Source organism: Armigeres subalbatus, chromosome 1 (assembly GCF_024139115.2).
Source record: "Armigeres subalbatus isolate Guangzhou_Male chromosome 1, GZ_Asu_2, whole genome shotgun sequence".
Taxonomy (NCBI): domain Eukaryota; kingdom Metazoa; phylum Arthropoda; class Insecta; order Diptera; family Culicidae; genus Armigeres; species Armigeres subalbatus.
In genome coordinates this window covers 281,591,856-281,880,213 of record NC_085139.1, presented here as the reverse complement: position 1 = coordinate 281,880,213, position 288,358 = coordinate 281,591,856, and the positions used below count along the sequence as shown (strand labels likewise).

The window sequence follows — 288,358 nt, the reverse complement described above, 5'->3', positions numbered from 1 at the left end:
AATGTGGGAACGATGGAGTAAAGAGTACCTCCCGACGATCAACCAACGGTCGAAATGGTTCGATGAGCAAAAGCCGCTCCAGGAGGGCGACTTGGTCTTCGTGGTCGATGGGAAGAACCGGAAGTCTTGGAAGAGAGGCGTCATCGAAGCGGTGATCAAAGGTATGAACAGACGAGTACGACAAGCGGGCGTAAGGAAAGCCGACGGTAAGGTACAAAGACGAGGTGTAGTAAATTTAGCGGCGTTAGAGATTGAGAATATCCGGAAATGCCGGATGTTACGGTCTGGGGTGTTGCGACGCCACATTGGACCTGTTCAAGCGTTGAACAGGCCTAACGCGCAACATAGCTGCAACATGACAGCTTGCGCGCAATAGTAGTGGTAGATAGAGGGAGAGTGAGTGTAGGATGTAGAAGTAGTAGAGAGAAAAGACGCAAACAAGGGCAGAAAAGGTAAATAAAGATTTTGCGATCGAAAAGTAAAGTCGAGATTGTTTAGTTCGGTGATAATAAAGTTTTATTCCGAAATTGAATTTGTGAGCTTGGTAGTGATAAATACTACAAAATAATCCGGATAAATCGTCGGTTAGTGGTATCGAAAGAACCAAGTGAGTAGGAGCTGTAAAAAAGAAGAAAATGATTAGAAAGAATGAATATTGATATTGTAAATACTTACCTGTAGATTCGGTGATTGTTGGATAGTGCGACCTTAGGAAGTTTTTGGAAAACCGCCGTAGAATCGCTGTAACGGTTGAGTGAATCGTAAGTAAGCCCTAAAACGAAATGCGATGAAAAACATAGCTTATTTGTAAACCATTTGAACAGCAACTGTCCGACCAAATTCGCGAGATCCAAGTAGGGTAGGTGAACCTATAGTTGACACCTGGAAGTATAGTCGAACCTAGTGGGTAGAAGGAAACCACTACTTGTAAGTCATTGATTAGATTAAGCTGTAAATTTGTATTGAGTAAAATAAATAATTACAGTTTTGAGCATCGCCACAAAAAAAGTGTGCTGCTTCAGAAATTTTGGATTCCCTTCGGGAACAGCGTTCATTGCCCTTTTGAGACAGCTTCGTCGGGTCTTTAAGGCCGCCTCCGCAGCAAGATTGTTCCGTACTTCTTGACATCGCTGGTGTCCAACGCCCGCCGCCCTCGTCACGGCATTTCCGAGCCAACTCCGCTGACCGCATTCATAAGCCGCAAGCAACGCCCGGCGGCCGTAATCCATCGTAATCCAATCCCGAGCCGCGAACGCTGAACGCCAAGCACACCACGGCGGCATTCCCGCGCCGCACCATCTGGCCGCAATCATCGGCCAGGCGACGCTTGTTGGCGGCAATCCATCCACCTTGTCGACCGCCAGGGCCGCACAGTGCTTCGAACGTATGGAGCTACGGGACAAAAATCATAACTTACATTCTACACGTTCTAACTCAATGGTGTCTTTGGGAAAATGGTTGTAAACTAGTTTTTCTACTAGTTGCATTACTGACCTATGTTAAATTGATAATTGCATAAGTGGCGTAAACGCCAAATTTCATAACATATAATATGCTTCGTATAATCGAGATCCATTTGGGAAAATTGTCACTTATAATAAAAACTAATATTTGCGTAATTGACCTATGTTGAATAGATAATTGCATAAATGCCGTAAACGCCAGATTTTACGATATGCCTCAAAGAATCAGGATCTTTTTACGAAAAATATGAGGTATGATAACAGTTTCTATTACAACAATTGACCAATTTCCAATTGATCATATCATAAGTGACGTAAACGCCAGCTCTAATGTTTTATACTATAGAATCAGGATATCCTTATAAATGATTTGAGGAATTGTTTTTTTTTAACGACGGTATCAAAAATCATTGGAATCTGTTAAAAAAAATCCAAGTTCGGCTCTCATTTGAGCTCTCAGCCTTCGGCAATTTTTGTGTGAAGGTTCTATGTCCTGAGCTTCCACCAAAAGCCCATTTGCATACAAGTTTTACTGTCCTTGAGCTCTCTACCGACAGTTGCTGCATTATGCTTAGCGAGATGCTAGTTATAAGGTCTTGCAAATCAACCTCAGCGAACGTTTCAACGCGTAAAGACCAGGGAGCAGATTTGCATGTACCTCGTTTAAAGTACTTCGAAGCAGATTGTGCTTTCTCTCGGATAAATCCAAGTCAATGTACAACGCCAGTGCTTGTGCCACTGCCATAACCTTATCCTGATTTGCGCTTGAGCTAGCGGAGTTTGGGGCAAGTGTGCCACCTTAAGCGATTTGTTCTGTAACTTTTGAAAAACTCTTTATTAAAACTCGAATATGCGTTCAATACCGATTTACACTTACATTTTCACTAATGATTGGGTCCCAGAAGAAATAAATGCAAAAAAAGCCATTTCTGAAGCGTTTTAAAATTGGTTATAAATAACGAGTGTTTTTTGGGCTATGGGGCAAGTGTGCCACCCATATGGGGCAGTACGGCCACCTAGATAATATCAAAGAGAAATGATACATATCAACGAAAATTGCCTAACTTATGGCGTTTACAAACGCTTTACAGATATGGTGGCACATTTGCCCCAATATTTACAAGCTTCAAAAATTGACTTTTTTTTTCGCGAAAAATTTTTTTTTTCTCTGATTGACTTCTAGAAACAATCACTCTTTTGTTCAGTTTCACCATACACTATACACTTTCTTGACATTTTGTTTCTATGTAATCTGACGGCTTATTTGAATTGGTTGGAATATTATAATTTTGCACTCAATTTTGACACTCTTTATTAAAATGATCACAAAAAAGTAAATATTTGACTATTCCTATTCAAAATTCATACACTATGTCTGGTAATACGATCGAATCTAGCTGTGTACTTGCTGGATCGCTTAATAGATATTTTACTGAATAAATGACGGGTGGCTCACTTGCCCCTATGGCACACTTGCCCCAAAGTCCGCTACTTGATATATTGGCCACAAATACTAGCCCCTCGGATTCATTATTATTGATGAGGTACGTTGTTTCTTTGTTATATTTGAACATTCCTGAAATGGTTTTTGAGGTGTTCCCTTCGCGATATTGAATGAAGACTCGGCAATTCCTTCAATAATTGTATTCGGATAGCGAGGAAGATTTACCAACGAAGACAACCAGCGAGAGTTTTTCGGGTGATCGAAAGCTCTGTGACCATTTTTGATCAATTCTGAAACAAAATAATTAGCAAAACTGCTTTAGTTCTTTTTCAAGTTCCTCGGCGAAATTATCTGGGTTATATGATTCCGACATAAACTTCAACACATAAGCTTTTCGTTGGGACGAATCAATGGAAAGCTATTGTTTGTATATATCTATGTTATTGAGCGCAAAAGTATCACCTAGAAAATCGTTAACAGCTATTAATAGAGCAAATAAGAGCAGCTGGAATCACTTCCATTCTCTTAAGAATACTATAAGTGAGCTCTGGTGCGATTTTCAGAGATGTGTTTTGATGTACTTTTTTTAAAAAGCTGTTTGAAGTTGTTGATTATTTCTTCCTATATAACTTCATGCCCATGACTTGGAAGCTTTACTTATCACAATGATCGAAATATGTCCAACTGAAACACATTAAATTGGATCTTACTTATTTGATTTTACGCTTTCCATATCGATTTTCACAGTAAAAGGTACCGTTCGAAAACTTAGGCAATGCAAAAAATGCTTTTCACTAACAGGTGATAAATAATCCACTTCCAGCGATGGAAGGTTTTACAATCACGAATAGTTTTGATCGTCCCAGTGACCTCACAAAGATACTAATGCGCATACAGCATAATTGAAACATATGTTAATATCATGGTCTACTTGATTCGACTAAATACGAGAGTCGATTTTTCCATTTTTGTCCAAGGGACAAAGCACTGTGGGCCGTTCCAATCATCTGCATCACCAACTACTGCGAGCCACACTCGGTGGCCAATCGCAAACCATCAATCATCGGCCAAGCAACGCTCGGCGGCCGTAATCCATCGGTCTTGCCTATCACTATTCCCAGCGGCATTCTCGAGCTGCGCACGCTGACCGCTAACGTCGGCAAAGCACCCCACAATCCATCGGTTGTTGCCGATTACCATCACCGGCGGCATTCTCGAGCCACACAATCTGTCCGCAATCGTCAAAAGCGTAACGCACGTTGGCGGCAATCCATCAGCCTCGGGAATCGCCAGCGCCAGTCACTAGCACCAGCATCCACACTCCACAGCCCTCGTGAGCCGCCTTCGTCGTCCATCCTCCATATTTGTTGGGCGCCTGTCGGCAATAGTCATCGACCGTTATACTCGCCCACCTCCATCGCCGTCCGCAATTGAACGGTACCTGTCAACCACATTCGTCCGCCGCAATTACAGGCCTTTTCTATCCGGACCCTCCGGCCGCATTCGGCAGATAGACACACCGGCCACCCCACCGACGATCTTAAAGTTTGAATAAACCAGGTAATCATTATTACTTAAATTCCGACAAATAGGATTCAAATGCTCCGAAAGCTCCTTTACGCCAGATTGCCCTGCGACTCGGAGCTAAAAGAGGCATTCTGCGTCCACCCCCGCTAAGCTGCAGTGTCTAGACCAGCAACTTGGGGCTTAAGACAGTGCATTTCCGGCACGGAGTAGTTCCGGGGTCAAAGAATTGAGTTTTATAAACTACACCAAGAATTTTCGTTATCAACAGTAGTGATACATGGAGCTCATCAAAAGCTAAACTCGTGAAACCTATAACGTTCCTTTCCTGGTGGACCACCAATAAATTTCCAATCAGCAAGGCGAGCCGCGAATTCAGATTACTCCGTTGTTCAAAGTTTTACTTAAGTGCCAATCCGCGCCAATCAATGATGCAAAACTTCACGTTACAAAAAGTTTGCCCGGTTCAAGCTCTGTGGGAAGTCGTGGGAACGTACATTAAAATCATGGGAGCTAATCATAACTCAGCGACGCGACCAAAATTCATTACGATTTTATTGAATAAAAAAAACAATCAAATACGTTAACACAATCTAATGCTTACTAGCAAGTCTATTACAATTTAATTTCTAAACGGTCGTAAATTGTGAGTTAATTTTGCTTAAGACTAACTTCAACACACGCGCAGTTACAAAAATGTCAGTAGTGTGCACACATTTTCTCCAATTATCTTCTTGTCAAGTCCCACGTCGCTGGTTGGGAACCGCTGACGAATTGCACGTGAACTCCGACCGACCACCGTTGTTGGTGCTGTGGCGGATGGATGAGCACACAATCACTTTCATGACTCAATATGGCAAGAAAATTCATGCTTACATCGGTTTTTCACTGGAAATCACACACTTTCTAGCTTTACTACGTTTGGACTAATCAACTCTTGTTTGGTTGGACTAAATAACTCTTGTTTGGTTGGACTATTTGCGTTGCAGAGAAGCCTATCAACGACAGGAGGGGATATTAACTCTCTAGAAAATTATTTTATTTCCATTGAAAAACCGTGACAGGGTATTCGACCTCGTGCCTCTCGCAGTCGTCGGTCGAATATCTCTCCAGCCATCTTCGAGAGACGCTGCGCCTAGCTGCTCTTTCGTTGGCAGTGCCACTTCCAGATGCTGCGCGTATTTTTGGGCTAGCCTACCGTCTTGTAGCCGCCCAATGTTAAGCCGCGGCGTCTGGCTTCGACGCGTGCTGTACACCGTCGAGAGTTTTGAGCGCAGGTATACTGCAACGAGGTAGTGGTCGGATTCAATATTCGCACTGCGGTAAGTGCGTACGTTCGTGATGTCGGAGAAGAATTTACCGTCGATTCGTTCCACGTTCCGGTTTGGTTTTCCGTTTCTTGGTTAGGTGATCTCCATGTGGCCTTGTGGATATTTTTGCGGGGAAAAAAGGTACTTCAGACTACAATTCCGCGGAAGGCTGCGAAGTTTATGCATCATTGGCTGTTGTCATTAGATACGGTGTGCAGACTATCCGGTCCGATGACCGGTCTATACATTTTCTCCTTTCCTACCTGTGCGCTCATGTCACCGATGGCGATTTTAACGTCCCGCCGTTGGCATCCATCGTATGTCTGTTCCAACGTGCATAGAACGCTTCTTTCTCGTCGTCAGGTCTCCCTTAGCGTGGGCAGTGCACGTTGATGATGCTATAGTTGAAGAAACAACCTTTAATCCTCAGCTCCCAAGTAACATTTTAAGTTTTATAACGCTCTTGAAAACCATAATACACTCTACAAGAGTGTTATAAAACCGATATAAAACCAAAATGTTGCTTGCACATCCTTGCGTTGACTGGCTGCCACCCAATCACACGATGGCACATCTTACCCAGCACTATGAAGCCGGTTCCCAGCTCGTTGGTGGTGCCACAGCTTTGGTAGAAGGTAGCCGCTCGATGCCCGCTTTTCCACACTTTCTGTCCTATACAGCTAATCTCATGCAGCGCCACGATGTCGAAGTTGCGGGGATGTTATTCATCGTAGATCATCCTGTTGCAACCTGCGAAGCCTAGCGACTTGCAATTCCATGTTCCAAGCCTTCAATCGTGATCCTGTATTCGTCGCCTAGGTCTTTGCCGATTATATCGAGTCTATCTCTTATATTGTTCGTAATGATTGGTTTTCCAGGCGGCTTATAGAGCCTGCGCAAACCTCCTGTCTCGTCGGAGGGCAGTCATGTCAGGGCTGTTTAGCGTCCCACCTAACACCAGGACCTGGGCTTGTGCGCTTGTGCTTTCAGCGGCACATGGTCGCTTTGGTGGGGCCTACTTGCAGATACATGCAGCTTTTTATAGAAGTTTAGCAGGGCCCACTGTCAAACCCCACCACATCCTAAGCAAGCTCCACAACTCGCAGATGGCCTGGGGTGACGGTACGTAGCAGCTACATATATAGATTCCGTTAACTTTGGCGATCATGAAGCTTTCAGCTGCACGATACACAATTTTATGGCAAGGGTATCTTCCTAACGTACATATAGTGGCGGTTCCTGCTTCATTCGCTACCCAACTACCGTTTCCTGGAGGGATCCGGTATGGATCAGCGATGATTGTGGCGTCGCCTTTCGAGTCCCACACGGATTGCCACAGCAGGTGCTACACAGTATCACAGTGGTTGAGGTTAATTTGTATTAACCCCAATGCAATTTACTTGACGTGGTCTAATTGAACGCTTTACATTTTTGACCACCAGTAACATGGTCTCTACGTGCCTTACGGATTGCCACCAATACGTACGGATTGGACCTTCTTCTCCGCCTGAAGGTACACACTTTGGAGGTATGCTTCAGGCGTTATAGTTCTCACCTGTGTCTTATCATCCACCACCTTCTCCGTAAGCTCCTTATATGATGAGCTTTTATTCTTGGAGTCCTTTTTCAGCTCAAAGATCATGTCGCCCGCCCGTGTACGCCTGATTCTCTGTTTGGAGCTGTCCTTGTTATTAACAAGGACCTCCAAATACCCTTCCTTGCTAGTCTTCAACACAAGTGCTTCACCCTTCTTTTGGTGTTTTTTTGCCGTCTATGTTGCAGTGGCTCTTCTTCGTCTTCTTTTGGACCACCTGCCAGGGGGTCCCTAAGTTGACGTCACCGGTTTGGTTCGGCTGTGCGGTAGCCATTTGTTTGCGTAGAGCCTCCTTTTGTTTTTTCTACGCCTCTTTGGCACAGCGACCAATTCAGGTGTTTCTTGTAACGGCGTCGCTGACAAAAGGGCATTTTTTGCTGTAGCCAGCTCGCTCTCGGCATTTCAGCTCTGTGCGTCATATTATTCTAATCTGTCATTGCTGACCCAAGGGCTTTCCGGATATTTAACACCAGCTCCTGGATGTCCTTGTGCACGTTGTGTTTCTTATCGACGAACTCGTGGAGCTCTTCTGCCCAGCTCTTTGCGATAAGAATCTTCGGCTGTTGTTGAGCCATGTTCCACCCGTGGCCCGTGGGCTACTGTTGTTGCGCTTTGTCGCGTTGTGGTTGCTTCTGCTCCTTTATCTACTGATGCTCGCCTTTATCGTCGCGGCTGCTCACTTGAGAACAAGGGCGTAGCCAGGGGGGGGCAGGAGGGGGGGGCGTCCCCCCTAACTGGTGGAATGATTGAACGGGTACTGAAATGAATTCGCTTAAACATGTGCACTTTACAATCCAATCATATTCAGAAATAGGTTTTTGAAATTCAAAAGATTCCTTAAAAACTTATAAGGGTATTTAGGATCCATAATATATGAAAGTTTAAAACAACTCGAAACATTTCGGGCTCAAGAATTCTCCAAGAAATCCTTCTAGAAGCTCTCCTGGGAACTTCTAAATTCCTCCGGAAAGTTATCCACAAATTCCTCTGAAAATCGTTTGAAAATCCTTCTCCTGTAATTGTAATTTCTCTTTATCTAGAAACCCCCCACTAATTTTTTTTTGGGAAATTCATGAGGAAGTTTCTTGAAGATTTATTTTCTTCTCTTCAAGTTTTATTTCTAGACATTTCTTCGGCTATTCTTCCTGGCAAATCTCCGGCATTTCCGTCAGGAATGCATTTTAGAGTTCCTCCAAGAATACATACGGAATTTCCTCCCCAAATTCCACTAGAAGATTGTTCAGTAATTTATGACGGAAATCCTCCGATTTCGCTCCATAATTTCATCTGCTAATCTATAAAAAGTTTCTTCGGAAATTCTTCTAGAAACTGCTTCGGGCATTTCTCCAGGAACTCTTCCTTAAATTCCTCCGGGATAACTTCCAGGATTTTTTTTTCCGGGAATACCTCTATAAATTCAATAGCGAAATCCTCTAGAATTACATTCTGGAATTCTTGCCGCAATTATTTCAGAATATCATTCAAGAATTCCACTGAAAATTTCTTTAGGAATTTGTCCAGGAATTCGTCCAAGTATTTCCCCGGAAATTCTTCCCTTCTTTCAGGAATTTCTCCGGGATTTTTTCCGCGAAATTGTTCTGGAATTCTTTCCGGACTTCACTCAGAATTTACTCCAGAATTTCATTCGGAAATTAGTTTGGGAGTTCCTCCAGGATATCTTCCAAGAATTCTTCCAGGAATTTCTTCATAACAAACACAGAACAGCAATTCATCTAGGAATACTTTCAGGATTTCATCTGGGAATTTCTGCATTAATCCCTCCTGGTATTTTTTCGAGAATACCTTCAGATATTTCTCCAGAAATTCCTTCATGCACTTCTCCAATAATTATTTCAGTACTACCTTGTGAGAATTCCTCTGGAAGTGCTTGTGGGAGTTCCTCCGGGAGCGCCCCCAGGAGTTTTTCCTAAAGTTTTTCTAGTAATCCCTCCAGGAACTTCACAGGGGATTCTTTGAGGATATTTCAAGGGAAATTAGATTTCGTAAGTGCCTCTAGAAATTCAACTCAGGGTATTCCATCGGGTGTTCCTCAAATTTCTCCGGGAGTTCCTCTAGTAGTTCCTCCGGAAATTCATTCAGACTTTCTTTCAGGAATTCATTTAGGCTTTCTTTATCTACAAATTCCTTCAGAGGCTCTTCGAAAAATTTCTCTGGGAGCTCCTCCGGGAGGTCATTTAAGAATTCTTCCAGGAGTTACTCCTGGAATTCTTACGGAAGTTAATCCAGAAGTTCCTACGAGAGTTCCTCCAGGATTTCCTCCGGAAATTCTACCTGTAGTTCTTCAATAAATCCATCTAGAAGTTCCTCCTGCAGTTCTTTCGAATATTCCTCTGATAATTTCTCCGGGAATTCCTACAGAAATTCCTCTGGGAGTTCCTCCGGAAATTACTCCGGGAGTTCCTTCTCAAAGGAACACCCGGAGGAACTGCCGGTGAAACTCCCGGAGAAATGCTCATAAAAACTGCTGGAATTCACGTAGGAACTGCCGGAGGTGCTCCCGTAAGAACTCCCGGAGGAATTTCAGGAGAAACTCCTAGAAAAGTCCCTAGAGGACCTCCCGGAGGAACTCCCAGAAAAACTATCGGAAGAACTTCGGGAGGAATTTCCAGCTAATTTTCTGAAGAAGCCTAAATGATTTCCTGAAAAAAGCCTGAATGAAGAGCTACTGGTGGAACACCCGGAGGAATTCCTGAAGAAACTCCCGGGAGAATTTTTAAATGAACCCCCGTAGGAACTGCCAGTGAATCTACCAGAAGACTTTTGAAAAAAATCTTGGAGAATTCATCTTATAGACAAATCTCGTCTAGCTGAAACGTTTGTAGGGGTATGTAGCAGGACCATAATCATCATCAGAGGACCTCCCGGAGAATTCCTGGAGGAGCTTTTGAAGGAATTTCTGTATAATTCCCGGCGGAAATTGTGGCGAAATTCCCGGCAGAATTTTCAAAGAGAATAATTCTCGGAGGTAATCCTGGAGGAATTCTTGGAGGATCTGCCGGTGGAACTTCTGAAAGAATTCCCGGAGGAACTCCCGGAAGAATTTTCTAAGAAACTTGGAAATCTTGAAGTTTCCACCGGAATTCTTTCAGGATTTGTTCAGGAATTAATCTAGCAATTCCTCCAAAAAATCCAATGTTGATTTTATTTTCGGTATAATTTCTGTATAAATTTTCGGTGTAATTCCTGGAGAAATTCTTAGAAATTTTCACAAGAAATTATTCGAAACTTTCACCGAAAAAATATGGAATTTATACAGGAAGTTCGAAGATTTTGCGCGAAATTCTCATGAATGTTTATTGGCAATTCTGCAGAATTTCCACGGAATATTCTTAGAAATTCCAAGGTACAATTTTTAGATTTTTTATGAGAAACAGCACGAAAGAATTATCTGAAGGATTCCCTGCAGAACTTACAAAGGAATTCATGGAGGATTTCTTGCAGCAAATAATGGTGGAATTTTTGGTCAATCCCCGGCGAAATTGATGGTGGAATTCTTGAAGACATTGCCGAAGAAATTACTGGAGGCATTCCTGAAGAATCCGGGCGTGAATGCGTCATGTTTATTGGCATTACGTTTAAGTACAAAACGCTGACTTCAACGTGATTCAGCCTTTACTGTTGGTTTGGGGTATTGGTTTCAAAGTGTTTGGAGCTTAGAAGGAAAAAGTACAAAGCACTAATATTCATGTGTTTTTATAAAACTACTATAAAACTACGATTCAGAAGACCTAAAAAATTTGCCCCCCCCCCCCCTAATCGAAATCCTGGCTACGCCCATGCTTGAGAAGCTTTTCGCTGTAGTACCTCTCGGTGCTGCTCTTCTGCCTCATGGGTTGCTGAGGCGGAGAACTTGTCAGTCCGCTTTTGGCGAACGGTTTCGCCCACTTGCTCCTTAGTTGCTTGCTGGAATTTTATTCATGACAAAAGGGCTGCCTCTCCGAGCCGTTATCTCTACCTACTGTAGATAGTCGTCTGTTGTGATCCCACAGGAACCTATGTAAAAACAACAGTGAGGTCCCTACAAGGGTTGACTCCGGTGCCTTAAAGTATGTTCAGAGCCGGATCGGCGTAAATCAGGAATACTACATCTGACTGAACCTACTACCCACCGGTATTGAGCGTTACCGGAGGCCTGCCAGGCTAGGTTATTTATCGGACGGTGGCAGTCGAACTGTTAACTTGCTTGCCATTTCAAAAAGATGTCACTCGATTTTTCTCCGGAAACAGAATAGCTCGACCGTCAGCTCATAGACACCTAATCCTATCCGTGAACCAGAGTTCATCCGATGTCGTTTCCCGTTGACCAGTATACTATAATCAGGATCTTACTTGTATCAATCCTGATGTATGCCCATCGAGCAAAACGTCGATTAGCTGGATTTTAGCAACTACCGCGCAATAACATTGCTGAAAATCGCCTACAAAGTATTCTCCCAAATTTTGTGCCGTTGACTAACACCAATTGCAACAAAGTTCGTGAGGCAGTACCCTGCGGGAATCAAGGGCAAACGCTCTACCACAGACCAGGTGTTCGCCGTCCGCCAGATATTGCAGAAATGCCGCGAATACAACTTACCCACACATCATCTATTTATCGACTTCAAAGCCGCATATGATGCAATCGATCGGGACCAGCTATGGCAGCTAATGCACGAACACGGATTTTCGGATAAACTGATACGGTTGGTCGGGTGATGTGCGTAGGTCGGGTTTCAGGGGCATGTCTCGTGTCTTTCGTGTCTGCTATTCGCTTTGAAGGGAGTAATACGAAGGTCAGGCCACTCGACACGAGTGGTACGATTTTCACGAAGTCCGTCCAGTTATTTGGTTTTGCCGACGACATTGATATCATGGCACGTTACTTTGAGAGGATGGAGGAAGCCTACATCAGACTGAAGAGTGAAGCTGACAGGTTTGGAATAGTCATCAACGCGTAGAAGACGAAATACATTAGCCACCCACCACTAGTTTGTATTGGTGGTTACGAAATCAAGGTGGTTGAAGAATACGTGTACTTGGGCTCACTGGTGACGGCCGAAAATGATACCAGCAGAGAAATTCGAAGGGTCTCTTTAATTAGTTTTCGAAAAAGTTTTCGAATGTATCAATTACGACAATATGTGGGGCGCGACGCAAGGGGGTTCCTGGGAAAACCATCGTCCTCATCGAGGCACAGTACGAGGCCTTCTCATGTAGAGTGCTGCACAATGGGGTCTTGTTCGGTCCTATCCGGGTCGTAGCTGGTGTGAGGCATGGATAATTCTATCATCGTTACTGTTCCTTATCGTAATCGACCAGATTCTGGTAGGTGCGATTGGTCGTGAACGAAACCGTGGGCTGCTATGGCAGCCTATAACCATAGAGCACCGAAATCTAACCTTGCAACAGGTTAAAGCAAATAAATGGACATCGCTCAAGATGGAGATCATCGTTGCCACGCATGGGTAGATCAATCTGCCTGCTTTTCTGCGGGACAGTAGAATGGATGTTACAGAGTTAGCTATGAGCATCTTATAGCTGCTATGCGATCAACTCCAGAGAAATCGCTCGATTTCATGCTCTAGATGATTGTTTAAATTTTTAGCAATGACGGAGTTTTATTATTGACGGGTTTCAGTGAAGGAATTGAATCGTTTATTTGTTTATGGCCGATCTTCCACATAAACCATTACACTTCCAGCTCATTACATTAAAGCACATTAAAAAAAATATGAAAAAATCTTTTTCACAATAATTTCTAATGTCGAAAAAAATTGCTATTAGATTCAATTTACAGAATAAAAATCTTCTCTCTTTGCACTCGAAAATCTAATAAGAATATAAAGTCAATTCTTGAATATTCACAATTTAGCCAGGATTCCAACCAGATTTCCCATGGAAAGTTTTATCGACTGTACCCCTCGTTTGAACATCACCGCAATAAAATTGAATGAATCTGTGAGACCTACATGGAAGCAAAAAAGCACTTAACGTAGAGTTATTTCAATCTTACTTTTAGGTTATTTATTCTCTTCTCTTACACACAGACCTTCTTCTGTTGTTAACAACAAAAAAGGCAAATCAATCCAACGACGACAGTTGAATACAAAAATCCAAATTTAAGTTTCCATCCTGTACTCGAATTTGGATGAATCGAACTTCCAATTGGGTAAATCCAACTTTATTATTTCGTTCGTGTACGACGTCGTGCATCGGACCTCGTTGTGATGTTCATACGTTTTCATTATTCATTTGTTTTGCTTCTTTTCTGTTGTGTTATTTTCGGAAATGTTGCCAGATTCTTAATGGATGCAAAGCAGCGGATGCTCTTCTATGGACCGGTGCCAGCAGCATGGCACTGAAACCTTGTTGACCCTTGAAAGTTGACCCTAAATAAGCCAAAGAATCGATTGAGCGAATAAAAATGTTTGACGGAAAAGGTCAATTGCTTCAGAGAAAAGTGACTCTCATAAATGAAAGCAAACAATAATACAAAAATTTCCCAAAAAATATTATAAAAGAAGGTGCTTGACCAATATTGTCTCGATGAACGGATAATATTGCTGTTCTGCGAATCAAATATGGCAGAAATGAAAAAAGAATACAAAATTAAAAGGAAACTTGAAAAATTATTACCAAAACTTTTTTCAAGTTCAGAGTTCTAAAGATATAACGACTGGACCGACTATTTTCCAGACAGACATTCGGTACATTGGTTATATTGTAAAACAGATCCTAACCAGGGTCCTGTTGGATGACTCAGATTCAAGTATTAAGACCTGGAGTAGTATTATTTTTATCTGAGTTCCGCATATAATTGCCTTTGGAATTTATATTTCTCCTTATAACTAAATTCTGATCATCTCAAAAGTGATTTGACAACACTGCTTTTTCTCCATGGAGAAAACATTGCAGTGATGTTCACCGTTCCAACTGGAATGTCAGTACCTTCATTGCATGGACTTCGTTACAACAACAACACACCCACTGTTTCACTTCCCGTTCGTGACTAATCTGCTCCAGTGTTCAATTACAATTAGTGCTGCAAATTTATTGCGTTTCTTTTCCTGCATGCAAATTCCACGTTCCGAACCCACCATGTCCGATTAGAGGAAAACTACGACCATCGGGGGGAGATGTCGCGTCACCGCCGCAGCGTCAGTGACGTGTTCAACATCGATGTGACGGGATCGGAAGCGCAGCTATGTGGGGGCGGAGCCCTGGAACAGCCCATTTTCACCGAGGCGAACAAGTGTTCGCCGTCGTCTTCGTCCAGTGACTTCCAGTGTACGAGTGACAGCAACTTTCTGCTGCGGGAGGACGCGGCCTTCCGCCGTCGGAGGGAGCTGTACTACGCGGCCGATGATGACAGAGGTAAACAAAATCAGAGCGTCGCGCAGGATGACGATGATGACGATGACGATGAGAAGGAAGGGGAAGAGGAGGACGGAATACGGAAGCTGGAGGAGGACGATGGGGACGAGCAGGCGAGTCAGTTTGAGACAAGTGGTGCGACAAGCGACTGCAGTAAGACGGCGAGCCGAGTGGCGGTCGATGTGAGTTGAGTCCTATTCTAGAGCGCAGGCAGTTGTTAAGCAGGAGGTTTCGGTTTCTTTTTTTCTCGTTCGGCAGAGCTTTCGACGATGGTCGGCCAACTTTGGCAAGAGTATTAAGAATAACAAACGCACCATGTACAACAAGACGATCCGATTCATGCCATCGCGGTTGCAGAAGAGTGAGTATCCTGGTTCTTATCAATTGCACTTGAAGGTAGACAAAGGGCGACGCAGAGATGTCAAGGTTGCGGTTGTTGGATGGAGATGTGCGGAGTGTGCGGTCAAGGGGAGAGTAGCAGAGGTTTGTTGACATTTTCGATTGGGGTAATCAACGAGAAGAGGATTGATTCTATTTTCGGATGATTTTAAGTGATGCGTGAGAAAAAGTCAAAAGTTGCGAAAAATATGAGTGGCCACATGATCATCGTGATGTGGATTTCGTGGCGAATAGTTGAATTGGCGTTTGAAGTGGAACTACAATCATTGTTTTGTTGAATAAGATAAGGATCTCAACGCTTGACTATAGTGAAGTGTTAACGGAAGGCTCTGTAGAAGATCAAACATTTACTCATAAAACTTTTTCTACGTCGAACATCAGACAATGCTAAACCAGCAAAACAATTGATTTCAAGCATGACTAATTGATGTGGATGTTCTACTAACGACTTTGTTCACATGTGTACACAAGCGAGAACAAGATTGATATGATAATTTAATTCGCGATAAAGGTTCGATTTTCCGAATAATTCGATTTCTCATAGATTCGAGAAGAGGGTGTGATCTTTACCAATAATGACTTCTACCACAGTAGTGTTTGCATCTTCTTTGCTTGAACTAATAAAAATGCTACGTCTGTATTGCATTAGTCCACAGTTCTTAAGTTCCATTGGAGTCAAGGTTAAAGGTTGCGAAGCGAAGGTGCGATTCAATGCAAAATTATCGGCAGAGGTTATCTGAGCTAACGAGGCTGGATTATTAACAGAGAGACGAAATGTCAAAATAGGAACATCACGTTTGCCGTCAAATCGATGGTTCCAATCGAGCACAAAATATTTAACGGTTGAAGTAAAATCGATAGACCATAGAAGAAATCGCAGCAGAGCCCATCGTCGGATGGCCAAGTGTGAAGTGGTGGTCAAACGCTACGAGGACTGGTGATTTAGGATTAACTTCGACTACAATCTAATGGGGACCCAAAGGTCTGTTTCATTTGAATGCAACTGTATTGAGGATTTCAAGAATCTGAACTCGCAACCGCAACATGCACAAAAAGATATTCGATTTTTGTGAAGGACGTGTGCAAACAAAAGCAATGCTTTTGAAAAAATCGAGCCATTGGACATTTCGATCCATTTTGTTCAGTTTGTCAAAAAAATGGACATCTGTAGAATGCGCTTCGCCAGTTCGTCAATCACAAATTTTCGCCATTCCGCATCAAACAACTAGTTATGGTAGCTAGTTATATCACTACCACCTATTGAGATCCCAAGCCCATTGACAGTGGAACCGTGAGATTGACGTGTGCCATTTCGTGCCTTAGCAAATTTTGCTATAGGGTTGCTGTTTCTCTGAATCGGCAAAAGAACTGGTTGGGGGCATGCTGTCCCACGCCCTTGGGACAGCTGAACGACGGCTGTGGAGAATATCCATAGTATGACCTTTTTGAAATTCAGTCCAGTTGACCTCCGCAGATGCCATCACCGGTGAAGTAATGTTGACTATCCTCGTTTCCTAATTCCGCGTTGTTCTGGATAAGGAGTTTGCACACTTTCGAAATAGCACACAAAAATTCTCAAGACTAGGTTCGAATGGCTACAACACGAACGCTGCCAGATCTATGGAAAATCTTGATATGGCGGTTGACATGGCTCTCACTCAAATGTTGTCCCATTCTTTCGTCCATTTGGTTCTGTTGTGAAAATCCGTTTCTTCCACAACGCAATTGTGTTGCATGTACCAGATGAACAGCCGATTCACAAGAACTCGGTTACTCGGCTACTCGGCCCGACTAGGTTACTCGGCCCGAAGAGGTTACTCGGCCCATGGCTCGACTAGGTTACTTGGCCCAAATAGGTTACTTCGCCCGAATAGGTTACCTGGCCCAAATAGGTTACTTCGCCCGACTAGGTTACTTGGCCCGAATAGGGTACTTCGCCCGAATAGGGTACTTCGCCCGAATAGGGTACTTCGCCCGAATAGGGTACTTCGCCCGAATAGGTTACATGGCCCGACTAGGTTACTTGGCCCAAATAAGTTACTTCGCCCGAATAGGTTACCTGGCCCAAATAGGTTACTTCGCCCGAATAGGTTACTTGGCCCGAATAGGTTACTTCGCCCGAATAGGTTACTTCGCCCAAATAGGTTACCTGGCCCAAATAGGTTACTTCGCCCGAATAGGTTACCTGGCCCAAATAGGTTACTTCGCCCGAATAGGTTACTTGGCCCGAATAGGTTACTTCGCCCGAATAGGTTACTTGGCCCGAATAGGTTACTTCGCCCGAATAGGTTACTTGGCCCGACTAGGTTACTTGGCCCGACTAGGTTACTTGGCCCGACTAGGTTACTTGGCCCGACTAGGTTACTTCGCCCGGATAGACTACTTCACCCGAATAGGGTGCTTGGTCCGAATAGGTTACTTCGCCCGGAAAGGATACTTGGCCCGACTAGGTTACTTGGCCCGACTAGGTTACTTGGCCCGACTAGGTTACTTGGCCCGACTAGGTTACTTGGCCCGACTAGGTTACTTGGCCCGACTAGGTTACTTGGCCCGACTAGGTTACTTGGCCCGACTAGGTTACTTCGCCCGACTAGGTTACTTGGCTCGACTAGGTTACTTGGCCCAAATAGGTTACTTCGCCCGAATAGGTTACCTGGCCCAAATAGGTTACTTCGCCCGACTAGGTTACTTGGCCCGAATAGGGTACTTGGCCCGAATAGGGTACTTCGCCCGAATAGGTTACTTGGCCCGACTAGGTTACTTGGCCCAAATAAGTTACTTCGCCCGAATAGGTTACCTGGCCCAAATAGGTTACTTCGCCCGACTAGGTTACTTGGCCCGAATAGGTTACTTCGCCCGAATAGGTTACTTGGCCCGACTAGGTTACTTCGCCCAAATAAGTTACCTGGCCCAAATAGGTTACTTCGCCCGAATAGGTTACCTGGCCCAAATAGGTTACTTCGCCCGAATAGGTTACTTCGCCCGAATAGGTTACTTGGCCCAAGTAGGTCACATGGCCCGAATAGCCTACTTGGCCCAAATTGGTCACATGGCCCGAACAGGTTACTTGGCCCGACTAGGTTACTTGGCCCGGATAGATTACTTCGCCCGAATGGATTACTTCGCCCGAATAGGTTACTTCGCCTGAATAGATTACATTAAGCGTGAGAAATGAGGATTGAGAAGTGAGACGTCTCACTCTTTCCACTGTTAAAAGTGAGTAGTGCGTAGTGAGAAGTGAGACGTCTCACTACTCACTTCTCTTTTCTTACTCTTTACTATCAGAAGTAAGCAGTGGGACGTCTAACTCCTGTGCCACATCTCACTTCTTACTCCTCGTCTCTCACATCTTACTGTGAAAAGTGATTAGTGTCATGTAAGATGTTTGACGTTCCGGTACTCATTTATCACAGTGAAAAATAAGAGATAAAGAGTGAGAAATGAAACGTCTCACTTCTCACTTATCTCCCACATTTCTAAATTATCATTTCTCACTGCGTAAAGTGAAAAGAGCAAAGTGAGAAGGGATACGCCTCTTTTCTCACTCATCACTTCTTTTTTGTTTCTTATTGCTCACTTTTCGCAGTGGGAAGTGAGATGTGAGACGTCAAATGATAGATTCGGCCGACCGAACTGTTCGACCAAATGACCTATTCGGCTACATGTCTCTCTCAGCCATTTTTTTTGTTGTGTTTATTAAAGAGGACTTAAACCAATTTCGGTTAAATGACTCACTCCTCATCTTTCAATTTTTTTTGTCTTTATTATCGAGACTTTCAGCCCGAGGCTGGCTCGTCTCGTCTTTCAAATTTTATTTCTCAATTCTCTCTTCTCACTTTTCACAATGTGAAGTCATAAATTAGGTGTAAGAAGAGAGTAATGAGACGATTCACTTTGCACTTCTCGTTTCTCACTTTACGCTTCTCATTGGGCAAAGTGAGAGGTGAAAAGTGAAAAATGGATATAAGAAGTGCGTAATGCGGGCAGCAGGGACTATGTCCAAGGGCTTGACGATCCCTCCCCAGGCCATCTGCGAGTTGTGGGGCTTGCCTAGGATGTGGTGGGGTTTGACAGTGGGCCCTGTTAAACCTCTATAAAAAGCTGCATGTATCCGCAAGTAGGCTCCACCAAAGCGACCGTGTGCCGCTCAAAGCGCACAAGCCCAAGTCCTGGTGTTAGGTGGGACGCTAAACAGCCCTGACACGACGGCCCTCCGACGAGACAGGAGATTTGCGCAGGCCCAATAAGCCGCCTAGAAAACCAATCATTACGAACAATATAAGAGATAATGCGACTCGATATAATCGGCAAAGACCTAGGCGACGAATACAGGATCACGATTGGAAGCTTGGAACATGGAATTGCAAGTCGCTAGGTTTCGCAGGTTGCGACAGGATAATCTACGATGAATTACATCCCCGCAACTTCGACGTCGTGGCGCTGCAGGAGATTTGCTGGACAGGACAGAAAGTGTGGAAAAGCGGGCATCGAGCGGCTACCTTCTACCAAAGCTGTGGCACCACCAACGAGCTGGGAACCGGCTTCATAGTGCTGGGTAAGATGCGCCAACGCGTGATTGGGTGGCAGCCAATCAACGCAAGGATGTGCAAGCTGAGGATTAAAGGCCGTTTCTTCAACTATAGCATCATCAACGTGCACTGCCCACACGAAGGGAGACCCGACGACGAGAAAGAAGCGTTCTACGCACAGCTGGAGCAGACATACGATGGATGCCCACTGCGGGACGTCAAAATCGTCATCGGTGACATGAACGCACAGGTAGGAAGGGAGGAAATGTAAAAACCGGTCATCGGACCGGATAGTATGCACACCGTATCGAATGACAACGGCCAACGATGCATAAACTTCGCAGCCTCCCGCGGAATGGTAGTCCGAAGCACCTTCTTTCCCCGCAAAAATATCCACAAGGCCACATGGAGATCACCTAACCAAGAAACGGAAAACCAAATCGACCACGTTCTAATCGACGGTAAATTCTTCTCCGACATCACGAACGTCCGCACTTACCGCAGTGCGAATATTGAATCCGACCACTACCTCGTTGCAGTATGCCTGCGCTCAAAACTCTCGACGGTGTACAACACGCGTCGAAGTCGGACGCCGCGGCTTAACATTGGGCGGCTACAAGACGGTAGACTAGCCCAAGAATACGCGCAGCAGCTGGAAGTGGCACTACCAACGGAAGAGCAGCTAGGCACAGCATCTCTTGAAGATGGCTGGAGAGATATTCGATCCGCCATTGGTAGCACCGCAACCGCTGCACTTGGCACGGTGCCCCAGGTTCAGAGAAACGACTGGTGTGACGGCGAATATGAGCAGTTAGTGGAAGAGAAGAATGCAGCATGGGCGAGATTACTGCAACACCGCACGAGGGCGAACGAGGTACGATACAAACGGGCGCGGAACAGATAAAACTCGATTTTCCGGAGGAAAAAGCGCCAGCAGGAAGATCGAGACCGTGAAGAAACGGAGCAACTGTACCGCGCTAATAACACACGAAAGTTCTATGAGAAGTTAAACCGTTCACGTAAGGGCCACGTGCCACAGCCCGATATGTGTAAGGACATAAACGGGAACCTTCTTACGAACGAGCGTGAGGTGATCCAAAGGTGGCGGCAGCACTACGAAGAACACCTGAATGGCGATGTGGCAGACGAAGATGGCGGTATGGTGATGGACCTGGGAGAACGCGCGCAGGACATAATTCTACCGGCTCCGGATCTCCAGGAAATCCAGGAGGAGATTGGCCGGCTCAAGAACAACAAAGCCCCTGGGGTTGACCAACTACCGGGAGAGCTATTTAAACACGGTGGTGAGGCACTGGCTAGAGCGCTGCACTGGGTCATTACCAAGATTTGGGAGGAGGAAGTTTTGCCGCAGGAGTGGATGGAAGGTGTCGTGTGTCCCATCTACAAAAAGGGCGATAAGCTGGATTGTAGCAACTACCGCGCAATCACATTGCTGAACGCCGCCTACAAGGTACTATACCAAATTTTATGCCGTCGACTAGCACCAACTGCAAGGGAGTTCGTGGGGCAGTACCAGGCGGATTTTATGGGCGAACGCTCCACCACGGACCAGGTGTTTGCCATTCGCCAAGTACTGCAGAAATGCCGCGAATACAACGTGCCCACACATCATCTATTCATCGACTTCAAAGCCGCATATGATACAATCGATCGGGACCAGCTATGGCAGTTAATGCACGAACACGGTTTTCCGGATAAACTGACACGGTTGATCAAAGCGACGATGGATCGGGTGATGTGCGTAGTTCGAGTTTCAGGGGCATTCTCGAGTCCCTTCGAAACCCGCAGAGGGTTACGGCAAGGTGATGGTCTTTCGTGTATGCTATTCAACATCGCTTTGGAAGGTGTAATACGAAGAGCAGGGATTAACACGAGTGGTACAATTTTCAATAAGTCCGTCCAGCTATTTGGTTTCGCCGACGACATAGATATTATGGCACGTAACTTTGAGAAGATGGAGGAAGCCTACATCAGACTGAAGAGGGAAGCTAAGCGGATCGGACTAGTCATCAACACGTCGAAGACGAAGTACATGATAGGAAGAGGTTCAAGAGAAGACAATGTGAGCCACCCACCGCGAGTTTGCATCGGTGGTGACGAAATCGAGGTGGTAGAAGAATTTGTGTACTTGGGCTCACTGGTGACTGCCGAAAATGACACCAGCAGAGAAATTCGGAGACGCATAGTGGCTGGAAATCGTACGTACTTTGGACTCCGCAAGACGCTCCGATCGAATAGAGTTCGCCGCCGTACCAAACTGACAATCTACAAAACGCTAATTAGACCGGTAGTTCTCTACGGACACGAGACCTGGACGATGCTCGTGGAGGACCAACGCGCACTTGGAGTTTTCGAAAGGAAAGTGCTGCGTACCATCTATGGTGGGGTGCAGATGGCGGACGGTACGTGGAGGAGGCGAATGAACCACGAATTGCATCAGCTGTTGGGAGAACCATCCATCGTTCACACCGCGAAAATCGGACGACTGCGATGGGCCGGGCACGTAGCCAGAATGTCGGACAGTAACCCGGTGAAAATGGTTCTCGACAACGATCCGACGGGCACAAGAAGGTGAGGTGCGCAGCGGGCAAGGTGGATCGATCAGGTGGAAGATGACTTGCGGACCCTCCGTAGACTGCGTGGTTGGCGACGTGTAGCCATGGACCGAGCCGAATGGAGAAGACTCTTATATACCGCACAGGCCACTTCGGCCTTAGTCTGAATAAATAAATAATAATAATGTGCGTATTGATGAGTGAGAAGTGAGACATCTTACATTCACTGCTAACTCATCATTTCTTACATCTCATTTTTCACCTCTTTTTTACAGTGAGAAGTAAGATATGAAGAGTAGGAACTCAGAACTGAAACGTCTCGCTTCTTACTTCTTACTGTAAAAAGTGTATTGTGAAAAGTGAAAAGAGGAATGAAAAGTTAGAAATGAGGAGTATTAAAAACGACATCTCACTTCTCACTTTTCACTCATCATTTCTCACCTTTCATTTCTCATTTCTCCCTTCTTATTTCTCACTTTTAATTTTTCATTTGTCATTTCTCATTTCTCACTTCTCAATTTTCACAGTGAGAAGTTAGAAGTAATAAATGATGAGTGAGAAGTGATACGTCTCACTTGTCTCTTCTCAATTATCATTTCGGCACCAACATTTCAAATGGGTGAAACTGATTTTGTGAACAAGAGCTTTTCACGTCCCTGGTGGGCTAATTTGAGCCCACCCACGCAATCTAACACCACTAATGGAAGCAGAAATTCCTTTTCTTTCATTAAATGGCGCTGGATTGCTCGGATGGGCACAAACTAATCCACCAGGGACGTGAGAAGCTCTTGTTTACAAAAGCAATTTCGCCCTTTTGAAATATTGGTGCCGATTTATCACTTCACACTTTTCACATTCACGGATCGGCGAAATCACATTTGCAGTCGTATGATCCACTCGTCCTTTTTCAGCCTGTTCGGCCAAACGATCATTTCCGCCAAACGGCATATTCGTCAGCTACTCCTCCCACGAAGCATATGCCCTTCACCTACCATTTCTCGATCTCTTCCATCTCCCGTTACAGCCCTCTCCATCGATGGCGACCTCATCACCTCCACCGCAACCGATGTGGAGCAAATCACCCAGGAGCTGGAGCAACGGGAACAGCTCATGGAGGACAACCCCCTGTCGGAGCAGCTTCGCATCGAAGCCATCAAGTCGATGGCCCAGACCCTGTCGATCAAGCGCCAGATCCGCGCCAATCTGGCCCGCACCGTTACGCGCCGTTCGGTGAGCCGCTCGAAGCCGATCAGCTTCCTGCGCAAGTGCCGCTACAGTGGCAAAATGTATGCCAGCCAGTGCGCCAAACTGGTCAAAACGTCGCTGACGAACTTTGAGCTGTTCTACGGCAGCATGAAGGAGGTGGAGGGTCACTTCGGGAACCGGATCAGCGCGTACTTCAAGTTTCTTCGGTGGTTGCTGGTGCTGAACCTTGTCATGGTGATCTTCGTGTTTTGGTTCGTGAGCTTCCCGCAGATATTGTACACAGGGATGGAACAAAGGCACGCTCTTACCGAAGCACACGATGAGATGGTCATGACCAGCAAGCCCATGCGCAACGCTCGCAAGGAGCTTAGTTTTACCGATCTCTTCACTGGAGAGGTAAGTTGTCAACATTTGTTTTACCTTTTGAGTAATTTATCAACGTGGATTTTTTGCGATTGAAAGCTTTCGTGGACTTAAAACCGGTCAGTACTAAAAAAAACCCAAACCTTTATCATTTGTATATCACGAAACTGACTTTCATTCTCTTTCAGGGATACTTCACCGAATCGATACTGTTCTACGGATTCTACAGCAATGTATCGTTCACAATGCTTCCGGGATCCTCGGAGTACAGCCTGCCACATGCTTACTTCCTCACGGTGAACATCATGTACCTGGCGACATTTGTTATTGTATCCCTCAGTATGGCTCGGTCCTATCGGATCAGTTTCATCGAAACCAGTGGCGCCGTTCACAACGTCCTGACGCACAAGATATTTTGCTCGTGGGATTTCGGGATTGCGAACGAGAAAGCAGCACACCTGAAGCATTCCAGCATCTATCACGAACTACAAGAGTACCTGTCGATGATCAACCGACCGGATGTTCCCGTTGGAAGGTGGAACCGACTACGCAGTACCGCTCTCCATTTGATGGCACACGTGGTCGTGCTAGCCATGATCGGATCGATAACGTGTGGAACTTGGATACTCTTGCAGGAGTTTGGACAAACGGAGCACTTTACAACTTGGTCTGCGTTGTATGTTTCTATTACGACAAACGTTACAATGCTTGTCTTCCAGTATGTCTTCAGATTCATTTCGAGGTACCGTATTACCATTCCATGTAGCCATCCAGCAAATCTTATCTTCCGTTTTGTTTCAGAATGGAAAACTACCGACGACCATCAACCGCTCTCAACATCAACCTGATGCGCAACTTCTTCCTCCAGCTCTGCATCGTTGGAGTTCTTATGTTCTATTGGCTAAACAAATCCTACGACCAGTGTTGGGAAACATCGGTCGGTCAGGAGATCTACCGACTGATTGTGATTGACTTTGTTGTGTCGGTCATATTTCTTGCCATACTCCAAGCCTCTCGCTACGCCATGAACCGATTCTACAGCCGCTCAATCTCCTTGCCAGAATTCTGCATTACCAACAACAGTCTCGGACTGGTCTACAACCAAACTCTGCTGTGGTTCGGCCTCCTCTTTTCACCCCTACTCTGCGCCGTCGTCGCCGCCAAACTTTTCCTCACATTCTACATCAAAAAGCTAAGTCTCATTCATATGTGCAAACCTCAAAGCAAACTCTGGCGATCCAGCCAGACGCAAACGTTGTTCCTGGTTCTGGTGTTTGTGTCTCTGTTTGGAGTCATCATCACCCACGGCTACATAATCACCCAAATTCCCATCAGTGAGGAATGTGGTCCCTTCCGCGGGAACACCTACATGTACCAACTGTTCCTGGAGGGAATTCTCAAACTTCAAGAGGAGCACATCTTCTGGAAGATATTTTCCTACATCACCAAACCGGCTATCATCGGTGGGCTGCTCCTGACGATGGGAGGCGTCACGTACTACCTTCGGGCCAAATCCAAGGCGCAAATCGCGAAGGTCAAACTGCTCAAAGAAATGCTCTGCATGGAAGCGAAGGACAAAGAATTCCTGCTGGCCAACATCAGCAAAATCACACGCGGAAAGGAGTGGAACTTTGATCGGGACCTGTTGAACGGTAGGAAGAGCAGCATGGCTGACAGGTTCTACAGTGACCCGAGCGCAACCTGGCGGTACGCGGACAGTCCGCGGAAAATCAGCGGAAACTCGGTACTGAGGGACGACGACGATAGTCCAACTGGATCCGGTTATCAACGTAAGTCGTTCATTGATCGTCATAATTCGCTACATAAATCGTGTTGATTTGTTATAGGAATCGATGAGTGCAACGAGGAACGAGTACGAATGAGACGCTTCTGAAGCGCACGCTTGGAATGGAATTTTCTAATACGTATTATGTATCAATTAATATTGTCATCGAATAATGCTCGGAACTGAGTTATGCATGGATTTATTTATTGACGTAGACCATTATTATCGAATAATTTATATCTTGACAATAAACTTTTATTTTTCCAATTGGAATTTTTATTCATGCTTTCTTTCACTGTCGAGAACAGCTGGCTAAAAACAAAATGAATCAAAATATAAACAAAATTTTGGTTCATTTCAAAGCACAACACGTAGCTTGTGTAAGTTTTGCATTCATTTCGGTTTCCCATGAAAGCTCTGTCGCCTCGCGTCGGTCGTTTTATTTCCTTGTTCACTCGCCTTCATGACGGCTGGTACAGGGTTCTTATATTGTATTTATCTTGTGTTGGTAAAGCAACTGTGGGTGTATATGTGGAAGCATTCATCGGTTCAAAAGAGATGGCACTAGTTTCTTGTTGGATTTAGTCTTGGGTGCACTGCTAGCGCAATACATATAAGTGTAAAGTGCATTGTCGACTCTACGGTGAGTGTAATTAAAGATTATTATTGAAATTTTTAATCTAGTTTAATCATCTATATACATAAAAATGAATTTCTGTCTGTCTGAACCTTATAGACTCGGAAACTACTGAACCGATCGGCGTAAAATTTTATATGCAGAGGTAAAATATAATCACACGCTGATGATAGCTCACACAAACCCCACATTCCCCTTCTTCTCTCACAAAAAAATCAGAAGGGTTGTGTACAAGACACGACCACAAGGTGAACGTTGGAAAATGTAAGGATATTATTGTAACACAATACGCATTGTAGTAGTAGAACTAAAGTATTATTGTTTTGATGGTTAAAATATGAGTATGGTTAAGTATCTGAAATACAATTTGATCAAACATGTCGTAGATTGTGGAATCTTGAGAGAAAATTTCACTTGGTTGCCACTGACGAAGTCCATGCGAATAAATATTTGTAGCACCTCCCTACGATGCGCGCTCGTAATTCTGCTACGGACGGGAAACCGTGCCCACCGTGGCCACACACCGTGGACTATCGTACAGAAATGACTCGAATCATGGGTCTTCTCATACCCCGAGAAAATGAAACGGTGGGTTACAAGAAGGCCCGTCGCTTACATTATTCTGATGTCCGTGTTAGGAATGTATGAACGGGATTGGTTGGTTCTGATATTTTAACTGGCTAGGACAAGAATTGTAATTTTTATCGATAGATAAAGGCTCTATTAACGTTCAAAATCCTTTAAAATGATTTCCCCTCGGATGCAAACGAAATATTTTTTTCAATAGTGGAATTAGTGACATAAGTGAAAGTATGTATGATATTCTTTGGTGCTAGAGAACGAGGTCCCGAAGCTGGTCAGCATAACCAGCACAGCTTTTGCAGCAGTACTATCATTCCGAGTCCCACGATGAGCTGAATCGAATGAACATTACATGTCCGGGTTGTCAGTTGTCACCGATACACTTCAATTCAAGAAGAAGAATTCCATTTTAGTGAAGAATTATGGGAAGTGATGCGACGCCGCATTGAACAGGTCTAGCGGTGAACAGGCCTAACGCGCAACATAGCTGCAACATGACAGCTTGCGCGCAATAGTAGTGGTAGATAGAGAGAGAGTGAGTGTAGGATGTAGAAGTAGTAGAGAGAAAAGACGCAAACAAGGGCAGAAAAGGTAAATAAAGATTTTTGCGATCAAAAAGTAAAGTCAAGGGGTAAACCACTCGGCACAATGTGCCGGCGGCACATTTCGGCACACTTTCGGCACGTCTGGGCACCCTTCTTTATATGATCCTGTTTTGACAGCTGTGTTTTTATGAAATGTCAATACTGCAGTGTCAAGAGTGTAAAACATGATAGAACTTTAATCCATCGCAGCGCTTCCATATCAACCGATGGCTACCTCCCCGAAGGCGCGACGACACTCAAGGCCATTGAAACTCCTCCCAGGGAATGCGTGGCAGACGTTACTATCACCAGTTTGAACACAAGAATCGATTCCAAAATTTGCAAATCTATTTTGATAATCGCAAATTCAATCTTGCGCTGATTGCAAGAAGTCTGAGCACTGGGCTCTGTCGCTTCCAGCAATTCCAGCAGACTTGGATACCTGTGGATTGATGGAGGAGGATGTCATTAATGAGAATCTGCTGCCGGAATCAAACTGCAGCACTCTTGCTAAGTAAATAGATATCAAAGCGCCGACACCGTTCCGCCAGTGCTGGCAATAGAAATTGGAAAGAAGTGTCTAGGAAGACCGCAGGTCGCCAAAAAACAAATTACGCTAAAACGACGAGTTCATTCAACTCGCGACTGGAGAACACCAGACGGTAGTTGAGATTTCAAACGTGCAACTGACTTCTGGAGAAGTGCGACCCCGCGGAAGTAAGTCGTACGGGTTTCGGTCTAAAGAAATGCCAATCATGCCTTGTGCTTTCTATGCGATAGTTACAGATACAGTTCTACACACTTACTGCTGTGAACCATATTGGCTGACCGACCATTTATATGTACCGTATGTTTGAAGTGCAAAAGTTGATCGACTAAAGAGCCCCGCACATAGGATACGTTTGCGTTGCATTTGACACATTTCCCATGGGAAAACTGTCAAACGCGACGCAAACGTATGCTATTTGCGGGGCTCTTAATGTAACCAAGTATATCGGTAACATGCAGATATATAGGTCGTGTTTGCATGGACATGATTGTAACGTTGGCCTTCTCTGTCAAAAGTGGCCTTTTATGTCAAAACAGCCACAGAATAATAACGATTTGCTACCTCAGCAAACTATCTTTGATGTATTAACTCCAAGGCAGATATCTTGAAAAAAGTCGGAAGGATTAGCAATAGTGGTAGTAGCAACGACAGCAACGCTACTGGTGGATCCAAGAAATATGGCATGGAAGTTGATAATGCCGATGATCAATGACGCTGTGAAGTGTTGTTAGGATTTGAGCAACGATGGATGGATATAAAGCGTGTCCCACCCGGGATCAAGGATGTACTATTGAGTACAATGAAGCAGCTCCTGTCGTCTAGTCCAAACTTGAAAACAAAATATAATATACATATTATGAGATATGCAGGCCAGCGTTCGGAGTTTTTTTTAATTCCATGTTGCAATCATTCCCTGCAGTAAAGACAAAACGTTAAAAATACCAAACTTGGCGGGATTTAAAATGAACCCTTCCCTGGAAGCATATTCTGGACGCACAGGTGTCCCTGAGTTTATCTGTAGTGCTAGTAAAAGAATGTCGACATGAATGAATGTTTTCAAAAAACTGAAAATATCACAATTGAATGGAATGAACGATTTCTGAGGCGATTATGGTGATATGAAAGTTTGCTATTCGTTGAATGCGGCGGTATCGAAATAAATGACAAGGCGTATCATTAACGGGTGCTCTTTCTTCCACAAAAATCTCAAATAACAGCGGCATCGCAATTTCCAAGGTACATAGATGCATTCTCCCGTAAATCTGTCAGAATCACGCCTTTTGGCATTTTAGTATCCGGAATCGTGCACCTGCTTCATGCGGTCACGGAGGAAATGTTCAGATTTCCACCGTTGTTCTTTAGTTTTTTGTTGTATTCTACCTGAATATTTCTTTGGCTTGCCCTCAACTGAGATCACATTGAACGCCAGTTCTACTTCCTGTCGATCTGGATAGGTGATACGTTGAATTTGTCACCGTTCACACTTGGATTCATGGCGATCCGGTTCTTGACGGCATCGCCGATCAGTCGTTTCGTATCAGCAAGCGCCACGTTGTACGGGGGCGTGCGATTGCCTTCCTGATTGGAAATGATTCAAAACTGTCGTGTTGGAAGGTACCGACGCTGAAAGAATACACATTTTTTCCGGATTTAACATCTTTCCAGTTTTTTCTTGATGAACTATTTGCTCTTGTTGCAATCCAGTTGTGATGTTTCCTGGAGGGTGGGAACGAATAATAACCTGGATAATAATCATATTCACTTTATGCTGAATGTGTTTAGTGGAACTTACATTATTGGAAGGATTCCTGCTGGTTCGGATGATTCCTTTAGAAAGTCGGATGTAAACGATGCGATGCCGTCAAAGATGGTAAATCGTCTTGAATGTTTTGCATGAAAACCAAAACAAACATAAACAAAATGTTTTACCGTGATGCCGTTTAATCATTAAATCCAGTGCAGCCAAAAACAATATCTTTTTCACTTCGGCACATTTCGGCACACTTCAAGGCACAGTGGGCACAATCAATCACTTTGAAAGTGTGCCGAGTGGCTTACCCCTTGAGTAAAGTCGAGAGTGTTTAGTTCGGTGATAATAAAGTTTTATTCCGAAATTGAATTTGTGAGCTTGGTGGTGAAAAATACTACAAAATAATCCGGATAAATCGTCGGTTCGGTATCAGAAAGAACCAAGTGAGTAGGACCTGTAAAAAAGAAGAAAATGATTAGAAAGAATGAATATTGATATTGTAAATACTTACCTGTAGATTCGGTGATTACTGGATAGTGCGACCTTAGGAAGTTTTTGGAAAACCGCCGTAGAATCCCTGTAACGGTTGAGTAAATCGTAAGTAAGCCCTAAAACGAAATGCAATGAAAAACATAGCTTATTTATAAACCATTTGAATGGCAACTGTCCGACCAAATTCGCGAGATCCAAGTAGGGTAGGTGAACGTATAGTTGACACCTGGAAGTATAGTCGAACCGAGTGGGTAGAAGGAAACCACTACTTGTAAGTCATTGATTAGATTAAGCTGTAAATTTGTATTGAGTAAAATAAATAATTACAGTTTTGAGCATCGCCACAAAAAAAGTGTACTGCTTCAGAAATTTTGGATTCCCTTTGGGAACATTCTCTGCCTGTAGGCAGAAGGCTCAGGAGTACCAGAAGCAGAAGGACGCCAAAAAGTCGGTCCGTCCCAGGAAGCAAGTAGACGAGTCCGACAAATACAGCTCGCCTTCCCGCACCGGGACGTCTAGCGTAGATGCGAAAGTGCGAGCGCTGGAACAACGTCAAAAGCGGCAAATGGGAGAGTTGGAGGCGGAAATGGAGCTGAGGAAGAAGGAGAAGGAGATACAGCGCGCATTCGAAAGGAAGAAGATGGAGACGGAAGAGAAGGTGTGTGCTGAAGAAGAAGAGGAGCGAATGGCCTGGCAAGCTGAGATGCTGCGCAAGAAGAAGGAGCAGATCCAGCGAATGGAGGCGAGGCAGAAGTCGTTCGAGATGGAAATGGCGGCCATGGATGAAAGGTTGGCGGAGCTTTCGGGTAGTCCGGCGTCGAATGAGTTGAAGTCAAAGATCGTAGTTAGCGGATTACGGGCGGGTCCTTCCGGCAATACTAATAGGAAAGTGTTGGAGCTGACAAAGGAAAACGTCAAACGGCTAGAGGAGGACGACGACGACGATAGCGACGAGGATGATGAAGACGTCGACGAAAGTGAAAGCAGCGAAGAAGAAAAGGGTAAATACGATGAGTCCGATGGAGGATAGCGGCTGAATAAACGAGCCATCGTCGCGACAAAAGAAAGCGCAAAGGCGGGCGCCTTGCAATCGAGCAGGAGGATGGTCGACAACGTGAGCCAAGACGGGCTGGGGCAACAGCAGGTCAGACCGACAAAGGCCCAGTTAGCAGCGAGAAAAGGGTTGACCTACAAACTTCCCAAATTCTCGGGCAAACCGGCACAGTGGCCATTGTTTTATGCAGCGTACAATGCCTGTGGTTACATGAGCCACGAAAATCTGATGAGGTTACAGGAAGCGCTCGAAGGGGATGCACTCGAGCTAGTGTCGGGACAGCTACTTCTGCCGGCATCGATTCCGAGGGTCATCGAGAAGCTACAACGGCACTACGGCCGCCCAGAGCAGCTTCTACAAAGTCTGTTGGACAAGGTGGATCATTTGGAGCCTCCGAAACCGGACAACCTCCGGATTTGTGTACCTTTCAAAAACACGGTGGAACAACTTTGCGGGCACGCTGATTAAGTCGCTGGTCGCCAAGCTTCCGGATCGTGAGAAGCGTGAATGGGTTCATTACCGGAGAGGCTACGGCGAAACTACGCTGCGAACGCTGACGGATTTTCTCATGGACATAGTGATAGACGCCTGCGAAGCCAACGTAGACGTCGAGGTCCTGCCGTCGTATCAGTCGAGGAGAGTTTTCACAACCGGGAAGAGCAAGCCGAAAGAGAAGAGTGCGCTGTACTGTAATGGCGAGGGCAGCAGTCCGGCGGCTAACTTGAATGAAGAACGGAGGCTCAAACCGGGCCAACACTGCCGAGCCACCGAACATCGTCTGCGGCACTGCGCAGAGTTCAGGAAGCTGTGGTATGCTGAGCGGCTGAAGTGAATTGGTGAATCGGAAAAGGCTGTACCACGTCTGCCTCAACGAACACAAAGGGCAGTGCAAATTCAACATCCGCTGCAACATTGGCGAATGCAGGGCGTTCCACAATCCACTGATGCATCTGGTGGGAAATGTGGTCGGGTTGAGTGCGCACATAAGGACAAATTGCACAGTCATATTCCGGATTGTTCCAGTTCAACTACATTGCGGAGGAAAGTCGGCAACGGTGTTGGCGTTCCTGGACGAAGGTGCTTCGGTCACGTTGGTGGAGAAAAAGCTCGCTGATCGCCTGGGCGCCATCGGAGTACGAGAGCGGCTGACCATCAAATGGACGGGAAATGTCTCGCGTGTGGAAGAGTCCCGGAGAATGAGTTTGTGGGCGTCGGGTACAAGTCCAGCGGCCGGCGACAAATGGTTGCTGCATACGGTCCATACAGTTGGAAAGCTGATGCTGCCGCATCAAAAGCTGGACCATGAGGAACTTGCTGCGCAGTACGGCCACATAAGAGGATTGCCGATCGAGTCCTACGACGAACTGCCGCAGCTGCCGGGGCGAATAACATTCATTCGTTCGCGCCACTGGAGGCAAAAGTAGAGACACCAATGGAGCCTATTGCTGTTCGTACCAACCTCGGCTGGACGGTTTACGGACCCAGACAGTCCACTACGGTGGCGGCCGGCAACTACCTCGGGTACCATCAGCAGACTACCCGCTAGAGGAGTCGGTGGTGATGATACCGTAAGAAACGGAAGAGGAAAGACATGCCCGTATCGGCGATCGCTACGAGACCGGGTTGCTGTGGAAGACAGACGACCCACGGTTCCCGGACAGCTATCCAATGGCCTTGCGGAGAATGAAGCAGCTGGAGAAGCGGCTCGACAAGAATCCGAAGCTGCGAGATAACGTCGGTAAACAGATCGAGGAATACCAGCAGAAAGGGTACACACATCTCGCTACCGCTGAGGAATTAGCGGGCACTGCCGCCGACCAAGTGTGGTATCTCCCGATCAACGTCGTCCAAAACCCGAAGAAGCCCGAGAAGATCCGTCTCGTCTGGGATGCCGCAGCGACGGTGCAAGGAGTCTCTCTAAACTCTAAGCTGGTTACAGGACCGGACGGCGGATTGCATTCGGTGGGGATTTGAAGGAGATGTTCCACCAGATGAATATTCGTGTAGAGGACAAGCAGAAGCAGCGGTTCATCTTCCGGAAAACGCCGGAGGATCCACCAAGCATTTACGTCATGGACGTAGCGACATTCGGATCGACAAGCTCTCCCTGTTCGGCCCAATTTGTGATGAATCGGAATGCCGAAGAGTTCGCCGCACAATACCCCAAAGCGTCGGCGGCCATCATTCACAAACACTATGTGGATGATTACTTCGACAGTGTCGACACCGTAGAAGAGGCGGTTTCCCTAGCACAAGAGGTTAGATTAGTCCACCGAAAAGCAGGTTTTGAGATCCGGAATTGGGTGTCCAACTCGCCCGAAGTTCTACGAAGTCTGGGAGAGAAAAAACCGGCGGCGCCGGTGCATTTCGGCTGCGATAAACAGACGTCGAAGGAAAGAGTTCTGGGAGTGATCTGGGACCCGAGTATGGACGAATTCTCGTTCTCAACAAAGCACCGTGAAGAGATGATGCCGTACCTGTATGAGGAAAAACGTCCTACGAAACGACTCATCACAAGCTGCGTGATGGGATTCTTCGATCCGCTCGCACTGTTGCCGCCGTTCACCATTCACGGTAAAATAATCATCCAGCATATCTGGCGCTCCAAATGTAACTGGGACGAAGAAATCGACACAGATTCCTGGGATCTGTGGAAGCGGTGGACAAAACTGTTGCCGCAAGTAGAGGAGATCCGGATCCCCCGATGCTATCTCGGCGGTGCGAGGTACGCTGAAGTTGATTCGCTGGAAGTGCATATTTTCACCGATGCCAGCGAACACGGATACGGCTGAATCGCATATCTGCGAGCGGTAATCCAAGGAGAAGTCCATTACAGTCTGGTAATGTCGCGGGCAAAAGTGGCACCGATAAAACGCCAGTCAATTCCCCGTCTGGAGCTCATGGGAGCTGTGCTAGGAGCCCGGATGAGCCAAACCGTTCTGGGCACTCACTCCTACTATATTACTCGAACCGTTTTCTGGACCGATTCCAGCACCGTGTTCAGCTGGCTCCATTCCGACCACACCGTTACAAGAAATTCGTTGCTTTCCGGGTCGGAGAAATCCAAGAGCTGACGAAGGTGGCAGATTGGCGATGGATTCCAACGCAGCTCAACATCGCAGACGTGGTGACAAAGTGGGGGAAAGGAGGTTCGCCGTTACAAAGTGAAGGTGAGTGGTTCAACGCTCTCCTGTATCGGCCACATGAAGAGTGGCCAGCGCAAGTGCTGGAGACCAAAGAGACGGAGGTAGAAGCGAGAGGGGTTGTACTGTTACACGAGGTAATCGATTCCGAACCGATTTCCCGCTAGACGAAACTGTTGCGGGTGACCGCCAGCTTATTACGGTTTATCGCCAACTGCCGACGAAAGGGGAGAGGAGAGCCGATAGTGACCATACGAGCTACGGTGAAGCAGCGGCAGCTGATTGAAGCGACTGCAGTGAACTACGTGTCAGTAAAGGCTCCACTCGGGCCAAAAGAGCTCCAGCAAGCAGAAACGGTTCTCTGGCGACAGGCTCAATGGGATAGTTTCCCGGACGAGATGAGTGCGCTCACGAACAACCTGAAGCGCCAACCGGGAGAACGGGTGGAAACGTTGAAAAGGGGCATCCCGGTATACAAAAGCTCACCGGTATTAGACGACGAAGGCGTTCTGCGAATGGATGGTCGGCTTGCGAACTCCGAGGAGAGTTCCTTCGATAAGAAGCACCCGATCATTTTGTCACGGTTCCACGACTTCACACACAAACTAATCCAGCACTACCAAGACCAGTTTGGACACGCCAATTCGGAAACCGTCCTTAACGAGATGAGGCAGCGGTTCCAGATTCCGAAATTGCGTCCGGCGATACAACAGGTAGTGAACAAATGCGTCTGGTGTAGAGTGAACAAGTGTCGGCCACGTTCACCGAGGATGGCTCCACTTCCCGTCGAACGAGTCATGCCTCATCAACGACCATTCAGCTCCGTCGGCGTCGACTATTTGGGTCCGGTGGAAGTGACAGTTGGACGGCGTAAAGAAAAACGTTGGGTGGCAGTTTTCACTTGTTTGGCTGTGCGTGCGGTGCACCTGGAAGTTGTGCACAGTCTCACGACCGAGTCGTGTCGAATGGCCATGCGAACAATGAGATGATCAAGATGGAGAAGATCAACGAAGAGTGCGCCGAAGCCGTAAGCAGTTCGACTACCGCCTGGCATTTCATTCCGCCGGGAACCCCACACATGGGAGGTGTCTGGGAACGAATGGTGCGGTCGGTGAAAGAGGCAATGCGGGCACTTGACGATGGAAGAAAGCTGACGGACGAGATCCTGGTGACGACCCTGGCAGATGCGGCCGATATAATCAACACGCGCCCGCTTACCTACTTGCCGCAGGACTCCGACGAAACGGAAGCACTGACGCCGAACCATTTTATTAGGGGAACGGTTTCTGGTGCAGATGTGAAGATGGACGGAAGGCCAACAGATCCCGCAAAAACTTTGTGGAACATGTTCAAGCGCTCACAGTTTCTCGCAGACCGAATGTGGGAACGATGGAGTAAAGAGTACCTCCCGACGATCAACCAACGGTCGAAATGGTTCGACGGGCAAAAGCCGCTCCAGCAGGGCGACTTGGTCTTCGTGGTCGATGGGAAGAACCGGAAGTCTTGGAGGATAGGCGTCATTGAAGCAGTGATTAAAGGTACGGACGGACAAGTACGACAAGCGGACGTAAGGATTGCTGACGGTAAGGTACAAAGACGAGGTGTAGTGAACTTAGCGGCGTTAGAGATTAAGTCCGGAAATGCCGGATGTTACGGGCTGGGGTGTTGCGACGCCGCATTGAACAGGTCTAGCGGTGAACAGGCCTAACGCGCATCATAGCTGCAACATGACAGCTTGCGCCCAATAGTAGTGGTAGATAGAGAGAGAGAGTGAGTGTAGGATGTAGAAATAGTAGAGAGAAAATACGCAAACAAGGGCAGAAAAGGTAAATAAAGATTTTTGCGATCGAAAAGTAAAGTCGAGAGTGTTTAGTTCGGTGATAATAAAGTTTTATTCCGAAATTGAATTTGTGAGCTTGGTAGTGAAAAATACTACAAAATAATCCGGATAAATCGTCGGTTAGTGGTATCGAAAGAACCAAGTGAGTAGGACCTGTAAAAAAAGAAGAAAATGATTAGAAAGAATGAATATTGATATTGTAAATACTTACCTGTAGATTCGGTGATTGTTGGATAGTGCGACCTTAGGAAGTTTTTGGAAAACCGCCGTAGAATCGCTGTAACGGTTGAGTAAATCGTAAGTAAGCCCTAAAACGAAATGCAATGAAAAACATAGCTTATTTATAAACCATTTGAATGGCAACTTTCCGACCGAATCCGCGAGTTCCAAGTAGGGTAGTTGAACATATAGTTGACACCTGGAAGTATAGTCGAACCTAGTGGGTAGAAAAAAACCACTACTTGTAAGTCATTGATTAGATTAAGCTGTAAATTTGTATTGAGTAAAATAAATAATTACAGTTTTGAGCATCGCCACAAAAAAAGTGTGCTGCTTCAGAAATTTTGGATTCCCTTCGGGAACAGGAAGAGTCATTTGATTGAGCACATGAAGCAAAAAATCGTATTGATGAAATTAAAATATCTTAAATGTAGAAAGTCTCCAAAATGTTCAACTGTTGTCGAACATTTTATAACAAGAACCCCAGCCGGATATTGCGTAGTGATGGTGACTGCGAGAGTGGAAACGACAAGAAAAATAGCGGTATTTTTTGGGAACGTATCTCACTAACATTGGTGGCTTTCCATAGCGCATTTTTTGGATAAGGAGAGGTACATGATTCAAGATTTTAATTTTCAATCAAAACGATACATAGTCCATGGTTTGCTCCTGAACATTCTTCGACGGACGACTAGTTTTTCATCAATGCACAGAAATTCATTTCTATACATACCGGCGTGAAAAGAATCTTGCTCGTCCAGGAATTTCAAAATGATATTTGGTGAGAGAATTCCATTATATATATATATATATATATATATATATATATATATATATATATATAGCACTGACGCAATATATATATGTATATATATATATATATATATATATATTATTAATTAACATTGAAACTATATCATTATATATAAATAAAGACCATCAGGGCACCCGATTGAAGCGATTTGGATAGGAAGAGTGGAATCACCAACTTTCTATTGTAAACATCTCGTGGATAAAATCTATTGGGTCAATCTGGGGAACGAGGGCTACATTGTGTTATTGTACATGTACGAACTTTCTTCTGGAAGGAGATTCTCTATTCATCCCGTGGATTCGCATAAGTGTCTCTGCTTATGGAACCACCTCACCCATTTTTGGCCCTTCATATAGGAGTTTGATGAAATACAAACAATAATATAAGCATGATCAAATCGTTTGTCTGATATGGCCAGTGCTATCGACAGGTGCCTTGCTACAATAGATGCTCGTATCATCATCATCATTAATAACCGGACATTGCCCGAGTAGATATCATTTGAAAAATATCGGCCAGGTTCAGAATGATATGGAGAAATTTGGACTATAAATCCTGGAAAGGTAGTGAAATTTATCAACTCATTTTTGCCGGACTGGGAAAAAACACTTCTTAGGTTGCTTACTTGATTAATGGTGATCAATCTTCAAGATGCGAATAGTTGATATATCAGGGGAATACAACACAAGTTCAACTCAATAGACGCAGTGGTTCTACGGCTATGCAATTGATCTCATTATGTTGCGATAAAGAAGGATTGAATATGAATAATTTATTTTCAAATGTAAAATTTTTATCGAACATTTCTTCAGCGATAATTTTTAATTTCGACCCATCTCCTTGACCTACTACCTGTTCGAAGCCGGAAAAGATTGAATAGAATTTTTAATACAAGCAAAAAAATCTACCTAACCATAAAAGATTGATGTGATGATTCGTTACCATTGTACCAATCAATTATGACAACAACGATCATTGCTACCTATCAATAAGGTGACATTATTCAATGAGAATTTAAAAAATGTATGTTTATACCTGGTCGTGGTTTAAATAATCATTCAAGTCAAGTGCTCAGACAACTAAGTGTTGGAACTCCATACTGTAAACCAATAACATGGATATGGACATTCAAAATCATCAAATGGAACTTCAACCAACCGTTTCTCCAACATCCGAGGAGTTCATTTCACTTCACGGGTGGATGCTCTCCCATCTAAATCTACAAAAGATAATTTCTTCGGAGTTCTCCGCTGAACAAAATTGCAAAAATGTTTTGAAGTACATCAATAATTTCCCTTGGTCATCGGATAAGAAAGAAATCACCGAGAACGCAAATGTCCAACTACCGGCAATGCCCTGCCTTTCACCAATGGATTCTACGTCGTCAACGTCAGATCAAGAACCAGCGAAAGAAAGTGTTGCGCCGGATAACCAAATGGCAAAAATGTCTTCCACATTCGACAAACGACGGTTCAAGCTCTACAAGAACAGTGAGTTCAGTTGCCAACCATGTGGCAGAAATTTCGGAACCAAAGGCAGCTATACCCAGCATTGTAAGGCACACCACTCGGGACCAATGGACCATCGGTGTGGTAACTGCGGAAAGCGGTTTCCCACTGAGGCGAAGATGAAGTTGCACGAGAGACTCCATACCATGAAGGATAAACCGTTCAAATGTGGCCAGTGTTCAAAACAGTTCATCTACAGTCACGACTTGAAGCGCCACGAAGTGAAACGTCACGGTCAAGGAAATTGTTATGTTTGCAAAGTCTGCGGACTGAAGCTCACCAGGCCGGATGCCTTGGCGTTGCATGAGATTAGCCACAACAAGAAGACAGGATAAGGATAAGTTTTTTGTTGTTACCTATTTATTGACGAAATAAAATATTATTCATTTAAATTTAATTCTCATTCTTTTTTTATTAAACCTGTAATATATTATAATGTCGTTCCCTTCATTCTATAACTTGGATTTCTTGTACCCTTTTTCGGAAGAATTATTCGTAGAAGAATTCCAAGAAAAGCCTATCTAATTCGTATGAAAAGTTGAGTGCACTCAGAAAGAAATAAAGAAATAAATTACGAAATTACAAGATTATATATTGGCGTTACAGTTATACATGATGATAACTCTTAAAAATGTTTTCAGACTACTCGAAAATGTCATCGGAAATAAAAGCCAATGATATTTCAGAACATTGGAACTTGATGATACAAATCTTTTTAGATTCTGAATACAAGTTGATTGCACTTGCTATCCCACTTTACTAATTTTTCGCCTTTTTTTCTTTTCTTTTTCAGGTGAGATATCGTCCGGATTTAATAATCTATAGACAATTGTAGGTAGAGATTTCGCCACCGCCGACAATTTTCTTTGCCATCACGCCGTCGCCGACATTCTTCAAATTTTGCTGGAGCTTTGTAAAACTTGCAAAATCTGCTCTACGGTACAATAATAAGCGATTGAAATTACGTAAGGAGGATTTAGGATTTTGAACATGCGTTTTCAATTTCTCTTAATGTTGAACCACGAATGAATGGTTTGTGCGATTCAAAAGATCACGAGCACTGTTATGAGATTGCACATTTCAAATGCGGACGTCGGACAAGCGTTAAACATCTTCGACATTATTGTTCACTGCTGGTTTTGTTGATCATAAACGTCACGGTTATGCACCTAATATTTCTGGTCATGGCCCGAGAATGTTCCTTGAAATTTGTTCCCAATAATGGTGCAAGGCGGGCCCTCCTTAGCCGTGCGGTAATACGCGCGGCTACAAAGCAAGACCATGCTGAGGGTGACTGGGTTAGATTCCCGCTGCCGGTCTAGGCAATTTTCGGATTGGAAATTGTCTCGACTTCCCTGGGCATAAAAGTATCATCGTGTTAGCCTCATGATATACGAATGCAAAAATGGTGACTTGGCTTAGAAACCTCACAGTTAATAACTGTGGAAGTGCTTAATGAACACTAAGCTGCTCTGTCCCAGTGTACATCCCCACCAATGTCAATTAGAAGAAGAAGAAACCCACATTCGTGGCCTTACAAGGAAAATAAATAGATAATTTCATATTTGCAAATTTGTATCCTACATTAACAGTGATCATTTTTTACCCTTCCAAACTCGTCGAACGTTTAAGGGACTGAATACAATTTTTAACACTACCTACAACAAATCTACCTAAGACATTCACGATTACTATGATGATTCGTTACCAAATTTATACCGATCAATATGACAACAATAATCATTGCTACCTATTAATAAGGCAAATAAGCAAATAACAATAATCATTGCTACCTATTAATAAGGCAAATAAGATTCCGCGAGAATATTAGATTATAATTTTTTATACCTGGTCGCGGTTTAAATAATCCATGATGGATGCATTTCATCATTCCAGTCACGTTCTCCGATAAGTAAGCATAGAAACTTCATAAACTGATAACATGGATATGGAAATTCAAGATCATCAGATGAACATTCAGACCACTGTAACGCCAACACCCCAAGAGTTCATTTCACTTCACGGCTGGATGCTCTCTCAACTTAATCTGAAGAAGGTTATTTCATCGGAGTTCTCCGCCGAACAAAATTGCAAAAACGTCCTGCAGTGTATCGATAATTTTTCTTGGCCATCGGATAAGAAAGAAAACATCAAGAACAAATATGTCCAATTGATGGCGAAGCCCTGTCTTACATCAGCGGAATCATCATCGAATTTAGAACAAGAATTACCGAAAGAAAACGTTAAGTCGGATAACAAAATCGTTAAAAAGTCTACCAAATCCACCAAGCGACGGTTTAAGCTCTACGTGAACAGTGAGTTCTCTTGCCAACCATGTGCCAGAAATTTCGCATCCAGGGCCGGATACACCCAGCACTGCAAGGCACATCACTCGGGATCATTTGACCATCGATGCGGTAAATGCGGAAGGCGATTCCATACGGAGGCTAAGGCGAAGCTGCATGAGAGGCTGCACAGCATGAAAGACAAACCCTTCAAATGTAGCAAATGTACAAAACAGTTCATCTACATTCAGGATTTGAGGCGCCACGGATTGAAACAACACGGCGAAGGGGGTCGTTATGTTTGTAAGGTTTGTGGGCTTAAGTGCATCAGGTCGGATGCTTTGGCGCTGCACGAATTTAGCCATACTAAGAAGACGGGATAATAATTTTAGGTTATTTTTACATATTTATTGACGAAATAAAGTTATATTTATTTTAATAAGATCCCTATTTTTTATTCAAAATTTCCATGTAAATACTTTTTTAGTCATTTTTGATATTATCTGTAATGAGATGCAGAGATGAACCCAACTACATAACCAACAGCATCCCTGAACTAGTTAATATGACTAAGCTCTTCACAACGAAAAGAATGTTATCGATAGATAAATTCACTACTTTCCTTCACAATCCGAAGATCTGAAGCCGCACTTGTGAAAACTTTGAAAGAGTACTGCTATAGCTGCAGCTAAAGATCACGCAAAAGTTTTAAAACAGTAGATATTTATGCAAATTTAATTTCATGGACAAATATCTAAGCAGACGAAGATGAACGTTGAATATGTTGCATTTGAAAACTGAACTCCAAAATAAACTTGTCTTAACATCGTGGTTTTCAATCGCAGAACAACTATATTGAAGTCAAAAGAACGTATCGTTCGAATGGTAATCTAAGTTGGTACCTTGTTTTATGATATTGATCGCTGAAGACATAATCTTGATTGTAGCAATAATCTAAACAACGTATTCTATCCAATTAATCCAACTATCAGCCTCGTGTATAGTAACACCACCAAGCTGACCTTCAATATGTCGATGTTAAACTTCCGAACAACCACCTAAAAATGATATTCATTTAAAAAAGATAGAGATAGCTCAATTTTAGATTTTTGTTAACTACCGAGCATGCACCCAACTTTGCGCATTTTGCGGTTATTTTGGTAATAGAATGCGTTTAAATTGAATTTCGAAATATAATTATAACTTGTCAGCACAATATACATGTTATCACAACAGTGCATGCGTTTTTTCGTTGTTAAATGACACATTTTTCATTTTAATAGTTGTACTGAAAACAGTGAAAATGACCAAAATGGCGTGTTCTTAGCACAAATGACAAGTGACGGTCTACCCGAAAACTGTATTTTTTGTAAATTTTTACAATCGCTGACAACTGATTACACATTGTTATGGTTTTTGGTACAGTACAATGAAACACGAAGCAGTTCAGTTGGTGTCTTGGAGACGAATCAGTAATTTATTTTCTTCTTAGGTATGGTAGACAATAACATTGTCTATTATAGGCTCACTGACAGGATTACAAACAACTAGAGGATCATAAGGAATCGGTCGACCATGTGAAGGATGAGGGGAATTTGGAGCATTTGAAATAATTTGTGGAAGTGGGGGATCTGCCAGAGAGGGGTTCACAGATGTTTTCATCGACCGAGCACGTACCACACTTTCAAAATCTTCATTGGTAGTTGGCTTATTGGGACGACACAATGGTCCACTTATCAACTGATCTATGTGTCGTTTCCATACTCTACCGTCATCCAGTTCCACCATATAATGAAGCTTGCCAACTTTTTCCGTGATGTATCCAAATCTCCATTTTTCTGAATTGGACAAGAAATCCCGTGCAGCTACCCTATCATTTACATCAAAAGATCGTATGCCTATCTCCTCTCCTCGGAATGAACTTTTGCTGGGGTATCATCAAATCAATCCTTGATTTGATTTGACGACCAAACACCATCATTGAAGGACTCTTCCCTGTAGAGGGATGAACTGTACGTCTGTAGGCCATCAAGATATTTTGTAACTCTGCTTGAATCTCCGAGCGATGGCAGTTCAATGCCTTAATTTTATCTTTGAATGTTTGAACGTATCGTTCAGCTTGCCCATTTGTTGCGGGGTGGTAAGTTGCTCCCATCTTATGAGTGATACCATTCCTATTCATATTTTTTTGAATTGCTCTGATGTAAATTGGGTACCTCTATCAGTAACATTGACAGAAGGGATACCAAAAGCAGCGAAATACTCTCTCATATGTTGGATAGTGGTATCGGTGGTTATATCAGGAATTATTTTTACATCGGGCCATTTGCTGTACGCGTCTACGATTATTAAGAAATAGAGACCCATAAACGGACCCGCGAAGTCAGCGTGTATACGTTGAAATGGTTCTGATGGAGCTTCCCAACAGTGAACCGGTGCTTTTGCTGGGTTTGAGCGGACTCTGGCACAATCCATGCAGTCGCGGGCCATTTCTTCAATATCACGATCAATTTTCTCCCACCAACAATATGATCGTGCCAAAGACTTCATACGAGAAGTACCAAAGTGACCGTTATGCAGCTCTTCAAGAACCCTTATTCGTAGAGTTGGTGGAACATATACTCGAATGCCCCGAAGAAGACATCCTTGTTGTAGTGTAAATTCCTGTTGATCAATTCCGAAACGTTCTTGGCCGTTAACAATTCTTCCTGATTTTAAACCCTCAACCAATCTTCGCACTTGTTGATCTTTAGAAGTGTGTTCCTCTAGTTCCTCAACCGAAACAGGAAGTGTTTGAATTTGGCTGATTTCCAAAACGTCTGTTTCTTCGAGACACTTATTAGAAATAGCGATTGGGAGACGTGAAATGCCGTCAGCATTACCATGCTCTTTCGAACTACGATAACGAATATCAAAATCAAATGTTTCTAGAAATACAGCATAATGCTGCATGCGCATTGCAGATAAGGTTGGAAGTCCTTTACTTGGAGAAAAAATCTGTGCGACTGGTTTGTTGTCCGTCATTAAGGTGAATTTTCTGCCAAACAGATATTGGTGGAACTTTTTTACTCCGAAGACAATCGCATACGCTTCCTTATCTACCTGGCTGTACCTCTGCTGTGTCGCACTCAGAGTTTGTGAAGCATATTGAATTGGGCGCTGTGAAGAGGCATCAGTAGTCAGAACTACCGATAAGTTCATGTCGTAATGTACAAGAACCCTGTCAGACTGCATCTCTACTTTGATCCATTTGAATGCTTCTTCACATCGTGTATCCCATACAAATGGAGTGTTGTCTTTCAGTAGGTTATTTATGGGATAGATTTGTGTGCTCAGGTTCTCCAAAAATCTCCCATAATAATTCACAAGACCAAGAAATGCGCGCACTTGTTCCCTGTTTTCAGGCCTAGGCATTTCGTGGATAGCAACAATTTTCTGTTCCATCTTCCATCCATAAGCCATCTTTATCGACAACGTAGCCACAATATTCAATTTTATCTGTGAAGAAATCACACTTTTCAACATTGACTCGCATGTTATATTCTTGAAATCTACGCAACACTTCATAGAGTCTTTTCAAATGTGTAACGTCTAAAAATACTGAAACCCCAGGAATGCCATGCAATATTTGTGAAATTTCACGTTGGAAAAAGGCAGGCGCCGAAGCCACTCCATACATAAGCCGTGTTGGTCAAAATAGTCCTAGATGGGTATTGAGGGTGAGAATAGCTTGATTCTCTGTTCGCACTGGTATTTGAAGGTATGCTTAAGCCAAATCGATTTTCGAGAACTTCACTCCCCCTGCCATGTTTGCAAACAACTCATCGATCGTAGGCAAGGGATGTTCGTCAACTAATAGACCCTTGTTGACTGTTAATTTATAATCACCACATAACCTTACTCTATTGGATGATTTCAATACCGGCACTATCGGAGTTCCCCATTCACTGTGGTTAACTTTCACTAAAATTCCGCTATCGACCATTCGCTCAATTTCCCGTTCGACGGTGTCCCTAATCGAGAATGGCACCGTACGTGCTTTTAGAAAAACAGGTTTAAAGTTGGATTTCATTGTAAGGGATGCCTCAATCTTTTCAATTTTTCCCACAGAAGAATCGAAAACTAGAGGAAACTTTTCCATCAGTGTCTTGAGAACATCCTGTGACATGATACGAGGAGAAATAGTGTTAACGGTTGAGTTTACCATGATTTCGTTCCAATTCAACTTCAAAGCATGTATCCATTCGCGGCCCAACAGAGGATGACGATCTGTATTGACAACAAATAAACGCAAATCATGACACTGACCATCATATTTGACCTTAGCATAGACAATACCGTATACCTCGATTGGATTTCCGCAGTAGCTACGTAATTCCATTTTAGTTTCGTGCAACGGCACCTTAGGTATAAACTTTACCTTGTCAGTGAGACCCATAATTGATACTGGAGAGCCACTATCTACTTCGAACTTAATCACGCTTTCACCCAGTTTTACCCTTAGAACAATTTTAGGACACAGTGCGTAATCTTCAGCATTTATTTTACCAATATCAAAAACACAAACTTCCTTATCAACTTCCGAATCAGATGAATCTTTCTCATCAATCATATGCGCTTGTAGTTTCATTTCTTGAAACCTGCTCTTTTGTTTACCTGCACCAGTGAAAGCGAGACACACCCTTTGTAAATGACCTTCTTCTTACAAAATTCACAAATCGTATTCTTATAAGCGTTTGCAAAGTGGGTCTCGCTGTCACATCGGAAACATTTGTTAGTATCAGTGTTAGTTACCTTTGAACCACTTGAAGGTACTCCTCGGAACGAATTCCCACGTCCCGACTCTCCACGGAAGGACTTCTCGCCGGACCTCCACGAAATGGATGAGGCTGTTGCTTTCGGTTGTCGATCAGATTTACATCTTGAATTCTCCTATTCAGCCCTTCGACCCCTTCACCAGATGCTTCTATCGAAATCGCGATCTCTTTTGCCTTTTCGAACGTAAGATTTTTCTCTTCGATTAGACGGGACTTGATTCGTTGGCTGCGCAATCCAAACACAAGCTGATTTCGTAGCGCTTTCGGTAGGTATACATCAAACTTGCAGTGTTTAGATTCTCGCTGGAGTGCCGTGACGAAATCTGTAATAGATTCTCCTTCTTTCTGCTGCCGTGAACGGAATTTCCATAATTCTACCATTTCCAATGGCTCCGGGTCGAAGTAGGTTTCGAGCGTATTGACTATTTCTGCATAAGTCTTCGTCTCGGGTTCCGCCGGAGACAAATGGTCACAAAGGATATTGTATGTCTCTGCGCCCATGTAGAATAGCAGCATGTTCTTTTTGTTTTGATCCGCAACACCGAAAATTTGGAACGCACTTTCTAAACGCTTCACCCAGCGCAGCCACTTTGACCGGTTTCGATCGAAAGGCTCCAACGTAAACGATGGCGGTATAGCAACGGCCCCTCCAGCAGCAGCACCTCCAGCAGTAGTAGCATTGTGACGACTCATTTTGCAGCACACCAACAGAACATAAGCAACAGCAATCGTTTGATCAGAAATTCAAAAAATATTTCACACCTCCGCAGTAGTAGGTTTCGTGTGTCGATCAACTGTGGTCGTCTCAGCTGCACATCAGGATACACACACGAAGGCAGTTGCAGCGTTGTCGCAAACCGTTATTCCACTTTCAAAACCAAAGCGGGTGCGGCCCCACTGCGTAACTCCAATGTTTCCGGCCAGTTTGCCACCGATTATTTCTGTCCCAGGATGTAGGAATCCAACTGGTCCGGCCAACGACTTCCCCTGCTTTCGAAATCCTCTTCCAGGCCTCGCAATTGCAGCGTCGATTTCCACTTTCTCGTCGCCAAACTGTTATGATTTTTGGTACAGTAGGGCAAATGATCCGATAGTCGTGGGTGTACCTATAGTTGCGGTAGTGTTGTTTTCACAAAATCTACGTATTTAACGCAGCAACCCATATAGTCAAAAAAAAAACTGTTGTCCTGTCATTAGATGAAATAACGGAAAACGGTTTGGATTTCCCTCAAAATCGGTAAATTATCACTGAAATACATCATCTTTTTCTCGTCTTTGCTCCAATAGTTGCGGTAGTGTTCCCATAGTTGCGAGTCCCATATAAAAGCAATGGAATTCGCAACTATAGGAACATGAATTCAAAAATATCGCAACTATTGGAACACTGCACCAATAATTGGAGGTATCATTTTAGGCAACAACGATGGAAGGTGCTGCAATTGCGAAACTTTTCTTTTGAAGCATAATTAGTGATTATTCGTTTGCATATTTGAGGTAGGTGAAATGAAGTATAGGCTTGGTATAAACCGACAAATAGTGGGAGAACGTGCTTAGTTCCTCCACTATTGGGTCTTTTACCCTACAATGAAACACGAAGCAGTTCAGTTGGTGACTTGGAGACGAATCAGTGATTTAATTTCTTCTTAGGTATGGTAGACAATAACATTGCAGCAAATTAGACTGGTTGGATAATTTTATAGCAGAAAGCAATATTATATTACACATGGACCAAATAATTAGAATATTGTTGAAGCCATCTCATGAGAATTTGGTTTGTTATTTACATTTTTTGTTAAAATATATGATGCGCAATGTTAGGAACAATTTTTCAATACAGTGTACCTAATTTTGCGCACAACTCGTATTTCTTCGTTATTTTCAACATTTATGATATACCTCGTCGGAATAGGGTTTACGTAAAAAAGAACTTTTGTTAGCTGTGGCCAATGTACATAAATGAGGCTATACATACACCAACAGACGTGAAAACATACTAAGTATGTCGAATCATAAGAAAATAATACTGGGCATCCTCATTCTCAAATATGCTCAAATATGCCTACAAATGGAATGAACATGAATTGTAATAGTAGTATTAGCTAAAAAAAAAACAAATTTGGATGAAACATTGTATGATATACGCTTGTTTCCACAATCCATTTTCCAGTGGTCTTCCAGATGCGCTTTGTTGCACTACGAATTACCATGCTTGTGATTCCTTTCAAACCATTAAGTACTGTATTTCAGGATACAAAACACAACCTGACAGGATCGCCCGAATGTGTGGCTCCGAATGGCTGGAGCAAAATGCGATGACAGTAGGTCTCTGTCGGTGCGTGTGCACGCCCCGGAGATCTGACAAGAAGAGGCCGAGTCATGGCTTGCTGCATGGAGGTGGAAATATATAATCACACGCTGATGGTAACTTACTCAAACCCCACACACTTGTCACGAAAGCTCTGAATGTGAGTAAAGTTCCTGGTTGTGGGAGGATTTGATTTGCGCACGGCTGATGTTGCGTCGTCCGACTAGCTTGATTGTCCACGGAAAGATTTATTCTCAACAGACTAACAAAATATACAGAAGGCGAGTGTGGACTATCTGATATGCAGTTCGGATTTCGGAAGGGTATCAACTGAACGGTAGAATAATCGAAGGAATATATTATTTGTCCTATTTGTATTTACATTCATTTACAATGTTATGAAACTCATATGTGAATATGTACGTTATGTGGAAGATATTGATTTGGAAAATGTATTGGAGGTAACCACTTTCCCTTCGATGGGACTCGAACCCATGGCCCTACAGTACGCTAGACTGGTGCTTTAACCAACTAAGCTACGAAGAACCTCCGTCGGCCTTCGCAACCTAGCGGCTACTGAACGAGCTCGAGATTCCCATATTGGACGCATAGTCAAATCACTTGCAATCCATCAATATTTAATTTTTTTTGTGTATTTGGCTTACATCCACTGGATGAGCTAAGCTGGGGCACGATAGGGCACGTGACCCACCAAATCGGATATTTTCCCTGAAATCAGGGTAAAGGAATTTCCGAACGAAACATCCAACGAAAAATTAAGGATTTTTCGACATTCTTAAATATCTGCAAGAATTTCTTTGCACATTCCTTCAAGAATTCTTTCAGAATTTCTGGGGATTTCTTCTAAAAATCCTCTGGAAATTACATAGGAAATAAATCCAGGAATTTCTTTGCAACTTCCTCATAATTTTTCTTCGTAATTTCAAAGAAGGAATTTCGAAAGGTCCTTCTTTTAGGATATTTTCGGTATCTACAACACTTACGGAAATTGTTTTAGGACTACCGTTGAGAACTCCTTTAGGAATTTCATCGCTATATAGTCTAAGAATTCTGTCGGTACTTTCTCAAGAAATCCCTTTGGAAGCTCTAAGAAAAAAACCTTGAAATTCCTTTGAAATATCCCTCAGGAATTTCTTCAGAACTTCCTTCAGGAATTCTTTCAAAAATTCTTTTACGAAATTTCTTGAGGAAATTATTTGAAGTTTCCGTTAGAAACGCCTCCGAAAATTCTCTTAGGATTTCCTATTTCATTCTTACATAATTTTGCGGAAGATATTTATCAAATAAATTTCTGGAATAATTCCTACAGAAATTTCGGAAGGAATTTTAACTACAACCCCTATCCCTACAAGGGAATTTCATAAAATATTCATGAAGGAGTTACCAAAGCAATTTTAAAAGAAATTCCTTGAAGAATCTCTAAATTTATTTCGGGAGAAATTCCCGAAGTACAACCTGAACAACCGGAACAGGAATTTCTAAACGAATTTCTGAAGAAATTGTCGAAGGAATTTCCTAAAGAATTTCTTAAAGAATTCTCGAAGTAATTTCCAATGTAATTTCCAAACAAATTCATTCAGGAATTTCATTGCGAACTTCTTATCTCTCTTTAGGAAATTTCTTCGAAAATCCTAGAAATACCTTAAAAGTCTCCTTAAGGAATTCTTTTGAAAATTCCTTAACAATTTGTTTATACTTAAATTCTTTTTGAAGTCCCTCCGGAATTTCTTTCAGGAATTCCTACATAGCAATACTTTCAGAAATTCTTCCAGGCATTCCAAACCATCGGCTCCTGTAACTCCGCTGGAATTTCTTCCAGGAAATTCCGAACGAATTCCTAAAGGAATTTCCGAAGAATTCATCCAAAAATTTCTTCGGAATTTCTACCGAGGATTCCTTCGGAAATTTCTCAAAAAATCAATTTAGAGATAGATCCAGAAATTCTTTTGGAAATGCATCTTGAGAATTACTTCAGAAGTTCCTTCCGAGATTTCTTGGAAAATTCCATTACAAGTTCTTTTAAGAATTTTGATTTAAATTCTTTTGGAAATTTCTTCGAAAATAACTACGGAAATTGCTTCAGGGAAACATTCCGAAATTTCCTTATGAGTAGGGGTACTGTATATATCACCGAGAAAAGCCAATCTAGCGGATTAATTAATTAATAAACGCGCGGTGATTAGCACAAACAAAAGAGATAAATCCCTCACGATTCAACGCTACTTTCAACTGATCGATTATTTTGGAAAAATATGTATTTTTCAGGGTTGGCCAAATTAGGCACTAAGTTGGCCAAAACCGGTGCACTTCACCTATTCTTTTGGAAATTTCTTCATGATTTTGTTTAGAAATGGCTTTAGGAATGTCTGCAGAAATCGGTTTGGAAATTCCTTCGTACTTTTTCTTTAAGAAATTGAAATTCCTCCGGAAATTCAATCAGATATTCTTCGAGATCTTTGGATATTCCTTTAAGTTTTTTTTTTGGGAATCACTTCTGAAAATCATTCAGAAATTCTTTCAGAATCAGTCGGAAATGACATTGAGAGTTCTTCTTAAATTTCTTCTGGAAACTCCTTTGAAATTTTCTTTAGGAACGTATTCGAAAATCCGTTTAGTATTTCCTATTTTATTCTTTTTAAAACTGTCGGAAAAATTCTTCGTACAAAATTTCCAGAATAGCTCCTGCAGGAATTTCGGAAGAAATTTCATTTTGTTTCACTGAACAAAAATTTCCAGGAGAATTTTCATAGAATTTCTTCTTTAAATTTTCAAAAGATTGTCTTGAGGAATCTCCAAAAGAATTACTGGATTCATCTCCGAAGCTCCAGAGGATTTTTTGGAAAAATCCCTAGAGTAAATTTCGAAACCAAATGGGAAGAAATGACCAAAGAAATTCTGGGCGCAAGCTGCTTCCAAGGGCCTATGATACGACCCAACATCATCCCACAGCGCATTGTCTACTCGCCATATACCACTCACGATCGGCTGAATATGATGATCATTGCTATAAAAGTCGAAGTACCTAATTTGATGTGTACTCAGTGACTCGGTGATGGAAAGTCGAAGGAGAAAACTTACACTCCTGACCTGAAGATGATGGTGCAGCAGGAGTAAATATCTGCCTTTGAGATCGGTAAGATTGATCAAACTAGGAGGTTTGGAAGGAGGCTTCCGGGCCTCTTGGAAGGAGGCTTCCGGGCCTCTTGGAAGGAGGCTTCCGGGCCTCTTGGAAGGAGGCTTCCGGGCCTCTTGGAAGGAGGCTTCCGGGCCTCTTGGAAGGAGGCTTCCGAGCCTCTTGGAAGGAGATTCTGGGCCTCTTGGAAGGCTTTCGGGCCTCTTGGAAGGAGGCCTCTTGAAAACAGGCCTCCGGGCCTCTTGAAAGGAGGCTTCCGAGCCTCTTGGAAGGAGGCTTCCGGCCTCTTGGAAGGAGCCTTCCGGGCCTCTTGGAACAAGGCCTCCGGGCCTCTTGGAAGAAGGCTTCTGGGCATCCCGGAAGGATGGTTCCGGGCTCTTGGAAGGAAGCTTCCGGACCTCTTGGAAGGAGGCTCTCGGCTCTCGTGAAAGGAGGCTTCCGGGCTTCTTGGAAGGAGGCTTCCGGGCCTCTTGGAAGGAGGCTTCCGAGCTTTTCGGAAAGAGGCTTCCGGGCCTCTTGGAAGAAGGCTTCCGGGCCTCTTGGAAGAAGGCTTCCGGGCCTCTTGGAAGAAGGCTTCCGGGCCTCTTGGAAGGAGGCTTCCGAGCCTCTTGGAAGGAGGCTTCCGAGCCTCTTGGAAGGAGGCTTCCGAGCCTCTTGGAAGGAGGCTTCCGAGCCTCTTGGAAGGAGGCTTCCGGGCCTCTTGGAAGAAGGCTTCCGGGCCTCTTGGAAGGAGGCTTCCGGCAGGATTCAAATGTCTTTGATTTACTGATCCCCATGCATATTATGTACAATGACAAGTCTTAGGAACAAAATTATCAAAATTTTCCAATAAGATTTTATTGAATTAGTTCTACATCCGCCATTATGCGAGACAATCCGAAGGAGGCTTCCGGGCCTCTTGGAAGGAGGCTTCCGGGCCTCTTGGAAGGAGGTTTCCGGGCCTCTTGGAAGGAGGCTTCCGGGCCTCTTGGAAGGAGGCTCCCGGGCCTCTTGGAAGGAGGCTTCCGGGCCTCTTGGAAGGAGGCTTCCGGGCCTCTTGGAAGGAGGCTTCCGGGCCTCTTGGAAGGAGACTTCCGGGCCTCTTGGAAGGAGGCTTCCGGGCCTCTTGGAAGGAGGCTTCCGGGCCTCTTGGAAGGAGGCTTCCGGGCCTCTTGGAAGGAGGCTTCCGGGCCTCTTGGAAGGAGGCTTCCGGGCCTCTTGGAAGGAGGCTTCTGGGCCTCTTGGAAGGAGGCTTCTGGGCCTTTGGAAGGAGACTTCTGGGCCTCTTGGAAGGAGGCTTCCAAGCCTCTTGGAAGGAGGCTTCCAAGCCTCTTGGAAGGAGGCTTCCGGGCCTCTTGGAAGGAGGCTTCCGGGCCTCTTGGAAGGAGGCTTCCGGGCCTCTTGGAAGGAGGCTTCCGGGCCTCTTGGAAGGAGGCTTCCGGGCCTCTTGGAAGGAGGCTTCCGGGCCTCTTGGAAGGAGGATTCCGGGCCTCTTGGAAGGAGGCTTCCGGGCCTCTTGGAAGGAGGCTTCCGGGCCTCTTGGAAGGAGGCTTCCGGGCCTCTTGGAAGGAGGCTTCCGGGCCTCTTGGAAGGAGGCTTCCGGACCTCTTGGAAGGAGGCTTCCGGACCTCTTGGAAGGAGGCTTCCGGACCTCTTGGAAGGAGGCTTCCGGGCCTCTTGGAAGGAGGCTTCCGGGCCTCTTGGAAGGAGGCTTCCGGGCCTCTTGGAAGGAGGCTTCCGGGCCTCTTGGAAGGAGGCTTCCGGGCCTCTTGGAAGGAGGCTTCCGGGCCTCTTGGAAGGAGGCTTCCGGGCCTCTTGGAAGGAGGCTTCCGGGCCTCTTGGAAGGAGGCTTCCGAGCCTCTTGGAAGGAGGCTTCCGAGCCTCTTGGAAGGAGGCTTCCGAGCCTCTTGGTAGGAGGCTTCCGAGCCTCTTGGAAGGAGGCTTCCGGGCCTCTTGGAAGGAGGCTTCCGGGCCTCTTGGAAGGAGGCTTCCGGCAGGATTCAAATGTCTTTGATTTACTGATCCCCATGCATATTATGTACAATGACAAGTCTTAGGAACAAAATTATCAAAAATTTACCAATAAGATTTTATTGAATTAGTTCTACATCCGCCATTATGCGAGACAATCCGAAAAATTGCCTAGACATCGGGAATCGAACCCAGCCACCCTCAGCATGGTCTTGCTTTGTAGCTGCGCGTATTACCGCACGGCTAAGGAGTGCTGATTTAGGGTATACCACCCAGAAAGTTGATACCAAAACAACATTTAGGTTTACCAGTTTCTACACATTTGCCAGCTTCTGGTGATTGTGGTATCTGAGTTCATTGAAGTTAAAAAATAATGCACTGATGGTATATCTTTAATTAACTTTTTTCGCGATTAATCCATTGTTCATTTTGCCGCCATGCATCGTACAAACACGTACGCAATTGCTCGCACATATGCTTCAAATAAAGCCATAGGGTGAACATTTAGTACGTTACTTTCCATCAGCGCCTCCGTCCGCGTGCTTCCAGTTAGTGTTCATCCAAACAGACCGCAAATCTCGTTCTCCCCCAAACATCCGCCACCCTACGTTTGCCGTTCCCCGCTATCGTGCCACTTTAATGCGATGCAATGAACCAACGCAACGCCGCGGCACCATCATCAGAACGAGTCTGCATCGTTGTCGTCTTCGTACTAGTCGAACGAAACTGAAACAAATGTGCCGTGTTGGCTGGCAGTGCTTCGATTGATAGGCAGTAATAAAAAAAAGTTCTTAGCACATTTTCGTGATGTCTTCATTCTAGTCACAGAGGACGGGTGAACTCGTTTGAACAAAAACAAGAAAGCGATTCGTGAGGGGTGGAAAAGCTAAAAACAACGCAAACTTTCCACACAAAAGTAACACTCTGCGTGTCAGTCTGCCGGATTGGGTGGAAAAAGTGTCAGCAAAATAATAGCAAGAAGAGCCAGGCGTCAGCGAAAAGTGGGTACTAGGCGTTATTTCAAGTGGAAAGTTTCAGCGGAGTTTGGTGCCGTCTAGTCAAGGTTGTCGACGACCGACGCAGTGTGAACAGAAGACGCTCTATGTATGAAATAATTCAGTTTTGTGGAGGTTCGCACATTAGCTGTCTTGCCACGGGTGATTAAGTACTGTGATTGCGTTCTTCAGAGAATATGACATATTTATGCCGCAGAAAGTAACCGAGAAGTATCAAATTCAATCGGGAAAGAAATTGCGTGTTGGGAAACAATCTCTGGTGTGCCATAAAGCAGTGTTTCATTCAAAGGGTCCGTCTCCGGTTCATTGTTGATGTTGTGAAGCACGCAGTTATATATTTTCTACTATATAGTGAAGTGTTAGAAGTGTTCTCCCATTCGTTCCATTATATATCGTCCATCAAACATCGGCGGTGACGAAGCCCTGTTTATATGGTCGAGAGCCAAGCGTACGGACATTGACGACAACGACGACGGGAAAACGTCCGAGTGAAAAGTGCAAAGTGTTACTAAAGAAGAAGCATCGAATCGATATTTTTCCAGCCTTGGGTAGATTTCCATCTCAGTGATGGCCGCACAAATGAACGACTACAACTCGAGAAAACGTTTTGCGTTCGATATCGATATGGAGATGGAGGCGGAGGCTTCGAAGCTGATGCTGGGTAAGTACCACAGCCAGCACCTGGGTGCATATCAATTTCTAGTTTTATCGTTTTCCTATCTACGACTTACCTCTGCATATGCATATGCAACAGTCATCGTTTACGAAAGAATATTGCCATTTGGATGGGGGTTTATTTTTAAATCCGGAATGTCTGGAGAAATCTCGCACCTTTCGAGATGGTTCCACGTTCTGTTTATTGCTCATGAAGTTATGATCGTAGCAACTAGCACTAATGTGAAATGGAGTGATTTAATTCCAAGCATTCAATCGTGTTGACATAGTGCTAGGAAATGGGAGCGGAGATGAGCAAATTTGGATCGATAGAAGGTGCGTTGTTTTGGACGAAAAAGCCGGGCATCAATATTCGGTTCGTATTATGCTGATAAGGTTCATTCGATGGGGGTTTTGCGTGATAAGGGTTAAGCACTGAAGTTAAAGTGAATCCTCACTTACTCGATATTAAAAGGATCAACGAGTAAGAAAGGATTTTAAAATTAGATCAAATTGCACAATTGAAATGACGTCTGAAAAAAACAATACAAGTAGAATTTGTATTAATAAAAAAACAATTTCAATATATTGAATAAGAAGGAGTTTACTGTAGTACATATGTGGCTTGCCAGCCTTTGGTACCAAAACGCGTCATATCCACGCAACAATAATCCGAGTCAAGTGTCGAAAGGTCGAATGAGCACGTTAACCCATCGCGAACATAACTACCGTCATCATTCAACTTCAAAACCAAACATTTGTGAAGGTCTCAATTCGAGATAAGCACTTCGACGAAAGAATTCGTATTTCTTCTATTGCAATCGAACTGAGAGTCAAATTCGCATTTCAGTCAAGCGGAGCAATTCTTTTTTAATTCTAGTCGCGATTTTTTTTATTTTATTTTAATTTTGCATTGGTATTCTATTTTAGCATGAGCGTCAAGCAACTCACGCCATATTGTAGGTGCTACAAACCTAACGTGGGTTGCATCCCTCTCATCTACAAATAAATGATTGAATTAATATTAATTTTCTCTTAGACAAAGGCAACACCTTCTCTAAAAGTCCCATTTTTTGTGAATGCCAAGGGAAGGAAAGTTGAACACCCACCCGCATATTCAAAGGCTTTGTGATTTCGCAATTATTATATTCAATTAAGTGGTTGATCGAACTTTTTTCTTATTCATATATTTATTTGGTAGGCACTCTGTGTTCTTAACCGCTACTGTGCCGTGATCTACTGTGGTATTCTGCGGTACATAATAATCCACACAGAATCTATTTTTAGATACTATTATTCGTTATTGTTGTCGTTGCCAGTTCATCTTGTCGTGAGCAGGCTTGTAAAATGTCATCTGCATGTCATTTGACTAATTTGTTCATAACTTTCTTTAGAAGCCAAATTTATTCCATAATTTTGAATGTACTCATAACGCTTGAGTAGGGCTATATTTTTGTCCAAGGGTACATTGCTCTAAGTATAACATCTGAGGCTGGAGAGTGAAAACTCTCCAAAATGTCACGTGTCATTTGACATAATGTCATTTGAATGACATTTTGCCTCCCACGCCCCAGATTACATATTTACAGCAAAGTCTTGTTAGACAAAGTTGTAGGTCCATTAAAGCGCTATAAGTTCGTCATACAACATGAATTAATAGCTACCTTCTGAAAAAAGTTTTGGGAAAAATATACAAACGAATGCAAATGACATTTTACAACACTGGTCGTGAGTCCCTTGTGTCCGTTTGTCCATGTCGTGTATCAAATGATCGTTGCATTGTTCGGTTGGCATTAAATCCAGGTAACGTTGGAGCAATGCCTCCGAGAATAACTTTAAGTTGTCAGTCGTCATCAGGCAGCCGTGACGGTAAAGCGCGTACCCCAAACGCCACCGTATAGGCTGCGGATCCTGCGACTGACAAGGGTTTGGTGGAGGGCCTGGGAATCGAACCCACGACCATTCGCTTATGAGGCGAACGTGTTGCCAACTACGCTACGAACAATTTATATCCCGTTCATTATTTGAAGTAGGAGCGCCAATCCAGCGATGACAAGTTCGGTTTTCGCCAACTACACAGTCTACGGATTGTCCACAAATCGTCTTCCATCTGATCAATACCTCTTGCACGCTGCGCATCAAGCTCTGCTTGTGCCCAGCGGATTGCTGTCGATATAACCCTTTTCACCGGGTTACTGTACTGTATTCTAGCAACGTACGCAACCCACCGTAGTCGTCCGATTTTCATGGTCTGAATGATGGATTGATAGTCTATTCCACTATGGTCCAGGATACAGATTTACGCGAAAAGATGAATTTTACGTCAAAACCATATTTTTCAGAAAAAACTGTTGTTCTACAAAATTGTTTGAAATAGTAAGGCCATCATTGTGGTTCTACCAAAAAATAGGGTGGAACATCATATAAAAAAAATTGAAAATATTTTTTTTTTTTATTTCTCGGAAAATTAATATGCTATGTTCTACAAAGCTGTAGCGCAGCTTATTCCAATCAATTTTGCTAAAAAAACTTTTTGTGAAGCTCTTAAGTTGGCTGATTTAACCGATTCAACCCGGATTTTTTTTTCGTCGTATTTCAACAAAAAATTTGGACATTCTGCTTCAAAAACGTATGCAAACCATGAAAAAGTTGAAATATAAGGTAAAATATTTTTTTTTGAGATCTTTTAGGGCTTCCAAACCTTCCTTGAGTTCAGATCTTGATGATCTACATAAACAACAAAGCGTTTTACGGGGCCTCAATCCTTATTTGAAGTTGGCATTGCTACTTGAGACATAATTAAACTATTTTTTATCAAATCGCAGTGTTACCAAAACATAAACGGTACTCCAAACTATTCTTGAGTTCAGATCTTGGAGGTCTACAAGATCAACAGAGCAATTCATAGGTTCCCGAGCTTGTGTAATAGTTGGAGGAGCCCCATGGAACATTATTACAGTAGTATATACAAAATACAAGACTCCCAGAATATCTACGGTACTCCAAACAATTCTTGAGTTCAGATCTTGGAGGCCTACAAGACCAACAGAGTGATTGATAGGTTCCTGAGCTTGTGTGTTAGTTGTAAAAACCCCATGGGACGTGATTATGTCAATATATAAAAACATCCACATTCCCAGAATATCTACGGTACTCCAAACCTTTCTTGAGTTCAGATCTTGAAGTTCTACAACACCAACAGAGTGATTCATAGGGTCCTGAGCTTGCACGTTAGTTGGAGCAACCCCTTGTGACATCATTACACCAGAATATGCAAATCACAGCATTCCCAGAGTTCCTGGGGTAATCCAAGTCATTCTTGAGTTCAGATACTGGAGGTCTTCAAGACCAACAGAGTGATTCATTGATTTCCGAGCTTGTGTGTTAGCTGGAGAAGCCTCATGGAACATCATTACACCAGTATATACAAAATACAATATTCCCAGAGTATCTACGGTACTCCAAATCATTCTTGAATTCAGATCTTGGGGGTCTACAAGACCAACAGAGTGATTCAAAGGCAACTCAGTTTATGTGTTAGTTGTAAAAACCCCATGAGACATCATTACACCAGTATATGAAAATTGAAACATTCCAAGAATATCCACGGTACTCCAAACGATTTTTGAGTTCAGATATTGGAGGTCTACGAGGCCAACAGAGTGAATCATAGGATCCTGAGCGTGTGTGTCAGTTGTAGAAACCCCATGGGACATCAATATACCAGTATATACAAATCATAACATTCCCGGAATATTTACGGCGCCATACATGAGTTCAGATATTGGAGGTCTAAAAGACCAACATAGTGATTCATGGATTCTGAAGCTTGTTTGTTAGTTGGAGAACCATCATGGAACATCATTACACCATTATATAAAAATCTTGTTAGTTGGAATTGCTCAAATGGACATCATTACGTACACAATACGTAAGTACGAAAAAAAACGTGTTATTGTGATCACAAACATCGCATCCACAATTTTTTCGTTCCTTTTATCATCTACTAGTCGACCCGGCAGACGTTGTCCTGCATAGTAGGCGAAAATGCGCGTTGTTAACTGCCTATACGAAATTCTCATACAAACCTTTTTTTAGTTTTTCACGATTTACTCAACTTAACTAATAATTTTCGCATGAGGAAATATCATATAAACCCGTCGGAAACTATAACGAACCTAACTGCTGAAGGAATGAAGAAAATCCGTACAGCCGTTTTCGAGTTATGCGGATACGAACACAGACCATTTCATTTTTATTATATAGATAGTGTTATAGAGGGGCCCTCCTTAGCCGTGCGGTAAGACGCGCGGCTACAAAGCATGACCATGCTGAGGGTGGCTGGGTTCGATTCCCGGTGCCGGTCTAGACAATTTTCGGATTGGAAATTGTCTCGACTTCCCTGGGCATAAAAGTATCATCGTGCTAGCCTCATGATATACAAATGCAAAAATGGTAACCTGGCTTAGAAACCTCGCAGTTAATAACTGTGGAAGTGCTTAATGAACACTAAGCTGCGAGGCGGCTCTGTCCCAGTGTGGGGATGTAATGCCAATAAGAAGAAGAAGAAGAAGTGTTATAGAATAAAGCTTGGTGAATTATTGCTACTCCATAATCGATCAGAATTAGAGTAAGTTGCACCCTGAAGGCGTTGGTACTCTCATACTTACTTGTTTCATACTTATTATACATATTATATATTTTATACGATATGTTTACCCAAGTGTTTACCATTTCTATACGTATTGAAACCACCCAAGGGGTATCATGAGATGAGAGTCTAACCAATAAATGAGGATTGCGTACCAAGAACTGAATAAAGCTCGCAATACATTCAATCGACAATATAATTGGTTTCAGTATTGCACGGAAGTGGATGTTACTAAGACTAACATTTATATGTAAGAGTAAAGTAATTTACGTATGAATAATATCACAAAATTTTATTTCAAATGCTTTTCTCCATACTTATCCCAAAATGAATTAAATGTAATAGCTAAATCATGTTGCTAAAAAAATCTCTCTCTCAGTTCCTCTGCAACCATTTGATGTGATTCTGAGAGATCGTCAACAGAAGGCGTTTCAGTAAAACTTTCGAATCGACATGTTAAGCTCTGGTGCACTGCTGCAAACATGCAGCACACTAGGAGTAAACTTTTTGAAAGCAGTGTATCAAAAGGAATCAATAGTTAAGTTTCTCAATAATAATCTTCTTCATCGAAAAAATATTTAGTAGACTAACAGGTAACAGGTCATTGTATTTTTTTTTCGAGAAATGCTCTCATTATTGATGAAATTTGTGTAAGGTGGTTATTCACAAATTGCGTGACGAATAATAAAAAAAAAACTAGAGGTTCATTACAAGAAGTGGCGAAGCGGAGAGGGATGTTGAAAATAGTAATTGTACGTACTATATCGATCTTCCCTAGATGTCCTTCACCATACAATTTTTTGGCGGTAAATTCATGCTAGACCATCGTACATCTTCTTGTTGATCGATTTGAATATAAAGAATTGAACTCATGGACAATTTGTATTGTCGTACATGTTCAACGAATTCTACAATGTGTCTATAATGATGTAACGAAGTCCAGTAGAGCTATTCCAACTCATAAAAATAGATGGGATGACGTAGATCTTCATGTTGATCGATTTGAGTATTGAGATCTGCACTCATGGACAGTTTGGAGTGTCGTCGATGTTCAACGAGTTCTGTAATGTATCTATAATGGTGTATCGAAGTCCCGTGGAGCTATTTCCACTCATAGAAATAGTGGAGACCTCAAAGATCTTCGTGTTTGATTTAAATATTGGAATTTGAGCTCAAAGACAGTTTGGAGTGTCGAGCGAATTCTGTGGCGTGTCTCTAATAGTGTAACCAAATCCCGTGGAGCTATTACAACTCATAAAAATAGTTGAGACATCGAAGATCTCTATGTGGATCGTTTTAAACATTCTGATCTGTACTCATGGATAGTTTGGAGTATAATAGATGTTCAACGAATTCTGTTATGTATTTATAATGGTTTAATGAAGTCTCATGGAGCTATTCCAACTCATAAAAATAGTGGGGACATCAAAGATCTTCTAGTTGATCGATTTGTAAATAGGGATCTGAGCTTGTTTGGAGTTTGGAGTGTCGTACATGTTCAACGAATTCTGTGGTGTATATCTTACTGTGAACCGAAGTTCCGTGGAGCTATTCCAACTCATAAAACTAGTGGGGACATCGAAGATCTTCATGTTGATCGATTTGAATATTAAGACCTGTACTCAAGGATAGTTTGGTGTGCCATAGATGTCGAACGAACTCTGGTGTGCCTGCAATGGCGTTACGAGGTATCGCGGAGCTATTCCACCTCATAAAATTAGTGGGGACATCGAGGATCTCTATGTTGATCGATTTGAATATTAGGATCTGATCTCAGGGAGAGTTTGGAGTGTCGTAGATATCGAAAGAATTCTGTGGTGTGTCTGTAATGATGTTACGAGGTATCCTGGAGCTATTCCAACTCATAAAACTAGTGGGGACATCGAAGAGCTGCATGTTGATCGATTTGAACATTAGGATCTGTACTCAAGGAGAGTTTGGAGTGTCGTAGGTGTCGAACGAATTCTGTGGAGTGTCTGTTATGGTGTTACGAGGTATCCTGGAGCTATTCCAACTCATAAAACTAGTGGGGACATCGAAGATTTTCATGTTGAACGATTTGAATATTAAGACCTGTACTCAAGGAAAGTTTGGAGTGCCGTAGATGTCGAACGAACTCTGATGTGCCTGTAATGGTGTTACGAGGTATCGCGGAGCTATTCCACCTCATAAAAATAGTGGGACAACGAAGATCTTCATATCGATCGATCTTAATATTAGGATCTGTACTCAAGGAGAGTTTGGAGTGTCGTAGATATCGAACGAATTCTGTGGTGTTTCTGTAATTATGTTACGAGGTATCCTGGAGCTATTCCAACTCATAAAACTAGTGGGGACATCGAAGATCTGCATGTTGATCGATTTGAATATTAGGATCTGTACTCAAGGATAGTTTGGAGTGTCGTAGGTGTCGAACTAATTCTGTGGAGTGTCTGTTATGGTGTTACGAGGTATCCTGGAGCTATTCCAACTCATAAAACTAGTGGGGACATCGAAGATCTGCATGTTGATCGATTTGAACATTAGGATCTGTACTCAAGGAGAGTTTGGAGTGTCGTAGATGTCGAACGAATTCTGTGGTGTGTCTGTAATTATGTTACGAGGTATCCTGGAGCTATTCCAACTCATAAAACTAGTGGGGACATCGAAGATCTGCATGTTGATCGATTTGAATATTAGGATCTGTACTCAAGGATAGTTTGGAGTGTCGTAGGTGTCGAACGAATTCTGTGGTGTGTCTGTAATTATGTTACGAGGTATCCTGGAGCCATTCCAACTCATAAAACTAGTGGGGACATCGAAGATCTGCATGTTGATCGATTTGAATATTAGGATCTGTACTCAAGGAGAGTTTGGAGTGTCGTAGATATCGAACGAATTCTGTGGTGTGTCTGTAATTATGTTACGAGGTATCCTGGAGCTATTCCAACTCATAAAACTAGTGGGGACATCGAAGATCTGCATGTTGATCGATTTGAATATTAGGATCTGTACTCAAGGATAGTTTGGAGTGTCGTAGGTGTCGAACTAATTTTGTGGAGTGTCTGTAATTATATTACGAGGTATCCTGGAGCTATTCCAACTCATAAAACTAGTGGGGACATCGAAGATCTGCATGTTGATCGATTTGAATATTGGGATCTGTACTCAAGGATAGTTTGGAGTGTCGTAGATGTCGAACGAATTTTGTGGTGTGTCTGTAATTATGTTACGAGGTATCCTGGAGCTATTCCAACTCATAAAACTAGTGGGGACATCGAAGATCTGCATGTTGATCGATTTGAACATTAGGATCTGTACTCAAGGAGAGTTTGGAGTGTCGTAGATGTCGAACGAATTATGTGGTGTGTCTTTAATTATATTACGAGGTATCCTGGAGCTATTCCAACTCATAAAACTAGTGGGGACATCGAAGATCTGCATGTTGATCGATTTGAATATTGGGATCTGTACTCAAGGATAGTTTGGAGTGTCGTAGGTGTCGAACTAATTCTGTGGAGTGTCTGTTATGGTGTTACGAGGTATCCTGGAGCTATTCCAACTCATAAAACTAGTGGGGACATCAAAGATCTGCATGTTGATCGATTTGAATATTAGGATCTGTACTCAAGGATAGTTTGGAGTGCCGTAGATGCCGAACGAATTATGTGGTGTGTCTGTAATGGTGTAATGAAGAACCGTGGAGCTGTCCCAACTCATAAAAATAGTGGGGACATCGTAGATCTTTTTGTTGACCGATTTGAATATTAAGATCTGAGTTCAAGAACTGTTTGGAGTATCTTAGGTATTGAAAAAGATCTGTTATACTGCAGGACAGGTGCGGGATATTATCATAAAGCATTTCAATTTCAATTATTTAATCAGAATGTGGTAAAAATGGTGTTGATTCCTTAGAACATCAAAATTAGAACTCAAGGATAGTTTGGATGCTCTAGATCATCCTAGTGACCATAACCTGACCTGGGCAATATTTTTCCTGGATGGAACAATTAATTTTGAACATTTTGCTGAAGAAAGCAAGGCTCTATCTCTTAAAACTGATTTTCGACAACTGATTTTCGTCTTGGGTCATATATGACCCATCCGGATTGAATCGGTTAAAGCAATTTTACCTAATTGAATTAGGGTGTACCTCAAAAAAACAGTATTTTTGATCTACTTTTTTTGTTTTAGATTTCTCGAAAAAGTCGTCTTCAGGTAACTTAACTTTTAGTAACTTTAGTAACTTTTAGTAAAATTGGTGAAACTTGAGATAAAAAAATAAAATATCCCCAATTTATGTCAAAAAATTGAATATTAATTTCTCTTTCAAATGCCGTATAAATATATTTTTTTGGTCTGCCCTAACCGGAGATATCAACTTATGAAAAAAATGTAATTTTGACAGAAAAACGATTATAACTTTTGATCGGAAAAAGATATTGAGCATATTTACCCATCAAAAGTTGCATTTTTTGAACTCTAAAAGTCACCTGAAGACGACTTTTTCGAACTTTCGACGACTTTTTTGAAATCTAAAACAAAAAAAGTAGATCAAAAATTCTGTTTTTTTGAGGTACACCCTAATTAATTAGGTAAAATTGCTCTTAATCAGCCAACTTAAGAGCTACAGAAAAAGTTTTTTTGCCAAAATTGATTGGAATAAGCTACGTTACAACTTTGTAAAACATAACATGTCAGTATTCCGAGAAATAAAAAAAAATATTTTTCTTATTTTTTTTATATGATGGGCCACCCTATTTTTTGGTTGAACCATAATGATGGCCTTACTATTTCGAACAATTTTGTAGAACAAAAGTTTTTTCTAAAAAATAAGGTTTTGGCGTAAAATGCATCTTTCCGCGTAAATCTGTATCCTGGACCATAGTGCAATGGATGGAAGCATGAGATTTCCTCTCCAACTTCAATGTGCACAGTCCGTGAGCTCTAGTGTATTTTAAATGGTCGATAACGTCGCTGGCCACGTCCTCACGGTCTATCGCGGATTGGAAGGAGTAGATGATGCAATCACTCGCCCACGGCAAGCCTATAACACCTTCACCACCACGAGTTCATACGGATTTTTTATCTTAGGTTTTATGTTTCTATGGCACAGGTTCGTCTTGGTTAACGTTTTTTTACGAGTAATTCTTATTGGATGCCGAAACGAGTTTTTTGCTCATTTATAATTCTAACAGTTATCTGCTAGAACTAGTCAAGTTGTAGGTATAGGATAGAAGACGAAAACGGTCTGGAAAATCCATTTCCAGTTCTAGTGATTGCTAGGCATTAGAGATATATGGAAAGATAAAAAGTAGGAGGATTGGATCGGGCCAGAAATTAACCCCAAGACCTCCTGCGTATGCAGCAGAAGTCTGCCACTCTATCGCTGAGTGCGAAATCTAGCATGCCGGTTATTGGCGTACCGTTAGCGCTCGCCACTCGTTTCCTTCAGCTCCATCTTTCTCGCACCCGATGCGTCCTTGTGAACGCGAACCCGCATCATCCAGCCTGAGGTGATCGTGGGTCTGATCCCCGTGGTATTGCTCTTCTCGGCTCTTTCGAGAACACGGACCAAGCAACCCTAAATAATGGTTCGCCGACCTTCTTTAACAGCCACTCGGGCACCGCCATCGACGTGACCGCAGCCAGTCGGTCCATACTCCCATCTCTAAAATGGAAAGTGTCCACCGACCTATTCGGGAGCAACCACTATCCGATTTCGGTCACAGTCCACGCTTTGCTCCCGGACATCACCCGGAGACCAAGATGGCGCTACGATGCCGCCGATTGGAAGGTTTATGACCACCACCTTCAACGCAAATTTAAACGAAACGCACCCACAACTCATCCTAACTTCACCAAAACCGTTCTCGATAGCGCCGGACGAAAGATTGTCGGATAACACGCGTCTTGTGGTTTAGGCGAAAAGAAAAGGCCCTTCGAGTGCGACGGAGACTACCGCTGGTCATCCTAACAAGGCAACTGCCCTCCAAGACTATACAGAAAAACACTACGAATTCAGGTCAGTGATTCAAATAGAAAGAGAAAATAGTGGAGGATTTTCTCGACTCGGTAAACCCCGGCCAATCTGCGGCTGAGATCTGGAGAAAAGTGAACGCACTTAGCGGTAAACGAAGATCTTCCCCCATCCATCTCGACACACCGGATCGCACCATCTCCGATCATCCTGAACAGGACTTGGACTCCCTACGTCCTCCAGCAGTTGAAAGAGTGGGGATTTTCCGGCAACCTCCTTGCTTTCGTTCGGAATTTCCTCACAGGGCGCTCTTTTCAAGTTATGATTGGTAATCAAAGCTCAAGGACATTCACGGATGAAACAGGAGTTCCACAGCCATCCAATGCGTGCGAGGACACGTCTGCAAGTGGAGACATCAGCTGTCCGGACCTAGCCTTAAGTTGAATGACCAGCCATCCCCAATAAAAACAAAAAATGTGGAAGTTCTCGGAGTCTCCATTGACCGGAACCTCTCGTTCCTCCCGCACTTCCACGAAGTCAAAGTAAGTTGTCGGACCATGCCTAAGCCTCATCGAACGAACAACAGGAGGCTCCGGTTAAAGATCGGGGAGGCTATCTCTGATACCCGCCTGTTCTATAGCCTGGAACTGGCCTGTATCGCCCACCGTCACCTAGTCGAAACTCTGTCACCGACTTTTAATTCCTACGTTCGTGCCTCCACAGGACTGTTACCCTCATCACCAGCCGAGTCTGCCTGTACCGAGGCAGGCATCTTGTCTTTTCACCACCGTGCGCTAGCGCACAATGCCGTCTCTTTCTCTACTGCCGGAGAATATAAGATCCCTCTCCTCACTGAAAGGGACCGGATTCTGCACTCGATGGCCGGCGTTGGTCTGGCACGAGTGGCACAAGTCCACTGGCATGGAGCGAGGAGCTGGCACTCCTCAACAGCCAATATAAACAGCTCCAAAGCTTGCTACTTCCGCAGGGGTGACAATTCCATGGCTCTTAGAAGGTCGGTGGCCGAGCTCCGAGCTTAACAGAGATTTCCCCAACCACGAACACAGGTTAACGGATGGGTCGGTTTCGGGCCGTTGGGGCCGCATTGGGGTCACCGGGACCGGTTTCACTGTGTCAGACAGGATATGTGCAGCATCTTTTCGGCCGAAGCAGCCGCTGCATTTATCGCAGCCACCTATCCATCCAGGAAACCAATCCTCGTCCTGTCTGACTCTGCCAGCGTCATTTCCGCACTTCAGAGCGACGAGCCTAAGCACCCCTGGATCCAAAACATCTTAGCAAACATGCTCCCGAACACGACCTTTGCCTGGATTCCGGGGCACTGCGGAGTGCCTGGAAACATCACGGCAGATCTCCTTGCCGGAGTCGGGTATATGGACCAGCAGTTTAAGATATCCGTCCCATTGGATAAAGAAAGCCATACGAGAAAACTGGGAAAGTTTCAGGTTTGCCACAACATTTGGATACCTTCGGAAAATTAAGGGGACCACATCGGCATGGGCAGGCCTATCTAACCTGAAAGAACAGCAAATCATTGGCTGGCTCCGAACCGCACACATGCGGCTCTCGCATAACTTCGATGGGAGGTCTTTTCATACAACCTGCGACGTCTGTGATGTTCGCAACACCGTTGAACATTATGTCTGTCGATGCCCCAAATATCTGCCCCCTTTAGGGATACCTAGGGGATACCTGTTAGCATCAGAGATGCACTTTCCGACAACGCTACCAGCACCGCTACTCTTATCTCTTTCTTAAAGGACGGTGGCCTATACAAACTAATTTAACGGTTTCACGGGCTTCCCGAGGTCAATCTTGGAAGTAAGCTCCCACAACGTGAGGCTTTCGGGCATTTCTGGGTTACCCCAAAGCTATAAGTCTCCACCCCTCCAGTGACCGGGCTGCTGTAAGGAAATATGTAAGAAACAAAAAAGGAAAGAAGGAAAAAAGAATAAGGAGGAAGGAAAAAAAAGGAAGTAGAAAGGAAAAGGAAAAGAGGAAGAATGAAAAAAGGAAGAAAGAAAAATAAAGGAAGAAAGAAGGAGGGAAGAGAAAATATGAAAAATGTACGAGGAAGAATAAAGAAGGAAAGTGGGAAAAAGTAGGAAAGAGAAGGAAAACGAAAGAAGGCAGAATCAAAGAGGAAGAAAGAATATAGAAGAAGATATGAAGAGGGTGGATGACCTTAGAAGAAAAAAAAGGCAAAGGGGAGAAGAAAATTAGAAAAAGGTAGAAGGAAAAAAGGAAAAGGAAGCAGGAAGAAGGAAGACGGAAGACGGTAGAAAGAAGAAGGAAGAAAAAAAGAAGAAAGAAGGAAAAAAGAAAATGAAGAAAGAAGAAAGAAGAAGGAAAAAAAATAAGGAAGACGGTAGAAAAAAAAACAAAAGGAAACTAAAAATGAGGAAGAAAGAAGGAAGGAAGAGAAATAACGAAAGAGGATCAAGACGGAAGAAGAAGGAAGAAGAAAGAAAGATATAGGAAGAAAGGAAAAAACATTGAGAAAGAAGTAAGGGAGAAGGAACAAGTATGAAGTAAGAGAGAGAAGGAAGAAGAGAGCAGAAAAAAGAAGGGAAGAGAAAGAATGTTGAGGGGAAAAGGAAGAAGGAGGTGAGGAAGGAAATTCATAATTTTCGTGGCCCCGGAATTGTTCAGTTCCTGAAGGGAGCTGGCCTAAACCACTAGCTGTTGGTCTAGCCGCGGCAGCCGTCTGGGGTGGGCACAGAACTGCCGTAATCAGAAAAAATGACGTTTTAACCATTTTCCGAAAATGGTGATAACGAGTAGTACTCATCGTGCTCTTTAACAGAAAAATGGAAAAATAGTATGTTGTAAAATGGCGCATAGGTCACTTTTTCAGATTACGGCAGAGAAGGCCTCTTTTGTTCCCGGTCTCAGGGTTACTGGTGATTTTTTAAATTTTAACAAAGACTTTTATTCAAATGGCAAACAACACTTAAATGTGTGGATGAATATGCTTTCAAAAACAGGGGATGCTGTACGATCAGGTAGCCAGCGGATGGCTAGGTGGGCAACGGGTTGCCATACGAACCAGGCGATTACCGATGTGGTAGACGGGCCGCGTTGCAGAATGCGGCCGCCGGGAAGCTGTTCAGTAATGCGGCCAACGGGTGATCGAGGTGGCCGTCGAGCGGTTGAACGATGCAGGAGCCAACGAATGGCTAAGTGGTGATGCGGCTAGTGGGTGATAGAGTCGCCACCGAGCGATAAAGCTCGCTACCCTGAAGATGTGAGAAGGCAGAGCAAACGAACCAATTCCAGCGAAGACGCGAATGAGATGGTGCGTGTACGGTAAACAGGCCAACGATACCAGTGCTGTTACGCGGCTACACGTTCACTCGGAGAAGACCGGAAACTGGGAGCTGCACGAGCTGATGAAGCAGTACTTTAACATTGAAGAAACTGCAATAGCTATACCCCTAGAGTCAGAGGATGACAAGCGAGCTCGTAAAATCCTGGAGACAACAACCCGTAGGGTTGACGGCCGTTTCGAAACCGGGCTTCTCTGGAAGTACAATAAGCTGTCTTTCCCAAACAGTTATCCACTGGCTGTGCGCAGGATGCAGTCGTTGGAACGGCAGCTCGCCAAAGAACCAGGACTTCGAGAACGAGTAAATAAGCAGATAGCCGATTACGAGTTGAAAGGGTACGCGCACCGAATAACCCCAGAAGAAGCTGAATCGGCAAATCCAGATCGTGTGTGGTATCTTCCGCTCGGCATAGTGAGGAACCCGAAGAAGCCGGAGAAGGTTCGACTGATTCGGGATGCAGCAGCGCGAGTGAATGGTGTCTCGTTGAACGACATGTTAATAAAAGGACCAGATATGTTGATGTCCCTATTCGCGGTCTTACTGCGCTTCCGTCAGAGACCAGTTGCTGTGTGTGGAGACATCCGAGAAATGTTCCACCAAGTTCGAATTATCCAACATGACAGACAGTCACAGCGGTTCGTTTATCGGGAACAGCTAGATCAGGAACCTCAGATCTTCGTCATGGATGTAGCGACGTTTGGTACGACTTGCTCACCGTGCTCTGCACAATACATCAAGAACAGGAATGAAACTTTGCAACACAGTTCCCGAGAGTTGCTTCAGCGATCATCAACGCCCACTACGTTGACGATTATTTAGACAGTGTAGATACGGTTGATGAAGCGGTTCAACTGGTACAAGAAGTAAAATATGTACACGTGCAAGGAGGATTCGATATCAGAAACTTTTTGTTAAACTCCTCCGCGGTTCTGCGACGTTTGAACCAGACCGAGAACGTACAGGACAAATCGATGAACTTGGACAAGATTGCAGACGTCGAGCGTATCCTAGGGATGATATGGAGACCTACTGCGGACGTATTCACCTTCGATAGCTTTATAAAGGATGACCTTGCAAAGCTACTAGTGGAAGGACAGACGCCAATGAAACGTCAAGTCTTAAGGCTTGTCATGTCGCTGTTCGACCCAAATGCATTCATCGCACATTTTACAGTACACGGCAAGATTCTTATGCAACACATTTGGAGATCTGGTACGGATTGGGATGAAAAGATTGTAACAGGCTTGCATGAACTATGGAAGGATTGGACGCAGCTCTTGAGGCGATTGGGTGAAGTCGAAGTTCCTCGTTGTTTCTTCGGTACGACAAGTAGTAGAGTAGAGTGGGGCAAGAGTACGCACTTAGTTTTCAATCGATCCTGTGGCCCTTATGAAGCAAGCTTCTGCATATCAAATCAGTGTCGATGATTCATATACTCTTCCTTTATGTTACCCAGTGCAAAAAATATTGAAATTATTGATATTCGTTTTAGTAGAACCCTTATTGCAAGACAAGTGAAAAACGCACTCTTACCCCACCGGTGGGGTAAAAGTGCGCATCGGGTGGGGTAAGAGTACGCATTTATCCAATCATGTGCTTTAAGTATATATTAACACAAATAAGAGTTAATAACATTTAATTGATGTTTAATGAGCATATATTAGGGAACGTTTAAAGATTACGTAACTCTTAAAGGGGGAGGGGGTCCTAAAAATGTGCATTTTCATACGAAAAACCATTGTTTTTTGTATATACAAAAAACTACAGAGGTAAAAATATATATCAGGTTTCACGTGGCGTATACAAAGGAATTTTTCTTAAAGAAAGTCCACCAATCACGTAATGTAAAATTTGGCTATTTCATCACCATTTTCCCCTATATTACACTTTTTGTATGAATCCTCTAAAAATCATATGGATCGTCATACATCTCACAACCCCTCCCAGCTAAACGTTGCGTAATTTATGAATGTTTCTTTTGATTAAATGAAATTATCATTTAGATGAAATTGTGTTTTCGTACTATGTTTAGGTGTACAACAAGTCCTAATACAATTTCATTATTTCGCTTCGGTTTCTTTGTTCGCTAAGTCCTTTCTAACATCGAATTACTTCAACTTATCCTAAAAACTTGTTATAATTTCGAATTCTGTCCTATATTACCGAAAGACAACAAGCTAACCGTGCTGCTCGTCGATAGTTATCACCGTCGCTTTAAACATCAGAACCGTGAAACGGTGTTCAACGAGATTCGTCAGCAGTTTCGTATTCCGAAGTTGAATATTACAAAGTGTCACCAAAAACTGTCAGCACTGCAAGGTTCAAAAGGCTGTACCTAAACCACCGATGATGGCGCCGCTTCCGAAGGTTCGATTGACGGTGGGTGGGTAGGTGGGTAGCACTGTTTACGTGTCACACTACGCGGGCGGTACATCTGGAGATAGTCCACAGTCTCTCCATGAAGTCCTGTGTGATGGCAATTCGCAGATTTTGTGCACGCAGAGGATCTCCATCTGACTTCTACTCCGACAATGGAACCTGTTTCCGAGGAGCTAACAACCTGTTGACGGAGCAGCTAAAAACCATTCATGAAGGTTGTGCAGTGACGTTCACCAATGCGGGGACGAGCTGGCATTTCAATCCCCCATATGCCCCCCATATGGGCGGTTGTTGGGAGCGCATGGTGCGTTCGGTAAAGGCCACGATGGGAGACATTTCACAACATGCTCATCATCCAAATGACGAGGTCCTGGAAACTGTGGTGCTGGAAGCGGAGGCGATCGTCAACTCACGATGACTGACGTACGTTCCACTGGACGATGCCGAACAAGAAGCGTTAACCCCGAACCATTTTCTGCTATACGGCTCGAGTGGTATACTACAACCGAAGAGTCCACTGGTGTGTGATGGAGCTATATTGCGTGACAGTTGGAGGTTGTCGCAGTATCTAGCGGACGTGTTTTGGAGACGTTGGGTCCGCGAGTATCTCCCAACAATATCAAGACGGACGAAGTGGTTCGAGCCCGTGAAACCCATGGAGCCCGGAGATGTGGTTGTTGTTGTCGAGGAAAACAAACGGAACGGATGGCAGCAAACTCGTGTCATAGACATCTCAAAAGGAAAGGACGGCCAAGTCCGAAGTGCAGTGGTAAAAACCGCAGGAGGGATACTAAAACGACCAGTGGTGAAGTTAGCTGTACTGGATGTCCGCGATTACCAGAATCAAGGAACCCTGGATCTGCACGGGAGGGGGGATGTTTTTTTCCTAATTGATTTATTTTAGGCTCATTTGTTTTGTATACAACTCCACGGAGTCGATAAACTTATTGAATAACAAACTTATCTTATCTATATACAGCATTTTTTCGCGCTTTTTTGCGAGCCGCATACTTTTCTTGTTCTAGCAGATCTTCCCCTTTCTTCTTCCGTTGTTCCTCAGCGTATTCTCGCATCATTTTTTCTTTTTTCTCTGTATAATTCAGTATACCCTTGCGTTCATACCACAGCTGATCAGTTTTATTTTTAAATACGATTTTCGTTGGATCCTGTTCTTCTTCTGTTTCCGTAGATTGCTGCATCTCCTCGTCCAAAACTTCGATTGTCTCCTCCTCGATAACTTCCTATTCGGCACATTCTTCATTTTCCTGGATTCCGCTTACTACTCCAGCATAAGTGTTTGACGATCTCTTGGGCTTCTCTTGATTCCGTTCACTTCGCAGAGGACATGCATCTTTGTCCTCGTAGAAAATTCTGCCTCTATGATTCGCGATTTCCAGCGACGACGGTATTTCATGTTTCACATCTATGAAGACGCCGCCACGTACACCCGTGTACAAATGATCGAGCCCCAAATTCACTGGAAATTTTTCGCGAACTGGACACTCCACTGTACCGTATTGCCCAAGCAACAAAGATACATCTGCATCGGGTATTTCTGTTGGAAGGTCAAACACCTGGACATATCAAATGTTGCTGCCCGCAAAAATCATTCGAACTTCCACAGCCCTTCCACTCGAATACCGAAACTTTTACGGTTCGCGTGCATCCTGCATGGCTTCTGAAGAAGTGAACTTCACGAATAAAGACCGGTCCTCAGTAGTTTTGTATACAGTTTCCATACGATTAACATCGGTGTCTAACTGTTTCACAAAACCGGCAATCTCAACCCATGTTGGACGGGGAGCGGACAGCGGAAAACGGAATTGCACCGTATTCACTAGCGTCATGAGATTGTTTTTCTTTTGCATTATCGCTCACCGCAAGGCACAACGAACGAACGACCGTATTGATCCACACACAAAAGGCAAAAAACTTCTGTTCGGTACATACAGTACCTATTATCACGTGAAGACAACGTTTTTGTCCGTCCGATTGCAACGACGGCAAAATGCAAACTGGGAGGGGGATGTTGAAAACCACCATTCTTCCAACACTGCTAATAGTAGTGCAGATTCCGGACGCTCCCCTGCAGCTGTCATCGCGACGGAACGTCAACGAGAAGGAAGGGAAGAATGAAGGATAAACAATCCGAATTCGTTAACTAGCAGTGTCTGTGTCGGCCAAATTATTACTACTCCGTTTATGTACCTCAGGGCAGTTAATTTTGTTGAATCCAGTCGACACCCTCCCGTGTCAAGTTCTCCAGATCCTATAATTCTCCGTTAAACCCGAAATCTGTCCACTGAAGTTCCGTTACAAGCCGTTTGAGGCAGGAATACGCTTAGGCTCCATTCTGGGTTAAATTCCGACACGTGAGTTAGCTAATTTGTTAATCTAAATTGAAAATCCCTATTAAAACTACCTAAAACTTATTCTACTATAAAACCTAAATAGATGCTAGCTAAAACTTATTTCTAAAATTGAATTCCTAAATTTGTTCCTAAAATTAATAATAAAACACACCCATTTGTTAGGTTAAAAACAAGACAAATAAGAAGCGTTTTGAGTCGAGGTTTCGTCTATTGTAAGTACTAGATGTAGATTATCGCTGAAGTAATTATTAATAAAAAATTACAGCTTTAAGCTGCTTCTGTTGAACTGCTAAACAGAAGTGTTTTCCACCGCCCCGAAACCGTCCGATTCTCAACAAGACCCGTAACGCTGGGTAGACACCTTTACGTGGTGTGTTACGGGGTAAGATCTACCACGGTTACATTGCCAGCTACAGGCAAATCCTGACCCAACGAATACCTTCCTCATTATCCAACTCCGTGGTACTTATGAGGGTGTCGCTAAGTCGGTGGCCTTTCGTTAAGTAAGTACTACATCAACACTTCCTTCCTCTCCCTAGTTACGGTGAAGATGGGCGTGGCCAGGAGTAGTAATCCTCATGCTTTTTGTTATTTTTGTTTAAGACTGGAATCAAGGACCACTCCCCTTCTTGATTTCTGATAGAATTCTAGATAAGGATCTCAAAAGTAAAACATGAGTATCACTAGTGTCCAATCTACGAATTACACCGTAACAATGCTAATGCTAATGCATTCAATGAAATAAACTCTTCCAGTCTCCTGGACATGCTGCTAAAACATCAGTCTCACTGGGACAAGTTTGCAGGATGTGAATGCGTCATCCGCCCTTTTTTCGACATACAATTTAAGCTAAACAAGTTTTTGCTATTTTTGTTTGAATAAGTGCTCTATCAGCTTCCAATGATTGTTGGGCTATACTCAATTCCACGCACTAAGAGTAAGTGAAGATCTATCAACTAAATATGGAAATCTCATCTCATCACTTCTCGCTTAACTTCTCAAAAGGTAACGTAAGTAACATTTTTTTCATGAAATAATTTGAATATTGCAATCAATAGACCAATATGAAAGCTTTTGATTGCAGTACTCAAATTAATTCATGAAAAAAATGTTACTTGAGTCCTTTTGAAAAGTTAAGCGAGAACTGTCAGACTGACAATTCACTTCACGTTTTCATACAACCGAGATCACATAAACATACTCGTTATCGTTCCTCACCTATTTGTAAGGATGGACGTTCATGCCTTACTGGACTTATTTGCCCCAATTTACCTTAAGAAATATAAAATCAAGGTAAAATATGACGTAGAATATGCAACAGATTTTCATAACCCTAATACACGAAAACATATTTGAGCGAACAAATGCAAATAATTTGAGCGAAAAAATAGCAAACTCATTGATCTGAACATAAGCACATTAGCACGTTGTTTTAATTTTGAGCAATTATGCATTCAATTTGACTTGCTATGTTTTGACAGGGCAAGTGAATTGAACAACAACAACAATTGATCAATTCGCATTGAATTCAAGCGACTAGTTCAATCCACTTGCCCTGTCTTAACGTGGCATAAGATTGATAACGTTGTTTCGAGAGAGGCCTATGCTTGAGATAAGGTGCTTGATCGGTGTTGCTATGCCGTTCAATGTGGTAGAACGTGTTTAAGTGATGTTTTTGGTTTTGGGTACGTACAAGAAATCGTTTTGCGTAGCTTTATTGAATGGAAAATACCCCAAGGGGACGATAACTCAACAGAATGCCCAAGCTGTTTCGTTTGTTTGGCAGTGAATCTACAGTTGCAGTGCATATTCGTTTTAATTTTATAGATGCCTTCTTCCATATAATTTAAGTTAGCAACGCAGTCACATCTCATTAGTACCATTATTGCCCAACGGTGCACGCACTTAGCCAACAAGCTCTCTCTTATATATCGAGCTAGAATGCGTTTTAACATTGCTTCTATTTGATGTACTATATATTATGCTCATTAGAATAATGTCACAGACATGTGTGAAATCTAATTAGCTTCGGCGCATCATCATCTACTACAGACATCAAATTTGAAATCTAACCTTTTATCGCGTTAGAGATTGCTTGTGAACCGCTCTTACTTGAAACTCACCGGCCTTTACTCGAAATCTAAACAAGGGAAGACGTTATATAGTTACTATGTATTAATGAAAGCTGCTATTCGCTTGAGGAACTTATTCCGGCGGTCTTGAAGACGACACGATGCTTATCTTATCACCAGGGCAATTGTTAGACTTTGTGGCGAATATTGCACAGACTGCTTACAGTAGTCTGGTGGATTTGGAATGATTTATTTTAATTCCAAATGGGACATTGTTCACGTTTGCCATACTCGAACAAAGAAAAGCCAGGTCGGTCAATCATTCAATGTGCAACTAAGAATATTATGCAGCTCAAAGTGACGGATTCAGTACACCACATTGTAGGCATGTAGAACATCCAGATAATCGGAAGAAATAGGAAAGCTCTGACAGTTTAGAGGGTCTACTGAACTTGAAGAATTGAGGTTTGAATAGATTTTAAAATGTATGTATTGGAGATTCAAGGCAAGTTGAGTTGGTTTGTCATTTGTCAATTCCACGGTTTTCAAATTTCAACAGAAAATCCTTCGCAATTTCCGTACGAATTTTTTCTTAGTTTTTACGGAGAGTTTTTCAAAATTTCAACAAGAAATTGTACGGAATTTTCGAGCAAATCATTGTTATCTTCACGAAAAATTCTCTGGAGCTTCAACGTGATATTATAGAGATCAATCAGAAAATTCTACGGAAATTCCACTGAATCTCCGGAATTTCCACTGAAAATTCTGCGGACTTCTTCAAATTTCAATTGGCGTGGAAAACTACAGATCAGCGAGACATATACTAAACGGCGGCGCGCCGATGCAAAAATATCGGCGGAGGCGGCGTGGCGCGGCGGCGCACACCTCTACGTATGATAGCCGTTTTGAAAAATTGCTTCTTGAATTGCTAGGAAATGTTTTAAAATTTACTTCCTAAACATTCAGTTTTCATTTCTGATCTCGGCAATGTCCGTTTTTTGCCTGTACTGATCATGCACAGTGGTTTTTTGCTGCATCAATTCGAATGTGATCATTGGTAATCATTACACATGAAAATGGATAAGAATTCATTTTACGGTTGTCCGTCGGCAAGTGTACAAAAAGAAAAGATGCCAACATTTTTCGCTGCAACATCAAATCCATCCGCTCAGCACGTGCACCAAACATCTGCTCTTCTGAGGTAGAAGTACGTAAATATAGGAACGTCAATGTCCTCGTTATTCGTGTTATCAACGCCTGTTTTTATTCGGTTCAACGGGCTTCGAATACCGATCGAAGTGTAAAATCCGTATTGAACCTTTCGGGACTCGTACCGTTGTAAAAAGTACATCTTCGAAACGCTTGTCGCTCAAGAGCGCCGGGGCTGCGTGAGTGGTTGAGGACCATGCGAGTTTCTGAAGGTCTAAAACAATGCACAAAACCATTTAATTTTTATTGGCACAGTGCCACTAGCGTTTCTCTTCTTTTAGGCTTTTATTGCCAGCTATTTGATTTTGCTTGTAACTAGCTCCTTATTGACTCTTAACTTAATATTATAGATGCAATGCAACCTAATATATGACAAGCACAATGATACTCTTGTCCAGAGAAGTCCAGAAAATCTCTAACCTAAAAGATCTTCTTTCCTGCTTGGTATGACTATCTGAGTCTTGATTTGAGGCCACTAGCATTCTGCTACTATTGGTTGAACTAAAATGATTCTGTAAACGGCATATTAGATTGACTAATGTCAAATTCTCCCAACAGTATGGATCAATCCAAGTAATTATTTTATGCCATGCACATATTTAAGCAGCCGAAAGCGCCATTAATTACCTCTATTCTAGCGCCAATTCGTGCATTTGCCAAAAAGTATTATTAATAGCATCTTGAAAATAAACTTTTTATGACCGCACCATTTGAGTGTACTATCATCGAGTCGGCATCAGCGAGGCTTGTTTGATTGGCATTTTTTATTAGCATTATCAAGCACCGCAAGTATTTATAACCTAATGTCAGCTTTATTGTGACAATCTCACCTTAATGTTTTCAAAAATCATATAATACCTACCACTTTGCCTTGACTGAGCAACGACGTACTGAACTGCTCCACGTTGAACCCGGTTTTGGAACAATTAGCATATCAGTGCGAACAAAATTTCTCAAAAACCAAATAGTATCTGACGTGGAAGATATGAATTCCAAAGTCACGAGTACGTTGTATTCCTCGAGGGAACTTGATCTAATTTCAAATAGCAGCAAATCACCCGACGACAGTTGTCTGTAAACGTTCGTACCGGTCGCGTTCAAATAGGTACTCCCGCAAGGGTGTCAAGTTCAAGCGTTGTCTTCTAAACCCAGTTTCTCTACAGTCGCGGAAAGGTCGTGTTTCATTCATAAGTCTACCGACGGCAGACTAAACCGAACCGATTGTGGCTCTGCAGAAATCAGGGGAAACAATGTTTTATCAATATTATTAATCAGCAACGGTATGGCTCCTCTGTGGTTGTGTGCCTCATCCTCAAGTGCAAGTGATACGACGAGTGGATACGATACGCCTTTTAAGCTGATAAACAACCGTCGCCATCATACAATCGGAAACGGTTATTCGGTCGAGTAAATATGTATGAAATTACAAATCATTGCGAAATTATCGCTGGTGAATGCGGCTTGATTATTGCCCCCAGTGTACACGCGGTCTTAGAGGTGTTCACAATTCGATAGTTTTTGAATATTGAAAAAATCAATTTAAAACCAATACTGGATAGATTGTCGGATTTTGGTCCGGGACCGTGACTCCACCAGCAGCTTTCCATGATTCATTGGATTTTCGCTGAATGATTGGCTCGTGTTCCTTCGGGAATTCCTCCGGAAGTTCCTCCGGGAATTCCTCCGGAAGTTCCTCCGGGAATTCCTCCGGAAGTTCCTCCGGGAATTCCTCCGGAAGTTCCTCCGGGAATTCCTCCGGAAGTTCCTCCGGGAATTCCTCCGGAAGTTCCTCCGGGAATTCCTCCGGAAGTTCCTTCGGGAATTCCTCCGGAAGTTCCTTCGGGAATGCCTCCGGAAGTTCTTCCGGAAGTTCCTTCGGGAATGCCTCCGGAAGTTCTTCCGGAAGTTCCTCCGGAAGTTCCTCCGGAAGTTCCTCCGGAAGTTCCTCCGGAAGTTCCTCCGGAAGTTCCTCCGGAAGTTCCTCCGGAAGTTCCTCCGAAAGTTCCTCCGGGAATTCCTCCGGAAGTTCCTCCGGGAATTCCTCCGGAAGTTCCTCCGGAATTCCTCCGAAGTTCCTCCGAATTCCTCCGGAAGTTCCTCCGAATTCCTCCGAAGTTCCTCCGGGAATTCCTCCGGAAGTTCCTCCGGGAATTCCTCCGAAGTTCCTCCGGGAATTCCTCCGGAAGTTCCTCCGAATTCCTCCGGAAGTTCCTCCGGGAATTCCTCCGGAAGTTCCTCCGGGAATTCCTCCGAAGTTCCTCCAGAATTCCTCCGAAGTTCCTCCGGAATTCCTCCGGAAGTTCCTCCGGGAATTCCTCCGGAAGTTCCTCCGGAATTCCTCCGGAAGTTCCTCCGGGAATTCCTCCGAAGTTCCTCCGGAATTCCTCCGAAGTTCCTCCGGGAATTCCTCCGGAAGTTCCTCCGGGAATTCCTCCGAAGTTCCTCCGAATTCCTCCGGAAGTTCCTCCGGAATTCCTCCGGAAGTTCCTCCGGGAATTCCTCCGGAAGTTCCTCCGAATTCCTCCGAAGTTCCTCCGGAATTCCTCCGGAAGTTCCTCCGGAATTCCTCCGGAAGTTCCTCCGAATTCCTCCGGAAGTTCCTCCGGGAATTCCTCCGGAAGTTCCTCCGGAATTCCTCCGGAAGTTCCTCCGAATTCCTCCGGAAGTTCCTCCGGGAATTCCTCCGGAAGTTCCTCCGGAATTCCTCCGGAAGTTCCTCCGAATTCCTCCGGAAGTTCCTCCGGGAATTCCTCCGAAGTTCCTCCGAATTCCACCGGAAGTTCCTCCAGGAATTCCTCCAGGAATTCCTCCGGAAGTTCCTCCGGGAATTCCTCCGAAAGCTCCTCCGGGAATTCCTCCGGAAGTATCTCCGGGAATTCCTTCGGGAGTTCCTCTGGGAATTCCTCCGAAAGTGCCTCTAGGAATTGCTCCGGAAGTTCCTCTGGGAATTGCTCCGGAAGTTCTTCCGGGAATGCCTCCGGAAGTTCCTCCGGGAATTCCTCCGGAAGTTCCTCCAGGAATTCCTCCGGAAGTTCCTCCAGGAATTCCTCCGGAAGTTCCTCCGGGAATTCCTCCGGAAGTTCCTCCGAATTCCTCCGGAAGTTCCTCCGGAATTCCTCCGGAAGTTCCTCCGGAATTCCTCCGGAAGTTCCTCCGAATTCCTCCGGAAGTTCCTCCGGAATTCCTCCGGAAGGTCCTCCGGGAATTCCTCCGGAAGTTCCTCCGGAATTCCTCCGAAGTTCCTCCGGGAATTCCTCCGAAGTTCCTCCGGAAGTTCCTCCGGGAATTCCTCCGGAAGTTCCTCCGGGAATTCCTCCGGAAGTTCCTCCGGAATTCCTCCGAAGTTCCTCCGAATTCCTCCGGAAGTTCCTCCGGGAATTCCTCCGGAAGTTCCTCCGGAATTCCTCCGAAGTTCCTCCGGAATTCCTCCGGAAGTTCCTCCGAATTCCTCCGAAGTTCCTCCGGAATTCCTCCGGAAGTTCCTCCGGGAATTCCTCCGGAAGTTCCTCCGGGAATTCCTCCGGAAGTTCCTCCGGAATTCCTCCGGAAGTTCCTCCGGGAATTCCTCCGGAAGTTCCTCCGGGAATTCCTCCGAAGTTCCTCCGAATTCCTCCGGAAGTTCCTCCGGGAATTCCTCCGGAAGTTCCTCCGAATTCCTCCGGAAGTTCCTCCGGAATTCCTCCGAAGTTCCTCCGGGAATTCCTCCGGAAGTTCCTCCGGAATTCCTCCGAAGTTCCTCCGAATTCCTCCGGAAGTTCCTCCGGAATTCCTCCGGAAGTTCCTCCGGAATTCCTCCGGAAGTTCCTCCGAATTCCTCCGAAGTTCCTCCGGGAATTCCTCCGGAAGTTCCTCCGGAATTCCTCCGAAGTTCCTCCGGGAATTCCTCCGGAAGTTCCTCCTGAATTCCTCCGGAAGTTCCTCCGGGAATTACTCCGAAGTTCCTCCGAATTCCTCCGGAAGTTCCTCCGGGAATTCCTCCGAAGTTCCTTCCTCCGGGAATTCCTCCGGAAGTTCCTCCGGGAATTCCTCCGGAAGTTCCTCCGGGAATTCCTCCGGAAGTTCCTCCGGGAATTCCTCCGAAGTTCCTCCGGAGTTCCTCCGAAAGTTCCTCCGAGGATTCCTCCGAAGTTCCTCCGGGAATTCCTCCGGAAGTTCCTCCGAATTCCTCCGGAAGTTCCTCCGGAATTCCTCCGAAGTTCCTCCGAATTCCTCCGGAAGTTCCTCCGGAATTCCTCCGGAAGTTCCTCCGGAATTCCTCCGGAAGTTCCTCCGGGAATTCCTCCGAAGTTCCTCCGGAATTCCTCCGGAAGTTCCTCCGAATTCCTCCGGAAGTTCCTCCGGAATTCCTCCGAAGTTCCTCCGGGAATTCCTCCGAAGTTCCTCCGGAATTCCTCCGGAAGTTCCTCCGGAATTCCTCCGGAAGTTCCTCCGGGAATTCCTCCGGAAGTTCCTCCGGAATTCCTCCGAAGTTCCTCCGGAATTCCTCCGGAAGTTCCTCCGAATTCCTCCGAAGTTCCTCCGGAATTCCTCCGGAAGTTCCTCCGGGAATTCCTCCGGAAGTTCCTCCGAATTCCTCCGGAAGTTCCTCCGAATTCCTCCGGAAGTTCCTCCGGAATTCCTCCGGAAGTTCCTCCGGAATTCCTCCGGAAGTTCCTCCGAATTCCTCCGAAGTTCCTCCGGGAATTCCTCCGGAAGTTCCTCCGAATTCCTCCGAAGTTCCTCCGGAATTCCTCCGGAAGTTCCTCCGGAAGTTCCTCCGGAAGTTCCTCCGGAAGTTCCTCCGGAAGTTCCTCCGGGAATTCCTCCGGAAGTTCCTCCGGGAATTCCTCCAGAAGTTCTTCCGGGAATTCCGCGTCTTGCGGAGTCCAAAGTACGTACGATTTCCAGCCACTATGCGTCTCCGAATTCCTCTGCTGGTATCATTTTCGGCAGTCACCAGTGAGCCCAAGTACACAATTTCTTCTACCACCTCGATTTCGTCACCACCGATGCAAACTCGCGGTGGGTGGCTCACATTGTCTTCTCTTGAACCTATAATTATTTTTTTTTAAATCTACGTGTACCTTTTTACTGGCAAAGATTTTCGGTTTTTGCTACATCTTGTGCCCATTAATAGTGATACATGAGCGTTTTGTTCCAACAATCTTGAAATTTATCAAGAAACTTCGCATATTTCTCATTACTGCCTTCAGACACATCAGTCATAACACGTTGGTATAATTGAGTTGCAGAAAATTGCTATTTTGAATTTTATTTTCGAAGTTTTTGGAAAAATGCGTCTCCTGTAAAATGTACTCAATGCGACATGTACCATTTTCGCTGGCTCCGGATCAATTAGTAGTAGACCGTTTCTCGTTCGTGAAATGCAGATGATTATTATCTTTCGATAATGATTTCGATTTGGTTCCGACAATTTTTTAAAACTTTTGCAAAAGAAGTAGAACTTGAAAAAGTTTTTCAAATTCAGTTTACATAAGATTCTATCTAAATATGCAAAAGTCTCTGATAATTAACTAAATTTGTGTGATTTACACATTTGCGCTCACGCAGTCCCGCTTCTGTTGTGAACAAAAAGCGTGCTTTTTTCGAAGGTGTTGTACTTTTTACAACGGCGCGAGTCCCCGAAGGTTGAGAGGTTTACAGTTTGGGGTTTTTGCCTGCGGCCCCATTCAAAATACATGGGTACAACAGATTGGCGGATTTTTTTCCGGACTATCAAGCCTCAACTAAATTCTAAGACTATTTTGAGCTAAACGAACATCCCTACAAACACACACACAATTGCGCCGAGGAAAACAACCAACTAGTCCCGGCCAGCCGGCGGCGGCGTCGCTATCGTTTCTCAAAAACAGCGTGCCCCACCAAAAGCAACACCACCAGCAGCAGCTGCTGTGTCGAATCAAAACACGCGACGACGAACGGACACGGGGAGACGGGTTGACAATCGGCTCGCGGTGTTCTCCTCCTGTCTCTACAGCCACAGTGTAGAGCGCGCCCCAACAAAGATATGCACATTCAAGCCCCAACGGCAAACATACCCATCAGTGTGCAAATCTGTTTCGTACAGTGAAGAATCAGTCAACTCGGTGTCCCCAACAAATACCCTCCACTAAAGTGCACTTCAATAGGCTGTGAAGGGAAGATAATTGCCTGCCATCCGTCCGTCCGTAACGCGTAGTTTCGTGGAAACGTGTGAAAATTCTAAAACCCGTGACCCGTCCAAAGGGAGTGTGCCGCGAAACGAAGACGTTGTGCGATCGAAGTGTTTGAAAATTTAATTCGCGGGACCCGATCCAGCGAAGAGAGTGAAGATTTCCCCCAGAATAGTGCGGTAAACACACAACATCGCAGTGCGATTACGTAAACAATCGGGGCTGAATGGAAAAATCCGATTTTCGCCGAAATTTTCCTCGCAGCTGAGACCGAATATGCAACGCCCTGCACCGCACGGATATTGCTTGGTCACGATCTCGATGCATGAAGTTCACCAAAAAATAGTGGAAAACAAAACCGAGACAACTGAGAAAACTCGTGGCCTGTTCCGTGTCGAAAGTCATTAATATCCGATCATTCCGTGGTAGACAAGTAGGAAAAACACTTGACGCGGCTCTGAAAACAGAGAATGAGCGCGAAATGACGCAGCCACCCAGTTTGAAGAAAATGATTGGGGGAGGGAGGTGGAATAAAATGAATAAACGCGTACAATTGCAATTCTTACGGGTTTTCATGTTTGGTTTTAGAAAATGAAAAGCAATTTTGTATTTCTATTTCTGTATGGGATGCTTTTCGATGGGATGTACAACATTTTTCAAGAAGTATCAATAGAGACAGTTCAGTGTTACCAAGAAAATCTGTTCATTTGTTTGCAAAATAATGTCTAAATATCAGGGATTGAATCCAAAAGAGAATGAAGAAGTCTCTCACTTATCATCTCTGTATACGATATGTAGCATAGTAAGGGACTTTTTTCGCAAGCTGTCATGATATAGAACTGATTCGGGAGGTATACCTCATGATAATTTTCTTTAAAAAAAACTCGAAACGCGGGTAGCACTGGTTCTGATGATGCAATTCAATTTGTTCTACACAGTGCGGCCCCCAACATAAAATGAGCGAGAACAAAGCGAGAATCATTATCATTTTTTCGCACTTGTATACAAGTTTGATACATTTATTGTCATGGCTTGCTATGATTCGGAACAGTTTTTGCCTTTCTTAAGTTCTTTATATGAGAATTTATTTGTGATTACTACAACTGTTTATGAGGTATGCATGAGACACAGATTAAAATTTTTGACATTATATAAAGTTTCAGGAAAATTGGTAAAATGGATTATAAAATTTAGGGAATATCAGTACTTTTGTGAAACTTTCCTCCTATCTGAATCAGAGGAAACTGGCTATTACAATAGGCCCCTCTATATTGAATTTGTTCATAAAGGGTCTGATGTTCCACAGGGAAGCATCCTTCTATCAAGCTGCAGGAGCTTTGAGATCGGCTAAACAGTGTTCGTTCTGTTCGAGATCTTGGAGTTTTTTCTCGATGCCGAGCTGATGTTCAAGGAACACCAGAAAGAAGTCATCAATCACGCTTGTAGACAACTTGACTTTGTGTCAAAAAGCACTAAAAAAATTCGTGACCCATATACGTTGCGATGTACTTTCATATGATATATAAATTAGACAAATTGGAGAAATTAAATTTTTCGATTAATGGGCGCCCTTTTCCCCATACTGCGATGCTGTTGATGGTGGCGAAAATGAACTCAGGCTTAAATTTCAGAACTAGAATGGAATTTCGCCACCTTTTATTTAACTAAATTAAGACCAAAACATCAACTCTTTTTTATACAGATCGGACTCGATTATCCGGAGTATCGATTTTTTTTTCACACCGGATAATCGAATCACTAGAAAAAAAAACAAATTTGCACTTAAATAACGAATTCTTTAGGAAAACGCCTGACAGAAAGCAATGAAACTTTTGAGTCAATTGTCCAATCCATCCAATTTCTGATATCCAACAATGTTAAGGATCCCCCAGACTAAGCGAATTCAGACGAATTTCTGAACAGGAAATAAGAGGAATTTTCCCTGGAAATTGAGAGGATCTTCCAAAAATTAGCTTGGTAATTCAGATAAACTTTTCCTGATTGATGAAAATGCCAATCTGTCGAATGAGCGACTGCTTCACTAGTTTTGGAAACATCGGTATAAATATCTCGAATGCAACAACTTAATTGACAATCAATCAAGTAATTGCATGGAAGGAAAAGAGCGGAAACGGACTTCCACGAAAAAGTTCTTGAAGCGAGAAGTTTGTGGATATGTTCTAAAGAAATTAAATGATTCATGAAAATTAGATTTGATATATGGAACACCCCTATTTCAGTCCTTTCCATTCCAGGATCGTTTATTTTTTCTTCAAATAATCATATTTTGTATGAATACATACAACAGTAATAAATTCATTTGAATCCATTAATTTGATATACAAGCAGGGTTTGAATCCAAAGGAGAATGAGAAAACCTCTCACTTATCATGTCTGTAAACACTCTCGATAGGTAGCATACCGTGAGCGACGTTTTTCGGTAGTTATTATTCGAAATAATTGTCACTGATGTTATTCTTAGCCAATCGAAGAACAACATCTCTACTGATCAGCATTGTTTTATGCCGGGTAGATCAGTCACGACAAACCTGCTCAACTTCACTCACACTTGTATTACTGCTATGGAGAATAAGGCTCAAGTAGATGTTTTCTACACCGATTTGAAGGCTGCTTTTGACAAGATCGACCACAACATCATGTTGTCCAAACTATCGCGCCTCGGCGACCCAACGACCAGACTCACTTCGTGGCTTGGTTCTTACCTAACTGGCAGAACACTCCGTGTGAAAATTGACTCGTGCGTTTCGTCCCCTTTCTGCAACTTATCTGGCGTGCCTCAAGGAAGCAACTTGGGACCTCTGCTGTTTACACTCTACTTTAACGACGTTGCATCGAAATTGGGTTTGGATTGCAGAATTATCTATGCAGACTACCTGAAAATATATCTAATAGTACGATCAGTTGATGACTGCAAAATTGGTTGAACGTGTTCATTACATGGTGCTATCAGAACAAATTGACTGTCAGTGTTCCAAAGTGCTCTGTTATGACTTTCCATCGTTCAAAACACCCAAAAGAGTTACGGTGGTTACTGATCTTGGAGTTGTGTTGGATCCAAAACTGACGTTCAACGCCCATTATACGTCGATAATTGCCAAGGCAAAATGCGAGCTGGGTTCATATCGAAAATTGCGAAGGACTTCACTGATCCACACTGCTTGGAGTCCTTGTACTGTGCGCTGGTGCGACGTATCGTGGAAACCGCTTTTATTGTCTGGACTCCGAATGACGTTGTATGGAACTTGAGAATTGAACGTGTCCAACGGAGGTTTTTTTTTTCCTGCTCGGGTGTGCCACTGCGACCAATTATTAGATCTATTGTAGCGTTACCCGTATCCATAGTGTTTAAGTGCATGTCGAATTACTCCAGTGCTATTGAGAAGCAATGCAGTATCGGTTTCGATACAGTTGTTGTTTTGTTTTCTCAACGGAAGTTTATTCGAATGGTCCTGCGTCATTTACCATGGCGTGATCCGCTTAATCTTCCTCCATATCCTGCTCGATGCAAACTGCTCAATATGGACACCCTCGAGAGAAGGCGAAAGCTTCAGCAAGCGACATTCGTGGCTAAACTACTGTGCGGAGAAATCGACTCTCCTTGGTTGCTCGGGCTACTGGATATTCGTGCCATTCAACGACCTCTTCGACAACGATCACTACTGCAGGATCGATTTCACCGCACATTCTTTGGGCACAACGAACCAGTCTCTGCAATGATCAGGACATTTATAATGGTTGAGGTGCTTTTTGACTTTTGCGATTCACCCGAACGTTTCAAAAATAGGGTGAAGAGGTCACTCCTATTATAACCGTTAGTTTTTAGTTTCATTCATTAGGACTAAGCTGTCAGATGAATTATAATTAAATAAATAAATAAATAAATAAATAATGAACTGATTCGGAGGACTACAACCCATGATAAATTTCTTTTAATAATCCCCAATTGCAAGGGGCACCTGTTGTGATTATGCATTTCAACTTGTTTTACATAGCTGTGCGAAAAAATATGGTCCCCAACATAAAATGAGCGAAAACAAAGCGTTTTATCAAACCCCCTCGGTGGGGGCCGCCTATCCGAATCAGTTTTTACAACTTGTATACAAGTGCAATAGTTTTGTTTTCATGGCTTGTTATGATTCGGAGAGGTTTTTGCCTCTCTTCTATCGTCGTTCGTTATCTATCGAGAGCGATTTCTGCAAACACGAGATCAGGCATTGAAAGCGTGAGTGAAGTGGACGAGCATTGATCTAATTGAATCATAGCATTCTATGCAAGTGAGTGAACAGCCTTGCTCAGATGGATACCAAACAATGATTATGAGCGATCGTTGCTGCGTAAACAACGAGCAACAGAGTTCGCCAAGCCAAACTTGGTATGGTATCCAGGGAAGCTACGATTGGAGCATTTGTGTTACGCTCGCTCTACTAGAATAAAACCAAAACACATCAGGTGTTCTGCTTTATGCACTCTGCTTTCAAGTAGCTGGGATGGAGGAGAGAAAGTATCAAAGCCTCCCATGTAGTGTATCAGAGTTCCATTCTTATATCGGACTTAATTTTCCTAATGTCTGAAAAGATTTTTCTAACAGCGTGTGGTAACAACACTCATTGTTAGGTTACTAAGTGATTTGCCTCACTCAGTTGTCTCCCATTGGTGAGCGAAGAAGATCTTTAAACATTGAATCAACGAACGCCAAATTTCAACGATCTAGAAAGCATCAGCGATTAGGCCGCAGTAGAGCATCAAGTTGGCATGAATTTAGCCGATTTTTACTCATGATCAGATTTTTTTCAATGCCTGCCCGAGACACAAGCCAATTCGCGAAGTCGAAGCAAAATTCTTCACACAAACAATGACAGTTCTTTATGGGTTTTTACAGTAGAGCAATAGAGAGGAGGAGATGGCGGCCATGTTTCACTCAAACTCTGACAGATAGCAATGGGATTTCCCATAGGAGGGAAGTGCAGAATTTGCTTCGACTTCGCGAATAGTCAAATTTCAATATGCAAAACAATCCCTTTTTCAACCCCCTCCCACAACCTAGATACGCCCCATATTGTTAAAATATTTATATTGTATATTATATTATTATACTAGTTATTATACTTCGTTTCGCCTAAAATAGATTTATTTTCTGATTAGATCTCGAGTTATGAAGAAATTGGTGTTTCATTTGTATGGGAGCTCCCCTTTCCAAAGCGGGAGGGGTCTCGAACCATCTTAAGAACCTTCCCCGGCCCTGAAAATCTCTGCATACAAATTTTCACGCTGATCGGTTCAGTAGTTTCCGAGTCTATAAGGTTCAGACAGACAGAAATTCATTTTTATGTTTATAGATTATTGGGGCCCTCCTTAGCCGTGTGGTAAGACGTGCGACTACAAAGCAATACCATGCTGAGGGTGGCTGGGTTCGATTCCCGGTGCCGGTCTAGAAAATGTCTCGACTTCCCTTGGCATAAGAGTATCATCGTATTAGCCTCATGATATACGAATGTAAATATTGTAACTAGGCTTAGAAAGCTGCTTGGCACTAAGCTGCGATGCGGCTCTGTCCCAGTGTGGGGGTGTAATGCCAATAAGAAGAAGAAGAAGATATTATTGAAATTAAAAAATTAAATTTAAAAAAAAAGTAGAAAAAAATACTCCTGATAATCGAGTCTAAAATTCCGGATAATCGAACCCCTGATAATCGAGTCCGACCTGTAAAACCGTTAGTAATCGCATTTCAGAATATTTCTTATGATTGTGTACGCATTTTAATGATAATTTTGATGGTTTGATCAGTTTTTTCAGCATTTGTTTATTTTGGTCTGTACTTCAAACGGACAAAAAAAGCCATGGCATCGAGAAAACTATTTTTAGATGCATTTTTCATCAGTAATCGTAGATTTAGGGGCCTCCTTAGCCGTGCGGTAAGACGCGCGGCTACAAAGCAAGACCATGCTGATGGTGGCTGGGTTCGATTCCCGGTGCCAGTCTAGGCAATTTCCGGATTGGAAATTGTCTCGACTTCCCTGGGCATAAAAGTATCATCGTGTTAGCCTCATGATATACGAATGCAAAAATGGTAACTTGGCTTAGAAACCTCGCAGTTAATAACTGTGGAAGTACTTCATGAACACTAAGCTGCGAGGCGGCTCTGTCCCTGTGTGAGGATGTAATACAAATAAGAAGAAGAATAAGAAGTCCCGTTCCATGGCAATTAAAACACTCGTCGCTCTGCTTTTTCAAACTCGTTGAGCTTCCGGACGACTTACTTTCCTCGTGTGACTTTTTCGGTATCGGATTATTCATTGGCTGCTTCTGGTTGATGCTCGTAGACGGAAAACTTCGACGTTTACACAGCTCCTGATTGGCTTCACAGTACCGTATATGATCCAGTAACTCGTAGATGCTACCGTACTGAAGAGACGCGATGCTAGGGTTGAGCGCATCTTACGAAAGGCCACTACTCGCATACTTGATAATAGCCGCACTGCTGAGTTTACCCTTCTGTCCTATCACTCAGGCAAATGAACATACGAAATACATAAGGCAAAACTTATGAATCTACAAGATTGCTGAAATTGGTTGAAACATAAGTCCCTCATGCTTTTCATATTGAGCGCTTTAGACTTCATTATTGGGACGTATGTTGTTAATTCGTTGCATGTAATGAATTTCATAAGGCACCTTTTGGTACTTTGTTCAAAGCTAAAATGAAAAAAATCATAATGCATTTTATGAAAAACATCATGCTCATTTTATTTACCCTAATCGGAAGGAAGAAGCTTCTGTCAAGAGAATCATGTTCTCACATATTGCAAAGTATTCAAGTCGTGCGGCTGAATTTGACATCGAGGCGGTTTGAAGAAAAGATAAAGTGGAAGTGTTCTCAAAGTGTCAGCGGTGAATAACATAAGTGTTCAACGGTGAAATAACAATTGCACCTACATGTGCAAAGTATCAGTTTTAATTCGAATAAGATACATAATTTTTTCTTCGAATGTAGATTTTGAAACGCGTCCGACACCGCTCACTTATTCATACCTCCTCGATGTCCTCGATTAAGCCGAAACGCGAATTTGAAATCACGCATAACCATGAATGAATCAAATATTTTAATTACACATTTAATTTTCTGCTATTAAGCACATGGTCTAAGTTCGAGAAAATTTTCAATATGCTCAATTTAGGAAATCATAATGCAGCATTATGGATCGATAATATATTGGAAAATGCAATAATAAATTCATAATTTCGCATTATGAATTTATTAAGATATTTCATAAGAATTACGAAATTCATAAGGCGTGATTATGGGCTCCAAATGCTACTTCTGAAATTCATAAGGTAGAGTTTATGGATTTATTCATGTCTAGCGTACAGCGTTCATAATGCATCATTGTGATTTCATAAATCAGACTTAAGAAAATGTTATGTTTTGTATTGACCATGAAAATTTACTTCATAATGAGTCCTTTTGAATTTTAAACCCAAAACTTGTAGCAAATTTCCAAAAGGCAGCATTATGATATTCGAAAGCCAATTTGCCTGAGTGTAATGCATTCATCCGGAACACATAGTTCAAGACAAAATTTTCAAAACGACTTATCTGCTTTTGTAAACAAAGATTCAAACGACGATTTGACGAATCTGATAGCTCTCCCACGCAAACCAACACCATCAACAGGTAGCGGAATCCTTCCTCTACCTATTGATGGTGTTGGTTTGCGTGGGTGAGCTATCAGATTCGTCAAATCGTCGTTTGAATCTTTGTTTACAAAAGCAGATAAGTCGTTTTAAAAATTTTGTCTTGAGTTGTCGTACGTTTCTTTCGTGTCCTTCAAACATCGAGATAGCTTCCGATGCTCATCCGCTTCATCTTCACGATCTGGGAAAGCCAACAGAATCGTCGCCTTGAAATCCTTCCAGTTCAAAATATGTTGCCCCCAAAAACCACTGATTAACAGCACCTGTTACTCTGTTAGATGGCATGTTGCATACAGCAACGTCGATTTATCACTTCAGGCATACAGTTGCTGATAATGATCAATGGAATTAATCCAATCCGTAACGCCACAACCTTCTCGGAAAACAGGAATCGACTGTTTCAGCTCCTCCGGATGGAAAAACCTTTCACCGCTAAGTCGACCGCCATCTTGAGCTCCGTTTTCGTCTGCATTTTAGTCTTCCTCCACGTGCTCGTCATTGCAATTTTTCTTCTGATTCTCCTCGCTCGGACGGAACATGCGAGCGACGTTTTCCTTTCGGCATGTTTCCGCTGCTCAAACTGCTGCTGCTTTCGGACGCTGAGGTTAGCCATACGCCACCCGTTTTCGCTCGAGTTCTCGCCGATTTCGCTTGACGGAACTTCCCGCTGTTGGATCCCGGTAAACGTGTTGGAATCCGCAAATTTCCTTTCGGATCTCGAACGTTCTCACTCGCGCCACTGTCAGGAGATTTCTACGATAACGCGCCGATCATAGCAAATCCGATCCAATCCTACTTCTGAAAATACTGTGGTCTTTTTCGGAACATTCGAAAACGATTTATATCGAATCACGTTTTAAACTAAACAAAAGTACACGTGTTTAATGCGCGACGTTTTGGTCGAGAATGAATTAACAAGTCGTAACTGAAGTTCTTTTCACGCTTGCAGAAGTCCTAACGGATACACACAAACGCAGAGTGTCAAAGTAACAGCTTAACGCAAACAAATTTTTTAAAGAGGTAGTACTATAATGAGGATGAGGATTGTATATATCAGGTTGCTACAGGTGAATCAATCTGGGTTTTCTATTATTATTATTCTTTATTATCGAGACTTTCAGCCCAAGGCTGGCTCGTCTCGATGTCAGATGTAATTCACTCGACTTCGATTGTTACTATTTAAATTCGACGTTATATATTTTTAATTGTGACGATTTTTAAATGTCCAATGTTTTTGCATCGGAAATTGTTTGAAATTTCAACAAAATTTTCTACTTCTATCCAAGAAAATCATCTCAAATTCCAAAAAGAATATCCACGAAAGAAAGAATATGCGGTTGTAAAGATTTTCGTAGCATTGCCAGCAGGAATTACTCAAAAATTAAATGAAAATTTAAAGAATTGTCGACGAATTTGGTAGTTTCTTGTGTAAATTCCTTAAATTTTTTGAATCATTTCCTGTACAGCTTTCCCATGGAAATCGGAAATATATGCAGAAAATTGTTAGTAAAGATGTCAAGCAATGTTCAGCTTCAAACTACAAAAAATTAAAATGACTTCCTGAAGATGAACTTTTGAAAGATTTTGTGACAGAATTCACATAGAACGAGAAATAAAAATTCACATGAAATTCTTTTTAAGTTTCTTCTCAAGATTTTTCCTCTGATTTGTTTAAATCTGAACTTTTACGAAAGTTTAGCAGCAATGCGCTGATGCAAAAATATCGGCAGCGTGAGGCAAAAAACCATCGGCGGTGGTGGCGTGGCGGAAATTATTTTTTTTATGTTGTGTGTTATATTCCAAAATTCTTTGTGGAAATTATGTATTGAATCGTAATCTTTTAATGTTTTTTGACTGAAATAGGATCACCAAGAGCTTTTTGCGCAAAAAAATTAAATTAATAAAACCATGTGGTTCGGGAGATAGACCCCCTCCCCCCATGTAGCTTATCGTGTTCATTTCCCAAACCCCCTTCCACCTTTATAATCTCGTGGTTTCTGAACGGCCCCTAATAGATCAAAAGTTTTTATCAGTTAGCGAAAGAATAAAACTTTCCAATTCCACTTGAGAGGCACTAAAATGGACAGTGTCGCCACTCTTAATTACATACACTCTGCTTTGGACTAAAGAGGCTGCACTCATAACAAAGAGATGAAGTGTCAAAATTGGAACAGCGCATTTGCTGTCAAATCGGTTGTTCCAATCGAGCACAAGATTGTTAAAGGTAGGAGTATTGCGTCTCTTTGTTTTTAATCCAGGCTCGTTACTTTGGACATATCAATGAAAATGTGATTACGTATCGATTTATATCACTCCCCCATGCCCGAAAACTCGAGGCGATGCTGGTGCGATTTGAGAAAATCCTCGGTCGAGGCTTTGTGTGACTGAACAGCGCTCGAGCGCGGCGGGGAGGGAGCGATTTTCTTTGTTTTGTTTTCACTGTGGTGCCGGTTTCGATTTGCGAATTTTGTTGCGCGGGACCGGGTCACAACCTGCCTGACGAGATAGGTCAATGTCAAATGGCAGTAAATCAATGACCGGTTCCGTTGTTGTCGCCCAGATGCGGTACCGGCGGCGGCATTATTGTTGCCATTGCTCGTGGTGGTGGGTGACAGAATGGTGCCATGCTTTCCGTTATCTGGCGGTGCTTATGATTGTGTTATTTGTATATACACTCGACAGTGTTTACGAATAAAATTTGTTTTTAGGGTCTATTTTTAGATCCATGGTGAAATGTGGACAAAATTCATTAATCTGTGAATCATTGCATTTTGTTATCGGATACAACCCATCCGGGATGTTGCCTTTGAACTTTATCTGATAAACATAGCTTGATTCAACAAGCGGTATTCGGATAAACAACTGTCTGTTCACAATAATTTCATCAAGGCATGCAGTTTGGATGAACTCCTCATTCTATAGAACAAATCGTACCACTACCAGATGACGCCTCCATTGAAAAACTGTTTCAGGTTGCAGTAAAGAAACTAATCATAATTTTCTAACATTTATCAACTGGAATCAAAATTCTTTGAAATTTGTCAGCTAAAATAATCTTCAATCACGGAATTACAAATCATCTTTCTGCCTGGCCCTGGTCCAGAAGGTAATCCCTTCATGATCATGATGGTGAGCAGTGACCGACACTCAATTTCCCGTCAGAATGGCGAATTTAAGTCATTTCGCAGAGCACCGATGACTCAGGGTTCGTATTTATTTTTGGAAAAAACTTAATCTCCAATGTTAATTACATGCCCAAGAAATCCCCTTTCACGATCGTCTTGCGAATTGTCAACGTCCCGAATACGATTAGAACTGCTCACCGTCACCATCAGTAGAAATTCAACACTTTCCGCGGACAGGCCACGAACGAAGAAAGCGCACTCGAGCGTTGCCTCGTTTGTTGAGACAGTTGTCGCGATCGATTGGCGGAAATTATTCTCACATACCGGCTAAATTGATCTGCACACATCGACGACGCCGAATATTGGCGTTTTGTGTTCATTCCAAGTGTGGTGTTCGAAAACCGCCGTCATAAACCTTGTGAAATCGAAAGAGCATTAAAATTTTATTATTAGCAGCAAAGCAGCGCTGCTGTGTGACGACGAAGACAACGATACTATACCTTTTGCGTCGGAAAAGCGGAAAATATCAAACGTGTGAAAAATGAGTGCCCGTGGAATGCTGCTGAAATTCGACGCTCGGCGGGACTCGTCGGTGGATCAGTTGGATAGGATGCTTTCACCGCGATCGCCGCAAATTTTGATCAACGACTATTTCTCGCCGGAAGGTAAGTTATGCCGAAATAATGTGCTTATGGGAGGAAAATGAGGGCTGTGATTTATGTGACTTATGTTTTATTCGTTCCGTTTCGTGTGAAGATGAATAACTGATCCATCTGCGATTTTGATGTGATGCATCAGCGAGCGATCATAACATTTAGCAGATACGTGTCACCGGGTTTCTATGAACGCCCCATGTCGCTTCAGGTGTAATGTGGATTGTGGTGTTTACGGTGGAAGTGGAACAATCGGGAACATTTTTTTGCAATTCCGGATCCAGCAGTGTTTGGGTGGCAAAGGTTCTACTTCTTCTCAAATCGACCAAGAAAGGCATAATTTGCAGAACTACCATTGCTGATGCCGCTATAGCTGTCGACGCAGTTGATTCAAAAGTATAAGATTGCTCGCTCATATTCGCGTGACCATCGGCCTAGCACCCAAAGTACTCGTACTATAAATGTCAAACCGGTGTTGTTGGTCAAACAAAACATTTCCTACAACATGGTGCATCATAAAAAGCCAAATTCAGCTTATTGAAGTTTAATTTGGTAAAACATTATAAATGACTACAGCGCCACTAGCGTTCTAGTACTTATGCTTCTACTGTCGACGCCGTCATTGTCAATAAATTTTCAGGCATTTTGAAGAAGCTTGTCTCGAAAGAAAGAAAAGAATCGATTTACGCTTCCGCTACGCCATCGGAATAGATTTGCTGCAGCAAGCCTGCTAACGCGGTTTATTTTTGCTCATATCTGGCCTGATAACCTAATTTGGTAAAACCCCTTCAGCTTGGTGAGATGTGATGAAACCTTAAACTTCTCTTCACATTTTTTTTTCCTTGTTGAGTACATTTTCCACTGCGACCAGTTGGTTGATCTATTGTGGCAGGCCCCGTTTTAGTGTTTGTGCCTTGTCAGTGTGTCATATCTCTTCACATTACATTTCTCTTTACACTACATAGCTTAGGATACGGCAGGCATGAATTTTGAAAGATGATAGAGTAATGATGGTATTTTGGACATCTAAATATATTTTGGCTATATTTTGTTTATTTTGTTACTTAAATATGGTTCGAAATGTGGCTATGAACGAGGCAAAATATGCACATGATTCCTATTTATTTGAAGAAAGCTCATTTGAAAAATACCGTAATAAAATACATCATTTACCCTATTAGGGAAGATCCATAAAGTACGTCACGCAAAAATCGGCGATTTTCAACCCCCCCCTCCCCCGTTCGTCACACTTTTTGTATTAAACCTCTAAAATTTTTGTATGAGTCGTCACGCTGCTCGGAACCCCCCTCCCCCCTATGAGCGTGACGTACTTTGTAGATGCCCCCTTAGCATTCCCATATCAAGACGTAACAATAATAACGTGTTTAATGTTATAAACAATTGCTCTTGCCATATTCCTCACAAAACTGGCAAACATAATTTTTATTTGATTTCTGTGTGATTCGTTCTTTTAAGCCTTAAAAGGCCGGGACGACAGTCACCTCCTTCAAAGTGCTCGTTCTCAGGAAAGCGTTGACCAAATTTCATGACCCCGGACTTTTCACAAAAGGGGATTAGTAGGGCTTTCTTTTGACTTAGGTGCCGCCCCGCTAGACCCCTCCCCGCGTTCATGAGTTTTGAAAATGTCTGTGTTTTTTCCTTATTTTTTGCTACGAAGGCCAAATTTCTTCAGTAATCAAGTGCAATAAAGTTCTGGCGTCCTAAAATAAAGTAGATACATGAAATATATCAAGTCGAAGTGATTTTGAACGTTTCCAAGTTATCTGATTACTGTAATTACCGATATTGAAAACCATATTCCTGATCTAAAAGTTATGGTCATATTTATTGAAATCTGATCACGAAATAAACTAAATTGTGCCAGATAAGAGGGAAAAGTATCACAAAAAAAACTGAAGACATATATGTTATCAATTTTATGTGTTGAAGATACTATTTTGGAGCATTCCAGTTCATCCAAAATATCCATGCGTTCAGGTCTTGAATTCTACCATAGAAGCGAAAGGTAATGTGCACATTACTGCATTTCAATACACTGAAGGCCATCTAAAACGTTCTTGAGATCAGGTCGTCAGATCTGCAATCAAGTAGAAGTACATTTTTTTTTTAAATTTATTACCACACTAAGGCCGGAGTGGTCTGTGCTGCACATAAAAGACTTCTCCATTCAGCTCGGTCTATTGCTGCACTTCGCCAACCACGCAGTTTGCGGAGGGTCCGCAAATCATCCTCCACCTGATCGATCCACCTTGCCCGCTGTGCACCTCGCCTTCCTGTTCCCGTCGGATCGTTGTCGAGAACCATTTTCACCGGATTGCTATTCGACATTCTGGCTACGTGTCCGGCCCACCGCAGTCTTCTGATTTTCATGGTGTGAACGATGGATGGTTCTCCCAACAGCTGATGCAACTCGTGGTTCATTCGCCTCCTCCACGTACCGTCTGCCAACTGCACCCCACCATAGATGGTACGCAACACTTTCCTTTCGAAAACTCCCAGTGCGCGTTGGTCCTCCACGAGCATCGTCCAGGTCTCGTGTCCGTAGAGAACTACCGGTCTTATAAGCATTTTGTAGATAATCAGTTTGGTACGGCGGCTCTATTCGATCTATTCTAACTCTATTCAATCGGTCTTGCGGAGTCCAAAGTACGTACGATTTCCAGCCACTATGCATCTCCGAATTTCTCTGCTAGTATTGTTATCGGCAGTCACCAGTTACCCCAAGTACACGAATCCTTCAACCACCTCGATTTCGTCACCACCGATTGAAACTCGTGGTGGGTGGCTTACATTGACATCTCTTGAGCCTCTTCCTATCATGCACTTCGTCTTCGACGTGTTGATGACTAGTCCAATCCGTTTGGCTTCGCTTTTCTGTCTGATGTAGGCTTCCTCCATCCTCTCAAAGTTACGTGCCATGATATCAATGTCGTCGGCGAAACCAAATAACCGGACGAACTTCGTGAAAATCATGCCACTCGTGTCAATCCCTGCCCTTCGTATTACTCCCTCCAAAGCGATGTTGAATAGCAGACACGAAAGACCATCACCTTGCCGTAACCCTCTACGCGTTTCGAAGGGACTCGAGAATGCCCCTGAAATTCGAACTACGCACATCACCCGATCCATCGTCGCCTTGATCAACCGTATCAGTTTATCCGGAAATCCGTGTTCGTGCATTAGCTGCCATAGCTGGTCCCAATCGATCGTATCATATGCGGCTTTGAAGTCGATGAATAGATGATGTGTTGGCACGTTGTATTCGCGGCATTTCTGCAATACCTGACGTATGGCGAACACCTGGCCTGTGGTAGAACTCTCTTGCAATTGGTGTTAGTCGGTGGCATAAAATTTGGGAAAGTACCTTGTATGCGGGGTTCAGCAATGTGATTGCGCGGTAGTTGCTACAATCCAGCTTATCGCCCTTTTTGTAGATGGGACACACAACACCTTCCATTCACTCCTGCGGCAAAACCTCATCCTCCCAACCCTTGGTAATCACCCAGTGCAGCGCTCTAGCCAGTGCCTAACCACCGTGTTTAAACAGCTCTCCTGGTAGTTGGTCAACTCCAGGGGCTTTGTTGATTTTCAGCCGGCCGATCTCCTATTGGATTTCATGGAGATTCGGAGCCGAAAGTCGCCTGTCCTGCGCGCGTGTTCCTAGGTTCATTACCATACCGCCACCGTTGTCTGCCACATCGCCATTCAGGTGCTCTTCGTTGTGCTGCCGCCACCTTTGGATCACCTCATGCTCGTTTGTAAGAAGATTCCCGTTTATGTCCTCACACATATCGGACTGTGGCACGTGAACCTCACGTGAACGGTTTAATTTCTCATATAACTTTCGTGCGTTATTAGCGCGGTACAGTTGCTCCGTCTCTTCACGGTCTCGATCTTCCTGCTGGCGCTTTTCCTCCGGAAAATCGAGTTTTGTCTGTTCCGCGCCCGTTTGTATCGTGCCTCGTTCGCCCTCGTGCGGTGTTGCAGCAATCTCGCCCATGCTGCATTCTTCTCCTCAACTAACTGCTCACATTCGCCGTCATACCAGTCGTTTATCTGATCCGGAGCCACCGTGCCTAGTGCAGCGGTTGCGGTCATTGGCGTAACTAACGAAAAATTCTAGGGGGGGCTAATTTTTGAGGTAGGATTACGTCCTTTGCGAAGATATATACTTAGGTAATTCTGCATATTCAAATTTGAGACCTTCACGAAAAATATCGATTTTCTAGATTTTGGTATCAATCAATCGACGACTCGACTTTCGCTTCTATCAGTGTGATTTGCAAAGCGCTTTGTGAAAAGAAAATCTGTTCTTCTTAGGCGTCGATTGCGGTCTCGGGATATCAGTGGCGGTGCTGAAATTTTAATCTTAGCGTATTAGCGGAAAATCATCAAGTGGCCGTCGGACAGCAGCAGCAGTGAATTTTTAACGCAAGGTTCGGATTAACGTTTGATTGCTGTGAGTGATTCGAAAGACGCATTGTGGATTGAAAATCGACTCTTTTCAGGACCAGCATTTTATGAGAAGAAAGGGTTGATAGCAAACAAAGGCGTCGGTTGCATTCCCGCGGTACTGAAGGAAGTTTCCGTCAGAATCAGAATCACAAACGCTCGTCGGAGAGCAACGCTGCAGAAACGTTGGCGTCAGTAGCAGTCAAGTGATATTTTATTTCAAAATTCAGATTTTATTTCTGCTTGTAATTGGAAAGGAACATTATTGAAAACAAATCGGTTTTTCTCAGATACACTAGAGTAGGTTGAGCCGATACGAACATACTCAAAAGTGCAAATTATCATCGCTTGGCGACGCTGCAGAAGTTTTTTCTCTGTGGATGGCAAATCATCTGACGTTGATGTCAGAGTAGACAAAATAAATTTTCTCTCAAAATCTTGATTGTGATTGGAAAGGTGCATTGTCGGTTCGTCTCAGAACCATCAATTCACAGGAGGTTGAGAGTGAGTGACGAATTTTCTGTCGTCAGATTCCAGAAAAACTTAGAAAGACATATGAGCTTACCCAACAAGCATTGGAGGCTGATAAAGAGCTTATTTCGCCACAATTTGGCTTGATCAGCTAAAAAACTAGCTTATTCAACTTAAATTGCTTTTTGGGTAGTGAGACGCCTGTAGAGTTTTATCCATCCAAAAGAATTTCAATTTCTTTCTTATTTAAATTTGTATTACCTCATCTTGAAAACTCAAGATTTTGCCTTTCTGGAATCTTTTAATTGATTTTCTGGAAATAGCAGAAAAATCCCCTAAATTACCATTCAAAGCTACAGAAAGAAATGCTTTCAAAATATCTGGATCGATACAGACATATGATACGTAGTATTTGGCTCTCACTTTTGCGGAAGGATTCTTTGGATATTTTTTTCAGAAAGGCCATGCATCTTCAAGGTCATTCCTGGCAGAATCCAAGTTTCAAAGTGCTCGCGTTTTCGGGGGCACATCACTCGATACGGAGGCGGCGGACAACTGTCATTTTTGTTGATTCAGCTTTGCTGCGTGAAAGCATGCGTGAAAAAATAAAAATGACAGTTGTGCGTTGCTTCCGTATCGGGTGGTGTGCCCCCGAAAACGCGAGAACTTTGAAGCTGGGATTCTGTCAGGAGTGACCTTAAGAACTATGAACACGCTAGGTTCGCAAAACTCTGTAAAAACTTTAAAAATTTTAAAGATTAAATACTTGCTGAGAAAACCAATTTTAAATCAAGATTTTTTAGAAATATGCCGATAAGCTAAGCATCCTGTGCTCCTTAAACAATTGGCCCAACATTTTATGCTGTGTCAATAGACAGACAGTTCAGACAGTTTAGTATGCCACTAGAACTTTCTTTATCCAATCCAAATTTTAGAAATTGTATTTGTTTTCTTAGTCTGTTGCTTCTATTATTTATTCAAGTGATAAACTTTGTCAACAACCTAAAAATCACTCTAATAAAGCTTTAAAAAAAATTATTTATTCAATCAGCATTGCATCGGCATGGAACCACTTTTCCTACTCCAATTTCTAAAAGTAATGATATCTGGTGGTGGAGAATCAAGGGAGCGTACTATTTTTCGTGTTTAACATTCCAATCGAAAGATATAACCTTGTTTGAAGTTCGAAAACTTGTTAAAATAAATTCAATGTTTCGTAAAGAGAGTGATATGAATGAAGAGAACTCATTCCTGGCAGTTACGCCTATATATGATCAGAGAGCTAGTAAGTACAATATTCATGCAAAGTGGCAAAAGTTCTAGGGGGGCTAATTTAGTTCTAGGTGGGGCTATAGCCCCCCCCTAGCCCCCCTGTAGTTACGCCAATGGTTGCGGTGCTTCCAATGGTGGGTCGAATATATCTCCAGCCATCTTCAAGAGATGCTGCGCCTAGCTGCTCTTCCGTTGGGAGTGCCACTTCCAGCTGCTGCGCGTAGTCTTGGGCTAGTCTACCGTCTTGTAGCCGCCCAATGTTAAGCCGCGGCGTCCGACTTCGACGCGTGTTGTACACCGTCGAGAGTTTTGAGCGCAGGCATACTGCAACGAGATAGTGGTCGGATTTAATATTCGCACTGCGGTAAGTGCGGACGTTCGTGATGTCGGAGAAGAATTTACCGTCGATTAGAACGTGGTCGATTTGGTTTTCCGTTTCTTGGTTAGGTGATCTCCATGTGGCCTTGTGGATATTTTTGCGGGGAAAGAAGGTGCTTCGGACTACCATTCCGCGGGAGGCTGCGAAGTTTATGCATCGTTGCCCGTTGTCATTCGATGCGGTGAGCAGACTATCCGGTCCGATGACCGGTCTATACATTTCCTCCCTTCCTACCTGTACGTTCATGTCACCGATGACGATTTTAACGTCCCGCAGTGGGCATCCATCGTATGTCTGCTCTAGTTGTGCGTAGAACGCTTCTTTCTCGTCGTCGGATCTCCCTTCGTGTGGGCAGTGCACGTTGATGATGCTATAGTTGAAGAAACGGCCTCAGCTGGCACATCCTTGCGTTGATTGGCTGCCACTCAATCACGCGTTGGCGCATCTTACCCAGCACTATGAACCCGGTTCCCAGCTCGTTGGTGCCACAGCTTTGGTAGAAGGTAGCCGCTCGATGCCCGCTTTTCGACACTTTCTGTCCTGTCCAGCAAATCTCCTGCAGCGCCACGACGTCGAAGTTGCGGGGATGTAATTCATCGTAGATCATCCTGTCGCAACCTGCGAAACCTAGCGACTTGCAATTCCATGTTCCAAGCTTCCAATCGTGATCCTGTATTCGTCGCCTAGGTCTTTGCCGATTATATCGAGTCGCATTATCTCTTAGATTGTTCGTAATGATTGGTTTTCCAGGCGGCTTATTGGGCCTGCGCAAACCTCCTGTCTCGTCGGAGGGCCGTCGTGACAGGGCTGTTTAGCGTCCCACCTAAAACCAGGACTTGGGCTTGTGCGCTTTGAGCGGCACACGGTCGCTTTGGTGGGGCCTACCTGCGGATACATGCAGCTTTTTATAGAGGTTTAACAGGGCCCACTGTCAAACCCCACCACATCCTAGGCACAACTCGCAGATGGCCTGGAGAGGGATCGTCAAGTCCTTGGACATAGTCCCTGTTGCCCCCGGCCATAAATGTTATTAGGCTCGTATGGCCGTTTGGTCGAAAAGGCCATTTGGACAAAAATGCCGTTTCGCAGAAAGAGTAACTGGGCTGAACTATTCATATGACCGTAAATATCATTTGTTGCACGAGTTATATAGCCGAAAATGTCGTATCGGCGATCAATAGTGAATGTGAAAAGTGTAAATTGACCGATTTGTGATTGGGCGTAACTTATTTTGTAAACAAACATTGTTTTGTGAGTTTCCATGAATGCAAGCGTTTTTTTTTTGTCCAAAACTTATTCCCTTACTTGATAGTGGAAAGCTGATTCTGCCCGATAACTACCGTGATTTTCTCAGGAAATGCTTGCTTTAGCAGGAATTCGTCTTCAAGCAGGAATTCGTCTACAAAATCATGTTTGACAAAATTACAAATCAGTTCCAAATTGAAGGATAATGCCGTTAGAAATATAAATGGGAAACAAGAAGTGAAAGTAAGAAATAAAATGTAAGAAACGAGATGTTTCAATTCTCACTCCTCATTTCCCACTACACACTCTTCATTGTGAAAAGTGTGAATTGCGAAGTGAGAAATGAGAAGTGGATAGTGAGAAGTCTGACGTCTCATTTCTCACTCCTAATTCCTCATTTCTCAATTCTCACTGTGAAAAGTGAGAAATGAGGAGGAATATGTAAGAAGTGAGGAATGAAAATGAGCTGTGAGTAGCGAGTAGTGAGAACTGAGATGCTTCACTTCTCATATCTCTCACTTGTCAATCCTCATTTCTACCTTCTTATTTCCCAATTCTGATTTTACACTTTTTACTTTTCACAGTGAGATGTGAGATGTCTTTCTTCTCGCTTCTCACGTTTTATTTCTTACTTCCCACTTCTCATTTCTCACTTATTATTTCTTACTTCTCAGTGCTCAATCCTCATTATTCACTTCACACTTTTCTCTTTCACTATTGCTCGGCCTAACAACATGTTCGACCATATGACTCGTTTGAGCAAAACTGTTCGATCAGTTCAGCCAAATAGCCCTTTCTGACAAACGACTTCTTTGGTCAAACAACATTTTTGCCTAAATGATCTGTTTGGGTCTACATGACTTGTTCGGTCAAACGGTCTGCTGAACGAGCTTTTCGGCCTCATGGCACTTGCAGCCAAAACACCTATTCGGCCAAATGAGCAGTTCGACCATACCTTTTTTTTTTTTATTGACTTTATTAAGGAGACTTTCAGCCCGAGGCTGGCTCGTCTCCGTTCGACCATACCTAATTTTGTCCTAATGTCCATTACAGTCGAACGTTCAATTCGTTCAAATGGAATTCTGCCAGTTGACGTTCGACCAAATGAGCTTTTGGTGAGTAGGTTGCAGCCTTGGTCCTTTCAAAATATCCGGCGATATTGCAAAAAGCAGCTACAGCCTGAAACCTTAAAGACAGGACGCACTATTTTAGCTGAGCTCAGAAACTCTTCTGAGTTCCGACCAGTGGTGCAATTTATCAACAATGCCTGCTGAGTGTGATTCTTTTGTTTTGTATTTTTCTCTGCTCCTCTTTGCCTATGACGGTGCCTTTCAATCAGAACGACAAAGCAGGAGTAGCTTAGCAAACTCGGTTTGCCAACAGCGGGCTGAAGTTGATGATCATTCGGCACAAATTTCCTGTCATTGTCTTTCAAGTGATAGTATTCACCCATGCATTTATATAGGGCCGTCGCATTCACACAGCAGCGAGTGAACTGAATAGACTGTCTGTGCGGGCTGCGCGTGCAATGAGAAGAGAGGTCTTTTGTTTACTTTATCTTTGATTATTGCTGCTAACCATTTTCAGTTTTCACTGCTAGGAAGTGAGTGTGAAGAGGGAATGGTATCAATATCCAACAAATTTCAGTCACTGAGATTGAGAATTCGCACCACTGGTTCCGACTTACTTATCCTAATCCACAGAGGAGGCGGCTGCTGATCGGCTACTCTGAGCCGTGTGATTCGGACACTTCTTAATCATCGTTGGGAGCTACATCCCGAGCAGCACACATGTTGCACAATTGTGCCTCTAGGGATTTTAGCACGTTGACCCGATGGTCTAAGATGGTCTTTGAAGGTTAGGTGACGGTGCACCTTGACTTCCAGCAGCTTAAAGAACGTTAATGATGGGAAGACAAATTCTACATTGAAACTCTACTGTGGCGCCAAATACTCGAAAGGAATTGCCATGATTCATATTAATTTGCCCACCTTGCTAGTCGGCCACGTCGTAAAAAAAAAAGAAAACTAAACGACATTTGATGTAATTACGACCGTCAAGTAAATTTCAGTTCACATAAATTTAAATTCAATTTTATTTCGTTTATTTTTACACGATCGTGTCATTTTAAATTGAATTAGATTTAAAATTACTGCGCGTTTGTTTATTTTTGCTCAGCCCCACCCACAAAATGTTCAATCACATATGCAATGCTATGCTACTGTTAAAACACTTTAAACTTTAAACCATAAATGAACAAAAAATAATTGCATGTGATAACAAAATACTGCATCGGATATTTATTTATTTCTTCTAAATTGCATTACACGTGCAGGCATATTGCTTTCAATGTTTCCATTCCATCTCATTCAGCCGATAATTCAAATCGGCCAACGTTTGCAATTTAAATCAGTAAACAACCTCAGGATAGAGTCATATCAGTTTTCGTTTGTTTTGCCTCAACGTTCGTAACGCTAACGAGTGTGCCCTACCGCTATGTGGGGAAGAGATCTCGCAATGATCCCAAAGGGCCAGAACTTGTTTTTGTCGTGGCTCGCTTTGCTTATACTTTCGGACAATCACATTCCCCAACGAATTCCACTGAACACAGCCGCACAAATCATAAATAAAGATGGTGAAAGCGTACCGAAAAGGTTTTTGGCTCACTGTTGTGAATGGTTGATAAGAACACATGGCTAATGAGCTCGGTGGGTAAACTTCCGAACTTATTGAGATAACGATGTGTTCCATTTAATATTTTAATCAAAGAGTAGCTACACATTTGCATAACATTCGAATGGGGTATACTTGAAAGTGATTCTTCTATTGTAAAAATCATATCATTGACCCACCGCCGTAGATTATTCCCAGTCCAGAATGCATCCAAGCCTTTCCGTGTATGGACGGACAATAACACGAAGGTCAAGTCACCTCCTCGGTTTGTGTTGTAATCTGATGCGAGGCGGCGTTGGTTGGCTCTGCCTCTGAATGGAAGACCACACCGTCAGTATTGGTCCAGCAGTGATCAAGTAAACAGCTTTCCCTACTATGGCCTACCGAAGCTATCCCAAATCGAAGGAAATAAACTTCAACAAACAGGACTCTCGCACCGCGATTCAGATTCTCAGCGATCAACGGCTCATGGAGGCACTCAAGCGCATGGACAGTGCCGAATCGGCCGAAGAGCTGGGTGGTGCGTCCAACTTAGACATAATTATTTACGAGATTGTCACGATTCGCATTGCCCTAACCAACATCTAATCGTCGATTCTTGACTCTTTGTGTACTTACAGTTCAAGGCAATGAATCGCCGGGGATCCACACGGTCATCAGTGCCGGAGCGGGCGGAGGGCCCACTGCGCTGGCAGCAACGCTTAGTCTTTCGCAGGAGAATCTCGCCGCAGGGTTGCCGAATGAAATCTCGGCCCCGTACGAGGTGCCCCAGTTTCCCATCGAGCAGATCGAGAACAAGCTCCAACTGCAGCGACAGCTGAACGCCAAGTGAGTACCGCGCGGAATAATGTGATTGAAAACTATTTAGAGTTTGTTTCTGTGAACTGATTGTGAATTATGATACTCGGAATGCAGACTATATTCAAAGTAGTGGGTTGTTATTTGACAAGCAAGTGAAAATGTTCCGGATTTATTGTTTTATATTCATTTATAAAAAGTATTGCATAAATAGGGGAGATGCGGCCAATATGCGCCGCCCAAGCTAATCATTGAATTTAATAATAATTTCGCCCGAAAACATCCATTTTCAAGTGTTTATCAATAATCTAAAACATCAGTCATTAGATGGTCTAAAAATTTCCATGTAATGCCAGCAATATCGCATCAAAACAATTTTATTCCAGAATTGAGAATTTCAATTCAAAATTAACGATGCAGGGCGATATGCGCCACCGAAAAATCAAAATCAAAATATTCCAATATTCTTCACCAAAACATTCAAACTCTTCTTCACAAGATTAGTGTCAACTATATCTTTTAAAGTAGTTAATGTCTCAGACTGATGGTAGTGAGGAGAAAAATGTTTGGGTATCTAAAGAAAAAAATATTTTATTTTTTTAATTTTTGTTTTTGAGTTTTTGACTGAGTTTTTTCGTTTAACGGCTCACAAATGTTTTTTGGCTTCAGCTGCTTACGATTTTGAGACAAAATTTGGGTTATGAACCAAGAAAAGGTGGTGGCGCATTTTACCCAACCGGCGCATTTTATACATACTTCCCCTACTACAATACATGCATATATAATGTTAAACAAAAGCCATGTAAAGACAAAATATTGTCCCAGAAAGTACTTATAAAGCTAAAAATGGGGATGTAGATTTAGACCGGTTCCTCTAAACTAGCTAGCAAATAGAAGAGTTGTTTAGTCAACCACAAAGCTTCAAAAAATGAAATATTCCATATTTTACCCTTCGTGTTATTTATAAACGATGGCTTTGTTTTGTCTTAATACTATTAAATAAAATTCGTTCAGTACTTTTTACTTGCGATTCTTTAATTTGATAAGCTGCTGATTACCACAGATTATGTAATTCCTGCCTGTCTCATGCAAACAAAATTATAGAGGGCTTTAATTTCACTCACGTGTGTGTCGTGACCCGATCGAGATTTCTAGTCTCGATCGTTCGCCGCAGCAATACTCAGCAAACTGCAAATTCGCAATTCGTTTTGACACGATCATTCCGAAATGTTTTCGTGTTTGATTGAATCAATATATCTTACAATCTAGGGTAGCTCACTACACATTGACAAGGAATACACTCCAGAGGAGTATATTCAAATTAGAAATTCACTGATTGCTAATTTCACAATGCAGTAAAGTGGATCACCTTTTCTCGATATTTAATAGACCTCATCTTATCTACTACATTTTCCTCCTCCTCTACTCAGCGGTGTGTAATAGACGAAGAATGACTTCAAAGAAATATATCGTAAATCCTTAAATTCTCCACTTTCTTGTTGTTCAATACATAACAATTCAAAACTTTTTCTTTTAATCTTTGAAAATAATTAAAATGAATCAGATTTGAATAAATTTAACGCTATGGATTACAAAACCATATCCAATTCAAAATTAATGTTATGCAATGTCCATCCATTTCTAATTCAATCCATTTCAAATCTAAATCCCATCCAAAACCAATAAAAATCCAATCAACAGTAAATCCTAATCGTATCTTAATCCGATCGAATCCAAATCCAAGTTCATACAGACCAATCCAAACAACATTCAAATCCAAAACAAAGCCCATCCAATTTCAACCTTAGTCTAATCAAAATCTAATCTGAATCCAATTCCAATCAAATTCAAATTCAAATCAATCCAACCAAAATGTAGAAACAATTCAAAGTAAATCCAATCAAATCAAATTCTAGGCAAATCCAATTTAATCTTTATTTAATCCATACTTAATCTGAATCTAATCCATACCAAATGCAAATCTAATCGATATTCAAGCCAAATCCCAATTCAAATCTAGATCTAATGGAAATGTCATCCAAATTCAAAACCAATCTACATAAAAATCCAATCCCAATTAAGTTCTAGTCCAATCCAATTCCAGTCAAATCTAATCTACAAATTTAAATAATGACACAATCCAAAGTCTGTTTCCAGTATTCAATGTCCAATCTTTAATATGAATTAGTTAGAATTAGAGGCCTTGATAAGAGAAACGCGGATTGGCATGTGCCGCTAATCGAACCCAAGGTGACGTCACTATTTGCGTTGCATAAGATCAGCGGGAGAGTGAAAGATACAACTAGTGGCACGCAGCGCTGATCTGCGTCACCTTATTAAAGTCTAACTCATTGAATCGAACCGTCAAAAAACTGCAGCCAATCAAGCAAGAGACCTGTCAAGCAGCCAAAACATCGGCTCAAATACTGACAACGGCTAAATTTGATTTAATACCATTTATGAATGAACAAATTTTGAATGCATTTTACATTTGTTATCAGGAATATATGCAAATCAATTAAAGATTACGAAATGCAATTGCTTTGTTTATTGGATTATTTTGTCATTTTGTCATTTATTTATGTTCTTTTCTGTTTCCACTTTTCTGTCCCCCGGCCTACTTCACTGCCCTTCTGTCAGGGAGCCTACCGGAGACGCTAGCCAACTTTGTTTTTCTTTTCTTTGTGCTCTCTTTTTTTGCACTTTTCTGTCACCCAGCCTACTCCACTACCCTTATGTCAGGGAGCCTACCGGAGACGATAGCCACCTCTGTTTTTCTTTTCTTTGTGCTCTCATTTTTTGCACATTTCTGTCACCCGGCATATTCCACTGCCATTCCGTCAGGGAGCCTACCGGAGACGATAGCCAACTTTGTTTTTTTCTTTGTGCGCTCTTTTTTGCACTTTTCTATCACTCGGCCTACTCCACTGCCCTTCCATAAGGAAGCATACCGGAGACGATAGCCAACTTTGTTTTTCTTTTCTTTGTACTCTCATTTTTTGCACATTTCTGTCACCCGGCTTACTCTACTGCCCAGGGAGCCTACCGGAGACGATAGCCAACTTTGTTTTTCTTTTCTTTGTGCTCTCTTTTTTTGCACTTTTCTGTCACCCGGCCTACTCCACTGCCCTTCCGTCAGGGAGCCTACCGGAGACGATAGCCAACTTTGTTTTTCTTTTCTTTGTGCTCTCTTTTTTGCACTTTTCTGTCACCCGGCCTACTCCACTGCCCTTCCGTCAGGGAGCCTACCACTCTCTTTAACTTTATTTTACGCTTTTATTTAGCTGATTCTTTCCTAAATCATTTCTTCCGGGGAGCACTAACAAAATATGCGGATAAAAAAAAAATTACTACCGACTGCGCCATTGTCGTAACCCGATCGAGGGATTTTAGTCTCGACCGTTCGGCGAAGAAAATTGATTCGCATTGATGAATCAATATATCTTACAATCTAAGGTAGCTCACTACACATTCACAATATATAAACTGCAAAAGAGTATATTATAAATTCACTGAATGCTGATTTCACAATGCAGTTATCTACTACAGTGTGAAGAACCAGGGTGTATACTCATCTGTAAAAACAAAATTCCCTGATTTTTTCAGGTTTTTTCCAGGTGTTTTACATTAATTTCCAGGCAAAAACAAACGTGCCATATATAGATTTTAGCAGCAAAATGATCAATTCAAAAATGGAAATATTGCAAAAAATATTATTTTAAAGAATATTTCGGTGACTTCACTAAACAATGTTGCAAATTACTTACGAAATTCCTTCAGGAATTCCTTCGCAAGTTCACCCAGAAATTGTTTCAGGAATCACATAGGAAGTTTCTACAGGTATTCCTTTGAAAATTTCTCCATAGATTCCATCGAAAAATCCTCCGGATTTTAAGAATTGCTTCAGAACTTCCTCCAGGATTTTATTTGAAAATTTCTTTGCTAAAACTTTAGAAAACATCTCAAGGAATTGTTTCGGAAATTTCTTTAGAGATGCATTTGGTGATTCTTTAACGATTTTTTTTGAAATTCCTTAAGGTGTTTGTTCAAAAATGTCTTTATAAAATACTTTGCAGATTTCTTCAGATATTCTTCTGAAATTTTTTTTAGGAATTTCTTTTGAAACTTGGTTAAGAATTCTATCGAAAATCCCTTTGAATTTCAGCTGATTTTTTTAAAGAAACTAGAGAAAACTTCTTAAGGAAATGTTCCGGAAATATGTTTGGGAATTTCTTCAGGAAATCCTTCAGAACTTCATACGAAAGCTCCTCCAGGAAATGTGTTGATGCAAAAATATGAGATTGCTGTGTTTGCCGTGGGCTGTTTTTGGGGCATTTTATGCTTAACATCCTTTATGCCTATCGTCCTTATACTTGCAGTCGCGTGACCAACATCTAGTTTGTTCTAGTTCAGGGCTGCCCAACGTACGGTCTGCGGGCCGGATGCGGCCCTTGACTCCTATTTTTGTGGCCCGCGGCGTGTTAGAAAAAATACTTCATAACCGGCCCGAAAGTTTTTCTATCTGGCTCGAGAAACTCCTTCTTATTATTTATTATTAAATACTGTAGGTTATTACTGATTAAAAAAATTAAATCTGTGCAAGCACAGAGTCGAATAATCCAGCACGAGCCAGTTTTGCTGTTAATGAGATTTTGACAATACGTATGAAACCTTTTCAGGGCGGAGAACTTGTTAGGGAATATAGGCGATCATTTCTAGTAAAGCCCGGTGTAGAGTTAAAGTTCTTACAGAAGATTTACTTTAAAAATCCATCTGCTTTTGATTCTACCTGCTCGCAATCGATGAAAATACTTAATATAAAAAACAAGACACATGTAGCTGTCTTCATAAGAGGAATTTATGATCTTCCTCAAATCACAGAGAAATTAGCAGCTTTGATCCCAATGAAGGAAACGACCACTGGTATAGACCTGAGGGAAAATGTTGAGACATGTATGAAGGAGTTTGAGCTCTTCTATGAAAACTTAAGGCTCCGGCAATGACGGGAAAGAACACGGGCGTTGTGACACTTGAGAATTAAAGCAATTTGTTTATTTGTTGATCAATTGTTAATCAGCCACAAAAGTTAATCTGTGATACTCTGTACTTTGAATTTTTAACGAAAAAAAAGATCTATGTGCAAAGACGATCAATATTCGTGATGTGACAATGCTCGTTATTAAGAAAATCAACTTTACCTAAGCGATGAAACTCAACCACCACTAATTCCAAATTAAGTTGACGGAAGCAGATCACGGAGATTTGTTATCAAAGGAAAATCAATGCTCAAGCTGCATGATCCTGAATGGGTGAGTGGCTTGGCCTTTATAGTACGTGTCTCCAAACATCTCAATGACTTAGCATAGCATATGTGATTGTACAAATCGTGGGTGGCTATACAATGCTCAATTCAAGCTCCATCCGGAATAAGGGCGAAAGTCGCAAGAGAGGACTCTCCCCATCGACCCCCCCTCCCCTAAACAAAAGTGACAAGCAGCAGATCTCTCTGTGGTTCATCACCTCAGAACGAAAGAAAACAATGCGAACTTGCATTCTGAGGTGATAAACTGCAAAGAACCCCCTGCCTGTCACCTCCATTCAAATGAGGGGAAGTCGACGAAGAGAACCCCCTCCCGCGACACCCGCCCCCTACCAGACAGAGCTTGAATTGAGCAATCCACTGTATATTGTCGCAAATTGATACTTGGGATTAGTACCTTTTCCTATACAGTAGCAGTTGTATACCTGGCCACGTCCTTACAATCACGGAAGGAAGGGAAGGAACGTTAGTTCAACATCTACTAGTGAAGATGCAGGGAACCCATACTACCTTCATAGATGTCTCGGGAAGGAGAATTTGTGTTAGTGGGAAAGGTGAATAATAGGGAGCTCTATTCGACAATATAGAGCGTTTGGCAATAACAGTATATGCTGTAAAAATAATAAAATATATTCATCAATTTACTTACGAACCGTCCTAAGGGAAAAACAAAACAAAACACAAAATTTCGGCAAATCGCGCGATCGTTCTACCGTCCGAAACAAGAGCCAACACGCACTGAACTAATTAACTTTATTACCGGCCGCGCAATGCAAAACACAAAATTTCGACAAATCGCGCGATCGTTCTGCCGTCCGAAACAAGAGCCAACACGCACTGAACTAATTAACTTTATTACCGGCCGCGCAATTGTCTCCAAACATCTCAATGACTTGTACATAAAGCTGCAAGTCAGGGATCAATCGTCAAACATTTATTATTCAACATGCGAACTATTGAAACAAAATTGAAACAATTTGTCACAACCGATTGTCGAAAACGGATACATTTCTTCAATCATGTAGTAAACAGTTAATGCAAATCTGTTAAATATGCTGGTAAACTCGAAGCCTTTCGACAGAAATGTTTAAGCCTATTAGCTATTTTTGGAAGTACACAGTTCCTCAACACCGTTTACTGATGTGAGTAATGTACCTGAAATGATTCAAATGGAGATAATTGACCTCCAATTCAACGAGCTCAAATCTAAATTTTAGAAAGACACATCTCTTGTAAGATTTCTACTTTCTTCAAAATTACATATCTGTGCGAACAACTCTTATCAAGAACGAAATCAGTAAAAAGTAATAGCTGATCTTTATTAGGCCGTTACAAATATGTAATTAACTTTTTGTCCTACTGGTCCCCGAAAGGTCAAGGGGGGGGGGGATAATAAAAAATAAATATTAAAATGAAAAAAATCAATAAACCCCTCAGATTTGTTAAAGAATGTTTTGAAAATCCTCAAAATTATTCGAATTTTATTTTGTTGCACCCTCAAGATATTATTTTTTGGCAAAAAAAATCCGAGGGGGGGTGGAGACAAAATGGATTTTAAATATTTCTATCGGCCTTATCTGATTGCAAAATTTGCGTCGCGTATTGGAAAGAATCCAACAATTCCATGTCCTGTTACGTAAAAAGAAAAAGAAAATAAGCACACAAAAAAAGATTGTTCAAACGCAATAATATCGTGTTTAGTTTTTCTTTTGAAAAATTTAGCCATTCTGCAAAATTAAACGCCATTCTGAAAGAAAATATTCTATTTTTTTTGGCCCGCCAGCAAGTGGTCATTCTGAAAATTGGCCCGTGGCTTGAAAAGGTTGGACAGGCCTGAGTTTGTGACCAAGATCTAGTTTGCTTCGGCCTAGCAGTAGAAGCATAAGTACTAGAACGCTAGTGGCGCTGTAGTCATTTAAATTATTTTACCAAATTATGCTTCAACAAACATCAATTGGCCATAATTTATGCATCATGTTGTAGTGCATGTTTAATTCCATCACCAACATCGGTTTGACACTTGTAGTATCGGTACTTTGGCTGCCAGGTCAAAGTAACCTAGATGTTAGTCACGCGAACAGGAACGACATTAGCAATCTTATACTTTTGAATCAACTGACCTAGCAGCCCAGGTACCGGTACTATAAGTGTCAAACGGCCAAGTTATAGCCTATTCAGATTACGTCATTTATGATCATAAATATCATGATAAATAACAACCTGATGCCATCCCCATACATTCAATTTTCTTTCTCCGCTTTAACACGATATTTATTACGATAAATAATCTAATCGTAATATGAATAGGCTATTAAGCTTATTGAAGCATATTTTGGCAGAATAATTTGGTTACAGCGCCACTAGCGTTCTATTACTGCTTACTGTTCTTATCCACAACATTTATAACCTTCGGAAAATGCTTTGGATTTTTTTTAATTCCTTGGGATTTTTTAGGAACTTATTCAGAAGTATCTTGAGGAAAACTTTAGAAAACACCTGGAGGAGTTTTTCCGGATATTTTGCTTTTAATTCTTTGGAAATACTTCGAGAATACCTTTAGAAACTCCTTTGAAAAATCCATTCGGGAATCCTTCGGTTATTCTTTCAAGAATTACGTTAGCAAAAATCCTTCACAAATCACTCTACCCTTTTTATTTTAAAAATCTCTTCAGGTTCCCTTTCGGGAATTTCTTAAAGAAACCATACGAAAAATCGTCCGGAAATTCATTTTGAAATTACTCTGTGAATTCTTTTCAATTTTTATCTTAGAAATTCCTCCAGAAATAATTTAGAAAATTGCTAATCATTCTTATGGACACTCTTTTAGTGATTTCTTTGAATAATTCCTTGGAAAACTGATCCCGAAATTCCTTCGGAAGTTCCTCCAGGAATTGCTTTGAAAAATCCTAACTAATTTAGTATTTTTTAATATATTCCTAAAGAATTTCCGAGGGAATACTCAAAAGAATTTACAAAGCAATCCCTAATTGATTTCCCGAATAAATTCCTAGATTTCACCAAGCATAGCTTCGAAAATTCTCCAGGAATTCTTTGGAAGATGGCAAAACGTTTTTGCGGAACAACGATCCATTAACGTTCACTTTATTTTCAATAGATTTGATTGGCATATTTATTCAAATATTTTTAAGGATTTTTTCATCTTTTGAGAGAATTTCACTCATGATCACCGGGTATTGAAATTTCCCTGATAATGTCAGGAATTCCCTGATAATTCCAGGTATTAGGACTCAAGCCACGCTCAGGTCTGTACCCCGCTGGACTACTTAAGGGGGCTTCACGACGACAGCAAGTAAATGCGTCCACGGCCGAGGCTGTAAGGGCAGATGTCTGCTGTCAGCTGTCTGTGCCAAGTATCAAGCTAGGCGAAATACTCATCCCCAACCGGAAGATAGTGCAGATCCTTGGGGTGTTGATCGAGCGTTTCTGTTGAACTTCCGGTCTGTTAAAGTCAACTGTCGTACCAGAGCCAATCTAGTTCCGACACTCTCTAGGCCCCAAGTACCAACAATAGAGGTCACTTCCACGAGATGGACAAGTAATCATAGACATCAGGCTTCTGTATGGGCTAATCCAGAGGTGACCCAGCTAAGGGCTGAAGGCCTCTTAAATAAAGACTATAATAATGGATGGGCTGGAGCTTAACTACCTCGTTAACCGTAGCATGACATTGTGCTTGTGGCCTTTTGCTGCAAAGCTGCTATCTTTGCCTCAGCAATATCCGGGTAATATATGATTACTCGCCTTGTTAAAGGGGACCGGATACTGTGTAAGGAACTGGCGCACTTCCTTTGTTACGTTTTAAGAGAGGACGCCGTACAGAGATCCTTTGAAACTGCTGGGCACTGAAGATAGAAACCACGAGTATGGTTACATTGATGCTTTGGTTTCGAGCCAAGAGGTCGTGACTGATAAATCTTGCCGAGTCAGAGACTCCACCTTTGCAGTGTAGCGTCTTTTTAGCAGCCCTGGTAATTGTCGCCACCATGCCATCTAACAAACCGATCCTTGTCCTAACCGATTCTGCCAGTGCTCTCCGTTAGAAACACCCCTGAGACAAGTACATCATCACCAACGTGCACCAGTCGGCAACTAACACTTGGATGTCGGGGTACTGCTGAGTGCCTGAGAACGTGAGAACTAGCTGAATCATTCACCATCAGATATAAAAAACCCAGATTAATCCACCTAGCGTTGGTGGTGCCTTTCTCGCCTTTAGTTAAGACACCAACCTTATATGGGGTTTATATGGTCCGATGTACCATTTTCTTCATAACTTTTGAACGCAATGACCGATCGTTATAAAATTTAATAGTGATCAACAAGGCTTTGTCCCCTGTCGAATGAAACTTGTTGCGAGAAAATCGGTTAAGGATTACTATACGAAAAGTTGTCTAATGTTTTTTTATAGCTTTTGTGCACACACATACACACACACACATACACACATACATACACACTTCCGAAGTAAAGCATATTGGTAGTACCGGAGAAGTTCAGGCATAGACACGAATAGGATGGAAAGATGGAAAATTCGAATGGTAGAATCCATGAAGTAGACAGTTATCTTGCGGTCCGAGGGGAAGCAAGGTAACAAAACAAGTAAAGGAGGTTTTTTCCCTCAGTCGAGGGTTTTTCCTCCCACCCCGTTGGAAGCAAATTTCCATAGAAGCAAGATTACCTAATTGTGGAAGGTAACTTAGCAGGCGTGCTCCCCAGAGCCCAACCCCCCTAGCAGGCCGCAAGGGGAGATGGTGAATTTTTCCAAGCAGTTTTGCGAGGAAGTGCAGACGAAAGTGTCATAACTCAATAAAAAAAAACCCCAACTTAATTCACCGAGTAGTGATACTGCCTTTCTCGCATTTAGCCAAGACACCAACCTTATATGGCGCTTATTCGATTCCATTCCATTTTCTTAATAACTTTTATGTAATAGTCGATCATTATCAAATTCAATAGTGATCAACAAGGCTTTGTCCCCTGTCGAATGCAACTTGTTGCGAGAAAATCGGTTAAGAATTACTATATGAAAAAGTGGCTAATGTTTTTCGGTTTGTGTGTGCACACACACACATACACACGGACAGACAGACATTTGTTCAGTTCGACGAGCTGAGTCGATTGGTATATAATATCATGGATCTCTGAAACTTCTATAAAAAGTTCGATTTTGAGTGAAATGATAGCCTTTCGGTACAACTTTGTTGTACGAGAAAACTAAACACATACATACACACGGACAGACAGACATGTGCTCAGCTCGTCGAGCTGAGTCGATTGGTATATAATACTATGGGTCTCAGAGGCTTCTATAAAAAGTTCGTTTTCGGAGTGAAATGATAGCCTTTCGGTACAACTTAGTTGTACGAGAAAGGCAAAAACATCACCGATTTTCCTTTTCATTGGTTTTTTTTTTCAAAAAAGCGCTCTTAGGAAACTCTTTCTGAAGAAAATGTTGTATTTTTGTGCCGTCTTAACAACTGATCAAGTATGGAAGAACTGTCACACTTCCTTTCAGAATAATCTAGGATGGGACGGAATATTTGACAGCTCCATTTACTCTACATTGCAGGCGTTATTTGCGTCACGAAATTTTCTCAACTTGTCAGCTCCGTACTGCTAAATGAATTTCAGTAGCGGAATCATCTCTTAACCATGCCGTGGCCTGTATATTTATTGACAAACCGGTCTTCAGCTGTGGTTTGATAGGAAGTAATTTTATTAAGGCTAATTAAACATTAACTGACATTCGAGCAATGGTTGCTTCGATGCTTCTGTGTTACGGAGCTGCGTTCCAGGCCTTGAATTTTTCGCAAAGGATCTTCATATGGCCGGGTTTCTTGCAAAAGTAGCACCTGTCAGAGTCCGCATTCGATCCTACTTGCAATGCGGTCTCCGATTCATCGTCCATCTTGATCCGATTCACCCGTTTCTGCCACTCATCGATCAGCATCCCTTTCACCAGGTTCAGCATCCGATGTTTCTCCGCCTTGGCCTCCAGAGCGGTAACAATGGTCTCGTATTCCTCCATTTTAGGTTAGGCTGCTCAGCAGAATGGCTACCAGCCACTGGTCATCACGTTGTTGGGCTACAGATCGCTCAACGTCTCGATAAAAATCCGTCAGGGTCGAATTGTGGGTTTTCGTGTTCCCATTCTTGTCCAAATGTAATTGAAAAAAAAATCTTCCGCATCACGAATACCTTCGTGGTGAATGTCTTCTTGACGTGGCTTTCCTAATGTGTACCAACCAATTGATTCTCTCTCAAGAAGAGCAGTCACGAAAAATTTGCTTAAATGAAGTCGATTTGACAGCTGCTCAAGCAAGCTCCGTACCTACTGCTCATGGAATTTCAGGAGCGGAATCATTCCTTACCCATTTCTTGTCCTATCTTTTTGCACAATACTTTTGAAGTCCCTGCTGCCCTTAAGATGGCGAAAATCATCAGGTGAAAAATGTGGATTTTTGGAGCATACGAATGTATTCTTGTATTGAAACTTGTCTCAAAAATTCTACAGCAGTTTAACTAAAAACGGTTTATATCATGAGGTTGGACTTGCCTTATACTGGGTAAGGGCCGTTTGGCCGAATGTCACTTGGCCGAAAGTTGTTTGGCTGAATATACCATTTGGCCGAACAGACCATTAGGCCAAAAGTCATTTGGCCGAACAGGTCATTTGGCCGAATAGGTAATTTGGCCGAGTAGGACATTTGACCGAATGGGTAATTTGACCAAATGGGTCATTTGGCCGAATGGGTAATTTGGCCGAATGGGTCATTTGGTCGAATAGTTCATTTGGCTGAATGGGCTATTCGGCCAAACATGTCATTTGTTCGAACAGGTCGATCGGCCGAATATGTCATTTGGCGGAATAGGTCATTTGACGTCTCACTTCTGACTTCTTAATAATATTATTCTCATTTCTCACTGCGAAGAAATAAGTCTCTCTTCTTTCTTCGCTCTTCCTACTTTTCACAGTCGAAATAATCACTCTAATAAAACTTTTCTCAATGAGGAGTGATAAGTGAGAAATTAGGAGTGAGAAGTGAGAAATGATTAGTGAGAAGTAAGGAGTGCGACGTCTCACTTCTCACTTCTCACTACTTATTTTTCATTTCTGAGTGAGAAGTGTGACTTCTTCTCGCTTTTCACAGTGAGAAGTAAGAAGTGGGAATTTTTTAGTGAAAAGTGAGAAGTGGAATGTCTTACTTCTTACTCTCCCTGTAGGAAGTGCGAAGATTGAAATAAGAAGGAGGACGCCTCTCTTCTTGTTCATTATTTCTAACTTATTATTTCTCACTTTTTAGAGAGAAGTGAGAAATGCTGATTGAGAAGTGACAAATGAAACGTCAATTGATCTATTTGGCCAAATGGCTTACTCGGCCAAATGATCTATTCGCTTTAATGACCCATTCGCCCGAATGACCTATTCGACAAAATGACCTATTCGACTTATTCGGCCAAATGACCTATTCGACCAAATGGGCTATTTAGCCAAATGACCAGGGATTGAACTTATCATATCATTATCATTTAGTATTCAGCCAATAACTCATTCCAGAAGTGGAATTCCGAAGAGTGTTGTATGGCGGACTTCTAGCGCTGATTCCCCTCTACAACTTTGCCTAAGAGTACATTGCTCTATGTCTAATATTCACAGCGTGAAACGCTAGGATCACTCAATATACTAAATGATAATAAGTATATTAAATGATACTAGCGTTTCCCGCGGTGAATGTTAGATATAGAGCAATGTATCCTTAGACAAAGTTGTAGAGGGGAATCAGCGCTAGAAATCCGCCATACAACACTTTTCGGAATTCCGCCTCTGTAATGAGTTATTGGCTGAATACTAAATGATAATGAAATGATAAGTTCACTCCCTGCAAATGACCTATTCGGCCAAACGACCTATTTAACCAAATGATTTATACGACCATATGACCTATTCAGCCAAATGACCTATTCGGCCATATGACCCGTTCGGCAAATGATTTTCGGCCAAACGACCCTTCCCGAAAATATCATGAGGATCAAGTCAAGTTATGCTTTTTGTAAGAAGTGATCAATTTCATGTGCTATTAGCTTATTCTTATCCACAGCATATCTTGACATTTAAATGATATTTCAGTGCAATTTTTTGATATGGTTTCCTGTTCTTTTATCTCTTATATCAATCAAGTCCATATCATGGTTTGATATTCTGTTTATGGCTTGTGAGCCAACTCACAATCGAAATCCAATAAAACGTCGGGCAAAGAACGCTTAGCGTTGCTGTAGATAGGAAACGTTACTAGCACTCGAGCTGAATGTTCGACCACCGAAACAACGTCCACCACATTACTTTAAATGTCCTAAAGTTTGAATGAGTTCGCAAAACTTTCGTTATTTTGTACGATTGTTAGATTCAGAGAGATTGATAATCGTCCATGAAATAAAAATTTAATTCTATATTTTTGCAAAATTGCCTAAGCCTTTAAGTCATCAACAAGTTAAGCTCAAAAATCTTTTCAGCTCCTGCGAATAAAATTATGTACTGCCAACAGGCACGCTGAAATGCTGTTACCTCTAAATCCGCCAGCACACGCACACAACATTGAAACAATAATCCCCGGTGTTGGCATCGCATAACGCCGGCTAATCATTTATTACGGAAGGTTCGGGTTGTATTACATGCCTTTCCCAATGGATGGAATGACTTCGCTAATCACTGCCGCCATCCATCCATCCTTCTTGTCCCTGGAGGGTTCGAGGTTTATTTTTATATTCCTTCTAGCGTTGAGCGATTTTTTTACCGGTACATCGGAGATCGATTTTTTGAGTCAGTGTAGTGAGAAGAACAAAATCTACATCTACAAAATAATTTGCCATTATTAAAGTTGGCAAGCGTCATTGTCCACATTCCTTGCTTTTAATTGTTTCCTGACTTTGGTTCTCAGTGCTCAAACAATGAATTACCTGCTTTGAGGGTGCTTACAGCGGCGCACCACGAGTAAACTTAGTTTGGCGGAAGTGGATCTACAGACCTAAATTAATATCTTGAAATTATGCAATTCATCGAAATGATATTTGATAGGATTAGTAGCGAACGCCTTCCTATATGACCAGTATCAAATAGTTTTTTGATAACAATTTGCAACGATGAATAGTAAATCAGCTACAGTTTTTGATTAATTGAACTGGCCATGATTCGTTATCAACTATAGAAAGTCAATTTTCCCCATAACATTCTTTTCCTAAACCTGCCCAATGCTAATTCCCACATCCAACGGATGGATAATGACGACACATCAGTTATCGGTTTCACATTCTCCGGCTGCGACCGGGAAGATGACGACGCACACGTGAGCGTGGCGGCAATCTGCCACAGGTGTACCACACAGCCTTAATTTCTGCCCAACATTACATCATTCGGGCGCAGCGCTGTATTGGCGGCCGACGTGCCGCGACCGGAATCAGCGGCAGCAACGCGGCAACCGTAATTTAATTTAACACCGCCGACCGACTCTACGCAGCATTTGCTCGCGCGCGCTTACCATTTTGACCAGCATCGGAAGGATATCGGACGTCCGGAGCAGAGCGGTCTTCTCGGACTGGACTGTGGCCTCCAAACAACAAGGGGGGCAACACGGAGGTGCGTGACAAGCCGTCGGGTTGATTGATTATTGACCAGCAGTACCGCGCTAAGAAACGGCGAAGTGGTGAATTTCACTCCGGCACGGAATCAGACTGGTCGCTATTTGAATTTTTCTTTGTTCGATCGATTTTTTTTTCGAGTGGTCGGTCGGTGGCATCAGCAGGACAGGTCTTCTGTGTCATCATTAGGCTGCGACTGGTTCCGAAGATCGGAAGTTAACTGAAGCTGAGCACAGATGTTGGGCAGTGCAAGTGACACCAAGAAGTGGCTCTCCGAGCGGGATTTGCTAAGGTTGGTAGGTGGCTTAATCCGATTAGCTTTGAAATCGTTTACAAACAATGACTGCCTTGTGGGACCGACTATTAATAGCGCAACAGCGGAATTACTGCAACCTAAGAGATTTCGCTGATATGGAACAGGAAGGAGACATCTCTGTGTAGAGTCAAACAAGTTGTGAGGTTTGCCGTGTCACATAGCATCGCGACTAGGAATCTTTCGAATATTAGTCGACTGGCGGACGGGAAGCAGTTCGTTTGCAAATTGGTACCATTTTCGGTACCAAGGAGTGGAAGTGCGATCTATCGGAACGTTTTATCTTTGAGTACTTAAATAATTACAAGTAAGAAATCGTTCGAAGATAATCTCTTGAAAAAAAAATCAAACAATTGAGATAGCAATTTCAAATTTATTACATCGGATTGTGCATCGAAATCAACATTGAGAGAATTAATAATCCAAAGTCATGAAATTGAGAGAATCGCATGACAAGTTTCACAATCGTGAAGCAAATCACCCACAGTGGAGCATAATGTATTCCAATAAGTGAATGACTCACGATTTTGGTAAGAAAGCCTGCACCTATAAACCGTTCCTAACGTGTCGCAGGCAAACCACTTGTTCGCTGTTGTAACACACTACGTAGTTGCCTTCTTCTAGTGGAGACGCGTGATGCATTGTATAGTAAGTGACTGTGAAAGTGTTTGGCATCATGGAATCGTGAAAAAAGCCTATTTTATTCATCGCTAAAGAAAGCTTCTATGATTTTCTATCGGATGTTTTAGTTCATGGTTGTTATATGGAAGGTTGGGTTTGATTCAAGCTTTTTTAACTTCGTTAAGCATTAATGTATCGTCTTACGCCTTATGATACGACTGAAAAGATTAAAACTTGGCTTAAAAATCGCGTTGTTATTAAGTGAAAGTGTTAGACCTTCCTAGTCCGTTGGAGTCTATTTTGGCCCAGAGAAGATTTAAAAACGTTATAGTTCTGTGATGAAGTACAAGTAAGACAGCAGTTTGAAATCAGGTCGGAAGACCTTTCCGAACTTTCTCGAAACGAAAAATTGTTGGTGGTGAACCGCTTTAAGTGACCTTGAGGGTTCAACTCGCTGCCAAAAGTTCATTTTCCAATCAATTTTCAATCTTTTGGAACCAAATTAAAGGTATGTATTCCGTGAATGTCGTTCCAGACTGTTCGGCCATTCTAATTCCCAGCAATTGGTTTCGAATGACAATTGTTGGCGTGATTTTTTGCGTTTCGAAAGACAATTTTGGAAATGCTTATAAATTTTTGTAGCATTGTCCTAAAATTGGGTTTATTTCTTCACTGTCGATCCACAGAAGGGTTCTAAGTATATTTTGCTGATAAAATCTGTAAATTTAATGGATTTTGGGGTCAAATAAGCATCAAAGTGCAATTTATGTTACATTTCCATGTATTCTGTAAAAGTTGATAATATTTACAGATAATTGTTGACATTATCACATTATCACGTAGAGTTTGAACAGATATTGATAAATGTTTGCCGAATAAGAACTAAAAAAGTAAATCGTTTCGCAAATGTTTTATTGAGTGAGCAATGATTTCAAAATATTTCTGAATAGAGCCGATGCCAAACATTTCCAAACCATACCCGATAGCGTTTAGCTTCGTCGGTTAACTCGATCCGGTGGATAATCATTGTGGTGGTTTCTAACTGACCTTCCACGGCTGGTTTGAATAAAGATTTGACCTCTTCTAACTCTTTTTTCTGTTCGTCGGTCAGTTTGGACTCTTGAACTTTTCACTTAATTCTTCTACACAAGCCGGACTCTGTGAAGAAACAACGGTCATAAATATAAATTACGGAAGTTATACGGTAAAATGGCGTACTTTTAGTATTTTTCGGGTTACACAGCCTATTTTTTAATTATTTGGCAGGCTCAGTCATTATCATACTTTACGGAGCCGATTTCAGTATTATATGCAAAAATCCAACAAACAACTTTCAATTTACATTCTTGAGGAAAATGCTTGTTATTGTGAAAGTTGTAAACGAAAATAAACCTGATTAATCCACCTAGCGTTGATGTTATGTTAGTGTTAATGCCTTTCTAGTGCATATGAAAAAATAGTATTTTTGCCATAACTATTAGACCCATTGTGCGACCTTGACAATTATTATTAGAAAATAAAAGGATATGATTCCACGTCGAACGCTACTTGTTCCGAACAAATCGGTTAAGTCTAGATCAACATTTGAAAAGGCGTAACAGCCAAAATTTATTCCTTCTGATTCTTTGTCCACATATATAGCTAAATATGTAGACGAAGAATCAGAAGGAATAAATATATGCTGTTACGCCCTTTTCAAATGTTGCTCTAGAAGTATAAGTGAATAAAAAATAAGTGAGTTTTTTTGCGCACATAGATACGCACACAAACACACGCACAGACATATATCATCTGGTATCTAATACTATGGGTCTCCGGGCATCCTATAACAATTCGTTTTTGGAACAAACGTATAGCCTTTACGTATACTTAGTATATTAGAAAGGCAAAAAGGTTTATTATATCAATTTAAAGTTAAATCTAATACTATTAAACCACGATATATTATTTAATAATCTGCACACAGATAGCTCTTGAATGACAGCTAAAAATTTTAATATCTTATCAGAGATTATTTATTTCCAAGCTCAGTACCAGACTGTGGTAACTGAAATGCCATTTAGGCAGCAGCCAGAAATATGAATACACTTAAAGGATATTCAAAAAGAAATTGAAGCGGTACACGATTAAATTGAGCAGAAAATATGATATTTGTTAAACAAACATAATTTTGTTATTTGTTAACCTTAGCTTTCTCGTGAACGATTGCAGCTGAAATAGCCTTTAGATGAAAGATAGGAGTGTAAATATTTACTCAGAGGAATTTTCCGGAAAGTATTTGAAGGAGAAACATACTTTATTAGTGGATGAAGAAGATAACAAAATTGAGTAGAAAATTGTGTTTTCGTCAAAGAAACATAGTAAAGCTATTTGTTTACCATTTGCTTGGTCGCAGATGATCGCAGCTGAAATAGCCTTTAGACGACAGATGAGAGTGTAAATATGTACTCACAGGATGTTTCTGGAGGGGATTTGAAGGGGAAACATACTTTCTTGGAGGATGAAGATAACAAAATTTAGAAGAAAATTGTTTTTCCGTAGAAGAAACATAGAAAAGTTAAAAAAAAAAGTTGGTCGCAGATGGTCGCAGCTGAAATAGCCTTTAGATGATAGAGAATAGTGTAAATATTTACTCAGGAAATGTTTCTCGAGGGGATCTGAAGGGGAAACATATTTTATTGGTGGATGATAATAATGAAATTCAGAAGAAAATTGTGAATCCGTTCATTGAACACAGTAGAGTTTTTCGTTGACCATTTGCTTGGTTGTGGACGGTCCCAGCTGAAATAGCATGTAGATGACAGATTGGAGTGTAAATATTTACCCAGAGGATATTTCAAGAGGGAATTCAATGGTAAAACATAAGTTTCATGAGATATGCCAACATTTTCACGTATAGTTTATTTAACTGGATTATCTTATATTCCAAGTCTTATACAGATCATATTAGCTCAAATTCTACAAAAATGACGATTGCATCTTATATAGTATACCATAAAGTAGCAGTTTAGGGATAACTTGTTGAATTTCGATAAAGTCATGTTTTTGGATTTATGACCTATGGGGGAACCACTGTGAGACGGGTGCCTATGCGTTTTTTGCACACCACGGACAGGACGTGTCGTGTCGACTTGATCCACACTTGTAGCAAAATGTGTGGTTGGGGGCTCTACGCTCGGATTGGTGATGGCCTTCTAGATGACAGTTCCAGCAAATACCTGGAGGAGGTGGCCTGTACTTTACTACTAGAACCTTCAAACCATCGATAGGGTCATTGCCCCCGTTGGCTTTCATCTGCGGTTCGTCTGTACGAGGTGTCGGTTTGAAAATCTTCTCCGCCGCGGTTTTATACCTCACCGCCTTGTTTTGATTTTGGACCCGTATTTAATTCGTTTATCTGAACCCGATTCTTAGGCGCTCGATCGTCCTGACTCCGGGTTTCATATTTAAACCAAAAATTGGCATCCAGCTTCCGTCCGAAGGTTTTGAGGTCCGCCAGATTGTCAGTCTGAGCAGCCACGATATGCCCTTTGTAGCCGGCTCGTAGATTACGAAACACTATTTCGAATTTCTTCATCTCTGCGATCGGTTTCGTCAGAGAATTGAAAATGTTTTGAATATCGAAAAAGAAATCCTGGAATTTTTCTTTCGACCGTTGTTTCCTGTCAATCGCTCTAACCTCGTTTACGTGGTCACGATCTGAGCTCAAAGACTCCTTTTTCATTTCTGCCACTAGCTCTTGCCATGTAGTAAAATTTTCGGATTCTACTTCAGGCATAAACCATAGTTTTGCTAATCCACTGAATAAATGTATAGCTAAGTGGAGTAGTTCCTTTTCGGAGACACATTCGGACTTGGCATAAAATTGCACCTCGCATATGAACTCCATCAAATATATACCACCATCCCTACCGTCATAGCGCAAGTTCCATTCTGAAACTACTTAGCCTCGGTTTCGACCTACGTGATGGAGAAATAGATGACGAGTCTGAGTCTTGCTCCGAAATGTCTCGTGTAGCCGACAATGCAAATCGTCTTAATACTTCTTCTTGTTCCTGTGGTCTATGACGGCCTACCAGGGGTGGGGGAGGGGCATGGGAATAAAAAAATAACAAGGAAACAAAAAAAAAGTCCAAATGCAATTATTCCATGGAAAATTAAAAATTTTAATGGAAAATGATAGCAAAGAATGTTTAGATAAAGCAAAGAATATGAATATTTGAAACATATTTATCCATTAGTTACTATAGCATAAACTTGTAATTAAAAAAAACTAGAACTTATTTCTGTAGAATATTTTGTTTTTTGTAAGGTGATGTTTTTCTGATGGACTCTTAACTGTTAAAACAATAACAACAAAATGTTTAGTACTGCCAGAATTATTAACTTTTAAGTCAAGTATGAAACTCAACTTGTCGTAAGACGAGTTTGTACAATCCCACTTAATTCCACCACTTAAATGTACCTTGACAAATAAGGTCGTCTTCAGTGTCTCGTACTTGACTCGACTCATTTTTCTTTTTTTCCGACTTGAAGAAAAGTCGAGTCAAGTACGAGACACTGAAGACGACCTTACTGTTGATGTCGAAATACGTATCTGTCAAGGTGCAATTAAGTGGTGAAATTGAATGGGGTTGGACAAACTTTTTTTTTTTTTTTTAACTAATTTTATTTGCTAATTATCTAATACATGCATTCATCTCTTAGACTAGGTGTTCCGTGTTTTCTTAACACTATCATCCTTATTTGCTATGTTACGCTTTTAGTTATTATTAATACATTTCAATTGCCTCTAGCAGTTAGAATTTTTTCCTCTGGTTGAATTGAACCATGTAGGAATTACAATGTTTTCTACTTAAACTAAACTTAACCTATTTTATACTAAGGGTACAAGGAGTTAATCGTTGCAATAGAAGATTGTGGCTTATGTGGGAAAATTATAAGCTGAGTTTTGGAAGCATTCGGGGAAATTTTCCATTTTTGCAAGTAAGTGGAGAAAATATCCAAACTTTTTTGCAATCTACTACAAATGACACGAAGGCTTCGCCCTTTGGCTGAGAGGCCCGTGTCAAAACAAAGATTTTTGACACCCTGGTGTTAAATCAGATAAGTCAGAAATAAAAATGTTATAAAATATGGGCCCCAGCATGCTGCCTTGTGGAACACCAGCCCTTACAGGTAATCTATCAGATTTAGAATTCTGATAGTTTACCTGCAGTGAGCTATCTGATAAATAATTTTGGGTCAGTTTAATAATGTATAGAGGGAAATTTAAATTCATCAATTTTACAATCAAACCTTCATGCCAAACACTGTCAAATGCTTTCTCTATATCAAGAAGAGCAACTCCAGTCGAATATCCTTCAGATTTGTTGAGCCGAATTAAGTTCGTAACTCTTAATAACTGATGAGTGGTTGAATGCCCATGGCGAAAACCAAATTGCTCATCAGCAAAATAGAATTGTCATTAATATGAACCATCATTCTATTTAAAATAATCTTTTCAAACAGTTTGCTTATTGAAGAAAGCAAACTGATTGGGCGATAACTAGAAGCCTCAGCTGGATTTTTGTCCGGCTTCAAAATTGGAACAACTTTGGCGTTTTTCCATTTATCTGGGAAGTATGCCAATTGAAAACATTTGTTAAATAAATTAACCAAAAATGATAAAGAGCTCTCAGGAAGTTTTTGATAAGTATGTAGAAAATACCATCATCACCCGGGGCTTTCATATTTTTAAATTTTCTAGTAATAGATCTCACTTCATCCAAATTGGTTCCCAACGAAGGGTCAAAAACAATCTCTTGATTGAGAATTTCTTCGAAGCTCCGTGTAACCTGATCCTCAATTGGACTAGTGAGACCTAGACTAAAATTATGGGCACTCTCGAACTGCTGAGCAAGTTTTTGAGCCTTTTCGCCATTTGTTAATAAAATTTTATTTCCCTCTTTAAGCGCTGGAATTGGCTTTTAAGGTTTTTTTAAGAATTTTTGTTAATTTCCAAAAGGGTTTCGAACTGGGATCCAACTTCGAGACATTATTCTCAAAGTTGGTATTTCTCAGAATAGCGAAACGTTTTTTAATTTCATTTTGCAAATCTCGCCAAATAACTTTCAACGCGGGATCGCGAGTTCTTTGGTATTGCCTTCTTCTCACATTTTTAAGACGGATCAGTAGCTGAAGATCGTCGTCAATAATAATGGAGTTGAATTTAACTTCACATTTTGGAATTGCAATGCCTCTGGCTTCGACAATTAAATTTGTCAAAGATACGAGAGCATTATCAATATCACTTTTGGTATCGAGAGGAATATCAACATCAAAATTCCTATCGATATACGTTTCTATAAATCCCAATCAGCTCTATGATAATTAAAAGTAGAGCTGATTGGATAATAAATGGCTTCTTGTGAGATTTCAAATGTCACAGGAAGGTGATCAGAGTCAAAGTCAGCATGAGTTACCAATTGGCCACACAGCTGACTTGAATCTGTTAAAACTAAATCAATTGTAGAAGGATTTCGACTGGAAGAAAAACAAGTTGGTCCATTGGGATATTGAATAGTATAATATCCCGCAGAACAATCTTCAAATAAAATTTTACCATTGGAATTGCTTTGAGCATTATTCCATGAACGGTGTTTGGCATTGAAGTCACCAATTACGAAGAATTTTGATTTGTTGCGAGTTTTGAATAAGAATTTGAAGATCAGCTTTCAACAAATTCTTTTGCTGCCCATTGCATTGAAAAGGCAAGTAGGCTGCAATGAAGGAAAATTGTCCAAAATTTGTTTCAACAGAAACTCCCAAGGTTTCAAAAACTTTGGTTTCAAACGAAGAAAATAATTTATGTTTGATACGTCTATTAATGACAATGGCGACCCCACCACAGGCGCTGTCAAGACGATCATTTCTGTAGATAAAATAGTTTGGATCTCTTTTAATGGAGAGTCCTGGTTTTAAATACGTTTCAGTTATAATGGCAATATGCACATTATGAACTGAAAGGAAGTTGAATAATTCATCTTCCTTACCCTTTAGAGAGCGGGCATTCCAATTTAGAACTTTCACACAATTATTTGGATCCATTGAAACGGAGTCCGATAACAATTTTTGTGTGTACTTTATACCAACCTGAACAGCTTCAGGAATGGTATTTGCTTTGAACATTGCATCAATCATGTGATGCAATTGTTCAGTTAAAAATCAAAATCGGAAGCAGTCATGCTACCTGAATCGGCAACATGACCGTTATTTTCCGTTGGGACATGGGTATAAACCTCATTTTGAGAAGAGAAATTTGGTCTACCAGCAGCGATGTTTGCATACGTAGGTACATTGGAAAAATTGGAATTTACTGAAGTGCTTGCTACCCGTTGACGAGCGGCAAAATTTGTTTGTGAATTGTGGTGGGTATGAATTGCTCGACCGGTAACCGGTTTAGAAATTTGAGCGTTTGAAAAATTTCTACCCGTCGAATCTGGGATCCGATTGGAATTTCCCGTCATCAATTTTGCACGGGAATTCAAAACTTTTTTGCGTGAAGGGCATTCCCAGAAATTGGATTTATGATTGCCCCCACAGTTTGCGCACTTAAATTTATTGGAATCTTCTCTCACAGGACATGCGTCCTTGGCGTGAGAGGTTCCACCACAAATCATGCATTTAGCATCCATGTGACAATGTTTGGTTCCATGACCCCACTTTTGGCACTTACGGCACTGGGTAGGGTTTTGGAAATTTCCCCAGGCCTGCGGAAATGTTCCCATGTAACACGGACATGAGACATAATACAGGCCTTTTCCAAACTTTTCATATTATTTAGTTCACTTTTGTTAATATGAACTAAATAAAATTCTTGAGAAATGCCCCTCTGGGAAGTACCAGAATGGGATTTCTTTTCATCTTAATTACTTGGACTGGTGAAAATCCAAGTAATTGAGAAATTTCAATTTTAATCTCATCCAGTGATTTGTCATCACTGGGGAGACCTTTCAAGACGACTTTGAACAATCGCTCAGTTTTGTCGTCGTATGTGAAGAATTTATGGCGCTTCTCAGTTAAATAGTGAAGAAGACGTTTGCGATCGTCAAAGGATCCCGGCAAAACGCGGCAGTCACCCTTCCTAGCAATCTGAAATGAAACCTTGATCCCCTGAAGGTTACTCAAAATCTCATTCCGGAAGCCAGAAAACTCGGCAACAGATACCACAATTGGCGGAATCCTTTGCTTTTTCGCATGAATCGAATCACCTGGGCTAGAGGTAGATTCGATTTGCTCAATTTCATAATTTTCATTAATCAAATCGAACTGATTGCTCAGTTCGATTGGAGAAGAATTATTTCCGATATTAGAGTTAGAAGGAATATCTGAATTCTCCAGCTTCCTTCTTCCTTCGGTCTTGAAACCTTGTTTCTTTGAAGGAAGTGGAGAATTCAGAGACTCCCCCTTCCTCTTGTTTTTGTTAATACTCATTGCTGAGCGTGGAGACGTGACCTTCTAAGAGGTTTTTTCCCAGAACGGTGTCCCTGCAGGATTACCACCGCTTGTCGGAATTTTACTTCCGCAAACGGGTCCAACGTAAAACGAAGGCACGGGTCCTTGCAAAGATCGTAACAGGATCAGTGGGTACAAATAGCGCTAAGAAGCACCGTTGAAATTAAAATAGCTTCGGGTAGTATTAAAAACTTCCTTCCGCAAAGAGAGAAAGAACCGCACAGCACGAAAGCACGATGCGGTCTGTTGTACAAACTCGTCTTACGACAAGTGAAGACATTCCACTAAAAAGCTCAAAATAATTTTCTTAATAAAACTCAAACTGGTTGAATAAATGGGGGCAATGGTCAGATGCACTTTTGAAATCACAGACGTCAGAACATGACTTTTTTATGAAGTTCTTGCAAAGGTTCGGAATTGCAGACTTCCCGGACTATACGGAATACATGTGAAGTGTGAAGTAGAATCGGTGAAGCATCATATCAGCGTGCCCCACTACTTGTTAGCGGATGGACTGCGGGGATTTTTGTATAGTCGTACGGAGGTCATTTCGGCTCAAGCCTAGCGGTTGCTGTCTTGGCGCTTCCCAACCCCCACATGATTTGAGATGTCTTCTCAGGTGTCTGGTTGCAGATTTTCGTTTACCTTACTTCAAGCAAAGGTACGATACACTAAAAACAACCTTGATTATTGGGAGTTTTATGAAAAATAAAACATTCTTCCAAACAAGTTCTAAAATAATCTAAATAAATCTCTATTTCTTTATAAAAATAGTTAATCAAAATTACATTGGCTTTACGACACCGGGGTTGGTTTCCTTCTCAGCACCCATGTACGTGTGTTCTGAGTACCTTTAGGGGTACATAGGGCCAACGTAAAAGATCTCCATCCTTGACTTCGGCCCAAGTCTGATTCCTATCGACTTCGTTTATTTCTCTGTTAAGGTTTCGTCGCCAGGAGATCCTAGGTTTGCCTGTGCTACGATGTTCTGCCGGATTCTTGTCCAGCGCTTGCTTGCAGATTTCTTCTCCACTCTTACGTCCTTTCACATTGTAGAGATGCTGTTGATATCGGATTTTGATGGACGTTGACATCGGTTGATGAATACTCGCAAATCTATGTGATCTCTGCTAATACACACCAAGTCTTACTGGCGTATAATATAACAGATTTCACGTTAGAGTTGCGTATTCGTTGTTCATATCCAACGATTTGGTCTTGTTGACGTTGATGAGTGTCATTCAGTCACACGGCCAGGCCATTCAGTTTACTCTACACTGTAGAGCACTTTTCCGTTGATAAGGCAGTATCATCATCTGGGTTGAGGTCGTTCGATTGCTCTATGGTGGTGGGCTGCTAGAGCGGTCCATGATTTCGTCGATTTCGATGGGCAACAGCAACAGAGATATAATATATCCATTCTAGCGATTCTATTGTGCAGAACTCTGTGGTCAATTAGTACCAACTAGAGCAGCGGTTCTCAACCTTTTTCTAGAGAGGTACCCCTTCGAGCTTTTGCATTAATTGTGGTACCCCCTATGTTTTTTGCTGTAAATGAAAATAATCGTAGCTCTTAAGATATATGAAAAAATAACCTGAAAACTAAAACTGGCTAATGGTGGATGTTGGTGTCACTGTTTCGTGTGTACACAAGTGTTTTCGCCAGCTCGTGTTAATATTGTTTTTTCCGAGTGAACTTAGCGATAATTAATAGTGAGTGGTAGTGCTAAAGATTTTTCGGTCGCTGCTGTTTATTATTAAATACAAGTGTACAAGTGAGAAACAGTGAAATAAGTGTATTTTCCTCATAAATTTACAATTAAGGAATTAAAACGAGAAAAGAAAACGGCCATCATAAATGACGAGGATGACTTGCATCAAAACTGTCATTGAATGGCATACAATGATCACATGCAAGTACTCATGCAAGTACAAGTACAAGAAATCAGTGTTGCATACAGTAATCACATACAAGTACTCACATACAACTTTCTGACTGAACTTGCACCAAACAGTGTTGCAAGTTTTACAGTTATTCCAAAAACAAAAATAACGAATCTGAATACGAAATAAAAATTGAAATTCGTATTTATTACTGAAAATGAAAAATGTTTAAATTAAATGATTAATATAATTAAATTTTACAAATTTCCGTAATTATCCAATAATAGTTTATTTTTATTTATTTATTTATTTTATGTTTATTTTTATTTAATTTTTTTTTTGTTTTCACTAATATCAAGTATGGTAGAAATAAAACCTTTGAAGTTCCTGCAGGTGAACCTCCATCATGCAAAAGGAGCTTCGGCTGTTATAAGTAGGAGATTTAAAAGGAGGAATCTGGCGTGGCACTAATTCAAGAGCCATGGTCTAATAAAGGGAAAATAAATGGTATAGACATACAGAACAGTAAGTTGTTTCATGATGAAAAACAAAGTTCACCTAGAACTGCTGTTTTAGTCGATAAAACATTAAATTGTTACCCCATTACCAATTTTTTAAAACGGGACGTTGTTGCGATCATGGTTGAGGTGCCAACCACCAATGGAAAAACTGAGGTTACTGTAGCTTCGGCTTATTTTCCGGGTGATGATCCAGAGGCCCCTCCTCCTGAGGTCGAATCATTTGTCCAACACTGTAGAGAGAATAACAAGTCATTCGTCATTGGCTGTGATGCTAATGCGCATCATACCGTGTGGGGTAGTACGGATATCAACAGTAGAGGCGAATGTTTACTAGAATATCTCTCATGTAATAATATTGATATTTGGAATAGGGGAAAAGATCCAACATTTTCTAATGCAATTAGACAAGAGGTCTTAGATCTGACACTGTGCAACGGTGCGATTTATGAAAGAATTGCAAACTGGCATGTCTCCAAGGAAACATCATTGTCAGATCATAGACATATTGTGTTTGAATGGAGTTGGGGAAAACGATCATCAACTTCATTTAGAAACGCTAGAAAAACGAACTGGGAACAATATAAGCAACATTTAAATTCAGACCCATTTACAAAGAGTGGAAAAATTGATTTAGTTCAAGACCTGGAATGTTTTTCCCAAAAGGTAAATGATAAGATTTTAAATGCTTTCTACAATAGTTGTCCTACTAAACAGTCGTCCTCCGTGGTGGAACTCAAAATTGGAAAAACTGCGGAAGACTTCTCGTAAACTTTTTAATAAAGCAAAAAGAACCTCGAATTGGACTCCGTATAGGAGTGCACTTACTGAGTACAATAACGAAATAAGAAAGTCCAAAAGAAGATCGTGGGTTCAAACGTGTGAAAATATTAGCAATACTCCAGAAGTCGTGAGACTTCAGAGGGCACTTGCAAAAAATCGTACTAATGAACTAGGGAATCTGAAAAAAGGATGGATTTTCCACACAAACTTCTGGTGAAACATTAAAGTTGATTATGGAAACCCATTTTGCTGGATCGATTATGTGTGTAGACCCAACAACAAGTGGTTCGGTTGAAAGTCAAAGATGTTCAGCAAGACCAACTAAAATGTCTGATGATTCAAAAAATGTTACACAAGCCTTGGCTGACGATATCTTTACAAGAGCCAGGGTAGAGAATGCAGTGAGATCTTTTGAGCCTTATAAATCTGCAGGACCGGACGGAATAATTCCAGCAATGCTTCAAAACGGCGAAGCAGTGCTGATTCCGCCGTTAATTGAGATTTTAAGGCAAGTCTAAGACTCAATTATATTCCATCTTCATGGAGGAAAGTAAAAGTTATCTTTATACCAAAAGTAGGAAAGCGAGATAAGACGCATCCTAAATCGTTCAGGCCCATTAGTCTTTCATCAGTTCTGTTGAAAACTATGGAAAAGGTGTTGAGTGATTATATCAACTCAAATTACATGATTAAACATCCACTGTCTAAGTTCCAGTTTGCTTACCAGTCCGGTAAGTCAACAATTACGGCACTTCATACATTGGTATCTAAGGTGGAAAAAGCGCTTTCGGTAAAAGAAATAGCACTTTGTTCTTTCTTGGACATTGAAGGAGCTTTCGATAACGCTTCTTATTCGTCAATGGATCGTGCCATGAAGAAAAGAAACTTCGACATGAACATTATCAAATGGATTCACAGCATGCTTGCAAAAGAGAAATCTCTTCAGAGCTGGGAAGTTCGTCTCTTACAGTATGGACAACAAAAGGTTTCCCACAAGGAGAGGTTCACTCACCACTAATGTGGTCCTTAGTTGTAGACGATCTTCTAGGAAGCTTGAAAGAAAAAGGTTTCGAGGTTGTAGGCTTTCCTGACGATATTGTCATCATACACACTCAGTTCAGCTCGGCATATTTTGATTCTTTTGCCGAGATCCGCACAGCCGAGCGCTCGGTTCGTGACTTACTGCCGATAACTCAGCTGAAAAATTAGTTTGTTTACTGCGGCACTCAAAGGAGCCACCGTGAACATACGTTCATTCAACCGATATTCCAGCAAACGAACTTAAACCGAGATTTGCACAGCCGAGATCGGTGGAAAAATTTAAGTGTGTAGTGAGGGAGAAATTCGACAATATCATTTCTGAAAGAATGCAATGGGCTCTAAATTTTACCCAATCGTGGTGTATTCAGGAAGGCCTTAGCATTAATCCGTCGAAAATTGTAATTGTACCATTCACTAGGAAAAGGAAACTTGATCTAAAAGCTCTAAAGCTTGGAGGACTAGAAATTCAACTTAGTGAACAGGTCAAATACCTGAGAGTCATTCTGGATTCTAAGCTGAACTGGAATGCTCATATTGAGTGTGCGATCGGAAAGGCAACTAGTGCTCTAAAACATTTGGAAGAAAATGGGGCTTAAGATTTTTGGTCTTAAGATAAGATAAAGTGAATCTATACTTCCATTATTCGTCCAAAACTGACATATGCTGCTCTTGTCTGGTGGCCAAAACAAAATAGGCTATTGCACAGAAGAAGTTGACAAAACTGCAAAGGTTTGTGTCCATTTGTATAACGAGAGCGATGCGTAGCACCTCTTCAAAATCGTTAGATGCTATTCTAAATCTGCTACCATTGCATGAATTCGTCTAGTTAGAAGCGGAAAAGAATATATGCAAAACATAAACGATTGATGTTATCCAAGTCAGGCGATTTAGTGGGCCACTTGAGTATTTCACAAAATTTTCAATATGGGCCAGTGATGAATATGAATGGAGACTGGATGAAACCTGTGGAGAACTATGACATTCCTTACAACATATACGAACCATCACGTATGGTTTGGGATGTCGGAGGTCCCACTGTTCGAGACGGTTCCATAAAATTCTACATAGATGGCTCAAAAATAGGAACAAAAACGGGTGCAGGAATCTGCGGCCCTGGGATAGCGATCTCAGTGGCAATGGGAAACTATCCAACGGTGTTCCAAGCGGAGATTTTTGCTATAATGAAATGTGCTAATATCTGTGTAGAAAGGAAATATAGATATGCAAATATTTGTATTTTCACAGATAGTCAAGCGGCACTCAAAGCGTTGAGTAGCTTTAAATGTATGTCAAAACTGGTCTGGGACTGCATTCTTTCATTGCGAAAGGTGTGCCAAGAGAACTCCATAAATCTGTACTGGGTTCCAGGGCACTGTGGCATTGGAGGTAATGAAAAGGCAGACGAGCTTGCAAAACGAGGTTCAAACACACAGTTTATTGGCCCAGAACCTTTCTGCGGTATATCAAACTGTACTATAAAAATGGAATTGAAATCCTGGGAAGCACAAAGGTTAATGACCAACTGGTTGGTTGCCGAAAAGTGTGCTCAATCAAAGAGATTTATAATTCCCAATGCTAAAGTAACCGAAAAGCTCTTGGAGCTCAGCAAGAGAGCTCTTTGCACCTTCACTGGCCTAATAACCGGACACTGCCCGAGCAGATATCACTTGAAAAATATTGGCCAGATTCAGAATGATATCTGTCGTTTCCGTAACATGGAACGTGAAACCTCGGAACATCTGCTTTGCAGTTGTGATGCATTGTACAAGGGTAGATCTAAATTTCTAAATAGTGGCTTTATGCAACCAGGATATATTTGGACTGCAAATCCTAGAAAGGTAGTGGGTTTTATGAACTCAATTATATCGGACTGGGAAAATACGCGTCTTAGGTTGTTTACTTGACAAATGGCGATCAACCTACTAGATGCGAGTAATCATGCGAGTAATAGTAATCAGGGGTATACCACAAAAGTTCAACTCAATGGACGCAGTGGTTCTACGCCCAAACAAAAAAAAAAAAAAACTGGCCCGCCATAAACTTTGCTAAAATTTTCATTTGCTTTGAATCTTCCCAATTCAAATTAAGTTCATACATCGAGCTTCCTACAGAATATGTTTGACTATTGGAGGCTTCCGAGCCTCTTGAAAATAGGATTCCGCACCTCTTCCGAGAGAACCTTCCGAGTCTCTTGAAGAAAGGCTTCCGAGTCTCTGAAAAGGCTGTTTTCGAGCCACTTAAAAGGAAACTTCCGAGCATCTTGGAAGGACGCTTCTGAGCTGCTTGAAAGTATATTTCCAAGCCTCTTGGAAAAAGAATTCCGAGCCTCTTGAAGACAGGGTTCCGAGCCTCTTGAAAGAAAGATTCTTAACCCCTTCAAGGGAAGCTTCCGAACGTCTTGAAAGTAGGCTTCCGAGCTTCTTGAAAGGAGGCTTTCGAGCCTCTTGAAAGACCTTACGAGCCATTTTATGGAAGGCTTCCGAGCCACTTGAAAGGAGGCTTCTGAGTGTCTTGAAAGGACGCTTCTGAATCTCTTGAAAATACGCATCCAAGCCTCTTTAAGAAATAATTCCGAGGATCTTAATTTGAGGTTTTCGAGGTCTTTAAAGGAGGCTTCCAAGCCTCTTGAAAAGATTCTTCCGAGCCTATTGAATGGCGGCTTCTGAGCTGAGCCCGCTGAAAGGAGGCTTTGGAGTATCTTGAATAAACACTTCCGTGAGCTTCCGAGCCTTTTAAAAGGAAGCTTTTGAGCCTGTTGAAAAGTGCCTTTTTCCCGTTTGGGTGCACACACACTGCGACCTGTTATTAGATCTATTCTAGCATTCCCCGTATCCTTAGTGTAAGAGGGCATGTCAAATTACTTCATTACTATTGATAAGCAATGCAGTATCGGTTTCGATACAGCTTTTGTTTAGTTTTTTCAAGAGTATCATGACAAAGTCCCGTTATTTAGGTCCTTCACAGAGAAAAATCTCATTGAAGGCGCGCCTCTTATCAATTTTTCCTTAAGAAAACAGAACAATAATACTGTCATTAGGCCGGAGCCCTAGCCACATTCTTGCCTTCCTTCTTGAATATCACGAGTAAAGCTACAAACCCAGAGTTTGTCCTAGCTCGAAAAATAGATTAAACTAGGGCTCTGTTTGGTTTGAAGAATGCTTTTCGAGCCCCTTGAAAAGATCCTTCCGAGGCTTTTAAAAACAGAAAAAAAGAAAGTTTATAAAATAAAGCATAACAAAGGGTTCCGGTCCTCTTGAATTTTAGTTTCCGAACCTCTTAAAATGAGGCTTCCAGGTCACTTGAAAGGAGTCCTCCGAGCAGCTTGGAAGGAGGCTTCCGAGAAGCGTAGAAGGATGCTTCCAATTCTCTTGCAACGAAACGACTGAACTTTTCGGGAAAAAGTCTTCATGTTTCTCAAATGGAGGCTTCCAAATCTGTAGACTCAAGATTTTAGTTAAGAATGATATTTTTAACATATAATTCAACATTCTGTGGCAGAGAAATTTTTTGAAATTAGTTAATTCGAGGTGTTGCCCTTTTGATCTTTTCTCTCACAGACCTTTATCCAATGTACTGGTTGTAGAGGGCAGGATTCAATAGGCCATGATTTACTGATTGCCATGCATATAATGTACAAGACAAAGTTCTGAAATAAAAAAAATACAAAATTATCAAAACTTTATCATTAAGTTTTGTTTAAAATTGTAATTCATCCGCCATTATGCATTTTTGTTCGAAGTACCCCCTGGGCCCGGCGAATGTACACCAGGTTGAGAACCGCTGAACTAGAGGAAATTCCTGCCTGCTGCCGTCGGAGAATTGTCAACCTTTCCCTATAGCTGAATTAGGACAAGTCGTCAAAACTTCAAGAAGTTGTTCTAAGTTGTTGAGACAACATTGCAGCTGATCAGTTGGTATGGTGAGTGACTGACAAGTCGCGTCTTTCTCTGACATCCACAGATTTGTCCTTGCTCCAATCATGCGTCGTGAAATATCGTAGAAGAGGCTATTATTGACGGTTGTTTCGGCTTTCCTTCCATCGTCGACCGTGGAGCCCACCTGCACTCGTATCTCCCGCATGCAGCCAGCCTGACTTACTTCTCTGAAGCCGCTTTTAGTTGACAGGTCTAGTATTCGGCTCCTCTGGTAATGGATCAGCTGAAAGTGGAGACGGTACCCGTAAGAAACGTAGCGCTGAAATCGAATTTCATTATCATCTTCTAATTGCCGAGATCCGACAACGCATTTATCGGATTCAGCGGCAGGAGGAGAGGTACGGGCAACGAATCAAAATATACCGACTAGAAGATCCAGCTGTGAAGAAATCGTTCGTTGAAGAACTTAAAGCTCGGGTAAATGATATTCTGGAAGGTGGTAGCATAGAAGATAATTGGGCGACAAAGAATGCTTTTATCGCAACAGGCGACAACAACTAGGGTGTGCTGTGCACTCAGCGAAAAGAACGGAAGATTGAGGAGCATAGAGAAGCAAAGATTGAGCAACAGAGAGAATCAGAGGAGTTCGAGTCTCGTCAACGTAAGTAGAAGGCGGGCGCTGCTGCACGCTGCAGGCAGGACAGGACAGAAAGGATGGTTGCAGCAACCGGAGATTATCAATTACTCACTGACTTGGACAGCTGAAATGTTGGTACGAGCACTTCGAATACTTCCTCCAAGTCTCAGTCAGTGTTCTGCATGAAGCAGCCATCCGAAGCATGAATTCTAAAGGGGTCCCCAATGTCGATCGGCTGTCGGTGGAGGTGTTCAGGGCTGATCCTATGCTGTCTGTGCGAATGTTGTAGCAAATATTACACAATATTTTGCCCCACTCCGCATCATTCTGGAGCACGGCAATAAGTTGGAAGTGTCCCTTTGTTTGTAATTCATTGACTACGGAAGGGATTTCTGTTGTCTGAGTCACGAAAATCTGTGTGGCACCCAGGGGTGCAAGGGATTTTCAGATTTTCAGATTGGAGCTTTGTCTAGGCCCATTCGGATAGTCGCTGATGTGAGGCAAGGATTTCATCTTCCCTGTTAATTCTGAGCGTAATCGATAAGATCTTGGTGGGTGCGATCGACTGTGTACCATACCTTGAGCTGCTTTGGCAGTTTATTTTCGTGTAACATCTAGACGACTCTGATTTGAATTGGCTAATGATCACGAAACGCTATATTAGTACAACGAGCTAACCGTATGCTTCATTGCGACGGGTCTCACCATCAACGTCAGCATGACGAGGTGGCTGAGTGTCAACGGGAACAGCCCCTCAAACTTTGCAGTAGCAGGACGTTCGGAGGATTTCAATATCCTATTGTGTGCCGAGCAACATAAAAGTCATCAGACACCGATAACAATAGATGCTGAAAATGGCCACATATTGCAAAGGAGGACGGAATCTGTAAGCAAGAGTCCCCTCAATATTCGGGACCTGATAGGATGTAGAATATTTTCGTATTTTCAATTAAAATAGTGTTGGTAACAAATTTATGATCTATAGATGGTATATTTCGTAATAAGATAAAAACAGTTATGTACAATGTTCAAAATTTAAAAAAATAAAATCGATAAAAAAAACATTTTTTTTCGCCCCCTCAATATGTTTGGTAAGTTGAAGGGGGGGGGGGGGGTTACATAAAATAAATTTAATATTCGTATCGGCGTAATGTGATTTCTAAGATTATCATTTTTTTTTTCTAATAGAAAGCTAGGTGGTTTTAGGTAAATACGATTGTTGTACAAACATCATGCTAATTATTAGGCTTACTTTTGGGTACCTAGCTATATTTGCCTAACCTCGTGATCACGATTTGCGAAACTGTCTATTACACAAAATGTGTAATTAATAATACCAGCGCGACTTACGGGTTTTCTGGATGCTGTGGATCAGTGGTTTACTTACCGTGATGGTGGGGAATCTCTGGATCTATCTGCTATCCATAAAAGTCGCCCGAATGAACCAATATCGTCTTTACGGTGGAGCGATGGTGGAGAGCCTCTGGTGGGGAGCGTAACAATTATCTTGACAAAAAATTCAAAATGTATTTTCATAATTTTTTGAGTTAGAAAAACTTATTATTTTATTAAATTGCAGAGAATTTGATTCTAAGCATTTTTGCTTAATACACATTTATTTTATCTCATATAGGTTATGTTTTATAATAGCGGTTACAAGTCAACCGGTCAACCTGGGGTACAAGAACCCCTGGGGGTACCTTTGCCGGGGCCAGGGGGTACCTCGAACAAAAATGCATAATGGTATAATTTATGCAATTTTAATCAAAACTTATTGATAAAGTTTGAGACTGTTGAGTCATTCCCTTCACAACCAGCTCAGTGAATTAAGGGCTGTGGATAAAAAATCAAAAGAACAGAACGACGAATGAACCAACATTTATACATTTTTTTATGCAATCTGCCTGATCGAAACAAATGGTTGATTTATATGGTACTTCTATACTTAACATGCTATGTTGATATGCTTCTGAACTAAAATTTAGAGTCTACACGTTTGGAAGCCATTTGAGAGACACGAAGTCTTTTTTCTTCAAAGGTCAGTGCTTCGTTGCAAGAGGATTAGAAACATCCTTCTACGCTACTTGAAAGCCTCTTTTTAATCAGCCTGGAGGACCCCTTTCAAAAGGATTGAAGGACCCCTTTCAAAAGGATTGAAGGATTCCTTTCAAGAGGCCCGGAAGACTCCTTTCAAGAGGCCCGGAAGACTCCTTTCAAGAGGCCCGGAAGACTCCTTTCAAGAGGCCCGGAAGCCTCCTTTCAAGAGGCCCGGAAGCCTCCTTTCAAGAGGCCCGGAAGCCTCCTTTCAAGAGGCCCGGAAGCCTCCTTTCAAGAGGCCCGGAAGCCTCCTTTCAAGAGGCCCGGAAGCCTCCTTTCAAGAGGCCCGGAAGCCTCCTTTCAAGAGGCCCGGAAGCCTCCTTTCAAGAGGCCCGGAAGCCTTCTTTCAAGAGGTCCGGAAGCCTCCTTCCAGAGGCCCGGAAACCTCCTTTCAAGAGGCCCGGAAGCCTCCTTTCAAGAGGCCCGGAAGCCTCCTTTCAAGAGGCCCGGAAGCCTCCTTTCAAGAGGCCCGGAAGCCTCCTTTCAAGAGGCTCGGAAGCCTCCTTTCAAGAGGCCGGAAGAATCCTTTCAAGAGGCCCGGAAGCCTCCTTTCAAGAGGCCGGAAGCCTCCTTTCAAGAGGCAGAAGCCTCCTTTCAAGAGGCCCGCAAGCCTCCTTTCAAGAGGCCCGGAAGCCTCCTTTCAAGAGGCCCGGAAGCCTCCTTTCAAGAGGCCCGGAAGCCTCCTTTCAAGAGGCCCGAAAGCCTCCTTTCAAGAGGCCCGGAAGCCTCCTTTCAAGAGGCCCGGAAGCCTCCTTTCAAGAGGCCCGGAAGCCTCCTTTCAAGAGGCCCGGAAGCCTCCTTTCAAGAGGCCAGGAAGCCTCCTTTCAAGAGGCCCGGAAGCCTCCTTTCAAGAGGCCCGGAAGCCTCCTTTCAAGAGGCCCGGAAGCCTCCTTTCAAGAGGCCAGAAGTCTCCTTTCAAGAGGCCCGGAGGCCTACTTTCAAGAGGCTCGGAAGCCTCCTTTCAAGAGGCTCGGAAGCCTCCTTTCAAGAGGCCCGGAAGCCTCCTTTCAAGAGGCCCGGAAGCCTCCTTTCAAGAGGCCCGGAAGCCTCCTTCCAAGGGGCCCGGAGGCCTCCTTCCAAGAGGCCCGGAAGCCTCCTTCCAAGAGGCCAGGAAGCCTCCTTCCAAGAGGCCCGGAAGCCTCCTTCCAAGAGGCCCGGAAGCCTCCTTCCAAGAGGCCCGGAAGCCTCCTTCCAAGAGGCCCGGAAGCCTCCTTCCAAGAGGCCCGGAAGCCTCCTTCCAAGAGGCCCGGAAGCCTCCTTCCAAGAGGCCCGGAAGCCTCCTTCCAAGAGGCCCGGAAGCCTCCTTCCAAGAGGCCCGGAAGCCTCCTTCCAAGAGGCCCGGAAGCCTCCTTCCAAGAGGCCCGGAAGCCTCCTTCCAAGAGGCCAGGAAGCCTCCTTCTAAGAGGCCCGGAAGCCTCCTTCCAAGAGGCCAGGAAGCCTCCTTCCGAGATGCCCGGAAGCCTTCTTTCAAGGGGCCCGGAAGCCTCCTTCCAAGAGGCCCGAAAGCCTCCTTCCAAGAGGCCCGGAAGCCTCCTTTCAAGAGGCCTGGAAGCCTTCTTTTAAGAGGCCCGGAAAGCTGCTTCCAAGAGGTCCGGAAGGCTCCTTCCAAGAGGCCCGGAAGCCTTCTTTTAAGAGGCCCGGAAAGCTGCTTCCAAGAGGTCCGGAAGGCTCCTTCCAAGAGGCCCGGAAGGCTCCTTCAAAGAGGCCCGGAAGCCTCCTTCCTCAAGAGGCCCGGAAGCCTCCTTTCTCAACAGGCCCGGAAGCCTCCTTCCAAGAGGCCCGGAAGCCTCCTTCCAAGAGGCCCGGAAGCCTCCTTTCAAGAGGCCCGGAAGCCTCCTTTCAAGAGGCCAGAAGCCTCCTTTCAAGAGACTTGGAAGCCTCCTTTCAAGAGGCTCGGAAGCCTCCGTTCAAGAGGCTAGGAAGCCTTCTTTCAAGATGCTCGGAAGCCTCCTTTCAACAGGGCTGGAAGCCTCCTTTCAAGAGGCCTGGAAGCCTCCTTTCAAGATGCCTGGAATCCTCCTTTCAAGAGGCCCGGAAGCCTCCTTTCAAGAGGCCCGGAAGCCTCCTTCCAACAGGCCCGGAAGCCTCCTTTCAGCATGCCCGGAAGCCTCCTTTGAACAGGTAAAGAAGCCTCCTTTCAAGAGGTCCGGAAGAATCCTTTCAAGAGGTCCGGAAGCCTCCTTTCAAGAGGCCCGGCAGTCGACTTTTAAGAAGCCCGAAGGCCTCTTGAGGCCCACCTCCGCGCAGAATCAAACTCCGCCTCTTCTCTATCAACATATGACCACAGCCCCCACAGGGGTTAGTTTCCAGTTTTCCTGCTGGGTAAAGGGCTTAGGAAGAACCCTGAAAAAGGGGTCTATTTATTTTATTCCTTCCGGAACTCGTAGTATAAGTGGTATGCATTGTTTGCCACTTTACCCTATCTCAACAAATCGTGTTTAACGAGGACTCACACAATATGACCTATTAAGCTATTATTGCTACTTTTGACTTTAATTATATGCCGCCTTTTTATGCTTTCTTTATCTGTAGGCTCAAGCGCCAGTAGGCATAACGGAGCCGCAATTCTTTTGAAAAGTGTTTTAATTTCCAATTTAATGTTCTGTGTCTTATTTCTAGTAATTAATTTTTGGGAGCCGAAAAACTCGTGGCTTGGTTGAGGTTAAGGAGTAAAACAAAAGGTAGTGCTCCTTTTTACCTTTTCGAGCGCATGAGATGGCACCAGATCTCCTCTATGTTGATTAATCAGATCATTTTCTCACCTCTTCACAATCGCACTATTTCTACCTTCTGGTTTTCCTCAATTTTAGCCAGAAAACATTTATATTATTACAGTTTTACCTTCCTGTTTTAACATATGCGAAAAATAATCAATATTTCTCCACTGTCTACAATAGTTATCCATTAGTCTTAACAATGTGTTGATTAACCTTTCAAGTCATTGTCTAATACAGTTAAAAGGTCACGACCTTATCAGTATTACCCATTTTCCTTTGAGAAGATATTCCATCAGACAAATAGATAACTGAACCATTACCATTAGAACTAGCGTGTTGCAACCCCATCCTCAAGCACGGGGAAAAAAAACAAACGAGCCAATAAAAAGCGACAATTATTAATCGATTCTCGAGATCACATTTCCCAAGTGGCAAGTGGCGACAATCCGGGGGCGTAATTTATCGCTTGATTGACGGGGCCTCGTGCACCTTTTGAAGGTCACTTTTCATTTATCTCGTTAGGAAGAAGAAAATTATAATTAAGGCAATTACCCAATCGACGATAACGACGCTGTATTCCTATGTCTAATGTTCTAACCTCCGTTATTTCCCTTCTCCCACGTTGCAGGGTCATGGAACAGGACCGGCACTCGGTTGCCGCCGAGATACACCCGGACGAGCATCTCCCGTTCGACGAGCACGACTTTGTGGCGCACTTCCAGCGCGTTTCCATCTCCGGCGAGGACACCAGCGGTGTGCCGCTGGACGATCTGGAGCGGGCCTCGACGCTGCTGGTCAAAGCGCTGGAGCTGCGGTTAAAATATATGCGCAACTCGTACCAGTGCTTCCCGCAGACGACGGGCCGGTTCCTGAAGTCGACCCGCCCGGAGAAGTACGCCCACCAGGAGAAAAAATCAATCGCAGGTTGGTGGTCGGGTTGTCAATCGGGGAATGCTATTTATTTCGATGTAGACATTCGGGATATTCGGGATGAGGACTTATTTCTAACTGTTTTCTATTATCGTTTTTATTTTCAACCCCTTTGAAACGTCTCGATGATTTTGGTTTTTGAAATCCTCGACATAACTTGACCGAAATGACTGGTGTTTTATAATGCTTTTTTACGGTTAGTTTCCCTACGTTTGTTGTGTGCAATCCTTGTTGTTATTTTTGTATTTCTTAACTAAAAAAGTCGCGTAGTAACAGCATTACCAGTAAGTATGATCAGTGTTGTTGAATGTCATTGGCATTCTTTTGTATAATTTTATGAGAACTTTTTTCAGAAGGTAGATATCAATTCATAACATATGACGAACTTGTAGCGCTTGTATTTGACTATAACTTTGTCTAACATCCCGAGTAGACGAAAATAGCTCAATAATATCAAATGTTGATTAGATAATAAAATGAGATATGGACATGATTGATATAAGAGATAAAAAATCAGACGACAATATCAATATTTTGCACTTAAACCATCATGAGAACATCAAGTTATGCTGTTTGTAAGAAGTGATCAATATCATCTGCCATTAGTTTGTTCTTATCCATAGCATATCTTGATATTCAAATGATATTTCGGTGCAAATTTTTGATATTGTTGCCTGCTCTTTTATCTCTAATATCAATCAAGTCCATTTCACGTTTTGTTATTCTGTTCATGGCTTCTCTCCGGGATAAAACTGCTTTAAATATATAATCTGCGGGGCGAAATTTCATTCAAATGACATTATGTCAAACGACACGTGAAATTTTGAAGAGGTCTCATTCACTAATCTCAGATTTTATATTTAGAGAAGCCTACCTTTGGACAAAAAAAATAGCTCCACTCAACTGTCCAGCAAAAGCTATGAAGTGTTTTGTACCTTCTATAAAAATTGAATAAATTTGTCAAATGACATGCAGATGGCATTTAACATCACTGATTATGATTATGTTTTGTTGAAACAGTCCATCAAAAAGTGATAATTATTCGTTTCTCACTAACTGAACAAGCATACTTAATAGTTGGAAACAATTTTCCTCTTGAATAATCGACATAAAATCGAAGTTAATTAGGTTTACATGAAATACCTGTAGGCTCAAGCGCGTACAACACTTAACGGAGCCACAGTGAAGAATAATGATTTTTACAATAGACATCATCTTATCACTGACAGTTAATGGGACGTGGTCCAACGTTCTCATGGTATCTTGATTTCCTGTCCTCTAGCACGGCAGGGTAAGGGTTTGGACCCGAAAAGTTAAAAAAAAACAATGATTTAAAAAAAATCAGAAGGGTTTTGTACAAGACACGACCGCAAGGTAGACGTTGGACAACCTAATGACATCGTTTCGATTGTTTCTCCGCCGTAACTAAGCGACTGTGCTATGTACATCGAAGAAATTTATTCTCGGATCAGCTTTCTTTTGTATAGAAAGTTGGCCTTGAAAAGAACAGATTTATTTTAAATAATGCGATTCACTTGACTGCTATGAATGCCATCCATGCTCACCACACTCCACGACGTCTCGAACGAAATGGCTCGCGCGCGCGGTAAAGCAACTTTTTTGGCGCATTAGTCCCGCTTCTTTGTTATTCGGTATGAGTGAGAATATTATGTGCAACCATAACAATCACCAAAGGGGCGGGGCAAGATGGTTTACTTCATTGACTGTCAGAAAGCTGCTTTCCCGTGCACGCGAGCCATTACGTTCAAGATGTCGAGGACAGCGGCAAGCTACCCAGCATAGGAAAGAAAGGAGGACGGCGTGGGTCGTGTAGTACATCGTTATTATTAGCAGCACTCAAGTGAAATTTTCTCTCCTCCGGAAGTTCCTCCAGGAGTTCCTCCGGAAGTTCCTCCGAAAGTACCTCCAGGAGTTCCTCCGAAAAATGTTCCAGGAATTTCTCCGGTAATTTGTACAGGAATTCATTTGGAAGTTCCTCCGGGAATTCCTCCGGAAGATCCGCCGGGAATTCCTCCGGGACTTCCTCCGGAAATTCCTCCGGAAGTTCTTCCGGGAATTCCTCCGGAAGTTCCTCCGGGAATTCCTCCGGAAGTTCCTCCGGGAATTCCTCCGGAAGTTCCTCCGGGAATTCCTCCGGAAGTTCCTCCGGAAGTTCCTCCGGGAATTCCTCCGGAAGTTCCTTCGGGAATTCCTCCGGAAGTTCCTTCGGGAATTCCTCCGGAAGTTCCTTCGGGAATTCCTCCGGAAGTTCCTTCGGGAATTCCTCCGGAAGTTCCTTCGGGAATTCCTCCGGAAGTTCCTCCGGGAATTCCTCCGGAAGTTCCTCCGGGAATTCCTCCGGAAGTTCCTCCGGGAATTCCTCCGGAAGTTCCTCCGGGAATTCCTCCGGAAGTTCCTACGGAATTCATCCGGAAGCTCCTTCAGGAATTCCTCCGGAAGTTCCTCCGGGAATTCCTCCGGAAGTTCCTCAGGGAATTCCTCCGGAAGTTCCTCCGGGAATTCCTCCGGAAGTTTCTCCGGGAATTCCTCCGGAAGTTCCTCCGGAAATTCCTTCGGAAGTTCCTCCGGAAGTTCCTCCAGGAATTCCTCCGGAAGTTCCTCCGGGAATTCCTCCGGAAGTTCCTCCGGGAATTCCTCCGGAAGTTCCTACGGGAGTTCCTGGGGAAGTTTCTCAGGGAGTTCCTTGGAAGTTCCTACGGGAGTTCCTTGGAAGTTCCTACGGGAGTTCCTGTGAAAGTTCCTCCGGGAGTTCCTTGGAAATTCCTACGGGAGTTCCTTGGAAGTTCCTACGGGAGTTCCTGTGGAAGTTCCTCCGGAAGTTCCTCCGGGAATTTCTCCGGAAGTTCCTCCGGGAATTCCTGCGGAAGTTCCTCCGCCAATTCCTTCGGAAGCTCCTCCGGGAATTTCTCCGGAAGTTCCTCCGGGAATTCCTCCGGAAGTTCCTCCGGGAATTCCTCCGGAAGTTCCTCCGGGAATTCCTCCGGAAGTTCCTCCGGGAATTCCTCCGGAAGCTCCTTCGAATTCCTCCGAAGTTCCTCCGGGAATTCCTCCGGAAGTTCCTCCGGAATTCCTCCGAAGTTCCTCCGGGAATTCCTCCGGAAGTTCCTCCGAATTCCTCCGGAAGTTCCGCTGAAATCCTCCGGACTTCCTCCGGAAACTCCGCCGGAAGTTCCTTCAGGAATTCCTCCGGAAGTTCTTCCAGGAATTCCTTCGGAAGTTCCTCCAGGAATTCCTTCGGAAGTTCCTCCAGGAATTCCTTCGGAAGTTCCTCCAGGAATTCCTCCGGAAGTTCCTCCGGAAGTTCCTTCGGGAATTCCTCCGGAAGTTCCTTCGGGAATTCCTCCGGAAGTTCCTTCGGGAATTCCTCCGGAAGTTCCTTCGGGAATTCCTCCGGAAGCTCCTTCGGGAATTCCTCCGGAAGTTCCTTCGGGAATTCCTCCGGAAGTTCCTTCGGGAATTCCTCCGGAAGTTCCTTCGGGAATTCCTCCGGAAGTTCCTTCGGGAATTCCTCCGGAAGTTCCTTCGGGAATTCCTCCGGAAGTTGCTTCGGGAATTCCTCCGGAAGTTCCTTCGGGAATTCCTCCGGAAGTTCCTTCGGGAATTCCTCCGGAAGTTCCTCCGGAAGTTCCTTCGGGAATTCCTCCGGAAGTTCCTCCATGAATTCCTCCGGAAGTTCCTCCGGGAATTCCTCCAGAAGTTCCTCCGGAAGTTCCTCCGGGAATTCCTCCGGAAGTTCCTCCGGGAATTCCTCCGGAAGTTCCTCCGGGAATTCCTCCGGAAGTTCCTCCGGGAATTCCTCCGGAAGTTCCTCCGAGAACTCCTCCGGCAGTTCCTCCGGGAATTCCTCCGGAAGTTCCTCCGGAAGTTCCTCGGAAGTTCCTCCGGGAATTCCTCCGGAAGTTCCTCCGGAATTCCTCCGGAAGTTCCTCCGGAATTCCTCCGAAGTTCCTCCGGGAATTCCTCCGGAAGTTCCTCCGGGAATTCCTCCGGAAGTTCCTCCGGAACTCCCCCGGAACTGCCTCCGGGAATACCTCCGGAAGCTCCTCCGGGAATTCCTCCGGAAGTTCCTCCGGGAATTCCTCCGGAAGTTCCTCCGGGAATTCCTCCGGAAGTTCCTCCGGGAATTCCTCCGGAAGTTCCTCGGGAATTCCTCCGGAAGTTCCTCCAGAATTCCTCCGGAAGTTCCTCCGGGAATTCCTCCGGAAGTTCCTCCGGAATTCCTCCGGAAGTTCCTCCGGGAATTCCTCCGGAAGTTCCTCCGGAATTCCTCCGGAAGTTCCTCCGGAATTCCTCCGGAAGTTCCTCCGGGAATTCCTCCGGAAGTTCCTCCGAATTCCTCCGAAGTTCCTCCGGGAATTCCTCCGGAAGTTCCTCCGAATTCCTCCGGAAGTTCCTCCGGGAATTCCTCCGAAGTTCCTCCGGGAATTCCTCCGGAAGTTCCTCCGAATTCCTCCGGAAGTTCCTCCGGGAATTCCTCCGGAAGTTCCTCCGAATTCCTCCGGAAGTTCCTCCGGAATTCCTCCGGAAGTTCCTCCAGAATTCCTCCGGAAGTTCCTCCGGGAATTCCTCCGAAGTTCCTCCGGGAATTCCTCCGGAAGTTCCTCCGAATTCCTCCGGAAGTTCCTCCGGAATTCCTCCGGAAGTTCCTCCTGAATTCCTCCGGAAGTTCCTCCGGGAATTCCTCCGGAAGTTCCTCCGGAATTCCTCCGGAAGTTCCTCCGAATTCCTCCGGAAGTTCCTCCGGGAATTCCTCGGAAGTTCCTCCGGGAATTCCTCCGGAAGTTCCTCCGGAATTCCTCCGGAAGTTCCTCCGGAATTCCTCCGGAAGTTCCTCCGGGAATTCCTCCGGAAGTTCCTCCGGAATTCCTCCGGAAGTTCCTCCGAATTCCTCCGGAAGTCCCTCCTGGAATTCCTCCGGAAGCTCCTTCGGAATTCCTCCGGAAGTTCCTCCGGGAATTCCTCCGGAAGTTCCTCCGGGAATTCCTCCGGAAGTTCCTCCGGGAATTCCTCCGGAAGTTCCTCCGGGAATTCCTCCGGAAGTTCCTCCGGAAATTCCTCCGGAAGTTCCTCCGGAAATTCCTCCGGAAGTTCCTCCGGAAATTCCTCCGGAAGTTCCTCCGGAAGTTCCTCCAGAAGTTCCTCCGGGAATTCCTCCGGAAGTTCCTCCGGGAATTCCTCCGGAGGTTCCTCCGAATTCCTCAGGAAGTTTCTCCGATAATTCCTCCGGAAGTTCCTCCGGAAGTTCCTCCGGAAGTTCCTCCGGGAATTCCTCCGGAAGTTCCTCCGAATTCCTCCGGAAGCTCTTCCGGAATTCCTTAGGAAGTTCCTCCGGGAATTCCTCCTGAAGTTCCTCCGGGAATTCCTCCGGAAGTTCCTCCGGGAATTCCTCCGGAAGTTCCTCCAGGAATTCCTCCGGAAGTTCCTCCGGAAGTTCCTCCAGGAATTCCTCCGGAAGTTCCTCCAGGAATTCCTCCGGAAGTTCCTCCAGGAATTCCTCCGGAAGTTCCTCCAGGAATTCCTCCGGAAGTTCCTCCGGGAATTCCTCCGGGAATTCCTCCGGAAGTTCCTCCGGGAATTCCTCCGGAAGTTCCTCCGAGAATTCCTCCGGAAGTTCCTCCGGGAATTCCTCCGGAAGTTCCTCCGGGAATTCCTCCGGAAGTTCCTCCGGGAATTCCTCCGGAAGTTCCTCCGGGAATTCCTCCGGAAGTTCTTCCGGGAATTCCTCCGGAAGTTCCTCCGGGAATTCCTCCGGAAGTTCCTCCGGGAATTCCTCCGGAAGTTCCTCCGGGAATTCCTCCGGAAGTTCCTCCGGGAATTCCTCCGGAAGTTCCTCCGGGAATTCCTCCGGAAGTTCCTCCGGGAATTCCTCCGGAAGTTCCTCCCGGGATTCCTCCGGAAGTTCCTCCTGGGATTCCTCCGGAAGTTCCTTCCGGGATTCCTCCGGAAGTTCCTCCCGGGATTCCTTTGGAAGTTCCTTCCGGGATTCCTCCGGAAGTTTCTTCCGGGATTCCTGCGGAAGTTTTTCCCGGGATTCCTCCAGAAGTTCCTCCCGGGATTCCTCCAGAAGTTCCACCGGGAATGTATTTTCTTTATTCTGCTGACGTACAGCTCTAAAGCTCTATTGACTATTTTTATCGCTGCTTTTTTCGTCAGCCTGTTTTCTTACCGATGACAACTACTGACGCCTAAACTGACAATGTTAAAATCAGAACCGCCAAAAACATCATTTACTATATTTAGATTCTGAGATTAATTCCATCGAAAGCTGCATGATTTTGTTTTGTGTCATGTTACTAATGACATCAATATCAAACAGAATCCAATTTCAAACAATTAAAAAAATCTCGCACAACGGTAACCTTTAATGGCGTTAGGAGATTCAATACTTGTTAATGTATTTCAGCTACTAAATTAGTAAATTGGCTCAATTTCATTGTAAACTGGTAATATTTTATGTTCATCATCCCATCTTCGAGTAGAAATATCTTCGCATAAGGCTTTCAGGACGCCTCGGTTTTCTTTCCATTGTTAATCCTCCTTCATATTTCTTACTGACATAATGGTATCCTATTCCCCATGATATAAAACGCAGATCATCCAGTAAACCCACCACATAACACCCAATCACCGTGGTTGATCGAATTTCCGGAGGACTGCAACTACTCCATCCGCTCGAATGCCGGAGTTTTCGAAGTGTTCAGCAGCGCGGATGCCAAAGAACCGCTCCCGTACGAGTACACCAAGCTGCCGGACTTTGTCCAGGACATGCAGATGATGTGCTCGATGATTGCTGACGGTCCGCTGAAGTCGTTCTGCTATCGCCGTCTTAGCTACCTCTACTCCAAGTTTCAGCTGCACGTGCTGCTGAACGAACTGCGCGAGTTGGCCTCGCAGAAGGCCGTTCCCCATAGAGATTTCTACAACATCCGCAAGGTGGACACGCACATTCACGCCGCCAGCTGCATGAATCAGAAGCATTTGCTGCGCTTCATCAAGAAAACGCTGAAGAACAACGCCGACGAAGTCGTCACGGTGACCAAGGGGGAAAAGATGACCCTTTCCCAGGTGTTCCAATCGATGAATCTGACCACTTACGACCTAACCGTGGACATGCTGGATGTGCACGCCGACCGGAATACGTTCCACCGATTCGACAAGTTCAACGCCAAGTATAATCCGATCGGCGAGTCGCGGCTTCGGGAGGTGTTCCTGAAGACGGACAATTACCTCAACGGGAAGTACTTTGCCAACATCATCAAAGAGGTGGCCAGCGATTTCGAGGAGAGCAAATACCAGAATGCGGAGTTGCGTTTGTCGATCTACGGCAAGTCACCGGACGAGTGGCACAAACTGGCCAAATGGGCCATCGATGGTAACGTGTACTCCAACAACATTCGCTGGCTGATTCAGATTCCTCGTCTTTAGTGAGTATACTGTGGACCATATTTTCAATGTGTATTTTTGCTGATAAATCGATTTTTCTTTCCAGTGACATCTTTAAGACCAACAAACTTATGAACTCTTTCCATCAAATTTTGGAAAACGTTTTCAAGCCGCTCTTTGACGCAACGAACAATCCCAGCCAGTATCCGGAGCTGCACAAGTTCCTGCAGTACGTGATCGGATTCGACTCGGTAGATGACGAGTCCAAGCCGGAGAATCCTCTGTTCGACGGAGATGTCACTACGCCCGATCAGTGGACCGAGGACGAGAATCCCCCGTACGCGTACTACATTTACTACATGTATGCCAACATGACCGTGCTGAATCACTTCCGATCGGGACGGGGCATGAACACGTTCGTCCTGCGTCCCCATTGTGGCGAAGCGGGCCCAGTGCAGCATTTAGTGTGCGGCTACCTGATGGCGGAAAACATCTCCCACGGATTGCTGCTCCGGAAGGTGCCGGTCCTGCAGTATCTGTACTATCTCGCACAAATTGGTGAGGCCGTTTTATTTTGATTCGATTAAGAATTTGTCTCACAACAGGCTTATGTAAATTTAACAGGTATCGCCATGTCCCCACTATCGAACAATTCACTCTTCTTGAACTACGACCGTAATCCATTCCCGGAGTATCTGGCGCGTGGTCTGGTAGTGTCACTCTCAACGGACGACCCATTGCAGTTTCACTACACCAAGGTGAGTTCTGTCGAATTAAATCGGTCCGATCCGGCCCTTTACTATTCCTTACCACCCACAGGAACCCCTAATGGAGGAGTACAGCATCGCGGCCCAGGTGTGGAAGCTAAGCTCGTGCGACATGTGCGAACTGGCCCGAAACAGTGTGCTGATGAGTGGCTTCCCGCACAAGATGAAGCAGCACTGGTTGGGACCGAACTATACTCGTGAGGGGGTGGCCGGCAACGACATTACCCGCACGAACGTGCCGGACATCCGGGTGGCCTTCCGGTACGAATCGCTGCTGGACGAGCTGTCCAATATTTTCAAGGTGAACAACGAACGTACGCTCGGGCTGGCGATTTCGGACTAAAATTTGGGGATCCACAGGATGAGAATAGATTGTAGGCGGAAGCAAAGTGATGTGAAAACAATGGCACTGATTGTAACCTGAGATGTTTAGTTTTTGTTTTCTATCAAATTTACTATAGACTTTATTTATTGATTGAGGAATTTATAGAACGTTGAATCTACATTTTACAGTGTACGTCTTAAGGACGAAGCCATTTTTAATCATAATCGTATGTTTATCATGTTTCTGAAAATATTTAACTTAGATCTATAACAACTCCATATGTATTATTGTGTATTGTGTATCAAGTCAAATGGCAGTTACATAAAATTTACTAGCATTGAGCTCTAGGATATTGGTTTTACTAGTAGATTGCACTCTTTACTGCTACTAAATTTCATAGGAATACGTAATATACGTAACTATTTTGGTTCATTCATAGTTAATTGCCTTTATTTCGGGGTATTGAGCCACTCGGATCCGGTTACCCTCCAATACATTTTTCGAACTAACATTTCCTCATGAAACTTCACTCGCCATTTGAATACGTTTAAAAAAATGCCCTCATATGATGTCATGATGGAATGGTTCAAAAATCGAGTATCAGACACAGTTAACCACTCCGGGTGACTCAATACCCGGAATATAGGCAACTTACTTCGAATGAACTGAACTCGAGTGGCGATCTCTCTTCGTTTATGTGGTCGGGTTGGGATCGGACGACCAACTGGCATAACCTCACACAACCCTACTTCATCGAGCGCAGTTGCTGATGAAGCAAGTGTGTAGGAGCCAGACAATACTGAATACTCATCCTACTTGGTTGACATTGTACAAACAATACATGAGAGAGAGAGTTAGTTCTGAAAATAGATTGCGAGAGTTCGGCCATACGCTAGGAGAAGAATGAATTCTGTCATCAAAAGAAAAAGTAGAATCATGAAAAAAAATTCACAGCGGGGTATGGAATGCAGCTTTCAAAATAATTTTCTAAATTTCAAATTAAAATTTATTTATAAATAATTTATAGCATGAGGTTAGAATTTTGATTATCTGCATTATACATATATTAATTTGATTGTTAGTGACAATAAAGTTTTTTCTTGAATTGATTCCGGAGATGGTACTACTTTTAATCTTAATTGAATTTCTAATCCTGCCTAATAAATCATTTTCATAAAAATCTCTGTTTGTAATTTTTAAAATTATTTTCAATTCCATTGGCTATACCTTGCCGTGTTAAATTTCAGTGATTCTACTTTTCCTCTGATGACAGCGTTCATCCACTTCTCCTCGCGTATGTGCCCGGGGTTGCGAATTTAGTTTCATCAGTACCCGCAAAGCTGCGTAGGACGACGAAGGTAGCGAAAGCACCTGTCTATAGTTTACTGGGGTCGTGGGCCACACCGAAGGAAGTGAGTAGCCACCAATAAATCTTTACAACTAAATCTGTCGCATGATGTGCATATGCATAAATCGAGGTTCAGACGCAACTATTTTTTTGGATTAAACAATTTGTCATATGGTATTCTTTGAGTTATATCAATTTATGTTTCTGAGAGATCCGAAATCCTTGTGACTTTACTGCCTATCGATGTCAATCTTAGTGACACTGCAGAGGCATGGATTGAATTGTCAGTATCTGTCCTATCCATCATATTGTTTTTACGTAGTGTTTCATTTTCTACACTGAGCAACACTTTGTGCGACAAATCTTCGAAAAGATTTGAGACGAATCCTTAACAGAATTCAAGATAAATCCAATATTAGGGACAAGTAAAAATGCATGCAAGAATTTGAAGAAAAAATTGCCATGATTTGGCGCAAATCCTTGGACAGATTTTTGCAAAGAATTGGAACAAATTCTCGCCCAGATTTGAAACAACTCTTGCCAAGATTTGGGACAAATTTTTGTCAGATTTTGAAACAAATCCATGCCCAGATTCAAGACAATCTCTGGCCAGGGTTGAGGATTAATCAAAGGAGGATTTGAGCCAAAGCCTTTCAATGATCTGAGACAAACCCTTGACAGGACTTTCTTGCCAGGAGATGGGATATTTGTTAGAATTTAGAAGAAACCCTTGCATGAATTTGAAGCAAATCCTTGCCAGAATTTGGAACAAATTCTTTCCAGGATTTGTATCAAATTTTTGCCAGGATATGAAGCAAAGCCAGGAATTGGGACAAGTCTTTTCCAGAATTTGGGACGAGTCCTTGCCAGGATTTGAAAAGAATCCTTTACAGGATATGGAACAAATTTTGGTCATAATTTGAGATAAATCCTTGCCAAGACTTCTTCTCTTCTTCATTGGCATTACATCCCCACTGGGACATTGCCGGCTCAGGAAGTTGAACCCAGCCACCCTCAGCATGGTCTTGTTTTACATCCCTGCATCTTACCACACGGCTAAGGAGATATGTGAAGGGAGCCATATTTGGGTCAAATCCTTGCCATGACTTGGATTTGGATCAAATGCTTGCCGGGATAAGGACTTCGATTTTAGGTACATTTGAGGGAAATCTTTTCAATGATCTTGGACAAATTTATTCCAGGATTTGTAACAAACCCTTGACAGGATTTGGAACAATTTTTTATCAGAAGTTGCAATAAATCTTTGCCAAGATTTGGAACAAATTCTCACCGGAATTTGGGACAAATCCTTGCTAGCATATGACACAAATTTAAGTCAAGATTTGGAACAAAGATCTTGGATTTGGGACAAATGATTGACAAATTTTGGAACAATTCTTTCCATGATTTAAGACAAATTCTTGCCAGGATTGGGTCAATTCCTTTTCAGGATTTTAGACAAATCATTGTCAGAATTTAGGCCATTTTTTTCAGAATTTCTATGCCTGTATTTAGGGCAAATCCTTGCCAGGTTTTGGGACAAATTATTGCCAGAATTCAAGACAAGAACCTTGTCTTGTCAGGATTAGGAACAAATCCTTGTCCGGATTTGGGACAAATGCTTGTCCGGATTTGGAACAAATCCTTGTCCGGATTAAGGACAAATCCTTGTCCGGATTAAGGACAAATCCTTGTCCGGATTTGGGACAAATGCTTGTCTGGATTAGGAACAAATCCTTGTACGGATTTGGAACAATCCTTGTCCGGATTTGGGGCAAATATTTGCCCGGATCTAGGACAAATCCTTGTCCGGATTTGGGACAAATCCTTGTCCGGATTTGGGACAAATCCTTGTCCGGATTTGGGACAAATCCTTGTCCGGATTTGGGACAAATCCTTGTCCGGATTCAAGACAAATCCTTGTCCGGATTTGGGACAAATCCTTGTCCGGATTTGGGACAAATCCTTGTCCGGATTTGGGACAAATCCTTGTCCGGATTTGGGACAAATCCTTGTCTGGATTTGGGACAAATCCTTGTCCGGATTTGGGACAAATATTTGCCCGGATCTAGGACAAATCCTTGTCCGGATTTGGGACAAATCCTTGTTTAGATTTGGGGCAAATCCTTGTTTAGATTTAGGACCAATCCTTGTCCAGATTTGGGACAAATCCTTGTCCGGATTTGGGACAAATCCTTGTCCGGATTTGAAACAAATCCTTGTCCGGATTTGGGACAAATCCTTGTCCGGATTAAAAACAAATCCTTGTCCGAATTCAGGACAAATCCTTGTCCGGATTTGGGACAAATCCTTGTCCGGATTTGGGACAAATCCTTGTCCGGATTTGGGACAAATCCTTGTCCGGATTTGGGACAAATCCTTGTCCGGATTTGGGACAAATTCTTGTTCGGATTTGGAACAAATCCTTGTCTGTATTAGGGAGAAATCCTTGTTCGGATTTGGGACAAATCCTTGTCCGGATTTAGGACAAATCCTTGTCCGGATTTGGGACAAATCCTTGTCCGGATTTGGGACAAATCCCTGTCCGGATTTGGGACAAATCCTTGTCCGGATTTGGGACAAATTCCTGTCCGGATTCAGGATAAATGCTTACCAGAATTTTGGAACAATTCTTTCCTGGATTTAAGACAATTTTTCGCCAGGATTTAGGTTAATTCTTTTCCAGGATTTGGGACAAATCATTGTCAAACATTGAGGCAACTTTTTCAGAACTTTTTAAAAATTCTTGCCTGTATTTAGGGCAAATCCTTGCAAGGTTTCGGGACAAATTCTTGCCAGAATTTAGGACAAGATCCTTGTCACTCTTGTCAGGAATAGGAAAAAATACTTGTCCGAATTTGGGACGAATCCTTGTCCGGATGTGAAACAAATCCTTGTCCGGATTTGGGACAAATATTTGCCCGGATTTAGGACAAATATTTTTCCGGATTTGGGACAAATCCTTTTCCGGATTTGGGAAAAAAAAACCTTGTCCGGATTTAGGGCAAATCCCTGTCCGGATGCGAAACAAATCCTTGTTTGGATTTGGGACAAATTCATATCCGGGACAAATTCTTGTCTGAATTTGGGATAAATACTTGTATGGATTTAGGACAAATCCTGGTCCAGATTTAAAACAAATCCTTGTCTTGATTTGGGACAAATTCTTGTCCGGATTTGTAAAACAAATCCTTTTCCGTATTTGGGACAAATCCGTATTTGAGATGCCAGAATTTAGGAACAATTCTTTTCTGGATTTAAGATAAATTCTTGCCAGGACTTAGGTCAATTCCTTCTCAGGATTTGGGATAAATCATTGTCAGAATTTGGGACAAATTTTTTTCAGAGCTTTTTAACAATTCTTGCCTGTATTTAGGGCAAATCCTTGCCAGGTTTTAGGACAAATTCTTGCCAGAATTTAAGACAAGATCCTTGTCACTCTTGTCAGGATTAGGAACACATCCTTGTTTGGATTTGGGACAAATTCTTTTTCGGATTTGGGACAAATCCTTGTCCGGATTTGGGACAAATCCTTGTCCGAATTTGAAACAAATATTTGTCCAGATTTGAAACAAATCTTTGTCCGAATTTGGGAAAAATCCTTATCCGGATTTGAGACAAATCCTTTGTTCGGATTAGGAACAAATCCTTTTCCGGATTTAGGACAAATCCTTGTCCGGGTTTGGGACAAATATTTGTTCGGATTTAGTTTGGGTTTAGGACAAATTTTTGTCCGGATTTAGGACAAATTTTTGTCCGGATTTAGGACAAATCCCTGTCCGGAATTGTAACAAACCTTTGGCCGGATTTGGAACAAATCCTTGGCCTTGTAAGGATTTAGCCCACAATTGACCTTTCCCGTCAAAAATTGTATCTAGTTTTATTGTATCAGTCGATTCTTTGGCTTATTTAAGGTCAACTTTCTATATGAATAATAAGCCTCTAACGATTATCGTTTTGTTCAAAATCAGGCCAATCCTAAAAAACAGCACTTTTTCGATTTTTGTTTCAAATTTAAAAAATACTTAGATGCGTCAAAAAATATGGGTTCTTTGGGAAAGTTAACCTTAAATAAGCCAACGAAAAAGAAAAAAAAATGACGGGAAAGATCAATTCATGACCAAAAATCATGGATCCTGAAAGTCTCCCTTATAAAGAAACAAAAAAAAAATTAATAATAATAATAAATTGACAATGGTGTTGGTGTTGTTTTTCATGTAAGGGCAAGCCAGAAAACTGACCCATTTCTCCCTTTTATGAGCAAACGGTTTCTAGGAAAGTATTATATCTCCACTTGCATTGAATCGAGCGAACCAAATGCTTGAATTGAAAGGAGTCATATCCTCCCTGGCTTTTGCTGGGCAAATCCATCCTCAGAAAGAAGGGATCATTATTTCCTTTTCCTTAAACCGAGCAAATATCTGAATTGAAGGAAAAAAATCATATCGTCTCTTGCCGTCTGCCGGGCAAATGTACCCTTTCAAAAAAAAAAGGGAAATATCTTCCCGTGTTTTAAACCAAGCAAATTCCTGAATTGAAAGAAGGAACCATTTCGACTCTATGACACTACCATGTGAATGATTATTACTTGTTTTATGATTTAATCAATAGCAGGGCGACTCCAGTCGAGTAAATTACACAATTTTTACGAGAATTTTTATCGTTGATCCGTACTTATTTTTCCATCCGATAGTCTTTTTACAAGGTTCACCGTGTTGGACTCGCGATTCGTTTCATCAAACTAGAACTGTTTGAAAACAGTATAGAACGAATAGTTCTCGTTCCAAAAACTCCCGTTACATATCATGTGCTACCTTTGAAGACTGTTAAAGCTGAGTTGAGAATTTCGCAGCTTATGCTCAATGCAAGGAGGTGGAGGAAATTTCAGCCCACGTCGACTGGGCTTGAGACGGCTCACGACCATCTATTCTGTTCGTCAAATATGCTTGTTCCTCCCATGGCAAGGAACAGGCATAGTTTTGTTATACCTTGCAAACGCAATCATTTAAGGAGGTGTTATCTCTTCTCTTCGCCTCATACCGGGCAAACGCGTTTTTTAATAGCAAGCATTATCAACTCTGTTTGCCTTAAACCGGGCAATCGGGTTCATTTGAAGAAAGCGTTATCAACTCTGTTCGCTTTATATGGGGCGCATTTGCGTTCATTAAAAGAAAATATTTTTTTCTTCTTTTTTTTAAATTAGGGCCAACGCTTTCATTTAAAGAAGGTGTTATCTCTATAGATACTATAGGTTCCTTAGACGAGCTGTGGCGAAGGCGAGTGTAGCCAAACAAACTGTCAGTTAGTGTAGCCAAACGAGCATGACGTCACGATTGCAATCCAAGCAACGGAGCGTGTATTTCAATTTTCGGATTGGAAATTGTCCCGACTTCCCTGGGCATAAAAGCATCATCGTGTTAGCCTCATGATATACGAATGCAAAAATGGTAAATTGGCTTAGAAACCTTGCAGTTAATAATTGTGGAAGTGCTTAATGAACACTAAGCTGCGAGGCGGCTCTGTCCCAGTGTGGGGATGTAATGCCAGTAAGAAGAAGAAGAAGAAGAAGTTATGGGCTCCAGGCAGTTTCTAAGGAAACAGTTCTGTTTGGCGAGGTGAAAATTTTTTCAACCCGAAGAAAAGTTTAAAGAAAATGGGCGGAGAGGGAGGAAACGGATCTCAAGATGGTTCCGGGGATCAAGAAAACCAAGTTCGAAATGGTACCAGGAATCAAGCCGCCATCGGAGGTCGTTTGCCGAGCAGCTCGGTATCGTTGCCGGCGCGGCTAGTGTTAATCGGTTCGGAGAATTACAGCTCGTGGTCTTTCGCGACCAAAATGATCCTGATCAAAGAAAGGACGTGGTGCGCAGTGAATGTCCGGCAGAATGGTGAACCGGCGGTGAGCGACGAGATTTCTAAACAAGCTTTGGCCACAATATGTCTAAACGTCGATCCTAAAATCTACGGACTAGTGCGGACTGCCAAAACTGCAAAAGAAGCGTGGGACAATTTGCGGGATTCCTACGACATCCCAGAAGAGGCCGTAGGCTTCATGGTAGGCCGCGTACACGATGGCGTTTTGCCATCTATAGTGAGCATTACAACGTCGTATGTGCTATCCATCGTAGGATTCGTTTGGAGTCTCAAGGCTCAAGTTCAGTCAGACAGTTTACTGCAACTGAGTAATCACGAACGAACTCTCAATGGATATAAAACAGCGAGGAATTTTGAAGCAAAAGTAATGGAACAAAAACTAGCCTACCAAAAAGTTATTGGAATGCATAATAGAACAAAGGATGCATACTGAATGCTTTGAATGAGAAGCCTGCAATAGTGTGAGTCATTGAGCATGGTACAAATCTAGACGCAACTGATGGTCGTGCAATTAAAAAACAACCCCTCGTTCAACCGACGCCGACGATATTCGACTTTCTGAATATCGCCCCAACCATTAAAAGGCAGTCTGATCCTTTCTCACAAAACAATCCACAAGAAAATCCTTGTTTGGCAGCTAATATTGGCGAGAATGGTCAAAATGTGGCATTCCCAACCTAGACCTCAAGATACCTACCAGCAAGTCAACATACCACTGGAGAACAGCGCGCATAGAAAAAATTACTGCGAGACACTCGAGGATGCAGATGAACCATATTTGCACAAGAAAAAAGCCATACAAAGCGGCAGGAACCCCAAGATTCCAGCCCTCAGGGAGAAGCCGGAACCGTCGGACCACATCATTGCAATTTTTGTCTATTTTATTAGTGTTTTTGTGTTTTTTTTTTCTACCAAATTTTATTCTTACAATCATTTTAATGTGGTAATTTTAATTCAAATAACTGGCGAAGCCCTTGGTTGACTCGCAAGACGGTTCTTCTGCTGCCCATGATTTCATAGTTGACGTAACAACCAGCACCATCGATGTTGGGAAAACGCATTTTTATGAATTTTACTCGAATCATCATATCAATCAACAAAATACATGAACTAATCTGTCTAAATGGACAATATTAGTAGTTATTTTGAGGCCGCGGGGAATTAATTATTATTCCCTCGATTGAAGTGGTCAAAATATGCGTACGACAGTTTATGCGATCAAACAAACGTTTTGTAAAATGTTTGTTACCATAACATGGCGTAAAAACCAGGCTACTACGTGTGGTTATATAGCGCTAAAGAATAATTATAGTTAGCTCCAACGATTTATTGATTGAAGAAGGGAAATCTTTTGAAAAGTTCGAGTTTCCGGGAAAGGTTTTTCGGATAGCTCTTTCCGTGAAAATTAAAATTATGTGATAAAGATAAAATTATGTGTGGAAGAGTTTGTGTTGCAAAAAAATTAATCAGTTCTGTACGGGGATTTTTGCATTATCACAGCATTAGAATGGTTCTGTAACAAGTGTTCAAGCAGTTACCGTTTTCATGTATTGGGCAAAGCCCTCGTTCCAACCAAATTTTAAGCAAAAATGGTTCCAATCCCTATTTTAAAATACCCGAGTAGACGAGGATTAGAAGTAAATCTATCGTGAATAGATTGCAAAATGAGATATGGGCCTGATTTATAGGATATAAAAACACAAAATATCGGACGACAATATCCAAATTTGTTCTGAAATATCTTTAGGTTATCAGTTAATGGTATTTGGAAGAAGTGATTAATATCTCGAGCTATTAGTTTGTTTTTATCCATAACACATCTTGATATTTAAATAACACTTCGGTGTATTTTGTTGTTGATATTTTTGCCTGCTCTTTTGAATCTTACATCAAAGTCCATATCATGTTTTATAATTCAGTTCTGTCCGGGTAAGGTAATGAAAAACATGAATAAGAATTGCATTGCAATTGTGAAAACTAAAATAACAGCCGTGGAAAATATCAGGATTCTTCCCGGTAAATGTGCTCGAAATATACATACCAATATTATCAAGCTGAGGTACAAATAAAAAACCATTTAACACGCACTAATACTTATGTGTTAAGTCCTCAATGGCAGTCCTCTCCTGCCACGCAAAAAAATGAAGCTAGATTTTGGTTCTGATATGCACTTTTAGAAAAAAAAACCCATCAATTATATACTCTAAATACACTTTAGAGGAGGAATGGGGATTTAGATAAGTGTGATTTCCCATACACAATTTTGATATGCTTCTAAAACACACAAATGGCTAATCATTGTGTTACATAATTAATGGATTTTCATTCTTCTTTTATATTATACTTCCTTTTGAATGATTGCGGTTGTCTTAAATCAAAACTTTTGGCGACAATATTTAGCAAACAAACATTATTTTATTCAACCGTCTAAGAAGAGTTTAGTACTCTCCATTTAATTCCACTAATTATTAATAATTTGTGGAATTAAATGGAGAGTACTAAACTCGTCTTAGACGGTTGAATACATTCCACTAAAAAGAGCTTAACATATTTTTTCTGATTATTTTATTGATTCAAAAGAATGTAAATGTTTATTTCCAGAGCTACACCTTGATGGATGAAAGCTTATTTTGTCGGATTATACCGTGGATTTCACAAGAAATGCTTGCTTTAGCAGGAACTTGCATATTAGTTTTTGATTACAAAATCAGTTACGCCCAAATCATAAAGTAGTCCTGAAATACGACAAAGTAAAACGAAAACCTATGTTGTGCTTAATTAGTGCATTGTGAATGTCGAAAAAATATGAGACAGGTTTTTGCTCCATATTGCATCAGGTAATGGAGGTACGTCAACTTATGCGATCAAATGAGCATTTTTCCAAAAAAAAAAACAAAAACAAACTCGAATTTTTCCGAACAAAACATGAATATTTTTTCATGGAGCATATGTATAACTGTACGAAGAATCCATATCCGCGAAAAAGTGTGTTTTGATCATTTTGGCTTATACGTCAACCAGTGTTGGTAAAAACTCAAAATCTCAAAACTTATGGATGATTCAAATCAAGCGTGAGTTGAAACGCACCCAACTCAGCACCTAAAAACTCATGGATGAGTTGAATCATCCATTTGAATCATCGTAGGTTTTCTTTTGTTCTCCTTCGTTAAAAACAATGAATTGACGTTTGTCGCATAAAATATTAGACACTTTTTTATGTATAAGCAATAAATTGCCCCCAAATTGATTTCAAATGCGTTTTTAAACCAAAAAATCGGTAAATGAGTGAAATGATGCGTTTTGGCATGAAACATTCAAGCGTGATGCATTCCTTTAAAATAGCAGACGATTTCGTTCGCACGGGAGCGCTCGTTGATTGAGATTCATGAGTGATTTTACCAACACTGACGTCAACTATGTGATCATGGGCAGTCTGGCCCGGCCTTCCTTTTAATTAAAATTGCTAAATCCTTTCAATTTCTTACCTCATTGGCGTTAAACCTAAAATTATAAATTTCAAAACACCTAAAAAAAAGACAACTTCGATCAGCTATCAGTTCCGTCCCGACAGTTGCAAGTGTGAATATTACTGCGTTTGATCCGACTTTATCGTCGACCCTCTATGCAGCGCAAGTAATCATAATTTTAATACCGCAAGTAGCGACACAAAAGTTCTAAGCAATAAAATAAATAGCTCTCGGTATTTCGATAATCCAGAAATGCAATATGATCGATCTGACAATCCGACGGACTTTCTATGTGTCTATTGAAAGATTATTCAAATACTATGTGTTTGGATCTCGACGGGTTGCCTATTTTGCAAACGCCCAAATAAATGACATATTGAATCAATCCTAAAATTTAATTGAGGGAAATTGCGATTTTCACGAGAGTGTAATTATATTTCCGCGATTTTTCGCGACAATATTCGATGGAACCGCGATTTTCGCGACTGGAATGGTAAATCCGCGACAAATCAACGAAAAACGCGAAAATCGCGAAATCCGCGACTGTTGTAACAGCCCTGGATTTTTTTATTGGCCACGCAAAATTTGAACAACTTTTCATAACAATGACCAAATCCTTTCATTTTTTCACAGTACAAAGCCATAAATATGCTCAATGATCTGTACTGATGAAAATGTCAACATTCCATCAAAGTTTTAGGATATTTGGATTTGAAGTTATTGCCTCAATATGGGAACACTTGATCCCCCATTAGTCACCCATACAAAAATTTTGCGAAAAAATAAAAAAAATATAAATCTGTTCTCAGGCTTCTAATTTTCTATAAATTTGACAGATTCGATGAAGAGTTGGCAGGAAAAATTATTTATTACGTAAATATCATAAAAGGGGGATCAAGTCTCCGCAAATTTTAAAATTGCATTTGCTGTCGAATCCAATAACAAAAATCGTTCATGTATACGCACAGTAATTCGAAAATTCCGCGTATTTTGAAGGAAAAATATTTAAAAAATCTGAGGGCACCTTTATAATTTTATCAAAGCAAGTTCTTGGAGAGGGATCAATTTCCCCGAAAATTTAAAAAAAAGATTTTTGACAGCACTCTAAAAAATCGATTGTGTATCAATAACAACAATAATTTAAGGACTGTCATACATCAGTAAAATTAAATACTCTATTTCTTAGAAAGTCTGTGTGGAAATCGCGTATTTTTATTTATTTTTGGCTGTGATACATAGAAAATCAGAAAAGGGGATCAAGTCTCCCCAGTCTCCTCTACATAATATATCCAAATCTCTCATATCAACTAATTTGGAAAAAAAATCGGCGTTGTATTCCATTTTTTTGCAACACATTTTCATCATCTATAACCGAAAACTTCGTCGAACAAAAATAATAAAAAACTATTTAGGAAGTACCGTTTTGACAAAAGATATTTTAGTTACAAGATAAAGATTGATTGTTTTGACTCAAATTCCGAACATGACTCATAGTTGTGTTGCCCAGTTTCGCCGATCAAGTTGGCAGGTGTCCTGGTCGCGCGTGCTGTGTCGCGTCCGTGCTAGATGATTGCCCGATGAAGACAGAGGCCGACTCATTGCTATTCACTGATCAATGACAGCCAAAGATCCGTTATACAGAAGATTATTCCATATCTGTCAACAATACCCAATATGGAATATATCTGACCCCCACAATAGTAAATACGAACACTCGCTTTAAATGACAATTTTGGCATTATTCGTATAATTTTCTCCATGAGATCTTGAATTCGTTTGTAATGGAAAAATGGTTTGTGTGGAAAACCGATGGAAGTTTCAATTTTTGGATGCTAAAACGCCAGTATTCGGAATATGAGTCATGTTCGGGATTTGAGTCAAAACGGTATCTGTCCGGACACGGACGGGTAGCGGTGGAACTGTCGGAATATTAGCCTCGACAAGCAGCAATCTTCCCACTGACTTCCGACTGCCTGGAATGAGCCACTAGTTGGCTCAGCAGGGGATGTGGACTGTATCTCTGCCCTTCGACTGAAGGGCCTCCGAGTCTGTTCGATAGCGACTGAAGGAGAAAATTATTTAACTCTTAAGCAACGTACACACCAGTCAAGCAGTTTGACGAACATTGACTCCGCCCCCAAGAAAATGCTTCGGTTGCTGCTTTGTTTGAACGTGTGTGAAGTTGTTCGAACAACCATTTGACAGTTGGCGACTCGGTTGGAAAAATAAAAACGGTTTGATATTGGTTTGAGTTGTCGGGGTGGAGTCAAGGTTCGCCGAACATGTTTGAGCATTTGTAGTGAAGTTGCACAAACCCCATATATTTTTGATGGTTGGTGCTTGAGTTGATGCTTCGGTCGTTCGTGTGTGATATTGTTAGTCGAATAAATTGATTGTTCGTGTCGCTGTTCGTAAAACTTGATGGATGTTTGAATAAACGAGAGGTGGAGTCAATGTTGGTCAAACTGCTTGACCGTGTGTACGTTCCATTATAGCCTTGAAAAAGGCTGTTTGTTTCGGCTTAGTATAAATAAGAAGAAAACGATCTTTTTTAATGCAACGTACACACCAGTCAAGCAGTTTGACGAACATTGACTCCGCCTCCAAGAAAACGCTTCGGTTGCTGCTTTGTTTGAACGTGTGTGAAGTTGTTCGACCAACCATTTGACAGTTGGCGGCTCGGTTGGAAAAAATCAAAACGGTTTGATTTTGGTTTGAGTTGTCGGGGGTGGAGTCAAGGTTTGCCGAACATGTTTGAGCATTTGTAGTGAAATTGGACAAACCCCCATATATTTGTTGATGGTTGGTGCTCAAGTTGGCGCTTCGGTCGTTCGTGTGTGAAATTGTTGGTCGAATAAATTGATTGTTCGTGCCGCTGTTGGTAAAACTTGATGGATGTTTGAATAAACGAGAGGTGGAGTCAATGTTGGTCAAACTGCTTGACCGTGTGTACGTTCCATTATACTTAATTTTGGATTTTCTGTGCTATTCAATTGGTCGGCCAATCAGCAAACGTCTTGTAGGCCGTTGCTTTATCAGCCAAAGCGTCATCATCTTCGACGCGTTCGTGATGGGCTTCTTCTTTTTTACTCTTGTTGCTCGCTGTTGGCGTCTATTCCTTAACGGTACTTTTCACGTGGTTCAGGCCAACAAGCCAGGCAAGTGAGCTAAGAATGCAGTTCAGGTGAAAACTACGTGTTTTTTCTCTTGTTCACGAAAACTATAATAATAACGTTTGGGCTGTTATAGCTGATTTTTGTGTCCAAATTAGATTATGATATCAAGTCAAGTCCTTCGTCTACTTCGTGGTTATGTCACATACATTATTTACTGTTCGTATCGAAACTATTTATGGAAAAATCTTGAAAATCTGCTATTCACGTAGGCACTCAAGCACGATTTCTAACGCGAAGGTTATTGAAACTTTTATATTGAACTCTTTAGTAATTCTATCAGTGACTCTCAGAAGATTGAAGACATACATTTTCTATATCTCCATCTGCTACTACATGTTGCGTTTTTCAGCCTGTCCCGGCGCTATAACAAAGCTGGTCTATCTCGCGTCAACATCGATGCTGGTCGGTCTCGGCTCGATTTTGCTGCTGCTGCCGGTATCTGCTCGGCATTGCTGTTTTGTCGATTCTGTAGGGTGGACTGCTTCTGCACTGTGGTAATGGAATGATGCAAGAACCACCAAGAACGATGCGGTACCCATATTTATAGGCTCCCTTGAACTCAATGTTTTCATTGAAAACAGTTTTATGCCTATTGAAAGTTTTTCGGGTCTTATCAAGCATGGACATGAAAGGCATACTGGAAATCTGTCGATTGAGGGGCATACCGTAGAAATTCGTTAACAGAGACGAACTATGTTAACGTTCGAAATCTTTCAACGCAGCGTAACGCGGTTGATTTGGAAATTTTGAAATGACACCCGGTATAGTGAAGAGAGACGTAAGTCCTACGTCAAAAAGTACTCTGTATTTGGTCGAGAGTTAACGGCGATCAAGCTTGCCGTTAAGTATTTTCGGCATCTGGTTGAAGGTAAAACATTTACCATATTTACCAACCATCGTCCCCTGACTTACGTTCTCGATTCCAACTCCACACACTTGCCACACGGAGACCGATATTTGCAGTACATTTCTGACTACACGCGCTCGATAAGACACATCGGCGCAAAGGACAATTTTGTTGCTGTCTTGAGTGAACACATTTGTAACACCATCTGCTATAGATTTCGACAACCAGCTGCACCATCGTCTATAGATTTCGACAAAATTGCTATAGACCAAGTACAAGACCTTGAGTTGTTCTCTCGATTGGAGCTCAAAGAAATTGGCCACTCTAATAACAAAATATATTGTGATATTTCAGGTAACGGACAACCACGTCCGTTCATTCCAAAGCAATATCGCCTGTCAATCATGCAAACACTCCACGGTTTGTCCCATCCTGGGATTCGATCGAGTCGATGAACCAAGATGTTTCTAAGTTCGTTCGTTCCTGCGATAGATGTCTGCGTTCCAAAATCAACCGTCATACTCAAGCAGCCCTGGGAGAATTTGGTACTCCTCAAGGACGGTTCAGCCACGTCCACATAGATTTGGTTAGTCCTCAACCTTCAGCCAAAGGTCATCGATATCTACAGCAACCGTTCGCTAACAGGGCTAAAACACCAGCCCAGTTAACGAACGCCGCTTTTTAACTGAGCTGGCGAGGGAATTTTCGATGCAATGTTGTGATCGTGTTTTACATAAAGCTTAAAGAATATGTTATGAAACTCATATGTGGATATGTACGTTATGTGGAAGATATTGATTTGGAAAATGTATTGGAGGTAACCACTTTCCCTTCGATGGGACTCGAACCCATGACCCTACGGTACGCTAGACTGGTGCTTTAACCAACTAAGCTACGAAGAACCTCCGTCGGCCTTCGCAACCTAGCGGCTACTGAACGAGCTCGAGATTCCCAAATTGGACGCATAGTCAAATCACTCGTAATCCATTTTCTCAAGCCAATACTTCCACATGTGTATTGTACACGTCCACATTAGAGGAGCGTGAGTATTTAAAATGTCTGGCGGCTGTACTGTGTACTGTATACTGAATGTACTGGCTCCTCTAATGTGGACGTGTACAATACACATGTGGAAGTATTGGCTTGAGAAAATGGATTGCGAGTGATTTGACTATGCGTCCAATTTGGGAATCTCGAGCTCGTTCAGTAGCCGCTAGGTTGCGAAGGCCGACGGAGGTCCTTCGTAGCTTAGTTGGTTAAAGCACCAGTCTAGCGTACTGTAGGGTCATGGGTTCGAGTCCCATCGAAGGGAAAGTGGTTACCTCCAATACATTTTCCAAATCAATATCTTCCACATAACGTACATATCCACATATGAGTTTCATAACATTGTAAATTAACGTCCAAGTCGGGTGGTTTAATCCCCGGAAATAGGCAATTAACTTTGATTGAATTAAAGAATATACCATTCAGAATCCTCTCGTCACCGAGTCTTTGTTGTTGTTTTTTGACGGATAACTGCTTTTTAACTGGGCTTTGGCCCAGTCTGCGAACCCCCAGTTAAAAAACAGTCCAGTTAAAAAGCCCCCAGTTAGCGAACTGTTGCTGTACTCACAACGGTTGACAGATACTGCCGTTGGCCAGAGGCCGTGCCATTACCGGACATGCTGGCGGAAACGGTGCCAAACGCTTTTTGCACTACTTGGGTATCTCGCTTCGGTGTTCACGAAACAATAAGCACTGATCAAGGTCGTCCGTTCGAATCCCAGCTCTTTCTAGAACTGATCAAATAGCTCGGAATGGTTCGAACTCGAACCACAGCTTACTAGCCTCAAGCAAATGGATTAGTAGAGCGATTTCACCGCAGATTGAAGTCTGCAGTTATGTGCGTGGATCCGATGCACTGGAGTGAGAAACTTCCATTGATTTTGCTCGGCTTGTGCACTGATATCCGCGATGATACGAACTGCTCTGTAGCTGAAATGATGTAGGGGAAACCTCTTCGGGTTCCAGGCAAATTTTTCGAAAATACCACTGCTGAAACAAATCCATCGGATTGTGTTGAACTTAATTTTAAAATTAAAAAAACACTTTAATAAAGAGTAAAAAAAAAAAAAACCTGCGTATTCATGTAATGAGCAGATTGAGACCTTCCCTGATACGAATACCAAAGTTACGCCTTCAGGTCATCGAGTAAGTTTTCTGGCATAACTGGTGGGGGGTAGTGTGGTGGCAACCCTGCCATCGTGAATAGAGGGAGAGAGAGAGAGAAATGACAGTGGAGCCCTGTTCCATACCGCTAAAGTCAGTTTTTATTCTTTCATCGTCCGTTAACCGACTCGTTTATTATTTTGGCTCGCCATCCGACGTGATCGGTAACGTCTGATATCCCTAGAAGTATTTCCGTGGGTATTTCTCAATGAACGAATAAAAGAAAAAAAAATCATATATTCATCTGTTTATTGACTATCAACTTCTTACATAACAAATCACTGCCGTATAATTAATGTTTCGAACAAAAGCTTTATAAAATTTCACTATCTATGACGTCTTTTTCTCTGTCTTAGTGAAGGGCAGCACACACGCGAAAACACGCTTCAGATTGATCCTACGGTAGCGGGGATAACCGATGGATATTTGCATTAAAAATGTTTTCAAGCAGTAGTACATTTAAAATAGAACACAATTCTCCAATGTATAATTCACTGCGCAAAATACACACAACCGCTTAAGTACGCCATTGTAGTACACAGTTCTACTAAATATACGATATTTAAAATAGTCTTTTCGATTGTTGTTTTGTTGGTGATCGATTCGAAGCTCGTTTAGAATGGTGAGTTCATTCCAAGTTTTGTGCCAAAGTCCAAACGTGCTCGCCTAATGTACCGATTGTTGACCCTGAAACATATAAACAAATTTAAGAAAAAAGTAATTCAGTTTTTCTTATCCAGCCATACTTGATTTCTTCCCATTTGAAGAACTCGGTCAGGGCCAGTGTGATGCTCGCGGTTAGTACCAGGAACAGTACGATCGGCCAAACACGATCCATCTCCTGCCAGTAGTAGTCGTCGGTGCAGATTTGAACCACGATGGTGAGGGTGTGGAACAGAAGCAGCCCGGCACTGGCCGATACCCAGCAGAGGTTTCCGAGCGGACTTCGCCTGAAGGACGTATAATCTCGATGCACGAACGAACTGCTGATCATTACGAAGTGTATGATGATGCCCAGCAGGATGAAGCTGCGGGCGACGGCGAGGTCCTGGGACAGATTGCCATCCACGTCGTCTTCGTCATCGGAAAAGATCTCGATCGGGTGCGACAGGAACGAGCAGTAGGATATGACCAGGAACAGAACAACCAGCGAAAACTTGATGCCGTAGCACCAGAGCACAAAGAGCACCAACCGGGAGTCGAGGGAGGTTTGCTTTTTGCCGGTGGCCCGCTTCATGATGGCTGGATCTGATCCTACCCGCAGTAAGGAGAGGGATATCAGAGGCACAGCGAAGCACATCACGTAGAGAACGTGATGCGGTACGACCATCGGTGGAAGCGATAGGATGGCGGTGATCGTGTTCATTGCGGCAAGCGATACAGCACAGCAAGCCCAAAATTGGATGCAGCTCCAGAGGCCTTGGATGAACCGACGGCTAAGCTCGATGACAGCTACGATGGAAATTGGATCATCTCGACAGGTTGCTATCGAGCAGGAAATTGAGTTTAGCATACGACTGAGGTAGATTGGCGAAATGGTAACAATCTTCTGGGGACTCGGCAGTAGAAGTTTTCCTTGTGCGACACGATGCAGTTTGGCTTTGTTGTTGTAGATGTTGGATTCCGCATACGCTGGATAGTCCTGACATACTTGCGGATACAAGGGTTCAATTGCTATTGAGCAATCACCTTGTAGGAAGATCTCAGAATTCGAGTTAGACGCAGAAGATCCAAGGCATACCACGATTTCACCGTACTGCTGCATTATTTTGAGCATCTCTCTGGTAGCTTCGGCTGAGCAATCCGTGAATAATGAAACAAGCAGTGGAACGTTGTCCACATTTTCCAGGTGGGGCCGAATGTTTTCGATGCCTCTGGGAAGCTTGGCGCGATTGGACATGTCGAAGTTGATCGGAGCGCTTTGTTCGGTGCTATCTGTCAAGCAGCTTAATGATCGGCAGTTATCGTCATGTCCGGCACAATCCATGGCCGAGTCTTGTGACGTCCCCCGATGTAGACGCTGTTGTCGGAGGTCTCGCATTTCGAAACTTTCCCGCGAACAGTCTACGGAGGGATTCTTGCTCTGATTACAAAGCTGCGGATCCAGGAGACTAGTGTCTGGATTTGATATTGCACCGGGGGCTGACGAACTCAGAGGCTTAGAACTTTCTAAATTTGGAAGCAGTTTGTTGAGTTCGTTCTCTTCCTCAACCTGCGAGTGGGTATTCGAGCCTGACGGATGAATTCTGAACTCAAACTGCTTCGTAGGAGATGCCACTGTGCTCTCGCTATCGCTCAGCAAGGAAATGTGGCAATTCCAGCCGGACTCCAGGCCCATTTTTTCCGAAAACACTCTGGATCGCAATTCGTTCTCTTTGCTAAAGTGCACAAACCGGATGCAAGCCCTTTCCAATCGCTCGATCAGCTGAACGATATCGGTTTGCGCTTGATACTGCATCGTGATCATCCCGATGAACACCTGGTGGCACTGCATTTCGAAGCAACCTTCCGCATCGGAGATATCCTCGTCTCTATTCTCAGTGAACAGCAGCGAATCCGTGCTGATAGAATGATGCGTTAGCGGAGCTCCTCCGTTGTCATACTCCAACGAATGCTCCCTATTGAAAAGGTCTCTCCGATGCTTGGTCTCCGGGGGCAACTCCAAATAAGCAATATCTCCACCAATTCCCCCCGACAGGGCCCCCGTTATGCCGCGCCGCAATGGCCTGTATGCGAACGCAGTGCAGTACGCCGTCAGGGCACTTCTCTGGTAGAAATCCTGAGCTCGCTTCCGTTCTTTCTCCGTCAACGGATGCAGATCCTGCCCGTCCCAGTAGTCGTCGCAACTGTCCAAAACGATGTCGGCCGTTCCCTGCGTCAACAGCTGCAACGAACCACCCGGATTCTCTCGCATCACCACCGACAGCGAGTGAGGAAACGGAACCTTAACCTTGGCCGCCAGCTGGAGAGACCGCGCGAACTTGATATCCCTCCGTACCACGTCCGGTTGCTGTGTGGGGCGAATCAGAATGGATTGTGAAACGGGACCGATGCCCACTAGCCGGTATGGGAAAAAGTACTCACCAGATGACGATAGCTGGAGATTTGGCCTTCCAAGCTGAAGATGTCCCGCGCTTGCTTGGTGAATCCGATTTGGCGCGCCAACTCACACAGACAGCGGCTAAACAACATATGGCGAAAAATAATGAGTAACTTTTGTTGATTGATCATGAAAACCGATTGGGTGTAGGCGATAAAGGAGTGTAAGGATGATAGGGTCAATGGTGTATTTCCGGTAATCTGAACATATTTTGTACATTTTAGGTGTATTATTCGATATTCTGATCAATCTAATTATATCTTCAATACCTTTGGTGAAATGAAATAAACAAGACATGGTCAACGGTCCAAAATTTATTCAGATGTCCAAAATATGTACAGCCGTGTGTGTAGTTTGAAAAAGGTGTAAATTTGTAATCGAATTTGTTCATAATGGTAGTTTTATTGACTGATTGTAGCAGTTTTTTTTCATACCGTGGGAATCTATTTCAGAAAATTCGACAATAAAATAACATCAAACGATTTATATCAAACATCTAACATAGAACAACAAGTGCAAAATTATTACAAATGAGTTAACAAAATAATCGAACAAAATGTGTTGTAGTCACAAATACGATTTAAATTCGTTCGTATTCTACTCCACTAATGATACGAAGTCTTAGTATTTGTGATTAGCGCCAGCTCCAACGGATTGTGTGTGTTTTTTTGCAACTAAACAAACATTCTAAGATTGGGTTAAACTGTCTGTGTGTCAGAAGCAATCATTAGGAATCGCTTGAACACCGTCGCTGCGGGGAAATTCGTTTTCGGGCGAAACTCACTGCATCATCCCTGCTAGATTACCTGCCTCGAATCCTGAGAATGCAGAGATTCCCGTCCATCAATCTAGAGGGTTGTAGGACAAAAGGTCGAAGGTCAAAAGGTCGAAGGACAAAAGGTCGAAACAAAAAAACTGAGTCAAAAGGTCGAAAGGACAAAAGGTCGAAAAACAAAAGGTCGAAGGGTCAAAAGGTCGAAGGGACAAAAGGTCGAAACAATAAATCTGAGCCAAAAGGTCGAAAGGACAAAAGGTCGAAGGATACAAAAGGTCGAAGGGAAAAAGGTCGAAACAAAAAATCTGAGTCAAAAGGTCGAAGGGTCTAAAGGTCGCCAGAACAAAAAAAAAGAAATTGCGGTTGTCGGACAAAAGGTCGAAGGCCAAAAAGTCGAAGATGAAAAATCAAAGGTCAAAAGGTCGAAGGTCGAAAAAATTAAGCAAAACGTCGAGTGCACATTTATAATTTGCCTGATAATATTTCATTGTTGAATTTTTCCTTCTTTTAGTCATATGCCGTTCTTTCTAGATTCGCATATTTATTTTTATTTGTGTTTCACCTGATTATATTTTATTGTTGAATTTTTCCTTCTTTTAAACAGCTGTTAAAATGCTGGTTAACCGTGAAATTAATGAATTCAAACCGCGTAAAAAAAACTGGGTGTAATACATTTATTTTTATTATTAGAAACCGTTACGTTACGCTGTAAAGTTGGGAGGGTATGGAATTGCCAAAATTTGCGTTAGGGAAGATCCAATAATTACGTAACGCAAAAATTGGGCATTTTCAACCCGGCTCCCCCTATGTCTCTTTTTTGTAAGAAACATCTAAAAATTTTGCATGGATCGTCACACTTCGCTCAACCCCCCATCCCCTCTAAACGTTACTTAGCTCATGGACGCTCCCTTACGTGATTTGTGTTTCATTTTGAAGTCAACTAGTAACCCTCTAAGGCCCAAGACCATTTTCTGACGGTAAACTAATTTTTATAAATTTCTTAATTGTTCAGATTTTGAAATTGATTTTTGACCTGTTTTCCATTCAACCTTCTGTTATTTTTTCGAACCTCTTTTCCTCCGACCTTTTGTTATTCCGATCTTTTGTCCTTTCAACCTTTAGACTTTCGACCTTTTTTCCTTTCAATTTTTTGACTTTCGACATTTTGTTATTTCGACATTTTATCCTTTCGACCTTTTGTCCTTTCGACCTTTTATCTTTTCGTGCTTTCGTCCTTTTGACCTTTTGTCCTTTCGACTTTTTATCCTTTCGACCTTTTATTCTTTTGGGCCTTTGTTTTTTGGACCTTCTGTCCTTTTGACCTTTTGTTTTTTCAACCTTTTGCCCTTTCAACCTTTGGCCCTTTCGACCTTTTGTCCTTTCATCCTTTTGTCCTTTCGACCTTTTGTCCTTTCGACCTTTTGTCCTTTCGACCTTTTGTTCTTTCGACCTTTTGTCCTTTCGACCTTTTGTCCTTTCGACCTTTTGTCCTTTCGACCTTTTGTCCTTTCGAACTTTTGTCCTTTCGACCTTTTGTCCTTTTGTTCTTTCGACCTTTTGCCCTTTCGACCTTTTCTGCTTTCAACCTTTTGTCCTTTCGACCTTTCTTCCTTTCGACCTTTTGTCCTTTCGACCTTTTCTCCTTTCAACCTTCTGTCCTTTCGACCTTTTGTCCTTTCGACCTTTTGTCCTTTCGACCTTTTGTCCTTTCAACCTTTTGCTCTTTCGACCTTTTGCCCTTTCGACCTTTTGTCCTTTCGACCTTTTGTCCTTTAAACCTTTTGCCCTTTTGACCTTTTGTCCTTTCGACCTTTTGTCCTTTCGACATTTTGTCCTTTCAACCTTTTGTCCTTTCGACTTTTTGTCCTTTCAACCTTTTTTCCTTTCGACCTTTTGCCCTTTCGACCTTTTGCCCTTTCAACCTTTTCTCCTTTCAACCTTTTGTCCTTTCGACCTTTTGTCCTTTCGACCTTTTATCCTTTCGACCTTTTGTCCTTTCGACCATTTGTCCTTCCGACCTTTTGTCCTTTCAACCTTTTGTCCTTTCGACTTTTTGTCCTTTCAACCTTTTTTCCTTTCGACCTTTTGCCCTTTCAACCTTTTGTCCTTTCGACCTTTTGTCCTTTCGACCTTTTGTCCTTTCGACCTTTTTTTCCTTTCGACCTTTTGTCCTTTCAACCTTTTGTGCTTTCAACCTTTTGTCCTTTCGACCTTTTGTCCTTTCGACCTTTTGTCCTTTCGACCTTTTGTTTTTTCGACCTTTTGTCCTTTCGACCTTTTGTCCTTTCGACCTTTTGTCCTTTCAACCTTTTGCCCTTTCGACCTTTTGTCCTTTCGACCTTTTGTCCTTTCAACCTTTTGCCCTTTCGACCTTTTGTCCTTTCAACCTTTTGTCCTTTCGACCTTTTGTCCTTTCAACCTTTTGCCCTTTCGACCTTTTGTCCTTTCGGCCTTTTGTCCTTTCGACCTTTTATCCTTTCGAGCTTTTGTCCTTTCGACCTTTTGTCCTTTCGGCCTTTTGTCCTTTCGACCTTTTGTCCTGCCGACCTTTTGTCCTTTCAACCTTTTGCCCTTTCAACCTTTTGTCCTTTCGACCTTTTATCCTTTCGAGCTTTTGTCCTTTTTGACCTTTTGTCCTTTCGGCCTTTTGTCCTTTTGACCTCTTGTCCTTTCGACCTTTTGTCCTTCCAACCTTTTATCCTTTCGACCTTTTGTCCTTTCGACCTTTTGTTCCTTTCGACCTTTTGTCCTTTCGACCTTTTGTCCTTTCGACCTTTTGTCCTTTCAACCTTTTGTCCTTTCAACCTTTTGTCCTTTCGACCTTTTGCCCTTTCGACCTTTTGTCCTTTTAACCTTTTACCTTTTCGACCTTTTGTCCTTTCAACCTTTTGTCCTTTCGACCTTTTGTCCTTTCGACCTTTTGTCCTTTCGACCTTTTGTCCTTTCGACCTTTTGTCCTTTCGACCTTTTGTCCTTTCAACCTTTTGCCCTTTCGACCTTTTGTCCTTTCGACCTTTTGTCCTTTCGACCTTTTGTCCTTCAACCTTTCGACCTTTTGTCCTTTCGACCTTTTGTCCTTTCGACCTTTTGTCCTTTCAACCTTTTGTCCTTTCGACCTTTTGTCCTTTCGACCTTTTGTCCTTTCGACCTTTTGTCCTTTCGACCTTTTGTCCTTTCGACCTTTTGTCCTTTCGACCTTTTGTCCTTTCGACATTTTGTCCTGCCGACCTTTTGTCCTTTCGACCTTTTGTCCTTTCAACCTTTTGCCCTTTCGACCTTTTGTCCTTTCGGCCTTTTGTCCTTTCGACCTTTTATCCTTTCGAGCTTTTGTCTTCTTGGCATTTTCTCCTTTCGACCTTTTGTCCTTTCGACCTTTTGTTTTTTCAACCTTTTGCCCTTTCAACCTTTTGACCTTTCAACCTTTTGCCCTTTCGACCTTTTCTTCTTTAAATCTTTTCTCCTTTCAACCTTTTGCCTTTTCGACCTTTTGTCCGCTCAACATTTTGTCCTTTCGACCTTTTGTCCTCTCGGCATTTTGTCCTTTCGACCTTTTGTCCTTTCGACCTTTTGTCCTTCGACCTTTTGACACAGACTCATCTAGAGGTTCCCTGTCTACAATAAGAATATTCCCTTCCACGAGCTCGGGGATTCGTTTCCAGGAATTGGGAGGTTCTCTGCCAGGAATTTAAAAATTCCAGGCCAAGAATACGGAAATTCCCTATGTGGAGGTTCCCGGTCATGAATCTAAAGGTTCCCTGTCTGCAATTCGAATATTACCTGCCAATAATCCGGAGATTCCCTTCTTGGAGTCGGGAGGTTTCCTGTCAGAGATCGGGAGGTTCCACGCCAAGAATCGCGAGGTTCCACGCCAGAAATCGCGAAGTTCTCTGCCAGGAATTGCGAGGTTCCCTGACAGGAATCGAAAGGTTCCCTGCCAGGAATTGGGAGGTTCCCTGCCAGGAATCAAGAGATTCCCTGCCTCCAAGATATTCCCTGTCAGGAATCGGGAGGTTCCCTGTCAGAAATCGGAAGGTTCCCTGCAAGGAAGCGCGAGGTTTCCTACCTGAAATCACGAGTTTTCAAGTATTGGGAGGCGCATTGTCAGGAATTGGGAGCTTCTCTGCCAGGAATCGAGAAAATTCCAGCAAGAAATCGGAAATTCTGTGCAAGGAATAGAGATTCCCTGCCAGGAATCGGGAGGTTCCCTGTCATGTATTGAGAGCTTCCTGGACAGATCTCTGTCAGGAATTGAGAGAGTTCCTGTTAGGAACCGAAAGATTACTTGCCAGGAATCGGGAGGTACCCTGTCAGGAATTGGGAGGTTCCCTGTAAGGAATTAGGAGGTTCTCTGTCAGGAATAGTAAGGTGCCTTGTCAGTAAACGGGAGTTTCGCTGCCAGCTCCCTGTCAGGAATCGGGTGATTCCCTGTCAGGAATCGGGTGATTCCCTGAAAAGAATCAGAAGTTTCCTTGTCAGGAACCGGGAAATTGCCTGTCATGAATTGGGAGGTTCCCTGCCAGGTATCAGGAGACTTCCTGCCAGGAATCAGGAGGTTCCCTGCAGTGCGTTCCCTTCAAGAATCGGTTCCCTGCCATAAAATAAGAGGTTAACTGCTGGGAATAAGGAAATTCCCTGGCATGAATAAGAAGATTCCTTGTCAGGAATCGAGAGACTCCCTATCAGGAATCAAGAGATTCCCTGCCAGCAATCGAGAGATACCCTGCCAGGAATCAGGAGATTTCTTGCCCGGAATCGGGAGACTCCATGCCATTACGTTCTCTTCCAGGAATCGGGAGGTTCCCTGTCTGGAAGTGAGAGGTTCCCTGTCAGGAATCGGGAGGTTGCCTGTCATGAATTGGGAGGTTCCCTGCCAGGTATCAGGAGACTTCCTGCCAGGAATCAGGAGGTTCCCTGCCATGAATAAGGAACTTCCCTGCCAGAAATCAGGCAGGTCTCCGTCAGGAATCGAGAGACTTTATGCTAGGAACCGGGAGGGTCCCTGCCAGGAATCGACATGTTCCCTAGGGAGATTCTCTACCAGGTATCGGGCGGTTCCTTTCCAAGAATCGCGAGTTTCCCTGCCAAAATACGGGAGATTCCCTACCAGGAATCGCAAGGTTCCCTACCAGGAATCTCGAGGCTCCCTACCGCGAATCGCGAGGTTCTCTGTCAGGAATTGGGAGGTTCTCTGCCAGGATCAAGAGTTTCCCTGCCAGGAATCGAGAGGTTCCCTGTCAGAAATCGGACGGCTCCCTGCAAAGAATCGGGAGGTTCCCTGCCAGGAATCGAAAGGTTCCCTGCCAGCAAGTTGGAGGTTCCCTTTCAGGAATCACGAGGTTCCCTAGTAGGAATTGCGAGGTTCCCTGCCAGGAATTGGGAGGTGCACTGTCAGGAATTGCGAGCTTCCCTGCCAGAAATCGGGCAGTCTCTGCCAGGAATCGAGAGACTTCCTGCTAGGAACCGCGAGGTTTCCTGCCAGGAATCGGGAGGTACCCTGTCAAGAATTGAGAGGTTCCCTGTCAGGAATTGGGAGGTTCCCTGTAAGGAATTAGGAGGTTCTCTGCCAGGAATGGTAAGTTGCCTTGTAAGTAAACGGGAGTTTCGCGGCCAGCTCTCTGTCAGGAATCGGGAGATTCCCTGGAAGGAATCAGAAGCTTCCTTGTCTGGAATCGGGACATTCCTTGCCAGGAATCAGGAGATTTCCTGCCAGGAATCAGAAGATTCCTTACCAGGAATCAGGAGATTTCCTGCCAGGGATCAAGAGATTTCCTGCGAGGGATTCGGAAGGTTCCCGATGCGCGACGTTCCTTGCCAATAATCACGATGTTCCCTGCCAGGACTACCCAGGTTTCGTACCTGGAATCGAGAGGTTCTCTGCCAGGAATATTGAGGTGCCGTTGCCAGCAATCACAAAGTTCCTTGCCAGAAGTCAGAAGGCCAGGAACCGGAAAAAAGAATCGACAAGGTATCAGGAGAATTCCCTGTCAGAAATTGAGAGACTTCTCACCATGAATTGGAAGGTTTTCTGTTAGGAATCGAGAAGATCCCTGCCAACAATCGGGAGGCTCCCAGTCAGGAATCGGGAAGTTCCCTTCAAGGAATCAGGAGATTCCCTGCCAAAAATCAGAAGGCTCCCTGACAGGGATCAGTAGATACCCTGCCAGGATTAGGGAGATTCCATTCCAGGAATCGGGAAATTCCCTGCCATGACTCGGAGGATTATTTCCCAAGAATCAGAAGATTCCCTACCAGGAAAAAAGATTTCGACAGGAGTCGGCAGGTACACTTTCAGGAATCGGGAGATTCTCTGACAGAAATCGAAATATTTCCTGCCAGGAATCGGGAGGAATTAGAAGGTTCCCCGCAGGGATTCGGAAGGATTCCTGCCAAAACCGTGACGATCCCGATGCGCGACAGAATCAGGAAAGTATCCTGTCAGGAATCGGGAGATTCCTTGCCTGTAATTGGTAGATTTCCTGTCAGAATTTGAAAGATTTTCTGCCAGGAATCTAGAGGTACTCTGTCAGGAATCGGGAGATATACTTCTTAGAATCGGGAAGTTCCCTGTCAGAAATTGTGAGGTTACCTGCCAGGAATCGGGAGATACTCTGCCAGTGATAGAAAGGTGCCCTGCCAGGAATCGGGAAGTTATCTGCCAGGAATTGGAAATTCACCACCAGGAATCGTGAGGTACCCTTCCAGGAACTGAGAGGTTCCCTGCCAGAAATCGGGAAGATCCCTGCCTGGTAATGACAGAGTCCTTACCAGGATCGCGAGATCGCCAGGAATCGAGAGATTTCCGTGCCAGAAATTGGGTGGTTTCCTGCCATGAATCGAAAAGTTCCTTACAGAAATTGGGAGATTCCCTACCAGCAAACGGGAGGTTTCTTGTCACGATGTGGAAGGTTCCCTACCAATAATCAGGAAGTTCCCTGCCAGAAGTCGGTAGCTTCCCTGCCAGGAATTAGTAGGTTCCCTGCCAGACTCGCGAATTGGGAGGTTCCTTGCCACGAATAGGTAGGTACTCGGGAGATTCTCAGCCAGGAATCGGGAAGATCCCTGCCGGGAATTGGGAGATTCCTAACAGACATCGGGAAATTCACTTTCACGATAAATTCCGTGCCAGAAATTGTGACAGCTTTCCTGCCTGGAATTGGAAGGTTCTCTGCCAGGAATCAGGTGGTTCCCTGTCAGGATTAGAGAGGTTCCCTTCCAGGAATCGGGAGATTCTTTGCCATGAATGGGTAGTTTTTTGAGTAACTTTTTGGAATATTGGAAAGTTCATCATTGTAAAGGATCGAGAGGTTCCTTAACAGGAATCAAGAGCTTCACTGTTCGGAATTGGGAGGTTCCCTGTCAGAAATCATAAAATTCCCTGCCCAAAATCGGGAGATTCCCTGCCAGGAATCGGAAAATTTTCTTCCAGAAATCGGTAGGTAGGTTTGAAAAACCATTTAAGAGATTTTTCAGTTTATTAAAGAGTTCATCTTTATAAATAACGGAAGGTTTCCTGTCAGGAATCGGGATATGCTCTGCCAGTACTCGATTTTTTTAATAAATCGGAAGTCTTCCAGCCGTTTCTTTTCTGCTGATATTACTGATCTGGAGCTCTGATTTTTTTTGTCGAGAATCCGGACCCTGGGTTCCGGGGTTTTCCGGCTAATAATCTGGAGATTCCTGGTCAAGAATATTGAGGTTGCTGCTCAGGACTTCGAATATTTCTAGTCATGAATCTGGAGATTCCTTACTAAATATCTGTGGATCTGCCCAGAAATCCAACAATAATCGTTCAGGAAGTCAAAGAATTCTCAAGTCAGAAAAGATTTTTCACATCGAAAATTAAGGATGCTCACCCAGGAGATGGGAAATGTCCGGTCTGGAATAGATTTGAAGCCGGGAACCCGAAATATCCAAGCCAGAATTGCAAAAATTCTTGACTAGGATTTCGAAGATCTCGGCCATGAGCTTGAAGGCTTCCGGCCAGAAATCCGGAGTTTCCGGAACATGAATCTGGAGATTCCTCACCAGGGTCCTGAATATTCCCAGCCAGCAATCTCCTGGCCAGTATTGCGGAAATTCCTGACATTCAATTTGACAAAGATCTCCAAATTCAATGTCCTAGCCAGAAAGAGTTTCTTAGCCAGGAATTTGAAGGCAAGTAATGAGAAGAGTTTTTACCAGGAATAAAAAGTTCTCTTAAGGAGAAATCTCAGGTTGTGGGGAATAAGAAGTCAAAGCAATCCACACCCACATTAATAAGAAAAAGCGCGGTGTAAGAGAAAGGCAAAATATAAATGTAAAGTCGTACAGTTTTCTCAAGATAAGATAATCAAACCACATGGGCTGCCTAATTTTCATTCAATATTTTCGGATGGATTATGAAACATTATAAGAAATACAAAATAACACTTATTCTGAATTAGATGTTCTTACTAATATACAAACATCAAATATTGATGGTAAACACATAAAGAAACAACCACTTTGAACACACTGAGAAAAACAAACAAACAACAAAGACTACTTAATCGAGTCTGAAATAATCAAAAAAAGCACCACAAAATTTGGCCCAGAACCGTCCGAAATAATAATTAGATATGAATGACAGAAAAATTGTAATAGTTACCTGAGTTCTGCACCAAGCAAGATATCATATTTGTTTTTATTTTCAATAGTCGTGAAATAAGCCAAAAAGCAATAAGACGGTATAATGGACGGCCCATGCAAATCATCGGAACCTTCCCCGTCTCTCGTGCATTATTGGTGGTTCTAGTCATATTATTTTAAATAGAAACACAATTTGGAAACCAAAATATAAGGACCTTAATCCAAAAGCGGATAGGAAGAGGCGTGGGAGTAGGGTGGTCACAAAAAGAAACGAAAATGGTAAAACAAGAAATGCAGCAAACACCAAATTAGAAACTTGGTATGCCTATTACATACCCATGCATAAAGCTATTCAAACTCGATTCTACAATCGCATACCGATTGGTCACGGGGACCAAGTCCTTGTCCAGCATCGCGACGGCCGTCACGTGGCCGCAAAACTTGGCGTAGTGGGCCTGCGTGTGGGGGCAGCACGTGTTCACCAGAATCGCCAGCCCTGTAAGAAAGCGTGGCAATGATTTTCGATCGACAATATCCGACACTGCTGGCTGGGCTGCGTGGAAACGAGACTCACCCAACGGTTTCAGCGAGGTCAGGTGATTCTTGAAGTCGTGATCGTCGAACTCCAGCTTGAAGGGGCTGTGCTGATCGTGCGTTAGGTCCAGCACTTCGGCGACCGCACCGACGCCTTCCTTATGGGTACTCTGCATGCAAACACACAAGAATCAAGAGCACACAAGAAAGATAGACAAAGAGAGAAAGGTTAATTTCGGTTAGTATGTGCAAAAATGACACCCACACTGTCAGTTCTAAAGGACTAGCATACAAAATGATCAGGCCAACAAGAGTATCGAAATACAAAGTTACGAACACGGTAAAAATCAAACGATAACTAAGGGAACGAAAAATCCAAAAAGAAGTGGTGTAAAGAGAAAAAGAGAAACAGACATCAAGGTCAATACCAGCTCGATTATATGCGAGAGTGGGTGGTAGTGTTCCTGGCAGCACTGGAAAACCAATAAAGGAGGTTAACAAATCGGTTGGTGGATATTGGCATAACGAAAAAGAAGGATTGATTACTGTCGTTCGACGCAATGAATCAAAATACTTTGATAATCAAAAACAAATAGTAACTGATCTCATGAGATTGTACTCAGAAAAAATAGATTTCGATCTTGATTGGACTTGAAATGGATTTAGATTGTACTGAAATTGCATTTGATTTGGAATTAAATTTGGATTGTAATTAGATTGGATTTAAATTAAATTTGAACTGGATTCGAATTCAATTTGGATTGATTTTGGTTTCGCAATTGGATACAAATTGGATTGGATTTGGATTGGATTTGGATTGGATTTGGATTGGATTTGAATTGGATTTGGGTTGGATTTGAATTGGATTTGGATTGGAATTGGATTGGATTTGGATTGAATTTGGATTGGATTTGGATTGGATTTGGATTGGATTTGGATTGGATTTGGATTGGATTTGGATTGGATTTGGATTGGATTTGGATTGGTTTGGATTGGTTTGGTTGGTTTGGATTGGATTAGGATTGGTTTGGATTGGATTGGTTTGGATTGGTTTGGATTGGTTTGGATTGGTTTGGATTGGTTTGGATTGGTTTGGTTGGTTTGGATTGGATATGGATTGGTTTGGATTGGTTTGGATTGGTTTGGATTGGTTTGGATTGGTTTGGATTGGTTTGGATTGGTTTGGATTGGTTTGGATTGGTTTGGATTGGTTTGGTTGGTTTGGATTGGTTTGGGTTGGTTTGGTTGGTTTGGTTGGGTTGGATTGGTTTGGATTGGTTTGGATTGGTTTGGTTGGTTTGGATTGGTTTGGATTGGTTTGGATTGGTTTGGTTGGTTTGGTTGGATTAGGATTGGTTTGGATTGGTTGGTTTGGATTGGTTTGGATTGGTTTGGTTGGTTTGGATTGGTTTGGTTGGTTTGGATTGGTTTGGATTGGTTTGGATTGGTTTGGATTGGTTTGGATTGGTTTGGATTGGTTTGGATTGGTTTGGTTTGGATTGGTTTGGATTGGTTTGGATTGGTTTGGATTGGTTTGGTTGCGTTTAGATTGGTTTGGATTGGTTTGGTTGGTTTGGATTGGTTTGGATTGGTTTGGATTGGTTTGGATTGGTTTGGTTGGTTTGGATTGGTTTGGATTGGTTTGGATTGGTTTGGATTGGGTGTGGATTGGTTTGAATTGGTTTGGTTTGGGTTTGGATTGGATTGGTTTGGTTCGATTTGGATTGGTTTGGATTGGTTTGGATTGGTTTGGATTGGTTTGGTTTGGTTTGGATTGGATTGGTTTGGACTCGATTCGGATTGGATGTGGATTGGTTTGGATTGGTTTGGTTCGATTTGGATTGGTTTGGATTGGTTTGGATTGGTTTGGATTGGTTTGGATTGGTTTGGTTGGTTTGGTTGGTTTGGATTGGTTTGGTTTTGATTTGGATTTGATTTGGATTTGATTTGGATTGGTTTGGATTTGGTTTGGTTTGATTTGGATTGGATTTTGGATTGGTTTGGATTGGTTTGGATTGGTTTGGATTGGTTTGGATTGGTTTGGATTGGTTTGGATTGGTTTGGATTGGTTTGGATTGGTTTGGATTGGTTTGGATTGGTTTGGATTGGTTTGGTTTGGATTGGTTTTGTTTGGTTTGGATTAAATTTGTATTGGTTTGGATTGGTTTGGATTGGTTTGGTTTGGATTGGTTTGGATTGGTTTGGATTGGTTTGGATTGGTTGGATTGGTTTGGTTGGTTTGGATCGGTTTGGATTGGTTTGGATTGGTTTGGATTGGTTTGGATTGGTTTGGATTGGTTTGGTTGGTTTGGATTGGACTTGGATTGGTTTGGATTGGTTTGGATTGGTTTGGATTGGTTTGGATTGGTTTGGATTGGTTTGGATTGGTTTGGATTGGATTGGGTTGGTTTGGATTGGTTGGTTTGGATTGGTTTGGATTGGTTTGGTTGGTTTGGATTGGTTTGGATTGGTTTGGATTGGTTTGGATTGGTTTGGATTGGTTTGGATTGGTTTGGATTGGTTTGGATTGGTTTGGTTGGTTTGGATTGGTTTGGATTGGTTTGGATTGGTTTGGATTGGTTTGGTTGGTTTGGATTGGTTTGGATTGGTTTAGATTGGTTTGGATTGGTTTGGATTGGTTTGGATTGGTTTGGATTGGTTTGGTTGGTTTGGATTGGTTTGGATTGGTTTGGATTGGTTTGGATTGGTTTGGTTTGGGTTTGGATTGGATTGGTTTGGTTCGATTTGGACTGGTTTGGATTGGTTTGGATTGGTTTGGATTGGTTTGGTTTGGTTTGGTTGGATTGGTTTGGACTCGATTCGGATTGGATGTGGATTGGTTTGGATTGGTTTGGATTCGGTTTGGATTGGTTTGGATTGGTTTGGATTGGTTTGGATTGGTTTGGATTGGTTTGGTTGGTTTGGATTGGTTTGGTTTGATTTGGATTTGATTTGGATTGGTTTGGTTTGGTTTGGTTTGATTTGGATTGGTTTTGGATTGGTTTGGATTGGTTTGGATTGGTTTGGATTGGTTTTGGATTGGTTTGGATTGGACTTTGATTGGTTTGGATTGGTTTGGATTGGTTTGGATTGGTTTGGTTTGGATTGGTTTGGATTGGTTTTGTTTGGTTTGGATTAAATTTGTGTTGGTTTGGATTGGTTTGGATTGGTTTGGTTTGGATTGGTTTGGATTGGTTTGGATTGGTTTGGATTGGTTGGATTGGTTTGGATTGGTTTGGATTGGTTTGGATTGGTTTGGATTGGTTTGGATTGGTTTGGATTGGTTTGGATTGGTTTGGATTGGTTTCAGTTGGTTTGGTTGGTTTGGATCGGTTTGGATTGGTTTGGATTGGTTTGGTTTGGTTTGGTTGGTTTGGATTGGTTTGGTTGGTTTGGATTGGTTTGGATTGGACTTGGTTGGTTTGGATTGGTTTGGATTGGTTTGGATTGGTTTGGATTGGTTTGGATTGGTTTGGATTGGTTTGGATTGGTTTGGTTGGTTTGGATTGGTTTGGATTGGTTTGGATTGGGTGTGGATTGGTTTGGATTGGTTTGGTTTGGGTTTGGATTGGATTGGTTTGGATTGGTTTGGATTGGTTTGGTTTGGTTTGGATTGGATTGGTTTGGACTCGATTCGGATTGGATGTGGATTGGTTTGGATTGGTTTGGATTGGTTTGGTTGGTTTGGATTGGTTTGGTTGGTTTGGATTCGATTTGGATTCGATTTGGATTGGATATGAATTGGTTTGGATTGGATATGGTTGGTTTGGTTGGTTTGGTTGGTTTGGTTTGGATTGGTTTGGATTGGTTTGGATTGGTTTGGATTGGTTTGGATTGGTTTGGATTGGTTTGGATTGGTTTGGTTGGTTTGGATTGGTTTGGTTGGTTTGGATTGGTTTGGATTGGTTTGGTTGGTTTGGATTGGTTTGGATTGGTTTGGATTGGTTTGGTTGGTTTGGATTGGTTTGGTTGGTTTGGATTGGTTTGGATTGGTTTGGATTGGTTTGGTTGGTTTGGTTCGATTTGGATTCGATTTGGATTGGATGTAGTTGGTTTGGATTGGATGTGGTTGGTTTGGATTGGTTTGGATTGGTTTGGTTTGGATTGGTTTGGATTGGACTTGGATTGGATTTGGATTGGTTTGGATTGGTTTGGATTGGTTTGGATTGGTTTGGATTGGTTCGGACTGGTTTGGATTGGTTGTGTTGGTTTGGATTGGTTTGGATTGGTTTGGTTTGGTTTGGTTGGTTTGGATTGGTTTGGATTGGTTTGGATTGGTTTGGATTGGTTCGGACTGGTTTGGATTGGATTTGGTTTGGTTTGGATTGGTTTGGATTGGTTTGGATTGGTTTGGTTCGATTTGGATTGGATGTGGTTGGTTTGGATTGGATATGAATTGGTTTGGATTGGTTTGGTTGGTTTGGTTTGGATTGGTTTGGATTGGACTTGGATTGGTTTGGATTGGTTTGGATTGGTTTGGATTGGTTTGGTTGGTTTGGATTGGTTTGGATTGGTTTGGATTGGTTTGGTTGGTTTGGATTGGTTTGGATTGGTTTGGTTGGTTTGGATTGGTTTGGATTGGTTTGGATTGGTTTGGATTGGTTTGGATTGGTTTGGTTGGTTTGGATTGGTTTGGATTGGTTTGGATTGGTTTGGTTGGTTTGGATTGGGTGTGGATTGGGTTGGATTGGTTTGGATTGGTTTGGTTTGGTTTGGATTGGATTGGTTTGGATTCGATTTGGATTGGTTTGGTTGGTTTGGATTGGTTTGGATTGGTTTGGTTTGGTTTGGATTGGATTGGTTTGGATTCGATTTGGATTGGTTGGATTGGTTTGGATTGGATTTGGATACGATTTGGATTGCGTTTGGATTGGTTTGGATTGGTTTGGTTTGATTTGGATTGGTTTGGATTGGTTTGGATTGGTTTGGTTGGTTTGAATTGGTTTGGTTGGATTTGGATTTGATTTGGATTGGTTTTGGATTGGTTTGGTTGGTTTGGTTGGTTTGGATTGGTTTGGATTGGACTTTGATTGGTTTGGATTGGTTTGGATTGGTTTGGATTGGTTTGGATTGGTTTGGATTGGTTTGGATTGGTTTGGATTGGTTTGGATTGGTTTGGATTGGTTTTGTTTGGTTTGGATTGGTTTGTGTTGGTTTGGATTGGTTTGGTTTGGATTGGTTTGGATTGGTTTGGATTGGTTTGGATTGGTTTGGATTGGTTTGGATTGGTTTGGATTGGTTTGGATTGGTTTGGTTGGTTTGGATTGGTTTGGATTGGTTTGGATTGGTTTGGATTGGTTTGGATTGGTTTGGATTGGTTTGGATTGGTTTGGATTGGTTTGGATTGGTTTGGATTGGTTTGGATTGGTTTGGATTGGTTTGGTTGGTTTGGATTGGTTTGGATTGGTTTGGTTGGTTTTGATTGGTTTAGATTGGTTTGGTTTTGTTTGGATTGGTTTGGATTGGTTTGGATTGGTTTGGAATGGTTTGGATTGGGTTTGGTTGGTTTGGATTGGTTTTGGATTGGTTTGGATTGGTTTGGTTGGTTTCGATTGGTTTGGATTGGTTTGGTTGGTTTGGATTGGTTTGGATTGGATTGGTTTGGTTGGTTTGGATTGGTTTGGATTGGTTTGGTTGGTTTGGATTGGTTTGGATTGGTTTGTTGGTTTGGATTGGTTTGGATTGGTTTGGTTTGGTTTGGATTGGTTTGGATTGGATTGGTTTGGATTGGTTTGGATTGGTTTGGATTGGTTTGGATTGGTTTGGATTGGTTTGGATTGGTTTGGATTGGTTTGGATTGGTTTGGATTGGTTTGGATTGGTTTGGATTGGTTTGGTTGGTTTGGATTGGTTTGGATTGGTTTGGTTGGTTTGGATTGGTTTGGATTGGTTCGGACTGGTTCGGACTGGTTTGGATTGGTTTGGTTTGGTTTGGATTGGTTTGGATTCGGTTTGGTTCGATTTGGATTGGATGTAGTTGGTTTGGATTGGATATGAATTGGTTTGGATTGGTTTGGATTGGTTTGGATTGGTTTGGATTGGTTTGGTTTGGTTTGGATTGGTTTGGATTGGACTTGGTTTGGTTTGGATTGGTTTGGATTGGTTTGTGTTGGTTTGGATTGGTTTGGTTGGTTTGGATTGGTTTGGATTGGTTTGGATTGGTTTGGATTGGTTTGGATTGGTTTGGATTGGTTTGGTTGGTTTGGATTGGTTTGGATTGGTTTGGATTGGTTTGGATTGGTTTGGATTGGTTTGGATTGGTTTGGATTGGTTTGGTTGGTTTGGATTGGTTTGGATTGGTTTGGATTGGTTTGGATTGGGTGTGGATTGGGTTGTGGATTGGTTTGGTTGGTTTGGTTTGGTTTGGATTGGATTGGTTTGGATTCGATTTGGATTGGTTTGGATTGGTTTGGATTGGTTTGGATTGGTTTGGTTTGGTTTGGATTGGATTGGTTTGGATTCGATTTGGATTGGTTTGGATTGGTTTGGATTGGTTTGGATTGGTTTGGATTGGTTGGTTTGGATTGGTTTGGTTGGTTTGGTTGGTTTGGATTGGTTTGGTTTGATTTGGATTGGTTTTGGTTGGTTTGGATTGAATTTGGATTGGTTTGGATTGGTTGGATTGGACTTTGATTGGTTTGGTTGGTTTGGATTGGTTTGGATTGGTTTGGATTGGTTTTGTTTGGATTTGGATTAAGTTTGTGTTGGTTTGGATTGGTTTGGATTGGTTTGATTGGTTTGGATTGGTTTGGATTGGTTTGGATTGGTTTGGATTGGTTTGGATCGGTTTGGATTGGTTTGGATTGGTTTGGATTGGTTTGGTTTGGTTTGGATTCGGTTTGGATTGGTTTGGATTGGTTTGGATTGGTTTGGATACGATTTGGATTGGTTTGGATTGGTTTGGATTGGTTTGGATTGGTTTGGTTGGTTTGGATTGGTTTGGATTGGATTGGTTTGGATTGGATTTGATTGGTTTGGTTGGTTTGGATTGGTTTGGATTTGATTTGGATTGGATTTTGGATTGGTTTGGATTGGTTGGATTGGTTTGGATTGGTTTGGATTGGATTTGGATTGGACTTTGATTGGTTTGGATTGGTTTGGATTGGTTTTGTTTGGTTTGTATTAAATTGTGTTGGTTTGGTTGGTTTGGTTTGGATTGGTTTGGATTGGTTTGGATTGGTTTGATTGGTTTGGATTGGTTTGGTTGGTTTGGATTGGTTTGGATTGGTTTGGATCGGTTTGGATTGGTTTGGATTGGTTTGGATTGGTTTGGATTGGTTTGGATTGGTTTGGATTGGTTTAGATTGGGTTGGATTGGTTTGGATTGGTTTGGATTGGTTTGGATTGGTTTGGATTGGTTGGATTGGTTTGGTTGGTTTGGATTGGTTTGGATTGGTTTGGATTGGTTTGGTTGGTTTGGTTTGGATTGGTTTGGTTGGTTTGGATTGGTTTGGATTGGTTTGGATTGGTTTGGATTGGTTTGGATTGGTTTGGATTGGTTTGGATTGGTTTGGATTGGTTTGGATTGGTTTGGATTGGTTTGGATTGGTTTGGATTGGTTTGGATTGGTTTGGTTGGTTTGGATTGGTTTGGATTGGTTTGGTTGGTTTGGATTGGTTTGGATTGGTTTGGATTGGTTTGGATTGGTTTGGATTGGTTTGGTTGGTTTGGATTGGTTTGGATTGGTTTGGATTGGTTTGGTTGGTTTGGATTGGTTTGGATTGGTTTGGATTGGTTTGGTTCGATTTGGATTGGTTTGGATTGGTTTCAATTGGTTTGGATTGGTTTGGATTGGATTTTGGATTGGTTGGATTGGTTTGGTTGGTTTGGATTGGTTTGGATTACGTTTGGATTGGTTTGGATTGGTTTGGATTGGTTTGTGTTGGTTTGGATTGGTTTGGATTGGTTTGGATTGGTTTGGATTGGTTTGGTTGGTTTGGATTGGTTTCGATTGGTTTGGATTGGTTTGGTTGGTTTGGTTGGTTTGGATTGGTTTGGTTGGTTTGGATTGGTTTGGATTAGATTTGGATTAGATTTGGATTGGTTTGGATTGGTTGGATTGTGTTTGGTTTGGTTTGGATTGGATTGGTTTGGTTCGATTTGGTTGGTTTGGATTGGTTTGGATTGGATTGGTTTGGATTGGTTTGGATTGGTTTGGATTGGTTTGGATTGGTTTGGATTGGTTTGGATTGGTTTGGTTGGTTTGGATTGGTTTGGATTGGTTTGGATTGGTTTGGATTGGTTTGGATTGGTTTGGATTGGTTTGGTTTGGTTTGGATTGGTTTGGTTGGTTTGGATTGGTTTGGATTGGTTTGGATTGGTTTGGATTGGTTTGGATTGGTTTGGATTGGTTTGGATTGGTTTGGATTGGTTCGGACTGGTTTGGATTGGTTTGGTTTGGTTCGGATTGGTTTGGATTGGTTTGGATTGGTTTGGATTGGTTTGGATTGGTTTTGGATTGGTTTGGATTGGTTTGGATTGGTTCGGACTGGTTTGGATTGGTTTGGTTTGGTTTGGATTGGTTTGGATTCGATTTGGATTCGATTTGGTTCGATTTGGATTGGATGTGGTTGGTTTGGATTGGTTTGGATTGGTTTGGTTTGGTTTGGATTGGTTTGGATTGGTTTGGTTCGGTTTGGATTGGTTTGGTTGGTTTGGGTTAAATTTGAATTCGATTTGGTTGGTTTGGATTGGATTGGACTTGGATTGGTTTGGATTGGTTTGGATTCGATTGGTTTGGATTGGTTTGGTTGGTTTGGTTGGTTTGAATTGGTTTGGATGGGTTTGGATTGGATTTTGATTTGGATTGGTTTGGTTTGGATTGGTTTGGATTGGATGTGGTTGGTTTGGATTGGTTTGGATTGGTTTGGTTTGATTTGGATTGGTTTGGATTGGTTTGGATTGGTTTGGATTGGTTTGGATTGGTTCGGATTGGTTTGGATTGGTTTGGATTGGTTTGGATTGGTTTGGATGCGATTTGGATGCGATTTGGATTCGATTTGGATTGGTTTGAATTGGTTTGGTTGGTTTGGATCGATTTGGATTGGTTTGGATTGGTTTGGATTCAGTTGGTTTGGATTGGTTCGGTTGGTTTGGATTGGTTTCGATTGGTTTGGATTGGTTTGGATTAGATTTGGATTGGTTTGGATTGGTTTGGATTGGTTTGGATTGGTTTGGATTGGATTGGTTTGGATTGGTTTGGATTGGTTTGGATTGGTTTGGATTGGTTTGGATGTGATGTGGGTTGGTTTGGTTGGTTTGAATTGGTTTGGATTGGTTTGGATTGGTTTGGATTGGTTTGGATTGGTTTGGATTGGTTTGGATTGGTTTGGATTGGTTTGGGTTGGTTTGAATTGGTTTGGGTTGGTTTGGATTGGATTGGTTTGGATTGGTTTGGATTGGTTTGGATTGGATTCGGATTGGTTTGGATTGGTTTGGATTGGATTGGTTTGGATTGGATTGGATTGGTTTGGATTGGTTTGGATTGGATTTGGATTGGTTTGGATGCGATTTGGATGCGATTTGGATTCGATTTGGATTGGATTTGGATTGGATTTGAATTGGATTTGGATTGGGTTTGGATCGATTTGGATTGGATTTGGATTTCGATTGGATTTGGATTGGATTTGGATTGGATTTAGATTGGATTTGGATTGGATTTGGATTGGACTTGGATTGGATTGTATTTGGATTGGATTTAGATTTGATTTGGATTGCGTTTCTACTGGATCTGGATCAGATGGATGTTAACCTTATTCGATCGTTCAAGTCTCGGAGATTCAAATACCTTCAGAAATCAGAATAAAATACTCATTCTCTGTCACGTGCGTTACAATATTCATCATTGCGTCTTCACACAGCGTATGTTTGCACGCGAAAATTTCGAACACTAGTTTTATTACTTTGAAGGCCGAATGTTCGAGATTCGAAAATTTATCAACGGTCATGATGAAGTGGATTTGATAAACAGTGCCCATGGCTTGACAATTCTTCCTACCTGCGAGTTCAGACTGCTCTGCTCCGACTTGTCGGATCCGTTGTTTTCACTGTTGGACGCCTCCCTCAGAAAGAACACCTTTTCGGCCGTTGGGTTTGGCCACGATAAAATTCCCTTCTTATCCACGCAGCACAAAGCCTTAAAGTTGAACAAATTATCGTAAATCATCGTCCAGATGCTTTCAACAAATCCAACTCTACCGTAATGGTTCCCAGAACCTGGACCACGTTTGCACTCCGGCTGAGCAGTTCGCTGCGGCCGCGGAACAGCTGCCACCAGAAGTAGGCGATTATCCGCCGTGGAAGCTTCACGAGATCCAGGTCCCCGGTCGGTGTGTCCAGATCCTCCTGGAAGGATTTCTGCGCTTCCGCTCGCATCACCGACTGCGGAATCGACAGAAGCGTCTCGAGCCGGGCCGTCCCCCACAGGTTGATGGTTATCCATAGCAGCGGGAACATGAGCGGCAGAACAGGGAGTAGTGCGGCCGAGGGATTCAACAGGAAGACATTCATCCAGTTGGTGGGTAGTTTGCCGTTCAGATAGTAGCCGAGATATCGGAGGGCGCCGACGGTCAGCGTTAGGAAAATGACGATCAGGAAGCCCCACTGTTGGATGCATTTGCTAATCAGAAGGTCACGCTGCTGGTCGATGATGGTGGTGGGTCGGTTCAGGAAGTTATCGAGCGTGGTGCGTAGATTTTCCAAATACGGCGTAACTTCCACAATGCAAGTAAGATCGGACATCGGGGCGCGAGCGGTTGGCTTTTTCGGGGGTTCCATCTCCTGACTCAGCCCGTAGGTTTCGCCACATTTGAAGGTCCGCTTTCCGGACAGCTCGGAGCACGTTCCCGGTGAGACCTGGCCAGGGCGCATAACGATGTAGTCTCCTCGAACCAGCAGTGCCCACGGGAGGTTTACTATTTTTCCATCGCGATAGGTCCACTGAAGGGTTACGCACGGGGACAGCGGACTGCATAGATGCGGATAGTTCGAGGGAGTCCAATCGCGACACAGTTCGGTGCCGCACTTGATTTCCTCCAGCACCATACGGACCTTGCGGAACATTTCCGTTTGCTTGAGGATGTCTTCCCGAACGATGACGACCACCGTTAGGAGTAGAAAGCTTGAAATGAAACCCGCCGAAAAGTAGTATCCGACCAGGAAGAAGGCAACCACAACCGCCACCGTGCTCAGCAGGGAAAACCAACTGAGCACACTCAACGGCCCTCCTGCGAATGGTGGTTTTAACTTGGTCAGCCACCTGTGGAACAAAAGAGATTTCGATTATCAAAGGGAAACAAGTTTGGAAGGGTCAAGATAAAAAAAGCTTTGGGAGAAAAATATTGTATTAAATTGGAGAACATGGCAGACGTTCCATTGAGATCCTGATTGAAGCTATTTGCTGATTTTTTCTTTTACCCTGGTAAAATAAATTTCGACCAAGAACCAGCCGCCTCAAAGACTGGGATCTTTGACATCTCGACAAGTTCTTTACCCGGACCTCAATATATTTTCTTATTGCACCGACCAGTAGCTGGAACAGTATTTTTAATTTTTAGCGATTTTTAGTCTTATTTTTAGCTGATCATATATTCAGATGTTGAATTACCGGGGATTGTTAGATTTAGAAGACCCAAGTTTGTAAGTCCTTTATCATTCCTTATCCACTTACGATACTTGCAAATTTAAAAAAAAATCAGGCTTTTCGTTTTGGAAATTGGGAATTCAATGGGAAATTCCTTTGAATTTATTCAAGAAGCTTTTCTGGATTTTTTTTCGGTTCTGCCCAAACACTTGATTCTTCTTTATCATTGAAACATGAACATTACTATATATGCTAAAACAATAGTTTCGCGTTTTTACTTTATGAAATTAATTTTCTTCAGATTCTGCAGATCTATCGCCTCCTGTGTAGCCGCACCAATTGTAGTGGCGGAGTTTCATTATGTCCGATGAACGATCTCATTTAGCTCTCCAATGACCATAATTTAACAATATGTATAATTTAAAGAGCCGTCAACGGAAATAATCAAAAGTTTTCATCCCGTTTTGAACTTAATGTTGAGTTAAAAAACACATTAATAAATGTATATAAAAAAGCTTTATATTCCATTTAATCACGCAAACTAAATAAAGAAAAAAACAATACTCACATTCAACTTACTCGACATTTGTTCTGCTTCTTTTCGTCAGTTTAGCGTCAATATATTCTAGTTTCTTTTCCCTCATTCAATGGGTAGAAACTTTTAACTTTAAAAACGGGATAAAAGTGCACATTATCAATAAATTCAAAGTACGTACCCATTATTTTGACAGCTCAATATATCACCAAAAAATAGGTCTTTTCAACTCTTTATTTAGGTTTTCTTGAAGAATTTTGAGCCCAACCTCTCGTTTCAGATGACATAATGTTGATTGGTACCCATCACTCAAAATTAGTGGGAAAGTTTCTTCCAACTTGTCTAGCTTCCGAAACCGGCATCACAAATCATCTCATATCAGCTACTACATTCTAAATACTTTTGTAATTGAATCTGCAATAAAATGAAGTGCTACAATTTTAAATAGAAGGGATAACTTACTATATTTGTCCCATTTTCATATCTGAATGTTATTGGAATTTGTTATCACTTTCCCCTTTTAGACAAATAGTTATATAAGAACAAAACATTTAAAAAAAAATTAAGAAAATTTTACAAATGATAGCTTGCAATTAGTAAAATGTTACTGCAAAGCCATATGCTCTCCTTACGTCGAAAAGTTGTGATTGTTACAGAACTATTCAAAGAGTGTATCATTTTGCTCCCGTTTCCCCTTTCACTCCCGAACCAGGAACGCAACAAACCTCTTCTTTGCGAATCGCTCCTCGTAGGCGCACAGCACCGTCTCGATATCGTCGTGCAGTCGCTGCAGGGCTATGGTCGTCGAGAGCCCCAGGAAATCCCGATCGCCGTTGCCGTCCCCGTAGTCATCGGCTCCGTTCCGATGCTTCCGGTGGGAATCCGATTCCATGGTAAATTTTGTCTGTTCTGGTCGTTTATCTTCTGGCTTGTTGCTACGCTGCTGGTGCTTTTCCCTCGGAAAAGTGGGGTACCAATTTCTACATCTTATTACGCTAACCACCGCAATATTGCACGCACTTTTTTGCCCTCTAGCTGGTGACTTTTCAGTTTTTTTTCCTCCCGATGAGTCTTTCAAGCTGCAGAATTTTGGACACAAACAAACCGCGCACGAAGAAGACGATCGATAAGCACAGCTGAAAGCTGATAACGAAGACGACGAGTCTTTGCAGCAACCTGATGGACTGACAGGAATAAATTGTTTCACGGCGAGCGACTGACTGACGCGTACCTGCTTATGTCGACTCGGGGTTTGTTTACCTCCTTCGGGCTCTCGCCAAGATGGTTCACGCAGACAAGCAAACTACTGTTCGACATGAAGTTCAAAATAATCGTTTTAGCAGCTTAAATTGGCGTTAAATAATGATGATATCGATCTCTATTGTTAAAAAAATAAATTTTAATAAAATTTTAATTTTGATTAAATGAATTTCGATGTTGCACGAAGACGAAGAAGAAATAGAGCACGGCGTGTGTATGGGAGACCTTTATGACAAAAAATGAGCATTGCCAAAACTTTCACTACGTGAAAAAAGAGCTCTTCAGCTTTCATTTCGTGGCTATTTAGGTTTTTTTTCTAAAATTGTAACACTAAATTTGGTGATTTTGGACCCCCACCCTCTCCCTCGTAACACTTTTTGTATGGAAGGGAATGTTTATTTTTTTATGGATCGCTCGGCTTGACACCCTCTTTCCGCCTTCAGCGTTACGTAGTTCGTGGAAGGCCCCCTAAACAAAAATGACCGAGGGGCACCGAACTTTTTTTTTCTATTTGAACCGGAGCATTTTAATCGATTTTTATCGCTTCCTCTTTAAAATGAGATATCTGTATTTTTTTCATTTGGCATATAAAAAATTCAAGTGGCATATAAAAACTAAAGGGAAATCGAATATTACCAAGTTATAGTCCAATTAACTTGTTTATTAGAGCTCAAGCGTGGAAGTGCATAACGGAGCCGAACTCGATAAATTTATGTTATCCCCCCAAGTAACCAAAAGTTCCTTTAAGAGTACCGTGGATAATCAAATTTCGGACACACTCAAACTTCGGACGCTTCAATTCGTATGGGAAATTTTCTGAAATATTTCATCGAAATATTTCTTCAAGCTGGATCGGAAGGACTATAATAGTTTTAGCTTGTTGTAGTATGATTACATTTTAATAAGACATGTTAAAACGATGTGACGAAATGATTAAAAGACAGTTTGATCTGTGCAGTGAAAATTGTTTTCAATTACTCTTCTCGGTACTGAGTAAACGGGTGTCCGAAGTTTGAATCTTTGTGTCCGAAATATGAATCCAAACCCGCGGGTGTCCGAGGTTGGAATCAAACAGAAGCCGGACATTTTCATAAATTGCAAACCTACTTCACAATATCTTGCACATATTAAATACGTAGTTCAAAGACGAATACTATACTTAGTGATTGCAATGGTGATATAAACGGTATGATTTAAAATGTGAGTAAACAGGATGATTGTATATCACAAAGTGCTTAAGCGTCCAAAGTTTGGGTTTGCACGGTACGTTTCTCGCTTAAGCTGCTCAATGAAGTTGATTATGCGAAAAATGTACTCCTCAAGGAACTTTTGGTTACTTAAGCCCAGCAATCAATTATAAAAGGATTTGATAGGGATTATGCTCTGAATCGTCATCTTATGCACATATACAATCAATTCTTTCCCAACACGTGCCAAAACTTGATATGTGAAAGAATAAGTTCAGCTAGTGTTATAAAATAATTCAAAACGATTGATCATGTTAAAAAAAACTACCATATTAATGTAAGGGCCTTCCTTGGCCGTACAGTAAGATATGCGGCTTCATTACAACGCTAAGGGTGCGGTCAGAGTAGACGCGAAGTGCGATGCGAAGCGTCCATACGATTTGACAGCTCCTTATTATTGATTGTTATTCCTTCGCGTGTAGTTTTCGCGCGACGTCGCGTATACGCGTCTTCTCTGGCCGACACCTAATCTGAGTGGCCATAAAATTGCATGCCACGTATTAAAAATATAAAAACATTTGTTGTATTTTGCCGTAGAGATCATATCACCGTGATGCGTAGTTAATAAGTTGATGGAAATGAGTGATTCAACCAAACAAGCAAATTCAGTTTACTACAAATATTGTGGCTCTTTCAACCAGCAGCTTAGTCTTCATCCAATTTCTTATTTATAACAAATACTAACAAGCAAAGATGTGTGTGGGGTCTGAATAAGTAACCATCAGCGTGTGATTATTCGCGAATACGAAGGTAATGTCTCTACTCACTCTTATGGCAAAAACTCATTGGTATCTGTCAGACTGTGCGTGAAACATGGCCGCCAATCACCCCTTCTTGTTGCTCCAGAGTAAAATCCCATAAGGAACTGTCAGATTGTGCGTGAAGATTTTACCTTCGTAGGGTAAATGATGTATCTTGGACAAGCGCAGGACATTCATTAGAAAATATATCGAGATTGAATAGTATAAAACAATTGAAAACCACTAGGTTCATCCAAATTCATAACCTATGATTAGTCTTGTGTCTCCATTGCCCAATTTTTGAGTAAATTACGTTTACTAGGTGTAAACTGTGATATACTGCGAACTGAAATATTTTCTTTTTGGACATAAAATATATAATTTCGACATGGAAAATGCTAGCAACCCTATAACCAGAGACCGGCGGAGTGAAAAACTGTCGAAATGGCAACGTATGAAAATGCATGAAATCGTGAATATGATACTGGCAGCACTTGAACTTTTTGCTTGCTTCTTATGGGCGCAAAAAGTAAACAAGTCGAAATGGAACCGCTTTTGACGGTTCGATTGGAAACAAGATGGCGTCTTTGCCGATCTCTTATTCTAGTATTTCTAGAAAATGCATATATTTTGGACAGAGTCATTTTCTCCTAATTTAAAAATGGCCACCTACAGATTTCAATGGCATGACTTACCTGCACGTATCCACATTCATTTAAATGCATTTATTTGCTTAACTGACATAGATTAAACCAGAAATTAACATTGTTTCGCAATCTTATCGATATCATTGAAAACAGCCTGAAAGTTGTCAATTAATGGTTCATCCATGTACTGTACATGGGGTGACCAATACAGTCGGGATTCGCTGGTTGGGATCTTAATACTTGGGTCACTTTTTAGTTGGGCCTCCGCTGGTTGGGCCATGGCCCGACTACATAGACCGAAATGTCCGGTACAAAGCCATCAGAAAATCGGGCACCATGTCTTCTTCTTCATTTTGAAGAAAATACCCCTCGTGGGTGACGAATTACATTATAAATATTTTACGAGCGCTGACTTACCCCTCTTGACGTTTTGACAGTTTGTTTGTTTTTCTCCCTCACCTTGCGACGTCGTTTCGGTTTTGCATCGTACATAAATCTCGGGTACTTATTCAAAAGGACGTATGTGATTTTACAAGCAAAGATTCAAATGTCGATTTGTCCAATCTGATGACACTCCCGCAAACCAATACACCACCAACATGTGGTACCTTCGGCTATCTATTGGTGGTGTTGGTTTGCGGGAGTGCCACCAGATTGGACAAATCGACGTTTGCATCTTTGTTTACAAAGTCACATACGTCCTTTGAATAAGTACACGAGATTTTGTAACTATCAGATCGATTACTCCAACGCGTGCTTCAAGTTAGAACTTTTTTCTGTAAACATGATTTCTAATTCATCATCGAAAATTGATAAGGTCGCAACCGAAAAGGTAAGATTGTCTAACAGAAATGCCAGAGTGAACAATCTATTCATCTCCACAAACATCTTAAATTCAAAAATATCTTACAGCCAAAGTGCGATAAAGCCGAAACAACGTCGTCAAAGAGCAAAGAACGTCCATACAAACTGCGACACGTTCGGAGCTTCTCCCGCGATTACCAACAGATGAGTCACATTCCGCTGTACTGCTATTTAGGCCGGTTACAGTGCAAAGATGACGACCGTTTCGCCAAACACATGACGAAACACGGGCGCATATTTGGTTTCATTCGTCAGGTTGATGACTACATTCTGGAGGAACCGAGTTTCGCCGTGCGTTTGGACTACCGTCCCGATTACGCCAGAACGTTGGTGTACGTGCGGAACGTGTCACCCCATTCGGTGTTGCGACTCAGCAGGGCCTACATCCACCTGGCAGACGGTCACATGAAGATGCTGATTGAAAGCGAGATGCGCCTTCCTTGGGGTACGGTTTCAAAGTTTTGCTTCGACAGTTGCCTGCTGTCGGAGCTGGATAAAGGCTACGGACTGATATTGGTTGGACTGGCGGACTCAAAGACAGAAATATTGGAACTTTACCACCTGCAATGACCGTGTTGAGTCATTTCGTGAAAGAGCAGCTAATTTTGAAGAAACCAACGATTCATTGTCCGCCGTTGAATCAGTATCCGGTACCGATGGAAATATACGAGAGGTGAGTTGTGTTACAAAATGTTCGAACTCAAATCATGCAATACAGTGCGTTTTACAGTTTTCAATCGTTCAACAAATATGTCGCAACAAATCACGAGCAGCTGTCTGCTGTGCGAAATATCGTGAATCGGACTTCGTTCCCTGTTCCGTACATATTATTTGGACCACCCGGTACTGGAAAAACTTCAACTATCGTAGAGGCAGTTTTACAAATTTGGAAACTACAACCCAAAGCCAACGTTCTCGTATCGGCAGCTTCAAATTTCGCCTGTGATGAATTCACCACGCGCCTGCTGGAATTCATTCCCGTCACCGATGTGTTCCGTTTCGTATCCTTCGTATCGATTTTGCTGATAACGGAACAACACCATCGTTCTCAAAGAGCAGTGGAGGTTTTGAGGAAGGTGGTGAGTATCCTCGCGGCCCCGACTACGAATATCCGGAAGGCGGTGCATCATACGAGGAAAATTCATCGTACGGCTATGGTGGAAGACCGTTCCGCGGCCGTGGAGGATTCCGCGGACGTGGTGGTTTTCATCGTGATGGCCCACCGCACCACGGGGACAATGATGAATGGCGTCGATCAGGAGTCGATGGCAAATATGACTCACGCCGTCGTTCGTGAACCAGGAATCGATAGATCTCGCTCCCGTTCACCGAGGCGACGCAGTCCGGCTGATTCTGATTCGTCTTCTTGTAGGAAAGGCATGTTATCGAATGCAAGAACGTTACCAGAAGTGGCACGGAAATCTACCACAGTCTGGCAAGGGGCGCTGATTTTGAACACTATTCCCCGTCAAGTTGCACCTAACGGACGGAGACCACGAAATAGTGGACAGCCTGATGAAGGACGAGGAAGGTAAACACCACCTTCGTATTACTCAGCGACTACGCCTCGATCAACCCAAGTTGGAAGATGTGCAGAAGCGCATATCGACGTCATCGTCGCACGCAATCTTCCTCGGCCTGCCGGGATCGACGTCATCGGTAGCATCGTCGGATGATGCCAGCGTTCAGACGCGTCCACTGCGTAATCTCGTGTCCTACCTGAAGCAGAAAGAAGCGGCCGGTGTTATATCCTTACTCAATAAAGAAACGGAAGCAACCGGTTTGCTCTACTAATTCCCGCCATGCGATTTTTCGACAGAATTGTTGAAACGAACATGTCACAACCTCACCGAGGAGGGACTGAAGGAAGACCATCTGGTAATCGTGGTGGTCCGAGGAGGAACAATCCTCTGAAGTGCCTTCTTTCTGGTATTGCAGCAACTAGTCCATATTGGCACAGCATACAACATGGCTGGTCTAAAAATTTGTTTGTAAATCAAAAGTTAGTTCTTAAGACAAAGTTTTGACTTTTTGTTTATAAGTGGATATAGACACTTAATATATTTGTTACATTTGGCTTGAAGGCCTTCAATGTGATTTTTAAAAGTTAATTTTTGATCTAGCAGAAGTCCTAAATATGTAGAATTCTGATAGTTTACCCGCAGTGAGCGATCTGATAAATAATTTTGGATCCATTTAATAGTTGGTTGGTTGTTAGTTCATTGTTTGTTGGTTGATTGATTGGTTTTTTTAGTTGATTGGTTGCTTGATTGGTTGGTTGGTTGATTGTTGGTTGGTAGAATGATTAATTGGTTGGTTGCTGCTTGATTTGTTAGTTGGTAGAACTGTTGAATGGTTGGTTGCTTCACAGTTGGTTGGTTGCTTGATTAATTGGTTATTTGGTTGATTGGTTGTTTGACTGGTTGATTGATTGGTTGGTCGGCTGGTTAGTTGATTAGTTGTTTTGTTGGTTGCTTGAATGGCTGATTGTTTGGTTGCTTGATTGGTTGATTGGTAGCTTGCTGGAATGGTTGATTAGTTAATTATTCAGTTGATTGATTGCTTGATTGGTTGGTTGATTAGTTAATTGCTTGATTAGTTGGTTGGTTGATTGTTGGTCGGTTGCTTGATGGGTTGATTAGTTGTTTTGTTGATTGCTTGATTGGTAGATTAGTTGGTTGGTTGCTTGATTTTTTAGTTGGTAGAATGATTGATTGATTGGTTGGTTGCTGCTTGTTTTGTTAGTTGGTAGAACTGTTGAATGGTTGATAGTTGGTTGGTTGCTTGACTGGTTGATTGATTGTTGGTCGGCTGGTTAGTTGATTAGTTGTTTTGTTATTTGGTTGATTGGTTGGTTATTTGATTGATAGGTTGCTTGACTTTTTTGTTTATTGATTACTTGATTGGTTGGTAATTTGGTTGATTGGTTGCTTGAGTGATTGATTGGTTGGTTGGTCGGCTCGTTAGTTCATATGTTGTTTTGTTGGTTGCTTGAATGGTTGATTAGTTGGTTGGTTGAATGATTGCTTGGTTGATTGGTAGCTTGTTTGAATGGTGGGTTGCTTGATTGCTTGGTTGATTGGTAGTTTGCTTGAATGGTTGGTTATTTGATTGATTGCTGCTTGATTTGTTAGATGGTAGAATAATTGATTGGTTGGTTGATTGCTTGCTTGATTGGTTTGTCGGCTGGTTAGTTGACATGTTGTTTTGTTGGTTGCTTGGTTGGTTGATTAGTTGATTCATTGCTTGATTGATTGGTAGCTTACTTGAATGGCTGATTGCTGGATTAGTTGGTTGGTTATTTGGTTGATGGGTTGCTTTAACCGTTTGATTGAATGGTTGGTCGGCTGGTTGATTGATTAGTTGTTTTGTTGGTTTCTTGATTGGTTGATTAGTTGATTGATTGATTGATTAGTCGATTAGTTAGTTGTTGCTCGATTTGTTAGTAGGTAGAATTATTGATTAGTTAGTTCCTTGATAGTTGCTTGGTTGCTTAATTGGTTGTTTAGTTGCATCATTGTTTGTTGGTTGATTGATTGGTTATTTAGTTGATTGGTTGCTTGATTGGTTGGTTGGTTGATTGTTGGTTAGTAGAATGATTATTTGGTTGATTGCTGCTTGATTTGTTAGTTGGTAGAACTGTTGAATGGTTGGTTGATTCATAGTTGGTTGGTTGCTTGATTGGTTGGTTATTTGGTTGATTGGTTGTTTGACTGGTTGATTGATTGGTTGGTCGGCTAGTTAGTTGATTAGTTGTTTTGTTGGTTGCTTGAATGGCTGATTAATTGGTTGCTTGATTAGTTGATTGGTGGCTTGCTTGATTGGTTGGTTGCTGGAATCGTTGACTAGTTAATTATTCAGTTGATTGGTTGCTTGATTGGTTGATTGATTAGTTGATTGGTTGATTAGTTGGTTGGTTGATTATTGGTCAGTTGCTTGATGGGTTGATTAGTTGATTTGTTGATTGCTTGATTGGTAGATTAGTTGGTTGGTTGCTTGATTTGTTAGTTGGTAGAATGATTGATTGATTGTTTGGTTGCTGCTTGATTTGTTAGTTGGTAGAATTGTTGAATGGTTTATAGTTGGTTGGTTGGTTGCTTGACTGGTTGATTGATTGTTGGTCGGCTGGTTAGTTGATTAGTTGTTTTGTTGGTTTCTTGGTTGGTTGGTTAATAAGTTGATTGCTAGGTTTCTTGATTGTTTAGTTATTTGGTTGATGGGTTGGTTGGTTGCTGCTTGATTTGTTAGTTGGTAGAATGGATGATTGGATGGTTGCTTCATTGTTGGTTGATTGATTGATTGGTTGGTAATTTGGTTGATTGGTTGCTTGACTGGTTAAATGGTTGGTTGCTTGATTGGCTGGTCGGCTGGTTAGTTGATATGTTGTTTTGTTCGTTGCTTCAATGCTTGCTTGGTTGGTTGATAAGTTGATTCGTTGCTTGATTGATTGGTAGCTTGCTTGAATGGCTGATTGCTGGATTAGCCAATCAAGCAACCAATCAACTAAATAACCAACCAAGCAACCAACAAACAATGAAGCAACCAACCAACCAATTAAGCAACCAGCCTACTATCAAGGAACCAACTAATCAACAGTTCTACCAACTAACAAATCAAGCATAACCAACCAATCAATCAATCAATCAACTAATCAACCAATCAAGAAACCAAAAAAAAAACAAATAATCAACCAATTGATTGTTGGTTGGTTGCCAATCCAACCAACCAATCAGGTTATTTGATTGATTGGTTGCTTGCCTGGTTGATTGATTGGTTGGTCGGCTGGTTAGTTGATACTGTTTTGTTCAACCGTCTAAGACGAGTTTAGGACTCTCCATTTAATTCCACCAATTATTTTGATATCTTTGCAGATACGTATTTCGACCACAACTGTGTGGTCGTATTCAGTGTCTCGTACTTGACTCGACTGTTTTGTTGCTTGCTTGATTAGTTCGTAGGTTGGATAATTGATTGGTTGATTGGTAGATTGCTTGATTGGTTGGTTGATTGATTGGTTGGTTATTTGGTTGATCGGTTGATTGGTTGCTGCTTGATTTGTTAGTTGGTAGAATGGTTGATTGGTTGGTTGGTTGCTTGATTGTTGATTGGTTCTCAATCTTACCAACTAATCAGGTTATTTGGTTGATTGGCTGCTTGACTGGTTGATTGATTAGTTGCTTGATTGGTTGGTCGGCTGGTTAGTTCATATGTTGTTTTGTTGGTTGCTTCAATGTTTGCTTGGTTGATGATTAGTTGGTTGCTTGATTGCTTGGTTGATTTGTAGCTTGCCTGAATGGCTGATTGCTGGATTAGTTGGTTGGTTGCTTAATTGGTTGGTTATTTGGTTGATTGTTTGCTTTACTGGTTGATTGAATGGTTGGTCGGCTGGTTAGTTGTTTTGTTGGTTGTTTGAATGGTTGATTTGTTGGTTGCTTTTTTGGTTGATTAGCTTGTTGGTTGATTGGTTGATTTTTTTTAACTTTATTAGTGTGTTTTTTTAATTGTAAACTAAGTTCAACACAGATAAATTGATTGGTTGATTAGTTAGTTGGTTGATTGGTAGCTTGCTTAATAGACCTTTCCCGTCCGACCAAACACCTATGTTTGGTATTTTTCCTTAAAACGTGTTTGAGTTTAGATAACATTGCGCATAAAATAAGCTGTTTTTATGAAACGGTTGTTTTCTTACAATTTTTTCAAAAGATCAACATTTGCTTATTTATGAGGTGAAAATTTCTGCCATACGATGGTGATCCTAGAATTAATGGCATTTTGGCAACACTGAACAGTGGTGAGAACATCGTAAACATTTTTTTTTTGGCAACTCTGTACAATGTTTATTTACAATTGAAATGTCAAAAAGTGTAAAGCGCGAGGATTCAAAAAACAACTTTGTCTAAAGTTATGCTGCAGTTTTCGTCGGAAAGTTCTGCTTGCCACGACCTTGCCACTAACCACTAACGTTATTTTATAAAATGGTTCCATTTCGCGATTTTACTAGAATACGGAAGAGTTGTGGAAGATCGGCATGACGCGGGTAAAGATCGAGATCTGGAGTGAAGGGTCATGTAATACGGTTGTTGATTTGGCGGGCGCTTTACTGCTGGTGAGGAATTTCACGGACATCTAAACACTTCATCACAAACCTTCTACACAGCGCGCAATCTTTTTATTCTATTTCTGGCATCTTCATTTATTTTCTCTATCGTCTATCATCCTCTAAAAGCTTTGTATACGTCGCCGGGCATCATCATCAAACGCCACTCGCCAGTGCTCTCTTGCAAGAGCTGTCGAAGAATAAACAGTTCTCACAGGACCAAGCAATTTAGCAAACGTATTTAACGGAGCTGGATTAATATTCAGATACTTTAGGCAAAAAGTTGCTTCCGATGCACCAACCACCAGTTTATCGTTCCGGATAAGGACGATTCGGACGCGAAACGACGCAGAATCGGAAGGAATTCATTTTTGTAAGTATTTTCCAGCCCAGATCTGCGAAGGCAGTGTCAAATTTGCTAAATCCACCAGAACCGGCAGGTGAAGCAGACGATTTGTTATCGGATAGTGATACAAAATCTGTATATGTATATCGCTTCAATTCCAGCCCTTCCAGCCACCTTTATTTCCGAGGAAGACTTCCACAGTTTCATTTCAAACTCCATCGACGATGGAAAAGTATGGAGCAGTGAAGAAGGAAAAAAAGTAGACCAAAATAAAAGGAATACACTCCGGAGGAGATGGCAAGGGCCAAGTAGTGATAGAAGTGCGGTTCATCACTCTAAGGCTTCTTCCAGCTGTTGAAAGCTACTGCCTCAGTCCGATGTACAGTGCGCAATTAGAACTTAACCTCTGACACCAAATATTGCTATACTCCATCGGCGGCGTTCTAAATTACCGCCCGCAGCAGCCACCGTGACGTGCTTTCAATACTGTCTTAAACAATATTTCGGTGAGATACTGAACCAAATTGAATCACATGTTGATAAAAATCACCGCTACCGCTCGCGGGACAGCAATGAGTCTAAGCATATGAAAGTAACCACTACCCAAGATAGCGCCTCGGCACAACACAATAGCCCTCACGAAACCAGCAAGAATCGTCGTAACTAATTTGTGGCGTCTAACCGAAAAAATCGATTCCGGAGAACGATTGCCGTCGGAGCAAGTAAAAAGCTGTAGTATGGAGCCAATAAAATCAGTAACAGTAATACCACAGAGAACCAGACGTCTAACTTATATCCAAGTGCAATCAAAATTTTCATTACGGAAATATTGTGAAAATTAGAGTAATTTTTCGATTTCAACAAACATCATTGTCGTTTTCTTAGAAAAAGACGCAGTCTTACAGCAGCAGCCCAAGCAAATGGACCTAAGGGTAGTGTAATACGGTTCAGACTGTCGCATTTGATTAAATGCCTCCAACCAATAATAAGACGTGGACCAGCAAAAACCGACATCACACCGGCCGACAGTGAATCGGCACCGCTAACTAGTGATCAAGTAAATCTACGTATCGTAGTTCCAGCGTTCCAGCGAGGACAAATTGAAGGTTCAATACCAAAATTTGTAGTTCGGCTGATTCAGAAGCAGACTCAACCTAGAGGCGATGCTGTTCCATCTGCTGAAGCATGACGCGATGGACTGGGATACAATTATATTGAATACATTGGGGTTGCACTTAGGGGTCGTAGTGGACCAACATTAAACTTGAAATTAATAAATATTAGATTGTTAGATCACGAGTTCTACTTGATAAAGAATATCTTTAGTTCCACTTGATAAAGAATATCTTTAGTTTAAATGAAAAACAAGATGTACGAACACTAATCTTCTCTATATATAAAAATGCGTTTACATTTGCTTTGAGGCAATATAACTCACGAGCGGATGAACTGATTTGCAATATTATCTCACTAATCGAATCGTTATGTGATCATCTGTGTTTATATACCTATACGAAAAGTTGGTCAATTTGACCGGAAAAATTGAAAAACTGTCAAAATATAATGGTTTCATGAATTCTGAAGAAAGCCATCAGCGCGAATTGGAATCGATCTAGAGTGTGACGCAGTAATTAAACAAACATTAAATTTTGACAATTATATTTAAAAAATCACGACTCACGACCTAGATCGGGCAGATTCGCCTAGTATAAATATAATTTTTATCCAGTGATAAACTTCCTTGTCTGCGAAGGCTATTTTAAAGTCTGAATGTTGTTTACTACTACATTTGCTTTTTCTGACACGTGATTGACCTTCTTAGACCGAGCGCTACAGTGGCGTTAGAATCGCAGGTTAGTAGATTGATCGTTCAAAAATATCCTAAATTTAGACATGGTCGATTAGTTTAGATAAGTCGCAAGATCTATACTCCAACTCATTTGGATTCAACTGAGTTCATCAATGACTTTCCCGTCAAAACGTAGCATAAGAATTCCTTGAATGTCAGCTTTATTTCCAGGGTCATGTTTTCATCGTCCTTCAGACTAACGGAAATAAAAGTGCTACCGAGTAGGCATCTTATTTCTATCAAATTCTTTAGAGAATAATTTTGTTTTATAACTCATTTTAATGTACAGATTTCATTTTCGGTATGATTGTTTTATTGTGGTAAATGCACGGCTACAAAGCAATACCATGCTGAGGGTGGCTGGGTTAGATTCCCGGTACCGGTCTAGACAATTTTCGGATTGGAAAACCGCCTCGACTTCCCTGGACATATAAGTATCATCATGTTAGCCTCCTGATATACGAATGCAGAAATGGTAACTTGTCTTTGAAATCTCGCAGTTAATAACTGTGGAAGTCAGTGGCGTAGCCTGAAAATTGGTCTGGGGGGGGTTTTCTGAACATTTTTCTTCCAAAAATTTTGTCTCTGGGGGGGGGTTGGTTATACCCAAAACCACCCCCGTGGCTACGTCACTGGTGGAAGTGCTTAATGAACACTAAGCTGCAAGGCGGCAATGTTTCAGTGGGGGATGTAATGCCAACGAAAAAGAAGATTGTTCTAATAGGCTGTCTATACACCTATTATAATGAATTATTCAGATTCAAAGTTTGGGTCTTCAATAAAACTATAATTTGGTTCGATTCCCGATTCAGTCTTGGAAGAAATAGACATGTTAAAAAGTTAACTAGGCTCATAGAAACCTTGCAGTAAATATCTGCGTAAGTTTTTCTTCTTTCAAATTCTTTTTATTTATTTTCCCAATGCATTCCTGCGTGTTTTCAACACTACAACTTCTTAATGTGAGACATTTCAAAATAAAACAGGCACCACGTTATACTAAAGACACACTGGTGGTACAAGTACCACGGTTTTATACCCTAGTACATATTGTACCATGGTTTTCCACGTTGTACCAGCATGGTACAAGGTGACACACTAGTAGTACAACTTGTACCATGGTACGAATACCACCAGTGTGTCATTAGTATTACTAGTCGATAAACTTCGATATGTCGATAAAATATATATATATATACCTATCTAGCTAGATTGAGCGTAGCTACTCATCGTCATCATGTGGCGGCACATACAAAAAATAGTCAACATGTATTTAATATCACCACGATAGTTGTTTTTAGTTGACATAACACTACATATATTAAAGGCGTAGGCACACCCATCGGAACCAAAGGGGTCGGGGTCGGACCCGAAATCAACCGGGAGACAACGTTTCTGTACCTCGGATGAGCTATTGACCGACTCAAACTTGTTGTAGCTTGTACGATGTTGTTGCTGGCAGAGTCTAGAATACGGATAAAGTTTTAATTCCAATTGAAGAATGATGGAACCCGTTGAATCCACTACTCAATGCAGCGGAACGGCGACGGAAACGCCAGGGTTTAACAGTTAACCCATATAGTTTGTCATTTTCTCTGAGTTGCGTTTAAGCCTTCATAGGTATGAGGTACTTACTTGTGTCGACCCACAAGTGACGATTTGTAGACATATCGGTTTGACTCAACGCATACGAAATTCCGGCGTATGGGGTTGGCTACTGTGTTGGGGTTGGGGGGTAGGTGGTTGGTTTGTGTTGATGGTTCCCGGAGCTGGAGTAGATATCAGGTGCAGGTGGCATCCGCCATGCGAAAATGAGTGAGGTGACAGCTCCCCATTGCCTCCGATTCGGTCCAAAAGTTCTAGCCTCATCATGCCGACTTGAGTAGAATTTCTGCTGCCGTACCAAAGGACTGCCATCTAGTATGTCTGTCAAGATAAAAACTTGGTAGGGAAGGCAGTTCAAAGCGATGCGTATGTCTCCCATTATGCTCCTTCACCCGTCGCTCCCATTCTGTTTTGGTCCAGCTAATAGTAGAATAGAACTGTTTCGTCAATGTTCTCTCGGAGCATTTATATAAAAAATAACATTTACTTTGATAGAGACCAGTAAAAAAGCACATTAAAATTTAATTAATTTAAAAATTCTGTATCAGAAAATAGTCGTCCTGATGAGACTTCGACAAACAAAAAATGACCTGTCAAGCAAACAAAAAATAAAAACAACTTTGAATTCACCACGCATAATAGTGGAGACAAGGGTTCAACGGGTTTTGTGGGGGGAAAAACTAATAGGGAAACAGGGGTGAAAAATTCCCAAAAAAGTAATTGATTGTTTTTCAATAGTTCCAAGCGAAAAAAAATACAGGTCTCTTGAGAAAAGTGTCTCAGAAAAATAAAAGGAATCGTTTGAGCAAATAATATTTTTTCACGGGAAAGGTCTATTGGTTGGTTGCTGGATTAGTTGATTGATTGGTGATTGGTTACTTATTTGGTTGATTGGTTGCTTTACTTGATTGATTGGTTGTGGTTATTTAGTTGATTGATTGCTTGATTGGTTGGTCGTTTCGTTAATTGGTAAGTTGTTTAGTTGATTGGTTAATTAGTTGGTTGGTTGCTTGATTGGTTGGTTGGTTGCTTGATTGGTTGGTTGGTTGGTTGCTTGATTGCTTGGTTCATTGCTGCTTGATTTGTTAGTTGGTAGTATGGTTGATTGGTTGGTTGCTTAACAGGTTGATTGATTGGTTAGTAAGCTGGTTAGTTGATTAGTTGTTATGTTGGCTGCTTGGTTGATTGATTAATAAGTTGATTGCTAGATTGGTTGGTTATTTAGTTGATTGGTTGTTTGATTGGTTATTGGTTGGTTGCTTGATTGGTTGATTAGCTGGTTGGTTGCTTGATTGCTTGGTTGATTGGTAGCTTGCTTGAATTGTTGGTTGGTTGATTTACTAGTTGATTGGATAGTCGGCTGGTTAGTTGATAAGTTGTTTGGTTGGTTGCTTGGTTGATTGGTTAATAAGTTGATTGGTAGCTTGCTTGAATGGTTAGTTGATTGATTGGTTAGTTATTTGGTTGATGGGTTGGTTGGTTGCTTCTTGATTTGTTAGTTGGTATAATGGTTGATTGGTTGGTTGCTTCATTGTTGGTTGATTGATTGATTGGTTGGTAATTTGGTTGCTTGGTTGATTGGCTCGTCGGCTGGTTAGTTGATATGTTGTTTTGTGGGTTGCTTGGTTGGTTGATTAGTTGAGTCGTTGCTTGATTGATTGGTAGCTTGCTTGAATGGCTGATTGCTGGATTATCCAATCAAGCCAAACCAATCAACCAAATAACCAACTAAGCAAACCAACAAACAATGAAGCAACCAGCCAACTATCAAGGAACCAACTAATCAACAGTTCTACCAACTAACAAATCAAGCAACAACCAACCAATCAATCAATCAATCAACTAATCAACCAATCAAGAAACCAAAAAACAACTAATCAACCAATCAGCCGACCAACCATTCAATCAAACGGTAATGCAACCCATCAACCAAATAACCAACCAATTAAGCTACCAACCAACTAATCCAGCTATCAGCCATTCAAGCAAGCTACCAATCAATCAAGCAACGAATCAACTAATCAACCAACCAAGCAACCATTGAAGCAACCAACAAAACAACATATCAACTAACCAGCCGACCAGCCAATCAACCAGTAAAGCAACCAATCAACCAAATTACCAAACAATCAATCAATCAACCAACAATGAAGCAACCAACCAATCAATCATTCTACCAACTAACAAATCAAGCAGCAACCAACCAACCCTGTCCATCAGATTTCCTGCAGCGCTACGACGTCGAAGTTGCGGGGATGTAATTCATCTTAGATTATCCTGTCGCAACCTGCGAAGTCTAGCGACTTGCAGTTCCATGTTCCAAGCTTCCAATCGTGATCCTTTATTCGTTGCCTAGGTCGTTGCCGATTGTATCGAGTCGTATTATCTTCTATGTCGTTCGTAATGGTTGTTTTTGAAGGCGGCTTATTGGGCCTGTGCAAACCTCCTGTCTCGTCGGAGGGCCGTCGTGTCAGGGCTGTTTAGCCACCTAACACCAGGACTTGGGCTTGTGCGCTTTGAGCGGCACACGGTCGCTTTGGCGGAGCCTACTTGCGGATACATGCAGCTTTTTATAGTGGTTGAACAGGGCCCACTGTCAAACCCCACCACATCCTAGGCAGGCGCCACAACTCGCAGATGGCCTGGGGAGGGATCGTCAAGCCCTTGGACAAAGTCCCTGCTGCCCCCGACCAACCAACCCATCAACCAAATAACTAACCAATCAAGCAATCTAGCAATCAACTTATTAACCAATCAACCTAGCAACCAACCAATCAACCAGTCAACCAACCAACCAACAATGAAGTAACCAACCAACAATCAAGCAACCAACCAATCAACCATACTACCAACTAACAAATCAACCAATCAAGTAAGCTACCAACCACCAAGCAATCAAACAACTAACCAACCAACCAACTAATCAACCACCAAGCAACGAACAAAACAACATGTCAACTATCCAGCCGACCAACCAATCAAGCAACCAATCAATCAACTAGTCAAGCAAACAGTCAACCAAATTAACAACCAGTCAAGCAACCAATCAACCAATCAAGGAATCAATAAAAAAAAAGGAAAACCAATCAACCATTCTTCCAACTAACAAATCAAGCAGCAACCAACTAACAAATAACCAACGAATCAATCAACTAACTAATCAAACAACCAACCATTCAAGCAAGCTACCAATCAACTTATTAATCAATCAACCAAGCAACCAACAAAACAACTAATCAACTAACCAGCCGACTAACCAATCAAGCAACCAACCAATCAACCATTCAAGCAACCAACCAACAATCAAGCAACCAACCAACAATCAAGCAACCAACAATTCAAGCAAGCTACCAATCAACCAAGCAATCAAACAACCAACCAGCTAATCAACCAATCGAGCAACCAACCAATCACCAATCAAACAACCAATCAACTATATAACCAACCAGTCCAGCAATCAACTTATTAACCAATCAACCAAGCAGCCAACAAAACAACTAATCAACTAACCAGCCTACTAACCAATCAATCAACCTGTCAAGCAACCAACCAATCAACCATACTACCAACTAACAAATCAAGCAGCAATCAACTAAATAATCAACCAACCAATCAAGCAACCAACCAACCAATCAAGCAACCAACCAACTAATTAACCAATCAACTAAACAACTTATTAATTAACGAGACGACCAACCAATCAAGCAACCAATCAACTAAATAACCACAACCAATCAATCAAGTAAAGCAACCAATCAACCAAATAAGTAACCAACCATCAATCAATTAACTAATCCAGCAACCAACCAATCAAGCAAGCTACCAATCAAACAACTAACTAATCAACCAATCAACCAACAAGCTAATCAACCAAATAAGCAACCAACCAATCAACCATTCAAGCAACCAACAAAACAAATAATCAACTAACCAGCCGACTAACCAATCAATCAACCTGTCAAGCAACCAACCAATCAATCATACCATACTACCAACTAACAAATCAAGCAGCAGCCAACCAAATAATCAACCAACCAATCAAGTAACCAACCAGTCAAACAAGCTACCAATCTACCAAGCAATCAAGCAACCAAACAACTAATCAACCAATCAAGCAACCAACCAACTAATTAACCAAGCAATCAACAAAACAACTTATCAACTAACCAGCCGATCAACTGATCAACCAATCAACTAAATAACCACAACCAATCAATCAACCAGTAAATTATTCAACCATTCAAGCTAGCTACCATACCAATCAATCAATCAAACAAGCAATCAACCAATCAAGCCCAAACCCACTTAGTCGATTGATGTGTAACAATATGGATCTTCGGGCCTCTCAATAAAAGTTCGTTTTTAAGTGATCTTAAAATAGGTATGTATTCGTAATCATTACGGTAATTTATTACACATTACGGTAGTGTGGGCAGCAATGCGAGTCACCAAGTTATGCAAATGTATCTCCGTAAATATAATCAATGATTCATATTGAATAAATGTCATCGTGTATTTCCGTCGTGCGTCCACAATGTGGTCCTTGAGGTCCGACAACTCAAGCAGATTAAGAATCTCTTGATTGACCCCGTTATCAAGTCGTTCCAAACATCTGACTCCAGTGGTTCAACATTGTAGTACTCTTGCTCATGCTTCACCAGCTGCTGCTCTTACCCCTCCGGCGCGTCGTCCGTGTCGATCCCATCAACGTCTAACGACACAATCGCAGACATCCTCCTCCTCCGTTAATCCAATTGCTTCGCTTCGGGAATCGCTCGAGGATGAATTTTCTTGATGGGTACCACTTTAACGCCATTGCTGGTACGTTTCACTCCCCGACCTCGAGTGTACCGCTGTTGATGTGTTTCTTGTTTTGGCTTCAGAACATTGGTTTCCACCGTGATGATCATGGATGGACCCGGATTGTAGACCCCTAGCTGTTGTTGTTGTCGCTGCTGAGCTAATTCACCGGTGCATCTCATCGCCCAGAATAATCATCATCATCCATGTTTTAGGCTTTATTATTATTGTTTCACCATAACTGCACTCAAATCGACAAACTCCGTCTCGATTCATTGATTTTTGAATCAGAAACAGGAGGTAAACAAAAATGGAAATGACAACTGTTGTCAAACTGACGTGATTTGAATTGAGGGGCTTCTCAATGGTCGAGTGATTGTAATAATTGTAAGCCGTCACTCCCCAGGGGTGTGGTGCCCGAAAAAATGGCCACCACTCACTCCGTCTATGTATTCGTCAATGGCCCAACTAAAAAGCAACCGTACGTCAAAATTCAATGTAAACACGGAAAACGGGATTGGGCGTCACTGGACATCATTTGTGATGTTCAAGTCGAAATACACGTGTTCAAATGGCTGTCAGTTGGCCCAAATAAAAAACCGAATTCGTTAGTTGGGCCGAGGTCATGGCCCAACCAGCGGATCGCGACTGTAAATGTCTGATGAATACAAACATAACTTCATTTTGGTCACTCCTTTTTCATCCGTCTCAAGTTCATGTTAAGCGATTGGAATATGTTAGTAGGGGAACAGACGGCTTTGGCAGGTTTTGTTCTATTATTGGCAGGGGGGTTTTTGTCGACCGAATTTTATGAAATTCGGCCACAATATTCTTTGATATGCAAAGAATGTTTGGGCCAAATTTGAGCATAATCAGTCATAAAAAAAACCCCTGCCAATAATAGAACAAAACCTGCAAAAGCCGTCATTACCCCTATCTCAATTACAATCAAACTTTGGCCGCAGGACCTCAAGATTGCCATTTGAACCAATTTAAACGTGTTTCAGGTGCATGTTACGAAGAGTCCTATAATGCATGTTCTCCTGCATACTGGCGTCCAGCAGGCACTTTGGTAGATAGCTTTACATTTTAGATAATTTTAAAGATAAATAATAGTTGATTTGTGAATTCTCATCAGGAGCCGCTAGAGTTGAGGTAAAAGTATGCAATGATCATACTTTCGATAAAAATTTTCCTACACATTATCTAAAATTGATCGAAGAAGCTGCCGAAGAGACTGCCGAGAAAAGGCCTTACGATCTAGAAAATACCATGATGAGTATTTTTTACTAGAAATTTATAAAGGTAGATCACACGACGTTTTCTCCAAGTCCTAAAATGAATTCGGAAAACATTATTGGTTTAGTGGCGGGTCTTGCTGTTATTTTTCTAATTGACTCAGGTGCCGAAGTAAACACGGTTAGTGATCAGGTGTTCGATAAGATGTTGAATTGCGATCAGACGAGTCGAATGATTTACGATCTACGAAGTGGAACAGATAAGTCGCTGAAAGCGTATGCGTCTCCCGGAGAAATTTCCGTAATCGCTTCATTCGTCGCTGAACTCTTCATATCCGACGATCGTCCACGATATTTGGAAAAAAATTACGTTGTGCCTAGTACACGATCTTTGCTAGGAAGGAGTACAGCTCTAAGGTACAGCATACTGCAATTAGTTCTTGCTCTTCCAGTACACCATTTCGCACAAGAAGCTGAACATTATCCATGCGAGATTTTTACACTGGATTCGGATGGTGAATTTCCCAAATTCAATGTTCCTCCAGTATCCCTGGCATATGACAAAGCAATGCCTCCATCACGGAACGTCTTCACCAATATTCCACCCGCTTTTAAAGAAGAGACAGAGCGCAGACTAGTTGAATTACTATCGTCTGGAATCATTGAACGGGCTACAACTAATATGGACAAGTCATTCTGCTCCTCACTTCTAGTCGTTCCGAAAGGAAGAAACGACATAAGACTAGTTGTGGATCTTCGTGGTCCTAATAAATGTATCATACGAACAGCTTTCAAAATGCCATCATTAGAATCAATTATATCTGAACTACATGGTGCGGCTTTCTTATCAACGATTGACCTTTCGAGTGCCTTTTTTCATGTTGAACTACATGAGAATTCAAGACACCTCACGAATTTCTTTGCTGGAAATTGTACATACCGGTTCAAGAGGTTGCCTTTCGGGTTGTGTAACGCTCCCGATATCTTTCAAGAGATTCTTCAAACTGTGGTACTGGCTGAGTGCCCCGGAACAATGAACTACCGTGGAAAATCAAATTTCGGACACACTCAAACTTCGGACGCTTCAATTCGTATGGGAAATTTTCTGAAATATTTCATCGAAATGTTTCGTCAAGCCGGATCGGAAGGACTAATAGTTTTAACTTTTTTAGTATAGTTACATTCTAATAAGACATGTTAAAACAATGCAACGAATTTATTAAAAGACAGTCTGAGCTGTGCAGTGCGAATTGTTTTCATTTATTCTTCCCGATACTGTGTAATCATGTGTCCGAAGTTTGAATCTTTGTGTCCGAAATATGAATCCAACCCCGCCGGTGTCCGAGGTTTGAATCAAACAGAAGCCGGACATTTTCATAAATTGCAAACATTCTTCGTAATATCTTGCACATATTAAATACATAGTTTAAAGATGAATACTATACTTAGTGATTGCAAAGGTGATTTAAACTTTGTGGCTTAAAATGTCAGTAAACAGGATGATTTTATAACAGGAAGTGCTTAAGCGTCCGAAGTTTGAGTTTGTACGGTACTTTGATGATGTACTCGTGCACGGTAAAACTGTGGCAAACTTGGAGAAAGTTCTTGATCGGTTTCGTCAACATAATGTTGTTTTGAACGATGTGAAATGCAATTTTGGAAAGGAATCGGTAAAGTTTATAGGATTCGGTTTCTCCCGTGACGGAATCAGCGTTGAAGATGACAAATTAAGAGCAATTCAAGATTTTCGTACTCCTGAAATACTTTTAGAAGTGAAAAGCTTCCTAGGATTACTAAACTTTTCGGAGCGCTTCATATTGAATAGAGCTGATAAGACAAAGTGGTTAAGGTTACTTGCAAAGTCAAGCTTATTCTATTGGAACCAGACAGAAGAGGATGATTTCGTTTTCCTTAAAAGTGAGGCTCTGAAATCAATCAAAAAGCATGTTGACGATACGGAGTTGTACGTAGACGCATCTCCGATCGGCCTTGGAGCGGTACTCGTGCAGTACGATAAAAAAGATGTACCTAGGATAATTGCCTGTGCATCCAAAGCTATAACAATTGCAGAACAGAAGTATCCTCATACCCAAAAGGAGGCACTTGCTATGGTGTGGGGTGTAGAGAGGTTCTCCTACTACCTCACAAGCAAACAATTCGTTATCCGAACGGACTCAGAAGCCAATCAGTTTATTTCTGGAAGTAATCATCGAACTAGCAAGAGGGCAATGACACGCGCAGAGTCATGGGCCTTGCGGCTGCTCCCGTGTCAGTTCACCGTTAAAAGAGTACCAGGCCATTCGAATATTGCTCGCACTATCACGTTTCATCAGCAAAACTCAAGTTGACGAAGCATTTGATGAAGAAAACTACAGGCAAGTTCTTTACGCCTTGGATGCGGAAACAATGTATATCACCTGGACAGATATCCAACTGGCGTCCGAGGTCGATGAAGAAATGGAAGCATTATTATTATTATTATAATCTTTATTAAAGAGGTTTTTAGTCCAAGGCTAGTTCACCTCCGAAATGGAAGCAGTTCGATTAGCTACACATACAGATCGATGGCCCGAGCATTTACGAAGATATGAGTCTCATTCGAAAGAGTTGAGAACATTGGAACCAATAGTCTTCAAGGGTGATAAAATAGTTCTTCCGAAGAGTCTACGTAGCAAGGCACAAAAGACGGCCCATCAAGGTCACATCGGTTGTGGTGCGACAAAGAAAATTATGCGCGAATATTTTTGGTGGCCTAACATGAGTAAGGAAACACTAGAATTCGTTAAGAAATGTGAAACCTGTTTGCTGATTTCAAGAAAAAACCCGCCAATCCCCTTATCTAGTCGCGAGTTGCCTAACGTTGTTGTTGTCCATGGGAGATTTTGCAAGTAGATTTTTTATCTCTTTACGGATATGGCTCAGGGCATTTCCTTGTCGTCGTGGATACATATTCGAGGTATCTCCATGTTGTGGAGATGAAACATACTGATGCAAAAACCGCAAACGCGGCACTTTGTAAAATATTTTCCACCTGGGGGATGCCATTGATTATCCAAAGTGATAATGGACCGCCTTTCCAAGGGAATGAATTCATCGAGTACTGGGAAACAAAAAGAGTTCGGATACGAAAAGCCATTCCTCTAAGTCCCCAAACCAATGGATCCATCGAACGTCAAAACCAGGGCACCATTAAGACAATGGCAGGAGCTAAGCAGGACGGCAAGAACTGGAGGGACGCATTAGAGTGTTACACCCAAACTCATAACACACTTAAACAGCATTCGCGACTAGGAATTACTCCATTTGAATTAATGGTAGGGTGGAAATACAGGGGAACTTTTCCATGTCTGTGGGACTCCGAAACAGCTGAGGAAATAGATAGAGAAGATGTTAGAGAGAATGATGCACTTGCGAAACTAAACAGCAAAAAATACGCAGACCAACACAGAGGGGCGAAGGAATCTGATATTGCGTAGGAGACACAGTAGTAGTCGCATCGTTTCAACGAAATAAAACGGACCCCACTTTCTCCAAGGAAAGATACACTGTTTTGACAAGAGAAGGAGCCAAGGTTGTTATACGCAGCGACAGTGGTGTACAAAAAGCAAGAAACATACGGGACGTAAAGCGAGATACAAGATTTGAAGCTGTTGAAGGGATGAAGGAATCTTGTAAGGATGATGTAGTGAACAAATTTGGTACAGTTGAATAAAAAATATTTTAAAGGCATACAAGAACGTCGATTAAACTTTTCCCTTTGCAGGAAATTTGGAAGTATCCGGGGATAATGCTGAAACAATTCGAGGGGAGATGTCAGAAAACATCAACGATGGAATCGACAGGACTGACGACAGGAGACCAAAGAGAATGTCTCGCAAACCGAACAAATTTAATGATATGATTTTATACCGAATTTTTTCATAAATAGTAGGAGTGGGGGAGAATGTAGGGAAGAGCACGGATTAAAATAAATAAATACATATTATGAATTGAAGTCGTAGAAGAAACTCTTAAAATAAGATTGAGATGAGATTATATAAAAATATTATCTTATATATAAAAATGAAATGGTCTGTGTTCGTATCCGCATAACTCGAAAACAGCTGGATGGATTTTCTTCGTTCCTTCAGCAGGAATGTTGGTTATCGTTTCCGACGGGTTTATATGATATTTTCTTATGCGAAAACAACGAAAAAGGTTGAGTAAATCATGAAAAACTAGAATTTAGATTTGTATGCAAACTTCCAATGGGCAGTTCACAAAGCGCATTTTCGCCTACTATGCAGGACAACGTCTGCCGGGTCGACTAGTTAATAATAATTTAAAAGAATCGGAACAAAGATTATTTATTCCAAAAAGGCAGGTACAGGCGAGGATGATGGATGAATACATTTGAATCGCAGTAGGCATAAGGTATTCAAAATAGATGGTGTAATTGAATGGGCATGATAAAAGATTAATGGGGTAGATCGGAGTAGGCGTACACACTTAAAATAAATCGCAGATTTCTGTGAAATTTCACCGAAATCTCAACAGCAGAACTGTTCGGTAAACATTTCACAGATTTTTTTGTAGTTTTGACAGTTGAACAAAGGAAAATACCGCAGAAAATCGGTGAAATAATTACCGAACAAATCTGCTGTTGAGATTTCGGTGAATTGAAGATAAATTCACCGAAATCTGTGAAATGATTTAAGTGTGTAGGATATTTGAAAACAGATGATGTGAATGAACGAGTAGAATTCAAACAATGGAATCGCAGCAAGCATAGGATATTTGAAAATGAAGCGGTGTGATTCGAAAAATATTGGAATAGCAGCAGGCTTAGAAAATTAGCTTCAGTTTGTTGGATGATTTGAAGTGGAATAAACGTGTTTCCAAACAAGTGCCAAAAAAAGTAAATTATTTATCAAGTCCGATTATTAAAAAAATACGAGTCACGACAGCAGCTTCGGTTTACATGACACTACACCCAACCAGGGGATGGCAGATTTTAATACAGTTCTACATAAGAACCTTACAGAAACTGTATAATAATTGGGCATATACAATTCTGTAAGCTTTTTATACAAATATTGTATTAAAAGAATACAGATTTGTATTATTTTAATACAATATTTGTATAAAAAGCTTACTGAATTGTATATGCCCAGAGTTTATACAATAATTGTCAGATTTGTTTTTTGGGTGTACAAAATAAGCTTATTCTAAAGAATTCTTGGATATATGGAAAACTATCGACTGCTACAAAGGGGGTGTTTGGAAGGCAAAATATATTATCTTGAAGTTTATTTTGGAATTTGCTGACATAGTAGTCATAGCGGAATTACCTGTTGGATCAGATATCCGAAATTCATGAATTTGAAAAAAAAAGTTGCCAGCATTTTCAAAGCTATTAGTTCGGAGTTGTTGGCTAATTTTTAACATAAGTCTAAAATTTAAATATGATATTTCATTCAAGTATGATATCTCAGCGAAATTCAAGATAAATATCATTTTCTAGGCGGTTGTTCAGTAGTTCAACATCGATATGTCGAAAGTGAACTTGATGGTGTTACACTGTTACGATACACGAGGCTGAAATTTGGAACAAATGAACGAAATATTGCTGCAATCTACAATAACCACTAGTAGTCCACTACACAAAACCGTTTTTTGCCTTTCTCGTATACTAAGTATACGTAAAGGCTATAATTTCACTCCAAAACCAAACTTTTTATAGAAGGCTCGGAGACCCATAGTGTTATATACCAATCGACTCAGCTCGACGAATTGAGGTGATGTCTGTTTGTGTGTATGTATGTATGTGTGTGTGTGTATGTGTGTATGTGTACAAATTTTGTAGACACACTTTTTGGAACTTAGCATTACCCGATTTACTCGCAACAAGTTGCATTCGACGGGGAATGCGGTCCCATTGTTTGCTATTGAAAATTGGCCTGATCGGACATTGCATTTCGGAATTATTGAAAAATCATTGTTTTTTCCCAAGGGTCCCCCCTTGGAAACAAATTTCAAAATCGAAAAAAAAAAATTTTTCAAGAATGGTGGAAATGCATAGTAATTAATGCAAAAACATGCAAAATGATAGAAAATATGCGATCTATCCCCCTAAAGTGCTTTTTTGACCTTTCCTATGTGATTTTTTCAGTACATTTTACGATGCACGAGAAAGGCACCATCGCCGCTAGGTGGATTAATCTGGGTTTTTAAATGAGTGTTTGTGGTATTTCTCGATTGTTGCACTATCACAATCACAATTTTTCGAAGGACGGAAAGAGACAGATGATGCACTGCTGGTGGTAAATCATTTAGAAAGGTCTTCTCATTGCCCAATTTGTCTTGAGCCTCAAAGGAATTAATCTGTTTCTCAAATGCAACATGCTCAATGTTCATCTTAGTCTCGCGCAAATATCTTTGGAAAAAAAATCGTTGCATCCTATGCAAGAGGATTTTTTTTGCCTTTTTTATGAGAGAAGAAGGACAATGTGGGGTTTGAGTAAGTAACCATCAGTGTGTGATTATACATTAACACCTCAGCGTGTCAATCGGTGAGCAGCAAGCCATGACTCGGCCTCTTCTTGTCAGATCTCGGTGGCGTGCACACGCACTGATGGAGAGCTGCCGTCATCGCATTTCGCTCCAGCCATTTGGAGCCACATAATGTTATCGATCATTTAGTAATTTGCGTTTGATCATATAGTAGTTTGTCAATAACTCATTCCTGAAGCTGAATATATAAATGTGTTGTGGTAGGGAAGTTCCTCCAGGAATTCCTCCGGAAGTTCCTCCAGGAATTCCTCCGGAAGTTGCTCCAGGAATTCCTCCGGAAGTTCCTCCAGGAATTCCTTCGGAAGTTCCTCCAGGAATTCCTCCGGAAGTTCCTCCAGGAATTCCTCCGGAAGTTCCTCCAGGAATTCCTCCGGAAGTTCCTCCAGGAATTCCTCCGGAAGTTCCTCCAGGAATTCCTCCGGAAGTTCCTCCAGGAATTCCTCCGGAAGTTCCTCCAGGAATTCCTCCGGAAGTTCCTCCAGGAATTCCTCCGGAAGTTCCTCCAGGAATTCCTCCGGAAGTTCCTCCAGGAATTCCTCCGGAAGTTCCTCCAGGAATTCCTCCGGAAGTTCCTCCAGGAATTCCTCCGGAAGTTCCTCCAGGAATTCCTCCGGAAGTTCCTCCAGGAATTCCTCCGGAAGTTCCTCCAGGAATTCCTCCGGAAGTTCCTCCAGGAATTCCTCCGGAAGTTCCTCCAGGAACTCCTCTGGAAGTTCCTCCAGGAACTCCTCTGGAAGTTCCTCCAGGAATTCCTCCGGAAGTTCCTCCAGGAATTCCTCCGGAAGTTCCTCCAGGAATTCCTCCGGAAGTTCCTCCAGGAATTCCTCCGGAAGTTCCTCCAGGAATTCCTCCGGAAGTTCCTCCAGGAATTCCTCCGGAAGTTCCTCCAGGAATTCCTCCGGAAGTTCCTCCAGGAATTCCTCCGGAAGTTCCTCCAGGAATTACTCCGGAAGTTCCTCCAGGAATTCCTCCGGAAGTTCCTCCAGGAATTCCTCCGGAAGTTCCTCCAGGAATTCCTCCGGAAGTTCCTCCAGGAATTCCTCCGGAAGTTCCTCCAGGAATTCCTCCGGAAGTTCCTCCAGGAATTCCTCCGGAAGTTCCTCCAGGAATTCCTCCGGAAGTTCCTCCAGGAATTCCTCCGGAAGTTCCTCCAGGAATTCCTCCGGAAGTTCCTCCAGGAATTCCTCCGGAAGTTCCTCCAGGAATTCCTCCGGAAGTTCCTCCAGGAATTCCTCCGGAAGTTCCTCCAGGAATTCCTCCGGAAGTTCCTCCAGGAATTCCTCCGGAAGTTCCTCCAGGAATTCCTCCGGAAGTTCCTCCAGGAATTCCTCCGGAAGTTCCTCCAGGAATTCCTCCGGAAGTTCCTCCAGGAATTCCTCCGGAAGTTCCTCCAGGAATTCCTCCGGAAGTTCCTCCAGGAATTCCTCCGGAAGTTCCTCCAGGAATTCCTCCGGAAGTTCCTCCAGGAATTCCTCCGGAAGTTCCTCCAGGAATTCCTCCGGAAGTTCCTCCAGGAATTCCTCCGGAAGTTCCTCCAGGAATTCCTCCGGAAGTTCCTCCAGGAATTCCTCCGGAAGTTCCTCCAGGAATTCCTCCGGAAGTTCCTCCAGGATTTCCTCCGGAAGTTCCTCCAGGAATTCCTCCGGAAGTTCCTCCAGGAACTCCTCCGGAAGTTCCTCCAGGAACTCCTCCGGAAGTTCCTCCAGGAACTCCTCCGGAAGTTCCTCCAGGAATTCCTCCGGAAGTTCCTCCAGGAATTCCTCCGGAAGTTCCTCCAGGAATTCCTCCGGAAGTTCCTCCAGGAATTCCTCCGGAAGTTCCTCCAGGAATTCCTCCGGAAGTTCCTCCAGGAATTCCTCCGGAAGTTCCTCCAGGAATTCCTCCGGAAGTTCCTCCAGGAATTCCTCCGGAAGTTCCTCCAGGAATTCCTCCGGAAGTTCCTCCGGAAGTTCCTCCAGGAATTCCTCCGGAAGTTCCTCCAGGAATTCCTCCGGAAGTTCCTCCAGGAATTCCTCCGGAAGTTCCTCCAGGAATTCCTCCGGAAGTTCCTCCAGGAATTCTTCCGGAAGTTCCTCCAGGAATTCCTCCGGAAGTTCCTCCAGGAATTCCTCCGGAACGTACGGAAGGTTGTTCTCCAGAAATTCCTTAAAAAATTCTTCCTGAAGCTTCTCTAGGAATTCCTTCAAAAATTTCTCCAAGTATTCCTCTTGAAGTTCCTTCAAGAATTTATCGATGTTCCTTTGAAAGTTGCTCCATGATCATTTAGAAATTGATCCAGGAATTCCTACGGAAGATTTTTAAGAAATTTTACCAAAATTTCCACCAGAAATTAGTTCGGAAGTTACTCCTGGAATTCTTCGGGAAGTTTCTCCAGGAAATCCTCGGAAAGTTCCTCCAAAAGTACTTCCTGAATTCCCTGAAAAGTTCGATCAAAATTCTTTCAGGTACTCTTAAAATACTCTACTCTATAAAATTTATTCAAGAATTTCTTCGGAAGTTCGTCTGGGAGTTCGTCCGGAAGTCCCTCAGGTTATTCCTTTGGAGATTCCTGCAAGAATCTTTCAGGAAACTTCTGAAGCAATTTTTTCAAATTTCCTTTAAAAATGACTGTGGGGTCCAGAAATTCCAAAAAAGGTTTTACGAACCTTATCCATGAATTCTTCCAGAAATTCGTCCAAAAGTCTTCATAAATCAGTTCGAGAACTTTCCAGAAATTTCATCTGAATCTCTCATAGAATTTGTAATCCAACTTCCACCCAATCCCAGGAATTATTCCGGAAATATTTCCAGGATTTTTCCTAGGGAAACATGAAAATTTAGTTTTGAAGAAATATTCTGGAGAAAATCGTAAAAGAACTCCTTATTTGAATGACTGTACAATTTTTTCGATGAAATCTTGAAATAATTTCGGGTGGATTTCCCGATGGGTTTCCAGAAGATAGTCTGATAGATAGAAAGATAGATAGAAAGATAGAAAGAATCACTTACATAATTTCTGAAGTACAAAAAAAATTCAAGAAGTTATAGTATTTTCATATAGAATTTATCAAGAAATTTAAAAAAAAAACTTTTTAAATTTACAAATTATTTTAATTGAAATTGTAAATGAAATTCTGAAATAATTTCAGACCAAAACAGCGAAGACATCAAAAAGACCGATAACCCATCTGTCAAAAACAAGTCAATGTCTCTTAAAAGTAATCTCGTTGTGTGAGCTGCGTTATTCGGAAATTATTGAACTATCACTTTTAAATTAAATTTTAGTTTAATTCAGGAAATGAGACACAGCCTTAAATAAAATATGTAGGTATATATTTTACCCCGAGCATACTTGTATAGCAAAATCACCTCAATGCTAGTTACAGTTGTGGGTAAGTCGCTATCCAATAATAATCATACTTGGAAGTAGATAAATGTAATGTGAACTTGACTGGAAATATGTTGTTCCGATAGGATTAACATAACAGTATTGTTTTTTACAAAATGTTCGAAACCCATTACCACCCCTTCAATAGCCATCGCATCGGCGTGGTGAAAAATATTCGGCGGAGGCGGCGGCGTCACAGGTCTAGAATTTACGATTGGATTTTGCAAAGAAAATCGTAGAATTTCTTCTAAAACTATTTCGAAAATAACTTTTAAGAATTACTTCGGAAGTTTCTTCAGGATTAATCAAACTTCCAAGAAAATCAGTTATTTTTCTCAAGACGGAATGTAATGCATCGAATCAGTTTTATATCGTAATATTATTTAGTTGCATGCGATAAACACAAAGCTGATCAATGATTCCGAACGTGTCTAATGATAAATCAGACAACGGTTGGTCGCTCTGGCGCCAGGCACGAGTCCATTCACAAAAAATTCCTGGAACTTCCTTCTCCGTTGCATTCTTTACTTCGCTAAAAATAGGCACTATCTCCTTTTCGTCCACCGACGGAACAAACATAATCGATGCAGAATGGTCAATGAGAAGCATGCATCAAGGTAGGAGGCAAATAAAAAGGTGATCATCATCTTTCATCAATGGCCCACCGACCGAGGCACGTGGGGAGGACCGTTCGATGCGGGTATGAATATGAACGGAGGTAGAATGCGAGAAATCAGGAGAAGTTTTACCTGCGGACAGATAACGTGAGAGAGCCATTCGACCAACGTGCATGCAGAGACGCCGAGAAGATCGCGATCAGAAGCAAGAGCCGTCAATTGATCGCGAACCGTCGGCTAGCAAGCAACGTTAGTGGAGTGCGCTCGAACGTAGATCGCAGTGAGATCAAGTTTTTTTTTCTTACCGCTGGTGTAACCAGACTAGGAGTGTGTTGAGATTCTGCTTTGTGTTGGGGGATATTGCTTTCCAGAAAGGTGTAGCACAGGTGAATTTCGGAACGGTAGAGCTCAATTTTGGGGCTTGTTTTGGCGAGATCAGTGCGTTCCAGAGGGTGCGACAGTTTGTCTTCAGCGTAAAGGTGATCGATGTAGTGGAAATGAAATCAATTCGGGACTTCCTGTAAGCTGGATGGGAATGGAATTTTGACTTTTCTTTTGCGTACGCATGAGAGCAGGTCTGAATTCAGCATCGCTGACATGTGTGTTGTGGTTGTGTTGGTGGTAACTGGATTGAGCCTTGCAAGATCTTGCAAGTAAAAACCAACACAAGAACGGTTATTGATCGTAACTATCAACACCAATACAAACGTGATATGCAAGCGATCGATACCGTGAGATCATGTTTTGTGCCAATATACCGTGGGAAAATGATATTAGAACGAAATTTGGGAGTTTAATTACAGTGAAACTCGGCATTGGAGCTTTTTGATATTACTGATAGTAATGCAAATATGTTAAGTGATTTGACTTATATCTCATCAAAAGACAATAATTTTCAAATGATTCGATCGATTGCACTCCACCACTGTGAACCTTCCACTCAAGTGTATTGGTAAAACTCTTCAACTGCGCTATTCCGTTGTGGACGAGAGACCCCTCACCATATTGAATGCGCAAGTTGATTTGTTTACATATTAATTACTCCCGGAGAAGAGGAAACTATCGTCAAGTAGCGTACAAAGATCGAACCGAGCGCGATCACGCAGCAATTTGTTTACCTTTCAAGGGGGGATATTTTCGTTTCGGCTTCTGCAACTGGATAGCGTTTGTGAAAGGTTTTGCGTGGCATTCCGTAGACAGTGGTGCGATCGCGCGAAACAATTATTCCGCCACCGCCGCGGTGTTGACCTTGGCTGTATCGTTCACTGTCCGCTAGAACTCGAAACACACTGATCTCGTCAGACTGACTGGGGACAGCACAATTGGATTCATTTATATACGAGAAATCGCGATAGTGACTAGTGCGGCTTATCGACTTCCGTCCGATCTTTACTTACACAGAAAATCCGTTACAGGTTGTGTCCGCGACGATTAGCGCCGATCGAGATGCTGGAAGGCAGGAAGATTCTGGTGATATGGTTGGGCGCGGCAGTGGGGTTGATATGTTTGGCCCAGTTTGCCTACACGTGCAACGAAATGATGTGCGTCAGTATCGTGTCCAAGTGTATGCTCACGCAGAGCTGTAAGTGCGACATGAAGAACTGCTCCTGCTGCAAGGAGTGTTCCGAGTGTTTGAGCTATCTGTACACGGAGTGCTGCAGCTGTTTGGAAATGTGTCCGAAGCCGAACGAAACGACCAACGAGCTGAGCAAGCAGTCCCATGTGGAGGAGCTGGAGGGTTTCCCAAATCTGTTCAACGTGCTGACCTCGGAGGAGGATCCGCAGGACCGCTGGAGGATCTATACGTTCCCGATCGATCTGGATGCGGCGATGTACGGGTCGAACCCCGAAACCGGGATGAAATTTTTGATGCGTGAGTATATCTGGTCTTGCTTTTCTTCTAACTATGTTTGATAATGGTGGGGAAGGGCCGTTTGGTCGAAAGTTGTTTGGCCAAATATACCATTTGGCCGAACAGACCATTAGGCCGATTCATTTGACCGGAAGGGTTATATAGCCGAATAGGTTATTCAGCCTAATATGCTATTTGGTCGAATAATTCATTTGGCTGAATAGCAATTTGGCCGAAAAGGTCATTTGCTTAACTTAGCTTGATTAACTGTACACATCGTAGTTGCTAGTCGTGATTGGCCGAGAAAGCACACACCACCAATTGAATAGCTTTCTCGGGACTAGAAAGCTATTCTCACTGTAAATGCTTCGGAGTTTCTTTAATTCAAGACCAATAACGATGCCGGCCGCGTTGTCACAGTCAATTAGATAGGATAAGGGGAGGGAAAGTTCGACACTCATTGCTACAAGAGACCGGAGAATCCTCTGAATCTTCATGAGCGCACTAAAAGGAAAACAGTAATATCCCGAATTTATCACCCCCTTGTGAATTTTGAGGTGATTAAATAGGAAATGTGACAAAATCGAAAAAAAATTATCTTCAATTTTTCAATCTGTTTCACTAATATAAATAAGTTTCGAATTTTTTTTTGGAGTGACAAAATCGGTTCGAAAGGGTGATAAAATTGGGACGTTATAAAATCGGATCGAAAACGTGATAAAATCAGGGGAAGACAAAAATGTATTGTCCCGAAGACTGATTCGAGATCTTACATACTTCGTAACGACTAAAACACGCACTGCACTTATTTGCTAGTTGGTGACTCATTTTGCTGAACAGGTCATTTGGCCGAATAGGTCATTTGGCCGAACAGGTCATTTGGCCGAACAGGTCATTTGGTCGAACAGGTCATTTGACCGAACAGGTCATTTGGCCGAACAGGTCATTTGGCCGAACAGATCATTTGGCCGAACAGATCATTTGGTCGAACAGGCCATTTGGCCGAACAGATCATTTGACCGAACAGGTCATTTGGTCGAACAGGCCATTTGGCCGAACAGATCATTTGACTGAACAGGTCATTTGACCGAACCGGTCATTTGACCGAACCGGTCATTTGACCGAACCGGTCATTTGACCGAACCGGTCATTTGACCGAACCGGTCATTTGACCGAACCGGTCATTTGACCGAACCGGTCATTTGACCGAACAGGTCATTTGACCGAACAGGTCATTTGACCAAACAGGTCATTTGACCGAACAGGTCATTTGACCAAACAGGTCATTTGACCAAACAGGTCATTTGACCGAACAGGTCATTTGACCGAACAGGTCATTTGACCGAACAGGTCATTTGACCGAACAGGTCATTTGACCGAACAGGTCATTTGACCGAACAGGTCATTTGACCGAACAGGTCATTTGACCGAACAGGTCATTTGACCGAACAGGTCATTTGACCGAACAGGTCATTTGACCGAACAGGTCATTTGACCGAACAGGTCATTTGACCGAACAGGTCATTTGACCGAACAGGTCATTTGACTGAACAGGTCATTTGACCGAACAGGTCATTTGACCGAACAGGTCATTTGACCGAACAGGTCATTTGACCGAACAGGTCATTTGACCGAACAGGTCATTTGACCGAACAGGTCATTTGACCGAACAGGTCATTTGACCGAACAGGTCATTTGACCGAACAGGTCATTTGACCGAACAGGTCATTTGACCGAACAGGTCATTTGACCGAACAGGTCTTTTGACCGTACAGGTCGTTTGACCGTACAGGTCATTTGACCGAACAGGTCATTTGACCGAACAGGTCATTTGACCGAACAGGTCATTTGACCGAACAGGTCATTTGACCGAACAGGTCATTTGACCGAACAGGTCATTTGACCGAACAGGTCATTTGACCGAACAGGTCATTTGACCGAACAGGTCATTTGACCGAACAGGTCATTTGACCGAACAGGTCATTTGACCGAACAGGTCATTTGACCGAACAGGTCATTTGACCGAACAGGTCATTTGACCGAACAGGTCATTTGACCGAACAGGTCATTTGACCGAACAGGTCATTTGACCGAACAGGTCATTTGACCGAACAGGTCACTTGACCGAACAGGTCACTTGACCGAACAGGTCACTTGACCGAACAGGTCACTTGACCGAACAGGTCACTTGACCGAACAGGTCACTTGACCGAACAGGTCACTTGACCGAACAGGTCACTTGACCGAACAGGTCACTTGACCGAACAGGTCACTTGACCAAACAGGTCACTTGACCAAACAGGTCACTTGACCGAACAGGTCACTTGACCGAACAGGTCATTCGGCTGAATAGGTCGTTCAGCCACATGTGTCATTTAGCCTAGCCATTTATCTCATACTTCTCACTGTACAAAGTGAGTAGTTTGCAGTAAGCAGTGATACGTCCAACTTCTCACTTCATACTACTCCCTTTTAACAATAACAGGTGAAAAATGAGGAGTGAGAAGTGAGTGAGAGGAACGTCTCCCTTCTCACTCTTTATTTCTCACTTCTCATTTCTGACTATTCACAGTGAGAAGTGGAAAATGAGGAGTGAGAAAGGGGGCGTCTCACTTCTCACTGAATGAGAAGCGCGAAGTGAGTAGTGAGACGTCTCACTGCTCATTTTTCACAATGAGAAGTGGGAAAAAAGTAGCGAGAAGTGATACGTCTCACATTTCACACCTCATTTCTCGGTTCTCAAATTGCCTGTTCGGCCAAATATCCTGTTCGGTCAAATGTCCTATCAGGTCAAATGTCCTATTCAGCCAAATGTTTTTTGGGAGCTTCTTCAGAGTCTGCTCCAGTAAACGTTGCATGTTCCGGATCCTTCCGCTAGGGATGTACACAGAAACAATGGTGATTGGTATTGGCCACTCTATTCTTACCGCGACTAACGGGAACTCTGCAACTATGGGGATTTCGGTGGTGGGAACGTCGTTCAGTATACCAATCGCCGCTGATTGATAGACATTCTGGTTGACCACAGTAAACCACTTGTACCGTCCGCTTAAGGTACGATCCATAGCGGCTTGTGTTGTACGATGGATCTCCTGCAGTGCAATCGCAACTGGCTCCGAGTTGGCAATTAGAAGTTCCAGATCGTAGAGGTTATTGTGATAGCCGTTAATATTCCATTGCAGCGAAAGTGTGATGGATTATATCTGCTGGATGCTGAGGGTTTGGGTGTCGAAGGTCTAGGACCCACATCGCTGTTAGATCCACTCCTAGAGGAAGGAAAAATGGTCTTCATCCGCAACGGCGGCCCTTGTACCTTGCGCTTGAATCTTGCGTCCCTCGTCGTCCGTTGTGGTAGAAAAATACGTCCCAAGATCGCCAACTGCTCTACACTTGCATCCCGCGGTGTCCATCGACGAGATTGCTTGATCCTGCCTGTGTGTTGGAGATGTATTCGCTTTCGATAGGAGGTGACCGCACAAGATTGGACGGGTGGGCGGTTGTTGGGTTGAAATTTGTGGGTTGAGTAACAGTCTTATGAGTCTCATGTAAGGCTCAGTTTGCTTATCTCTGTTGCAATGGTAATGGGTGGGATAGGCATCGAAAAGGAAAGTGGGAAGGTTCTTGTTGCTTTAGCAAGAGAGATCAGAGAGGCAAAACTGAGCCTGTAAGCCACTTACTTCTTTGTACCACGCTTCGTCCTGGGGCATCGTGGAGCGGAGTCGCTACTGTCCTCGGATTCGACTGTTGGCTTTTAATAAACCTTTAATAAATAACTTTCGACCAGATGGGCCAAAGACCCTTCTTAAGAATTTGCCGATACCTACTGTTTTTTTTTATCGGAAACTTGTGTTAGAAGCTGATATTTTAATGAATTTTACTATTTGTGTGATTCGAAGAATGTTTCAATTAGGTACTTGGTAATCGTCTCAAAGGTTTTCCGTAAGTTTCAGTAATTAAACAATGGATACAACCAAAGTAAATCTTTAAAATTCCTATATCTGAAAATCGACTTGTGCAATTGCACAGCATATGAAAGATTTAGTTCGAAAAATGTATTGGAGGGTAACCACTTTCTTTGTAGCGTTTGCAATTGCCGTAAGGTAGGCAATTATTTATTATATGTGTCACATCACGATCAGGCTAGACTAAACCAAACATCATCACCGGTAGCTGGATTAAATTGGTTTTCTGAGTTTCAGACATTGTAACTAATGGCCATGTCTGGTGGCTTATATCCGGAATATAGGCAATTAGCAACACAGATTCAACTTTCTCTACTCATCGAACATAAGGTCTATAGTCCTTTTCCTTGGTGAAGGGCTTTGTACAACCACGCTTTGTTTCAATTTCTCGGTTTGAATAGGTTCAACGTCCACTTCCGAACTTGTTTCAAATATGAGGATGGTATTGAATGTTCCATGAACGAACAGAATGTCTCTTTGGCTGAACCATTACCGTCGTTTAATTGAAGAATGGCTAATAGTACCCATAGAGAGTAACTACCTCTGCCACAAAAGTTCAGCCGTTTTCCCATAATAAATTTTACGATAACGCTTATGAAATTTTCCGCGCCTGTCTGCTTCTGCTGCCATGCTCGCAATCAAACATTGAACAGCGGTAAACAATCCTGTGTCGAATTTTATTACATCTAGAAATTCGTCATTGGTCTGTTGATCACAGAAATATGATTTTGCAATAATTCTCGTGATTACGCACACACACAAGATATGAATCCCAGGCGAAAAATGCAATAGGATTATTGCCCAAAATAGTGTCGTAATTTTGTATGTTTTTGACGTAAACTACGTCTAAGGGGAAGACTCGGATACAGGGTGCAAAATGAAAATTTCAAAGTTGGGGACCGTCACGAAATCATGTAAGATTTGTAACATTAATAGATCCTTTATCTTTCAATGGATTCTGAAGATTTATATATCAATTGATTCGCAAACTCTCCACCAATTTGCCAGTACTATTGAAACTTTCGAGTATCAACGGTAAACTATTGAAAATTTCAGTTATTTTATGCATAATGCATCCCCTATGCAGCGCGTTCCAATCCTTGGTAATTGCCTACTTTTAGGTATCAATTGTTAGACTGGGGTGTATGAATGGGGTAGCCCAGCTGCTAGACAGTGGGATCCCTACTTCCTCACAGAGTGGGAGATGCTGCTAAAGCTGGGTAGTAGTGTCGGTGGGATAGTTCCTTCTTTTCTATATAGAGCGGAATAGTTGGTTCAGTGTACTATATTTGGTTTTACGTAGTTTGCGTCGAGCGGTCGTGTCTTGTATACAACCCCAACATTTTTATGGAACTGATGTATGATTACCTACGTTGTACTTTTCAAGTTTTTTATTGCATGGTTTTTGCAATTCGCCTCTTCCAGTTCTTTATCTTAAACGCTTTTGTTTTAGCTGATCAAATACGGAGGAATCTCCATCGCCGACAACTGTTCCGCCCTTCAAGCCTAATCCTAATGTATGGTGAAAGCCTATCATGGTTGGTGGGCTGATCCGCTTTACTTGCCGTAAGGTAGGCAATTATGTATGACATGTGTCACACCAAGCCCAAACTAAACAACGGAATCGGGAAAGGAAATAAATCGTCGTACACGGCATCCGGTTCTCGTCGTATTCAGCAGCCAGAATTTGGTTTCTTCACTTACCGCCTTCTCCGTACTTGATATGGCCATCAACATCACTTCATCGAATATGTCATGCTTTGTTTTCATGAAGCTTTCAAAACACAAAGGAGCAGAAAAATCCTCGGGAGTTCGAATAGATCAGATAACTGATTTTCGGTATTTTCAGGATTCTCTGTGCCCTCTTTGAATACTTCATTGTATATATGTACAACGTTGACACCATGGTTTTGAATTTTTCTTCTGTCAACGTAAAATAATAAGGATTTCCCGTTTGGCCAAAACTTACATATGTAAAAACTATTTGACCCTAGGCCACTAGGCGAAAAGTTGTTTAGCCTGATTACCATTTGGCAGAACAAAGCATTAGGCCATAATACATTTGGCAGACAATGTCATTTGGTTTAAATAGACATATGGCCGAAAATGTCATTCGACAGAGCTGATTATTTGGCCGAAAAAGTTAGAACACTGAGAGTTTTCTGAGCAAATAGAATGGCGTGTTCTGGTGAAAACAGCTCTAAATGGCCTGAAATCTCTCTCCATTGAGCATTGTGTTGGCGGTACAGTCCCGTTTCACCATAATTTCGACCCAACTAACGAATCCTTGTTTTCAGTTGGGACAACTAACAGCAATTTGAGCACGTGCATTTTCGCTTGGACATCACAAAAGATGTCCCCTGACGCTAAATCGCATTTTCTCCGTTTGCATCAAATTGTGACGTATGATTGCTTTTAAGTTGGCCCATGGTCAACTAACCCAACGGAGGTCCAACTAAAGAGTGACTCACGTGAATAATAAAATCCCAACCAATGACTGTACGTACTCCATAAATCGTTTTGGCGAGTGTCCACAATTGTAGTTCTTCGTACATTTTAGTTGCTCATATTTAAAAACGCTAAACTTTTGATCAGCATCTATGCGCTTTTGGTATTGAATCGTACGAAGCTTCAGTTCGAGTGATGTCTTTTTGAGGAGTTTCCGTGCCGATTGTCTTTGTCAGATAACAACTATTTTAACTGAACTGATCAGACGAAGCGAAGAAGTATGATTCATCATTGTTAGAACTGGATTGTTTTTCTGCATTGGACGGCTGGTCAAATTTGATGCGATTAGCGATTTGAACAAGGAATTTCTAGAAAGGTAGTGCCACTTTGTTCGACGATTGATAGATGGCAAGTATTTCCGTAACCAACGCCTCCAGAAGATGTTGGCGTAGATTTGCGAAGATCTCCAGTTGTTTACCAGCGTAGCGGGGCTACCATCGTAGGCGACTAGTGACTTTGATCCACCGGAAGAACCCAACAAAAAATGATTGGGTGTTAGTGCTCTGTTCTCGGCATCGTCAATGGGAACGTAGGTGAGGGGGCGCGAGTTTGTAATATTTTCCACCTCTAGAAGGCTGTTTCGAAGGACTTCGTCGGTTGGTGTTCTCGGGAGATGCATGTTTTTCAGGATTTTTTTTACGGATTGCACCAGTCTCTCTCAACTACCACCCATGTGCGGACTACTCGTCGGTAGGAAGGTCCACTTCGTATGCGTAGTGATGAACTCCTGCATCAGTTGATCTTGATCAAGAGATTTTAACGCTTCAGTCAGCTCGCGATTCGCACCGATGAAGTTCGTTCCCCTGTCACTAAACAGTTCTAAAGGTGTTCCTCGCCTGCACATAAAGTTCCGCAGAGCCATGATACACGAACTTGTGGTGAAGGAGTGCACAATTTCAATGTGGATGGCACGTACCACCCGGCATGTTATCAATACGCCCCACCTTTTCTCGATCCGCCTACCCACAACGACTTGAATTGGACCGAAGTAATCGATTCCAGCGTAAGAGAATGGACGAGAATAAGCTGCAAGACGAGCCAGCGGAAGATCAGCCATTACGGGTGGTTGCGGTTGAGCTCGAATGTTTTTGCAATATTGGCACAGTCTTCGTACTTTGTTACATACACTTCGTAGTTTTAGGATCCGATATATCTGACGTAGTTCGTTGACGATCGTTTCATTGTTGAGGTGGTGATAGCGTTCGTGGCTGAACCGTATGATTAGCGAGGTTATCGAAAATTTCCTTGGCAGAATAATGGTGTGAACAGCGTCGTGATCGACGAACTGGCAACCAGCTGCTCGCCCTTGCATGCGAAGCACTCCGTGGTCATCAAGATACGGCGAGAGCTACATCTGGGGATTGTATCCATCTTCTTACTTCCAGGTTTCTTAGACCTTCGCAGCAAAGTTACTTCCTCGCTATACGCATCCGGCTGAACTTGACGGTAAATGTATCGTTCTGCTTCGATCAACTCTGGCTGTTGGAGGATTCCGGTAAATCGTGTTCTCTGCTGTAATCTTGCTCGCAGGTTTCTCATGAACCGGAGAACGACGAGGTCATCTTATGGAACGTACACACGGTCCAGCAGTTTGACCAACATTGACTCCACATCTCGTTTATTCAAACATTCAAGTTTTACCAACAGCGGCACGAACAATCAATTTATTCGACCAACAATATCACACACGAACGACCAAAGCGCCAACTTGAGCACCAACCAACAAAAAATATATGGGAGTTTGTGCGACTTCACTCAACAACTCAAACCAAAATCAAACCGTTTTAATTTTTTCCAACCAAACCGCTAACTGTCAAATGGTTGTTCGAACAACTTCACACACGTTCAAACAAAGCAGCAACCAAAGCGTTTTCTTGGGGGCGGAGTCAATGTTCGTCAAACTGCTTGACTGATGTGTACGCTGCATAAGGTAGACAATTATTTATGATTTGTGCCACACCAATATCAAACTAAACAATTGAATCGAGGAAGGAAATAAATCGTCGTACATACACGGCATCTGGTTCTCGTATTATTCATCAGCCATAATTTGGTTTCTTCATTTACCGCCTTCTCCATACTTGATATGGCCATAAAAATAATTCCATCGAAAATTTCATGCTTTGTTTTCATGAAGCTTTCAAAACAAAGGAGCAAAATAATCCTCGGCAGTTAGAATAGATTACATAACTGATTTTCGGGATTTTCAGGATTCTCTGTGCCCTCTTTGAATACTTCACCACATGTTTCGTATTGTATATTTATGCACAACGTTGACACCATGTTTTTGAATTTTTCGTCTGTCAACGTAAAATAATAGCGATTGGTCGTATGGCCTAAAGTTACTCATGTGAAAACTATTTGACCGAAGGCCACTAGGCGAAAAGTTGTTTGGCCGGATTATTATTTGGCAAAACAAAGCATTAGGCCAAAATACATTTGGCAGAAAATGTCATTTGGATGAAATAGACATATGGCCGAAAATGTCATTTGACAGAACTGATAATTTGGCCGAACAAGTCCGGTTTTCTGAGCAAGTAGTTTTCTGGTAAAAACAGCTCCAAATAAACTGAAATCTCTCTCCATTGAACATTGTGTTGGCTGTTTGGGCCAACTAATTTCGCTGTTTGGGACCACTAATAGCTATTTGACACCGTGCATTTTGGCTTGAACTTCACAAAAGATGTCCACTGACGCCAGATCCCATTTTCTATGTTTGCTTCGATTTGTGACGTATGATTGCTTTTGAGTTGGACCATGGCCAACTAACCCAACGGAGGCCCAACTAATAATTGACTCAAGTAAATAATCAAAGCGAGTGTCCACAATTGTAGTTCTTCGTACATTTTAGTTGCTCATAGTTGAAAACACTAAACTTTTGATCAGCATCTATGCGCTTTTTGTATTGAATAGTACGAAGCTTCAGTTCGAGTGATGTCTTTTTGAGGAGTTTCCGTGCCGATTGTCTTTGTCAGATAACAACTATTTTAACTGAACTGATCAGACATGATTTATCATTGTTTGTTAGAACTGAATTCACTTGTCATAAGACGAGTTTGTACAATCCTATTGAATTCCACCACTTAATTGTATCTTGACAGATACGTATTTCGACCTCAACAGTAAGGCCGTCTTCAGTGTCTCGTACTTGACTCGACTTAGTCGTACATTTGGCAGACTTAGTCGAGTCAAGTACGAGACACTGAAGACGGCCTTACTGTTGAGGTCGAAATACGTATCTGACAAGATACAATTAAGTGGTGGAATTCAATAGGATTGTACAAACTCGTCTTATGACAAGTGAAGACATTCCACTAAAAAGCTCAAAATAATTTTCTTAACAGAACTGGATTGTTTTTCTGCATTGGACGGGTGGTCAAATTTGATGCGATTAGCGATTTGAAGAATTTGAAGCAATTTCTAGAGAGATAGAACAACATGTTTTATGTTAAATATCTTGGCTGTGCACATGCACAGCATATGTTTCGAAATGGACAAATTGATATGAAATTTGCGAAAAGGAATCCACGTGTCTTGGAGGGACTCGAACCCTCAACCTCCTACTCTCTAGATAGGCGTGATAACCCCTACACAACAAGACCACTTAAAGGTCACGTTTGCGGAAAAGCCATCAGAATCCGAGTACCAACCTCCACCGCGGTTAGCTCTCTTTTTTGCAAATTGAATATCTTTCGGATGCTTGATTTGCCCAATCTCCACATTTGCTTTACTGTTGTATATCCACAGCCAAGCGAGTGCACATTGTTTATTAAACGAGAGGATCGCACTCCATGCCATCCAGGTTGGTACTCGGATTCTGATGGCTTTTCCGCAAACGTGACCTTTAAGTGGTCTTGTTGTGTAGGGGTTATCACGCCTATCTAGAGAGTAGGAGGTTGAGGGTTCGAGTCCCTCCAAGACACGTGGATTCTTTTTCGCAAATTTCATATCAATTTGTCCATTTCGAAACATATGCTGTGCATATGCACAGCCAAGATATTTAACAAAAAAATGGTTTTCGTACGGCCGAGTTGCCGAATAATATGCAATTAACATGTTTTATGTTCAATCAAAGTTAATTGCCTATTTCCGGGGATTAAACCACCCGACTTGGACGTTAATTTACAATGTTATGAAAACTCATATGTGAATATGAACGTTATGTGGAAGATATTGATTTGGAAAATGTATTGGAGGTAACCACTTTCCCTTCGATGGGACTCGATCCCACGACCCTACAAGTACGCTAGACTGGTGCTTTAACCAACTAAGCTATGAAGGACCTCCGTCGGCCTTCGCAATCTAGCGGCTACTGAACGAGCTTGAGATTCCCAAATTGGACGCATAGTCAAATCACTCGCAATCCATTTCTCAAACCAACACTTCCACATGTGTATGGTACACGTCCACATTAGAGGAGCGTGAGTATTTAGAAAATTAATATCTTCCACATAACGTACATATTCACATATGAGATTTCATAACATGTTTTATGTATTTTTTTAGAACGACCACAACCTTCGTTTCAAGGCAAAATTCAAATTCCAAAATGATGATTTTCTGAATGATGACTAGACCAACATTTGAAAAGGGCGTAATAGCCAAAATTTATTCCTTTTGATTCTTCATCCACATATTTAGCTTTATATGTAGACGAAGAATCAGAAGGAATAAATTTTGGCTGATACGCCCTTTTCAAATGTTGGTCTAGAACGTTTCTGAATTTTGATCTAGGCAATGCGTTCCAAAGGAATAGATTGCACATACTTACTATCCACTTCTCTTTCTGTGTACTATACCCAAAACAAAAAGCTGTGACATTCTTCGCATTAACCCTTATGCGGCCGACGGGGTACCCGTGTTCCTTTTTCAAATTCAAGTGGTGATATTTCAATGAATTTTTATAGCTGAAAGCTGAAACTCGGTGACATCTAAGAACTCCATAAAATGTAGCATCTGTGAGAAAATCACGTTGATACAGTGAGGAGGGACGTGGGGAGGGGCATCTGATTTTTTTACCACGTGGATGGCCGACAGGGTACCCGTGTTCCCATAAATTGATATTTTCATAACTTTAACAATTTTCAACCGATTTAGATAATTTTGACAGTTTTGGAAACAGAAACTCATATACTTTTTGCCCATTGTCAAGGTTTACAGCTTTTGTCCATGGTTATACAAGAAATCTTTGAAGTAAGGCTCAAGAGTCTACACACGTAACCGAAGGACTATCAACCAGTTTCAAATATATTACATGCTCATTGCGCTTCTTAGAATAGTCGGTGTTCACAGTATATATTCGGGGTTCCAAAACCCCCTGGAGTAAGGCCTAAGTCATCCAAAAAATCCCTGGAATAAGATCTTATGGTCTGCTAACGTAACCAAAGGTCTATCGTGTAAATTCAAAAACGGTACATGCTCTTTATGGTGCTTAGCATATAATGCTTTCACAGTATATGTTCCGGGTCATCCAACGACCTTTTGTCTAAACATGTCTACGTCTACGAGCTCCATAAATTCAAGGTCTTCGGATCAACTTCCGTAATGGAGGCAGTTATCGGGAAACAAACAAGTTGCATGACCCCTTCTTGGTATATGTTTGCATTCCAAGTAGTTCCTTTTGTTGTTGTGAGCTCCAGGTAGTCTACGAACTCCACACAGTCAAGGTCTTCGAATCAATCTCCGTAATTGAGGCAGTTATCGAAGAATAAACAAGTTGTGTGACCCCTTCTTGGCATATGTTTGTATTCCAAGTAGTTCTGGTTGTTGTCGTGGGCTCTAGGTAGTCTACGAACTTCATAGATTCAAGACCGGTGGATCAACCTCCGTAATGGAGGCAGTTATTGAAGAATTAACAAGTTGTGTAACCCGTTCTTGTTATATGTGTGTATTCCAAGTAGTTCTTGTTGTTGCTGAGGACTCCAGGTAGTCTACGAACTCCATAGAGTCAAGGTTTGGGGATCGACCTCGGTAACGGAGGCAGTGTTTGAAGAATAAACAAGTTTTGTGTCGCCTTCATGGTATTTGTTTGTATTCTGAGTAGTTCTTGTTGTCATTGGTTCCAGGTAGTCTACGGACTCCATAGAGTCAAAGTCTGTGGATCAATCTTCATAATGGAGGCGGAGTTTCAGACATAGCAATCAATTTCCACTCCGGGTGGCTCAATACCCGGAACATAGGCAATTAACTTTGAATGTACTGAACTCGAAAGGCGATCTCTCTTCGCTTATTTGGTCGGGTTGGGATCTGACGACCAACTGGCAAAATCTCACACAATCCTTCTTCATCGAGCGCCGTTGGTGATGAAGCAAGTGTGTAGGAGCCGGAAAATACTAAATACTCTTCCTACTTGGTAAGTACGGAAAACACCTGTCTAGTGTACTGGTTTCGTGGGATCAAACTCCACCGAAGTTCTGTAGATCAATCTCCGTAATGGAGGCAGTTATCGAAGAATAAACAAGTTTTGTGACCCCATCTTGGTATATGTTTGTATTCCAAGTAGTTCTTGTTGTTGTCTTGAGCTCCAGGTAGTCTATGAAATAGAGTCAAGATCGATGGATCAACCTCCTTAATGGAGGCAGTTATTTGAAAATAAATAAGTTGTGAGACCCCTTCTTGGTATATGTTTGTATTTTAAGTAGTTATTTTAATTGTCGTGAGCTCCGTAATGAAGGCAAGGCAAAATACGTATTTTTTTGTCGAAGAGGCTTACAAACTTATTAACAGGTACTCATAAATGATTCATAATAAGCTACAGGCAGTGAAAGTTATTTCATGAAAATCTTTATTGTTTGCGGCAAATTGGGTCGAAAACGTGAAAAAATCGGGTTAGGCAAAATCAGGGGTAGACAAAATCTGGGAGTGACAAAATCGGGTCAACCTCATCTGAGTATGCATTCCTAGTACAGTAGCCGTTCGATAACTGCAAAATGTTTACTTTTCAGTTATCGAATGCCGTTCGATAACTGCAACGCACTCTAGATGTCAAACGGTTGTCAATCGACGTCAGATGCAATAAAAGTGCATCTAAATGTGCAGCGCAATGCAGCTGTCATTGAGTCTGACATCGGTTTGAAGTTTAGCGGTCCGATAACTGTAAAACTGTTGCAACTATCGAATTGCAGTTAAAAAGCATTGCAGTTAAATGACTTGCAATTATCGAACGTCTGCTGTAGTTTTTGTTTTTGCCATGGTACAGGTAGTCTATGATATGCAGATCAACCCACGAACGGAAGGCTATTGGTATATGTTTGCATTTCAAGTAGTTCAAGTTGTTGTCATTAGCTCTGGGCAGTTATTGAAGAATAAACAAGATGTGAAACCTCATCTTGATTTATTAGCATTCCAAGTAGTTATTGTTGTCTTGTTGTTGTTGGTTCCAGGTAGTATGCAAACTTCATTCATATCACTAATATGAAGTTGTCTATTCTTTGGAAATGCAAAATGTGAATAAATTGGAACGATACATCTTCACGCTGAGAACGTGAGGGAAAAAACGGGCTAATATCGCAAAGAACATGTACCATACTCAAATTAGATTAAGGACACTCTTCACGTAATCCAAGCTTCAAAGTGCTCGCGTTTTCGAGGGCACACCAATCGATACGGAGGCAGCGCACAACTGTAATTTTTGTTGATTTAGCTTTGCTGCGTCGCACCATGCGTAAAATCATAAAAATGACAATTGTGCGTTGCTTCCGTATCGACTGGTGTGCCCCCGAAAACGCGAGCACTTTGAAACTTGGATTCCGTGAGAAGAGACCTTAAGGACTCTCTAGATATTCATGTAAGCCTAGAAGTCTTACTCCATAAATTTCTAGGATGACCATTAGTATATGCCATGAACGCATTTTATTCATGGACCCCAAAGGCATGTACCAAATTTAAAACAGGCTGATATATCTCTGGTGTAGATCCTAATGCCTTACTTCAGGGTTTTCTTGGATGACCATGAACATTTGAAATGGGTGCATTCTATTCTACGTACCAGAAAGGCATGTATAACTATTCAAATAGGCCGAAAGAACTCTGGGTACGCGTGAAGTTCTTAAGGATTGTTCAAGTATTCTCTTGGATACCCATGAACATATGCAATAAAAGCGGTATATTATATGTACCACAAAGGGCATATGCCAATTTTGAAACAATCCGAATGGTATCTGGTTACGTGAGAAGATCCTGTGGGCTATTCTAGCATTTTCTTTGAAGACCATAAACATATGCAATGGACGTTTTCTATTCTATGTACCACAAAGGCATGTATCACTTTTGAAACAAGCCAAAAGATTTCTGGGTACCCATGCAGATTTAAAGGCCTATTCCAGGGTTTTCTTGGATGACCATGAACCTATGCAATGGACGCAATCTATTCTATGTACCACAAAGGGCATGTACCAGTTTTGAAACAATCTAAAAGATCTTTGGTTACGCGTGTAGATCTTAAGGCCTTTTCCAGGATTTTCTTGGATGACCATCAACATATGCAATGAAAGCGCTCTTTTCTATGTACCACAAAGGGCATGCACCACTTTTGAAACAATCTAAAAGATCTCTGGTTACGCGTGTAGACCTGAAGGCCTTTTCCAGGGTTTTCTTGGATGACCATGAACATATGCAATGAAGGCGCCAGAGGGCTTATCCGACAGATTTCTTCGATAGCGCAGAACATATGCAGTGATCGAATTTGATTTCAAGATGCGCAAAGAGCATGTACCACCTTTGAAACAAGTCCATAGACCCATGGTTACGAGTGTAGACCTTAAGGCCTTACTCCAGAGATTTCTTGGATGACTCGGAACATATACTGTGAACTCATTCTATGCTAAGTACCACAAAGAGCATGTACTGTATTTGAATTTGCATAATAGGCCGTTGGTTACGCGAGTAGATCTTTAGGCTTTACTCCAGAGATTTCTCGGATGACTAAGACCTCATTTCAGGAATTTTTGCATTACCCGAAGCATGTACTGTGAACACCTTCAATTCTAAGAAGCGCAAAGAGCTTGTAGCATATTTGAAACTAGTTGAATGGCCTTTGGTTACGCGTGTAGACTATTAAGCCTTACTTCAAAAATTTCTTGTATAACCATGGGCATAAGCTGTAAACCTTGACAATGGGCAAAAAGTATATGAGTTTCTGTTTCCAAAACTGTCAAAATTATACAAGTCGGTTGAAAATTGTTGAAGTTATGAGAATATCAATTTATGGGAACACGGGTACCCTGTCGGCCATCCACGTGTGTTTTTTTTGTTGGCCGCATAAGGGTTAAGGTCACTCCTGACGGAATCCAAGTTCCAAAGTGCTCGCGTTTTCGGGGGCACACCACTCGATACGGAAGCAACGCACAACTGTCATTTTTATTTTTTCACGCATGCTGCGATGCAGCAAAACTAAATCAACAAAAATGACAGTTGTGCGTTGCTTCCGTATCGAGTGGTGTGCCCCCGAAGTGGCGGAGTACATTTCTGCAACCGTGGCGTCTGGAGTACCATCGACAAATGGCAATCATCAGTGAAAGCAGCTTTCAAGCCACAATTTTCGGGTAGTTTCAAGCAAAAGGCGCATTATTAGATAATCAATCGGTTCCTTTCAGGACCACCATTCTATACAAGAAAAGGTTGAGTCGAGACGAATTTTATTCCGAATGCAAAATATTCTTGGTGACGGCAGGAAGTTGCGGCTCGTAGCAGCATCACTTGCTCAAGACAGAGGGAGAAGTTGCAAACATATATTCACATATCTCAGATTCGCATGGATGGCATCAGTAGCTGTTGTCGTGAATCGACCTATTTGGTTGGTCATCTGAATAGTCTGCCCATCCACAAAACGGAACGTGTGCTATCGCTTCAAAATCGCCCACAGTATGAAGATGTGGTGCAGTTCTGCTTACAAAGTCGAAGCTGTGACATTCTTCGCATTGCGTTTTGTATCAAATCTCGCATGCAAACCGCTCAGAGAATGCTATGTTTGTTACGCCAACTCGTTGCATTAAATCGTTTTGTTTTTGGTTTCGTTCAATACATCTAAACGACTCTCGTCAGCTCCTGCAACAACATGCATCGTGTACAGTAGTATAGCTTCGACTCACACAATCTTCTCGACTCCGTCCAACTTGATGGCGGACAAGAACGCAGACAAGCATAGTAGCAATTTCACCAATATCACCCTTTGCTATCTCTATTGCCCTTCTACTTGTGATTATATGAAAATTATCCCGTTCACATAGCACAGAACGAGGATTATAATAGTCTTCTATATAGTCCAGATGGCTAGCGCGTCAGTCGAATTGCGCTAGGCTTGGTGGAGGGCTTAGGTTCAATTCTTGTCTTAGGCCAATTTTTTTTGTAAGCAAAATAAGGTTGGCGAAGTATGTATAAAGCATCGTTCCTCAACGGAAGTTTAAAAATAGATTCTATGTAGACACAAACACATATCTAGTTCTTTTTTTCTCGTGACCAGAGACCTAATGCAATCAGTCTTGCAAAATGTCGTGACCATCACCAGATGATCAGATATGAAAACAAAAACCACCACGCTTTTAAACGATGTTCTTTACTGACAATCACTGCAAGCGCATCGTGACATGTAGAAGCTGACACGTGAGTACCTTCGGTAAGCGTGACACCCAGATTGACAACCACAAGCTGAGAGCCATAAAGAGCATCAGGTCGGTCAGCTGTCAAAAATGCAGGTGAGCACCGTTATTGATTGATTTTGTTTTCGTTTGATTGGACTGACGTCGTTTTTAATTGATAAATTGGATAAATCAATAGTTAAATTAAGGGTTCATTCACAAATTACATAACGCTAAAATGGACCTGGGGGCTGAAAGCCCCCACCCACCCTCTCGTAACGTATTTTGTATGGGAGGGTTCTGAAATTTGTATGGGCCGTATTTGTGAATGGCTCTAACTATGTTTTTACCAATTTGATCCAGACTATCCAGACCAGACTAAAAAGGCCAAATTTTTTTTATTGATTTTTTCAAATGGATACAATCAAAAAACGACGCATCCTACAAAAAAATGTTGTATGGGTGACTATCGCAAAATCAGTCAAAGTTTCTAATAAAGATATCGGAAACAATTCAAATTGAGCCCTACACTGAAAAAATCAGTTTCAACAGTTTCAAAAATTAAAACTCGATTTGCGAAAAAACGCTTTTTTGATTTGTATGAAATTGTGTCTCAAGATAGGTGATTATGTTCCTACCAACCGTCCATACATCGCAAGCTGGGCACGTTGAAGGAAAAAAAGTTTTTCTAACAAAAACTTTTCTTGTCGAAATTATTTTCAGTGTATTTTTATCCGTTGCGATTAGTTACGACCTAAATATTGTACTCTGCTTGACTGTACAGGAATATTTTAATATATGTATGTATATGTTAAATCCACTGGCACTCCTTGACACTGAGAAAAAAATCAATTCCGACAAGAAAAAATTTTTTTCCCTTAAAAGTGTCAAGCTTGCGATGTATGGACGGTTGGTAGGGAACATAATCACCTATCTTGAGACACAATTTCATACAAATCAAAAAAAGCGTTTTTTCGCAAATCGAGTTTTAATTTTAAACTGATTTTTTTCAGTGTAGGGCTCAATTTGAATTGTTTCCGATATCTTTATTAGAAACTTTGACTGATTTTGCGATAGTCACCCATACAACATTTTTGTAGGATGCGTCGTTTTTTAATTGTATCCATTTGAAAAAAAAAATTAAAAAATTTAGCCTTTTTCAAAAGATAGTCTGGATCAAATTTGGAAAAACTATGTATGTACTTTTCTTTTAATAGCACCTCTTAAAATATTGCACAAAAAGTCAATATAAACAATAAGAACACTTAAATGTTCCCAAAAATTCTATTTTGGCTTCATGCATTTTTATCACACCAAAAATCCATTAATTCCGCTAAGTGGATTATTCCATTGCTGTCGAGCGTTGATTTCTAACCAAACACCGCATAGGTCAAGTGATCATCACGATAGTCAAGATGACATGGATATGACAACCACAACATCAGGAAAGTTTTCCTATCATTCATGCTGGTGATCACAGGCAGAAGAAGTGAAGACATGGTGAGTGACGAAGCGCTAGTTGCTAAAATGTCACTTTCATGGTGATCGTTACACCAAGCATGTGAGATCCACATTGAGCATCACAATTGAGTACTTGACACATGACCTGGATTTTGTTATTGTCACGCTTTGCGTGACTTGTACGGTGACACTTTGCAGCACTGAATGCAATGGCTTGCTATATTGACTTAATGCAATCTGTGCATGGAATTCATGCAAGATTGTCATAAAATCATGCACTCTCTGGTTGGGTGTACATAACAAATTAATTGAAATTAAATCGTGGATCAAGGGGGGTAGATATCAGGGGGCAGAACTCGGTTTCTATATAGTTCTTGCTAACGACGATCCATGGCGGATATCATATAAGGTCTAAATCTAAATCGCAAACTTTAAATTATCGAATCTGGCACTAGACTTGTCAGAACGTGCTCCCAGAATATCAACAGTTTTAGAATAGCAATGAATAAGACATCGTTGGTAATCTTCTTGGCATCCTCATCATAGTGTCGCACGTTGTTCAAGGGGTCCGCTTATCCTCCTCCAAGTGGTCTGAACGAACGCTTCCTCTTACCATCATCGTTATCCTTGACAACTGTGAAATTCGCCTTTTAATTATTTGCCAGTATTTTCAAAAGTTCAGAGATATCACACAGTGCCAGATCTTCACCGACCTTCCTCTAGACTACCGGTTGACTCTCAATGAAATACTCCCCGTTAAAACTTTCCGGAAACAAAACCTAGCGCGGATGCGGAACCACAAGCAGTTCCTCCAATCCGTACTCGGTCGCGGTAGTTCAGTTTGTGTTAGATTGTCAAACCAACCTCGTAACATTGCAGTAAAAGTCGAACTTCTTATCGAACTAACCAGACCAACTGGAATCTAAAATCAAGTTCGAGAATCAACAACTCCAACCTTCACATTGGTCACATCAATGTCCGAAGTCTAGAGCTTGACCGTTCACAACTCGTGAGGGCTTCTTCTCATCATGGCCTTCAATAATCTAAATTCGCAATGTGATGATATTCGTATGATGAAGATAAAGCAGATAATCTTACTATCCTCGAATAAAATTAGATACAGGGGTGATGCGAATGCAAAATACATAACTATTTGTTATAATTGCATTCAACTTCTTAATAAACTTATAGTAAGTTCGAGCAGAATGTCATTTGAGTGGCTGTCGTCAGCGTCAGCAGCCCTTCAGTTCAGCCCTTTTCAACGGCAAAATTTGAAGATTGTTCTGCGGGATATTATACTATTCAATATCCCAATGGCCCAACATGTTTTTCATCGACTCGAGATCCTTCGACAATTGATTTGGTTTTAACGGATTCAAGTCAGCTGTGTGGCCAATTGATAACTCATGCTGACTTTGACTCTGATCACCTTCCTGTGACATTTGAAATCTCACAAGAAGCCATTTATAATCCAATCAGCTCTACTTTTAATTATCATAGAGCTGATTGGGATTTATATAAAACGTATATCGATAGGAATTTTGATGTTGATATTCCTCTCGATACCAAAAGTGATATTGATAATGCTCTCGTATCTTTGACAAATTTAATTGTCGAAGCCAGAGGCATTGCAATTCTTAAATGTGAAATTAAATTCAACTCCATTATTATTGACGACGATCTTCAGCTACTGATCCGTCTTAAAAATGTGAGGCGAAGGCAATACCAAAGAACTCGCGATCCCGCGTTGAAAGTTATTTGGCGAGATTTGCAAAATGAAATTAAAAAACGTTTCGCTATTCTGAGAAATACCAACTTTGAGAATAATGTCTCGAAGTTGGATCCCATTTCAAAACTTTTTTGGAAATCAACGAAAATTCTTAAAAAAACCCCAAAAGCCAATGCCAGCGCTTAAAGAGGGAAATAAAAGTGTATTAACAAATGGCGAAAAGGCTCAAAAACTTGCTCAGCAGTTCGAGAGTGCCCATAATTTTAGTCTAGGCTCACTAGTCCAAATGAGGATCAGGTTACACGGAGCTTCGAAGACATTCTCAATCAAGAGAATGTTTTTGACCCTTCGTTGGGAACTAATTTGGATGAAGTGAGATCTATTACTAGAAAATTTAAAAAAAAATGAAAGCCCCGGGTGATGATGGTATTTTCTACATACTTATCAAAAAACTTCCTGAGAGCTCTTTATCCTTTTTGGTTAATTTATTTAACAAATGTTTTCAATTGGCATACTTCCCAGATAAATGGAAAAACGCCAAAGTTGTTCCAATTTTGAAGCCGGACAAAAATCCAGCTGAGGCTTCTAGTTATCGCCCAATCAGTTTGCTTTCTTCAATAAGCAAACTGTTTGAAAAGATTATTTTGAATAGAATGATGGCTCATATTAATGACAATTCTATTTTTGCTGATGAGCAATTTGGTTTTCGCCATGGGCATCAGTTATTAAGAGTTACGAATTTAATTCCTCTCAACCAATCTGAAGGATATTCGACTGGAGTTGCTCTTCCTGATATGGAGAAAGCATTTGACGGTGTTTGGCATGAAGGTTTGATTTAAAAATTGGTAATATTTTCATTTTCCTCTGTACATTATGAAACTGATTCAAAATTATTTATCAGATCGCTCACTGCAGGTAAACTATCAGAATTCTAAATCTGATAGATTACCTGTACGGGCTGGTGTCCCCCAGGGCATCATACTGGGGCCCCTTTTGTATAACATTTTTACTTCTGACTTACCTGATTTACCACCAGGGTGTCAAAAATCTTTGTTTGCAGATGACACAGGTCTCTCAGTCAAAGGGCGTAGCCTTCGTGTCATTGTAGTAGATTGCAAAAAAGTTTGGATATTTTCTCCACTTACTTGCAAAATGGAAAATTTCCTGAATGCTTCCAAAACTCAGCTTATAATTTTCCCACATAAGCCGAGAGCTTCTTATTTGAAACCTTCTAGCAGACATATTGTCACTATGAATGGGGTTCCAATTAATTGGTCTATGAAGCTAAATATTTAGGACTTCTGCTAGATCAAAATTAACTTTTAAAAATCACATTGAAGGCCTTCAAGCCAAATGTAACACATATATTAAGTGTCTATATCCACTTATAAACAGAAAATCAAAACTTTGTCTTAAGAACAAACTTTTGATTTACAAACAAATTTTTAGACCAGCCATGTTGTATGCTGTGGCAATATGGACTAGTTGCTGCAATACCAGAAAGGAGGCACTTCAGAGGATTTGCCTCCGTGGTATAGTACCAATGAATTTCATAGAATTTCTAATATTGAGACATTGCAACAAATGTCCAATAAAATCATTTCCAATTTTAGACAAAAATCGTTGCAATCTTCTATTGCAACGTTTAGCTCCTTATACCCTTAGTATAAATTAGGTAAGGTTTAGTTTAAGTTAAAAACATTGTAATTCCTACATGGTTCAATTAAACCAGAGGAAAAATCCTAACTGCCAGAGGCAATTGAAATGTATTAATAATAACTAAAAAGTAACATAGCAAATAAGGATGATAGTGTTAAGAAAACACGGATCACCTAGTCTAAGAGATGAATGCATGTATTAGATAATTAGCGAATAAAATTAGTTAAAAAAAATTGATGGAATATAATCCTTTTTCGTAAAACCAAAATTACTTTTTATTTGTCAAATGAGAGACAGTTGAGAAAATGCGAAACAAAAGATTTAGGCGTCCTATCAGTTAATAATGCAATTTTGATCAGCTAACCAAATTTGCTTTCAAAAATGCCCCATAGCTGATTATTTATTATTATTGACCAATCATCGACAAACTCAAAGTTATTTATGCAAAAGGAAATAATTTAGTCGATATTCAATTACACTATTTCTGAAAAAGAATAATGATATGAATCACCATGAATTGTTGATATACGTTTCAAAGACGGACGCATCTACAACTAATTGAAATAACGATATTAATACATTCATGAACCGTCTCTGATTTATAATGAAGTTAGATCTCAAAGCAATGTATTTTGTAAAAGAATATAATATAAAGAATATTTGATCTATATATTTTCGGGATAATTGGTCAAGTTATTAATTCGTGAATTTGTTAATGGACTTCTTCCAAAAAATCTTCTGCAATTCTTCCGTTAATAACTCCGAGACTTCTTCCAAAACTAATCCAGGAGTTTATCCGGATATCCTTCAACAATTCCTTTGGAACATTCCTCCAGCAATACATTCAGAAATACCTCCTCAATGAAACCCTTTAGAATTTTCTCTAGGAATGTTTCAAAAGATTTTCAAGAAATTCCTCCTGAAATTCCTTTGGAATGCCATCCCAAAAAAATCAAAAACTCACCGTAAAAATGCCCCAAGGATTCTTTCGGAAATTTTGGCAGGTTTTTTAATAATTCTAAGGAAAATTCTTTCAGATTCCTCCGAGAATTGTCCAGGAATTTACCCAGAAACACCTTCCCAGACTCCCTCATGGAATTTCTCCGGGAACTCACTCAGGAGCTTCTCAGGAGATCGCTTATGAATATCTTCGAAACTTCTTCATAGAATTTCGACAGAAAATTCCGACAAAAGTCCTCTAGAAATTTTGCTTTTATATAAGCTTCATTGTAAATGTATCAACAAATGTATAGAAATGTACTTATTCCTAAAGTTTCAAGGAGTTTCCTTTATAGCGTGAATTAATTTTCTTTCATCACTCGAATATTCTGGATCTGAGCAGTGTTGAGAAATGTAATTTAGGTATTATGAGAATTATTTATTTATAACTTTTTCCATTTCTCTGGGCTGAATAATCTCAATTGTGTTTGGGGAGGTTAATAAAGTACTTTACGCAAAAATAACCACGTCAGAGCTATCATTTTCCAACGATCCAAATGAAATAGAACACATGATTTTTTCCAAAGGAAATACTTTTTTTGTCTTTTTTTGTCTTTATTAGCGAGACTTTCAGCCCTGGGCTGGCGGAGACGAGCCAGCCTCGGGCTGAAAGTCTCCTTAATAAAGACATAAAAAAGCCCTGGGCTGGCTCGTCTCGAGTAGAAAGCTCTAAAAATCGCTTACGTAATACATGTATAACCCCTCCAAGTCATTCAAAAGATATTTGATTTCGGTTTTATATTCTACTAGCAGACCCGACGAACTTTGTTTCGCCTAAAATTGATTTATTCTCTGATTAGTTCTCGATTTAAGCAGAAATGTGTGTTCCATTTGTATGGGAGCCCCCCTTTCCAAAAGGGGGAGGGGTCTCAAACCATCTTAAGAACCTTCCCCGACCCTAAAAACCTCTGCATGTAAATTTTCACGTCGATCGGTTCAGTAATTTCCGAGTCTATAAAGGTCAGACAGACAGAAATTCATTTTTATGTATATAGATTATTCACCCTTATTTTTGTTTACGGACGAACGATACTTTCGAACGAATGTGATTCATTCGAACAGTTTCTCCATTCGATTTTGCTGGCGTAAACGAGAATGCGCTTCAACTTTCGTTCGAAAGCACGTGTGTACGTAAACAAGAATATGGATAATTATTTTAGTGAATGTTCGAACAAAAGTTTAATAATGCCGAATGCAATTCAGAGTAACATTAAAAAAATTTAAAATTCAATTATTGATCAAGCGGAGCAGGAAGTACAGAAACCTATCTTAATTTTAAGAAAAATGTGGAGAAAATTTAGTTTACGAATTCCTGCAACGGATCAATCACCAAGACGCAGAGTTTGGTCCAATGATTTATTTTTTTCTTTTTAAAGCATTGCGCATATTATAATTATACGTATTCTAGATCGAGATATCCAAGTACTGGAGAGAAAGTCTAAAAAAATATTTGTTACATCATAGAGCAGGTGTTGGCAGAATTTTTCACGTTAATGATTTTTACACAATCTTCACGGAATATTTGTGGAGTTCATTCAATAGTTTCTTATTCAATGTCTTCAACGATCCCATAAAACTTTACGAGTGCTCTCTCGATAGTTTTTTTCAGGAGTTCTCAATGAATTTGTCTAGTATATTGTTTACGAAACTCCATGAATTTCTTTGAAAAATGTTTATATTCCTGTTTCTCAAATTCCAATATTAATAATAATTCTAAAAGTCCATAACAGTATAGGAAGACAATGTTTAAACATATGATTTTTTAAACTTTATCATCGTGTTTATTAATGGAAGTGATTAATGTACATTAACCTTCGAGGGAAATCCAGAATTACTTCCGGCATTCTACAAATTCTTCTTGCTATATAGCTTACCTTAACTCAGGATAACTTAGAGGATTCAAACTTGCAAGGATCGTTATATCAGACTATACAAAATCTTTATTGACTTTTAGTCCAACTTACATTGTGGATGCTTGAGGGTATTAACTGGGATCTTGTTTATATCTCGTTCCAGTTATTTTAACATTTCATTTTCCCTTATGCAAAGAATTATTTTGAAAATTCAGGAATTTCATGAGTTCCAATAGTGTTCATGAGTACTAATAATACATGCTTGAGTTAAAAATATAAATATATAAAACGAAAATGAAAAATTGGAAGTATATTTCTATAAGCAATGATACTTTCTATATTTTGGAATCATCATATTTTCATGCATGGAATTTTCTTAGGAATGGTCTGGAAAGTCAAAACAACTTAGGCTACTTTAATCGTCCATATTTTTTGTGTTTTCCTTTTTCTCTACTTGAATATACAATTTAGGGTGGTTCAAAAAATCGATTTTGCTCCACAGTGCTCATCTGATTCTTTACCATGTTCTGAGTGTCCTCTGAAAATTTGAGCTCATTTGGATTAAAACTGATTTAGCACAAGCCGTTTCAAGTTTGCATGCAAATTAGTATGGGGAAATTTATGTTTTCATTATACTGTTAATGACGCTTCCCCATCAAGCGCAGGTTAAAAGAAAACCTACATAGCTAAAAGGAATACTCAACAGCTTTCACTCAGTGAAAACCGCATCTCAATTAATCGTTCCAATAATTAGTAATCGAATTTAATCTATACCGTGGTTTTCTGGAGCTAATTGCGTAACTCCTCAACAGGCAACATTGCTGCTCGTGGCGCGAAAGATAGCACACACAAATTCAGGCTACTATGTTGCACTGCACATTTCAGTGATGCCCTTAAAGAAGTTTAACGATCATGACTAAAGATTCGCAACCTGTCTTAAAATCGATTACTAATTATTGGGGCGATTAATCAACATGCGGTTTTCGTTGGGTGAAAGGTGTTGAGTATTCCTTTTAGCTATGAAGGTTTTCTTTTATTCTGCGCTTAATGAGGAAACGTCATTAACAGTATAATGCAAAAAAATATTTCCTCATACTAATTTGCATGCAAACTTGAAACGGCTTGTGCTAAATCTGTTTTAATCCAAATGGGCTCAAATTTTCAGAGGACATTCAGAACATGATAAAGAATCAGATGAGCACTGTGGAGCAAAATCGATTTTTTGAACCACCCTAATATACATAGTCATTAATTTGGATTATAGATAAAAAATCTTCCACTTATTATATGGTATATAAGTTTTCTAGTTTTTGTTTATCTTTGAAACGAGTGCAAAACTCCTCATTAGCACATATGTGTATGAATACATATATGCCAGTTTGTTTGAAATATAAATAAATATATACGCGATTCGAACATTTTCAAAATAAACTTGTATATTTTAAAATCCAATGAATCAAATTTGTATCTGTAATCTAACCAACAGTAATCAAATGAGAAAGAAAGCTTTTTTTCTTCTGAAAATGCGAGATTCAATCAGAACAACGCTGGTACAACGCACATCAAGGTTGGTACGGGTACAAGGGTTGTAGCGCATGTTTTCTATTCGATTTCATCGTTGTGGATGGAGAGAGACATACAAAGCTGTACGATGATGGTACAGAAACTATGCAGGTACCACGTTGCTTCCGTGGTTCTAGCGTTATAAATGGTGACAGACATACAATTTGAGGCGTACAACGCATTTACAATGGTATGTCTGCCCACAGTATAACGTAGCAATTATTGTACATAGTAGAATAAAGTCTGAGATAAATAAAATAATAAAATGAGTAAACATGTCCTAACAGTGCATTGTCGTCATCTTGGTGACAAGAAAGATCTGATGAAAATTTGAATGGGTCTACTAGGGAGTGAGTGCTAGTAATGGACCCCTTAACGACTAAAATTTACTTCAGTCGCTCCGCTAGAGCAAGCCTCTTGACAAATTTTAGTTCTGCTGCACCAGATAGCAAGCAACAGGTATCAGCATCGTTTTTCGTACATAAAACTAGCCAAAACATTCATTTTTACCAATAAAGAAAGCATTTTAAATTGATGTAGCTAGCATGCCTAACATGACCTGGCCACCCCCGGGTCCATAATACGCAACATCCAGTTTGTTTATATATGTATTATGGTCCCCCCCCATTTGATTTACATGTTCCATTCCCACATGTTCCATTCCCACATGTTCCTTGTGCCTATAATGGACCCCTCCTTGTGTGCTAGTAATGGACCCTTTAGCATATTTACATTTACAAATTAGTTAATATAACTAAATGTCTGCTTACCTGTCCATAACAAATGTATGGAACTACTATCCTATCACATGAAGCAACTTCTCCCGACGGAAGTTTGCAGAAAATAGTTGATTCCAGCGTTTAATTTGGGATTTTGTTCAGGGGGTCCATTACTAGCACTCACTCCCTAAGCTGCCCATGATTTCAATAAATAGTGATAGTTTTCCAGCAAATTTTGATAGCCTATTTTCACAATAAGCTCCACAGTTAAGACTTGATGATTGTATTTAGAATTTTAAAATGTTTAATTAGGTCTCGTATGTAAATTTCTTAGGGACGATAACATTTAACATAACAAAAAATCTGTATAAATCTGTACTCTATTTGGAAAATCTGTATAAAATCTGGAATCTGTATCATGTCTGTATTGACGTTTAAAAATCTGTAAAATACAGATAAACCTATATATGGTATATATGGCAGCCCTGCGCTGGATTGTTCGCTCAAACCTTTGATATTGGTTTCCTTTTTATTGGCAGAGAATCAGACGCACGTCGTCGTTTACTCACATGTATGGCGTCAGTTGCAGCCAAGTGAATTTTTATCTCGAGGTTCTGATTTTATTGCTGAATCCCGATAGAAAAAAAAAAAAAAAAAAAAAAAATGTCACATACCCCCTTTTGCTTCTAATCCCCTGTGTTACTGTGATTTTGGTTTTGAACCTGTTTTTCATTTTCATTCTTTTTACAGATGCGAGTGACAATGACCTGAAGGCTCGTCTGGAAACACCGTCCAAGATGACCGTGAACTGTACCGTTGCCTACATGGCCCAGTGCATGTCCTGGAATAAGTGCAAGGAGAGCTGCGTCACCATGGGAGCGTCCAGCTATCGGTAGGACATTGTCGTCTGAAACTATTCCGCCCTTGCTCTCGAACCAAATTTCAATCCATTTATTTTTCTTCTATTCGTAGATGGTTCCACGACGGTTGCTGCGAGTGTGTCGGCCAAACCTGCATCAACTACGGTATCAACGATTCCCGGTGCGGGCAGTGCCCGGAGAACAAGGACCTCGACCTCGACGACATACCCAACGAGGACGAGCTGGACTACGGCGATGGGGTCGGACCGCTGGACAACGGTGGCGTCGAGTCGACCAATATCTGAACGGGGGCGTGGCGGGCGATGGTGGTGGCGGTAGTGACGGCGACGATGGGAGAGAAAGTGACGGTACCTGTTTGGATCTAGGGGGAGTCTACGGAAAATAAGAGAAGAATAGCAGCGAAGAAGCGCAGGAAACTTTACCGAAGCCAGGTGTAATGTGCCTTATTAGATGTGTGCTTCGCAGTTCTGGGAAGTACCCGGATTGAATTGAAGCGCTTAGAATTATTGTGAAACTCTGTGTATTAGACGGGAATTCAAGTATTTGTTGAATGTACTGAAGAAGCGTAGCAGATGAGAAACTGTGTACTTTGTTTTACATATTTAAATTAACTGCAAGGGAAGTTCGAAACATGAAGTGGAAATGAAGTATTGCAACTAATACTTAAGTATTTTTATTTTTGTAAAATAAATCTAATATTGTATATCGTACATTGATTCAAAATTCTAAAATGTGTTGACTATTCCTTACTTCGCACTATATGATCTTCTAGGATTTTGGCTTCTTTTTGCCTTTTTTAAACTTCCCCACGGCTTTAGCGACTTTGGTAGCCCGTGCGAGCTTGTCACCCACGTCGTCAACTTCTTTTATTACTTTAGTTTTATTCGCGGAGAATTTCCTCTTCTTAGGTTGCTTCTGTTGAATCACTTTCGCCAGAAGGGTTCTCATTTTCGTAATTTCCGTCTTCATCTCGTCCAACTTATCGTCACTTTCTGTGAAACTGCTCATAGAGGAAGCGATCTCCATTCGTTTGGTGTCCATTATTTCCCGCAGCATAATACTGGCGTCGACAATTTGCAACGCTTCGTCCATGATATGTTCGTCCAGTGTACAGAAAAGTGGAAATTTAAGGAATTTCAGATTCACAAAGAACCCTTCCGAACCCCTCACCAACCATCCACCGGGCATGTTTGGGACGACACACCACACGCCTTTCGGAAGGTTCTGTTCGCGCGGCTGATTTCCCGCCTGTGGATTGATTTGCTGCACCAGAATCTTGCGAAGCTCCTTCGGCTTGACCACAATCACGTACGAGTGGTTTTCGAAGAACGAAGTCGGAAACATCCGACGGATAAACTGGATCGGCATGTCCCGAAGTCCGCGTTCATAGCGTTCCAATATCAAGACCTTTTTCCGCAAACTAATCAACTCGGACTCCTCTTTGATGGAGGTGATGTCACTGACGGCAAGACCGTTGATCAGGTTTAGGACAACAATCGGAGCAAAGAAAATGAATAGGACGAAGAGAACGATCTTGCCGCCGCTGAAGTCTACGCCAGCGGCTTCGTATTCGCCAGTAGTCATAACCAAAGTTTTCAGTGCAGCGTCGGAAAAACTACTGAAGGTATTGAACGGGACCTCTTCGTTCGTGGCATTACGCGGTATAGTTCGATCATTATAGGACAGGAAAAAGCTATACGTGAAGGCTCCAAGTAGTGGGATGAAGAGCAGAAAACTCTTCATGAAGTTCACCGATACCGTTTTGAACATGTGCATGTAAGTGGAAAGCGTGTTGAACGGCAGTGATCCTATGAGCACGGTAAGCTGGAGAGCGAAAGCTATGACGATCAGCGAAGACAGTATCGATCGGCAACCGTCCTGCAGAACGATGACCATGGAGATGATCGTCGCTATGTCCACGTAGTTGTCAAATGAAGAAAAGTAATTAAGTCGAAGAAACAGAATCTGAACAATTTCTCGGCTGATCATGTAGACAGCACCGATCCAGGTAAATGCTGTGACAATAATAGAAGAATGATTGTCACCGTTACATGTGTCGAGCGAATGCATTCCGAAGCAAATAACAGTTGCGAGAGTGCAAATCAGATTGAGATAAATCCACTTGGTGAGACGAAGCCACTTGACCAGAATGAAGGTGTAGATAACTGGATGAAGTAAAAGACGTTTAAGTTCCTTGGACTTTGCGATGATTTTGACGGGATCCATTTCGGTAACGAACGACTCGTGGGGCTGCTGGCTAGAAACATTCGTTGAAGACGCTTTCTCCACGATTCGCCAGAGATTCATCTCGCTCCGATCCTTGGGTGAGGCCTTCTTCGTTTGGCGCTTCTTGAAGATGTACGGATCAAATCCATTGAGGTTGAGTCGGATCTCGTTTCGATCGAAGTACGACCGTCGAACATCAATCGTGACACACTGATCAAAGTACATCTTCCAAAAATCAAACCGCGCAAAGTCAAGCGGAGTTTGGTTGTCTTTGTTCCGAGCACCGAGGAAAGCGTATTTCTGCTGCATGAGATCCAGAGCAATATCATTGAAGCCGAACTTCAACGATGTATGCAAAGCGGTGTTGCCATTGTTGTCCGTCCGAGTGAGATAAATCTTCTGGTCTTTTGCCAACAATTCGGCGCACTGTAGCACCCGAATTCGCTCCTCCTCACGTCTCCACAGCTCCTGAGCGCGGTTCAGAGTGAACACCAAAATTGGATCGTCATTCACCAGCACCCGATCGGTGATGTTTCCCAATAGTAGGGTTAGTGTCGCTACATTCCCACACTCGCAAGCTTTCTTCAGAAGTCCCTTCAGCTCCACTCGGTAAACTAATTCGGAAGTTTTCGCATCTTGTTCCTGATCTGGTGGGCAAACACGCATGGCACGTTTTTTGGAGACCACCGGCTTCACGGTTTTGAAGATAATCTGACCCGCATGCTCCACGATTTTCTTCACCGTGCGCTCCATATCAAGCTCGACAGCGATGTGCAACAGCAGACGAATCACGCATCGCACATTACATTCATCAACCTTGAACTTCTGAAACTCTCGGTCGAAACGCTGTATGTCTTTGAACCTCAGCATGATCTCCAGTAGCTGAACTGTGATGTTGACCGGCACCCAGTCCTGATAGAACCCAAGACACAGTTGCTTTGCACCACCCCTCTTCCCAACAGCTATGGCACCTTTGAACCGCGCTACGCACTCCATCAGAAATGTTTTATTCTCATTGGAGGAATTCCTGGACAGATGCTCGAACGGCAGCTTCAGCCGATCGCTACAGACGTTGAAGTCCGCACCATGGTCGAGCAGCAAAAGAATGCATTGCCGGATGTCTTCCGCTTTGATGGGACTTCTGGACAACTGGAGGGCGCGTTTCTTAAACTTCGGACTGTTCACCACGGCGTCGTATTGCTCACACAGTAGAAACAGGGCCGTTTTGCTTTGCTTATTTCGGATGTTGATGTCGATTGATGGCTGCGACAGCAGCCAGGTGATTAAGCTGACATTTAGCGATTCGACGGCATAGTGGATTGGGGCGTTCAGTTCCGGGACGATTCTCTACGATAAATGAAGGAAGTTAGCAATTGACAGAGTAATTAAAGGCCGATCGTACCTCATTGTATGCGGAGAATCTGGTGATGAAGCATTCTAAATATGGTTGGTAGAAAATGTTGCGTTCGAGAATTTTTCCAAAAGTCGGCTGTATCTTGCTGTTGAATAAGAATGTCTTCGGTTCTGGAATCGTTGTCAAAACGTCCCAGTTCTTCATTTCTTCAATCAGATCATAGAGCGTGTTCCACCTACAGTCATTCAGCAGTGTCTGCATCCTCGACAATCCCTCTTCAATTTCCAGCTCATCCAATATGGACAGCAAATCATTGTTAAGCGATATCTAAAACGACCGAAGCAAAGCAATTACTTAATCCCATTCACTGATAACGGCAAACGTGATGATGATACGAATGCAACCATGCCCTGTATTTGATAAACAATGTTATCGTGGCATCCAACATCTAGAGTTTTATCGTGCACCATGACTGATGGAACTATCTACCTGCAATTCTTTTCGTTGCAAACGTTTCCCTTGTCGAGAGTGCTCTGGAACCAGGAGCGTTGTATCTGTAATTGCAAACGTCATAACGAGGCATGTGTTCAATGACTCATCGTTCACTTACCTGTCGCCCGGACTCCAACATTTTCTGTTTGTCCCTGAGCCATTTTATTCCTCTTCAATCACAATCGCAGTCCATGTACTTTAATTCTTGTCAATAATAGAATGGTTTCACCTGACTTGCATCGCCCTAATCAATATTCATTAAACAAATAAGTTTGACAGAACCGGTTTCAGAGCTGTATTAGTCGAAGAGATGAGCAACATACGCACCCTGTCTAAGCTACCGAATAGTGGAGACTGAGAACAAAGCACTTGCAGTGTCTAAAACGCGTGGACCTAAAGCGTGTTTATCAGTAGCCGTGAAATCTCATGTTGACCGGCGCGAGAACGAGAGCTGGCTTGAGAGACTGGATGCGCGTGAGCGTTGCGCCATATGACTAGCAAGTCGCTGTCTGTAGATCGTGAGCGAACTGCTCACACTATCACTTATGCGACTAATGTGAGTTAGTCGATTCGGATGTGAATCGGAGCACTTACTGCTTTGGAAATTTGAAGCCATTACCGAAACGATATTGAACAAATTTGTTTGATGCTTGGCTTGACAACAATATCATTGGTTCGGTTAAGATCTTCTACTGCTAATTTAATCAGAATAATCCTCGTCACAAGACTAGCGTTTATCCCATTATTCAGTTTCAATGAGTGTGAATAAATCCTAACGCATCTTTGCTTCACAAACGTGCGTTATGATTAGCAAAGATGGTTGTTGGAATGTGAGGGGAACGTAAAAAGGTGAAGCAGTTGAGGGTGATTCCCATGTGTTTAAAAGCAATCGTGCCTTTCCGAGGAAAATACGGTGGAGGGGCCATCAAGATGATTTCATCAATGTACAAAGTGGTACAAATATGAACTTGATAATTTTAGGCAATCGATTTTGTGTATAAGGAGGGATGGTGTTTGGTCATTTGGCCGAACACTATGCATTAGGGTGGCTCAAAAAACACTTTTTCAAATTTTTTGATGGGCCGCCCTCTTATTCGGTTCTATTTGGTGCCCTGATGCTATAGACAAAATTTTACCCAAATCGGTCAACGTTTGGGCGGTGCTAAACTTATTGAAGGTTTATATGGAAAAATGTATGCAGAAACATCCTAAAACAGTGATTGGCAGTTGGACGGCACAATTTACGATCAAGAACCATGATACTCATTCAGTTTTTGTAGAATCAAATACAGAATGTTATGCTGACAACCGCGAGAAGATTAGAGTTTATTAGGCAAAGATATTAGCATTTTACTGGAGTGTAGTAAGGGTGAATTTATTTCTTTTCAAAGGTAAAAGAAACGAAATTTGCTCAAACCCCACTTCAGAGAAATGCTAATAACTTAGCCGGGCAAGCTCTAATCTTCTCGCGGTTTTCTGTATAACATTCTGTATTAAATTCTTCAAGATCTGAATGAGTATCATAGTTCTTCATCGTAAGTTGCGCCGTTCAACTGCAATTCACTGTTTTTGGATGTTTCTGCATACATTTTTGCATATAAACTTCCAACGAGTTTAGCACCACCCAAACGTTGACCGATTTGGCTGAAATTTTGTCCAGAGCATCAGGGCTTCAAATAGAACCGAATAAAAGGGCGGCCCATCAAAAATAAAATGAAAAAAGTTTTTCCCATACTAATTTGAGCCACCCTACTATGCATACTATTTTGATATTTTTTTTGTGTTTATTAAAGAGGACCTAAACCACTAGATTCATGCGCCTCTCAAAGAAAAAGGAAAATCAAATCTTATTGTATAGATTATGGGAAGGTGGGTAGACTTGATCCCCGGGGAGACTTGATCACCCCCTGTTTTATCAAGAACTAAAGTAGTTTTGTTCTAGCGTATTTTTTAGTATAGATCCTCCAGACAAATGACCTTTATGCGGTGAGTTATTTTTTAGATTGACAACCTTATTTATTCTGCAGGGCGGTTTGTATGTTTTGACCTTCCAAAAGATTTTTTTATTGGCCACGTAAAATTTGAATAACTTTTCAATACAATGACCAAATGCTTTCGATTTTTCACAGCACAAAGCCATAAATGTGCTTAATGATTTGTACTGATGAAAATGACAACATTCCATCAAAGTTTTGGGATATTTGGATTTGAAGTTATTGCCTCAATATGGGGACACTTGATCCTCCATTAGTCACCCATACAAAAATTTGGCGAAAAAAATCAAAAAAATATAAATCTGTTCCCAGGCTTCTATTTTTTTGTAGATTTGACAGATTTGATGAAGTGTTGACATGACAGGAAAAAATATTTATTGCATAGATATCATAGAAAGGGGATCAAGTCTCCCCAAATTTTAAAATTGAATGTGCTGTCGAATTCAATAACAAAAATCGCTCATGTATACGCACAGCAATTCGATAATTCCGCGTATTTTGAAGGGAAAATATTTAAAAAATCTGAGGGGACCTTTCAAATTTTATCAAAGCAAGTTCTTAGAGAGGGATCATCTTCTTCTTCTTCTTATAGGCATTACATCCCCACACTGGGACAGAGCCGCCTCGCAGCTTAGTGTTCATTAAGCACTTCCAGAGTTATTAACTGCGAGGTTTCTTAGCCAGGTTACCATTTTTGCATTCGTATATCATAGAGCTAACACGATGATACTTTTATGCCCAGGGAAGTCGAGACAATTTCCAATCCGAAAACTGCCTTGACCGGCACCGGGAATCGAACCCAGCCACCCTCAGCATGGTCTTGCTTTGTAGCTGCGCGTCTTACCGCACGGCTAAGGAGGGAGAGGGATCAATTTCCACCGAATATTTTAAAAGTAGATTTTTGACAGCACTCTAAAAAATCGATTGTGTGTCAATAACAACAATAATTTAAGGACTGTCATACATCAGTAAAAATAAATATTATATTTATTAGAGAGTCTGTGTGGAAATCGCGTATTTTTATTTATTTTTGGCTGTGATACATCAGAAATCAGAAAAGCGGATCAAGTCTACCCAGTCTCCCCTACATTGCCTAATTTTTTTTTATTAAATTTTCTCTTCTTCGGTTCTGTTGTTGCCTAATGCTATTTGAACATCGTTGTTGATGTCTAGTTCATCCCTGATATTATCATATCTGATACAATTTACTTAAATGTGTTCTATAGAGTTTTCAGTATGGCAAGTGTCACATCTGTTTGAAATAGTTTTGTTGAAGAGGTATTCTTTGGTTAATCTGGTATGGCCTATTCTACAACGTGTTGAAGTTCGTTGCTCGCGACGGTCTTCTCTGATGAATTTAAGAGATGATATCAGATGAAGGTAACTCGTATTGCGTTATCAGAGACGTTCTTCCTCGATCAGCGGCTTGATCAACTGACTCGTTTCTTAGTATTCCTAAGTGTCCCGGGATCCATCAGAACACTATATACTTATTCGTTGCTTCCTGCTTTACTGCCTGTATGAACGCCTTCCCTTAAGAGGTCTGGAAACTTTCTTTGAAAGACTCGGAAGCCTATTTTTAAGAGACTCGGAAGCCTATTTTTAAGAGGCTTGAAAGCCTCCTTTAAAGAGGCCCGGAAGCCTTCTTTCAAGATGTCCGGAATCCTTCTTTTAAAATACTCGGAAGCCTCCTTTCAAAAGGCTCGGAAACCTCCATTCAAGAGGCTCGGAAGCCGCCTTCCAAGAGGCTCGGAAACCTCCTTTCAAGAGGCTCGGAAGCCTCCTTTCAAGAGGCTCGGAAGCCTCCATCCAAGAGGCTCGGAAGCCTATTTTAAAATGGTTTGGAAGCCTCCTTTCAAGAGGCTCGGAAGCCTCCTTTCAAGAGGCTCAGGCCTCCTTTCAAGAGGCTCAGGAAGCCTCCTTTCAAGAGGCTCAGAAGCCTCCTTTCAAGAGGCTCAGAGCCTCCTTTCAAGAGGCTCAGAAGCCTCCTTTCAAGAGGCTCAGAGCCTCCTTTCAAGAGGCTCAGGAAGCCTCCTTTCAAGAGGCTCAGAAGCCTCCTTTCAAGAGGCTCAGGAAGCCTCCTTTCAAGAGGCTCAGAAGCCTCCTTTCAAGAGGCTCAGAAGCCTCCTTTCAAGAGGCTCAGAAGCCTCCTTTCAAGAGGCTCAGGAAGCCTCCTTTCAAGAGGCTCAGGAAGCCTCCTTTCAAGAGGCTCAGAAGCCTCCTTTCAAGAGGCTCAGGAAGCCTCCTTTCAAGAGGCTCAGAAGCCTCCTTTCAAGAGGCTCAGAAGCCTCCTTTCAAGAGGCTCAGAGCCTCCTTTCAAGAGGCTCAGAAGCCTCCTTTCAAGAGGCTCAGGCCTCCTTTCAAGAGGCTCAGAAGCCTCCTTTCAAGAGGCTCAGAAGCCTCCTTTCAAGAGGCTCAGGCCTCCTTTCAAGAGGCTCAGAAGCCTCCTTTCAAGAGGCTCAGAAGCCTCCTTTCAAGAGGCTCAGAAGCCTCCTTTCAAGAGGCTCAGAAGCCTCCTTTCAAGAGGCTCAAGCCTCCTTTCAAGAGGCTCAGAGCCTCCTTTCAAGAGGCTCAGAAGCCTCCTTTCAAGAGGCTCAGAGCCTCCTTTCAAGAGGCTCAGAAGCCTCCTTTCAAGAGGCTCAGAAGCCTCCTTTCAAGAGCTCAGAAGCCTCCTTTCAAGAGGCTCAGAAGCCTCCTTTCAAGAGGCTCAGAAGCCTCCTTTCAAGAGCTCAAGCCTCCTTTCAAGAGGCTCAGGAAGCCTCCTTTCAAGAGGCTCAGGAAGCCTCCTTTCAAGAGGCTCAGAAGCCTCCTTTCAAGAGGCTCAGAAGCCTCCTTTCAAGAGGCTCAGAAGCCTCCTTTCAAGAGGCTCAGAAGCCTCCTTTCAAGAGGCTCAGAAGCCTCCTTTCAAGAGGCTCAGAAGCCTCCTTTCAAGAGCTCAGAAGCCTCCTTTCAAGAGGCTCAGAGCCTCCTTTCAAGAGGCTCAGAAGCCTCCTTTCAAGAGCTCAGAAGCCTCCTTTCAAGAGGCTCCAGCCTCCTTTCAAGAGGCTCAGAAGCCTCCTTTCAAGAGCTCAGAAGCCTCCTTTCAAGAGGCTCAGAAGCCTCCTTTCAAGAGGCTCAGAAGCCTCCTTTCAAGAGGCTCAGAAGCCTCCTTTCAAGAGGCTCAGAAGCCTCCTTTCAAGAGGCTCAAGCCTCCTTTCAAGAGGCTCAGAAGCCTCCTTTCAAGAGGCTCAGAAGCCTCCTTTCAAGAGGCTCAGAAGCCTCCTTTCAAGAGGCTCAGAAGCCTCCTTTCAAGAGGCTCGGAAGCCTCCTTTCAAGAGGCTCAGAGCCTCCTTTCAAGAGGCTCAGAAGCCTCCTTTCAAGAGGCTCAGAAGCCTCCTTTCAAGAGGCTCAGAAGCCTCCTTTCAAGAGGCTCAGAAGCCTCCTTTCAAGAGGCTCAGGAAGCCTCCTTTCAAGAGGCTCAGAGCCTCCTTTCAAGAGGCTCAGGCCTCCTTTCAAGAGGCTCAGGAAGCCTCCTTTCAAGAGGCTCAGAGCCTCCTTTCAAGAGGCTCGGAAGCCTCCTTTCAAGAGGCTCAGAGCCTCCTTTCAAGAGGCTCAGAAGCCTCCTTTCAAGAGGCTCAGAGCCTCCTTTCAAGAGGCTCAGAAGCCTCCTTTCAAGAGGCTCAGAAGCCTCCTTTCAAGAGGCTCCAGAAGCCTCCTTTCAAGAGGCTCAGAGCCTCCTTTCAAGAGGCTCAGGAAGCCTCCTTTCAAGAGGCTCAGAAGCCTCCTTTCAAGAGGCTCAGGCCTCCTTTCAAGAGGCTCAGGAAGCCTCCTTTCAAGAGGCTCAAAGCCTCCTTTCAAGAGGCTCAGAAGCCTCCTTTCAAGAGGCTCAGAAGCCTCCTTTCAAGAGGCTCAGGAAGCCTCCTTTCAAGAGGCTCAGAGCCTCCTTTCAAGAGGCTCAGAAGCCTCCTTTCAAGAGGCTCAGAGCCTCCTTTCAAGAGGCTCAGAAGCCTCCTTTCAAGAGGCTCAGGAAGCCTCCTTTCAAGAGGCTCAGAAGCCTCCTTTCAAGAGGCTCAGGAAGCCTCCTTTCAAGAGCTCAGAGCCTCCTTTCAAGAGGCTCAGAAGCCTCCTTTCAAGAGGCTCAGAAGCCTCCTTTCAAGAGGCTCAGAAGCCTCCTTTCAAGAGGCTCAGAGCCTCCTTTCAAGAGGCTCAGAGCCTCCTTTCAAGAGGCTCGGAAGCCTCCTTTCAAGAGGCTCAGAAGCCTCCTTTCAAGAGGCTCAAGCCTCCTTTCAAGAGGCTCAGAAGCCTCCTTTCAAGAGGCTCAGAAGCCTCCTTTCAAGAGGCTCAGAAGCCTCCTTTCCAAGAGGCTCAGAAGCCTCCTTTCAAGAGGCTCAGAAGCCTCCTTTCAAGAGCTCCAAGCCTCCTTTCAAGAGGCTCAGAAGCCTCCTTTCAAGAGCTCAGAAGCCTCCTTTCAAGAGGCTCAGGAAGCCTCCTTTCAAGAGGCTCGGAAGCCTCCTTTCAAGAGGCTCAGAGCCTCCTTTCAAGAGGCTCAGGAAGCCTCCTTTCAGAGCTCAGAAGCCTCCTTTCAAGAGGCTCAGAAGCCTCCTTTCAAGAGGCTCAGAAGCCTCCTTTCAAGAGCTCCAAGCCTCCTTTCAAGAGGCTCAGAAGCCTCCTTTCAAGAGGCTCAGAGCCTCCTTTCAAGAGGCTCAGGCCTCCTTTTCAAGAGGCTCAGGAAGCCTCCTTTCAAGAGGCTCAGGAAGCCTCCTTTCAAGAGGCTCAGGAAGCCTCCTTTCAAGAGCTCAGGAAGCCTCCTTTCAAGAGGCTCAGAAGCCTCCTTTCAAGAGGCTCAGAAGCCTCCTTTCAAGAGGCTCAGAGCCTCCTTTCAAGAGGCTCGGAAGCCTCCTTTCAAGAGGCTCAGGAAGCCTCCTTTCAAGAGGCTCAGGCCTCCTTTCAAGAGGCTCGAAGCCTCCTTTCAAGAGGCTCCGGAAGCCTCCTTTCAAGAGGCTCAGGAAGCCTCCTTTCAAGAGGCTCAGAGCCTCCTTTCAAGAGCTCGGAAGCCTCCTTTCAAGAGGCTCAGAGCCTCCCTTTCAAGAGGCTCAGGCCTCCTTTCAAGAGGCTCAGAAGCCTCCTTTCAAGAGGCTCAAGCCTCCTTTCAAGAGGCCTGGAAGCCTCCTTTCAAGAGGCTCAGCCTCCTTTCAAGAGGCTCAGGAAGCCTCCTTTCAAGAGGCTCAGAAGCCTCCTTTCAAGAGGCTCAAGCCTCCTTTCAAGAGGCTCAGAAGCCTCCTTTCAAGAGGCTCGGAAGCCTCCTTTCAAGAGGCTCAGGGCCTCCTTTCAAGAGCTCAGGAAGCCTCCTTTCAAGAGGCTCAGGCCTCCTTTCAAGAGGCTCAGAAGCCTCCTTTCAAGAGGCTCAGGAAGCCTCCTTTCAAGAGGCTCAGGAAGCCTCCTTTCAAGAGGCTCAGGAAGCCTCCTTTCAAGAGGCTCAGAGCCTCCTTTCAAGAGGCTCCAAGCCTCCTTTCAAGAGGCTCCAGCCTCCTTTCAAGAGGCTCAGGAAGCCTCCTTTCAAGAGGCTCAGAAGCCTCCTTTCAAGAGCTCAAAGCCTCCTTTCAAGAGGCTCAGAAGCCTCCTTTCAAGAGGCTCAGGAAGCCTCCTTTCAAGAGGCTCAGAAGCCTCCTTTCAAGAGGCTCGGAAGCCTCCCTTTCAAGAGGCTCAGAAGCCTCCTTTCAAGAGGCTCAGGAAGCCTCCTTTCAAGAGGCTCAAGCCTCCTTTCAAGAGGCTCAGAAGCCTCCTTTCAAGAGGCTCAGAGCCTCCTTTCAAGAGGCTCAGAAGCCTCCTTTCAAGAGCTCAGGAAGCCTCCTTTCAAGAGGCTCAGGAAGCCTCCTTTCAAGAGGCTCAGAAGCCTCCTTTCAAGAGGCTCAGGAAGCCTCCTTTCAAGAGGCTCAGAAGCCTCCTTTCAAGAGGCTCAGGAAGCCTCCTTTCAAGAGGCTCCAGAAGCCTCCTTTCAAGAGGCTCAGAAGCCTCCTTTCAAGAGGCTCAGAAGCCTCCTTTCAAGAGGCTCAGAAGCCTCCTTTCAAGAGGCTCAGAGCCTCCTTTCAAGAGGCTCAGAAGCCTCCTTTCAAGAGGCTGGAAGCCTCCTTTCAAGAGGCTCAGAGCCTCCTTTCAAGAGGCTCAGAAGCCTCCTTTCAAGAGCTCAGAAGCCTCCTTTCAAGAGGCTCAGAAGCCTCCTTTCAAGAGCTCAAGCCTCCTTTCAAGAGGCTCAGAAGCCTCCTTTCAAGAGGCTCAGGAAGCCTCCTTTCAAGAGGCTCAGAAGCCTCCTTTCAAGAGCTCAAGCCTCCTTTCAAGAGGCTCAGAGCCTCCTTTCAAGAGGCTCAGAAGCCTCCTTTCAAGAGGCTCAAGCCTCCTTCAAGAGCTCAGGAAGCCTCCTTTCAAGAGGCTCAGGAAGCCTCCTTTCAAGAGGCTCAGAAGCCTCCTTTCAAGACTCAGGCCTCCTTTCAAGAGCTCAGGCCTCCTTTCAAGAGGCTCAGGAAGCCTCCTTTCAAGAGGCTCAGAGCCTCCTTTCCAAGAGGCTCAGAGCCTCCTTTCAAGAGCTCAGGGCCTCCTTTCAAGAGGCTCAGGGCCTCCTTTCAAGAGCTCAGGAGCCTCCTTTCAAGAGGCTCAGAAGCCTCCTTTCAAGAGGCTCAGGAAGCCTCCTTTCAAGAGGCTCGGAAGCCTCCTTTCAAGAGGCTCCAGCCTCCTTTCAAGAGGCTCAGAAGCCTCCTTTCAAGAGGCTCAGAGCCTCCTTTCAAGAGGCTCAGAAGCCTCCTTTCAAGAGGCTCAGAGCCTCCTTTCAAGAGGCTCGAAGCCTCCTTTCAAGAGGCTCAGAAGCCTCCTTTCAAGAGGCTCAGGCCTCCTTTCAAGAGGCTCAGAAGCCTCCTTTCAAGAGGCTCAGAGCCTCCTTTCAAGAGGCTCAGAAGCCTCCTTTCAAGAGGCTCAGAAGCCTCCTTTCAAGAGGCTGGAAGCCTCCTTTCAAGAGGCTCAGAGCCTCCTTTCAAGAGGCTCAGAAGCCTCCTTTCAAGAGGCTCAGAAGCCTCCTTTCAAGAGGCTCAGAAGCCTCCTTTCAAGAGGCTCAGGAAGCCTCCTTTCAAGAGGCTCAGAAGCCTCCTTTCAAGAGGCTCAGAGCCTCCTTTCAAGAGGCTCAGAGCCTCCTTTCAAGAGGCTCAGAAGCCTCCTTTCAAGAGGCTCAGAAGCCTCCTTTCAAGAGGCTCAGAAGCCTCCTTTCAAGAGGCTCAGAAGCCTCCTTTCAAGAGGCTCAGAGCCTCCTTTCAAGAGGCTCAGAAGCCTCCTTTCAAGAGGCTCAGAAGCCTCCTTTCAAGAAGAGCTCAGGAAGCCTCCTTTCAAGAGGCTCAGAAGCCTCCTTTCAAGAGGCTCAGAAGCCTCCTTTCAAGAGGCTCAGGAAGCCTCCTTTCAAGAGCTCAGAGCCTCCTTTCAAGAGGCTCAGGAAGCCTCCTTTCAAGAGGCTCAGAAGCCTCCTTTCAAGAGGCTCAGAAGCCTCCTTTCAAGAGCTCAGAAGCCTCCTTTCAAGAGGCTCAGAAGCCTCCTTTCAAGAGGCTCAGAAGCCTCCTTTCAAGAGCTCAGGCCTCCTTTCAAGAGGCTCAGAGCCTCCTTTCAAGAGGCTCAGAAGCCTCCTTTCAAGAGGCTCAGAAGCCTCCTTTCAAGAGGCTCAGAAGCCTCCTTTCAAGAGGCTCAGAAGCCTCCTTTCAAGAGGCTCAGAAGCCTCCTTTCAAGAGGCTCAAGCCTCCTTTCAAGAGGCTCAGAAGCCTCCTTTCAAGAGGCTCAGAGCCTCCTTTCAAGAGGCTCAGAAGCCTCCTTTCAAGAGGCTCAGGAAGCCTCCTTTCAAGAGGCTCAGAGCCTCCTTTCAAGAGGCTCAGAAGCCTCCTTTCAAGAGGCTCAGAGCCTCCTTTCAAGAGGCTCAGAAGCCTCCTTTCAAGAGGCTCAAAGCCTCCTTTCAAGAGGCTCAGAAGCCTCCTTTCAAGAGGCTCAGAAGCCTCCTTTCAAGAGGCTCAGAAGCCTCCTTTCAAGAGGCTCAGAAGCCTCCTTTCAAGAGGCTCAAAAGCCTCCTTTCAAGAGGCTCAAAAGCCTCCTTTCAAGAGGCTCAGAGCCTCCTTTCAAGAGGCTCAGAAGCCTCCTTTCAAGAGGCTCAGAAGCCTCCTTTCAAGAGGCTCAGAAGCCTCCTTTCAAGAGGCTCAGAGCCTCCTTTCAAGAGGCTCCAGAAGCCTCCTTTCAAGAGGCTCAGAAGCCTCCTTTCAAGAGGCTCAGGAAAGCCTCCTTTCAAGAGGCTCAGAAGCCTCCTTTCAAGAGCTCAGAGCCTCCTTTCAAGAGGCTCAGAAGCCTCCTTTCAAGAGGCTCAAGCCTCCTTTCAAGAGGCTCAGGAGCCTCCTTTCAAGAGCTCAGGGCCTCCTTTCAAGAGGCTCAGGAGCCTCCTTTCAAGAGGCTCAGGGCCTCCTTTCAAGAGGCTCAGAGCCTCCTTTCAAGAGGCTCAGGAGCCTCCTTTCAAGAGGCTCAGAGCCTCCTTTCAAGAGGCTCAGAAGCCTCCTTTCAAGAGGCTCAGAGCCTCCTTTCAAGAGGCTCAGGAAGCCTCCTTTCAAGAGGCTCAGAGCCTCCTTTCAAGAGCTCAGAAGCCTCCTTTCAAGAGGCTCAGAAGCCTCCTTTCAAGAGGCTCAGAAGCCTCCTTTCAAGAGGCTCAGAAGCCTCCTTTCAAGAGGCTCGGAAGCCTCCTTTCAAGAGGCTCAGAAGCCTCCTTTCAAGAGGCTCAGAAGCCTCCTTTCAAGAGGCTCAGAAGCCTCCTTTCAAGAGGCTCAGAAGCCTCCTTTCAAGAGCTCAAGCCTCCTTTCAAGAGGCTCAAGCCTCCTTTCAAGACTCAGAAGCCTCCTTTCAAGAGCTCAGGCCTCCTTTCAAGAGGCTCAGAAGCCTCCTTTCAAGAGGCTCAGAAGCCTCCTTTCAAGAGCTCAGAAGCCTCCTTTCAAGAGGCTCAGAAGCCTCCTTTCAAGAGCTCAGAAGCCTCCTTTCAAGAGGCTCAGAAGCCTCCTTTCAAGAGGCTCAGAAGCCTCCTTTCAAGAGGCTCAGAGCCTCCTTTCAAGAGGCTCAGAAGCCTCCTTTAAGAGGCTCAGAAGCCTCCTTTCAAGAGGCTCAAGCCTCCTTTCAAGAGGCTCAGACGCCTCCTTTCAAGAGGCTCAGAAGCCTCCTTTCAAGAGGCTCAGAAGCCTCCTTTTAAGAGGCTCAGAAGCCTCCTTTCAAGAGGCTCAGAAGCCTCCTTCCAAGAGGCTCAGAAGCCTTCTTTCAAGAGGCTTTCAAGCCTCCTTTCAAGAGGCTCGGAAGCCTCCTTTCAAGAGGCTCGGAAGCCTCCTTTCAAGAGGCTCGGAAGCCTCCTTTCAAGAGGCTCGGAAGCCTCATTTCAAGAGGGTCGGAAGCCTCTTGAGGATCTCTGGAATACGAGAAAAGGCAAAAAATTAGTTTGAATCAAAAATGCGGGGGTGTTAGTGACAAATGGCTAGTTTTGAGAAAAATGTGGGCAAAGTTTTTCAATATTTTTTCGCTTCATACAAATTGCATAAAAGTTCAAAAAAAAAATTCTAAGAATTTTCACATTTTTTATAAACTTCGTACAAAACTATATCAACATATTGCCGCAAAGCTCGAGAATCAGAGCATTTTTTGCATTAGCCAACTCAATTTTGGCAAAATGTCACTTACATCCCTTTGCTTCCATCCCCCTCAAGTATAATTCCTGGAATGTTTTTAAATAAAATTTGGTAATATTAGCGACGTTGGGGAAGCGCCGTTTGGCCGAGTGCCATTTGGCAGAATAGGACATTTGAAAAGTGAGAAATAAAGTGAATTAGGTGTGAAAAGTGTGACGTCTCACTTTTATCTACTTACAGTCAAACCTTCATGAATCGATATTGAAGGGACCATCGACTCATGGCAATATCGAGATGTGAGATAGATAATCATGGGAAAGTTGTTTGAAGAGATCATAACAGTAACCAAGATTTTTTTTTAACACCCAAAAGGCCAAGCTCTTCCAGAAGGCAAATTTTAAAATTCATACCTCTGTTCTCTTTCAACCGATCAATGTGATATTTTGAGACAAGCTCCAGTTTTTATTCTAGTTTCGATTCGACTTCGAGTGATATCCCGATGCCGTTTGGTTGCTTTATCTTCATATGAAGAATTCTTACCCCATTATAAACTCCCGGAAAAATTTTCTTCCATCGCTCTCGTGTCACGGACAAGACCTCACCATACTTCTCCAGCAACGCAATGACTGTGGTGTGCTTCATCGCCGGCGAAAGATCGTTCACACGCGATTGCCCTATCTTCATGGTTACTCACGAATTATCATTTGATGAGCTTATAAATGACAATTGACCTCATTGGCTACTGTTTTCCGTTTTGCACTTGTTTTTTTATAATGTCAGGCGAAATTCTAAAACACCTCCAAATAAAGCTGGGTCTCGTGTCTCATTCGGCATATTTTTATTCTTAATAGCAGCTTACAGCAGTTTTAAAACATCAGCTGCACAAGCACTTGCAAAGGACATCAGCAGCATCACACCGTCTGCGGGTTAAATATTATAAAACGCGTGGATCATTAAAAACACAAAAAAAGCCGACGTCGATTAAGTTTTTCGCGACCGCGCACCTACCAAATGATCACACTACTTACTGCCTGATGTTTACTTCTAGCTCAGTGAAGTAACAATAAAGATGCATGAAGAGCAACGTAAAATTAAGTCTCGTTTTAGATTAGGGGCGGTGACATACTGACGCGTCGAGCGATGCGGAGCGCGTCCTAGCACTCGTAAAGCAGAATATCAGCAAGAGAAATTCTTTTGTGTTGGACGCGTTCGCGCACGCACACGCGTGAGTATGTCGTCGCCCTAAGTCTTCAAAAGTCAAATACGTCAATGATTCAGTCGCATGTAAATTCCGTGATGTACTCCTACACGCAGTCACTCACACTATTAAAACTTACTTGGATGCTCACTCTAACTTCTGACTTCTTACTTTTTACAATGAGCAGTGATAAATAAGAATTGAGTTGGTGAGACGACTCACTTCTCGCTGTTAAAAGTTAGATGTGAGAAATGAGGAATGAGAAGAGAGACGTTTCACTACTCACTTTTCACTGCTCACTGTAAAAAGTGAATAGTGTGAATTGAGAAGTGGGACGTCTCACTAGTCACTTTTTACATCCCTCATCAGTCATCCTGGTCCTGCGTATGGGTCCGACATAAAGAACTTCCAGTCTGTGAAATCTGGCAAGTATTGTCCTATTATGAGCACTGCTCGCTCTGAAGATATTCCCTCCCGAAGCCCCAATATCTCCGATATGGTTCCAATATCCCACCACCAGGATGCATGGCAGAAAGCACTTTGAAAGCCATAGAGGTCCCCCTTATAGTCGCGACTATGTAACCAGCGTACAACAGCCGTCCTGGTCCTATGTTTGGGTCAGACAAGTATGACCTAATCAAAAACACCGCTCGCTCTAAAGACATTTCCTCAACAGCTCAACAACCGGGACGCCTGACAATAAGCCCTTTGAAAGTCCCGGAACCCCCCTTCACAGTCCTGACCATACAGCCAGCGTTCAACACTCGTCCTGGTCATGTGAACGGGTCAGGTGGTAGGGGCTTCCACCCTGCAGAATCTGGCAAATATATCCTTACCCAGTAGCACTTACCTCTCCAACTGAACACGTCGCAACACCACCGAAGCTCGAAGCTCGTCATCCACGGCGCGCAATCACCTCCCATGTGAATAATGTATAATGTAAAGTGTATTGCCTAATGGGACTTAAAATTAAAGAATTAAAGCTAGTTTTTGCTAGCGAAATTTTAGTTTAATACCGAAATTTGCAAAATACCGCATTTTTTAATACAAACATAGATTCATTCTTACATATGACCAGACATTGAAGGAATCGCGTTTATAATCATTATTGCATTCGGATAACTTGGATTAAGTGATAAGACGACAGCAAAGTTTGGGAAGTAATTTTATTTAAGTAACAAATCAAACTTAACTTTACTATTAACAATATTGACCCGTTTCTATTCGTTCAACGTAAATGCAATGATGTTTATACTTGGAAAATATTTGCAACAGGATCGTAAACATACATTCTTATTGTATTTAAATGTGTGACAGAATGTTATTCAATGTAGTGAATGAAATTGCCTCTTTTCTCACTGTGAGAGTTATTACAATGCCGTAAGGATCCGAAATAATTTAGAATTTTCATTGGCGTGTGTTAATTTCGACAAAGCTATAACTTTTTATGATACAAAACTAAAAGCTATGTTTATAAGTTGATTTATTTAATAATTTAACTACAAAAAAGTATGAAATTTGATGCCATGGATATGTATGCATTATTCTAGTTGGCTCCAAACCCGAATCCCTCCCTTGGAGGCCCTTGGAACCTGCTGATGATGATTGTATTTAATGTACTTTCAACACGAAATTGGCAAAAATAACAAGCTTGTTTATAAAAGTGCCACTATAATGTATGATATAAACAATACTTTCCTCATACGCGCGATATTCTTGTTAAATTATTTTCTAAAAACTATAGTGTTGTGGCAGCTCGATCAAGAGAAAATATCTTAAAAATACCTGATTTTGTTATTATGTACCTGACTCAGTCATGATCTTGGTGTGCATAAGGAATAATACAAAAAAAAACAGATTAATGCACCTAGCAGGGTGATGCCCTCCTCGCTCATTATAAAATGCATCGAGAAAAGTTCTTTAGAGAGGTCAAAACAGCACAAATATAAAGCAAATAATGGCTTGGCGTAGGAAAATGAATATTCGGTGCAAGTTTTTGATTGTCATACAGACATCCGAAATATTTGGAACAATTCTTCTACTGCTTTAAACTTCCAAATTCTAATTTATAATAAGCAACAGATGATAAAAATCATAATTTGTTTTCAGTACCTATTATTTCTGTACAAATAAATATAGCAAAATTGAACCGTGAAGAAATCATTTGAAAACTGTCATAATACAAAATGAGGGGCAGGAAGGGTCATTTGGCCGACAGCCATGTGGCCGAATGCTACTAGGCCGAACAAACCATTAGGCCGAAACCCATCTGGCCAAAAATCATTTGGCAGAACGGGTCATCCGGCCGAATATGTCAATATGACATTTGGCCGAATAGGACATTTGAAAAGTGAGAAATGAGAAGTGCGCAGTTGGAAGTGAGTAATGAGACGTCTGACTTCTCACTATGCACTACTCACTAAAAAGTGAGAAGCGTGAAGTGGGTAGTGAGACGTTTCATTACCCACTTCACACTACTAACTTTTCACAGTGAGAAATGGGGAGTGAGAAGTGAGATGTCTCACTTCTCAATTCTGACTGCAAAAAGTTAGAAGTGCAAAGTGAGAAGTGAGACGTCTCACTACTCACCTCTTACTTCTCACTTTTCACAGTGAGCATGTCACTTCTCACACCTCATTTCTCATTTTTCACTGTAAAAAGTGAGAAGCGCGAAGTGAGTATGTATTGAGACGTCTCACTTCTCACTTTGCGCTTCTCGCTTTTTACAGTGAGAAGTAAGAAATGAGGAGTGAGAAGTGAGACGTATTACTTTTCACTCCGCATTTCTCACTTCTCACTGTGAAAAGTGAGTAGTGAGACGTTTCACTTCTCACTTCTCACTGTGAAAAGTGAGTAGTGAATCGTCTCACTTCTCACTCCTTAATTCTCACTTCTCACTGTAAAAAGTGAGAAGCGCAAAGTGAAAAGTGGGACGTTTCACTACTCACTTCACGCTTTTCACTTTTACACCTCATTTCTCACTTCTCAAATGTCCTATTCGGCCAAATGACCCTTTCGGCTAAATGACTTTCGGCCAGATGGTCTGTTCGGCCAAACAACTTTCGGCCTAGTGGCCTTCGGCCAAATTGCAATCGGCCAAACGGTCCTTCCCCCACAAAAACATGTTAAAAATCGGGTCATCAGTGTATCTTGTACAAATGTATTTATGGAGTGATGCTATGGCAATTTCATTGCAATAAAGTGGAACATATTCAGCTAATCATTTGAATTACATGTCTTCTTAAATTTGAATAAAATTCACAGTATCTTCAGTATCAGTATCAGTATATAAATATTGAGAATTTTTTGAGAGCCTATTCGGACTGCAAGCTTATAGGACAAAGCTATGATATAAAGTATCTTGAAGTCGAAGTTGTCATTTAAATTATATAAGTTATAGATCTCATATAGTAAACAGAATATAAGCATCATTATTACTTTCATCACATGTTAGAAAACCAAGAACGCATATAGAAAGCATTATGGCAAACTACATCCTATTTATTTTTTATTTGAGTATCCTTTACCATCATTGGATAATAGTAAAATAATATGAAATTAGATTACCTGATAACTTTTTCTTATAACCACAAATGCTCATTTTTAATAAAATTTATTCGTTTGGCGGCAGTTCAAACTACGGACAAATCAGTTCCAATCCTATTCACGGTTGCGTATGAGGAGCTAGTGGTAGATAGATGTACGTTGAACCGCTTTGATTAAAGCAGAATTTTTTTTTTTAACTAATTTTGTTTGCTAATTATCACATGCATTCATCTCTTAGACTAGGTGTTCCGTGTTTTATTAACACTATAATCATTATTTACTATGATACATTGTTAATTATTATCACTTCATTTCAATTGCCTCTGGCAGTTAGGATTTTTCCACTGGTTTAATTGCATCATGTAGGAATTACAATGTTTTCAACTTAAACTAAACTTATTATTTTTTATACTAATGGTACAAGGAGCTAATCGTTGCAATAGAAGATTCTAAAATGTCTAAAATTGGAAATTATTTTATTGGACTTTTGTTGCAATGTCTCAATATTAGAAATTCTATGAAGCTCATTGGTACTATAAAACGGAGGCAACTTCAGAATCATTTTCAAAATTTTATTTTGAATACTCAGAAGTGCCTTCTTTCTGGTATTGCAGCAGCTAGTCCATATTGGCACAGCATACAACGCGGCTGGTCTAAAAATTTGTTTGTAAATCAAAAATTTGTTCTTAGGCCAAAGTTTTGATTTTCTGTTTATAAGTGGATTGGATAAAGACACTTATTATTGTATTGATCGGTATATTCTTCCCCGACTAGCCTTAACACGTCATTGGAATTTGATTGCCGAACATCCGTCACCAGTTGGGCCGCTTCTTCTATTGTATCACGACTATCGAAACAGTCTTCCACATATGTGTTTTCGATTATAGCTTTGGTGGCGGTAGGGAAATCTTTCTGATACTTCGTTGCATTCAAATTATTAGTGTACTGTGCTGAACATGGTGAGCATGCCGCTCCGAATGTAGTGACGGCCATAACAAATATTATATATTATATAGTCGGAGCTTTGAGGCCCTCCTTAGCCGTGGGGTAAGACACGCGGCTACAAAGCAAGACCATGCTGAGGGTGGCTGGGTTCGATTCCCGGTGCCGGTCTAGGCAATTTTCGGATTGGAAATTGTCTCGACTTCCCTGGGCATAAAAGTATCATCGTGTTAGCCTCATGATATACGAATGCAAAAATGGTAACCTGGCTTAGAAATCTCGCAGTTAATAACTGTGGAAGTGCTTAATGAACACTAAGCTGCGAGGCGGCTCTGTCCCAGTGTGGGGATGTAATGCCAATAAGAAGAAGAAGAAGTCGGAGCTTTGGTTGGATCAAGAATCATTGCGATTGGCGATCTTCCTTCCTTATTTGCAATTTTTTTTATCTAGTCCCGCGTGACAACATGTACGTACCCTTGCTCCAAACATTGGTTTATTTGCTTATTCATGCGTTCCGCCGTTGGAAAACTGTTCGGGAATACTACTTCGTCGCTTTTCCATAGTAGACCGGTTCCAAACCTTCCGTTCCCCGTTCGTTTGCTGGTATCCTGAAGAATTTTTCGTGCCCGCTGATCCTTCGGAGATTATGGGGGACATCTTCTTCTTCTTATTGGCATTACATCCCCACACTGGGACAGAGCCGCCCCGCAGCTTAGTGTTCATTAAGCACTTCCACAGTTATTAATTGCGAGGTTTCTAAGCCAGGTTACCATTTTTGCATTCTTATATCATGAGGCTAGCACGATGATACTTTTATGCCCAGGGAAGTCGAGACAATTTCCAATCCGAAAATTGTCTAGACCGGCACCGGGAATCGAACCCAGCCACCCTCAGCATGGTCTTGCTTCGTAGCCGCGCGTCTTACCTCACGGCTAAGGAGGGCCCATCAGGAGACATGATACGACAATCCCGAAATTTTCGCTGTCGAGATATTCCTTAACAACACACAAAGGGAGTGACCAAAACTACCAAAAGGGAAATTTTCGATTTGGGCGTATACAATGTGATAAATACACAGATTATAACCTATATTTTTATAACCAGGACGGATCTGCCGTCCTCTCAACTATTTGTCGGCAAGGACATTTCAAGTCTCACTCAACGAAGCGATTTCCGAATCGTACGACATCATTGCGGGCATTCCCCAGGGCAGTATCCTCGTACCCCTGCTATTCAGTTCAAGCTCTGCCGTGTTGGCACAAAAGTGTCAACCAGCAGTAAGAAGGACTACGATGCAGTCATCTCGTACCTGGAACCAGTGACGAGAAATGTCATATCGATGTCATGGGACTAACTTGCTAATAACTTTTCTCACAAGTCATTTACAATTATGTTTTCCATATAAACATGTAGCCCTCAAATGACCCGAAAACTTTTTCTAATAGGTAATTTCTCTAAATATGATATTGGCGGCGTGAGAGCCGAATTAGTGTCAGATGACATTAACCCTTTTGTTACCAACAAAAAACACCGTTACGTTACCGACAGGGTACCCGGGTACCCACGGACTTAAAATGATCATAACATTGTCAGTTTTTCACCGATTTTGACGATTTTCGCTGCTACGGATACAGGAACTTACCCGCTATTCGATACATGTTATAGAGAACCAACTCGGATTACCCGGTAACTGGAATTCCGGATTAACTGGTCCCAAAGTATGTGTAAATTGAAGATATATATTCAACCAAATGAATATTTCTTGCGTCATGACTAGTAAACTTCGTTAGAAATTTAAATAATATAACTTTACTACGTCACAGGACCATCTTATAAATTAATCCCGGAACGGTTATTCCGGAAACAGGTTCCCGTCGGGCCACTTTAGGCCACAAACTTATTCTGAAGAAACCCTGGCAATATGGGTATCAAAATTCATGAAATTGTATCGAAAGCATGATCCGATAAGTGATTGGACCATAGGATGGTTTGACAACGGACCGGTCATCTTGGAATAGGTTCCCGTGGGGCCTAAAGTGGCCACAAACTCATTTTGAAGAAACCCTGGCAATATGGGGGTCTCAAAATTCATGAAATTGTATCGGAAGCATGATCTGATTAGTAATTGGACCATTGGATGTTTTGACAATGGACCGATCATCCTGGAATAGGTTCCCGTGGGGCCTAAAGTGGCCACAAACTCATTTTGGAGAAATCCTGGCAATGTGGGTATCAAAATTCATGAAATTATATCGGAAGCATGATCCGATAAGTAATTGGACTATAGGATGGTTTGACAATGGATTTTTTATTGTTACAAAATGGGTCAAAAACGTGACAAAAGCGGGACGTGATAAAATCGGGTCGAAAATGTGATAAAGTCGGAGGTAAATAAAATCGGGGAGTGACAAAATCGGGTCAACACTGTGTAACTTTTCACTTCACTTCACTCTCTTCTCTCTTTTCACTTCTCTCTTCTCTCTTCTCATTTCTCTCATTTCACTTTTCACTTTTTACTTTCCACTTCTCACTGCTCACTTCTCACTATTCACTCCTCACTTCTCATTCAACCCAATAACCATTCGGCCTAACAGCCATTCAGCCTGATGACCAAACATCAGTCCCATCTTCTTGGAAAATATGTTTCCGAAAATATTCCAAGAATTTTGATGCCAGGGTGTCTTCTAAATGAGTTTGTGGCCACTAAAGGCCTTTCGGGAACTTGTTCTAGGATGACTGTTCTGGTTGATATCCATCCTATGGTTCCAACTTTATGGATAACATTTTGATACCCATATTGCCAGGGTTTATTCTAAATGAGTTTTTGGCCCCTACGGGCCCTCCGGGAACCTGTTCCAGAATGACCGTTCCGGTTCATACCCATCCTATGGTCTCAACTACATGGAAAATATGTTTCCGGAACAATTCCAAGAATTTTGATGCCCATATAGCTAGGGTTTATTCTAAATGAGTTTTTGGCCACTACGGGCCCTCCGGGAACCTGTTCCAGAATGACCGTTCCGGTTCATATCCATCCTATGGTTTCAACTATATGAATAACATGTTCCCGACACAATTTCAAGAATTTTGATACCCATATTGCCAGGAATGAATTTGCGGCCACTATAGGGCCCACGGGAACCTATTCCGGGATGTCCGTTCCGAGTCCATATGATCACGTGGTTCTTATACGTGGGGAAGTCATAATCCTCGAATTTTCTGCGAAACTGGTAACTCAGGATACAAGAAATCTTCATTTGGATTCAATAAGATCAACTTCTCCATTTTTGAGACATGGTCTAGCAAATCCGGAACTCCGGTAACCAGGTGATCCGGATCGGTCCTATGTGACATGGATCGGATAGAGGATGAATTTCTTAATCCATAGCAAACGGAATCATCCAAATCGGTTGAAAACTGACGAAGTTATGGTCATACCAAAACGTGGGTACCCGGGTACCTTGTCGGTACGTTACGGGGTAAAAATATTCAGAAGCCCCTCTCCAAGCCCCCCCTTACTGAATTTTCATTTTCGTACCATCCAAACCTTAATTTGGCCGAGTTTGAAGATGTCACGGAGTTTCAATTTCCTGCCATGTTTAGAATACTAAAAAAAGTTCACTTGAAAACGAAAAAGGTACCCGGGTACCCTGTCGGTAACAAAAGGGTTAATGTCATGACATTCCGTGACATTTTTTTAATCTCGCTCTCATGGCTTACACTTTGTATTTAGAACAATGATCTGTTCGACAAAGTTCTAGGACCCTTTAAGTACTACATGTTAATCAAAAAATACGAACTGTAAATGACTTTTGGAAAAAGTTATTACGAAATTAGTAATAGCAATGCTATGACATTTTTTGACATTTCCCATCACTGCCTGGAACGACGAAAGGCCCAGTACTATTCCCATGATTTTGCGAGTGCGAAACCATTCAAATCGGTGGTCAGAGGACTACCAGATATGGACACCAAATCCATCGAAATTGAGCTCATCAATCGTTACAAACTGCAGCCGTTGGGTGTTTTCCCAATGAAACGCAAGGAAGAAGAAACGAGAAGGTACCACGATCGGCTATATCTGGTACATTTTCGTAAAGGAACAGTAACTGCAGGTGCGCTTCGAGCAGTGCGCTCCATTGGCAGGGTCGTATGCCGCTGGGAGCCATATCGGGGTTCCCAAACCGAAACTCAGTGTCAACGCTGCCTGGAACTTGGGCATGACACCAAGCAATGGAACTGAAAACCTCGCTGTGCCAACTGTGCCCAAGGCCACCTCACAGTGGATTGTTTGCTGGAAGGTGCAATCGAATTCAAATGCGCCAATTGTAAAGGTAACCATCGGGGAGACGACCGATCATGCTCGAAGCGTACCGAATACCGGGAGATAAGGAAGAAGGCATCCACATCTAACCAACCCGAAAGGAAGAAGAACAACGCTCCTCCACCTCCCTCCTCTGCTCCAGCCCCCTCACCCAGCTGGGTTGGCACTCGGGCTGGTGCTCCTTCATTACGGTTCACCCAATCGCAAAAAGAAGAAGAAGAAGTAGCCAACATCGAAGAGCAGCTGTAAAAATATGCGTGGAGAAGTTAATGGAGATCTTCGACGAGATGGTCACCGCACTACAGAAATGTCAAAACAGACAGGAGCAGATCCGTACCCTGGGTCGATTCATCATCAGATATGGCTGCTAAACCCATCAAAACTCTGCTGTGGACGATATCGACGTGGCAGCGCTAACGGAAACCCATCTCAAGCCGGATCTAAACTTTAGTCTTCCTGATCACGTTGTCATCCGTCTGGATCGCCATTCAAACCGCAAAGGTGGGGGTGTCGCCATCGCCATCCGCAGAGGCATCACGTTCACCACTCTTCCAAGCTTCAACACATCGGTGATAGAAGCAATCGGCATTGAAGTACCATCGGATCTAGGACCGGTGAAAATGATAGCAGCATACTGTGCAAAGCAATGTACCAAGTGTCGTGACCGGAACTTCCAAGCTCCGATGGTGCCACCCGCTACTCGCCATCGGAGCGAATGCTGTCACCTCCGAACGACAATTCAAGTAGAGAGCAGTGGTTTCTACTCGAATTGTCCACGAGAATCTGCTTCCTCCAGTGACATTTCGATCAGCAGAGGGCGGTGCCACCCGCTTACTCACTGTCTACCAATGTAACCGGGAATTCCGCTGCTACTTGGACCTACTCCTGTAGGTACTGGTCCCGGGAGGTCGATGCGTTTCCACACATCTGCCAACTATTCAAATCCGTTCGATCAATTTTCTCATATTCATAGACATATGAGTCATGGTCCGTTAGTGATGAGTTAACGTATTATGCATATCATTCGTACCTTGTTGCCATATTCTACCATTAATGCCATAGACTTGCATTAGATGACATTTAATTGGCTACTTCATGGTTGATTCCCAGCAATACGCACCGAGCTTTCATAGCTTGATTACCCCACACATTCAAGAGTTTGAGATATGAGAAGATTTATAGTTAGCCCCAAACTATTTTTTTAAAAGAGTAATCAAGTATGTTTAAAGGAACTTATGCTTTGTTATATTTTTTTCTATTTACTTAATCTACAATACTACACCAAGGAGAACAGTGACAAGTTCAAGCAAGACCTCAGCAAGTTGACCAGATGGAGAGGAAAGTTCATACTGGCTGGGGACCTGAACGCAAAGCATGAAGATTGGAACAACTGCAGACGCAATACGAACGGACGTCTTCTCGCGGACGATACTCAGGCGGGATACTATTCTATATATGCATCGGACGACCCCATATTCCTATCAGCAGTGGGAAACCCATCTACCTTGGACATCTTCTTATCAAATCTTGGCGACTATATTTCCTACGCACACACCATCAACGACATGTGATCCGACCATCACCCGGTGGCAGTCACTGCAGGAAACATCGAGCAAACAATCATCGAAAAATGAGGAAGGATTACCATCATGTCGATTGGGTCGCTTTCCAACGCACCGTAGACCACAACCTAAAATTCAACACCGAACATCCCACCACCTAAGACATCGACCACGCACTTCTAGAGTTCCAGAGGGCCATCGCGACCGGCAGATGAGGCGTGCATCAGGAAGGCTTCAATTGTAAGTAGGATTCCCAACAATTGACTCCACTACCTAGCGAATGATAAATCTGAGAAATGTGGTTAGAAGGCTATTCCAAAGATCTCGAGATCCCCAGAAGAAAAACCTAGTGAACAAATTGAACAACATCATTTCCAAGCGAATACAAAAACAGAAGAACGAAAACTTTAGCAAGGACATAGGAATATTAGAGCCGCTATCTCAACCTTTTTGAAAAATTAACAACAAAGCCAAAACCAATTCCCCCTTTGAAGGTAAATGATTCGTGTATCATCACCTCTTCAGAAAAAAACAACCGCAATTGCAACACACTTTGCGTCATTCCATCAGATAGGTAGCACAATGATTAGTCCGTTAGGAGATGAAGTCCAAAGAGAGATTAACAAATTGCTAGGTTCCAATAGATAAGAAGATCACCCCTGACGAAAAGTGCAGTGCCATGAAGGCTTCCAAAAACATGATAGCCCCTGGGCTAGATTCAATCTTTATCCTATAGGATCCTATAGTTCGTAAGAAATTGAGCCCTAGAGCCACCTACCTAGCATATTGAATAGATGTTTAGACCCAACTGCTGGAAACTCGCAAAAATCATCCCAATACGGAAACCAGGAAAGGACCCCACTACTCCAAGCAGTTACCGACCTATTAGCGTGCTTTCCTCTGTTAGTAAATAGTTCGAAAAACTTATACTGAATCGCATCTGGGAACACGTAGATAGAAATCAAATTATCCCTCCCGAGCAGTTTGGGTTTCGCAAAGGGGATTCGATTACTTAACAACTCTTCCGTGTGGTGAAGGTGCTCAAAGACAACAAACGGGTAGCCAAATCCACAATCATGACGCTTCTCGATATCGAAAAAGCGTTCGATATAAACTCTACCGCCACAACTTTCCAATCTATTTGGTAAAAACCCTCCAAAACTACCTTTCAGACAGGTCATTCAAGGGACACTTGAATGGTGTCTTTTCCGATCAGTTCGACAGTCCCGCAGGGTAGCCTGTTGGGCCCGGTCCTATATAACATCTACACCTCAGCTATTCCGGAGCTCCCAGAGGATGCCTGCCTAGCATTATATGCTGATGACTCAAACTCAAGTAATCATTTTTCCATATAAAAAGTCTCCGCGGTTAGACCCTCCTCCAGACTGCTCGGTGTCGACGGGTGGCAATAAGGTAGAATGGTCTAGCGAGGTTACACTTGACAAAAAATTGTTATTTAGATCACACGTTGAGAAAACAAAAACAAAATGCTCTTTGTTAATCAAAAAATTGTACCCATTGATACACCGCAAATCAAAATTATGCCGGAAGAACAAATTGGCTATCTACAAATGTATTATCTATCCTGTTTTGAGTTACGCGGCTCCTGTCTGGCAAAACTGCGCCAAAACGCATAAAAAGAAATTGCAAACTATCCAAAATAAGACACTGAAAATGATTCTGAATCTTCCCTGGCATACGCGAACGACCGAAGAGAATAGGTTGGCAGGATTTGACCCACTAGATATAAAACTGAATAAAATACTTGCAGACTTTCGCCTCAAATGTGCCAATTCGGAACATGCGCTTCTAAGTGCTCTAGTCCCATAAGGACTCAAATTTAGAGTTTAGGGTAGTTTTAAGAAAAAATAGCAATAAAAAAGCTAGAATTAAAATTCAAGAAATTTCAAATAAGCCCTAGAGCAATGAAAATATAAATATAAGTAAAAGTAAACGAAACAAAGATGAAATAGCTTCTGCGAAAGCTAAATCACTTGAATGTTATACCATACCAGAAATGTAAAACAAATATAAAAACAGAAATAAATGTAACGTTAAAAAAACCCTGCTATTCAATTTGTTCACATCTGACATGCCGGGTCTCCCCGGAGGCGGCACCCTGTCTTTGTTCGCAGATGACAACTCAATTGTTTACAGTGATAAAGTGATAAGGGCACTAACAAAAAAGCTTCAACGCGGCCCGGATGTCCTTTTGGATTATTTCACTTGCTGGAAAATTTTAATACAAAGATACAGACTATACTGTTTTCCCACTCCAAATCACCAAGATTCATTCCTGCTGAAGATGTTAAAATCGTCCTAAACAGTACTGCGATAGAATGGACCAATGTAGCTGATTATCTCGGCTTGACTTTAGACAGCAAACTGGTTTTCAGACAGCAGGTGGATACAACAATCGTCAAATGCAACACTCTGCTCAAACTGTTGTACCCTTTGATCAATCGCAAATCCAAACTTTCCACAAAGAATAAGCTCGCTGTTTGCCGGTATGGGAGAGGCTGTACCCGGTATGGGAGAGTTGCGCCAAAACACATCATATGAAGCGCCAACGTGTTCAAAATAAGTTCCTTCGCACCATTACCGACGGGAAAGGGTCAATTGACCGAAACCCATTCGGCCGAAAGCCATTTAGCCGAATGCCACTAGGCCGAACAAACCATCAGGCAGAAACCCATCCGGCCGAAAGGGTCGTTTGGCTGAAAGAGTCATTAGGCCGAAAGGGTCATTAGGCCGAAAGGATCGTTTGGCCGAAAGGGTAATTTGGCCGAAAAAGTCATTTGGCCGAAAGGGTCGTTTGGCGGAAAGGGTCATTTGGCCGAAAGGGTCGTTTGAACGAAAGGGTCATTTGGCCAAATAGCTTATTTGAAAAGTGAGCCATTAGACGTCTCACTTCACACTCTTCATTTTTCTCTTCTCACTGTTAAAAGTGAAAAGCGCGAAATGAGTACTGAGACTTCGATCTAGTCACTTTTCACAGTGAGAAGTGAGAAATAAGGAGTGAGAAGTGAGACGTCTCACTTCTTCTTCTTCTTCTTCTTCTTCTTCTTCTTCTTCTTCAATGGCTCTACATTCCAACTGGAACTTGGCCTGCTTTTCAACTTTATTTTATTAGTATTTCCTTAGCTATTAATTGAAAGGTTTTCTATGTCCGTCATTGCATGAGTATGTACCTTGTGTGGCAAGTTCAATGGATACATCATGCCCTGGGAATCCAGAAAATTTCCAACCCGAAAACATCCTAGACCGGACCGAGAGTCGAACTCGCCATCTCCGGATTGGCAATCATACTCCTTTGCTCGCAAGGCTACTGAAGATCCAAGGGTCGTTTGGCCGAAAGGGTCAATTGGCCGAATAGGACATGTGGCCGAATACTTCATTTGAAATGTGAGAGATTAGGAATGAGGAGAGAGACGTCTCACTTCTCCTTCCTCTTTTCTCACTTCTCACTGTGAAAAGTGATTAGTACGCTACCGCGGATACGCAGCCGTGTGGAGGACCCCCGAGTAAGAGACGACCGAGGAGGACCCGATCCAAAAAAAAAGGACAACCTCACCACACCGGGAGCGTTTGGAAGACACACCAGGATCCTACCCATCAGCTACCTCTACTGCAGCCGGCAGAGCTGGAGAATAAAGGGAAGTAATAGGAATGTATACTAATGGACACGCGATCCCGAATATTCAACGTCCTTCCGATAAAGGCCCAGGAGTTGAGATATCAAATCCCGCAGTCGAACGGCATACCCGTACGATTTCCGTGATCTATATGTAAGTACTAATAAAATAATACAAGTGAAAAATATAAACCAAATCAATCAAAATAAGTAACAAGTGATCAATAAGAAAACAAAAAAGATCAGGATACAAGTAGATATATAAGAAGTGATAAGGTGAAAGTTTTTAAATGAAAAATGCAAAATTGAAGATCTTATAAACCAATGTGAAAGATTCAATTTAGAAATGGAGCCAAACCAACTCCATGCTCTCATCGATAGAATTTCCACACTAGAATGGCGAATAATTCCCCCATTAATCCGGATTCTATTGAAAAGATTCCAGACGTAGTGAAAGATCTACCCATCTTCATAGGAGTTAAACGTTTGGATTCGTGACGCAGAAGGATTAGTTGAACTCTGCGCACCAAATCAGAATAGCTCGATTGAAAAAAGAATCAAGTTTCATGTGATCTGTAAAACAATTAGGAGAAAAATTCGTGGTGAAGCAAATGATGCACTAGTAGCATCAAACGTAAACATAAATTGGCTCCTTATAAAGAAGACTCTTGTTACATATTACGGAGAGAAGAAAGATCTAGGTACGCTAGATTATCAACTTTCCAGTAGTAGTCAGAAAGGAAGGTCATTAGAAGATTAGAAGGAAGGTCATTAGAAGATTTCTACGATGAAATCAAACAAATTCTCTCACTTATTCGAATTGTGTTGCTACGGATGAGCAATTTGCCAATCCCGAAGCCGCTAAATCTATTCTTTCTCTTTACAATAGAAAGGCAATCGATTCATTCGTGCGCAGCCTAGATGGTGAAGTAGGAAATTTTTTGAAAAGTGCAAATGTGGATTCACTTGTTCTCATATTGCATAACGTTCCAAAATATGGAATTCCGAAAAAAATCTAATTGTCCTAAAACTTTCGATCCTACTCCAGGACCACGCAATCAAATACCACAACCACGTCCACCAAGACTACCACCGAGGCCAATACATAATTCACGCATTCCAATTAGACCAAATTTCATGCCTAAC

At 42.3% G+C, this 288,358-nt stretch overlaps 9 protein-coding genes and 2 long non-coding RNA genes across 22 annotated transcripts; 8 read left to right on the top strand and 3 right to left on the bottom strand.

The window, feature by feature from the left end:
- Nucleotides 1-14,280: 14,280 nt before the first annotated feature.
- On the top strand, nt 14,281-25,841 carry LOC134207652 (transmembrane channel-like protein 5). The gene is made up of 6 exons (XM_062683420.1): nt 14,281-14,891; nt 14,968-15,070; nt 23,238-23,815; nt 23,971-24,524; nt 24,584-25,572; nt 25,630-25,841. Exons 1-6 carry the CDS (start codon nt 14,472-14,474, stop codon nt 25,674-25,676), a joined length of 2,691 nt encoding a protein of 896 aa, XP_062539404.1. The 5' UTR covers nt 14,281-14,471; the 3' UTR covers nt 25,677-25,841.
- Nucleotides 25,842-38,308: 12,467 nt separating this feature from the next.
- LOC134215010 (zinc finger protein 14-like) lies at nt 38,309-39,485 on the top strand. The gene has a single exon (XM_062694278.1). It carries the CDS (start codon nt 38,348-38,350, stop codon nt 39,074-39,076), a length of 729 nt encoding a protein of 242 aa, XP_062550262.1. The 5' UTR covers nt 38,309-38,347; the 3' UTR covers nt 39,077-39,485.
- Nucleotides 39,486-40,593: 1,108 nt separating this feature from the next.
- On the top strand, nt 40,594-41,438 carry LOC134214999 (zinc finger protein 195-like). Its single transcript, XM_062694268.1, has one exon. The coding sequence runs from the start codon at nt 40,684-40,686 to the stop codon at nt 41,407-41,409; it is 726 nt and encodes a 241-aa protein (XP_062550252.1). The 5' UTR covers nt 40,594-40,683; the 3' UTR covers nt 41,410-41,438.
- A 12,459-nt stretch (nt 41,439-53,897) lies between these two features.
- On the top strand, nt 53,898-154,775 carry LOC134207650 (AMP deaminase 2). Of its 6 annotated transcripts, none has more exons than XM_062683418.1 (8): nt 82,915-83,245; nt 94,369-94,569; nt 105,691-105,898; nt 144,453-144,748; nt 151,368-152,199; nt 152,265-152,716; nt 152,783-152,916; nt 152,978-154,775. In XM_062683418.1, exons 2-8 carry the CDS (start codon nt 94,446-94,448, stop codon nt 153,266-153,268), a joined length of 2,337 nt encoding a protein of 778 aa, XP_062539402.1. In that variant the 5' UTR covers nt 82,915-83,245; nt 94,369-94,445; the 3' UTR covers nt 153,269-154,775. The 6 variants fall into 6 exon arrangements, with proteins under 6 accessions (XP_062539403.1, XP_062539402.1, XP_062539400.1 ...); XM_062683416.1 differs by having other exon boundaries at nt 94,361-94,569; XM_062683417.1 differs by having other exon boundaries at nt 94,358-94,569.
- A 15,630-nt stretch (nt 154,776-170,405) lies between these two features.
- Nucleotides 170,406-196,519, bottom strand: LOC134207649 (transmembrane protein 94). Of its 3 annotated transcripts, none has more exons than XM_062683411.1 (9): nt 196,030-196,519; nt 193,386-194,445; nt 193,186-193,323; nt 183,618-183,662; nt 183,230-183,359; nt 182,992-183,151; nt 173,258-173,354; nt 170,920-173,183; nt 170,406-170,860 (listed from the first exon to the last, which is right to left on the bottom strand). In XM_062683411.1, the coding sequence occupies exons 1-9, from the start codon at nt 196,194-196,196 to the stop codon at nt 170,788-170,790; spliced, it is 4,134 nt and encodes a 1,377-aa protein (XP_062539395.1). In that variant the 5' UTR covers nt 196,197-196,519; the 3' UTR covers nt 170,406-170,787. The 3 variants fall into 3 exon arrangements, with proteins under 3 accessions (XP_062539395.1, XP_062539396.1, XP_062539397.1); XM_062683412.1 differs by having other exon boundaries at nt 183,034-183,151; XM_062683413.1 differs by lacking the exon at nt 183,618-183,662.
- A 3,431-nt stretch (nt 196,520-199,950) lies between these two features.
- On the top strand, nt 199,951-200,632 carry LOC134207387 (uncharacterized). Its single transcript, XM_062683112.1, has 2 exons — nt 199,951-200,030; nt 200,111-200,632. Exons 1-2 carry the CDS (start codon nt 199,983-199,985, stop codon nt 200,630-200,632), a joined length of 570 nt encoding a protein of 189 aa, XP_062539096.1. The 5' UTR covers nt 199,951-199,982.
- LOC134207386 (uncharacterized) lies at nt 200,629-202,044 on the top strand. Its single transcript, XM_062683111.1, has 2 exons — nt 200,629-200,735; nt 200,793-202,044. Exons 1-2 carry the CDS (start codon nt 200,629-200,631, stop codon nt 201,595-201,597), a joined length of 912 nt encoding a protein of 303 aa, XP_062539095.1. The 3' UTR covers nt 201,598-202,044.
- Nucleotides 202,045-205,915: 3,871 nt separating this feature from the next.
- Nucleotides 205,916-208,857, top strand: LOC134214991 (uncharacterized). Its single transcript, XR_009979991.1, has 3 exons — nt 205,916-206,168; nt 206,289-206,532; nt 206,667-208,857. It is a non-coding gene; the product is annotated as an uncharacterized LOC134214991 (long non-coding RNA).
- Nucleotides 208,858-209,610: 753 nt separating this feature from the next.
- LOC134214984 (uncharacterized) lies at nt 209,611-210,579 on the bottom strand. The gene is made up of 3 exons (XR_009979989.1): nt 210,444-210,579; nt 209,987-210,376; nt 209,611-209,816 (listed from the first exon to the last, which is right to left on the bottom strand). It is a non-coding gene; the product is annotated as an uncharacterized LOC134214984 (long non-coding RNA).
- A 16,153-nt stretch (nt 210,580-226,732) lies between these two features.
- Nucleotides 226,733-257,000, top strand: LOC134207647 (protein twisted gastrulation). 4 transcript variants are annotated; one of them, XM_062683408.1, is made up of 4 exons: nt 226,733-226,916; nt 227,946-228,403; nt 256,160-256,301; nt 256,382-257,000. In XM_062683408.1, exons 2-4 carry the CDS (start codon nt 227,977-227,979, stop codon nt 256,572-256,574), a joined length of 762 nt encoding a protein of 253 aa, XP_062539392.1. In that variant the 5' UTR covers nt 226,733-226,916; nt 227,946-227,976; the 3' UTR covers nt 256,575-257,000. The 4 variants fall into 4 exon arrangements, with proteins under 4 accessions (XP_062539392.1, XP_062539391.1, XP_062539394.1 ...); XM_062683407.1 differs by lacking the exon at nt 226,733-226,916 and adding an exon at nt 227,358-227,375; XM_062683410.1 differs by lacking the exon at nt 226,733-226,916 and adding an exon at nt 227,718-227,884.
- A 2-nt stretch (nt 257,001-257,002) lies between these two features.
- LOC134207646 (transient receptor potential cation channel protein painless-like) lies at nt 257,003-260,755 on the bottom strand. 2 transcript variants are annotated; one of them, XM_062683406.1, is made up of 5 exons: nt 260,690-260,708; nt 260,481-260,606; nt 260,360-260,424; nt 259,919-260,197; nt 257,003-259,863 (listed from the first exon to the last, which is right to left on the bottom strand). In XM_062683406.1, exons 2-5 carry the CDS (start codon nt 260,521-260,523, stop codon nt 257,059-257,061), a joined length of 3,192 nt encoding a protein of 1,063 aa, XP_062539390.1. In that variant the 5' UTR covers nt 260,524-260,606; nt 260,690-260,708; the 3' UTR covers nt 257,003-257,058. The 2 variants fall into 2 exon arrangements, with proteins under 2 accessions (XP_062539390.1, XP_062539389.1); XM_062683405.1 differs by having other exon boundaries at nt 260,481-260,755.
- Nucleotides 260,756-288,358: the final 27,603 nt, after the last annotated feature.

Excerpts from the sequence above, each read along its gene's own strand:
- LOC134207386 (XM_062683111.1), top strand. The coding sequence starts at position 200,629 with ATGACCGTGTTGAGTCATTTCGTGAAAGAGCAGCTAATTTTGAAGAAA. Across the intron at positions 200,736-200,792 it reads CCGATGGAAATATACGAGAG|TTTTCAATCGTTCAACAAAT; the intron begins GTGAGTTGTGTT and ends TGCGTTTTACAG.
- LOC134207650 (XM_062683414.1), top strand. The coding sequence starts at position 105,446 with ATGGCCTACCGAAGCTATCCCAAATCGAAGGAAATAAACTTCAACAAA. Across the intron at positions 152,200-152,264 it reads ATTCAGATTCCTCGTCTTTA|TGACATCTTTAAGACCAACA; the intron begins GTGAGTATACTG and ends TTTTCTTTCCAG. Across the intron at positions 152,917-152,977 it reads TGCAGTTTCACTACACCAAG|GAACCCCTAATGGAGGAGTA; the intron begins GTGAGTTCTGTC and ends TACCACCCACAG.
- LOC134215010 (XM_062694278.1), top strand. The coding sequence starts at position 38,348 with ATGGATATGGACATTCAAAATCATCAAATGGAACTTCAACCAACCGTT.
- LOC134207649 (XM_062683411.1), bottom strand. The coding sequence starts at position 196,196 with ATGGAATCGGATTCCCACCGGAAGCATCGGAACGGAGCCGATGACTAC. Across the intron at positions 183,360-183,617 it reads TCTCGCATATAATCGAGCTG|AGTACCCATAAGGAAGGCGT; the intron begins GTATTGACCTTG and ends GTTTGCATGCAG. Across the intron at positions 173,355-182,991 it reads TTGAATAGCTTTATGCATGG|CCGCTGTCTGTGTGAGTTGG; the intron begins GTATGTAATAGG and ends TATGTTGTTTAG.
- LOC134207652 (XM_062683420.1), top strand. The coding sequence starts at position 14,472 with ATGTCGCGTCACCGCCGCAGCGTCAGTGACGTGTTCAACATCGATGTG. Across the intron at positions 15,071-23,237 it reads GCCATCGCGGTTGCAGAAGA|CCCTCTCCATCGATGGCGAC; the intron begins GTGAGTATCCTG and ends CTCCCGTTACAG. Across the intron at positions 24,525-24,583 it reads GTCTTCAGATTCATTTCGAG|AATGGAAAACTACCGACGAC; the intron begins GTACCGTATTAC and ends GTTTTGTTTCAG.
- LOC134207387 (XM_062683112.1), top strand. The coding sequence starts at position 199,983 with ATGATTTCTAATTCATCATCGAAAATTGATAAGGTCGCAACCGAAAAG. Across the intron at positions 200,031-200,110 it reads ATAAGGTCGCAACCGAAAAG|CCAAAGTGCGATAAAGCCGA; the intron begins GTAAGATTGTCT and ends AATATCTTACAG.
- LOC134207647 (XM_062683407.1), top strand. Across the intron at positions 228,404-256,159 it reads CGGGATGAAATTTTTGATGC|ATGCGAGTGACAATGACCTG; the intron begins GTGAGTATATCT and ends TTCTTTTTACAG. Across the intron at positions 256,302-256,381 it reads ATGGGAGCGTCCAGCTATCG|ATGGTTCCACGACGGTTGCT; the intron begins GTAGGACATTGT and ends TTCTATTCGTAG.
- LOC134207646 (XM_062683405.1), bottom strand. The coding sequence starts at position 260,523 with ATGGCTCAGGGACAAACAGAAAATGTTGGAGTCCGGGCGACAG. Across the intron at positions 260,425-260,480 it reads TGTTGGAGTCCGGGCGACAG|ATACAACGCTCCTGGTTCCA; the intron begins GTAAGTGAACGA and ends TTGCAATTACAG. Across the intron at positions 259,864-259,918 it reads GATTCTCCGCATACAATGAG|AGAATCGTCCCGGAACTGAA; the intron begins GTACGATCGGCC and ends CATTTATCGTAG.
- LOC134214999 (XM_062694268.1), top strand. The coding sequence starts at position 40,684 with ATGGATATGGAAATTCAAGATCATCAGATGAACATTCAGACCACTGTA.